The following is a 204786-nucleotide window of genomic DNA, read 5'->3' on the forward strand; positions in this document are numbered from 1 at the left end:
AGGGGGCTTCTGATGGAGGCACCCCCACAGCCTGAGACCCAAGTCCCTTGATTTCAGGGCTTCCACCATGCAAAGTCAATCCTTCCACCAGCCTGAAAATTGAGGCTGGGCAGGAAACAACCCTTAAGTCCAATAACAGCCCTTAAGTCCAACAGCCCAATAATTGGCCACTTAAGGCCCTCAATTGGGCCAAGGGCAGGCTTCCCATCCTAGGTCTTGCCCGTCCCCCTCATAAAATCGTTGCGTGGTTGGGGCAGGTGGGAACCCGGGAGTTGGGGGGGGTGGAGAATCCCAGTTCTTTTATTTCACACTCCACCCCCAACTAAAAACCTGCCAGTGGGGGAGCATGAAATTCAGACCTATGTGATTTGACATCAGGTCCCCTTGTACCATAGGCATAAGCAGAGAGAAGAAACTCTAGGCTGGATCCGCAGATATTTATACATTAGCAAAACTAGATTTACTGAAAGCAGTTATGGACCAGGTTCCTGGTCTTCCTTTTCTAACCATGTCTCTCTTTCTCTCTAGCGTTCTCTCTTTTTTGTCCCCCTCTCATTTCTCACATGGCAGCCATTTTGATGGAACAAGTTCATTGTTCTTCTTGGCAGTGAATACTGGTAAGGGGGATGGGGTACGTGGTGTAATGATTTATCGAAAGAGGGCTTCAATTCGAGGGACCTTCAGGAATTTTGAGGAATATCAGTTTGATGTGTGATTTTTATGGCTTTATTTCCTCATTAAATAAAAGTTTATATATTTAAAACAATCAGTTAGATTTTTGTGATGTATTTTTTTTTCTTTTCCATTGTTAAATATTCATTTGTGTGTTATTATTAATGAACAAGAAATGTGCCCACAATGAATTTCCGGATGGACAATAAAAAATTTGAATTGAATTGAATTATGAGGTCACTTGTCAGCCAAGGTGGAACAGTAAATAAAGAGAGAAGCCTTCATTCAGAAAGCAATGTGTAGCTTAAAGGTCCGGCACAAATAGGGGTTTAATGTGGGACTGAGTACAGTACTGCCACACAGTGATGTAAGAAGGCACATGGCCCAGAGCTAGGGTCAGTGTGGTATTATCCAGAGACATGTTAAGACCTAGAGATGGAGATAGCTGCATGCCTGTGCCCTTTACTCTACATATGTATATCGTTAGTAGTGGTTAATGATGACTTGTTTTTAACATACAGAAGATTACAAAGACAATTCCTTAACAGACATGTTCTGTGACCAACACCATGTGCCAGCCATCTGTGCACATCAGCGTCAGCTGCAGTGTCAACTCTTGAGCACAAAATTCAAAGCTGGCACTCCCACAGCAGTACTGAGCAAGTGCTACACTGTTGGCGATGTGAGTTTTGGATGAGAGGTTAAACGAGGCCCCATCTGCCTCTCAGGTGGAGGTAAAAGATTCCATGGCACCATTTTGAAGAAAATCAGGGGAGGCTGTCCCAGTGCTCTGCCAATATTTATCCCTCAATCAACATTAAAAAAAATCATCACTTTATTTATTCATGGGATGGGGGTGTCACTGGCTGGGCCAGCATTTATTGGCCATCCCTTGAGAAATGAATGGCTTGCCATTTCAGCAGGCAATTAAGAGTGGGCCTGGAGTCACATGTAGGCCAGACCAGGTAAGGATGGTAGATTTCCTTCTCTAAAGAGCCTTAGTGAACCAATGGGTTTTCACAACAAACAACAATGATTTCATTAGACATTTAATTCCAGATTTTTTTTTATTGAGTTCAAATTTCACCACCTGCTATGGTGGGATTTGAACCCAGGTCCCCAGAGCATTAACCTGGGCATCTGGAATACCAGTCCTGTGACAATACCACTATGCCATTGCCTCCTAAACTAGGCTACTGTTTTCCCTATTTTTTTTTTAATTCACTTACGGGATGTGGGCTTCACTGGCTGGGCCAGGATTTATTGCCCATCCCTAGTTGCCCTTGAGAAGGTGGTGGTGAGCCGCCTTCTTGAGCCGCTGCAGTCCCATGTGGTGTAGGTACACCCACAGTGCTGTTAGGGAGGGAGTGCCAGGATTTTGACCCAGCGACAACGGTGACTACACTTCAGAAGTATTTAATTGGCTTTGGGATGCCCTGAGGTGGTGAAAGGTTCTATATAAATGTACGATAAATACTTTGTTTTCTACCAGTACAGCCGTGCTATTGCCTCTGTTACATTGCAGCAGTGGTACGTTAGGTGGCAAGCCTCATCTCCGAGTCCTTTGGTACTAACCGTCTGACAAGGGGAAAAATCCATTGGTCGGGAAGTTGTTGTCACACTGTCCACAGCTATCAGAAGGAGAAGGAAATGTTCCATAGTTGCTGCAAGGAATACCAGGTGGAAGAAAAAAAAGCATTTACTGGCAGGAATTCAACGATATGGTTATAACAAAATCAGATCCAACTATAAAATAAACTCAACCATAATAATTTAAATAGCACTCTAATATAAAGAGAAAGCTGGAATGTTCACAATGCTATAATGTAAATACCGAACAATCCCGAGATGCAGAAATAGATACAATGTATAATTAAAAGCACCATGTCATTAACTATCACTAAAAGTAGATTACATTAAATTATAACCAGCAGGAACACTAACTCGGCTGGGGCTTTTTTCTCAAGAAAAAGGAAGGCTGAGGGGTGACCTGATAGAGGTTCTTTAAGACTATCGGCTGGATTTTAGGCTTGGTTTGAGGGTGGGAGGGCATCCAGGGGGTGGTGTTGTCACTGCCTACCCACCTGCTCCTGACCAGGGAAGGGGTTGGGGGGAGCGTTGGATGGTCTGCCTCCTTTGGGCCTAATGAGGCCCCTTAAGTGACCAATTGAAGGTCTCATTCTGCACCTACTTGTATTTTCCCCACAGCTGGGGTGGTGGGGTGGGGGGGGAAGAGGGGACTGGTTGTCCACACCAATCCCAGCAGCCTTAGCTGTACGTGCTGGTATCAGCAAATCGGAGAGGGTGAGGGTTGGTGTGAAAGATGACTCCTTTGGTGTTCCCTGGGTCCCTCTAACCCTCCTTTAACCTTCCCTTTGGCCTCTTGAACCCAGTCCCTCAGCACCCCCCCTCTTAATGTGACAGCATCACCACACCACACCCCCAACCCCAGACTGACCTGCGTTCCTCGCCGTGATGGGACTGCTTGTAGTCCCAGCAGTGGCCACTGATCCACGTCTGCGACCAGTTCGAACTGGCCTCGGGAGCCAAGGTAAATCGTGGGAAGAGCGAGGCCATGTTCTTTGGGAACTGGGCTGACCGATCCTTTGTCCCCTTCACTGTCAGGGCTGACGGCCTGAAGGTGCTGGGGATATGGTTCGGAGGGACCGGGGCATGCGTTAGAAACTGGAAGGAGCGAGTGGCTATGGTGAAAAGGAAACTGGGCATGTGGGAGCGACGCTCCCTCTCCATTGCGGGTAAGAACCTGGTCATCAGGTGTGAGGTACTCTCGCTGTTGCTGTACGTGGCGCAGGTCTGGCCCATTCCACACTCCTGCGCGATGGCGATCACTCGAGCCATCTTCCGCTTTATCTGGAGGTCGAAAATGGATCGTGTCTGCAGGGACGCGATGTACAAGCCTCTAGATAAAGGGGGAAAAAACGTGCCCAACATCGCCCTCATACTGATGGCCACCTTTGTGTGTGGCTGCATCAAGCGGTGCGTAGACCCTCAGTACGCAAACACCAAGTGTCACTACGTGCTGAGGTTCTACCTGTCCCCGGTGTTGCGAAGGATGGGTCTGGCCACGCTGCCGCGGAACGCTCCAAGTAGTTGGACCGTGCCGTACCACCTGTCCCTGGTGGAAAAATTTATGCAGAAAAACACCTTTGACCACAAGTCCATCAGGCAGTGGTCAGCACGTAACGTCCTAGAGGCCCTGAGGGAAAAGGAGAGGGTGGACCCTGTGGGATGGTTCCCCGAGCAGACTGTCAAAGTCATTTGGCAGAATGCCTCATCGCCAGAACTTTCCAACAAGCACCAAGACGTAGCTTGGCTGGTGGTGAGAAAGGCCCTCCCCGTCAGATCCTTCCTACACGCCAGGAGTCTCACCCCCTCTGCACGTTGCCCTCGAGGTGGCTGTGGTGGGGAAGAGACCGTTGTTCACCTCCTTGTGGATTGTGCCTTTGCAAAGAAAGTCTGGAGAGAGATGCAGTGGTTGCTGTCGAGGTTCATCCCGAGCAGTTCTGTGACACAGGACTCTGTGCTCTACGGGCTGTTCCCAGGGACACACACCGAGACAAACATCGACTGCAGCTGGAGGATCATCAACTCGGTGAAAGACGCGCTTTGGTCTGCCCGAAACTTGTTGGTCTTCCAGCACAAAGAGTTGTCCCCGACCGATTGTTGCGGACTGGCACAATCCAAAGTCCAGGACTACGTGCTGAGGGACGCACTAAAGCTTGGGGCAGCTGCCGCAAAGGCGCAATGGGGAAGGGTCGCTGTCTAAGACCTCTCTACCACAGCGCACCGAGAGACTGGGAACTGTTTAGAGCCCCTCGGGCTGTACAGATCAAAATGAAAGGCTGTAAATGATTGTAATATTGTTTGTACTGATGCACCTGGTGATACATTTTGTAAAAGTTTAACCTGGATTGTACCCTTGTAATGTTGTTTTTGAAATGGTTTTGAATGTGATTGAAGATTTTTTATGAATAAAGTATATTTTTACAAAAAAAAAAAAAGTGGCCACTGATCCTGGTTGGCGCTGCTGAGACTACAAAGCTGCCAGCCATAAGATTGGCCGCAGCTCCCTCAGGCAAGACTTCCTCCCGGGATAGGGGTAGAGGTCTCACCTTAAAGCAATTAATGCTGCTCTCAGCCATCAGGATCGTGGGTGGGCATCCCAACTACCGAGGCGCCCCCTCCTGCCACCCAACGTTTTAGCTGTGGGGGGGGGTGGTGGCAGGACCACAGTGCCATAAAACCCAGCCCTATGAATGGGTTTGAACAGAAAGAGAAATTGTTTCCACTTATGGCATGGGTGGGGGGGAGGGACGGAGAAACCCAAAACTACAGGCCACCAATAGAAGATAGTCACTAATAAATCCAATAGGGAATGTTGGAAAATCTTATTTACCCACAGAGTGCTGAGAATACTACCACAGGGAATAGTGGAGGTGACTAGTATAGATTAATTCAAGGGAAGCTAGATAACTGCATGTGGGAGAAAGGAATAGAAGATTAAATTGATAGGGTGAGATGAAGTAGAACAGGAGCAGCTTGTGTGGACCATAAACACCATCATGGACCAGTTGGACTGAATGGTCTTTTTCTATGCTGTAAATATTATGTGTAGCAAACAAAACTCAAACAGCACTATAATATATAAGCAATGCTCCATTGTATATACAGCTATAGCATAATCAGCACTGCAATATTAACAAAACTATAATGCATAATGAATCTCACACTATAAACAACAATCTGTCTTATGTATAAAAACACAACTTTTCAAACACCACTAACTAGTGCTTTAACATGAACAATTGACACGATGGTGTAAACATCAATATAGTAACAGCTATAACATAGGGTTTTCATTTAATTCATTCATGTAACGTGGGCGTCACTGGCTAGGCCAGCATTTATTACCCAATTGCCCTTGAGAAGGAGGTGGTGAGCCGCAGCCTTGAACCGCTGCAGACCATGTGGTGTAGGTACACCCACAGTGATGTTGGGAAGGGAGTTCCAGGATTTTGACCCAGCGACAGTGATACAGTTCCAAGTCAGGATGTTGTGAAGCTTGGAGAGGAACTTGCAGGTGGTGATGTTCCCATCCGTCTGCTGCCCCTGTCTCTTCTAGGTGGTAGAGGTTGGGGGTGGTTTTATATAACAATGTTATAATAGAAATATTATATATTCATTCTCAGCATATTGCTATAGTGCTGCAATAGAGATATGATGTAATGTAAACAGACTATAACAGGAGGCAGCACCTATATCCACATAAAAAATTGTAACATAGTGCTTACGTCACTGGATAGGTATTCCAGAGACCTGGACTCATGACCCAGAGACAAAAATTCAAATCCCACCATGGAATAAAAAGCTACCATCAGTGTGGTGAGTATAAACTACCGGATTGCTGTAAAAACCCATCTGGTTCACTAATGTCCTTTAGGGAAGGAAATCTGCCATCCTTACCCGGTCTGGCCTACATGTGACTCCAGACCCACAGCAATGTGGTTGACCCTTAACTGCCCTCTGAAATGGCCGAGCAAGACACTCAGTTATCAAGAAGGTGACTCAAAATCGATTTCAAGGGTAATTAGGAATGAACAATCAGAAATGCCCACATCACATGAATGAATAAAAAAAAATTGCAAGTAATAATAGAGCAGGAAAAGTGATAAAATTACCACACTATAATTTAAACTGAAGTTTGAAACAGTGATACTTTAGAAATAGCTTTTTAAAAATCTTATATTGTGATATAAATAGTGACATAATGTAACCATTCACTATATTAGAAACAGCCACGATATGAAAATATACAATATTGATAGTGTTACAATACAAAATGGGGTTGCAGAATAAAATGAGTTTAAGCTATACTATTAACCTTCTGTAATATAAATCATCCCTATACTGTAAATATATGTGCAGTGTAATAATGTAAATAGTATTTTGTTATATCTAACATCATATAAATAACACAAAAATGGTGCAATAAATCAAACTATGCATTATATTGCAGTACTTAATATTCAAACCTATAAGTGTGTTATAAACTGCACAATAAAAAGTGCATAAAATGTGCAATTAATATTAATAGCATTATAAAGAGTTCTGTAATTTAAACAGCACAACAATTTAAACCTTTTACAATATGACAGTATAAACAGCAATTATAAAGTTGCTATAACATAAACAACGCTATACTATCATTGCACAGGAGTAGCAAAGTAACAGAATCTAATCAGCATGTACTCTGACAATATCCAACCCTACCTCACCATAACCTCCCTCGACCTCTCCATAGTTGCTAAGTTACCAGACTGTTTGCCTGACATCCAGTACTGGATGAGCAGAAATTTCTTCCAATTAATTATTGAAAACAGAGGCCACCGTCTTGCATGTCCACTACAAACTCTGTTTCTTAACCGCCTTCCCTGGCCACTGTGAGGCTGAACCAGACTGTTTGCAACTTTGGCATCAGATTTGACCCCTAGAGGAGCTCCCACTCACGCACCAGCACTAAGGCTGCCTATACTTTCACCTCTAACATTTCCTTACTCTGCCCTGCCTCAGCTGACCTGGTGCCAGAAGCCTTATCCATGCCTTTCTTGGATCAACTACTCCAATGCACTCATGTCTGGCCTCCGACACTCGACCCTGTGAACTCGAGGTCATCCAAAGCTCTGTCACCCGTGTCTAACTCTCACCAAGTCCCCTTCACCCATTACCCCTGTGATTGCTCATCCAGGAAGCAATGCTTCAATTTTAAAAATCACATCCTCCTTTTCAAATCCCGACACCCCCCTCCCACCCCGCTATGTGCAATCTGCTTCAACCCCACAACCCTCAGGGATCTGCTCTCCTAATTCTGGCCTCTTGAGAGTCCCTGACTTTCATTCCTCACCTATTGGTGGTCATTGCCTTCACTGGGTCAAAATCCTGGAACCCTCTCCCTAACAGCACTGTGGGTGTACCTACACCACATGGACTGCAGCGGCTCAAGAAGGGGGTTCACAAGCATCTGCTCAAGGGTAATTAGGGATGGGCAACAAATGCTGCCCTAGCCAGAGATGCCCACATCCCATGAACATATAAATTTAAAAGTGGTGCCAGGGTCCTAAGCTCTGGAATTCCCTCCCTAAACTTCTTTGCCTCTCTACCTCTCTCTTCTCCTTTAAGACCTCTCTCTCTGGCCAAGCTGTTGGCCAACTGCCCCCTAATATCTCTTCATGTGGCTTGGTGTCAAATTTTGGTTTATAATCCTCCTGTGAAAAGCTTTAGGGCATTTAATTATATTAAAATGCACTATATAAATAAGTGTTGTTGTTGTAAAATGTAAACAGTGCTGTGATACAAATAGCATCACAAGATAAAATAAATAAAGAATGCGTTGGCATAAGTAGCACTTGAGCATACACAGCACAATCTGGACAGTCTATAATATAAACAGCTCTTTCTTATGAACAGTGCCGTAATCTAAACAGTGAGTAATATAAATAATTCTTGAAACAGAGTTATAATATAAGCACTGCAGCTTTTTAAGTGGAGGACGAATGCTGTACCCTGAGGGTGGATTGTTCCCTATAGTGGTCAGACTACACGTCCATAATCTTCTCTGATATAGCCAACTGCTGCCCCACAAAAAAAATGGGATGAATTAGGAATGTGAGGGATAAAATAGGTTAGATCACTTGCACATGACCTGGGAGTGCTTGAATTTCATGTTAATGCGGATGTGAAGGTTAAAAGGCAATACTTTTGAAAAGGGTTGTTCTCCGTAAAACAGAGACGGTTAAGGGGAGATTTAACAAGCATTCAAATTTTTAAGTGGTTTTGACAGAGCAAATAAGGAGGAAACAGTTAGACAAGCGGGAGGGTCAGTAATCAGAGAACACAGATTTAAGGTAATCGGCTAAAGCAGCCAGAGGGGGGGATGAAAAGCATTTTTTTTTTTTATACACAGCGAGTTGGTGTGACCTGGAAAACACTTCCTGAAAGGTTGGTGGAGCAGGGACAACGAATTGGATATATACATGATGGTGTTATGGTATTGCTGCTGGACTAGTAATCCAGAGACCCAGGGTGATCCTCTAGGGACCCTAGTTCAAATCCTGCCAATGCAGATGGTGGAATTTGAATTCAATAAAAATCTGAAACTAAAAGTCTAATGAAGGCCATAAAACCATTGTTGTAAAAAAAAACCCATCTGGTTCACTAATGCCCTGTAGGGAAGGAAAACTGATGTCCTTACCAGGTCACTGCAGAATTGTGATTGACTCTTAAATGCCCTCTGAACAAGGGTAGTTAGGGATAGGGCAATAAATGCTGGCCTAGCCAGTGATGCCCGCATTTTATTCGTGAATGAATAAAAAAAATGAAGGGGGGTGGGAAAGATTTGCAGGGGAATGGGGAAAGAGCAGACTAATTGGATAGACATCGCCTCCTGCTGTTTGATATGATTTTATGGTTCTCGGATACATTCCTCACCTTGAGAAACACATAGAAGCAAAGCAACAGGTCAAAGAAGCAAACCCCTTACCTCCAGCAGATTTGAGTTAGATGTTTCAGAAGAGTGCGATTAACATTCGCCAGAGATGTTTTAAAAAAGACAACAGCCAGAAGGGAGTAAACAGCGGCTTTATGGAGTTACCCCCTACTCTCTCTCAAATCATTTAATGCCTTGTGGCTGACTGGGTTTCTGGTTGTTACTCTATCTACAGTCAACAGAGAAGTCAAAGCACTTCAGATTTGAGACAGACGACTCTGACTTCACCACTCCAAACATCAAAGACAGATAAAGAAGCATTGCATCTTATCATTCAACAACAAGAGAGATCCAGTAATCTTTCTACCTGACTGGAGTTAATGGTTCAAGTGTTAACAAACTGCTGGTAACAGAAGACAATGACAAAAATCGAAGAACAGAATAAGTCCCTCAAATCATCACCACCCCCAACCCCCTCAATCACCCAACTGCCCGGTGTAGAATCCATTTTATAATTCCATCACAGCTTTAGCAGCATTTATTTTGAAAACCTACTTGGGAGTGTCCCAAGGTCCCATGACAGGCGCTATATAAATGCAAGCCTTATCCAGGATTTCCGCTGAGATTCTGGTGGTTGATCAGGGGAATTAAAAAAGGAAAAACATTTCTTTCCACCCCACCCACCAAAAATCAGTGACTCATAATGGGTTTCATGAGTGCCTCACCCAACCAGCGTGTTTCAGTAACTATGAATTGAGCTTCTTGAAGAATAATGAAAGCTTAAGAGGCTCAAATCAACTTATTCCTGTTCTGATGGGTTACATCAATGGCCCCCAAACTTCTTCCTGGCCACAGACGTCGTGTAACCTCAGAGCGAAAATCTGTGGGGCTCCAAAAATTGTTGAGTAGGGTGTGGGGTGTGTGGGAGTGAGGTTGAGCATGGTGGGAAGTGCTTCAAATGCAGGTTCTTTTTAAAAACACCTACTTTTTCACAGGCCTTTTTTTTTTTTGCAGCAGCAACCAGGTCTCAAAAGTCTGTGCGTTAGGCCGCACTCACCATTAGAATAAAAACTGATTTAAAAAAGGGGCCTCGCAGTTGTCGGAAATCAGTCCGAACTCCACGGCAGCCATTGCTGCCTTGGAGCTGGTGACCCCAAAATCTTGTCTCGTGATGTCACTGGGGGTCGCAACCCATAGTTCTGGTAGCCCCCAGTTAGGGGCTATTACCGGCATCTTATTCGGTGGGGTCTCCCAGTTAACCAGCCCAACCTCGGAAGATTGTCAGAAACCCTGGTTAAAAGAAAGAAGTTGCATTTGCTGCCTTCCGAAATACCTGGGTGCCCCGAGGTAACGCAACAGCCAATTTACACACAGCAAGCTCCCACAGACAGCAATGCGATAATGAGCAGGTAATCTGTTTTCGTGATGATGATTGAGGGGTAAATATTGGCCAGGACACTGGGGAGAACTCCATGGCTCCCTTCAAATATTGGCTCCGTGTTCTTTTACATCCACCTGAGGGGGCAGATGGGGCTTTGGTTTGAAGTCTTATTCCAAAGACAACCTCCAACAGTGCAGCATTCCCTCAGTACTGCATTCCCAAAAAGGTAAAATCTACCCCAGCTGTTTAAGTGGATTAGCATCTCCCCTTTTGTTACACCAAGGTTCCATCCACTAAATCTTCTCCTGATGATTTCTAGACTCCAAATTCCAAACCACCTCTTGCCAGCGCTAAATCAGTTGGGTTGGGCAGCACATTCTATAATACGACTAGAGAGGCAATGGTTTGGTATCATTGGGCAGCTTCAATTCTCAGACACTCACCACCCACTGATGTCTTGCCACCCCCCCCTTCAGCCACAGTGAACACACACTACCCCTTACACCCGCCTCGTCAACCATGCCCCCCACCCCCCCACACTTTTTAAAAATATTATCTTGAGAAGCGAATTTATAACCATTGGAGGCACCATCACTGCACTGACCCCCAAACACGAAACTCACCAAACATCCAGGCAAAACATTTCACTGCGCCAGCATCCAGCACAATTGGCATCCAAAAGCACAGAAGTGATGAGGAGAATATTACCAGGGTGGTGGAGGGCAAGCTGGGGGTCAACAGCACCCAGTGCCAATGGGGGGCACATGGCAGGAAGGATAAACTCATTGAGTTTCCAATATCACCAAGCTCTCCTCATCCTGAAGTCAGACTGAGGGAGCCAGCCTTTGTTTTGCTCTAGGCAGCAGAATATGGAAAGTACAGAGCGGGGAAAATCCAACTCTCCAGTTTATGCACCATCTACAGATCTAAGGGAGCTCTTCAGACTTCTTTGACGGGCAACAAAAGAAAAGAGAAAACAAAATCCTGCGAGATGGGGACTGCTTGAGGAACGCTCATCTTAGCTAATCCTGGAATTTCCATATGCTGCAAAGCTAAGTGGAGTTATTTTTTAAGACTTGCAACAGGAGGAGCAAGTTGCATCTTGGAGTCAAGTGTAGGTGATTCACAGGAGTTCAAATCAGACCGATAGTTGACACCAAGTCAAAGGAGGAGACATCAGGACAGCAGGAAAGACTTGCATTTATCTAACACTTAACCTCAGGAAGTCCCAAAGTACTTCATAGTATTTCTGAAGTGTCGGAACTGTTGCAATGTAGAAGCCACAGCACTTGATTTGCATACAGCAAGCTCCCACAAAGTGCAATGCGATGATTGCCACATACTCCGTTTTATTTATGTGGGTTGTGAGGTAAATATTGGCCAGAGGCACCAAGGGGGACACCCCTACTCTTCTTTGATCAGGGCTTTGGGGTCTTTTGCATCCACCCAAGAACGAAGACCTCAGATTAATGTCTCATCCAAAGGATGGCACCTCCAACAATGCACCGAAAGATGGAACGATCACACAGCCACAATTCCATGTCCTCATTCCCCATTTAATTTCCTGGCACCTAACACTTAGTGTCAGGTAACAAAATCACAGCCTATCCTTTCCAAAACGACTCCACCTTGCTACCTCTCTCTCTCTGGCAGCTGTCCTAATGTCTTACATGGCGTCGTGTCAAATTTTGTTTAGCAACACTCCTGTAAATCACCAAAGGACAGTTTTACTATCTTAGAAAGGTGCTGTTATTGTTGGAGGGAAGTTCCATGTGAATACTCACCCGACACATAAAACTAATTGAAGGAAGTGTTTCGATCCAACTTTTGATAGTTAGCTCATTCCTTTTATATCATTTTATTCATGTCCTTAGGTCATTTTAAAGTGCTTCAGAGGCAATGAAAAACTATCAAGATATTGTAATGAGGGAAACGCCACAGGCAATTTGCAAGCACCAGATTACTTGTGAGTTTCAGTCTGGATAATAGGAGAGGCCTTGTCTCTTCTATAAATTGGATCTTCATGGTCACATAATCCTGCGACTAAAGTTTAAGGACTCTTGCAGAAAAACAGCACCTCTGAAAAACAGCATTTACCGAGTATTAGCCTAGATTATGTGCTTACATCTTGAACCAGGCTTACATCCACAACCCTGAGCACTACCAAGGGAGCCAAGGTCAGCAAAAAAAATTGTTCAGGACGGCAGCATCACTTTATGACTGACTTTCTCCCATAAGCAGAGTTTGTACAGACAGCTGAATGCCCCTGCACTTAAAAATCTTTGCCAACAAAGAACAGTGGGGAGACGGTGCTGTAGTGGTAATATCACTAGACCTAGTGATTCAGAGGCCCTGGTTAATGTTCTGGGGGCGCAGGTTCAAATCTCACCATGGAAAGCTGGTGGAATTCTTTTTTCAATATTCAATTAATTATTTTGGAATGTAAAGCCAGTCTCAGTAATGGTGACCATAAAACTTTCATTGATTGTCGTAAAAAAAAACACCATCTGGTTCACTAATGTCCTTCAGGGAAGGAAATGGGCCATCATTACCTACATCTGGCCTACACGTGACTCCAGGCCCACAGCAATGTGGTTGACTCTTAACTGCCCCTCTGAAATAGCTTAGCAAGCCACTCAGTTCAATGGCAGTTAGGGATGGGCAACAAATGCCAGCCTTGCCAGCGATGCCCACATCCCATGAAAGAATAAAGAAAATAAAAACAGGAGGTGGCCATTCAGCCCTTGAGTCTGTCCTGCCATGCAATTAGAAAATGGTCAGATCTGCATTTTAATTCCATTTACTCGCTTTGACCCATTGGCCCTTAAATACACTCATTTAAAAAAATTTATTATTCTCAGTTTTGTCATTTTCAGTTGACACTCCCACCCCCTTGACAGCTTTTTGGGGAAGAGTGTTCCAGATTTGCATGACGTTGTGCAAAGACGTGCATCCTGACATCACCCCTGAACTGCCTAACTCTAACTTTAAGGACCTGCCCGCTAGTTCTGGACTCCCAACCAAAACTCCCATAACTTCTCTCCATCTACCCTATTCCTAATTCCTTTAATCATCTTAAATGCTTCAGTTGGATCACCCCCCCATCCATACGCTTTGTGTAAACTAGTGTCCCGCCAAAGGAAATTAACCCTTTACGTTGGGAGCCAAGCACAAAAGATGCAGCAAGAATGGTTCGTGTACAGGATCCGAAATGTTGCTCAGACTGAGGGTGGAACTCCTGCAGTCATGTTGGAAGCTGCATTAGGTGACTGAATCTGCTCTTGGCTGGAAATCAGACTACTGGCATTGAACTTTGGGAGTGAAAAGCGGGAAAGTCCCCTTTTATAAATAAAGTCATGTTACAAGAATAAGTTGCATTTCGGCTAACACCCTTCAAATGCAGGTCGATGTCTTAAAATGTCTTCACATTAAGCAGCACACTGCTAATTACTCTCATGCAGCCTTAACCCTTTGTTAACTGCACTATTTACCAAATGCAGCGCAATCATTTTTACACCGTGTTTCACTTCTATTGCTCTTAAAGGGCTATTCTTTTCTGGTGAATAAGAATACTTAAGAATATGCCTGCAAGCCCATGTCTGCTCCTACATCTTATGGTCTTACGGTTCCAACAGATCCAAACCTTTATCATACACCAACCCTACCTACTTGATTCTCACTAGTTACACTATATCACAGAGGTCTTGTGGTGCAGTGGGTAGTGTCCCTACCTCTAAGCCAGAAGTTCTGGGTTCAAGTCCCACTCCAGGACTTGAGGCTATTGAAAAGTTCATCCATAACATGGCCAAACAGGTTGAGGATCAACCTGCAAATTGTTCCAACACATGCTGATAGCAGGCAATAAGAGTGAAAGCGATTCCTGGTCAGCCAGCCATATGATGGAAAGAAAGTTGGAGTCATCACTATCCAGAGCTCCAGACTACAACATGCATATAAAGTATGTGTTACCACAGCAGCTTGGATTCTTGAATGAGCTGTGAAACACCACCACATAGAATGGCCTGTTTCTGTGCTGCACGTTCAGCCCAAGTTTATACTCCACGTCCACCTTGTCAACACTATTCAGGATCTTAGGTACTTCAGTGGGAATGAGGGGGAAAAGCTCTCCAATGATTGGACTCATACCTAGCACAAAGGAAGATGGTTGTGGTTGTTGGAGGTCAGTCATCTCAGCTGCAGGAGTCCCTCAGGGTAGTGTCCTTGGCCCAAACATCTTCTGCTGCCTCATCAATTACCTTCCTTCCATCATAAGGTCAGAAATGGGGATGTTCGCTGCTGATTGCACAATGTTCAGCACCATTCACGACTCCACAGATACTGAAGCTGTCCATGTCCAAATGCAGCAAGACCTGGACAATATCCAGGCTTGGGCTGACAAGTGGCAAGTAACATTCGTGCCAGGCAATGACCATCTCCAACAAGAGACAATCTAACCATCACCCCTTGATGTTCAATGGCATTACCATCACTGAATCCCCCACCATCAGCATCCCAGGGTTACCATTGATCAAAACTAGCCATATAAATACTGTGGATACAAGAGCAGGTCAGAGGCTAGGAATCCTGTGGCAAGTAACTCACCTCCTGACTCCCCAAAGCCTGTCCGCCATCTACAAGGCACAAGTCAGGAGTGTGATGGAACACTCTCCACTTCCCTGGATGAGTGCAGCTCCCACAACACTCAAGAAACTTGACATCATCCAGGACAAAGCAGCCAGCTAGATTGGCACCACATCCACTACCCTAAACATTCACTCACTCCACCACCAATGCACAGTAGCAGCAGTGTGTACCAGCTACAAGATGCACTGCAGCAACTCACTAAGGCTCCTTTGACAACATCTTCCAAACCTGCAACCTCTCCCATCTAGATGGACAAGGATAGCAGATGCATGGGAACACCACCACCTGCAAGTTCCCCTCCAAATCACTCACCATCCTGATTTGGAAATATATTGCCACTCCTTCACTGTCACTGGGTCAAAACTCTGGAACTCCCTCCCTAACAGCACTGTGGGTGTACCTACACCACATGGACTGCAGCAGTTCAAGAAGGCAGCTCACCACCACCTTCTCAAGGGCAATTAGGGATGGGTAATGAATGCTGGCCCAGCCACCGAAGGCCACATCCCATGAAACAATAAAAAAAACTTTTTTTTAAAATGAGTTTGATTGACACAACCTCCCATGAGAACTCATTCTACATGTCCAGTGGTCCCAATAATGGAAGAATGTAAAATTCCTTTAATTTCACAGCTCAAATCTCAAATCTCATCCATTCTCTGAGCCCACGACCCCAGTTGACATTTTCTCACATCAGCCCAAAACTCCTCTCCCATTATTTTTTTCTTTTTAAAAAGCGACAGTTTCTACATCTGAAATAAAAACAGAAAAAAAGTCTTGGGAAATACTCAGGAGGTCTGGCAGCATCTGTGGGGAGAGAGAGAGAGAAAGAGAGAGTTAACATTTCGGGTCGTGTTGTAAAGAGAAGTCACGTTCGACCCCTGTTTTCTGTTTTTATTTCAGATTTCCAGCATCTGCAGCATTTTGCTTTTTGTTTCTAGAGCAGGCTCGATACAGAACTCTTCAAAAAATAAAGTTCCACGCAAACGACCCAGCCCCTTTAAATGTCTATTTTTTTAAAAAAAAACAGGCAATAAAAGTTGCAGCTAATCATTTCATTGCTTCTTTGGCAAACACCTCCCTCATTGGAATGCAAGGTGTCCGGGAGAAACGCTTTAAGGTAGACACTTCCTCGGTTGAGTGATGATTTCGCCCCCCACCCCCGAGTGCTTTCCTCTCAGTATTCACTCTGTACCTTGAGATAATCTCCTCCGTTAGGTTACACGCTCTTCTGAACCGAGTTATGTCAAAACATATTTGTTAAACAGTTTGGTGTCCAGACAAGCATATATATATTTAAAAAAAACTACCTGCCAAGGTAAAATAAAAAGTTGCACTAAATAAAGTAACTGGGTATTCGCTGAGGAACGCAACCAGGGTTACAGTCCATGAATAAAAACAAAAAGCTAAAAGTCCATGAAGCCAAGTACAAGAGGCATCTGCCCTGCTGTCTCATTCATCAAGAAGAAATTTACACATTTGTCAATTGCACCAGAATTTGCTGATGGAAAAGCCCCCGGAGCCAGCAGCAATGACACAAGGGAAGTCGATAAACAGACCGGGATACTTTCAAGTCATATTGTTTTGTTCCAAAATAATTGCAACATTCAGTGATAACCGGATATAAACAGGAGGAGAAGCGACATCATGAAACAGCAGAGCCCCAGAAATACAACAAACATTAAAAAAACACACACACACACACAAGTATTGTTTTGGTTGTTAAATGTTCAGCTGTTACCTGACTGGAAGTAGAGCCGACAAAGAGAGAAAAATAGTTAAACCTCCCCGCCACTTGGTCTCACATTTCTGAAACCTCGCTCCCTGAATTCACTCGCTGTTGGACCCATTTAACGCGAGGGAGGTCGTTTCCCTGCTCCTGGTGCAGTTTGCACATCCCATTCCATTGACCGAACAGGAGAGGAGAGCAGTGGAAGTGGGGAACATATTTCTTCTGGTCGCTGCGGAATCTCAACCATATTAGGAGGATGGTTTTTTTTTAAAAAAAAAAATATTTTCAAGTTACGGTGGAATATCTAGGAAGTTCAGTCATGATTAGTCATTGGCTAGGCGCTGGGTCCTGCTGCTGGCTTTTCTTGTGGGTATAGTTTGTACAACACAGACAGATCTCTATTGGTGTTTGTGCTTCACACGAGGCTCCGCCCACATCCCTCTTCCCTCACCATATCCTTCTATTCCTTTCTCCCTGGTGTTTATCCAGCTTCCCCTTAAACACACATCTTCACCTCAACCACTCCTTGTGGTAAGGAATTCGACATTCTCATCACACTGCGGGCAAGGAGGTTTCTCCTGAATTCCCTACAGTGTATATTAGTGACTGTCTCATATTGATGTCCCCTCATCTTAGTTCATCCTCTAAAGGGGAAACATTTTTTCTGAAGAAGAGTCGAGACGCTAACTCTGTCTCTCTCTCTCTCCACAGACGCTGTCAGACCTGCCGAGTTTTTCCAGCATTTTCTGTTCTTGTTTCAGATTTCCAGCATCTGCAGTATTTTGCTTTTATCTTTTCTACACCTACCCCTATCAAACACTTTCAGAGTTTTAAAGACCTCAATTAGGTCACCCCCACCCCCCCTCAATCTTCTCTTTCCAGAGAAATGAGCTCCAGTCTGTTCAATCTTTCCTGTTAGATGGAGCCCCTCAGTTTGATACACTACGCTGGCATTGAGGTTAGGGCACCTTCAGAACCTGCTGGTTATGTCAGTGAACCAGGGCTTAACTCTTTGGTATGATAGTCCAGGGGATGTCTTTTTTTAACGCAAGGGCTCTTCCCCATTTTATTTCAGTGGGTTAGTGCCTCTGCTAAAATGGCAGCAGATTCTCCAGTCAGGAATAGGGTTCCAATAATAATTTTTTAAAAAACACAGGAAATACATTTAAAGTTAGGTTAGAACCATTTTGCTGACTGAGAGGCGATTTGCCACATTAGGGAACAAGCAGAAATCTAAAATACCATAAAAAGAAACAAAACCAACATCTAAACAGGAGTGTTGACTGATCAGTGTTCACTCACTAACATTGGCTGTGGTGTGCAGTAAGGATTCCTCAGCTCTTCAGCAACTCTGTCCATACCTTCCCTCCATCATAAGGTCGGGATTGGGTTGATCCCACACAGCTGAGTTCCATTCTTTTGCTCCCCTGTTAAAAAGCAGTCCATTACCACCAGGAGCTGGATAATGTACAGACTTGGGCTGACAAAGGATGGGTAACATTACAGCACAGGAATACCAGATAACAACTGAGAAAAACTAGAGAGAGCCCACCCAATCCCAGCCCCTTGACCTTCAACAGCATTTTTAAAATGTATTAATTCACAGGATGTGGGCGTCGCTGGCTAGTCCAGTATTTATTGCCCATCCCTATTATGGCCCATTGCCTTTGCCGACACCCTAAACATCAACTCTTGGGTAGGGAGGTTCACCATTAACCAAAAGGTGAATGGGGCCAGGATTATCAATTCCATGGTTATGAGAGAAGCTCCTTCGACAGCACCTTCCAAACCCGCAACCTCTCCCACCTAGACAAGGGAGCAGATAGATGGGAACACCAACACCTGGAAGTTCCCCTCCAAGCCACTCACCATCCTGACTTGGAAATATATCGCCGTTCCTTCACTATCGCTGGGTCAAAATCCTGGAACTCCTTCCCTAACAGCACTGTGGGTGTACCTACAGGACTTGGACTGCAGCGGTCCATGAAGGCAGCTCAGTTCCACTTTCTCAAGGGTAATTAGGGATGGGCAATAAATGTTGGTCTAGCCAGCGACACCCACATCCATGAACAAACAAAAAAAATACCTCTCCATCCACCTACAAGGCTCAAGTTAAGAGAGTGATGGAACACTCACCACACGCCTGGATGTGTACAGCAGCAACAGCAGACTAGAAGCTCGACACCACCCTGGACAGAACCTACTTTCAGTTTCTTCTTTTGTATGGTGGTAGCAAAGAGCAAAATCAAATATCGATACCCAAGTCAGAGATCCAGGCCAAATCTTCTGGTATAACACTGCAGATATCTTGTAGGCTGCTTCTGAATTTTCTTTGAGGTCAATGTTTGATGATATGCTTCAGGAACTGATCAGGAGCTTTGCAGTTGTATGATGGAGAGGCTTTAATCTTCCATCTATTTACCAGCATTTACCCTATCTGGATCTGAGGTGGTTGTTGATTGCCACTGTTTCCGAGGAAGATTTGACTCTCCAGGTTCTATTGGTTGGTTGTCTATAAGGAATCCCTATCGCATCGCAGGTCCTTCAACCTTTTCACCATCAGTCATCAAGGCTGAAAGATTTTAGATTTGATCAATTTTCTTGATGGATGCCCCTGCCACTAGACTCAGTATCCAGCCCCTCCATCAATATGCTGCATTCGGAGCTGTTTTCAACCCCTTTCTCTCTTGCAACCTCTAGCACTGACAACGACAAAGGCAGAGATCTTGTGGGAGCCCCATCACTCGCCCTTCGAATCACACACAGCATCCTGACTTGCAACAAATATATTGCCATTCCTTCATTGTCACTGGGTCAATTTCCCGGAATTCCCCTCCTAACACCATTATGGGACCCTGTGGACTGCAGTGAGTTCAAGGAGGAAGTCCAAGAACCAACTTCTCAAGGAAACTAGGAATGGGGAATAAACACTCACCCACAGCACTCTGAGACACGTTTCGAAAAGAAGAGTTAGTGGCGATCTCAATATCCCACACGAAACTTGCAAACACTCCGGAAAATAAAAGTTGAACAGGAGAAATCGTCCCAAACTCTTTTACAATGCTGCAAGACGTATTTGTACCCTTCCCCATCTTGTTAAATATCAACAAAAAGAACAAACACTTCACTTTAACCAGATCTCATTGATTCCATACAGGGAGATATGTCAGTCGAGACTGAATTCCTACAATCCCAGCAGTGACTACACTTCAAAAAATTACTTCATTGGCAGTAAGACACTTTGGGACATCCTGAGGTCATGAAAGGCGCTATATAAAGACAAGTTCCTCTTTTCTATTTACCTAGTGACACAATTGGCTACTTTACTCAATGTAAGCATGTCATGATAGCAGGGAGAGAATTTGATAATATACCTTGTGACATAATGGGAGAGATTCATCACTTGCCAGCGGCGGCTGTGGCGCATTCTATTCTATTTCCCTCCTTCTTGAGGTATTGGCTGTCACTGCACTAAACTTCCAGTCTGACTGGCCTAAAGTAGGACTCTTTGACAAGGGGAAGGTGACATCGTAGTTGAGTCCGACCCTGTCTTGTGCTCTTGCAGGGAATTAAGGGATGTGGGGAGTGGACGGGAAAATGGAGTTAAAGTCCAAGATCGGCCATGATCTTATTGAATGACGGAGCAGGGCCAATGGGCCACATGGTCCACCCCTGCTCCTATTTTTTGTGTTGTGTCCTCCTAACAGGCAGATACTTTCTCAGCATTGGGCCACTAGATGGCACTCTGGAGCTGGGAGCATGATTGAATTTCTTATTATCTCCCAGGTGATGAGGAGAATTCTCTTATTTCCTCTTTCTTTCACTCCATCCTCTCTCTTTCTCTGGCTCCTTTTTCTTTCAGCTCTGCCACCTTCAACCCTTCATCCTACCTTCCCCATTCTCTCCCAGTTCTGACCAGCAAACTCAGAATGCATCTTTTTGAATATTTAACGTAATATTATGGTATTGCTTCAAATGGAAGTGCTGTACTTCATGTATCTTACATGTACTTAAATATTATTTTCATATTCACCAAAATAAAATAAGTCTTATCACGCTAATTGTAGATCTTCTTAATCTGCATGGATAATAAGAAATCATTCCATAACAAAGCATTGATTTAAGAGCAAGACAGGGTTTAAAGTTTTTCTCTATTCCTGTCCATCTATTTTGTCCATTCTCTTTTTCCCTTCCTGTATCTAATTTTCTCTTCCATTGCCTCTTTCTCCCTTTCCATTCTCTTCTCCTTTTCCTCCCCCTCTCTTTGCTTTATTTTCCTCTTTCTTTCACTCCATCCCCTCTCTTTCGTTCTCTGGCTCCTTTTTCTTTCAGCTCTGCCACCTTCAACCCTTCATCCTGCCTTCCCTTTCACTGTTCATCCCAACCTCTACTTAGCCACTGCTGCATTTAATTTGTCCATGCATTGATATAGTATCACAGGAGGAGGCCATTTGGCCCATTGTGTCTGTGCTGGCTCTCTGAAAGAGCTGGTCAATTCACCCTGTTACCCCTGCTCATCCCCAATTGCCCTGGATATTTTTCCTTTTCAAGTGGATATCCAATTTCCTTTTGAAAGTTATTATTCAATCTCCTTCAACTGTCCTTTCAGGCAGCATATTCCAGATCATAACAACGCATATGTATAGAGAATTCTCCTCACCTCCTGTCTGCTTCTTTTACCAATTAACGTGAACCTGGGTCTTCTTGTTACTGACCTTCCTGCCAATGGAAACAGTTTCTCTTTATTCACTCCATCAAACCCCCTCATAAAATCGAAACCTCTATTTTATCTCCCATTAACCTGTTTTCCATTGGCCAATAATACAACTCTCCAAGTGGCTAAGGTTAAACCACAGCAAAACAATTGATTTGAAGTAATCTGGATATCATTAACTAGGAAAATTCTTTCATCTTGAGAAGCTTAACCCCTCAGCCCTAATGAAAATTTGTCTTATCAGAGCCTTGGACACAACAATGAAATTACATTCGTCTCCGGACACCAGAACCTTATTAACTGTATGTATCTTCATGTCAGTTGAAATGTGTATCTGAATAGACCAGCTAGGAAAAACAGGGGGAAAAAGCTACTGAGATTGAAGAGAGTAAGCAAGAAAGAGTTGTGTTCATATAGTATCTTTCATGATCTTAGGACACTCCAGTGCGCTTTACAGTCAGTAAACCATTTTAGAAGTGCAGTCACTGTTATAATGTAGGGAAAGCGGCAGTCAATTTGTGCACAGCAAGCTCCCACAAACAGCAAAGTGACAAGATAATCTGTTTTAGTGTTGCTGATTTTGGGGTAAACATTGACCAGGGCAACTGGTCTTCTTTGAATAGTGCCAGGGGACCTTTCATGTCCATCTGATCTTGCATGAGTGTCTCATTCAAATGACTGCACCTCCGCCACTGCCGGACTCTCCCAGTACTACACTGGGAGCATCAGCTTAGCATTTCGCGATTAATTTTCCAGAATAGAGTTTGTACCCATGAGCTTCTGACTCAGAGGATTAAGTGCTACCAACTGAGCCAAGGTTGATGCTATAGGAAACACTAGTCATAGATCAGTGGTTAGTTAACGCCCAAGGCTGGCTTTTAAAAGACTGCAGGATGTCGGGGGGGGGAACGGCTGGTGGAGATGTATGAGGGCCTGGGAAAGGGTGAGTTTGAGTGGGAGATGATGCGAGGAGTGTTGATTGCAACACAGTGAGGATGCAGAGGAGAACGGTGTATTAAACAGCAATTTTTTTATTCTTTCATAGGATGTGAGCATCGATGGCTAGGCCAGCATTTATTGCCCATCCCTAATTGCCTTTGAGAAGGTGGTGGTGAGCTGCCTTCTTGAACCGCTGTGGTGTAGGTGCACATGCAGTGCTGTTAGGGAGGAAGTTCCAGGATTTTGACCCAGTGACAGTGAAGGAACGGCTGATATATTTCCAAGTCAGGATGATGTGTGGCTTGGAGGGGAACTTGCAGGTGGTGGTGTTCCCATCTATCTGCTGCCCTTGTCCTTCCAGATAGTAGTGGTTGTGGGTTTAGAAGGTGCTGCCTAGGAAGCTTTGGCGAGTTCCTGCAGTGCATCTTGTAGATGGTGCACACTGCTGCTCCTGTGCGTCGGTGGTGGAGAGAGTGAATGTCTAAGGTGGTGAATAGGGTGCCGATCAAGCTGGCTGCTTTGTCCTGGATGGTATCGAGCTTCTTGAGTGTTGTGGGAGCTACACTCATCCAGGCAAGTGGATCTTATTCCATCACACCCCTGACTTGTGCCTTGTAAATGGTGGACGGGCTTTGGGGAGTCAGGAGGTGAGTTACTCACTGCAGAATCCCCGGCCTCTGACCTATTCTTGTAGCCATAGTATTTATATGGCTAGCCCAGTTCAGTTTTTGGTCAATGGTAACCCCCAGGATGTTGATAGTGGGAGATTCAGCGATGGTAATGCCATTGAATGTCAAGGGGAGATGGTTGGGTTCTCTCTTATTGGAAATGGTCATTGCCTGGCACTTGTGTGGCATGACTGTAACTTGCCACTTATCAGCCCAAGTCTGAATGTTGTCCAAGTTTTGTTGCATTTGGACATGGACTGCTTCAGTATCTGAGGAGTTGCGAATAGTGTTGAACATTGTGCAATCATCAACGAACATACCCACTTCTGGCCTTATGTTGGAAGGAAGGTCATTGATGAAAGTTGAAGATGGTTGGGCTGAGGACACTACCCTGAGGAACTCCTGCTGTGATGTCCTGGAGCTGAAATGACTGACCTCCAGCAACCACATCCATCTTCCTTTGAGCCAGGTATGAATCCAACCAGCGGAGAATTTTTCACCTGATTCGTATTGACTTTAACTTTGCCAGGACCCCTTGATGCCACACTCAGTTCAAATACCTTGATGTCAAGGGCAGCCACTCTCACCTCACCTCTGGAGTTCAGCTCATTTGTCCATGTTTAGACCAAGCCTGTAATGAGGTCAGGAGCTGAGTGGCCCTGACAGAACCCAAACTGAACATATACTGGATTTTCGGAGAAATAGAACAGGTGAGTTCAGAGGGCCAAAGACTATTTCTATAGAAAGACAAATTGTGAGACCTCCAGCAAGAGAGGCCACCTTAGCAGGAGGAGGCTAGGAAGATCAACACAGCACTACAGGAAGGATTAGCTGGCCTTGACTGGGGTGTGGTGCAGATTCACCAATATGATAGCAGGGCTTAGAGGGTTAAAACATGCATAAATGAGGCTTGTATTCCCTTGAGTTTCAAATATTGAGGGTTGGAGGTCAATTGAAAATTTCAAAACTGAGATTGATAGATTTTTGTTAGGTAAGGGTGTTGAAGGGATATGGGGTTAATGGGGTTAAGACACATCAGCCATGGTAAAAGTGAATGTTGGAACAGACTCAAGGGGCTGAATGGCCTCTTTATGCTCCATGCTCTTAAAAACGAAACAAAACTGAGGTATGGAGCTTCAACTACCAAAGAATCAGATAAGGCTGATTTCCTGTACCAGCAATGGAATTCTAAATTTCCTCTTGTTTATCTTCCTAATAGACGCAAAGGGCAGAGAGCTCCTGATTGGAATTGTACTGGCTTATACAGCTTCATTGGTTTTCTGACGCCTCATAACCAGATTCGCTCCTGTGCCGAGCGATGTTTGATGAAGGTCAAAGCCGCAATATTTGCTTTTAATTGTCCAAGGCCTCGTTCAATAGATCCCTCTTGGCTGCCCGAGCATGAATCAAAGTCTGCAACAAGTAAGGTCACTCTCTGAACAGGAAGAGAGTGTTCCACGGGTACATGATAAATCAGAAACTGCAAAGGTCACCGAAGGGCCTCCTCCTGTGTTGGCTGGTAAGGCAGTTTTGTCTGCACATTACAGGAAGCTAAAGAAACATGGCTCAGTCAATGAACTGCAGATAAGCCACCTCACAACCAAGTAAAAAGGAACGTTTTGATAGTTTAATTGAACCCAGACTTTTCTTTCTTCTTGTAAAAGAAAAAAGAAACACACTTTTACAATCTTCACTTGCTAGTACAGAACTTGAGTGTTGCTGAAAAGAGAGATATGCTGTCGAGGCTTTTCATCTTGCACTCATCAGGACAAATGCAAGAATGCCAAATTTCAAAAGATCACAACAATTTAAACTGCAGGAGAAAAGGGGGCTGATTGTCAGCTCTGATTGGCCAAAATGTTCCCAGGGAGAAAGCAACAGGGAACCATAGGCGCCTCAAGCTCCCGCATAATTCAAAAAAAAGCACAAGGCTTGAACATGTTCCTTTTGTTTGCAGAGAACAGGTCCCTGTGTATGTCACTTTGAGCAAGCATAAATGAGCCAAGTTACGAGCTCGACTGGTTATCTTAAACTGATTGTTAATGTAGCTATTCGCATACTCAGGAGCTTGGGGAGCCGAAAGTTCCCCGTTGATTTCTGCACGGCCAATGCCTTGGCCAATCAGAGTTGACTTACCAACCAATCAGCATCCTTTCCTCCTGTAGCATAAATTATTGTGATCATTTGAAATTTGGTATCCTCACATTTGTCCTGATGAGTGTAAGATGAACATCTTTAGCAACATGTCTCTCTTTTCAGCAATATTCAAGTTACACAGTTTTCCCTCCTCCCTCTCCACGCTATTCTCATTTCCTCATCCTTATGTTTTTATAGGACCTTAACTGGTAACTCATCAGTTTTGCACTGGCATCTCTGGATCCCTTCACTGCCACCCATTCCTCACCCATCCTCCCCTCCTACTATCTCGATGTAAAATGTCACCCTTTTTCATTTTGGTTTAAATGTGAGTTTTGTGGTGTTAGATGTGTCGGTTCTGACGTTGGAATTTGATCCCTCCGGAGGGTTGTGGGGGCGAAAGAGGAGCTAAACTTTACCAATCTCAGTGCTTGACGGGATGTAGAATCCGCTCTGCCATTCAATTAGACCATGGCTGCATCAGCACCTCAACTCCAGTTAACCACCTTTGTCCTGTATCCCTCGACACTCTAAAACTCTAACAAACTGAGCCTTGAAAACTCCAATTGTCCCCCCAGCTTCCACAGCCTCTCGGAGATGGAGAGAACTCTGATAACCCTGGAGAAAGTTCTTTGTGGCAGCAAATGGAGGAGGAGGTGGAAGACCTGAGTGAATTCACTGAGTAAATGCAGTCATAACACGCTGACCAGTGTTGTTATCGATTATGTTGTGTTATTGTTAAGAACCCGGAGAGACAATATAAATTAGCAGGTACAATTCTAAAGGGGGTGCAGGAGCAGAGATACCCTGGGATATCTATCCACAAAGCATTCAAGATTACAGGGCAGGTTGAGAGCACAGTTAATAAATCGTATGGGAGCCTAGGCTATATAAACAGGGGCCATAGAGTACAAAAGCAAGGAAGTCATGTCAAACCTGTATAAAACACTGGTTTGACCCCAACTGAAGTATTGCATCAAGCTCTGGGCACTGCAATGTAAGAAAGGTGTGAAGGTGTTAGACAGGGATCAGAAAAGATTCACGAGAATGGTTCCAGGGATGAGGATGGAGAAGTAGGGACTGTTCTCCTTGGAGAAGAGGAGTTTGAGAGGAGATTTGATAGAGGTGTTCAAAATCATGAGGGGTCTGTACAGAGTAGATAGGGAGAAACTGTTCCCACAGGTTAAAGGATCAAGAAATGGCAGACAGTGATTTAAGGAGATTGACAAAAGAAGCAATGGAGACATGAGGAAAATACATGTTACACAGCGAGTGGTTAGGATCGGGAAAGCGCTGCCTGAGAGTGTGTTGGAGGCAGATTCAATCGTGGCTTTCGAAAGGGAATTGGATCAGTATCTGAAGAAGAATGATGTGCAGGGCTATGGGGAAAAGGCAGGGGAGTGGGACTAGGCAAAGAGCTTGTGCAGGGAGCCAGTACAAACATGACGGGCTGAATGGCTTCTTGCTGTGCTGTAACCATTCGATGATTCTGTGGATATAGCCTTCACCATCGGTTTGGATGATAAGGTAATGCAGGGCATAGTGAGGGGGAATAATGCCCTAGCAAAGGGTATACATCAGCAAATCAGGACTGCAGTGTTGTCCACAGCTTTTTGATGGTGTTTGAAGGAAGACTGTTGGTCAGGATTCTTAGAAAGATGCCCGACTTTTGTCCATTTAATGTCTTTAATGCCTGGGTTCAATGGTAGCACTCTTGCCTCAGAGTGAGAGTGTGGGGTTAAGCCCCACTCCAGAGGCCTGTGTGTGTAATCTAAGATGACACTTTTACCATCTTTTGGATGAGACACAGAACCAATGGCCCTTTCTTCCCTCCCAAGTTACCTTCAAAGAAGAGGTATTTCGGTATTTTGGGTACAGTCGAGGTATATTCCCTCAAAGGGAAAGGTAGGGTAAACAAATCCAGAGCTCCCTGGGTGACAAAATAGATAGAAATTCAGATAAAGAAGAAAAAGTGTGCTTATGACAGATGTCAGGTAGAAAATGCAATTGAGAACCAGGCTGAATATAGAAGTTTCACAGGGGAGGTGAAAAAGCAAATAAGAGAAGCAAAAAGGGAGTATGAAAAGAGACTGGCAGCCAACATAAAAGGGAATCCCAAAGTCTTCTATAGGCATATAGATAGTAAAAGGGTAGTAAAAGGAGGAGAAGGGCCAATTAGGGACTAAAAAGTTGATTTAATTTTGGAGGCAGAGGTATTAAAGCTGAGGCATTAAATGAATACTTTGCATCTGCCTTTACCAAGGAAGAAGATGTTACCCAGGCCATGGTGACAGAGGAGGTAATTTAGACACTAGAAGGGTTTAAAATTGAAAATGATGAGGTATTGGAGAGGCTGCCTAAACTTAAAGTTGATAAGGCACTGGGACCGGATGAGATGTATCCAAGGATAATGCGGGAATTGAGAGTGGAAATTGTGGAAGACCTAACTATAATTTTTCAGTCTCCCTTCGACTCAAGGCTGGTGCCCTGGGAGAACTGGAGAATTGCAAATATTACACTCTTGTTCAAAAAAACCATGTAAAGATAAGCCCAGCAACTGCAGGCCTGTCATTTTAACTTCGGTGGTGGGGAAACTTCTAGAAACAATTATTCAGAACAAAATTAATAATCACATGGCCAAATGCAGGTTAATTAAGGAAAGCCAGCATGGATTTCTTAAGAGAAGATTGTGTTTAACCAACTTGCTGGATTTTTTTGAAGAGGTAATAGAAAGGGTTGATGAGGGCAATGCGGTAGATGTGGTATACATAGACTCCCAAAAGGCATTCCCAACAGTGCCACACAACAGACTTGTGAGCAAAGTTAGAACTCATGGAAAAAAATGGAAAGTAGCAACAAAGGGTGCGGAATTGGCTGAGTGACAGGAAACAGCGAGTAGTGGTTAATGGATGCTTTTTGGACAGGAAGGTATGTAGTGGAGTTCCCCAGGAGTCAGTGTTGGGACCCTTGCTTTTCCTGATTTATATTAATGATCTAAATCTTGGTGTGCAGGGCACAATTTCAAAATTTGTGGATGATACAAAACTTGAAAGCATTGTGAACCGTGAGGAGCTTAGTGTAGAACTTCAAAAGGACATAGACAAGTTGGGGAGTGGGCAGACAGGTGGCAGATGAAGTTCAATGCAGAGAAATGTGAAGTGGTTAATTTTGATAGGAAGAACATAGAGAGACACTATAAATAAGCGGTATAACTCTAAAGGGGGTGCAGGAGCAGAGGGACGCCAGGATATATATGCATAAGTCATTGAATGTGGCAGGGCAGGTTGATAGAGTAATTAATAAAGCATACAGTATGCTGGGCTTTATTAATAGGGGCATAGAGTACAAGAGCAGGGAGGTTATGCTGAATTTGTAGTTCAGCCTCAGCTGGAGTATTGCATCCAGTTCTGGGCGCCAGATTTAGGGGAGGATGTGAAGGCATTGGAGAAAGTGCAGAAAAGGTTCACAAGAATGATTCCTGGGATGAGAAACTCCAGTCATGATGATAGATTGGAGAAGTAAGGATTGTTTTCTTCGAGAAAAGTAGGCTGAGAGGAGAAATAAAAACAGAAAGTGCTGGAAAAGCTCAGAACATCGGACTCTTCTCAAGAAGAGTGATATTGGACTTGGAACATTAACTATGGGTGTAATCGTCCGGTCCCATTGGCGGTGGGCATCATGGCGAGCAGGGGGACAATATGGCAAGAAGGCCAAAAATCGGTTTCATGCCATCCTGAAACCAGTTTGCAATCGTCCACTCCACCCATCAATCGTGGGTTGCGTTTCCCACCACCGCACATCAGGAACCTAATTTCAATACTTCAGCATCTCATTATAAGCCCTGGCTCCCGGAATCATCCCCCCCCACTTCAAATTTCCCGCCTACCTCAGCTTGATTTCAGAGCAGCCTGCTTCACGACTGCCTTTAAAAAACATGCACCTGGTGACCTGAACTTCGAGGGGAACTCGGAGGTGAGCGCACACACAACCTTGCGCCGCGCTCATGAGCATCACCCGTAGGACATCAAGGAAGAGGCACTACGCATTCGCTGGGGGCACAGGCAAGTTGCTTTTCCCGGTCGGTTTTCAGTGCAGTGCCAGGGCAAAGGCTCCAGTGTGGGACAGGCCGGAAAGTGGTGGTAGGGGCAAGGCAGCACAGACTGAAGGAAGTACACAAGGACATGCCGGGGGGTGGGGGGGTGAGGGAACCGGCCATTCACTTGAATAAGTTTGTCAAAAGTGACCATTCTTCCCCAGCTGAGACCGTTCAGCTGCAGCTCCATTGACAGGCTCGGGGTCGGAGACTCTGAGGTTTTTCTGCCCAGTCAAGCAATGCAAGAGCTTGAAAGTGGCACCAAATGCTCCAGAGCTTTTCAGCCCTCGGGCACAGGCTGTAAATTAATGTGCGCTTTAGGGGGCAGCAGAACAATTGACCAACTGGGTAAGTTGTACAATCCCCTTGTGAAAGGCGGACATGGCGCAATCACTGGTGGAGAGGCTCACAGCCCCTGCGATGCCTTTATTCAGGTTTGGACCAGTCTCCCCCATGGTTCAAGCTAACAGGGCAGCCTTGCAGTGCGGGTTATGAGAATGTCTGTGCCTGAGCTGAGGGCACAGCCTGCAGTCCAGTGGGCAAAGCTGCTGCCAATCGGTCAGATGGAGTGGGGTGGAGGTGGGTGGGGTTTCAGACAGCCAATGAGCGCACTACACACTGGCCAGACAAATAGTGCCCAGCACCCTTCTGCATGTGTGAAGGGGCCTTCAGGCTTAACCAAGAGAGGTTCTTAGGACACCTAAGCTAATCCACACGTCTCTCTCTTTGATCCTGCTGGAGGAGAACATTAGGATCATGGAGTCTGGTGATTTATGATCTGCCTCATGGCTGACAGGGAGCAGAGAAGAAGAAGAAGAGAGCGGCTGAGTCGTCTGGCTTGGCAAAGGGAGGAGAATCTCCCTCAAGATGAAGGGGCAGCAGGATCTGCTGTGCATGCAGCTGAAGATCCACAGAGAGCCGTCACCCATAGGTGCCTCACTAGACCCAGAGTCTATAGACGGAGCCCATCATTCCTGCAGATGACTGAGAACCAGTGTCACCGAAGACTGCGCATGTCAAGGGAACTGGTCAGTCACATCTGCCACCTGCTGCAGGATTTGGCACCACAGGGACATGGAGGGCATCCACTGCCCGCGGCTGTGAAAGTGACCGCGGTGCTCAATTTTTATGCTAGTAGCTCCTTCCAGGGCTCCACAGGTGCCCTGTGTGGGTTCTCACAAACCTCCACACACAAGTGTATCCAGGAGGTCACAGACACCATCTTCGTGAAGACACAGAATTTTGTGCATTTCACCTGGGATCAGGAAAACCAGGAAGCAAGAGCTCTGGGATTTGCTCAGATCTCAGGGTTTCCACAGTTTGCAGGGTGCCATTGACTGCACACACATGGAGCTCAGATCTCCATGGCCACCAGCAGTCAACTACGTCAACTGCAAGGGCTTCCGCTTGCCGAATGTTCAGCTGGGTTTTGGCGTTGGCGCTGATCACCACTGCCACCGCCTCCCATGCTGGACTGGTGACCTTGCTCGCTGGTCTCCGCCCAGAGCGGGCATAGAGGACTTCATGACGGGCCTCCACTGCGTCCAGTAGGTGCCTGAGGGAGGCGTCGCTAAATTTGGGGGGGGGCAGCACGTTTCCTCCCTTTGGCAGCCATGACTTTCCCGCAACTTCCGATCCCTTAGAGAGAGCCGGCTCTGTGCAGGGTCACCCTTTAAATATGGCGCCCAGGTTACTGAAGGCCTGAGGTGATGGTGGGGGCAGGCGAATCACAGGCCACCCCACCTCTGATTTCCAGTGCATGTATTATTAATGAGGCGGGAGGCGGTGTTGGGAATGGGGTGAACAGTGGGAAGATCAGCCATTGTGGCCAGTTTTTCATGTCCGCGACCGCACCTGGTGCAAATCTGGGATGATTCCACCTGATGTTTCTCTCTCCACAGATGCTGCCGGAGCTGCTGAGCTTTTCCGGCACTTTCTGTTTTTATTTCAAAGCTCCAGCACCCGCAGTATTTTGCTTTCAACACAGGCCAAGAGGAGATTTGGTAGAGGTATTCAAAATCAGGAGAGTTCTGCCCAGAGTGGACAGGGAGAAACTGTTCCCGCCCGTGGAAGGATCGAGAACGAGAGGGCGCCAATTTAAAGTGATCGGTAAAAGAAGCAAGAGTGATGTGAGGAAAAACCTTTCTCACGTAGCGAGTGGTTGGGGTCTGAAATGTACTGCCTGACAGTGTGCTGGAGGCAGGTTCAATCGAGGCATTTAACGGAGAATTAGACTGTTATCTGAAAAGGAAGAACGTGCATGGTTACAGGGAGAAGACGGGGGAATGGAACTAGGTAAGTTGCTCATTCGGAGATGGGCCGAAGGGCCTCCTCCTGTGCTGTAGACGTCTATGCGCTGGAGCAGGCACGATGGGCTGAATGGCCTCCTACTGTACAGTAACAATTCTGTGATTCTGTGATGTGGATGCAAAAGATCCCATAGCCATAATTTTGAAGAAAAGCAGGTGGGTTCTCCCTGGTGTTCTGGTCGATGGTCATCCCTCAGCAAGTGTCAATAAAGCAGGTTTTCAGTATATTCGCACATTGCTGTTTGTGGGAGCTTGCTGTGCAGAGATTGGCTACCACGTTTCTTGCATCACAACAGTGATAACACTTCAAAAAAAATTACTTCATTAGCTGTGAGTTGCTTTGAGATACCACGAGATTGTGTTAAGTACATTTGGGTTCTTCCTTCCTTCCATCAACTCCAACAGACAGCAGGTGCCTCATTTTATTGTGCATCCAAAAAACAGCATTTCTGACAAGGTGGCACACCCTCAGTACACGCTTAAGCATCAGCCTTGACTATGTGTTTCTGTTTGCAACTGAGCTTGAAATTTCATAGAATCGGAGAATCGTCGGATGTTTACAGCACAGAAGGAGGCCATTCAGCCCATTGTGCCTGGGTTGTATCTCTTCAAGGGCAACTCATCCAGTCCTACCTTTTCTCCGTAACCCTGCATATTTTTTTCTCTTCAGATAATTATCCAGTTCCCTTTTGAAAGCTATGATTGAGCCTGCCTCCACCACACTCTCAGGCAATGCATTCCAGGCCCTTACCACTCGCTGCTTGAAAAGGTTTTTACCAATCAATGTATAAAGGTGAGAATGCTGCCAAGACACCATAATCAGACTAGACAATGTCTTTATCTGATATATTCTTTGTCTCTATTGCTTTGGTGAACCACACAAAAGCATCCTTTCCAAAAGGAGTGTTTGATGTGGTTCTCTATGACTCGAAAATCTGTATTAAAATGAGTTTTGCGGCTAAGTTAGACATTTTATTACAGAGGGAGTGTTGGGTGCGATTTAGGCACAGATGACCTCATTGGGATTTCCAGCCCAGGAGAAGTTCTCTGTCTAAAGGAGATAAATTATCACCACCAGACACAGCTATTAGTCCAGGTGCATTAGAAACCGTGTCACTTGCGTTCTGCTCATCCTGACCCTCACACTGTCTGACTGTGATTACCTCACAATCGCCTTGAGAAAGAAACATACAAAACGGATCATGGAAAAATACCTGAAATGTCAAAGGACTTTTCAGAGAATCACAATACAGGAAGTAGGAGTCCCTCTTGAAATGATGCTGTGATGGACATTCTCCATTTAAATTATACTCCCTCTTTAAAAGGCACTGAACATGATATTTCCTCTTTAATTTACACTCACTAAAATTTATTTTTAAAAGGAGCTGGGAGTGATATTCCCCTTTAAGGGGAGCTGAAGGTTGCATTCCTCTTTAAGGGGAGCGGACAGTGAGATTCCTCTTTAAGGGGAGCTGTGGGTGCAATTCTTTTTAAGGGGAGCGGACAGTGAGATTCCTCTTTAAGGGGAGCTGTGGGTGCAATTCTCTTTAAGGGGAGCGGACAGTGAGATTCCTCTTTAAGGGGAGCTGTGGGTGCAATTCTCTTTAAGGGGAGCGGACAGTGAGATTCCTCTTTAAGGGGAGCTGTGGGTGCAATTCTCTTTAAGGGGAGTGGACAGTGAGATTCCTCTTTAAGGGGAGCTGTCGGTGCAGTTCTCTTTAAGGGGAGCGGACAGTGAGATTCCTCTTTAAGGGGAGCTGAGGGTGCGATTCCCCTTTAAGGGCAGCCCAATTTCTCCTCCTCTCCTGGTGCTGATGCACTGGGGTGTCGTTCCACAGCTACCAGGCCGCAACCTTGCACCTCACAAGATAAATCCTCCCGTACAAGCCTAGGCAGGGATTATTGCTGGACTATTCGACTGTGGTGTGCCCTGCAGCCTGACCCACACGTTCTAGCAGGAGTCACTGTTTCAGCAGTCCATGGGGTGTGTGGGTGGGGGGGTGGATGGTAGCTGATTTTGTTGTACTCCTCTCCTTCGCTGGGGGCTCTGGGGCCAGGTTAAGTCCCCATAATTCGACACGAACAGGGTTTGGTTCATTTCCTTAGCCCTCCCCAGTGTAAGTGGGAGCAGAATCCCATCTGTCGGTTTACACAGATGTTTTTAGATGCCCCAGGGGCGAGATTTGAAACGGAAACAGCAACACAGTCAACATTCCTCCCCGAGCGAACTGCAAATTATTGGGGTGGGGGGGGGGAAAAAATCTAATCTGGACCCTTGGTGGGATCTTGCTGTGCACAACACGATTGCCGCCGTCGGGTGCATAACAATGTTTGCAAAGTGCCCACAGGCTGTCGAAGACACTTACAGATGTGCAGTCAAAGGTGACGCCTCTGGAAGTTCAATAGTAAGGGGCAAGCGGACGTTGGGAATATAATTGCAAAGGGGAAAAAAAGTTTCCAGCACTCTTGGGTAAGGGAGGGTGGAAGTGCGCCGCTCTCTCAAAAGGGTCCAGCACAGGCACCGAGGGGCCGAACGGCCGTTTTGTGTGTGTGTGCGCGGTGGCTTCGCAGAGATGCTGGGGAGCTTGATTGGGGTGGGTCTGGATTGCCAGACACTCACTCTCGCACACAGCTCCCTGAGTAACCTTTTCTCCAGTGCATTGTTTATAGATCAGTTTCTATATAAAATTCTGGAGGGATTAAAAGACCATACCACTCCGAGTCAGAATGGAATGAGATGTTTAAAGGTTGGGGTTGAATGTTGGGTTTATACAGCTGGGGTGGAGTGGGGAGGAGAGGAGGGGGGTAAACGATGGCAATCCCCAGGATGGATAGGGACCGCCATCTAGTGGAGCATCAATGCCTTCAGGGGGAAAACAATAACTGCTGTAACCCTTTGTATTTTTAAGATATATATATATAATATATAAAAACTTGCATTTATATAGCGCCGGTGATCAAGTACTTTTGAAGTGTAGTCATTCTTGTTGGAAACAACGGCAGCCAGTTTGCGCACAGCAAGATCCCACAAGCAGCCATGAGTTGATGAGCAGGTAATCCGATTTTTTTTTTCTCTCTGATGCTGTTCAAGGATAATTATGAACCCCTTTTCTCTTTTCCTTTTCGATTAGGAGAGTGGGATCCTTTGCGCCTGAAAGACAGCACCTCAGACAATGCAGCGCTCCCTCAGTACTGCACTGGCAGTATCAGCCTGAATTAGAACATAAGAACTAGGAGCAGGAGTAGGCAACTCGAGCCCCTCGAGCCTGCCCCGCCATTCAATATGATCATGGCTGTTCTCATTTTGGCCTCAACTCCAATTTCCTGCCCTCTCCCCATAACCTTTCAAACTGTTACTAATTAAAAATCTGTCTATCTCCTCCTTACATTTATTCAGCGTCCTGGCATCCACTGCGCTCTGAGGTAGTGAATTCCACAGATTCACGACCCTTTGAGAAAAGTAATTCCTCCTCATCTCTGATTTAAATCTACCACCCCTTAGCCTAAAACTATGGCCTCTCGTTCTAGAATGCCCCACAAGGGGAAACATCCGTTCCACGTCTACTTTGTCTATCCCCTTTAGCATCTTATATGCCTCAATTCGATCTCCTCTCATCCTTCTAAACTCTAGCGAGTATAGGCCTAAACTGCTCAATCTCTCCTCATAAGACAAGCCCCGCATCTCTGGAACTAATCTAGTGAACCTCCTCTGAACCACTTCCAATGCAACGACATCCTTCCTCGAATGGTTACAGCACAGAAGGAGGCCATTTGTCCCATTGTATCCATTCTGGCCCTCTGCAAGAGCACCTCAGCTAGTCCCATTCCCTGCCTTTTCCCTGTAGCCCTGCAACTTTATTCCCTTCAGATAATGAACCAATTCTCTTTTGAAAGTCATGATTGACCCTGCCTCCACCACACTTCCAGGCAGTGCATTCCAGATCCTAACCACTCGCTGCGTGAAAAAGATTTGCCTCTTGTTGTGGTTGGCTCTTTCGTCAATCATCTTAAATTGGTGATTTCTGGTTTTCAACTCTTCCTAACAATGGGAATAGTTTCTTCCTATCACATGAGATCACAGGTACAGGATTTGAACCCATGACCTTTTGACTGGCAGACTGAACTGTTACTGATAAGCCAAGACGGGCAGTACCAAGATCCCCTTAAAGAAGCTTGACCGATCAAAAGAAAAGGCACGTTGTTAAAAAAAAATGGGATTTGTCCCAAAAACATTCCCAAGGTTCTCAAGATTACGATATGAAGAATGGTGGACAAGGCAAATGGCTTCTGTTTCTAATGTAAAACCTCAATGTCCTACTACTGTCATCAAAAAATGCCACTCCAAAAAGGACATTACTCAGATAGGCTAATGAAATATGCCACACCTTTTTTTAAATTCATTTGCGGGATGTGGGCGTCGCTTACTAGGCCAGTATTTATTGCCCTTGAGAAGGTGGTGGTGAGCTGCCTTCTTGAACCGCTGCAGAATTTTGATCCAGTGACAGTGAAGGAACGGCGATATATTTCCAAGTCAGGATGGTGAGTGACTTGGAGGTGAAATTCCAGGTGGTGGTGTTCCCATCTATCTGCTGCCCTTGTCCTTCTAGATGGTGGTGGTCGTGGGTTTGGAAGGTGCTGCCTAAGGACCTTGGTGAATTCCTGCAGTGTATCTTGAAGATGGTACTCACTGCTGCCACTGTGCATTGGTGGTGGAGGGAGTGAATGTTTGTAGAACGAGTGCCAATCAAGCGGGCTGCTTTGTCCTGGACTGTGTCAAGCTTCTTGAGTGTTGTGGGAGCTGCACTCATCCAGGCAAGTGGAGAGTATTCCATCACACCCCTGACTTGTGTCTTGTAGATGGTGGACAGGTTTTGGGGAGTCAGGAGGTGAGTTACTCACTGCAGGATTCCTAGCCTCTGACCTGCTCTTGTAGCCACAGTATTTATATGGCTAGTCCGGTTTGGCTTCTGGTCAACAGTAAGCTGTGAGTTTGGTGATAACATGCACTCCAGCCATCTGCATTTACTGTGAACATTAGCATTTCAGCCCAGAGCGGGCACTTTGCCAAAGTACTGTTCCCAGGCCGTTATCTACCGCCACTCCTCCTCTGATTGACCACATTCTAATGCTCGGAGCTTGGAAGCAGTGTTTGCATCTCTCTTGTTCTGCCACCAGGTGTCGCTGCCACTGAGCTAGTGCCTGCCCCATTTTGGCTCCATATTACACCAATATTCGCTCCTTTTCATTGGCAAAGCTCACAATCAGAGATGATTGCAATGAAATGTTCACTGCCTTCTCCAAAAAGCCAGTCTCCTAAACTCAAGGGAGTCCAACCCAGGTTTATGCAGCCTGTTCTCATCAGTTAACTTCTTTTAGTCCCTGGTATCATTCTGGTGAATCTGTAGTGCATTCCCTGCCCCCCACCACACCCCCAACCCCACCTCAAAGGCCATTATGTCCTCCCTGTGATGTGATGCCCAGAATTAGGTGCACCACCTTCTCAAGGGCAATTAGGGATGGGCAATTAATGCTGGCCTAGTCAGCGATGCCCACATCCCGTGAAAGTATAAAACAAAACCCTATTTGGGGTTAACCTGCATTTATACAGCACTTTCCCCATCCTCAGGATATCCAATGCACCTTTTTTTATTCATTCATTCACGGGATGTGGGCTTCACTGGCTGGGCCAGCATTTATTGCCCATCCCTAGTTGCCCTCGAGAAAGTGGTGGTAAGCTGTCTTCTTGAACTGCTGCAGTCCATGTGGTGTAGGTACATCCACAGTGCTGTTAGGGAGGGAGTTCCAGGATTTTGACCTAGCGACAGTGAAGGATTGGCAACATATTTCTAAGTCAGGATGGTGAGTAGCGTGGAGGGGAACTTCTAGGTGGTGGTGCTCCCATCTATCTGCTGCCTTTGTCCTTCTAGATGGTAGTGTTTGCGAGTTTGGAAGGTGCTGTCTAAGCAGCCTTGGTGAATTCCTGCAGTGCGTCTTGTAGATGGTACACACTGCTGCTACTGTGCGTCGGTGGTGGGGGGAGTGAATGTTTGTGGATGTGGTGCCAATTAAGTGGGCTGCTCTGTCCTGGATGATGTCGAGCTTCTTTAGTGTTGTGGGAGCTGTGCTCATCCAGGCAAGTGGGGAGTAATCCATCACACTCCTGACTTGTGCCTTGTAGATGGCAGACAGGCTTTGGGGAGTGAGGAGGTGAGTTACTCATCACACTATTCTTTGCCTCTAACCTGCTCTTGTAGCCACAGTATTTATATGGCTAGTCCAGTTCAGTTTCTGGTCAATAGTAATCTCCAGGATAACAACCAGAAGATGACGTTTGAAATGTAGCTACTGTTTCAGCGTCGACAAATGCAACAGGCATATAGTGCATAGTGAGGTCCCACAAATGATCAGATAAACTATTTTTGATGATGGTGGTTGAGAGATAAGTGTTGTAACTTACCGCAGAACAATAATACATAGAAGGAGCCATTCAGACACAGAAGGCAAAGTTTCAAAAGGAATTGGATATCTGAGGAATATAGGACTTAGGAGCAGGAGTAGGCCATTCAGCCCTTCGAACCTGCTATGCTGATCTGGTTGTGTCTCAGCTCCACTTTGCCATCTGCCCCCATACCCCCTGACTCTCTTGTCTGAAGAAATTTGCTGAGCAATGGGAAAGGAGCAGGGCGAGTGGGATTATCGGACAGCTCTTTCAAAGAGTTAGTATAGGCATGATGAGCCAAATGGCCTTCTACTGTTCTGGAAGGTTCTATGATTCCATCCTCTCGAAGTAAAATTTAGAAAAATATATGTGTAGGTCCAACAAGCCCATCTCTTATTTTCCACCTTCTCATGATATCAAAGGTCCTGCTCTCCTCAAAAACACACGTCATTGCTCCTTGAACCCTATCCCTTTAATGATCTTCTCTTTTAACTCTGGTCCGTTCTTCCTCGCAACTTTTTAACTTGTGTTTTCCTGCTCGTTCAATCGCTCGGCTGATGTGAACAATATAATTTATTTTTTATTTATTATTTTCACAGAATGTGGGTGTCCCGGGCAAAGCCAGCATTTGTTTCCCATTCCTAATTGCCCTTGAATTGAGTGGTTTGCTAGGCCATTTCAGGGGGGCAGTTAAGAGTCAACCACATTGCTGTGGGTCTGGAGTCACATGTAGGCCAGACCGGGTAAGGACGGCAGATTTCCTCCCCTAAAGGACATTAGTGAACCAGATGGGTTTTTACAACAACCAATTATAGTTTTATGGTCACTATTACTGAGACAAGCTTTCAATTCCAGATTTATTAATTAATTGAATTTATATTCCACCAGTTGCCATGGTGGGATTTAAACTAGTGTCCCCAGAATATCAGCCTGGGCCTCTGGTTATGCTAATTGAGTGACATTACCATGACATCACCATCTCCCACTAAATTATTGGACCTTGATTAACGGGATAAAAATCATATCAGTGACAAATATGTGTGCTGATCTCAGCGCTCAAATTCCCAATATGTATTCGCGTATGAGGGTCCTTGAGAGGAGATTTACCAGAATGGTTCCAGGGATGAGGGATTTTAGGAACCAAGTTAGAGAAGCTGGGGTTGTTCTCCTCAAAGCAAAGTAGCAGCTGTTCCCCTTAGTTGAAGGGTCAGTCATGAGGGGACATAAGTTCAGGGTGAGCGGCAGGAGGTTTAGGGGGGATATGAGGAAAAACCTTTTTACCCAGAGGGTGGTGACGGTCTGGAATGCACTGCCTGGAAGGGTGGTGGAGGCGGGTTGCCTCACATCCTTTAAAAAGTACCTGGATGAGCACTTGGCACGTCATAACATTCAAGGCTATGGGCCAAGTGCTGGTAAATGGGATTAGGTAGGTAGGTCAGGTGTTTCTCACATGTCGGTGCAGACTCAATGGGCCGAAGGGCCTCTTCTGCTCTGTGTGATTCTGTGAGGTTGAGGGGAGATCCGATAGAGGTGTACTAGATGATGACAACTTAGAAAAGGTAGATAAAGAAAAGATGTGCCGATTAGCTGATGTTGCAAGGACTAGGGAACACAGATTTAAGGTATTGGGCAAGAGATACAGAGGGGATGCGAGGAAGAACCTTTTTACGCAGCGAGTGGTGATGACCTGGAACTCGTTGCCCTCCAGGGTGCTGGAAGGAGAGAGGATGAGTGATTTCGAGAAGGAAATTGGGTGGGCACTTGAGGGAAATAAAGCTGCAGGGATAGAGTGGAGAATGGGACTGACTGGATTGCTCCACAGGGAGCCGTAATGGGCTGAATGGCCTCCTTCTGTGCTGTAATGACTCTATGACATCAGACAGGAACTGCATGTTGGAGCAATGAACTATAACATTTACCCCATAAAATGTTCGGGGAGGGAAAAAAAAATAATTTGCATTTATTGAGCACATTTTATAACCTCAAGGCGCTCCAAAGCACTTTCTTATTTTGAATTGTGGTCACGGCTGCATTGCAGGAAATACAATAGCCACTTGTACACAGCAAGCTGCCGTAAACAGCAATGTCATTAATGACCAGATAATGTGGGTGCTTTTAAGTGATGTTGGTGGAGGGGTAAATGTTGGCCAGGACACCAGAGAGAACTGTCCCATCTCTCCTTTGACATTTACAGCAGTAAAACTGGGATTTTGGGGTCCCTGGGAGTCTGTTGAGACTTTCCAGGGGGTGGTCCGTTACAATATGTGGAAGTGTTCAGTGATCTGGGATGGCCTTACGGGTGTCTGGCTGGAGGTCCATAATGTGAACGGAGAGTTAGGAGCTCTTGGCCACATCTACGGTGCAGAATGGGTTGCCTAGGAGGGGAGCATACATGGAGGAGTGCTGAGGACAGCAGGACGATGGCTAGGTAGACTCACAGTTACCAGGACTGGTGGTGGGCACCAGGTCAATTCAGGCTTGTTCAAGACAGGGGGATGCTTTTATAAATTAAATTCAAAGAAAGGATGCAGAAGTCAAAGTCACCAAGTATAACTGTAAAAACTATTTTGAACCACTGCAGTCCATGTGGTGTAGGTATATCTACAGTGCTGTTAGGGAGGGAGTTGCAAGATTTTGCCTCAGTGACAGCAAAGGAACGGTGATACATTTCCAAGTCAGGATGGTGTGTGGCTTGGAGGGGAACTTCCAGGTGGTCGTGTTCCCATGCATCTGCTGCCCTTGCCCTTCTAGATGGTAGAGTTCATGGGTTGGCAGTGCATTTTGTAGATGGTACACACTGCTGCCACTGTTCATCACTGGGGGAGGGATTGAATGTTTAAGGTGATGGAGGGGGTGAATGTTTATGGAAGCGGTGCCAATCAAGCAGGCTGCTTTGTCCTGAGTGATGTCAAGGTTCTTGAGTGTTGTTGGAGCTGCACTCATCCAGGCAAGTGGAGCATATTCCATCACACTCCTGGCTTGTGCCTTGGAGATGGTGGACTGGCTTTGGGGAGTCAGGAGGTGAGTTACTTTCTGCAGAATTCCCAGCCCCTGACCTCTCCTTGTAGCCACAGTATTTATATGGCTAGTCCAGTCCAGTTTCTGGTCAATGATAAACCCAGTATACTGATAGAGGGGGATTCAGCGATGGTAATGCCATTGAATGTCAAGGGGCGATGGTTAGATTCTCTCTAGTAGGAGATGGTCATTGCCTGGCACTTTTGTGGCACAAATGTTACTTGCCACTTGTCAGACCAAGCCTTGATATTGTCCAGGTCTTGCTGCATTTGGACTTGGACTGCTTCAGTATCTGACGAGTCGTGAATGGTGCTGAACATTGTGCAATCATCAGCCAACATTCTCACTTCTGACCTTATGATGGAAGGAAGATCATTGGTGAATCAGCTGAATATGGTTGGACCTTGGACACTACCCCGAAGAACTCGTGCAGTGATGTCCTGGAGCTGAAATGACTGACTTCCAACAACCACAACCAGTGGAGTGTTTTCCTCCTGATTTGCATGCTTTCAGTTTTGCTTGAGCTTCTTGATGCCACACTTAGTCAGGTGCTGCCTTGATGTTAAGGACAGTCATTCTCACCTCATCTCTTGAGTTCAGCTCTTTTGTCCATGATTGGACCAAGGCTGTAATAAGGTCAAGAGCTGAGTGGCCCTGGCAGAACCCAAACTGAGTATTAGTGGTTTTCCATCCACGGTCGTTGACAGGGCCCTCAACCGTGTCCGGCCCATATCCCGCGCATCCTCCCTCACGCCTTCTCCTCCTTCCCAGAAACATGATAGGGTCCCCCTTGTCCTCACTTATCACCCCACCAGCCTCCGCATTCAAAGGATCATCCTCCGCCATTTCCGCCAACTCCAGCATGATGCCACCACCAAACACATCTTCCCTTCACCCCCACTGACGGCATTCCGTAGGGATCGTTCCCTCCGGGACACCCTGGTCCACTCCTCCATCACCCCCTACTCCTCAACCCCCCATGGCACCTCCCCATGCCCACGCAGAAGATGCAACACCTGCCCCTTCACTTCCTCTCTCCTCACCGTCCAAGGGCCCAAACACTCCTTTCAAGTGAAGCAGCATTTCACTTGCATTTCCCCTAACTTAGTCTACTGCATTCGTTGCTCCCAATGCGGTCTCCTCTACATTGGAGAGACCAAACGCAAACTGGGCGACCGTTTTGCGGAACACCTGCGGTCTGTCCGCAAGAAAGACCCAAACCTCCCTGTCGCTTGCCATTTTAACACTCCACCCTGTTCTCTTGCCCACATGTCTGTCCTTGGCTCGCTGCATTGTTCCAGTGAAGCCCAACGCAAACTGGAGGAACAGCACCTCATCTTCCGACTAGGCACTTTACAGCCTTCCGGGCTGAATATTGAATTCAACAACTTTAGATCTTAAACTCCCCCTCCCCCCATCCCCAGCCCGTTTCTCCTCCACCACCACCCCCCTCCCCCCGCTTTTTTTTCAATAATTTATATAGATTCTTCTTTCCCCACCTATTTCCATTATTTTTAAATCTAAACTAAAACCTTGTTAGTCTTTCCACCCCACCCCCACTAGAGCTGTACTTTGAATATCCTGTCTTCCATTCTTAATTAGCACTTTTCTCAGACAAATATCACCACCTTCAACACCTCTTTGACCCTTTTGTCTGTGACATCTTTTGATTATCTGCTCATCTCCACAATCACCACACCCTCAATGTCTCTCTCTCCCCCCACCCCCCCCACCCACCTTAAACCAATTTATATTTCTCCCTTCTTCTAACTATGCTTCAGTTCTGCCGAAGGGCCATGAAGGCTCGAAACGTTAATTGATTTCTTCTCCGCCGATGCTGCCAGACCTGCTGAGTTTTTCCAGGTAATTCTGTTTTTGTTTTGGATTTCCAGCATCCGCAGTAGCTTTTAGCTTTTTGTTTTTATATTAGTGGGCAGTTCATTACTGAGTAAATTCTGCTTGATGGCATTGTTGATGACAACATTGCTAATGATTGAGATTAGACTGATAGGGTGGTAATTGGCCGAGTTGGATTGTCCTCCTTTTGTGGACAGTTTCTCACATAGCCGGGTCAATGCCACTGTTGTAGCTGCACTGGTACAGCTTGGCTACGGCCACGGCTAGTTCTGGAGCACAGATCTTCAGTACTATTGATGGAGTCTTGTCAGGGTCCATAGCCTTTGCAGTATCCAGTGCCTTCAGTCATTTCTTGATATCACATGGAGTGAACCAAATTGGCTGAAGACTGGTATCTGTGCTGCTTGGGACCTCTGGAGGAGGCCAAGATGGATCATCCACTCGACACTTCTGGCTGAAGATTGTTGTGACTGCTTCAGCCTTATCTTTTGCACTGATGTATTGCACTCCCCCATCACTGAGAGTGGGGATATTTATGGAGCTTCTTCCTCCAGTGAGCTGTTTAATTGTTCGCCACCATTCACGACTGGATGTGGCAAGACTGCAGAGCTTAGATCTGATTCTTTGGTTGTGGAATTGCTTAGCTCTGTCTATCGCTTGCTGCTCATGCTGTTTGGCATGCAAGTAGTCCTGTGTTGTAGCTTCAGCAGGTTGACACCTCATTTTTAGGTGTGCCTGGTGCTGCTCCTGGCATGCCCTTCTGCACTCTTCATTGAACCAGAGTTGTTGATCCCTGGTTAGATGGTAATGGTAGAGTGGGGGGTATTTTGGTTTATGAGGTTACAGATTGTGGTTGAATACAATTCTGCTGCTGATGATGGCCCACATCACCTCATGGACGCCCAGTTTTGATTTGCTAGATCTGTTCGAAATCTATCCCATTTGGCATGGTTATAGTGCCAGACAATACGATGGAGGGTATCTCCAATGTGGAGACAGGACCTCGTATCCACAAAGACTGTGCAGTGGTCACTCCTACCAATACTGCCATGGGCAGATGCATCTGAGGCAGGTATATTGGTGAGGATGAGGTCAAGTTGGTTTTTCTCTCCTCATTGTTCCCTCACCACCTGCCACGCACCCATTCTAGCAGCTTTGTCCTTTAGCACTCAGCCAGTTCAGCCAGTAGTGGTGCTACTAAGCCACTGTTGGTGATGCACATTGAAGTCCTCGACTGAAGGTACATTCTGTGCTCTTGCCATCCTCAGTGCTTCTTCAAACTGGTGTTCAACAAGGAGGGGTACAGAGGTGGGGAAGTTGTTGGGGGTGGGTGGATGTGCGCAGGGAATGGGGTGGTAGGCGCTAAGAGGATTCCCAGAGCAACTCCCTCTTGAATAATAGCTGTGGGTGGGACAGGACATACCCAGGGATGGTGATGGTGGAGTCTGGGACATTATCTGTAAGTTATGATTCCATGAGGATGACTCTGTCAGGCTGTTGCTTGACTAGTCTGTGAGACAGCTCTCCCAATTTTGGGCACTAGCCCCCAGATGTTAGTGAGGAGGAATTTGTCAGGGTTGACAGGGCTGGTTTCACTGTTGTAGTTTCAGGGTGGAAGGTACGGTTTTGTTCCATTTAGACTTTGTTGTAGCAGTTTGATTCAACTGAGTGGCTTGCTCGGCCATTTCAGAGGGCTGTTAGGAGTCAACCACATTGCTGTGGGTCTGGAGTCACATGTAGGCCAGAAGATTTCATTTCCCGAAGGGATATTAGTGAACCAGATGGGTTTTTAATAATTGATGACAACTTCACGGTCACCATTCCTGAGGCTTTTTATTAACTGAATTTAAATTCTACCAGCTGCCGTGGTGGGATTTGAACATGTGACCCCAGATCATTCACCTGGGCCTCTGGATTACTAGTCCAGTGACATTACCCTGCCCCACCATCTCTCCTTACTTTTGCATCAATGATGTTGCATATGAAGAAATGGGATGGATGAGTTTTATTATTTGTTTCTTGAAGGACAAGTGTTGGCCAGGACATGGCAGGATGACAGTCTGCTCTTTACAGTTAACCTGAACAGGCAGAGATTTAATCTCTTATGACACCTATAGTGACATGGCAGAAATGACCATCTGCAAGAACCAGTTACCAATTAGGATTTCAGGAGAAACATAGAAACTAGGAGCAGGAGTAGGCCATTCGGCCCTTCAAGCCTTCTCCGCCATTCAATATGATCATGATTGATCCTCTATCTCAACGCCATATTCCCACTTTCTCTCCATACCCCTTGATGCCCCTAATGTCCAAATATTTATCAATTTCTTTCTTGAATATACTCAGTGACCTGACCTCCACAGCCTTTTGTGGTAGAGAATTCAACAGGTTGACCACCCTCTGAGTGAAAAAATTTATCATCTCAGTCCTAAATGGCCTGCCCTGTATCCTGAGACTGTGGCCCCTGGTTCTAGACTCCCAACCAGGGGAAACATCCTCCCTGCATCCAGTCTGTCTAGCCCTGTGAGAATTTTATACTTTTCAATCAGATCCCCTCTCATTCTTCCAAACTCTAGTGAACACAGGCCCAGTCGAACCAATCTCTCCTCATACGACAGTCCTGCCATCCCCGGTTTCAGCCCAGTGAACCTTCGCTGCACTCCCTCTATGGCAAGTATATCCTTTCTTAGGTAGGGAGACCAAAACTGCACGCAATACTCCAGGTGTGGTCTCACCAAGGCCCTGTATAACTGCAGTAAGACATCCCTACTTCTGAACTCAAATCCCTTTGCAATGAAGGTCAACATACCATTTGCCTTCCTAATTGCTTGCTGCACCTGCCTGTTTACTTTCATTGACTGGTGTAGAAGGACACCCAGGTCCCTTTGTACATCCACATTTCCCAATATATCACCATTTAAATAATATTCTGCCTTTCTGTTTTTCATAACGAAGCATATAACTTCACATTTATCCACGTTATACTGCATCTGCCATGTGTTTGCCCACACACACAACTTGTCTAAATTGCCCTGAAGCCTCCTTGCATCCTCCTCACAGCTCAGAACCCCGCCCAGCTTTGTGTCATCTGGTAAACATTGCATTTGGTTCTCTCATCCAAGTCATTTATATATATCATGAATAGCTGGGGCCCAAGCTCTGATCACTGAGGTACACCACGAATCACCGCCTGCCATCCGGAAAAAAACCCATTTATTCCCACTCTCTGTTTCTGGTCTGTCAAACCTGTTTACCCAGAGCGTGGTTAGAATGTGAAACCTGATACCACATGACCTCTTCTCTAGGTAGCATCCTTGACAATTGGGCAGGGTGAGGAGACAGGACCCAAGACTACCTCAGCCAGAATGGGGGCATTGAGCCCCACACTGCTGACATTATCCTGAACCAGACACTAGCCATCTAGCCGATTGAACTAACCGGCCTCTCAGCACAAGGAGCAGTTGTGGCAAATAGCACAGATGCATTTAAGTGGAAGCTAGATAAACACATGAAGGAGAAAGGAATAGAACAAAACATTGATAGGGTGAGATGGAAAGAGAATATGTTCAAACCTTGTGCCTTTTGTGAATTGTTCCGGAGCTTGGGAAGCCTGTAGTTTTCCATTGCTTTCTCCATGGCAATGCCTCGGCCAATCAGAGCTGACTTGCCTCCTAATCAGCAGCTTTTCTTCTTATAGCATAAATTGTTGTGATTGTTTGAAATTTGGCATTCTTGCATTTGTCCTGATGAGATCATCAACAATGCTATCAAGCAGATTTACTCAGTAATGACCTGCCTACTAATGCTCAGTTTGGGTTTCACCAGGGCCACTCAGCTCTTGACCTTATTACAGCCTTGGCCCAATCATGGACAGGATAGTTTCTAGGTACTATTTTCTTCAAATTTAAATGTATAATAGCACTGTTTTCCAATGGGAAAAGTACTCTAATGCATCTCAACACTTACCTAATTCTGGTCAATGTAATGGTCAACTTACCTTTTAAGGACAGAGTACTATGATCAATCACTGCATTAAAACACATCTACCTTATAGGACAGCATCTCATAAGACATTTGACGTTGTCAAAACATTTACCTGTCAGAATATTTCCAACTCCCCAAAGTTCCTGAAATCTTTTATCTGACGAGTTTTCCAGAAGCTTCCAAAACCTGCGCAGCCCGACGCAAATAATGCGGGGCATGAAATACAAATTTTCCCTAGACCTGTCAATGACAATCCTGACAACACAGGTCGTGTGTGTGAGCAGGCTCACAACCCAAACATCTTCCCAGCTGTGGGAAGTTTGCATGAGGCTCTTTCTGAGGAGGAAATTCAAGTTTCCACTCCAGCGCCTTCAATTTTACCCCACAACCATTGCTGACTTCTTTTTGGGAGACGAAAATCTGGCCTTGTGTTTAGGTCTCTGGGTCGGAACTTGAACCCACAACCTTCTGACTCAGAATCGAGAAGCTCCACAAACCAAGTCACAGCTGAGTCCTAATCATTGAGTGTTTCGTGTGTGGCTAAGTAGTCTAAGTTATACAAAAAAATAGTGCCAACTAGTCTATTACTACTAGATTTTGGTTCCAGGTTCAATAACCCGTTACTTTCAGAAGGAGGCTGGAATTTTCCAGGCCCTTCATGCCGGAAGGATCTTCCGGTCCCGCCAATGGGAATGGAGATTTCAGCGGCTCACCAGCTCCACCGTGGGGGAACCCGCCGCAGTCGGTGGGGTGGTGGAAAATTCCAGCCATAGAGTGAGGTTGGCCTCCAAATGTGCACATGCTTCTTGAAGAAATAATATAATCTCATAGATGGTATACTAAACTCCCCCATCATGGGTAGTACTTTATTGACTAAAAATATATACATATATTTTTCTTTTTAACCTCTCTTCCCCACTTTCCCTCCTTCCTTTAGCAGGTCATCCCATGCTAAACATCATTCCTGAATTGGGAAGGAGTCTACACAATAGCACCCCCCTTCCTCCCACCTCCCCCCCCCACCTTCCCCCTCACTGGCACCCCAAGCCTGCTTTGCCAATGCCAATCTGAAAGCACCAACAGGACTGGTCTAAAGTTAGCCACTCTTCCAATTCACCCTCCCCCAATTGGGGAAGAAACCCCCCCCACTTGCCCATGGCGCCTTGCCATCTCCCTCCTCCAGCAACCCCCCCCCTCCCTACCCCCGCCCCATCCCGCCTGGTTGAGTAAATCACTAAACGTGGAGGGAGCGGGGCACGTGGGGGAGTCGTGGACTTGGATGTGCCTATAGTCCACCCCTTCCTGGCACAGCAGGGAAGTGTACCTCACCTTGCCGCGCCAAACGGCGAACCAGCCTTGCTGGTATGTTTGGACAGGGTTGCCATGACAGAACCCTCGGTGCTGCGATGCGACTGTCTAGTTGTTCATTTCCAGCTCAGACAGTTGAAAAGGAGCTTGCATGAATGCTGCTGAGGGTCATTCTTTAGGACAGTAATGGGTGGGTGAGGTGTTGAGCTGGGTGGGGAGGGGTGGTGGAAGGGGAGGGGGGTGGACAGAGGGAAAGTTTCCCCATTGTTCGGGCCACATTCTACAAGCTGGTTTCACTGTAGGCTCAGCTTAATGTTTCTCTGTGCCATTATGTCCATACAATGCTGAAAGAATACACAGCCGAACCTTTGACAGATTTGGACGGTGGGTCATTTTTTATGCTCTTCTCCTCTTCAAAGTATCAAAGCAAGAGTCACCATCCGCAGACCTATAGCAATTAGAAAGTCTCCCAGAATAAGTAACTTAAAGCTCGGCAAGCACAAAGTTTGGGAACAGAGAGATCCATACAGAACTAGAATGGTATATATTCGCTAACCAGCTTAGCAGCTCAGGCCACTTCAAACCTGCCTTCATCCTGTGACATGGAGCAATATTAAAGGACATGTGACCCTCCCCTTTAAATAGAAGGCTTTCTTTCTGCTGTGCTGGGTAGAACAGAATTAAAGAGATCTGCTTTAATCTCATTAAAGCAATGAGCTTCCAAGAGATTCATCTTAGCTTCTTCAAAAAGCCCTTGGCTTTGACAGTGAAGGTGATTCCACTGGGTCTTGCTCTCGCTTTAACACCTTGCTCTCCTCCCTCATGCCCTGTGTTTGTGAGCCTTGCTGTTTGCATTCTTGAACATCGTCTTAATTTCATCTGTCGTCGTCTTCTGCCAGTCTTCCCTGTGGAAAGGATCAAGAGAAGAAAATTAAATCAGGAAAAGCACCTACTATATTCAGGAGTGCTGGAAATCTGAAATGAAAACAGAAAATGCTGGAAAAGCTCAGCAGGTCAGACAGTGTCCGTGGGGTGAGAAATACAGTTGGCATTCTGGATAAGAAATAGCTACCGCCTCTGTGCTGACTAAACTACCTTCCACACGAGGTGCTTTCGATATGTCTTGCTCTTTTCCTCAATTGAAGACTCCCATCTGCAGTGGTTGATGGGGTCCCCACTGTGTCCATCCCATCTCCTGCACCTCTCACTCCACCCCTTCTCCACCCTCTCAGAGTGGACTCCCCGTGTTCACACCTTTTCCGTGGTCAATGGATCATCTTCCGCCATTTCCTCCAACCCCCATTGTGATGCCACCATGAAGCACCCTTCCTTCCCCTTTCAGCACTCTGAAATGACGACACCCTGGCTCACTCTGTAATCACCCCCCCTCCTTCCCCCAGCACCTCCCCGTGCAAGCGGAAAAGATACAATACCTGCCCTTTCACCTCCTCCCTTGCTACCAGTCAGGACCCTAAACAGTCCTTCCAGGTGAAACAGTGATTTACTTGTATTGCTTCCAATTTAATATACTGCATTAGCTTCACCCGAGGTGACCTCCTCTACACTGCGGAGACCAAGCGCAGATTGGGTGATCACTCTATGGAGTATGTCTGTCAATCCACCAGACTGAGATTCTCATTATCCCAATAGCACACTGACCTCTCTGATGAGCTAAGCATTGATAAGGAAGAGGGGTTAGAAAGGCAGGCTGAACTTTTTTCTTATTCATTAATGGGATGTGGGCATCATTGGCTAGGCCAGCATTTATTGTCCATCCCTAATTGCCCTTGTTCAGAGGGGCAGTTAAGAGCCAACCACATTGCAGTGGGTCTGGAGTCACATGGAGGCCAGACCAGACAAGGACGGCAGATTTCCTTCCCTAAAGCGCATTAGTGAAGCAGATGGGTTTTTATGACAATCAGCAATGGTTTCGTGGTCATCGTTAGACTTTTAATTCTAGCTTTTTATTGAATTCAAGTTTCACCATCTGGCATGGTGGGACTCAAACCCTGGTCCCCAGAGTATTACCCTGGGTCTCTGGAATACTAGTCCAGTGACAATACCACTGTGCCAGTGCCTCCCTCGCTGGGAGGCCTGCCCATCCTTGAGCCTAATGAGGCAGTTAAATAGCCAATTAATGGCCATTTAAGGGCCTTATCCATGGCGCTATCGGTATTTGACCTGCAATGAGGGGAGACCCATGACCCCATGCAGGGAGCCCAGCAGCTTTAGCTGGGCTGATTTTGGGCATGTTCGGGGGGGCAACCTCCTTCACGGGCCCTCTGGGCCCTTCAGAGGCAACACCCCCAAGGTTAGCTTCCCCTTTAACCTTCCCTCTGGTCTCTTGCACCCGGCCCCAACCCTCCTCCCCACTCACCCCCCTCACTGAGTTCCCCTCTGTACTTTACCTGGGCTCCTCAGTATTGGGGACTGCTTGCAGTCCCAGCAGTGGCCACTGCACCCAGCTGGCGCTGCTGGGATTACAGATCTTCCAGCCAATGCTATTGGCCAACAGCATTGCAAGGCAGGACTTCCCCATCAGAAAGAGGGTGAAGCCTCACCTTAAAGCAATTAACACTCCTCCCAGCGTTATATTGGTGCAGGGCAGGCGTTCTTCCTGTGGGCGAGCTTCCCCCAATTTCCCTGTTCCTTCCCTGTCACTGGGTCAAAATCCTGGAACTCCCTTCCTAACAGCACTGCAGCAGTTTAAGAAGGCAGCTCACCACCACCTTCTCAAGGGGCAATTAGGGATGGGCAATAGCCAGCGATGCCCACGCCCCATGAAAGAATTTTTAAAAACTTTTTAGCCGGGGAGGTGGCGATCACGGTGCCCTATAAAACCCAGCCCCACGAACTAAAAGGATCAGTAGGAGCCTGGATATGAAATTGACTGAGTGACAAGAAACAGCGAGTCGTGATGAATACTGAGAAACATCAGATCAAAGGAGCGTATACAGTGGAGTTCTCCAGGGGTCAGTGTTAGGACCACTGCTTATCGAGATCTGTATCAATCATCGAGACTTGGGTATGCTAGGCACAATTTCAAAATTTGAAGATAACACAAATCTTAGATGTATTATGAACTGTGAGGAGGATAGTGATAGATTTCATGATGACATAGGCAGGCTGGTGGAATGGGCAGACACACGGCAGGTGAAAAAGTGTGAAGTGATTTATTTTGGTAAGAAGAACAGAGAGAGGCAGTAGAAGCTAAAGGGTAAAATTTTAAAGGGGTGCAGGAACAGGGAGACCTGGGTGTACATGTGCACAATTTTTTAAAATATATTGTTCATTCATGGGATGTCTGGCTAGGCCAACATTTATTGCCCATCTCTAATTGCCCTTGAGAAGGTATTAATGACTCGCCTTCTTGAACTGCTGCAGTCCCTGTGGTGTAGGTGCACCCACAATGCTGTTAGGGAGGGAATTCGAGTATTTTGACCCAGCAACAGTGAAGGAATGATGATATATTTCCAAGTTAGGATGGTGGGTGGCTTGGAGGGGAACTTGCATGTACTGGTGTTCCCATGTGTCTGCTGCCCTTGTGCTTCTACGTGGTAGAGTTTGTGGGTTTGGAAGGTGCTATTGAAGGAGCCTTAGTGAGTTGCTGCAAGTGCATTTTGTAGATGGTATACACTGCTGCCACAGTGTGTTGGTGGTGGTGGGAATGAATGTTTAAGGTGGTGGATGGGGTGCCAGGTTGTTGAAGGTGGCAGTACAGATTAAGAAAGCAATTAAAAAGACATGCAGGATCCTGGGCTTTATAAATGAAGGCTTTGAGTACAAAAGCAAGGTAGCTATCAACCCTCTTGAAACACTGATTCGACCTCAACCGGCGTATTCTGCCGATTTCTGGGCATCACACTTTCGGAAGAGTGTGAAGGCTTTAGAAAGGGTGCAGCAAAGATTCATGAGACTGCTTCCAGGGATGAAGGACTTCAGTTACCTGGATAGATTGGAGATGCTGGGATTGTCCTCCTTCGAGGATAGATAGTTGAGAGGAGATGGGTGTTCAAAATCATGAAGGGTCTAGACAGAGTCGATAGTGAGAAACTATTCCCCTTGATGGAAGCATCGAGAACCAGAGGGCACAGTGATTGGAAAAAGAACCAAAGGCAACATAAGGACAAACTTTTTAGGAGTAAGTGGTAAGGATCTGGACTGAGAGTGTGATGGAGGCAGATTCAATGTAGTCTTTCAAAGGGAATTAAAATAGCTGAAGTTAAAAAAAAACTTACAGGGCTAGGGGGAAAAGGTGGGGTAATGGGACTAGCTAAACTGCTCTTGCAGAGATCCAGCACCGGCTCAATGGATCGAATGGCCTTCTTCTGTGCTATAACCACCCTATTATTCTAGGAAATTTCTGCTCGTTTATTACTGGTCACTGGTCGTCGGACAAGCAACATAAGAAATAACAGACAGTGAAGGGAGGTAGAGCCCTGGGGCATTTTACAATGTTAAAGGCACTATATAAATGTAAATTGTTGTTGTTATGATCCCCTGGCTATAACTGGATTGATAGAAATGGAACCAGGAGAGAGCAGTGCCACTTAGCTGGACAATGAGGGAGAAATAGTGGAGGGTGTTGTGGTCAACGGTGTCCAGGCCGCAGACAGGTTAAGAGGAATGAGAAGATAAAGCATAAAAAATGCAAGTTCTTTCTTTACCTACTTCCACTGCTTAGTTGCGTTCAATAAAGGTGAAACACAAATGTTTGTTTCATCCCAGTTGATGCTTTTGGAAGCATTGTGCAAGATTCAATTATTGGTAACGGGAAAAGACCAGTATGAAAGTGATCAATAACTGGCTTTCATTTCCATTGGATAACCCCAATATTCATGCATTCAAGAGTCTTTTTTATTTATTCTTTCATGGGATGTGGGCATCATTGGCTAGGCCAGCATTTATTGCCCATTGCTAATTGCTCTTGAGAAGATGGTGGTGAGCTGCATTCTTAAACGTCCACAGCCCATGTGGTGTAGGTACACCCACAGTGCTGTTAGGAAGGGAGTTCCAGGATTTTGACATAGTGACAGTGAAAGAATGGTGATATGGTTCCAAGTCAGGTTGATGAGTGGCTTGGAGGGGAACTTGCAGGTGGTGGTATGCCCATGTGTCTGCTTCCCTTGTCCTTCTAGGTGGTAGAGGTTGCATGTTTGGAAGGTGCTATTGAAGGAACCTTGGTGAGTTCCTGCAGAGCATCTTGCAGATGGTACACACTGCTACTACTGTGCATCAGTGGTGTAGGGAGTGAATGTTTAATGTGATGGATGGGATGTCAATCAAGATGGCTGCATTGTCCTGGATGGTGTCAAACTTCCTGAGTGTTATTGGAGCTGCACTCATCCAGGCAAGTGGAGAGTATTCTATCACACTCCTGACTTGTGCCTTGTAGATTATTAACAGGCTTTGGAGTCAGGAGGTGAGTTACTCACTGCTGAATTCCCAGCCTCTGACCTGCTCTTGTGGCCACAGTATTTATATGACTGGTCCAGTTCAGTTTCTGGTCAATGATAAATCCCAGGATGTTGATTGTGGGAGATTCAGTGATGGTAATGCCATTGAACATCAAGGGCATGGTTAGATTCTCTCTTGTTAGAGACGTTCATTGCCTGGCACTTGTGAGGCATGAATGTAACTTGCCACCTAACAGCCCAAGCCTGGATACTGTCGAGGTCATGTTGCATTTGGACAGGGACTGCTTCAGTATCTGAGGCATCGCGAATGGTGCTGAACATTGTGCAATCATCAGCGAACATCCCCACTTCTGACCTTATGATGGAAGGAAGGTCATTGATGAAGCAGCTGAAGATGGTTAGGCCGAGGACACTACCTGAGGAACTCCTGCAGTGATGTCCTGGAACTGAGGTGATTGACCTCCAGTAACCACAACCATCTTCTTTTGTGGTAGGTATGACTCCAACCAGCGGAGAGTTTACCCCTGATTCCCATTGACTCCAGTTTTGCTAGGGCTCCTTGAAGCCACACTCGGTCAAATGCGGTCTTAATGTCAAGGACAGTCACTCTCACCTCACCTCGGGAGCTCAGCTCTTTTGTCCATGTTTGTACCAAGACTGTAATGAGGTCAGTCGCTGAGTGGCCCTGGCAGAGCCCAAACTGAGTGTCAGTGAGCAGGTTATTGCTGAGCAAGTGCCGCTTGACAGCACTGTCGACGACACTTTCCATCACTTTACTGATGATCGAGAGTAAACTGATGCGGCAGTAATTGGCCAGGTTGGATTTGTCCTGCATTATGTGGCCAGGACCTACCTGAGCAATTTTCCACATTGCCGGGTAGATGCCAGTGTTGCGGCCGTACTGGAACAGCTTGGCTATGGGCCAGGCACAAGTCTTCAGTACTATTGCTGGAATGTTGTCAAGGCCCACAGCCTTTCCAGGTTCCATTGCCTTGAGTCGTTTCACAATGATGTGGAGTGATCGAATTGGTTGAAGACTGCCAGGTGTCATGCTGGGGACCCCTGGAGGGGGCCGAGCTGGATCACCCACCCAGCATTTCTGACTGAAAATTGCTGCAAACGCTTCAGCCTTGTCTTTTGCACTGATATGCCAAGCTCCCCCATCTTCGAGGATGGGGATCTTTATGGAGCCTCCTCCTCCAGTGAGTTGTTTAATTGTCCACCACCATTCACGACTGGATGTGGCAGAACTGCAGAGCTTAGATCTGATCTGTTATTTGTGGGATCGCTTAGCCCTGTCTATCACTTGCTGCTCATGCTGTTTGGCATGCAAGTAGTCCTGTGTTGTAGCTTCAGCAGGTTGACACCTCATTTTTAGGTATGCCTGGTGCTGCTCCTGGCTTCCCTCCTGCACCCTTCATCGAAACAAGGTTCATCCCCAGGCTTGATGGTAATGGTAGAGTGCGGGAATATTCTAGTTTGAGGTTACAGATTGTGGTTGAATACAATTCTGCTGCTGCTGATGACCCACAGCGTCTCATGGATGCCCAATTTTGAGTTGCTAGATCTGTTTGAAATCTATCCCATCTAACATGATGGTAGTGCCACACAACACGATGGAGGGTATCCTCAATGTGAAGGTGGGACTTTGTCTCCACAAAGACTGTGCAGTGGTCACTCCTACCGACACTGTCATGGACAGATGCATCCGCAACACATGGGTGGGTGAGGACGAGGTCAGGTAGGTTTTTTTCTCCTGTTGGTTCCCTCACTACCTGCCGCAGACCCAGTCTAGCAGCTATAGCCAGCTCCGTCTGTAGTGGTGCTACCGAGCCTCTCTTCGTGATGAACATTGAAGTCTCCCCCCCACCCCCCAGAGTACATTCTGTGCCCTTGCCACCCTCAGTGCTCCCTCCAAATGGTTTTCAACATGGAGGAGCACTCATTCATCTTGAGCACTGATTCATCGGCTGAGAGATGGCCGAAGATGATAACTGGCAAGAGGTTTTCTTTCTCATGTTTGACCTGATGCCATGAGACTCCATGGGGTCCAGAGTCAATGTTGAGGACTCCCAGGGAAACTCCCTCCCGACTGTATACCTCTGTGCCACCACCTCTGGTGGGTCTGTCCTGCCGGTGGGACAGGACATAGCCAGGGATGGTGATGGTGATTTCAGGGAATGTAGAAAAAACATTATCTAGGGTTCCTGATGACTGTTCAAAGATCCTTGTTGGAAAGGGCTCATCTTCAGATTGGACTTTTCTAATTTCAGTGAACACCATGTTGTTTCATGGGATGTGGACATCACTGGCCAGGCCAGCATTTGTTCCCCATCCCAAATTGCCATTGAACTGAGTGCCTTACTAAACCACACAGGACAGTTATGAGTCAATCACATTGCTCAGGTACTGGAATCACATGTAAGAATAGCAGATTTCCTCCCCTAAAGGACCATTAGTGAACCAGGAGGCTTTTCTTTTAATGGTAGTTTCATGGTCACCATTACTGAGAGGCAATATTTTAATTTCAGAATTATTAATTGAATTGAGATTCCACCAGTTGCTATGGTGGGATTTGAACCCAGTTCCCCAGAGCATTAGCCAGGGTTATTAGGCCAGTGACATTACCATTATGCCACCATTTAACCAAATTAATCCAACTTAACATTCTAGACTGAAAATGTCACTTCAGAAAAGTGTGAGAGAAGCAGCTGGTATCTCAGGCCTTGTACCTTAATACCTTTAGAACGAACATTAGGAAAAAATGAAAGATATTTTCTTTAAGTAAGGCAGAAACATTCGCTCTCTCTGAAGTGTTAGTTCCTGATGAGTGGATCAGAGCTGGCATGGTTTTATCCTTTGGGTACCAACCTTCCCACTTCTGGTGAGCAACATGCAACATGCACAGGCCCAATGGGCCAAATGGCCTCTAGCCCTGCTGTATCATTCAATTACTCTATGATAGCATCATAAATCACTACACTACTAACAGATAATAAGGATAAGTGTACATACCTGCACAACAGCTATTATTAGGATTTCAGGAGCAGAGGACAGTGCCTCTGAATCATGGCCCAAATAATTTACCATCCATTAATTTCAATGAATACCATATTGTTTGTGTTGTGTATTGGGCACACTATCATCTGCACCTGAATTCCTGATACACATTCCTTTAGATAAAGCTCAGTAGCAGAGTGAGTACGTCAGAGGACTTGCAATCCAGATACATGAGTTCACATCACAGCAAAATTAATTAATAATTCTGGAATGAAACAAAGCTAGTACTGATAATGGTGACCATGAAAATATCAGAAAAAGACATCTGATTCATTAATGTCCTTAGTGAAGGAAATCTGCCATCATTACCTGGTCTGGCCTGGTCTATATATATGATACCTGACCCACAAGGCCCCCTGAAATGGCCTAACAGGCCACTTAGTTGCTGACAGCAATAAATGCTGTCATTGCCAGCGCCACCCACTTCTCATGAATGAATTAAAAAGGGAGTACAGAAGGTGATTGTGTGGAATTTCCAAGTACAGCTCAATATCTTACTGTAGCAGCACTCCATGGTAACATGCTGCCCCATGAAGTGATGGAACACAGGCCTTCATCTCCAATTCCCCACAAAGTCAACATCTGAGTTCAATCTTGCCAACTTCTCAGTTACAAAGGCAATGCAGCACCTTTCACCACTTGGGGCTGTCCTGGAGCATTTTAGAGGCAACTTGGGACCTAATAAAATCATTATTCATATGGCTGAGATGATCTGCCTGCAGACGCTTTTTATGACGTCATCCCATGATTGTGGGATGTCCCCCGAACATGGACCAACACTCCTCCAAGCACCTTTCAGCACATACCACTAGGCAAAGGACAATACACAATAATTACCTCTTTAGTTTGGAGGTTCCTCACAGGCAAGTCATAGAGTGACAAATGCATTGCAAGAAGGAATTTCAGCATTGATCTATACTGAATGAGGCAATTCTGAGCTTGAAATGGTCACTGTTCACAGAGGCACCAACAGGGAGGAGTCAGTGACCTTACTGCTATGACTGAACCACTATTATATACAATTTGTATGACTGCCCTGATTATTGCAATATCCTGAAGATTGCAAGCAATGTATGTCAGACCTCTCATAATCTGAAGTGATACAGATATGGAGCCCTATTCATTGACAATTTCCTTGATGTATTTTATTATACCGTGAGCCAAACCTTTTCAGCTCATCGCTGCGAGAACTCATTTATAAGCAGAATAAAAGTCCTGCATGGGTGAGCTCTTCCTTCCTTTGGACACTTGCTTGGATGAGTCCAGCTCCAACAACACTGAAGAAGCTTGACACCATCCAGGGCAAAGCAGCCCCACTTGATTGGCACCCCATCCACAAACATTCAATCCCTCCACCACCGACGCACAGTAGCAGCAGTGTGTACCATCTACAAAATGCACTGCAGCAACTCACCAAGCCCCCTTAGACAGCACCTTCCAAACCCACAACCACTGCCATCTAGAAGGACAAAGGCAGCAGATAGATGGGAACACCACCACCTGGAAGTTCCCCTCCAAGTCACTCACTATCCTGACTTGGAAATATATCGGCGTTCCTTCACTGTCACTGGGTCAAAATCCTGGAACTCACATCCTAACAGCACTGTGGGTGTACCTATAACACATGGACTGCAGCGGTTCAAGAAGGCGGCTCACCACCACCTTCTCAAGGACAATTAGGGATGCGAAATAAATGGTGGCTTAGCCAGCAATGCCCACATGCCATGAGTGAATTGAACAAAAGAGTAGACACCTGAGAGAGTTTGTTAGTATTATAACTCAAAAGTACTATTCCCTTTCATGCTCAGGGCATGCCATCAGGGCTGTATCATCCCATGAAGTCTTGTAAGTTAAAAACTCAACAGGATTTGGGGAGGTGGATCTCAGCATGACTGCAGAGGTGGAATCTGCTGTAAGCTTCAGAATGTTTGAGGTGCCACACAGAAATTTCGTGATCAATCTGGGTGCCTGATCTCGGGGTCACTGTGGAATTTTCATGGAGATAATTGTTTTTACAAGACAATACAGTCCTTTTGGCAGAAGGCCCACTCTTGCATGTTACACGTTAATACAAAGCACCCATTTCACATGAAGCAAAGAGAAATGATACTGAAGTAACTGAGGAAGCCACCAACACCATCACAGCTTAAAATATCACAACCCAGAGGGAAAGAAAAAAAAAAATGACACAAACCAACCAAACAATCCTATATACACGTTGCACATTTTCACATGTACCAGCTACCTTAGTTACTACTTCACTGCAAGGAGTTGCTCTGCTTTTAACCTTCTGTCCTCTCCAATTTCATCCAGTTGCAAACCGTGCCCATTAATTCTGTGGAAGATATTTAGACAGCTGCATGACTCTTGTACAGTTGGTTCCACTCATGGGAATCCCATTGGATGTGTGAGTTTAGCAGAGCAGTGAATGCGGCTGTCATAATAATCTTTGTGGCCAAACCTCCTTTCCCTGCTTTGCCAACGTCTCAACTTTGCCGAGCCCTCTCAACTTCTGAAGCTGAGAGTTATCGGTTTTAAACCCCAACGCAGGGTTTGAGCATGTAATCAAGGTTGGCACTCCAGTGCCGTGCTGAGAGAGTGCGGCACTGTCCGAGGCACTGTCAATGGGAATGGAATTTTAAAGGCATCCATCTTTGAAAATCCATCTTTTGGATGAGATATTGACACTATTTGGAAGAACAGTTCTCCCGGTGTCCTGAACAATATTTGTCCCACATCTAACATCACCAAAAAAGAAAAGAAAACCTGGTCCTGGTCACATTGCTGTTTGTGGGAGCTTCCTGTGCACATATTGGCTGCTGTGTTTCCTACATTACCACAGTGACTTCATTGACTGGAAAGCATTTTGGGATGTTCTGTGGTCATAAAAGGTGTTATAGAAAATAAAGTATTTTTTAAAAATTAAGCTGGTGTCTGCTTGTGTTGATGGGTGTGAAAAGAGACACAAAATCATACAAGTGCCCAGGTTCATTTTTTAATCTCTGCGGAGCTAACTTGTCATATCTATGGCAAGAGGTGGGTTGTTATAACTGGATTTCCTGGCCATGATCAAGGTCATCCAGATCATTGGGATGTGCATGTGCACAGCATAGCTGCAAAATATATGCGTGGATGTGAGGTGAGGACAGGATCGGGTTTGGCTATAACACCCTTCCTGGCCAAAGTACCAGTAACGTGGAACCACTAAGCTACAAAACTGTCAATAATCTAGATCTATAAAGCTAGAGAACAGCAACACACAATGTCAACTTTGAACGAAAGGATGAAGAAAGTACTTGTGTTTGTATAGTGCCTCAAGATATCCTAAAGAACTTTACCGCCAATAAATATTTTAAAATGTAATCACTGTTGTAATGTAGAGGATGTAACATTCAATTTGCAGGCAGCAAGCTCCCACAAACAGCAATGAGATAAAAGACCAGATAATCTTTTTTTTTAATTGATCTTGGTTGAGAGATAAATATTGGCCAGTGCACCTCTGAGGGTGACGCCTCTGTTCTTCTTCAGAATAGTGTCGTGGATCTTTTACGCCCAGCTGAAAGGACAAACAGTGCCTTGGGTTATCGTCCCATCCAAAAGCTAACACCTTCAGCAGTGCAGCACTCCCTCAGTAATGCACTGGGAGTGTCAGCCTGGGTTATGTGCTCAATACTTTGGAATGAGACTTGAACCCGCAAGACTTTGAGGTAAGCGTGCTACCGCCGAGCAGCTGAGAGTGGCTGGTCAGTTGCCCATCGCGCACACTGTCCAGTTTACCTTCCCACAAGGTGGACACACTCCCTCCCACTGGGTTTGAAACTCAAAGCCCCTACAGCATGGGGTGCGAAACACATTAGTTTATTCTGTGATCCCACACTTCCAGCAGCTAACTACACCTCCAGGACCTCAGGCCAGAGAATCAGGGCCGCATTGTTGAAGCCTTAACTTCAGCATGAACAGTGCACAAGTGTGGCCTCCCTGCTAGAAGTGTGGGATCACAAGGTCACCCCATTAGTCCGGTGTATGTTATATATTGTAAAGTTAAAGGTTGAATCTGTCATACATGGAGTTATTTTTTGCATTGTGATTAAGTGTCTTTGATTTGTGCTGTAGATTTGACCACCTATCTGCTACTTTGCATTTCCTCCTTTATAGGGCATAGTGCCATCATTAACTTGGCATCGGAAATATCAATGGCCGTAACTCTAAGGGACACTACACCGCCTACAACATCAAGGTGTTAAGTACTCTCAATGAAAGCAGCTCTTCCTTCAGTGTCTTCTTTAAGCGGTATCCACAATGACCGAAGGCACCCCTGCCGCACCCCACCCCCCAACCCCAACCACCCAGCGCCCCCCAAAAATAAAAGATTTCTAACTTCTGTCTGAATTGTTCTTTAGGGCTTTTCATCTCCCCCAATGGTCTTGCTTTGATTTATTAGTCCTCTGTTTGACCTGCATTAACACTCCAAACCCACCTATCCCTTCCAAACCCACCACCAGCCAACCTGATGCACGCAGCCTGCCATTTCACTCAACGAATGGAATTCGAGACCTGCCAGTTTTATGACAGGATGGGAGATTTTGTGGTGCAATGGATAGCGTCCCTGCCTCTGAGCCAGAAGCTCTGGGTTTGAGTCCCACTTTGAGAAGATAGGCCAGCTTACAACCACAGAAGATGTGCTGGTAATGTGGCCTATGGTAGGTGGTAAGAGCGGGAGAGTCTCTTGGTCAGCCAGAACCGTGTGATAGCTGCAGGTCCAACAGCATCCCCATGTTAAACGACTCCATGTGCAAGATCTTGTCACAGGCTGTACTCTGTGGCAAGCAGCCTCCTTGCCCCAAGGGGCTGCTGCTGATAATGACAGGATGGTGACATTACAATCGCTCCATTATGCTCCCTTGCTTGCTCAGTCACTGCCTGTTCATTCATGACACGTAAGACTGTTTTGAGGTACAGACCCCTTTTCAGAGATTAACCACCTCACATGTCTTCACCCATAACCTTTCAGAAATGTATCTAACTGTTTCTCAGATTCTTTTTACCTGTCGACAGTAGCCCAAACAAACCAGCAGTCAACACGACAGAATTTCTTTTCCAGCTCATTAACTATTATGTCCCTCACATTCTAACAGGATGAAAGATTCTCTCTCCTCCTTCACCCTCCAAAGGCTCAGGAGGGGAGTGATGCACACATTCGCAATCAATGCACACATTCGCAATCGATGCACACATTCGCAATCGTTGTTCCCTTTGTTTTCAACAGGAGGGCATAAGGTATGGATGCAAGCTGTCTCCAATGAATTCCGGGGCATCTGGCTTTAACAAAAATCAACAAAATCAAAAACCATAGACTGCCATTGAGATAGGCAACTGGATTCAGAGCCTTTGTATGGGTGAGAGAAGGACTTAAGTTTGAAAGATGTCTTGGACCCTTAGTCAAAAACACTCTGGTAACCAACAATCAGCCAGGTTCATTCTGGAACTATATGCCATTCCACTTTTCACATTGGCCTTCCTCACTGATAGTTATCTCTAAACCCATTGATGAGATGTCCTTACCCTGGTTTGATTGCCGGAGGTTCAGGTAAAGGTGCAGCAAAGTTATCTTTTCCTACAAGCCAATAGGTTTCTTCTATGCCTTTACCCTGAAATATGAAGAACAAGGGTCCATATTTTCCTCTGGCTCTTAATCAGCACAAGAATAGATGTACAAAAATCGGCATGAATAAACAGATGAACAAGTATCAGTAATGGGCATTTCATATAATAGCACTGCTACAACAAGACTTGCATTTAAATAATACCTTTAACATAGAAAAACACGCTAAGGTGCTTCACAGGAATGTAGCCAGCCAGAAATTGGCACTGAGCCAAAGAATGAGACACCGGGAGAGGTGATTAAATGCTTGGTCAAAGAGGTAAGTTTTAAGAAGCCTTGTAAAGGAGGAGAGAGAGAGAGAATCGGGGCGAGAGAATTCCAGAGCTAAGGGACAAGGTGGTCGCAGGCTCAACCACCAATGGTGGGACAAAGGGAGTGGGAAATTACAGAAGAGGCCGGAGTTGGAGGGACATAGAGATCTGGGAGGACAGAGATGCTGGAGGAGTTTGCAGAGCTGCTCAGAGTAGAGATCACAGTAGGCCATTGCTTCAAGTTTTCATCAGCGATGAAAAAACTATAGTCGAGATTTGAGACACTGGGATTATTTTCACGGGAGCAATGAAGGCTAAGAGAAGATTGAATAGAGCTGTTTTTAAATTATAAATGGTGGCGTGAACAGGGAAGGACTGTTTCCTCTGGTCAATGAGAACAAGGATAGAGTTTAGGTCATTGACCCAAAACATGAACTCCGCTTCTCTTTCCCTCCACAGCATTTTCTGTTTTCCCTTCAGATTTCCAATCTCCACAGTATTTGGCCTTTGTTACAGAGTTTAGGAAGATTGTTGAAATGTGAAATGCATCGTAGTAGTTCAGATGGAGAGCATTGCACCGTTTAGGAGAAAATGGGTAAATGTTTGAATCAGACGTAGATACAGGGAGAGGGTTGGTTTCAGGATGTTCCAGCAAGGAGCTGGTATAGATATAATGGGCTGCAAACACATATCATTCTGAAATATTAAAACAGAAAATGCTGGAAATACTCAGCCGGTCAGGCAGCATCTGTGGAGAGAGGAACAGAGTTAACGTTTCAGGTGGCTGACTTTTCATCATTCTGTGGTTCTTGTTCTCATCCCATATAGGTTCAAGCACTGGGACAATCTGTGAACGTGTTTTGCTAACTCAGTTTAACGTGTTGTGCTAACTAAGTGTGACCTCTGAATGTGTTTTGCTAACAATCTGTAATTTATTCTCAGAACACAAAAAACTCACAATAGAGAAAAAAATACTGCAGTTAGTGAGCTAGCATCTGCACAGATGTGACGGGCCAAATAGCCTCCTCTTGTGCTGTGACTTCAATGGTTAAAGAACTGTTTGACAATTGTGCTAGTTAAGTGAAAACTTATATGTTTGAAAGTTTATTAGGAGTTTTATACCCTTGTTTCTCTGCAATTGCCACTTGTGAATTTGTGGTTGAAAGAAAAATCAGACAGTCACTAAAAGAAGCAAATATTAGGAAATCAAACATACAACAATGAGAAGCTGCCTGCTGCCCTCCGATGATGCTAGCCCATTTTACATCATGCCTGTCATGTTGCTTGACCCAAATAGGTTAATTCTACCCAATTTGATGCTGATTACCTTCAATTTAAAATTTTTTTTATTATATATTGCCAAAAGGAGACATTTTGTCAAAGCCTTTCATCTTGCACTCATCACGACAATCAGGCAAAGCAACAACTTTATACTGTATGGGGTGGGGGGTTGCAATTGGCCAGGTGGCTGGTGTGCATCAGATTGGTGCCAGCAGCAGCATGGGGTTAGATTTCCCTGTTCTGGCTGGGGGAGGATTCGGGAGCTGCCTCGTTGCCCTGTCTGTGGCGGAGGCATGGCACTGTGGGTCGGACCTGCCTTTAGGCAGAGAACTCAAGGAGAACATGGCCATGACGCACTATTGTAGCCCAGTTTCTGTTTTAGGCTTGGGCTTGGGTTTAAATCCATTCCAGGCTGACGTTTGCGATGATCCAGAACGGTTTGCTAGGTGCAGGCTCTGCTGGAAAGGTCCTGCGCCCCTACAACCTCAGACACTGAGGATTCAAGGAATGAATTGTAGGAGGAATGGAAATGTCATATTGGTGTAGTGGGGTCGTAATCTGAGATTAAGGTTTACCAGTGGAGCAAAAGAGGGGGCTCTTTATTTTGTGTAGCATGGGCTATACCTGGTGTCATAGTACTTCAGACTGACGGTGGGTGTAGGTAGCGGAAAATGACCCAATCGTCAACATGGACATCCCCACCTTGAAGAGTGTGGTATTTTGCATGCAACATATTTCTCAAATAGCAAATGAAGAGGGCCACTAGTGCACAAAGTTTGCAACTTGTTGAGAAATGATCTTCCTCACCTTCAGCTCGGTTTTCCCTCTGACCTGTATTCGATAGCCATCATTCAAACTGCGGAGGATTTTTACTGTGCTCTGATTGACATGAATTCGATAAGCTGGAATCCAGAAACAGAAAATTAAATAGAGAACAAGAAATACTCCCCTTGCTTTGTCAGGCTGCTTGGAAAGAAAGAAAGAATTTTCATTTATATAGCGCCTTTCATGAACTCAGGACCTCCCAAAGCACTTCCCAGACACGAAGTGCTGTTTGTAGTGTAGCCCCTGTTGCAATGTAGCAAAATGTGGCTGGCAATTTGTACAGAGCAAGATCCCACAAAGAGAAATTAGATAAATGACCTGATACTCTGTTTTAGTGATGTTGGTTGAGGGATAAATGCTGACCAGAAGGCCAGGAGAACTCCCTGACTCTTCACTGAGATAGTGCCATGGGATCTTTTCCATGCACTTGAGGGGGCAGACAGGGCCTCAGTTTAACATCTCCCCTGAAAAATAGTACCTCTGACAGTGCAGTAGCACTCCCTCATAATCCATCCTTATAATGGTATTTCTAAATGTCTAGTGACTTATGGTAGGCTCACTTTCAACCTTTCTGATTGGGTGGTTATTCCTTCACCACCTCCCACCCTCCCCATCCAATATGAAGCAATGGTCTCCACTCACTCCCAATGGTCTCCACTCACTCCCAATGGTCTCCACTCACTCCCAATGGTCGCCAAGCACTATTAGTAGCAGCTGAGGGAATGATGTAGTTTTACAAAAAGAGGCCGCAGGTGCTCACCTCTCTCTAAGAGCTGAATTCTCACTGAGTTGGGAAGACTGTGCAGACCATTAAAAAGGCAGGTGGAACCTGGATGTACCCACTTGCAACAGATCCAAACTTTGCTGGCAGGGGAAGGGGCTGGGGTGTAAATCGCACAAGAGAGAAACCTGAACTCAGCAGGACTAGTTGAACTTAGTGCTGAGTTCAAACAGGCCCCATTTTGGTTGCTCCTTAACCTGCAGTTTGGGAGTCACAAATTGATGGAGTAGATGTAAACGCTCTTGAAGGGTGGATAAGGTCTGCTTAAGTGTCATGATTTGGAGTTTTTTAAGTGCCCCGTTCTTTACACATGAAAAATGGATGAAGCTGTCAGAGTAAAAAAAATCTGCTGTATTGCTTTGATTGATAGACCACCTGGTACCGGTTAGAAAAAAGCATTATCAACTATTTGTGCAATTTCAATAGAGTTATTTATTGAAATTTCCCAAGGGGTGTTGTTATGTCATTATGAACATTTGGCTGAATTTCAAAAGCTACAATTATCCCGGCAGGAGGCTCTGACACCATAGTTTTATTGACAGTTTAAAGGGACAATTAATGAATTAGCTGCCTTTGATGTGAGGTCTGAATAGAAGTTTGTTTGTTTTTATAATAGATTAACCACTTGATATTTAAAAGCTCTGAATGGGTTTCGTGATTTTTTTTTACTATTAGGTGTGTATGAGTGAGAGCCTTACTAGATTGTGAGCGGCTTAATTTTTTTTTCATCTCCACATGGCTCCTGAGGTCTGTCTATGGTGGATAGTGGGTGAGTGGCTGTGGAGGGCGCATGGGGCTATGAGGAGCCATGGGGGTATGAGGGGACATGGAGGATGGGTGGGGGGCATGGGTTGGTATGGAGAAGCCATAAAGGACATAACAGAGTATGCGGGATGGGTGGGGACATGAATTGCCATGGAGAGGCCATGGGTGAAAGGTGGTGGAGTGAGGAAGTGTGAGGGGTGAGGACTTGAGGACCTACCAGCTTCTAAAACAACTGGGACAAAGCCCTAGAGAACTGAGGCGGGGTTTCTAACCAGCCCTCTTTGGCACTTGTCCACCCACCCCACATCCCCCTGCCCTGCCCCATGGCCGCCTATGATGTGCTTCTTGGGTCAGCAGGCCTGACTCCATCCAGCCCACTCCTCCCTGGAGAGAAATTTGTGTCTTAACGGGGTCCTTTAAACTGATGCGAGTCTGCTGAGTTGGGAATACTTAGGGTCAGGTTTTCACTACCAAGGTCGGTAGTGAAATTTTCCAACTCAAGCTACCCGCCACAATAGCGCAAATCCGGCTGTGAGTATTGGATAATTGATGAAAGAGCCAGTGGAGATAAAGACTTTTTTTTAACACAAGAAGTTATGAACTGGAATGCGCTGCCTGAAAGGGCAGAGGGAGCAGATTCAATAGTGATTTTCAAGAAGAACTTAGGTAAGTACTTGAAAATTTGAGCTGTGGGGGAAGAGGGGAGGAGTGGAATAAATTCCATAGCGCTTTCAAAACGCCAGCACAGGTATAAGGGGCTGAATGGCCTCCTCTGTATGAATCATTGTATAATGCTCAGGGTACAAATGACAAAGCACGACCGCGTCTGTTGGAATGGGTGGAGACACGTTTAACATCAATCTCAATAAGATCCTCCGCTTTCTTTCTCTTGGTGCCCCAGTTAATATCGGACACCACGAACGTTAACCCGACTCAGTAATACTCACGCAGGGCTGTAGATTCCATGCGTGAAGCTGTGTTAATTGTATCTCCAAAGAGGCAGTATCTGGGCATGGTGAGTCCCACAACTCCAGCCACACATGGCCCTGCGAGGGAGGGGAGAAGAGAGGGGGTGAAAGGAGAATTCTGAATGAGCTGAGAGGTGCACACAATGACAAGATTTGATGGCCTTGCAAAACAAACGCGTTTCTTGGCCCATGAATTCATTAAAAGAACTGATCGAGGAATTTTGTACAAGGACCATCACTGAATCCCCCACTATCCACATCCTGGGGGTTATCAGCTTTGTGTGAAGTAAAAGGCAGAACTTGCAATTTGAAAATTGTTGAATAGAGAGACATGTTGTCGAAGCTTTTCAGCTTGCACCCATCAGGACAAAATTGCAAGAATGCCAAATTTCAAATGATCACAACAATTTATACTAAAGGAGAAAAGGGTGCTGATTGGTTAGCAAGTCGACTCTGATTGGCCAAGGCATTGCCCTGGAGAAAGGAACAGGGAACCAAAGGTTCCCCAAGCTCCTGGGTAATTCCAAAAAGGTGCAAGGCTTGATAATGTTCTTTCTGTTTGCAGAGAATTTGCCCCTGCATATGAATGTATCTTACTTCTAGCAAGCGTAAATGTGCCAGGTTACGAGCTCAACTGATTATCTTAAAACGATTACTAGTGTAGCTATTGGCGCACTCAGGGATGTTCAGCCAATGCTGTCCAATCACTGAATCATACCCAATCATAGGCTTTTTTTAACGATTTTATATAATAAAATGTTATATAATAAAACTTACAATTTCATATAATGCCTTTCACAACCTCACGACATTGCAAAGAACTTTAGAGCCAATGAAATACTTTTGAAGTGTAGTTACTGTTGTAATGTAGCAGACAGAGCAGCCAATTTGCATACAGCAAGCTCCCACAAACAGCATGAGATAAAAATTTCCAGAAAATCCTTTTTCTGTGATTGTTTTTACATTCATTCATAGGATGTGGGCATCACTGGCTAGGCCAGCATTTATTGCCCATCCCTAATTGCATTTAAAAGTCAACCACATTGTCGTAAAAATGTTCACAAATGCACCTTTGGGAAGGAAACCTGCCACCCTTACCTGGTCTGGAGTCACATGTAGGCCAGACCAGGTAAGGGTGGCAGATTTTCTTCCCTAAAGACATTCATGAACAATCTTACAACAATCAGCAATGGTTTTATCATTGTCATCATCAGGCTTAATTCCAAATTTTTAATTAATTAAAATTTCACCATCAACTGTGGTGGGATTTGAACCCAGGTCCCCAAGAGCATTACCCTGGGTCTCTGGAATACTAGCCCAGTAACAATGCCATTATGCTGCCACCACCCCTGGGATAAACATTACTTTACATCTCACCCACACAATACATGAACTGTGAGTTATTGGCCTCCATTATAACTTGGGATGGGATTGTTCTGCGTGTGAGGTAAGGTCAGGCTATAGACTCCCTTGCTGAGGCCAGGAGAGGTTTTTAACTCCAAGCCCTCATTTCCATCTCCAGTCCTAGACGCCCACCTGAAGTCAGCAGGAATTTGCGCCTGGCAGGTGAGCAGGAGTTAGAATTCATTGGTACCCATGAGACATAAGTACATATAAGTGGTGAGAGGCATAAAGAGGGCTGGCTGGCCCAGAGGTGGTTGGAGTTGGGGGAGGGGGTGCAGGCAAGGGAGGCCCAAGGTTTCTGTATAGAGGTCAGAGGAGAAATTCTGCCCCCTCCTGGATCACAAAGAAATTACCTCGATATGCTGTCTCTGGCTCTCAATCCAACTCCAAGAAGGAAAGCTGCTATTGCTGCCCATTGCCCCAGAGGGTTAGTCATTGAGGATTGAGCATATTCCACAGAGAGCAATAGATTTTTGGGGTCAAAGGGAATTAAGAGATAAGGGGATGGTGCAGGAATGTGGAGTTGACATAGAAGATCAGTCTGGTCTTGTTGAATGGCAGACCAGGCACGGAGAGCTGAATGGTCTATTCCTGCAGCTATGTTTTCTGTTCCTGCGCTGGGTTAAGATAGAAGATAGGAACTCGATTAAATAATTAAGTATTTGAAAGGGACCCCACTGGCTAAGGGGTGCATGTCCTTATTGTCTGCAGCCAATCGGAACAGGGTGGAAAAGGAGTGGGTAAGACCCCTGCTCTATTTTAACTGGCCCCGCTCTGGTGGAAATTTTGGCAGATGTCGATGTGGGGAGAGGGAGCTAAAGTCAACATTGATGTCAAATTCCCCTTTGCTGGGATTCCTAACTCCAATAGTGTCAAAATCTCTCCCAGGAGGCTCTTTCATTTTAAGGAGAGATCACAGGCGTCACATGTGTTAACATTTCTGTTCCGAGGCCCTTACCTGAATGCATCCCTATTCTTATCTTGATGGAGACATCAGGCATGTGTCTCATTTTGAAGGTACCCACTGAGCTGAGGATATCCAGAGACATGTTGGCTATCTCAGCAGCGTGCTTATTGCCATTTCTCTTCGGGAGCCCTGATGCCACCATGTAGGCATCGCCAATGGTTTCGACCTGAAGCAATTAAAGGAAATGCTAGCATTTATACAACAACCTCTCAGACCACAAATGACTCAAAGGGTTTTTAATGCAGTGAATTACTATTTAATGCAATCCATCCAATTATTACTGTATGATCATTGGCAGCTGTGCCTTTAACTGCTCAGGCCCTAAGCTAGGGTTGTCAACTGTGATTAAATGTTTTCCTTCGGTTTCATCACATGACCGTCCCCCACACTCCAGCCATTCGTCAGCCAGCTCATCCATCCTCATGACTTACTGCCTTCCTAAGCCAATTGGAAAGCAAAAAGACTCATTACCCAATTGGATGATGCTTGACTGTTAGCCAAACAACCCTTTCTTGCCCAAATTCAATATTTTTATGACCAGTAAAGAGAAATGGTCAAATAAAATACAAAAAAACAACAATCTTTTTTCATGTCCCAATAATTTTTCTCCAGGGTTGCACACAGCAGTGTCCTGGAAATTGATCTTCAATTCCTGGGGACTCCAGGCCAATACTGGAGGATTGGCAACCCTACCCTAAGCTCTGGAATTCCCTCCCTACTCTCCTCTGCCTTTCTCTCCTCTTTTAAGCTGTTGTTATAGACTCAATAATAACTTGCATTTATGTATCACCATATAGTAAAAAAAACCCCAAGGCATCTCGCAGCTGTGTAATCAACAAAGAATTGACACCGAGCCAAAGGAGATATTCGGACAGGTGACTAAACGCCTGGTCAAAGAGGTAAATTTTAAGGAATGTCTTAAAGGAGGACAGAGAGTCGAAAAGGCTGGAGGAAGAAATCCTAGAGTTTAGGCCCTATATGGCTGAAGGCACGGCCATCAATGGTAAGAGATGGAAAGTGGAGGATAGCGTTGGAGGAACGCAGAGGTGCGTAGGGCTGGAAGTGATTACAGAGATAAATCAAGGCCATGAGGGGATCTGAAAAAAAAGTGTTAGGCATTCAGGGATCAGGAGTCAATGTAGGCCAGTGAGCACAGGGGTGATGGATGAGTGGGATTTGATGCACGTTAGGATTCAGGCAGCAGAGCTTTGGATGAGCTCACTTTTAAGGAGGGTGCAAGGTGGGAGGTGAGGAATGGAATAGTCAAGTCCGGAGAAAACTCATGTTATGTAGACAACCATGTCAGCTACATCCCACAAACAACAACGAGATGAATGAACATTTTTTCATTTGTCGAGGGAGGATTTTTAGACAAGATAACAGACCTCTCCGATTATCAAATAGTGTCCTGGGGTCTTTAACACCCCACTGAAGTGGCGGACAAGGAAACAAGGACCTCAGTTTAATAGTTCATTCCAGAAAGATTTACCTCCAATAGTGCAGCAATCTCCAGTATGGAGAGGGCAGCACATTTCAAAACCTGGCTAGAGGCTCAACCCCATAATCTTTTGGAGCTAGTAACTAATTGAGCGATTGAAAATTATGAGAGGCCTAGACAGGCTCGATAGGAAGGACCTACTTCCCTTTGCAGAGAGGTCAATAACCAAGGGGCATAGGTTTACTGTAATTGGAAGAAGGTTTAGAAAGGATTTCAAGAGTACATTTTTCACCCAGAGGATGGCGGGGGGTCTGGAACTTACTGTCTGAAAGGCTGGTAGATGTAGAAACCCTAATCACATTTCAAAAAAAAAAATTGGACATGTAAATGCTAATTGTGGCACTATAATCCAGGAGTTCTTAAAAGTGTGGTCCACAAGGATCCTCCGGGTGGTCCGGGGGCTGCTCCAACATGCAAGTCACCAATATGCAACATCATACCCCAGGCCATATGAGGGAACGGAGCAGAGCCCTTAGCCCACCACTCGCTTGACATCACTCGATAAAACTGGCTCCTGCGCGAATGGCGTGAGTTGTCATAAACGTGAACAACAACAAAGTAGTTTTATAAGCAAGATTCATGTTTGGTTAATATCGATGTAAGATAAGTATTAGTTTCTCAGAAGAAGATTATGATGATCTTATAAAACATTAGAAAGCTTCAAATAAACATGTTCTCTTGTAACTTTACTGTTTGGCATACAAAATTTTCTATATCCTTGTTTCCGGCATGAATTAATAAATTACTTATGATATTTAATTTTAAAAATGCACATAAATTTATTACATTTCCATTCATTCTGATGAGTTTTTCCTCATGGTGGCAAGCGAAAGCGGGTGGGGTAGCACCATTGCAGGGTCCTTTTCTGGGATATGCTCTTGAAGTGCTGTAACCTATAGGGCTTCAGATCAAGAGTTGGACGGTGGGATTGGGCTGAATAACTCTTGTTTGGCCAGCACGGACTTGTTGGGACAAAGCAATTTGTCCTGGTACATGAATCACGAAAAGTTAGTGTGCAGGTACAGAAAACAATTAGGAAGGCAAATGGAATGTTGGCGTTTATTGCAAGGGGAATGGAATATAAAAATAGGGATGTTTTACTGCAGCTGTACAGGGCCTTGGTGAGACCACAGCTGAGGTACTGTGTTCAGTTTTGGTTTCCTTATTTGGAAAAGGAGACAATTGCGTTAGAAGCAGTTCAGAGAAGATTCACACGACTCATTCCTGGGGTGAAGGGCTTATTTTATGAAGAAAGATTGAACAGGTTGGACCTATACCCATTGAGTTTAGAGATGATCTTATTGGAACGTATAAGATCCTGAGGAGACTGGATGGAATGAAAACTGGGAGGATGTTTCCTCTTGTGGGGGAGACTAGAACCAAGGGGCACAGTTTAAAAATAAGAGTCCCCCTTTTAAGATGGAAATGAGGAGAAGTTTTTTTCTCTCAAAGGGTTATTAGTATGTGGAATTCTCTTCCCCAGAGAGCAGTGAAGACTGGATCATTGACTTTATTCAAGGCTGAGTTAGATATATTTTTGATAGACAAGGGGGTCAAGGCTTATGTGGAGACAGACAGAGAAAGTGGAGTTTTTTTTATTCTTTGATAGGATTTGGGCATTGGGGCAAGCCAGCTTTTGTTGCCCATCCCTAATTGCCCTTGAACTGAATGGCTTACTGGGCCATTTCAGAGGGTTGTTAAGTCAACCACGTTAACACTGACACCCGTCAGCAAGAATCAGACGTGAAAAATGAGCGAAGGGGTCGAGATGTCCCTGAAACAATATCCTAGGGAGGAGGCAACACCTTCAGGAAGGATAGGAAAGCATTGGAAAAGGTGCAATTACAGGTTTGCTAGGGGATTAATGGGTTGGAATTATAAACAGGGACTTATGCAGTTAGGGGGTTCACTTTCTTCACTGGAGGTGAGAAAGTTCAAGGGGTGACCTTCAAGCTGATTGGTAAATTGTTCCCATTGGTTTGTGAAACGTTCATGTGAGGACAGAATTTAAGATAATCATTATAAAGAATTACAGGAAGAAAATCGTTAAAGAGTGATTAAAAACTATACATTTTGAAAGGGGATTTGAGTGTGGCTGGTAAACATGAAGATTTAAGAGAATGGGGAGGCAGTGAGGTTAGAGCAGCAGGGATCGTAAATAGAAAGAAATACCAAAACAGGCTTGAGGCGTTGAGCAGCCTATTTGAGCAAAAGAATGTTCTATGGAGACAAATTTCTCTCGAAAAAGTGCAGAACCTCTCGCTTGTCGAGCTGGCAGTAAATTCCACTTTTCCAGAGCTCCCAGAGCTCTTTTGGCAAAAGTACAACAGATGAGGGTGAGAGAATCACCACAGAATCGCCACATTCACTTTAAATGTGGTGCCAAAAATTTGTGGGTAGAAGGAGGCGCTGGGTGTTGGAGGTGAGAAAATGGACCAATCTCATCAAAAGCTTAAAGAAAGAAAAAGGCTTATATTCTTATAGCAATCTTGCACAATCTCAGAATGTCACAAAGCACTTTACAGCCAATGAAGTGCTTTGGAAGTGTGGCCAATGATGTACTGTATGAAATGCAGCAGCTATTCTGTGCACAGCAAAGAGCCAAGAAATAATTGACCAGATCATTTGATTTTAGTGGTGTTGATTGAGGAATAAATATTGGCCAGAATACTGGAGAGAACACCCCTGCTCTTCCAAAATAGCAGCTGGAGATCTTTCATTTCCACCTGAGAGGGTGGATGGGCCTTGGCTTAATGTCCCATCCAGAAGATGGCACCTCTGACAGTGCTACACTTCCTCAGTACTGCACTGGGAGTATCAGAATAGAACTCATGGTCTTGAAGTGGATCTTGAACTCCAGGAACCTTCCTACTCAGAAGTGAGGGTGCTAGCAGTGGTTATCAGAGCTGCAGGTTAGACAGTGCAGGAGAAAGGACTGACATAACTACTCTATTCTTTGATCCGTTACCACATTGACATTCACATCTAGGCTGCAGACAAATGAATCCTTACCTTGTAAACATCATGATTGCCTAAAACAGCATCAAACAAAGTGTAGAGGTCATTCAAGAGGTCAATGACCTCTATAGGCTCACTCATTGCTGATATGGTTGTGAAGCCAACAATGTCACTAAAGTAGATCGTCACCTGGTCAAAATATTCAGGTTCTACGTTCCCGCCCATTTTCAAGACTTCAGCAACAGACCTAGAAGAGAAAGCAAGTGGGGGAAATGGAAGCAAGATGGTGATAGACAATTTTTACCCTTAGATGTTGCAACAGGTTCCTAGACAAACCCATTGCTAGCTTTGCGGTGTTCTCACGCTCAGATGCTGAAACCAATATTATCATCAGAGTCATAAACTCATGCATGTGTCAGAGCTACCTTCTTACTCTAAACTGAACCTTGTGAACCCAACTGTAGACGTATTTAAGAGGAAGCTCGATTAAAAAAAGACATGAGAGAGAAAAGAACAGCAGATATGCAGATAGGGTGGATGAAGTAGAGTGAGAGAGGGCTCATGGGGAGCATAAACACCAGCATGGAGCCAGATGGCCTGTTTCTGTGCCATAGGTTCTATGGAGCTTCCCTGGGGATATGTGCTGGCAGGCTGAAGACAATCCTTGCCGTGGGGGTGAGCTGCCTGCGGAGCTGGTGAAAGGCGCAGGAAGCTCGTTCTGAAGGCATAGCTGATGCCCGAAGACCAGTTTCAGGACAACCTCTGTGTTCGGGCGCACACTGCTCAGAAATAGGCGCGGGTTGATTTTTACCCCGTGGTTTTGGTTGAAATCATTTCACTGAGACAACAGTTCAGGTTCAGCCATCCACACATTTTGACACATTAAACCAGTAAGAGGTTTCCTGAACGAGGACCCATGTTGACAGTTCCTGGAACCCAAAAACGAGCAGATAAAACTGCAGAGATTAGCCTGTGATTAATCTAGAACTTTTGAGCTGGTACATGGAGCTGTCCAGTGACATTCTGGTCATACAGGTAAAGTAACATAGTGGGTACATTATGAGTTTAGTAATCCAGAGGCCTGGATTAATGATCCAGAGTCACAAATTCGAATCCCACCATTGTAGCTGAGGAATTTAAATTCAATTAATTAAATCTGGAATAAAACGCTTGTATCTATAATGGTGACCATGCGACTGCCTGATTGTCATAAAAACCTTTGGTTCACTGAGGTGGTAATGACCAGGAACTGTAACCAGTCCATCAATAAGAATTTGAAAGAAGCCAACATTTAAAAGTCCAAAAAAAGGTACTTCAAAAAGGCTGTTTGCAATTAAATATCTTCAGAAATTAGACAAGTTTTGCCTTCCAACATTCTATGGAATCCTGAAGCTGGACCTAAAAAATAGCCCTTGAAAACCATAGACACAAAGAGTGACTTCTTCAATATGCTAGTCAAGAAATGACAGAGATAATTAAGCCAAACAATGAAATGCATCCATCCAAGATTTACAGGTTTTGTCTCAGATTGCTGTGAACTGCAACATAAACTTACAGGCTAATGAGCTATGAAACCATTGTGTCTGGGTGTGTCCCGAGATTCACTTTTTTTATTCGTTCATGGGATGTGGGCATTGTTGGCTAAGCCAGCATTTATTGCCCATCCTCGTTGAGAGGGCATTTAAGAGTCAACCACATGCTGTGGGTCTGGAGTCACATGTAGGCCAGAGCAGGTAAGGACAGCAGATTTCCTTCCCGAAAGGGCATTAGTGAACCAGATGGATTTTTATGATAATCCGCAATAGTTTTGTGGCCAACATCATCAGACCTTTAATTCCATATTTTTATTGAATATTCAAACCCTGGTCCGCAGAGCATTGCCCCAGGTCTCTGGAATACTAGTCCAATGACAATACCATTATGCTGCCACCACCTCCCCCTGTGCTAATGCTAATCCCAAAGAGCTGTTTCATTACAGCAAGGCCTGATAATGTGATAAACCAGAAAACTCCCCATTAAAACTTCTTCATATGCTGGAAAAACTCAGCAGGTCTGACAGCATCAGTGGAGAGGAACACAGTTAACGTTTCGAGTCCATATGACTCTTCAACAAAACTAAGGAAAAATAGAAATGAGGTGAAATATAAGCTGGTTGTGGGGGAGGGGGGGTTGGGACAGGTGGAGCTGGATAGGGGGCCAGTGATAGGTGGAGGCAAAGAAGAGATTGCCAAAGATGTCAAAGGTGTTAAAGATGGCAATCTCTTCTTTGCCTCCACTTATCACTGGCCCTCTATCCAGCTCTACCTGTCCCACCCCCACCCCCCACCCCACAATGTGCTCTCATGATTATTTGCATGTGACGATCACATGATTTTAGCTAGTAAGACAAAGATATGCTTAATCCAGGTTCCTGCTCTGGTCTAATTTTACACAGTCTCATTTCCCTGATTTCCTCCCAAATTAATCCCATTTTAGGCTGAAAATGGACAAGAGGAATGTCACCCAGTTTAGACCAATTATCTTGCTCCCTTAGCTCTGGCCCAGCTCCCATTAGCTAACTCAGTGCAGCAAGCAGTAGGGGGAGTGGAAGAAGAATTGGCAAAAGAAATGGCTTCAAATATCTACCTGCACAAGGTTATAATTTCCCAAACCTTTGTAGAAGAATTGGCAACTAGCAGTGTACATGATGAACCCACCCCACCCCCTGCTCCCACTTGGAAGGTCAATTAGCTTCAGGCCAATGTATTTACTCACGGAGGCAACATCTGTGATAGAAGTTTCTCGGTTTTCTGTTTCTCTACTTCTAGTTCTTCAGTACGCTCATGGATTAAATCCTCGAGATTGCTGGAGTACTGTTCAAGCATGCGGAGCATTGAGTCAATGATGTTTGTCTTCTTCCCCTTGTTTATGGTTTTGAACTGCAAAGACACAGCAATGAATCCATCAGATAACCCCACCCAGTACAAGCATTAGAAAGAAAGGACGTGCATTTATATAGTGCCTTTCGCTGCCTCAGGGCCTCCAGAAGCACTTTACACCCAATGGAACACCTTTTTGAGGTGTAGCCACTGTTGTAATGAAGGAAATGCAATGCTCATTTGCGCACAGCAAGCTCCCACAAACAGCATTGAGATAATGACCAGATCGTCTGCCAACAGGAACAGAAAATAATTTAACGGCCAGCCAGCGTGAAGCGCATGCTGTAAAGCTCAGCGCTGCCGGGGTGGGGGCGGAAGGAGGGCGGGCGATGACATTGACGCGGGCGCAGACGAGCGCTGACAGAAAGCTCCTTGAAGGCAGAGAGCTGCCTCAGGGAGCTGAAGACCCGAAACCCAGGAAATAAAGTTTTTAAACTCAGGACAGAGATGTCCAAGCATCACAAACAGGCACCCGAACATATACGGTGCAATTGTCTGTCATTTTTACACAGCCCTTCCAACCTTACAGTTGGCGGACGGTTCAATCGGCCAGGCGGCCTTTACATTTTCCAGCAAACCTCATCCAAGGGCGGGGTGAGGTTTCCGTTGTTAAATAAAATAAAAATAGAAATATGTGGACACTATTTTTATAATCTATATGTGCAGGTGCCTGATTGTGATGTTTGGACATTTCTTTCCCGATTCTCTAAAAGGGTTGAATTATGAGGATAGGTTGCATAGACTAAGCTTGTATCCCCTAACTCGAGCTGTTAAGATGACTTAAGAATTTTATAGAGGGAGAAACGATTTCCTCTGATGGGGAAGTTCAGAACAAGGTGGGGGGGGCATAACCTGCAAATCGAGCTAGGCTGTTGATGTCAGGAAGCATTTCTTCACACAAAAGACAATGGAAGTCTGGAACTCTCTCCTCCAAAAACCTGTTGAGGCTGGGGGGGCCAATTGAAAATGCCAAAACTGAGAATGGTAGAACTTTGTTAGGCAAGGTGATTAAGGGCTGTGAAACCAAGGAGTTAAAGTACAGATCAACCACCATCTAATTGAATGGCAGAACAGGATCGAGGGGCTGATGGCCTATTTCTAACCTTGTGTAATAGCACCAAATTCAAGTTTGATCAGTATTCCACAGTCAGACAGGGTGTGAGTGGAGAGTCAGAGGGCGCATGGCCTGCTGAAAGACAAAGGTAATGGAGGGGTAGATGTAAATGGTTCCTCAGTAATGTTAAGAGAACCACTGACACATTAGTTCCAAATAAGAACCAATTTTTCTGTTTAGAACCAATGATCAATAACACAGGGCAGTGGTCAATAACATAGGGCAGTGATCAATAACATAGGGCAGTGATCAATAACATAGGGCAGTGATCAATAACATAGGGCAGTGATCAATAACATAGGGCAGTGGGCACATTTCCCAAGGGGATCAACTTAAGTCATGAAAAATTTTAAATTAAGATCATTGTTTCTCTCCTCTGGTGTCCTATGGAATGTCATTCATCCATTGGACCTACTTGAATACTGGCGGGCAGAGCATTTTATATGGTTTTCGATATGCATTAAGATGGTTTAATCAATTCCTTTATCCGTTGAGCCAAAGAATATAAGAGCATAAGAAAAAGGAGCAGGAGTAGGCCTTACGCCTGCTCTGCCATTCAGTACGATCCTGGCAGATCTTTGACGTCAAATTCACTTGATTCCTTGATTCCAGTAGCATCCAAAAATCTATTGATCTCAGTCTTGAATATAGTTAACAACAGGGCATCCACGTTTTGGGTAGAGAATTTTAGAGGTTCACAAACCTCTGAATGAAGAAGTTTCTTCTCACCTCAGTGCTAAATGGCCTTTTCCTGTGACTCTGACCCTTAACGCTAGACTCTCCAGCCAGGGGAAACAGCCTCAAAGCATCTACCCTGTCAAACTTCCTCAGAATCTTATATGTTTCTGTGGGATCACCTCTTTTAAACTCCAGAGGCTCCACTTTACTCGGCATCTCATCATAGGACATCAATCACATCCTATGTCTCAACAATCTTGAAGTGCTTTAAGGGGCATGAAGACACCTCACACTCAGCACTTCTTAATCCTTGGGAGCCCTGCGCAATCTACTCACTTGGTCAAAGATCTCATTAAAGGTAGGTCTCCTCTCAGGTTGTTCACTCCAGCACTGTTTCATCAATTGAATACATTCCAGTGGGGCTTGGTCTGGAGAGACCGTGGGTCGGCACATAGGGGGTGGCTTCTTCACCTTCCTAATAATCTCTACAAGTAAACAAACAGTTAAACATTATTGTGTGGAAAGGATCAAGTGACTCAACTTATTTTCGCTGCAAAAAAGCCAACTGAGGAGACACTTAGAATTGTACAACATAGAAGAGCTATGGGGAGGGAGGGGAGGGCAAGAGAAATCAGGGGGTGGAAGCAATGGGGGGGGACGCAAATATATCTTAGGGTCTGAGAGAGGGAAGAAGGATGGAGGGAGATCAGAGGCATTCAGGGCGGGAGGCAGTTTCATTCTTCCAAAGGGTGAGGCAAGGCCAGTATTTGTTGCCCATTCCTAATTTGCACTTGAAATGAGTGACTTGCTCGGCCATTTCAGAGGGGCAGTTAAGAATCAACCACATTGCTGTGGGTCTGGAGTGATATATAGGCTAGACAAGGTAAGGATGGCAGCTTTCCTCCCCTAAAGGACATTAGAGAACCAGGTGGGTTTTTATGACAATTGATGATAGTTTCATGGTCACCATTACTGAGACTAGCTTTTAATTTCAGATTTTATTAGCTGAATTTAAATTCCACCAACTGCTGTGGTGGGATTTGAACCCATGTGGCCAATGCATTAGTCAGGGCCTCTGGGTTACTAGTCCAGTGACATCACCGCCATATCACCATCTCCTCCGCTGTCTCTGTTGGGGAGAAAGAGGTCAGAGGTGTTGGGGGATTGTCAGTCCGAAGGACTAGAGGAAGTATTGAAGGAGTCATTGGGGAGTGGGAGGAAGAGGTCACTAGCATTGGTTCATTAGGCTGAGGGGGATGTTCGATTGTTGATGGGGGAAGCGGATAAGCTGAATCCTGCATGTAAACAACAAATTGCATTTATATAGTGCCTTTAACATAGTAAAAATGTCCCAAGGTATTTCACAGGAGTGTTATCGAACAGCATTTGGCATACTCGCTAGATCCAGCAAACCTTGCCTCCCTTTAACTGATGGGTTTCCCAGAACCCAGGAAACCTGACTGGCTGGAGTGAAATTTAAAACAGGGATTAAGTTTGAGACATGCAACCTCTTAAGTGAATGACCCAACTCCTGGCATTAAAATTCCCTAGAAATTTGTATCTAACATGCACCTCTCAAATTTCTAAGCATCAAAGGTATGAAAGAAAGAAAAAGAAACAGTCACTTTTTGCTGGCTTTTTCTGACCTCCAGCAGGGAATTTATAAGCATTTACCAATCTACAAGGTTTCCTCATTTGCGGCAATTAAGCTCTAAATGACCTTCCAAATAAAATGTTCTTTAGGTCAGCGGTATGCAGTCATAAAGCTATTAAGATGTTTGAAAAAAACCTTTAATGCTATAATATTAGTGTTTATTTCAGTACCATGGCCTGGAAAGAAGCAGCCAATCCAGGGAGATAGGTACGACCCGTCAACGTTTAGACAGATTAACTATCACTGCGAAGGAATGCTAGAGTACAGCACAGAACTCACCTTTAGGGCTGAGGCCTAACATGCAGTAAGGAGACCCTCGAACCACCACTTCCTGCAAAATGATGGCAAAACTATAACTGTCTCCTTTCATAGATGCCTTCTTGGCCAACTCGGGATTTCTCAGGAACTCAGGAGCTGTCCAAAATAACTCTGAATAAAAAAAAGGACAGATTTATATATGTGTACATATATATATATATATATAACATATAGATATATATATATTTCAATAGATCTACCAAACTGCGGCAGACCTTCAGTCTCTCGGAAACAGTATAACAACAAATTGCATTTATATAGCACCTTTGACATCGTAAAAAAATGCCCCAAGGTATTTCACATGAGTGTTAGCGAACAGCATTTGAAACTGAGTCACACATGGAGAGATAGCGACAGACGACAATCTGGGGACATGGGTTCCAATCCCACCACAACAGCTAGTAGAATTTGAATTCAGTTAATAAAATGTGGAATTGAAAGCTTAGTCTCAGTAACAGCTTTTATCAATTGTTGTAAAAACTCATCTGGTTCACGAATGCCCTTTAGGGAAGGAAATCTTCTGTCCTTACCTGGTCTGGTCTACATGTGACTCCAGACCCACAGTAATGCAGTTGACTCTTAACTGCCCTCTGAAATGACCTAGCAAGTCACTCAGTTCAAGTGTAATTAGAGTTGGGCAACAAATGCTGGCCTTGCCAGTGATGTCCACATCCCATGAAAGAATAAAGGAAAGCAAAGATAATGTTTAAGGCGTGTCTTAAAGGAGGAGAGAGAGAGAGGTAGAGAATTGTAGAGGTTTAGGATGTGGAATCCCAAAGCTTAGGACCCTGATGACATGGCTGCCAACAGTGGGGTGATGGAAATCAAGGATGCTCAAAAGGCAAGAATTAGAGGAGTGCAGAGATCCAGGAGGGTTCTAGCACTGGAGGAGGTTACAGAGATAGGGAGGGGTGAGGCCATGGAGGGATTTGAAAACAAGGATCAGAATTTTAAAGTTGTGATGTTGCCAGACTTGGAGCCAATGTAGGTCAGCAAACACAGGGATGATGGATGAATGGGACTTGGGGCGAGTTAAGATGCATAAGAACATTAAAAATAGGAGCAGGAGTAGGCATTCAGCCCTTTGAGCCCGCTCTGCCATTCAATGAGATCATGGCTGATCTATTCAACACCATTTTCCTGCACTATCCCCGTATCCTTTGATATTTTTAATATGTTTTTAATAAATATATCAATCTCAGTCTTGAACATACTCATCAACTGAGCCTTCATAGCCCTCTGGGGCAGAGAATTCCAAATATTCGCCACCTTCTGAGTGAAGGAATTCCTCCTCATCTCATCCTAAATGACCTGCCCCTTATTCTGATACAGACAGCAGACTTTAATGAGTAACTGAAGCTCCTCAATGTTCTGTATTGAAATTTGCCATCAGGATAGAGAGAACATTATTGTTTATTCCTAACTGTTTTTACAACAAAGTGACTTGCAAGGCCGCCTCAAAGTGTATTAGGAGCAAACCATGTGGCAAGGAACACGTGCCATGTGTAAATCAGACCAGACAGAGGTATCCGATCAGCATCAGTAGATCGGCATCAGTAGACCAGTTAGATTGTTGGAGTGGGGCTTGAACCCACAACCTCTTGATTCAGAAGCAAAAGTGTGACCTACTGATGCATGGTTGACATTCTTATAGTTACATCAAGGCTGCCAAAGGTAGGATGGCCAATTAGAAGAGCGGGTGGAAACACTTCCTCACCCGATCTATCTGACCCCTACAACAGCCTCTAGCCTTTTCTATGAGCAATCAATGTTAAAAGATCCTTGCTAGTGCCCTTGCTTACCTTCTGATGGTGGCACCTTCCATGGAACTTTTTGCGTCTCCAATAAATCTAGGTACCCATAGTCAGCAATCTTCAGCACAAATCGCCCATCCACCAAGCAGTTTCGCGATTTCAGGCGCCCATGGGCAAAGTCTCGGTGGTGAAGATACTTCATTCCCTGTCAGTTAAAAGCACAGAGATTGAGAAATCAGACAGTCAAACAACAATTTGCCTTATGCATTTCCCCATTTTCATTACCCTACCATAGGCGGCCAAGCCCTCAGTTGCCCAGGCCATCACCTCTGGAATTTCATCCCTAAAACTCTCCACCTCCTCCTCCTCCTCCTTTAAGACATTCCTTAAAACCTACCACTTTGACCAAGGTTTTGATCACCTATACTAAAATTTTGGAGGTCTTGTGGTGCAGTGGGGAGCATCTCTACCTCTGAGTCAGGAGCTCCAGGTTTGAGTCCCACCCCAGGACTTGATGGCCAAGGTGTGTTCATAACTTGACCAAACAGGTTGACAATCAACCTACAAATCTTTCCAACACATGTCAATGGCTGGGAATAAGAATGGGAGAGATTCCTGGTCAGCCATGTGATAGAAAGAAAGTCATAGCCTCTACCATCACTATTCATAGCTCCAGGCTACAAGATGCTTTAAAAGTACATGTTGCCACAGCAACTCGGACTTCCTGAATGAACTGTGACAAGCCACCACCACTATTTCATCCAGTAACACTGCTGTGACGTGCCTTGGGATGTTTTGCTATGTTAAAGGTGCCAACATAGCTGTTGTTATTATATCACCTTTAATGTGCTAAAATATCCCAATACGTCTTAAATAATAGATCACAACCTGTCTCCTCATCATCTTTCCCAATTCACCCACTCTCTACATGAACATCTACACGAATCCATCTATACTGCTTTCTTCAATGGCTTTCTGTGGGCAATTTCTATAACACGAAAGATTTCTCCCTGAGTGATTTAATTTTTTCACTGTTAAAAAATTACTAAAGGAAAGAACAAGCAGGGCTGTTTCCGATGGTTATGTTACTGGGCTAGTAACCTAAAGGCAGCCTACTGATAATCCAGAATAACGCGAGTTCAAATCCCACCATGGCTGTTTGAGAAATGGAATTCAGTTTTTTTTATAAATACACGGAAACATAAAGCTGAGATCAGTAACCAGGACCATGAAGCTGTTTAACCCACTTTAGGAACGGGCATCTGCCATCCTTATCGAGTCTGCGCCCACACTGAACTTTGCCCTATTTGCAGCTCACACATGGCATTGGATTGCTGGGTAGCCGACTAGGACATCAATGTCATGGATCACAATTAAGGGCTGTTTATTGGGTTGATGAGCTTTTTGGAGACCTGCTGTGTCAGCTGTTGCTTACAGGGTACCATTCTTGCCTTTATGTCAGAAGGTCATGGGTTCAAGTCCCACTCGAGAGACTTGAGCACCAAAGTCTGGGCTGACACTCCTGGTGCAGTACTGAGGCAGCAGGCGCAATAGGCTTCATCAATGGCCTTTCCTTCATCATATGGTCAGAAGTGGTGCTGTTTGCTGATGATTGCACAATATTCAGGATCATTCAGGATTCCTTCGATAGTTAAGCAGTCAGTGTCCATGTGCAGCAAGACCTGGACAACATTCAAGCTTGGGCTGATAAATGGAAAGTAAATTCACCCCACACAAATGACAGGCAATGACCATTTCCAACAAAAGAGAACCTAACTCTCTCCCCTTGACATTCAATGGCATTACCAGCTCTGAATCCCCCACTATCAACATCCTGGGGGTTACCAATGACCAAAAACCGAACTGGACCAGCCATATAAATACTGTGGCTACAAGAGCAGTTCAGATGCTGGGAATTCTCTAGTGAGTAACTCACTTCCTAACTCCCCAAAGCCTGCCCACCATCTACAAGGCACAAGTCAGGAGCAATGGAGCACTCTCCACTTACCTGGGTGAGTGCAACTCCAACAACACTCAAGAAACACAATGCAATCCAGAACAAAGCAACCTGCTTGACTGGCACCACACCCACCACTTTAAATATTCATTTCCTCCATCACTGACACACATTAACAGCAGTGTGTACCATCTATAAAATGCACTACAGCAACTCACCAAGGCTCCTTAGAGAGCACCTTCCAAACTTGGGATGTATGCCACCTAGAAGGACAAAAGCAGCAGACCCATGGGAACATCACCAACTGCAAGTTTCCCTCCAAGCCACACACCATCCTGACTTGGAACTATATCGCCATTCCTTCACTGTCGCTGGATCAAGATCCTGGAACTCCCTTCCTAACAGCACTATGAATGCACCTATACCACATGGACTGCAACAATCCAAGAGACTGGCTCACCACCACCTTCTCAAGGAAAATTGGGAATGGGGAACAGATGTTGGCCTTGCCAGTGATGCTCACATCCATGCCAGCTCTCTGTAGAATAATCTAATCAGTCTCATTCCCCTGCTCTATCCCCGTAGTCATGCCAGTAACTGCCCTCAAGTGCCCATCTTCTGAGATCATCGATTGTCTCTGCTTCCACCACCCTTGTAGGCAGTCGTTCCAGGTCATTACCCCTCGCTACATAAAAAAGTTCTTACTCATACCCCACCTCGTGCATCTCTTGCCCAAAACCTTAAACCTATGCTCCCTAGCCTTTGCACCATCAGCTAATGGGAAGAGCTGTTTGTCCACCTTATTTAAATCTGTCATAATCTTTCTCACCTCTATCAAACCTCCCCTCAATCTCCTTTGCTCCGAGGAGAACAGCCTCAGCTTCTCCAACCTAACCCTGTAGCTAAACCACACCCCCCCCCCCCACCCTATCCTTGGAGCCATTCTGGTAAATCCCCCCTGCACCCTCTCAAATGCCACCTTTTGCATGAGGCATTAAATTGAGACCATGTCTGCTCTCTCTTAGGATGCGAAAAATCCTTTGGCCCACTTGGAAAGAAGAGCAGGGGAGTTATCCCCAATCACCTTGCCAATATTTATACTTCAATCAACATCACGAAAACACATTATCACATTACTGTTCTTGGATGTTTGCAAATTGGCTGCCATGTTTCCTACAATATAACAGTGACTCCATTTCAAAATTACTTCCTTGGCTGTGAAACACTTTGAAACATCATGAAAGGTGCTGATCTTTCTTTTCTTTTCTGTTGTCTGTTATGTTTCCCCATCTTATTTTCTCTTTTCCATTCTAGTTCCAGTACAAAAGGTCAAGCTAGAAATTTCCCAAGAATGTTACATTAAAAAAAAAACTCTTAAGCAAGACCAGGCCAAACCACCCACCAGGGCTGCTCCATTGCCACTTCATGTGTGATAATTCCCTGATGGATTCTCCTACCATCGCCCCTCAGTGTTGGCCCTGAGGCATACCTTGATTAAATCCATTAGGAGGGAGGATTTGAACATCCAGTCGAGCTTCAGATCATCGTTCCTGAGGAGATCATGAAGACTTCCTCGGGAGCAGTGCTCGGTCGCAATGGCTAACGCTCTGTTGTCACAGAGGAAACCCAGGAACGGGTTCACGTTCTCATTGCGCAAGTCTCTCATCTTCAAAAGCAAGAAAAAACATGAATTAGAATTAAGTACAAGTGACCTGGAAACTTGCAACAAATTACGGCTTCAAAAAACTTGAAGCTTATCGTACATCTGTGGGCAGGTGTCGGTAGCAAACGCTCATGAGTGTGCATAGAGTTGCATGTATCTGCATAGTAGATCTGTGAGTATATGAAATGTTGCATGTATCTGTATCATTCATCTCTGAGTACACGCAAGAGTACACGTACCTGCATGATATACCTATGTATGTATGCAGGGTTGTTTGTGCCTATTATATCTCCGTGAGTCTACAGAGGGTTACACATATCTTTATTGTGTGTCTATGAGTATATGCAGGGTTGCACTTATCTGTATCGTATGTCTGTGAGTGTATGAATTGTTGCACATAGCTGTATTGTATGTCTGTAAGTTGATACAGGGTTACATATACCTGCACCATATGTCTGTGAGCGTATATAGTGCCGCATGTATCTGTACTGTATGTGTGAGTGTACGCAAGGAGTTCATGGCCTATAAATTCATACTAAAGCACCCACGCACTGGTCTACTAATCCCTGGAAGTGATCTACCACCCATATTGGGAAGGAAATGTACCCTCTGATCTCTAATACCCTGCCCCTGACTTCCAACCTCTCACCTCCCACTAACTTACCTGAGGGCTGCTCCAACACTGTGCAGCTCTGAGGGATACGTATGTCAGAGATGTAAAACTAGCTGCAAGACTTTGTGGGCCTATGCCTGTGTGTGTTGTTCCACATTTTGTTAGACCTGTAAGGTGTTTCCATTTTTCTCGCATTTCCAACGACAGCATTTTCTTGCTCCATGAATATATGAACATATGAATTAGGAGCAGGAGCAGGAGTAGGCCATTCGGCCATTAGACCACAAGACGTAGGAGCAGAAGTAGGCCATTCAGCCCATCGAGTCTGCTCCGCCATTCAATGAGATCATGGCTGATCTTATAATCCTTAACTCCACTTTCCTGCCTTTTCCCCATAAACCTTGATTCCCTTAGTGATTAAAAACCTGTCTATCTCCACCTTGAATATACTTAACAACCCAGCCTCTACAGCCCTCTGCGGTAAAGAATTCCACAGATTCGCCATCCTCTGAGATAAGAAATTCCTCCTCATCTCTGTTTTAAATGTGTGCCCCCTTACTCTCAAATTATGCCCTCTGACCCTAGGCTCTCCCACAAGGGAAAACAACCTCTCAGCATCTACCGTGTCAAGCCCCCTAAGAATCTAATGGGCAGGATTCTCCCCCCGTCGGGGGTGAAGTTGAAGTGCGGGCGCGCCTCCGATCAGCGCCCCCGATTGAGGGCGTGCCACCATTTTACGTGGGCAGGCCAATTAAGGCCCGCCCATCGTGATGTCCGCACGGAAGCGCTATACGCTCCTTGTGCAGGCGGGGGGGATACCCCTAAACCCGAGAGTGCACTCTTTCGCACATGCACATGAAAGAGTGCACTCATCTCCCTGAGGCTAAGTGCTGCCTCAGAGAGATCGCCTCTACTGTCAAAAACATTAAAAATAGAAAAAAAAAATTTCTTTGACATGTCCCCTCATGTGACACTGTCACATGAGTATGGACACATCCATAACTTTTAAAAAAACTTTAACTAAATTTTTAAAAACCTACATGAAGCCTCAACCCGTGGATGAGGTTTCATGCTTTTTCTGAAGCCCGCCAGGGCTCCTGGCCTGCCCGCCAACCCTAAGGTTGGACAGGCAGGTCCTTTAATTGCTTCAGTGACTCTGTCAATGGCCTCAATTGGCCATTGACAGGTCGACAGGCGCACAGCTGATTTTTGCTGAACCCCGCCTACCTGAAAATCTAAATGGGGCGCGATGACGTCGGGAGTCCCGCCTGATGTCACCGTGCGTCTATTTATGCGTTGGCAAGCTCCCCGCTCGCCTACAGGAAAATCCTGCCCTATATGTTTCAATAAGGTCACCTCTTATGCTTCTAAACTCCAATGAGTACAGGCCCAACCTACTCAGCCTCCCCTCATTAGAAAATCCCTCCACACCCGGGATCAACCTAGTGAACCTTCTCTGGGCTGCCTCCAATGCCAGTATATCTTTCCTTAGATAAGGGGACCAAAACTGTTCACAGTATTCCAGGTGTGGTCTAACTAGTGCCTTGTATAGTTTTAGCAAGACTTCCCTATTTTTATACTCCATTCCCTTTGAAATAAAGGCCAACAGGCCCCTCGAGCCTGCTCTGCCACTTAATAAGGTCATAGCTGATCTGATTATATCTACCCCCAATGACCTTTGACTCCCTTGTTAGACAAGAATCTTTCTACCTCTGCCTTAAAAGTTTTCATTGACCCTGCCTCCACTGCTCTCCAGGGAAGAGTTCAAAAGACTCACGACCCTCTGACAGAAAAAAATTCTTCCCATTTCCATCTTAAATGGGAGGATCCTTATTTTTTAAACCGTGTCCCCTAGATCTAGTCACTCCCAGACAGAGAAACATCCTCTCAGCATCCACCCTGTCAAGTCCCCTTAGGATCTTATATGTTTCAATAAGATCACCGCTCAATCTTCTAATCTCCAATGGATACAGGTCCAGCCTGTCCAACCTTTCCTCATAAGATAACACCCCCATCCTAGGTATCAGTCAAGTGTACCTTCGCTGAACTTCTTCTAATGCATTTATACCCTTTCTTAAATAAGAAGACCAAAATTGTACACAGTATTCTAGATGTGGTCTCACCAACGCCCTGTACAATTGTAGCAAAACATCCCTACTTTTACATTCCATTCCCCTTGCAAAAAACGACAACATCCCATTTGCTTTCCTAATCACTTGCTATACCTGCACACTAACTTACCCTGATTCATGTACCAGGACACCCAGATCCCTCTGTATCTCAGGGTTCTGCAATCTTCTCCATTTAAATAATATGCTGCCTTTCTATTCTTCCTGCCAAAGTGGACAAGTTCACATTTTCCCACATTATACTACATCTGCCAAATTTGTGCCCACTCACTTAACCTACCTTTGACCCTTTGCAGACTCCTTATGTCTTCTTCACAACTTACTTTCCTACCTATCTTTATGGCATCATCAATTTTATCAGCCATACATTCAGTCCCTTCATCCAAGTCATTGATATAAATTGTAAATAGTTGAAGTTCCAGCACTGATCCCTGTGGCACTCCACTCGTCACATCCTGCCAACCTGAAAAAGACCCATTTATTCCTACTCTTTGCTTCCTGTTAACTAGCCAATTCTCTATCCATGCTAACACATTACCCCCTATACTGTGAGCTCTTATTTTACGTAACAATTTTTGATATGGCACCTTGTCAAATGCCTTCTGGAAACCTAAGTACCACAGGTAATGTAAGGTGATCTATCCACAGGTTCCCCTTTATCAACGTTGATTGTTACTTCCTCAAAGAACTCCAATAAATTAGTCAAACATGATTTCCCTTTCGCAAAACCAGGTTGACTCTGCCTGATTGCATTGTAATTTTCTAAGTGCCATGCTGTAACCCCCTTAATAATAGATTCCAGCAATTTCCCTATGACAGATGTTAAGCTAACTGGCCTGTAGTTTCCTGCTTTCTGGAATAGAGGAGTCATATTTGCTATTTTCCAATCTGATGGGGCCTTTCCAGGATCTAGGGAATTTTGGAAAGTTAAAACCAATGCATCTATTACCTCAGCAGCCACTTCTTTTAAGAATCTAGGATGAAGTCTATCAGGACCTGGGGACTTGTCAGCTTTGAGTTCTAATAATTTTCTCAGTACCCTTTCCCTAGTGATTGTAATTTTTTTGAGTTCCGCTCTCCCTTTCACCTCCTGATTCACAATTATTTCTGGGATGTTATTTTGTGTGCCCTAGTGAAGACAGATGCAAAATGTCTGTTCAATTCATCCACCATTTCCTTATTTTCCATTATTAATTCCCCATTCTCACTCTCGAGGGGACCAACGTTCACCTTACTTATACCTATCCTTTTAAAATATCTATAGAAACTCTTACTGTCTGTTTTTATATTTCTGGCTAGCCTTCTCCCATACAATAATTTCCCCCTCCTTATAATATATTTAGTCATTCGTTGTTGTTTTCTATATTCTGTCCAATCTTCTGATCTGCCATTCATCTTTGCAAAATTACACACTTTTTCTTTCAATTTGGTACTATCTTTAACTTCCTCAGTTGGCCACAAATGGTGCTTTGAAGGTGGCCCATTGCTCAGCCACCAACTTTTCTGCCAACATTTGATTCCAACTTACTTGACTCAGATACCTTCTCATCCCATCGAAGTTGGCTTTCCCCCAATTAATTATCCCTGCTCTGGATTGTTCCCTGTCCTTTTCCATGACCAACCTAAACCTTATGTTACAATGGTCACTGTCCCCTAGAGTCTCTCCCACTGATATTTGATCCACTTGGGCCAACTCATTCCCTAGAACCAGGTCCGAAAGCGCATGCCCTCTCATTGGACTGGAAACATTCTGCTGCAGAAAATGATCTTGAACACATTCCAGGAACTCTAGCCCCTCTTGCCCCTTTGCACTATTCCTATCCTGTTCTATATTTGGACAATTGAAATCTCCCATTATGATTACTTGATTATTCTTGCACCTATCTGTAATTTCTTTGCAAATTTGTTTCTCCACATCCCTTCCACCAGTTGGTGGTCTACATACTACTCCGATAAATGTTATTGCACCTTTTTCATTCCTTAACTCTAGCCAGAGAGATTCTATCCTTGACCCCGCTGGAACATTCTCTCTCTCTAACACTGTAATGCCATCTTTAATCAATACTGCCACTAACCCACCCCTGCCCCTTTTCTTCCTTTCCTGTCTCTCCTAAACACCTCGTACGAAGGAATATTTAACGCCCAGTCCTGCCCTTCTTTGAGCCTGGTCTCTGTAATAGCAATAATATCATAATTCCATTTGTCAACCTGTGCCTTCTGTCACCAATCTTTTTAATCACACTCCGTGCATTCACATACATGCACATTAGCCTTGATTTAGGCTTTTTTAACTTTCCCCCTCGTTCTGACCCCATCGAATGACTTACTATTGCCTAATCTAATTCTATCAAACTCTCCAAGTATTCTACCTACCTTGATACCACTCTCTGATATATCCTCGTTATCAGTTAATACTTCTCTACTTCCCACTGCCAGTTCTTTTCCTCTCCACTGTGAATTTCCCCTCAGGTTCCCATCCCCCTGCCAACCTAGTTTAACCCCACCCCACCAGCACTAATAAAACACCCCATGAGGACATTAGTCCCAGTCCTGTTAAGGTGTAAAGTGTCCTTCTTGTACAGATCCCACCTGCCCCAGACCCGGTCCCAATGCCTCAGAAATCTAAAGCCCTCCCTCCTACTCCATGCCTCCAGCCATATGTTGAACTGTTCAATCTTCCTATTCTTATGCTCACTAGCACGTGACACTGGGAGTAATTCTGAGGTTACTGCTCTTGAAGTCCTACTTTTTAACTCTAACTCCCTAAAATCTGCTTTCACCACCTCATCCTTTTTCCTACCTATGTCATTGGTCCCAATGTGGACCATGACCTCGGTATGTTCAGCTTCCCCCAAAAGAATGTCCTGCAGCCGCTCTGTGACATCCTTGACCCTGGCACCAGGAAAGCAACATCCTGGAGTCATGTCTACAGCCACAGAAATGCCTGTCTGCTCTCCTAACTGTGGAATCCCCTACTACTATAGCACGTCCACTCTCCCTCTTCCCCTCCTGTACAATTGAGCCAGCTGTGGTGCCATGAATTTGGCTGTGCCTACAATCCTCTGGGGAACCATCTCGCTTACCAGTATCCAAAATGGGAAAGCAGTTAGAGAGTGAAATAGCCTCGGGGGATTTCTGCACTACCTGCCTGTTTCTCTTAGATACTTTGGTGGTCACCCATTCCCTCTCTGCCTGTGCACTTCTTAGCTGCAGTGTGACCACCTCTCAAAATGGGCTATCCACATAATCCCCAGCCTTGCGGATGCGCCACAGTGACTCCAGCCACCGCTCGAGCTCTGCAACTCGGAGCTCAAGTTTCTGCAGCTGGTGACACTTGCTGCAGGTGTAGTCATTGAGGGCACTTTGTGCATGCACGACTTCCCACATTCCGCAGGATGCGCAATACGCATGGCCGAGCAGCACTGACATACCTTTAACTTTATGTAAAGTGTCTACTGCAGTATTTGTTGACTAATTTATTTTAAATATTTTCTTAATTAATTTAAAATAATTCCTATGTATACTACAATTTACTGTGCTTATTAAATGCTAGCAGCACCCACAAATACAACTAAAAGTTATCCATTTCTTAATTACACAGTTATGTATTTTAGGACTTGCGCTGTTTTCAATCTTCTGACTGCCTCTCCTCTCGCATTGTTTTCAATCTCAATTAAGACCCACCCAGCGTGAAATGCATGTGGCAGCATTTGTCACATTTGCAGGGACATGTCAGAAATTAGGATGAAATTTTTAAAAGTCTTTTTAATGATGGGTCGAAACCTCATCCCGCCTGTGGATGAGGTCTCGCAAAAAACCGTAAGGTAGGGCAGGCAGTGAAAAATGTAATTCAAGTACATTGTTAATAGCCTTAATGGGCCTTTTAATTGTTGGCGGGTGCACTGTCAATTCCTGCGCACGTCTGCCAACCGAAATATCGTGCGAGTGCGCAATGACGTCGCGACGCAGTCTCGACATCATCGCGCGTCATTTTATGCTTGAGCGGGTTAGGGTTAGGGTTAAGGTCAGGATTAGGGTTAGGCACGTGCCCACCCACTCAGCAAAAAATCCTGTCTATGATTTCTTTGGGTAAAATGAGATAAATGTTGATACCATGTCAAAGCAGGAGATATGCACGGCGACTGGGTCAAAATCCTGGAACTCCCTCCCTAACAGCACTGTGGGTGTACCTACACCACATGGACTGTAGCGGTTCAACTGCAGCTCACCACCACCTTCTCAAGGGGCAATTAGTGATGGGTAACAAATGCTGGCCTAACCCACAATACCCACGTCCCATAAAAGAATCATTTTTTTTTAAATCCAGGAAAAGTGATCAAAGACCTGGCCAAAGAGGTAGATTTTTGGAGCATCTTGAAGGAGGAAGGAGAAGTAGAGAGGTTTAGGGAGGGAATTCCAGAGCTTAGGGCCCAGGCAGCCGAAAGCTTGGCTGTGCAGGGAAAGGAAGTGATAGATGGCCCAGAGAATTGGAGAAATGCCGAATGTTGTAGGGCTGGAGGAAGTCACAGAGGTAAGGAGTGACAATGCCAAGGAGATGTTGGAGTCTAAGAATGAGAATTTTTAAATATCTGTGTAGGCCTGGATACATGGATTTGTCTCTGTGTCCATGGATTTACCTTTCTGAGTACTTTGGTTGTAGTTTTCTGTACATCATTGAGACTTCCAGTGTTAAATTTCTTTAGCCAGACCCAATCTCCCTGTTAAGGCAAGAAATATACATTTTACATGGCGCAAAACATTTTTGAGTACAATCAAAATGGGAATAATTTCCATTGCATCTGAGAAGTGAAATCAAATCCACTCAGATGAAGCTGAAAAAGAACTAGCAATTATAGATTCAATGCTAAATACATCCAACCAATGAGCAGCAATCGCATATATGCAATGCTAGACCCGCTCAAGAAGGCAGCTCACTACCACCTTCTCAAGGGCAATAAGGGAAGGGCAATAAATGCTGTGACACCGGCGTCCCATAAAATGAATTTAGAAACATCTAACGAGCAGTAATTTCATAGACCCATTGTTAAATCAATTATAGAGCAGCCATTCAACAAAGGCATTGGACATTGAACTGTATAGTGTACAGGGTAGAACAAACACTGGAGGAGATAATGTGTTAAGCTTTATGGTGCTTTAGCCAGGATACACCTTGAATACTACATCTAAATTCTAGTCCCCAAGGAGCAAGAGAGACATTTAAGCATTGGAGGCAATGCAGAGAAGAGTCAAGAGATTGACCCTCAATGTTATGAGGATGACTGACTTGCTCTCATCCATTTCACACTATGGAGCAAAGTCAAAATCTGCCTAGAGGTGCCTGAGAGGTGATCTTAAACAGGTATGCTTGATCAGTACTTCTCAAACTTTTTTGGTTGAAGGATCACTTTTCAAATGGATTAGTAGTCACTGTCCCCTGCCAACCCTATCTAAAATATGATACTATATAATACTCATAATATGAAAGCGCTGCATGGAAAGAGTGTTTTCATAATGCCTTTAAGAAAACAAGCATATCAGTGAGATGGGTGTGCCTGCTTGTCTAGGCAGGGTCTGTCTATGCAGTTAGCCCACTCCACACTACACATGTAGTGGCCACACTCTGCTCCTGCCTCCTGGCTTGTACCAAGCCTGTTTGTCTGCCGTTTATTCGTTACTCATGACCCACGACTCTCTGGGCAGTCACTCATCTGCAAGGTCAGCCCTGCTCAGTGAGCACTTTCACATGGGCCAGAATTTTACATGCCACGGGCGGGTGCCTCCTGGCCTGAGCTGACGTGAAATAGCGCATGATGACTTCGGGCGAGTGCCCCGACGTCATCGCGCATTCGCGTGATATTTCGCTTGGTGGGCACACGCGGCAGTCAGAAGCGCGCCACCGACAATTAAATGGGCAATTAAGCCCATTAGCGATGCAATCAGCAGTGATTTCACTTGGGCCCGTCCACATTTATGATTGGAGGATGGACCATTTTCCCAATCGGCATTCACATTTATGTTCAAACCTCAACCCAGGGCGGGATAGAATCCATGTGGGGAAATAGAGTAAAGAGATATCTGGGCACTCGTGAGGTATGCTTTCAGGCGCTTGATTGTGCTGCATGGACTTATTTTGCATCATTTTTGTCGTGCCTGTGGAGGTCTGCAGCTCCCTGGGGCAGTTATCTGCCTTCAGGGGGGTCTCTCAAAACGCTAACCCACACCCTCGGTTACATTGGCGCCCAACCTCTTCCCTTCCCAGCAGGGCTGAGTATTTCAGTGCGCATTTTACGCTAGCAGGCCATTAATTGGCCAGCCAGCGTGAAATCGCAGTTGGGGGCCGATCGTTGTCGGTGGCCCATTTCCAGTCAAGAAAAGCCTCAAAGGACCTCCCCACGGGTCCGCAGATCAAAGTTTTAGAAACATTATGCTAGATTGCTAAGGGTACAGAAAAATGTGTTGCAAAATATCACTTGAACTTAAAGTGAGGATGAGTGACCATTCATTACATCTACAGTTTCCCAACCTGTGGACTTTATCACAAGAAGTTGGGGTCATTAGAGAGCCATTTTGGCACAGCACACTCACTAGAGAATCTGAAGTCTATGTAAAGGAATGAGACTCCACACTTGTAAAAGTTTTTTTTTTGCGCCAGAAAAGTTATTTGGCAGTTATTAAGACTATCATGCAATTAAAAATTTACATACACTTGAATGGGCAAGTCCTTACTTTTTCTGGGATCTTTAATGAGTATGCATCATGTAAGTATCACGGTTAAATGCCCTTCCATATACTTGAATGCTGGGTTTCTCAGTGCGATGCTGTAATAGTGAAGCTTGTGGAGGAGCAGGGGAACTTGAATGGAAAATTCCTTATTTCTACATTTTAACTATACATATGTGGATGACAGAAGTTGCTGTCCAATCTACTCCTTGGTAATGGTGAGCACTGATAGCTTTATCTCTATTCTTATGACAAAATTCAGCCTAATATCAATAAACATGTTACCACGAATGACTTGTTTTACAGTGAAATAAATGCCCCTAAACAGCACTGTAAACTTTATTTAACCAACTCCTTGAGAGAAAAAGGACTTTACCTCATATAGCGCTACGTTTGAGTTCTCGTAGGTTACTGCAGCGAAACTTTTGCCAGACAGCGAATGCGCCCCGGATTTAAGACTTTTCCGCTCGGAAAAGCTTCTTCCATCACTCAAATCATCCAGATTTATTTTCTAGGTTGAGAAGGAAAAAGAAACATAATTTTTGAAAAACTAATCCTTAGGATATGGGTGTAGCTGGCAAGGTTATCCTTTATTGTCTATTCCTAATTTCCCCTCAAAAATGCAATGGTGATCTGCTTCCTTGAACACTGCAGTCCATGTAGAGAAGGTGCTCTGAGGGCATTAATTGGGATTTCACTTGAGCACATATAAAGAAACACCACTGAAACTGTGGTGTGGTTGAGTTAGGAGGCGTATGCTTTTAATGTTTCACTCTGTAAATAAATGTTAGACTGAGTTAAGATTGGTTCCAGCACTATCCTTAACCAACTGGCTTTCTATGTGCCTCCAGACCCACAGCAATGTGGTTGACTCTTAACTTCCCTCTGAGATGCTTTAGCAATTCGCTCAGTTGTACTCATGAAGGCAGCTTATCACCACCTTCTCAAGGGCAACGAGGGATGGACAATAAATGCCGACCTTGCCAGTGTCACCCACATCACATGAATTAAAAGAAAACTGGTTTCCCCTAATGTGACCGTGTCACAGGCTTGTGCTACACAGTTAACTAACAGGGACTGACTTCTGTTTGGCCTACGAGAGAGTCTGTCTGAAGTTTATTAGCTTTTCCTAACTGCAAGGTCATCCCCAGCGGTAGATTTTAGTCTGAGCCCTAGCTTCCAGTCCCAAGCTCCGCCAAGTGCATGCCTAAACTGAGTGGAAGGCTGCCAACTCTGGTTGGACGTATCCCTGATGGATTCATGACATGACTTCTCATCTCACCTGGTCAAATAGCCTGCTTTTCCCCTTTCTGATATTTATATAATTAATGAACAAGTGTTCAAGGAAAATGTTCAAAAAAATAGAATTTTATTTAATGGCCCCATGATTTTTATCCCAGGCTTTCTGTCAGTCATTTTCAGGCAATTAATCTTTAATATCCCAGAGATTTTCAGGATTATTCAGGAAAGGTGGAATGGGATTAGACCATTCAGTCCATTCAGCCAGCTCCTTCCAGACCAAATAGGATTAATCTTCCTTTTTCTGGATTCCCTCACGTCCATTTCATCTTTTGAGGAAAATCTTGGCATAAATACCCCCAGACCCCTGAAGGCAATGGAGCAAACTTCACAAGTTGGTTGTGGGTAAGGAAGATCATTCAATCCATTTTAGGTGATCAGAAGGATCACACATATCTTGATCCCATCACACAGAGTCCAAGGTTTCCAAAACGATTCCAAACTTATTGTCGCGATGATATCCTAATTCAAGAACTTCCAATATTATTTTTAACCGTATATTCATCCAATTCGGATGAAGGAAAATAAATTCTAATTGGCAGATAATCTAGCCCCAAAACCACCATTCCTCTCCAGACCTTGCTGGACCTGCAATATATTCTCAGCGCTTTCTATTTTCATTTCAGACATTCGGTAAACGTGTTTTCCCTCATTTATACATCAAGTCTGCAACGCAGAAAATGGCCATTCGGCTCCACTGGTCTTTGTTGGCATTTATGATCCTCCTACCCATTTTCCACTCACTCTATCAGCACATTCTCCAACATGTCCTTATCCAGTTTCTTCTTAAATGCATTAATGCTATTTGACTCAAACCACTCCTTGTGGTTGTGCGTTCCACATTCTCAACATTGTCTGGGTAAATATGTTTTTACCTCCAATAGTTACCCAAGCCATTTCATAAGGAGCTTCCCTGCTGTATGTAGGAGGGTGAGATTCCATGTGTAGGATAACAATAATATTTTGCTATTTGTTATCAAATGCTTGTTCTTTTTGAAATGCAGATTTTGTGGTAACTTAATTCCTGTTTGCAAGGTGTTAATGGTATGTTAATGATATTGTTAAGATACACAGGTGAAAGGCATTATTTAATTAAGCACTTATTAGAGCACTTATAAAGAGAGACTGCTGGGGCACTGGGTTAGTAAGTAGAAGGCAGATATATTTTTTTCCTTACCCTTTCATTGGAGTACAGAGGAGATTTACAAGAATGTTGCCAGGGCTTGAAAATTGCAGCTATGAGGAAAGATTGGATAGGCTAGGGTTGTTTTCCTTGGAACTGAGGGGTAACCTAATTGAAGTGTACAAGATTATGAGGGACCTATATAGAGTAGACAGGGATGTCTTGTTTCTTCTAGCAGAAAGGTCAATTACCAGGGGGCACAGATTTAAGGTGATTAGAAGGATTAGAGGGAACATGAGGAAAAATGTCTTCACCCACAGGGTGGTGGGTGTTTGGAGTTCACTGCCTGGTTTGATGGGGGAGGAAGAAACCCTCAACTCATTTAAGAGGCACCTGGATCTGCACCTAAAGTGCTGTAACCTGCAAGGCTACAGACCAAGTGCTGGAAGGTGGGATTAGAATGGACAACTAGTTTATTTTTTAACTAGCACAGACAAGATGGGCTGAATGGCCCCTTTCTGTGCTGTAACTTTTCTCTGGTTCTATGGGATGTGGGCTCATCCCTAACTGAGTGGCTTACTAGGCCCTTTCAGAGGGTAGTTAAGAGCCACACTGGATAAGATTTCCTTCCCTCAAGGACATTGGTGACCAAACCAATGATAGTTTCATGATCACTATTACTGAGTTTAGTTTTATATTCCAGATTTATTAATTTAATTCAAATTCCACCAGTTGTTGTGGTGGGATTTGAACCCACATCCCCAGAGCATTAGCCTGGGCCTCTGGATTACTGGTCCGGTGCCATTGTCACTATGCCACCACCTCCCACATGTAATGTCTCTCCTATGTAATGCTGAGTTCCTTAAGTAAATGAGCTTTCAAGAAAAGGATTTGCATCTAGTTTCATATTTCACCAACTGGCTTAAGATCCAATTATCACAAGGTTATGTTGGGAATGGACAAGATTAGTGGCAAAGAGTCCATATCCCAGGGCTTTGGGCAGTGAGGAGTAAGAAGGGAGCCGGACAGAAGTCTTTCACTCTAACAGTGACAGGGTTACAGAATAACCTACCAGGAAAGGACACTGAATCAAACAAAGCAGTCTATTCCTTCTGCCTTCATTCTCACTATATACACTGAAGACCTATGTCACTGGCTCCTACTCCAACTCATTCTTTCTCAGGACCCCAAAGCTGTAGAACTCCCAAACCTCGCTTAGCCTTCACTTCCTCTTTCAATCCAAGTACTTTGAACCCGTACAGAGTGATTAGAGGGCTGAATTTTCCTGACTTAGATTTTAAAAGGGGAGGCAACTTAATTTCCGGATCCATAACCATGAGACGCATCAATCTTCCAATCGGCCGATGAAGAACCTGCCATCAGGATCACCGTCCAATTAGGGACGACAGGTGGTTTGAGGCGGCGGGAGGGTGAATCAGCAGGTGCGATTTTAAGGGCAGTTGACCGCCTCCACTGTGACTGCAGTGAGCCTGTTGCTGACTAGACTGGCAAGCAAGAGGACAGAGCAAACAGAAGGCGAGGTGAGGCTGAAGAAGGTGGCGGGCATTGCTTCACCCCAAGTACCAACAATGACAGCAGTCTCAATGAGACACAACAGCAATGGCCAGCCTCTGCCTGCAGATGAGCTCAGACTTGCCCTTTTCCCGACTTAATTTTCGGTTTGCATATGACTTTCATGTTGCTCTGACCTCCAGCTGTGATCTCACCTCCTCTGTGTTGGTGAGGTGTAGACACTGCGTGGTAACACTCCATTGTTCTGGGGAAATGGCTGTAGACGCGGGGAGATGGTGGTATCATTACAATACTAGTACAGAGCTAATGCATGGGTTCAATTAATAAATCTGGAATATGAAGCTAGACTCAGTAATGGTGACCATGAAACTATCATCGATTGTCATAAAAATCCATCTGGTTTACAAATGCCCTTTGGGGAAGGAAATTCTGCTATCCTTACCTGGCCTGGCCTGGCCTACACGTAACTCCAGACAGAGGGATATTGGCCCTTTACACCAATATGAAACTAAAAAAATAGCTTCAGGAGGCATTTTTAAAGAGAGGAGAGATTGAGGGATATTGCAAGAAGACAGATCGCTGGGCTGGGTTGATCTATGTATGGGCATCCCATCCATCACCTTAAAAATTAACTCCCTCCACAGTGGCATCTGTGTGTACCATCTACAAGATGTACTGCAGCAACTCACTAAGCCTGCTCCAATAATACCTTCCAAACCTGTGACCTCCACCATCTAGAGGGACAAGGGCAGCAGACACATGGGAACACCACTACCTGCAAGTTCCCCTCCAAGTCACACACCATCCTGACTTGGAAATATATCACCGTTCCTTCACTGAAATTGGGTCAAAACCCTGGAACTACGCCCCTAGCAGCACTGTGGGTGTACCTACAGCACATGGACTACAGCAGTTCAAGAAGGTGACTCACCATCACCCTTACAAGACAATTAAGGGTGGGCAAAATATGCTGCTCTTGCCAGTGACACTCATATCCCAAGAACGAGTGAAGAAAAATAAAAGATAGACTTGCTAATCCAAATGGCTTTTTCCTGCTGTTACTAAGCTTGGTAGAGTGGGATGAATTAGGGTGGGAGCTAACACTGGCATGTGTGGACAGGGGGAGGCACTGGCACAGGTACAGGGGGAGGTGGTGGTGCAGTGGTGTTGTCACTAGACTGGTAATGTAGAAACCCAGGGGTAATATTCTGGGGACCTGGGTTTGAATCCCCGCATGGCAGATGGTGGAATTAAAAGTCTAATGATGAACGTGAAACCATTGCTGATTGTCATAAAAACCCATCTGGTTTATTAATGTCCTTTGGGGAAGGAAACCTGCCGTCCTTACCTGGTCTGGCCTACATGTGACTCCAGACCCACAGCAATGTGGTTGACTCTTAAATGTCCTCTGGGCAAGGGAAATAAATGCTGGTTGAGCCAGTGATGCCCAATTCCCATGGACCAATAAAAAAAATGGACCAGTTGGACCAACTGGTTTGTTTCCATTCAATGTATAAAAACGTTCACATTCTTTCCTACATAATGTTGCAACGCAATGTGAGTGACCGAAGCCAGAGGAAAAATACCAACCTTTTTGCTGAGCTGTGGGTTGAAGAAGGTGAGTTCGTCGAGGGTCATTATGATCTTATTTGTCCCTTTCATCATCTGTATCTGCTGAACTCGATGCCTGAAACAAGAACAATTTCATTCTGTGTTGCTGGAATACAAGCCTAGGTTACGTGCTGTCACCTCTGCAGCAGGGGAAGCAATCGAACCCACTGCCTCTGGACTCAATAGCCAATGGACTAGCTACTGAACCAAGCTAACGTTTGCTACAAATAAAATGTTGAATGTATCATACCTGATGATGTAATTGAGACCTAGTCCACCCAGTACAAGAGCAATGATGAACCCAAAAGCCAATATGACCACTGTTAACTCAATACCTGGAGAGAGAAGAGAGACAGATCGCAATGATAATTAATGCACAGGAAACTGTTGATTCAGGAGAGGGCCACTTAGTGCACCAAATAGCCTCAGTCAGGGTGTGACCTGTAGCCCCCCATTTGGGTCAATGATTCCGTATGAGAGCCTCAGGTCCATGTGTCAACAAAATGGGCTCTTCAATTTCCTTTAGGGGCTAATCAAGGTGAAGGGTCAAACCCATTAGGCAGGGCACCATAAAAAATGAAAAGAGATGAGGTAAATCAGGAGGTTAAAAATTAAGAACTGGCACTTCTTCAGCACCTTTCACCACCTCAGGACACCTCAACGTGCTTCAATGTCAATGATGTGCTTTTTGAAGTGTAGCAACTATCACAATGTAGGAAAATGTGGAACACAGCAAGCTCCCACAAACAAAAATGTGATAAATGTCCAAATAATCTGTCCTAGCGATATTGGTTGATAGGGAAATATTGTCCAGGAGAATGGATAGAATTCCCCTGCTCTTCTTCCAGCTACTGCCATGGGATCTTTTACGCACACCTGAAAGGGCAGTCAGGGCCTCAGTTTAATCCCTGGTCCGAAAGATGGCACCTCTGACAGTGTGGCACTCCCTCAGTATCCCACCGGGAGTATCAGCCTAGATTTCTGTGCTCAGGTCTCTGGAGTGGGACTTGAATCCACAACCTTCCGACTCAGAGTCAATAATCAGGTTGCATCAAGTTGAAATACTGAGAGAGGTTAGGACGTCCATAACTTTAAAGTTCTGGGAGAGTTTGATCCAGCACAATGAAGACTGAGGACATAGGAAGGCAAGAAGTGTGTCCCATTGTATATCTGGAGGCTTAGAAGGAATGAGTGTCTTCCTGACTCCAGGACCTATTGGACTTTGATGCCCAGTGAATGATGCACCAGTGTCATGAACAGGAGTCTGCTTTCTGCCACTGTCTGCTACAACACAAGTCCAGGACACCTCTATCATATTTATTCTCAGTTTACTGTTTTAATCCAAGAAGTCTCAATAATATATCTAATTAAAGGATTTTGAGTTTCTGTCTGACTGCTCCGGTTGTAGGTTCTCAGAGGTCCCAGTCCCTCTGGTAGAGGTCCAGCCAACACATCATAGAATCATGCAGCACAGGAGGCCATTTGGCCCATCATGTCTGTGCCGGCTCTCTGAAAACCCCATCTATTAATCCCACTCCTCCTATTCTTTCTCCATAGCCCTGCAAATTATTCCTATTCAAGTATATATCCAATTTCCTTTTGAAGTGTGCAGGACTTGGATATTGTTAACTGAATACGAGATGATCCCTTGTTAGGACGAAGTATATTGTAGCCATTACGCTTCTCATGAAATTTTTTCTTTGTTCTTTGACAGGAATGCTCTACAGGGTTTGGAAAAAAAAAAGTAGTTATTACCACATTGATCATGAGTGTTTATTTGGGCTTAACGCCATCCACTACTTCATATAAAAGTAACTGTTCTAACAGTGGCGTTAAAACATTGAACAAATGAAGTTAAGCCTCTCGATGTGGTAGTTTCTCCTTCCCCACTGCAGTTGGGCAGTCTTTTCACCCATCTCGATCTGGAGCCACAATCGTCCACATCAGTTCTTTGGGGAGGAGGCTACTTTCAGCTCCTACCCAATCCTCCTTCCTCTCCGCTACTGCACTTTCTTTTGCATTGTATAAGCAACAGGACCTTCAGCCCAATTAATCCATGCTTGGTAAAAGCAAAATACTGCGGATGCTGGAACTCTGAAATAAAAACAGAAAGTGCTGGAAAAGCTCAGCAGGCCTGACAGCATCTGTGGAGAGAGAAACAGAGTTAATGTTTCGAGTGCATATGTTTCTTCTTCAGAGAAGAGGTCCGAAGAACTCTGCAGAAGAGTCACATAGGACTCGAAACGTCAACTCTGTTTCTCTCTCCACAGATTCTGCCAGACCTGCTGAGTTTTTCCAGCATTTTCTGTTTTTATTTTGGTCCATGCTTGGGTTGGTTTATTCTCTACATGAGCCTTTTCCTACTGTACTTCATCTAACCCTAGCAGCATAGCCTTCTATTCCTTCCCCCATCAGCTGTTTATCTCACTTCCCCTTAATATGTGTCTGCACTATTCTCTTCGACAGCTCCATTTTTTTCTGCTCTTTCACAGAGTGTGGGCATCACTGGCTAGGCCAGCATTTATTAGCCATCCCTAATTGCCCTTGAGAAGTTGGTGATAAGCCGCCTTCTTGAACTGCTGCAGTCCCTGTGGTGTAGGAACATCCACAGCGCTGTTAGGGAGGAAGTTCCAGGATTTTGACCCAGTGACAGTGAAGAAACAGTGATATGTTTCCAAGGCAGGATGATGAATGACTCGGAGGGGAACTTGCAGGTGGTGGTGTTCCCATGTGTCTGCTGCCCTTGTTCTTTCAGGTGGTAGAGGTCATGGGTTTGGAAGGTGCTGTCGAAGGAGCCTTGCTGCAGTACATCTTGTAGCTAGGTCATACTGCTACCACTGTGGCCACCACGCTCCCAGCTGGCACTGCTGAGACCACAGAGCTGCCAGCCATCTGACTGGCTGGCAGCTCTCTAAGGCAGGACCTCCTCCTGAGAAAGGAGGGGAGCCTCACCTTAAAGCAATTAACACTGCTCCCTGATTTAAATTGTTCCAGGCAGCCGTGGGGGGATCATGAGTGGGCTCTCCCCCAACTTTTTAGCAGGGGGTGTGGGGGCAGGGACCATGGTGCCCTGTAAAATCCAACCCTATGATGACCTTATCAAAGTCCTTTCATTGATCTTTAGGTCAATCTCCAATGATAGGTATAACCTTCCAGTTATGTTGGAATAAATCCCTGGCCTTGGAGGAAATCCAGAAGCCTCACTGGTTACGTTCACCTACTATAGTGTCTCCTATAGCCTTGGAATCTACCATCAACAGCAACTTCCCGGAAAAAATCAGAGAGAATTTCTTTCTGAAAGCACAGAAGTTTTGGAAAGCTTACCTCCTGTGCAAATAGTATCTGGATCAAACCAACAGCTGGAGTCAGCACCTGGAGGTGATCCCCCAGGGAAGTGAATGCTGATGCCCCTGTCCTCCACCATTCCAGTTGCCATATTGATAGTGTAGGTGGGTGATAGGTGGTGACTTCTCCCATCGGTGTCCAAGATGATGTAGTTCGCTATCCCTTCACCTCGGCTGTTGGTCCCGATCTTTTGATTAAAACCAGCGAATGTCAAGTTCTTGGTGTAGTTGGCAAGAGTCGTCCCTGATATGTGGAGCCCATCTCTCTGAACGTTCTCCATGGCCTTGGCAATGAAGTAAATACCATTGTAAATCGTTCCAAAGAGAGGTGAAACCTGTGGAATGAGGTTAATTAAATTTCAGCACAAAGATTAGCCTGCAACTTGGCTTCTGCGCTACTGACCAGAACTAGAGTCCAATTCTCCGCTTCAACCTTATTTGACAGTAGCTCAGATTGAGTTTGGCATCCTAGTGGATATGGTATTGGGACTAACAGACAGAGAAAGAGACTTCCAACTGCACCGTGGAAAGTTTGCAAGATTGATACTGGGGCTAAAAGGGTTAAATTATGTGGCCAGGTTGCATAGATTAGGCTGCTATCCCACTAAGTATAGAAGATTAAGGGGTGATCTAGTTAAGATGTTTAAGATGATTAAAAGTGCCAATAAGGTAGAGAGAGAAACTATTTCTTCTGATGGAGGGAATCCTGGACAATGAGTCATGACCTTAAAATTAGAGCTAGTTTGTTCAGGGATGATGTCACGAAGCACTTCTTCACACTAAGTAAAGTGAAAACCTGGAACTCTCTCTCTCTAAAAGGGACTGAAACCCTGGCTCACTTGAAAATGTCAACACTGAGATCAATAGATTTTGTCAGGTTAACATATTATGGACAAGGAAGCAAAACAGGCAAAATAGCATTGAGCTACAATCTGACATGATCTAATTGAATGGCAGAACAGGCTCAAAAGGCCGAATGGCCTCCTCTTCTATTCCTACAGGTTGTAAAATTGAATTTAGTCAATCTAGGGATTGGTGCCAAAAATGACAATGAGAGTTGCTGAATTGTAAACACCTAACTAGATCACTAGTGTCCTTCAGGGAAGAGAACTCCCAGCTGTATCTGCTCTGGTTAACTTTTAATGCTCTCTGAAGTGGACTGTCAAGATGGCAATCCCTCAGCATCTTCTCAGGGCAACCAGGGTTGGGTAATATCTATGGCTTTGTCAGTTCTAGCTGCAAGAATCAATACAATAAGCTGAAACATTGTTCGCAGGTCATTCAGCTGTGGAGTGTTACACAGCTGAGTTAGATCCTGCCTGATCTGTATACACACGTCAACTTTCCACCAGTATGTCAGTCCGAAATCTGGCTATTTCGCTTCCCGCAGGTACCCAAGAGCATTCTAAAGAATTGGCCACCACCTCAACTGATTGGCCATCCATTCCAAATCATTGAATCATAGAATCAGAATATGGGGAAAGTAAAAAGGTCTAATCAGGGTTAAAGCACATGTATGTGAATCCACAGAGTGGGGCTAATAAGATTGGCAACCTACATAAACAGGTTGACAGATGGAATTATGATATTATTGCTATAACAGAAACCTGGCTCAAAGAAGGGAAGGACTGGGCATTAAATATTCCAGGGTACAAGGTGTTTAGGATAGACAGGAAAGGAAGAAAAGGTGGGGGTGTGGGTAGTGGCAGCATTAGTTAAAGATGGCATTACAGTACCGGAGAGAGAGAATGTTCCAGAAGGGTCAAGGCTAGAGATAAGGAATGAAAAAGGTGCAATAACATTGAAAGGTGTAGTATATAGACCACCAACTAGTGGAAGGGGTGTAGGGAAACAAATTTGCAAAGAAATTACAGGGAGGTGCAAGAGTTATAGAGTAATTATATAGGGGGACCTCAATTATCCAAATATAGACTGGGATAGGAATAGTGCAAAGGGACAAGGGCTAGAGTTCCTGGAATGTGTTCAAGATCATTTTCTGTAGCAGCAGAACATTTCCGGTCCAATGAGAGGTCAGGCACTGTTGGACCTGGTCCTGGGGAATGAGTTGGCCCAAGTGGATCAAATATCAGTGGGAGAGCCTCGAGGGGACAGTGACCATTGCATCATAAGCTTTAGGTTGGTCATGGAAAAGGACAGGGCACAATCCACAGCAGGGTTAACTAACCGGCAGAAAGCCAACTTTGATGGGATGAGAATGCATCTGAGTCATGTGAATTGGGATCAAATGTTGGCAGAAAAAACGGTAGCTGAACAATGGGCCACCTTCAAAGAAAAAGCATAGCGGGCAATGTCAAGGTATATTCCCTTGAAGAGGAAAGATAGGACAAATAAATCCAGAGTGCCCTGGATGATGAGAGAGATAAAGGTGAAGATGAAAAGGAAGAAGTGAGTGTATGACAGATGCCAGGTAGAAAATACAATTGAGAATCAGGCTGAATATAGAAGGGCCAGAGGGGAAGTGAAAAGACTAATAAGATAAGCAAGGAGAGAGCATGAAAAGAGACTGGCAGCGAACATAAAAGGGAATCCCAAGGTCTTCTATAAGCACATTGTCATGGAGTTGATCTTCAGACAAACTTTTCTTAGTGGAAACATGTGACTTTATTAACAAGACAGCAGTAGCAACTACACATGTGCATCAAACTCCATAACTAAAGAAGCGCTCCCCCTGTAGATATTACCCGCGCTCTTAACACAATGGTTTACACAGATCATGTGATCTTACAGCACAGGATTATTCTTAAAGATACAGTCCAACATTTACCAAAACTGTAATTACTATATCCCTCCCCCTTTAACTCATCTGTACATTTTGTATTTACAAGGATATTTATCTCATGACATTATAATATTTACACAGGTCATGAAATTACAAGTCCAGTCCTTTAGGTGGTTTCCTGATCCGTGTGGAATGTCGCAGATCCACGACTTCAGATTCTTTTGTAGGAGACACATTCTCTGAAACCGCATTAACATCAGGTACCTCATTAGGCACTTGCAGTTCAGTGTCTTCCACTCCGACAGAGGCATCAGGCACGTCTGTCCTTGGTTGAGCACCTTCAACAGGAGCCACTGATTCAGTAATGGTTACAGGTGGGGCAATATCTTGTTGTGGTGTCTCTCTTTTTCTTAAATGATCCACATGCTTATGGGTGATCCGGCTCTCCACTTCCACGTGGTATGACAACGGTCCGGTCACTGAACCTGCTTTACCAGGTAACCACTTCAGTCCTCCACCAAAACTCTTTACATATACTGCTTCTCCAACAGTAAATTTACACTCACAATTATGCAAATCACGGGTCGCTTTTTGGGTCCCTTGACTTTTCTCCACCTTCCCCTCCAAACCGGGAAGTATTAGGCTCAGTGATAAGGCACCGAAGACAGTGCCTTATCAGTAATTCTACAGGTGTTGCTCTTGTAGTGGTGTGGAGGGTTGTTCTGTAGTGAAATAGAAAATGAGCAAGTCTGGCCTCCAGGGAGTCACCTGCTAAATTTTTTATTCCCGCCTTAAAGGTTTGTACTGCCCTTTCCGCCAGTCCCTTTGATGACAGATGGTACGGTGCAGTCTTCACATGGTTGATACTGTTGATGCTGATAAATCGTTGGAATTCAGCACACGTGAATGCAGTGCCATTATCCGAGACCACTACCTCCGGCAATCCATGGATGGCGAAGCTCTGGCGTAGTTTTTCTATGGTAGCGCCCGACGTTGGTGACTTTGCCACATAAACGTCTAACCACTTGGAATGAGCATCTAAAATCAGTAGAAACATGGACAGAATTTAGCCCTTGTCGGACGGGCTTGGCAGGGGGCGGACAGAGGTGGTCGGGAAGCCAATTAAGGCCCCGCCCAGCGTGAAATGCGAGCGGCAGCGCTCAGCACTGCCTGTGTGGGCGGGAGGAGGATGGCGAGTGGGACAAACGGAAACTTCACGCAGGCGTGCAAGTGTGTGCTCGAAAGTCTCCCTGAGGCACAGAGCTGCCCATGGTTCCAAGGAAAGGACCGACATAGTCAGTGTGCAATCGCACTCAGGGTCTACCAGGTCACTCCCATGGGTGCAACGGATTTGCCACCGTCAACCTTTGTAGCTGCTGACATTGCACACGGTGCTTTACCACATTCTCAATACCGCCATCCATCCCTGGCCACCATAGATAATGGCGCGCTATGGTCTTCATTCAGGAGATCCCTGGATGGGCACTGTGTAGCTCAACTAAAAGTGGTTCCCTGCCCTGTGGGGGAACTACTACCTGTGCACCCCATAATAGAATGCCATCTTGACTGCTCATCTCATGTCTTCATTGAAGAACGGATTCAATTCATCGGAGACTGGCTCCTGGGAGACCGAGCATCCAACACTTGGTCTCTCACTCAAAGACAGGAGTGGATCAAGATTCATCCAGTTTCTTATCTGTCTGTCTGGCACTGACGGTCGAGGTATCAAGAAAATTCATCACTAATATGAGTTCTTGTGGCACTGGGGCATGTTCGTCATTCTCTTGCAAGGGCAGGCGACTCAGGGCATTAGCATTTGCTATATGAATCCCTAGCTTAAGTACAAAGTGTATTCATATGCTGCCAACATTAGGGCCCATCTTTGTATTCATGCAGAAGCTATGGGAGGTATAGCCTTTTCTTCGCTAAACAGATCCAAAAGTGGTTTGTGGTCTGAGACTATCATGAATTGTCACCCATGCACGTATTGGTGGAATTCTTTTGCACCAGAAATAATTGACAGAGTTTCCTTTTCGATCTGAGAATATCCTTTTTCAGTTGTGGCAAGCATCCTGGATACATAGCTTATTGGTCTCTCCGTGCCGTCATCCATTTTATGAGATAGTACTGCTCCCACTCCATGAGGCGGGGCTGGGGCGGGTGGGGGTGGGGGGTGGGGGGGCGGGGGTGCATTGCAGGTTACCACTAATTCCTTCGTCTGGTCATAATCCCTAACAAATTGGAAGAGCTGTTTTACTTTCATGAAGGCTTCTTTTTGGACTGCCTTCCAAAACCAACGTTGGTTTTTCTTTATCAGTGAACGGAGAGGGGCCAGAACTGTTGATAAATTTGGTAAAAATCGCCCATAATAATTTAACATCCCTAAAAATGATTTAAGTTCAGAGGCGTTCTTGGGCGCAGGTGCCTCTCTTATTGCTTTAACCTTCTCTTCATCTGGGTATAACCCTTTGGCACCTACCTGGAGGCCCAAATAGTTGCCTTAATTTACTTGAAAAGTGCATTTTTCCTTCTTCAGGCACATTCCTGCTTGTAAAAATCATTTCAGGACTTGCTCAAGGTTAGCCAAGTGTTCCTTTTCTGTAAATCCAGTTATCAGTACATCGTCCAGGTAGACCACAGCCTGAGGTAGTCCCTGCAGTATGCCCTCCATTGTCCTCTGAAAAATGGCACAGGCTGAGGCAAGACCATAGGGCAGGCATGTATATTGCTATAACCCCTTGTGGGTATTTATGGTGACGAGTTTCCGGGAGGTGCCAACCAGCTCCAATTGCTGATGTGCGTGACTCATGTCAAGCTTTGTATACTTTGTCCCTCCTGCTAGTTTGGCATATGGGTCTTCAATTTTAGGAATAGGTTACCTGTCTAGTTTGGTTGCTCCGTTGACCGTTAGTTTATAGTCCCCACAGATCCAGACGGTCTGGTTTAAGGACAGGCACTGTGGGGGCTGCCCACTCTGAGAACTGAACCACTTTTATGACACCCAGCCTCTCTAGCCGGTTCTGCTCAGAGTCAACCTTCTCTCTCAGGGCGTGTGGCACTGGTCTTGCTTTCAAGAAGCGAGGGGTTGTGTCTGGATCCACGAAAATCTTGGCCTGTAGGCCTTGGATTTTTCCCAGTTCATCCTTGAAGATGATGTCATTTTTTTTAGCAGCTCTGGTAGTCCACCTGCTCTCAACTGGAAGATTTCGGACTAGTTTAACTTAACCTCCTTTAACCAATCTTGCCCTAGAAGGCTTGGCCCTTCACCTTCTGCCAACATCACTGGTAGCTGTGCCGATTGGTCTCTATAATGAACAGTTGCTCTGATGATACCTTTTACTTGGATTTCTTCGCCTGTGTACATTTTCAACTTGGCAGATGTTTGTTCCAAATGTAATTGTTTATTTAGATATCTGAAAGTGTGCCCTCCTATTACAGTGGTAGAAGCCCCTGTGACTACTTCCATTTTTAATGGTTCACTTGCACTGTAACAATAATTGGCTCTGTCTTCCCAACTTTCATGTTGAATAATGAATAAATGTCAGAACTGGTTGTTTCGGGCTCTTCTACACTATAAACTTCATTGGGCTTTGTTTGTTGTTTGGAAGCCTGTTTAAATCTCACTTTGCAATGTTTCAACGTGTGTCCACTTCTGTGGCAAAAATAACACTCTACCTTTTTTATATTGCCAATCGCTAGAAGAACGATTGTTTCCACGTTGCTGAAAGTTATTTTATCGATTTAATTGCTAAGCTGTTTCCTCTCATTTTTCGGTTAGCGGGAGCTGTTTCCCACTTCGCGGCAGAGTCCCGGCTTTTCGCGCCACTTTCGGCTGCCTGTTCCCAGCCGATTTGGAACACGGCGCCACTTTGCACCCGTTGAATTGCTTGTGAATCCCTTGCAGCGCTTTCCATCGCCAGCGCTATTTCTAACGTTTTCTTAAAATCAAGGTTCACTTCAGCCAGCAATCTTCGCTGAATAGTGCCCTCCTGCACGCCACATACTAAACAATCTCTGAGCATGTCATTCAGGGTTTCACTGAAATCACCGAAATATTCCATTAGTTGCTTTAATTTCACCAGGTAGATAGCAATTGTCTCACCCGGGGCTCTATTTCGTGAATTGAACCTGAACCTCTGCAATGTGACCAAGGGCTTGGGTTGAAAATGTCCCTTAACGAAGTCTACTAATTCAATGAAACTCTTTGAATCTGGGGCACTGGGGGCCATCAAGCTTTGAATCAAACTGTAGGTTTTGGTCCCACAAATAATCAGGAGGATTGCCCTCCTCTTATCCTCCCCGTGATTTTGTTTGCTTGAAAGAAGAATGCAAGATGTTCTATATACTGAGGCCAATCATCTGTGGCTGGCTCAAAGGAATTGATTCCGCCAAACTGTGGCATTTTAGATGAGTATATCTTCTGTCATTTTTAACAAACTTAGATACTCACAATTGCTGGGTGAGGTACAGCATCGATTCTGATTTATCCTCGTCGCCAGTTTGTTATAGAGTTGATCTTCAGTCAACTTTTCTTAGTGGAAACATTTGACTTTATTTACAAGACTGCAGTAGCAACTACACATGTGCATCAAACTCCCTAACTAAAGGCACAAAAACAAATAATGCTGGAAAAGCTCAGCAGGTCTGACAGCATCTGTGGAGAGAAAGACAGAGTTAACGTTTTGAGTCCATATGACTCCTCAGAGTTCTGAAGAGTCATACAGACTCAAAACATTAACTCTGACTCTTTTTCCACAGATGCTGTCAGACCTGCTGAGTTTTTCCAGCATTTTTTGTTTTTGTTTCAGATTTCCATTATCCGCTATATTTTGCCTTTATCCATAACTAAAGAAGTGCTCTCCCTGTAGAGGCTCCCCGTGCTGCTAACACATTGGTTTACACAGATCACATGATCTTACAGCACAGGGTTATACTTAAAGCTACAGTCCAACAATTGAAGGAGGTGCAAGTGAAGCACTGCTTCACCTGAAAGGAGTATTTGGGGCCTTGGGCATTGTGGAAGGAGGAGGTAAAGGGGCAGGTGATGCACCTTCTGCAATTCCATGGTAAGGTGCCGCAGAAAGGGATGAGGAGTTGGGGTTGATGGAGGAATGGACCAGGGTGTCACGGAGGGAATAGTCCCTACAGAATGCCAACAGGGGCGGGGTGGGGGGGTTGCGAAGGGAAGATGTGTTTGGTGGTGGCACCATGCTGGAGTTGGCAGAAATGCCAGAGGGTGATCCTTTGAATGCAGAGGCTGGTGGGATGAAAAGTGAGGACAAGGGGGACCCTATCATGGTTCTGGGAGGGAGTGGAAGGGGGGAGGGAGTGGAAGGGGTGAGGGCAGAGGTGCGGGAGATGCGGTTGAGGGCCCTGCCAACCACAGTAGAGAGAAACCCTTGGCTAAGGACATGTCAGAAGCACCAAGAGGAGACTTGATAGAGGTATTCAAGATCCTGAGGGGTATGGACAGGGTAAATAGTGAGAAACTGTTCCCACTCAAGAGAACCTCAAGAACTAGAGGGCACAGATTCAAAATAATTGGCAAAAGGAGTAAAAGTGATATGAGGAAAGTTTTTTCACCTAGAGGGTGGTTGGAGTCTGGAATGAACTTCCTGAGAGGGTGATGGAGGCAGGTTCCATTGAGGTTTCAAAAGGGAATTGAATTGCTACCTGAAAAGAGAGAATGTGCAAGGTTACGGGGATAAGGCAGGGGAGTGGGACAAGATGGAATGCTCTTTCAGAAAGCCAGTGCAGACCCGATGGGATGAATGGCCTCCTTTCACACTGTAAAGTTTCTGTGATTCTGTGAACCTTACAGCACAGACAGAGGCCATTCAGCCCATCATGGTTTAGGCAGTTCTTTGGAAGAGCTATTCAATTGTTCCCACCCCCACCCCTGCTCCTTTTCATAGCCCTGCAATTTTTTCATTTCAATTATTCATCCATTTCCTTTTTGAAAGTTACTATTGAATCTCTTTCCACCACCCTTTCAGGCAGCGCATTCCAGTTCCGAACAGCTTTCTACGTACAAAGATTTCTACTTATCTCCTCACTGATTCTTTTGATAATTATCTTAAATATGTGTCCTTCCTGCCAATCTCCCTATCCTTAGTCTAACAAAACCCTTCAGGATTTTGAACACCTCTATTAAATTTCCCCTTGGCTCTCTCTACACTTTGGAGGGCAATCCCAGTTTCTCCAGTCCCTCCTGGCCTGTGAGAATATAACAATCTGTTAGTTATACTTTTTCAAAAAAAATAATGAAAATAGAAATTACTGGATATACAGATTGGTTTAGTCTTGATCCATAGGGTGAAATGGAGGGTAAACTGGTCAGTGAATTATGCGCTACAACTAAGGTGGAGAAGCCGGGCGGAAGGGATGGACTTTCAGTTGGAGATGAGTGGGGGAGAAGCATTATGCAGGTAGTTGTAGAGTCAGTGGGATTATTATAAATGTAGATACAGGGTAGGTATAGAACGAGAAATGTTCAGGATGGTAATAGATAGATCAACTCAATAGATAGGTTGGCTTGAAATTCAGATTTTATGGAAGAGGGAGAATGGAAAGCAAAGAAAGGACAATTTTAAAGCAGCAAGTTGTTGTGACCTGGAACATCCCACCTTAAAGGGCAGATTCAACAGTAACTTTCAAAAGGGAATTGGATATATAAACTCGTAAAGGAAAGAATTGCAGGTCCATGGGGAAATTGGGACTAATTGGATAGCTCTTCCAAAGAGCTGGCACAGACAAGAGGGGCCAAGTGGCCTTCTTCTGTGCTGTATGATTCTATGATCCGTTTGCACTGTGCTCTCCTTTCTGTAGTATCATAGTGTGGGATTAGTGACTCGAACACCCATTACCATGCTACGTTGTGACACCCACTAATCAAGGGATTTCCCTGAAATCAACTGAAATATTTCTTGATAAGCATCAGCAAGGAGGTAGAACAATGATCTATACTCACAGGAAGGTGTAACCAGGTCTGCTTTAGGAATATCCCCTTCGCTGTTGCCTTCCCTCCCTATCCTCTCCACTCCTACAGTCTTCTCCCTCATCTCTCACTATCTCTTCCCTCGCCTTCCCCCCATTCTCCACCTCTGCCCTTGGTTTCTCTCTCTGGCTCCTTGCCTTTCCTGCCTGCCATCCTTTACACTTACTTACCCCCGATATTAGTTTCCCACCTTTTAACCCTGCTTTAGTTGAAAAATTCAGATCGATCTTGACTAACTGTGGAGATACCATGGAAGATGGACTAGCCTATATAAAATATAGCAGTATTACCCAATCCATTGACTTCAATGGGTAACACTATTAAAGTAATGGCAATGACTGTTACTCTTACTTTCCCCACTACATTCTGAGGAAGCCTGTCAGTCCTGCCTGCTCCAAAGGTGGCAGCATAACCCCCTTCCAATGATCACAGCCAGCAGACAGATTGTGCCCTCCCACTAACCATGAGCAACACCGTTGGACATTGACTAATTTTCTTAGAAACAATTGATCGGTGGTTTAGCCTGTGTACCTGGTCCGGCTGCTGGGATGTCGCTATTTCCCCATTTTCTTGTGCCTTTCTGAATGCCTCGTAGAAGTTAATCTCTTCTGACGCTATTGTTATTGTCAGAACAGCGTCGTACGCCGCTCGTAGCTTGCTGTTGTTCCTCAGCACAGAGTAAGACGCATTCTTGTGAGGAAGACTGTAGAGTAAGGTGTCGTACGGTACAAAAACAAACCTCCCATCTGTCAACCCCATCTCATGGGCTTTCTGCAGGAAGACTGCCTGCTCCTCACCTCCAATGAGAACCGAGTGCATGCACATGATTATAACTGGAATACAAAATAACCGCGTTAGCAGTAATGATCAGGGCCAAAAGTACTGAACAAACATCAATAGAAATACATCCACTTTTATCAGTCGCCCATACACCATCGTAGATATTCACTCCCTCCGCCGCCAGTGCACTGCATTTACAAGGCGCACTGCAGTAATTGGCCAAGGCTTCTCCATTAGCACTTTGAAAACCCACAACCTCCACCACCTAGAAGAATAAAGGCAGTGGTTTCTTGGGAACACCAGCATCTTCCAAAATTGTCCACCGAGTCACTCACCGTCCCAATTTGAACAGATATTGGCTGCTCCTTCATTGGCACTGTGCCAAAACCCTGGAACTCCCTTCACCACATGGACTTCAAGAAGTCAGCTCAAAACCACCTTCTCAAGGGCGCTTAAGGATGGGCTACCCTTGCCAGCAACGTCCATATCCCAGGAATCAATGAAAGACACAAATGTCTATTCGGCCATTCAAAGGGGCAACAGTCCCCAGTGCCTCAATGGATAAAGTGGTAATGAACATTGCAAAGCAAGACGGTCATTAGCTTCATTTCCTGGTCTGTGCTGACTATTCTAATCTTAACCACAGTAGCAGTAAACATTGGCCTCGATATTCCAAGGCAAGGGAAGTGGGAAAATCCAGCCAGTGTCCCAGCTTGACTCCCCTCCAATAACCCTTGTTGGATGAGCTTCTGTGGGCCCAGATGAGGCCAGGATGAATTGCAATTAACTCATCTCCCTCCCTCGCCTCAGTTGAGCAGCTTCATTGCCTAGGCTCACACAGAACCACTTAGATGAGGTACTGGAGTGCAGTGGACATTCATTAAATTAAATTCAGCATGAGTCAGATCCTTCAGAAGAAGAAGGAAAATTGTTGGGAGGCAGGGTGAAAATATATAAAATTTTAATAATCAGCATTCTTAAAGAGACTATAACATCCAAGACAATCAGACAAAACAATATGGCTTCATGGAAATGGTGCATGTGGCAAATGCATCATGGTCATTCAAGAATTATTTCTTGATGCTGTATTGCCCCACTATGAATAAAGTGATCAGTGTAACAAAAAACTTATGGAAAAACCATGTTGAAGGATATAAAACTTGAAAATTATTGAAGAAGCATTATTTTATGCATGAAATAATTGGTTATTCTGTCCCTGTTAAAAGCTGTAAACCTGCTGTGTCGCAGCATGAACAACTCTGCTTCACACTTTTGTCCTTCATGTAGTCTAGGTACTCAAAGAATACTCACCCCTTTACAGGAAATATGTGAACAGATTAGAGCGGAGATTCATGTTTTATTCATTCAAGGGATGTGGGCTTTGCTGGCTGGGCCAGCTTTTATTGTCCATCCCTAATTGTCCTTGAGAAGGTGGTGGTGAGCTGCCTTCTTGAACCGCTGCAGTCCATGTGGTGTAGGTACACCCACAGTGTTGTTAGGAAGGGAGTTTCAGGATTTTGACACAGTGACAGTGAAGGAATGGTGATATATTTCTAAGTGAGGATGGTGAGTGACTTGGAAGGGAGATTCCAGGTGATGGTGTTCTCATGTGTCTGCTGCCCTTGTCCTTCTCAATGGTAGTGGTCGTGGGTTTGGAAGGTGCTGTCAAAGGAGCCTTGGTGAATTCCTGCAGTGCATCTTGTAGATGGTACACACTGCTGCTACTGTGCGTTGGTGGTGGAGGGAGTGAATGTTTGTGGCTGTGGTGCCAGTCAAGCGGGCTGCATTATTCTGGACGGTGTCCAGCTTCTTCAGTGTTGTGGGAGCTGCACTTATTCAGGAAAGTGGGGAGTACTCTATCACACTCCTGACTTGTGCCTTGTAGATGGTGGACAGGCTTCGAGGATTCAGGAGGTGAGTTACTTGCTGCAGGATTCCTAGCCTCTGACCTACTCTTGTAGCCAGAGTACTTATATGGCTGGTCCAGTTCAGTTTCTGGGCATGTATGAGCATATTGCCAGTAATAAAAAATTTTAGCTTTGAGAAAAGATTGGATAGGCTGAGGTTGTATTCCATGGGATAGAAGAGGCTGAGAGGAGATTTAATTGAGGTGTGTAATATTATGAGGGGTTGAGAGGCCATTCATTGGAAGGACCTATTTCCTTTATTGACAGCGATCAGAGGATATAGGTTCAAAGTAATTGACAGATGAGGTGATTGATGAGTAACTCTTTCATCCTCTTTCAGAGGCTGATGGGGTTCTGTAACTCACTGCCTGGAAGGGTGGCAGAAGCAGAACCCCTTATAACATTTTTAAAATGCCTGGCTATGCACTTGAAGTGCCATAACCTACTGGGCTACCAACCAAGAGCTGGAAAGTGGGATTAGGCTTGATAGTTCTATCTTGGCCAGCACCGACAAACTGGGCTGAATGGCTTCCTTTTGTGCAGAAAATTTTCTATGTTTCTATATTTGTGAGAATGTGAAGCTATGGCAATAAAAGACCACATAGTCAATCAACTCTGCTCCTTCAGAGGGCACTGATAATCCTCTAGAGCAGCTGTCATATTCTACATGAGCATCACTAATTCTCATGACTTCAGGGTGCAAACCCTGGTCTTGCCCGAATTATCCAGATAAGAAATAGGAGCAAGAGTAGGTCAGACGGCCCCTCGAGCCTGTTCCACCTTTCAATTGAATCTTCACTAATCTACTACGTCAGCTCCACTTTGCCACCCCATCCCCAAATCCCTTGATATCCGTAGTATCCAAAAATCTATCTATCTCAGTTTTGAATATACTCACGGTTTGAGCATCCAGACCCCTCTGGAGTAAAGAATTCCAAAGATTCAAATTTCTCCTTATCTCTGCCCTAAATGGCTGGCCCCTTATCCTGAAACTATGAGACTTACCTCTAAGCTTTCTGGCTAGTAAAATCAATCTCTCAGTGTCTACTCAGTCAAAACCCCTTCTGATTTCTTATATGTTTCAATGAGATCTCTTCTCATTCTTCTAAACTCCAGAGAATGTAGGCTCACCCTACAAAATTTGCAGGTGTGGTCTCAGCAAAACCCGATATAATATCAACAAGACTTCCATACTTCTGTACTCCAACTTCATTGCAATAAAGGCTAACATACCATTTGCCTTCCTAATAGCTCGCTGCACCTACATGCTGATTTTCTGTACAGATCATGTACAGGAGCCCCAAATCCCTAAAGGTTTACCAGCACTTCATCTTTTAAAAAACATTCTGTTTTTCTATTTTTCCTGCAAAATTGAATAATTTCCCATTTCCCAAAAATTATACTCTATTTGCCAGCTTCTGCCCACTCACCTAACCTGCCTATATCCCTTTCCAGGCTCTTTGCATCTTCCTCACAGTTCACTTTCCCACCTAGCTTTGTGTCATCAGCAAATCGGGATAAATTACACTTGGCCCTCTCATCAATGTCAGATATAGACTGTAACCCAAGCGCTGATCCTTGCGGCATCCGCTCTTTGCAACCTGCCAACCTGAAAATGACCTTCCTTCTTTCTGCTCTCTTGTTTTCCGTCCATCATCTAATCCTTAATCCAAGCTAATATATTACCCACAAGCTCCACAAATCCTCATCTTGAGTAACCTGTTACGTGCAGCCTTATCAAATGGCTTTTGAAAATAGGGTTGCCAAACCTCCAGGATAGCCCTGGAGTCACCAGGAACTGAAGATCCATCTCCAGGATGCTGCTAGGAGAAAAGTCATTGGGACATTAAAAAAGGTAGTTCTTTTTTATTTTCTTTGAAAATTTCTCTTTACCAGATATAAAAGTATTGAAAATGGGGGATAAAAAGGGCTGTTTGGCTGACAGTCAAACATCATCCAATTGGGTAATGAGTCTTATTATGTTCCAGTTGGCGTAGGAAGGAGTACATCACAAGGATGGATGTGTTGGCCGACTAATGGCTAGAGCGTGGGGGCAAGTCATGCGGTGAAATCTCCAGGGAGACATTTAATCACAGTTGGCAACCCTATTTGAAAGAACAATTATACCACATCCACTTGTTCCCCCTTATCTACGCTGCCAGTTACACACTTTAAAAAATGTAATAGATTTGGCAAACATTATTTCCCTTTTATAAAACCAGGTTGACTTTGTGGAATCATCTTACCATTTTCCAAGCGCCCAAAATCAACAATAAAATTTGCGTCATGGACCCCCAGGAATTGGGTAACTGAGATACAAGGAGAGGCTCAGGAAACTGGGAAATGTTCAAACTTGAGAAAAGAATGTTCAAAGTTTATCGTGTTGTAAGGGCTATGGATAAATTCATTGGCCGGAATTTTCCAGCTCCGCTGGCGTCAGGCGTCATGGTGGGCGGGCAGGGGGAGGTGAGGAACAATATGGCGAGAAGGCTAAAACTCGGTTTTGCGCCGTTGTGAAACCTGTTTGCGATTGTCCGCTCCACTCGCCAATGGCAGGCCGCGTTTCCTGCCGCCGGGCATCAGGGGCATTATTTTAATACATTAGCATCTCACTATACGCCCTGCTCGTTGGTATCATTCCCCCACGTCAAATTTACCGCACACGTCTACTTGATTTCAGAGCAGCCTGCTTCACGACTGCATTTAAAAGACATGTACCTGGCGACCTGAACTTTGAGGGGAGCTCAGAGGTGAGTGCACACAACCTCGCGAGCATCGCCCGTAGGACATCAAGGAAGAGGCGCTGTGCATTTGCTGGGGGCACAGGCAAGTTGCTTTTTCACGGCTGGGTGTGAGGCTGATGGCAGCGCACATACCCTCAGTGCTCAGACTCATGTCATGGAGATGCAGTGGAGACCCTAATAGTCGCTAGATTCCAGGAGGATGGTGACAACATGCAGTGAGGACACTCCATAGATCATCACATTGCCTCTGTGAATGTCTGACTCCTGTCTGTCTGAGCCTGAGCACTGAGGGTATGTGCACTGACATCAGCCATACAGGAGTCAAACGTTCACAGATGCAAGGTGAGGATATCAGGACTGTCCTCACTGCATCTCGTCATCATCCTCCACGAATCTTGTGGCTATGATGGCCTCCCGAGTGCTCCTGCCTGGTCTGGCCTGTGCGATGGTTCATCGCCGACATCCTTGTGTGATCAGGGTCATATCATGGAGATGCAGCCGTGATACTTAAAATGCACCTGAGCCCTTCAGGAGCACAGTGTAACTGGTCACAGATGCTGAAGAGATGGGGGCCAGCTCCACCTTAAAGGTGTTGAGAGCACACAGAGAGAATGACAGAACTCTGTGACACCTGCCCACGACATTCTGGCAGCAATGACAAGCACCATCGAGCTGCAGGCATCAGTAATGTGTCCAGCGTGTGTGAAGCTGGACCACCACTTAACTCTGAAGGATACACACTGAACAGGGAAGAGGCCCTGGACTGAGACACCTGCCGTCAAGGCCTTTCACGGGGGTTGGGGTGCTTTATCGACCCTCTTAATCACATTTTGATTTGATGTTTGTAAGTTTCCTTTAAACTTTGTCTTTGGTTTTGCAGTGACCTTAACTTAGGGGCTGCGTTTTATTTTATCCCTCATTTTGTTAATTTGGTTTATTTGGTTGGCTTTTAAAAGAGCTACATCTTCTGAACCTCCCTAATACTGCCGCTATGTCTTGGTGCCCCCGCCCTGTCCACAGCGGAGGTGGAGGCAGCCTGTTGACTGCTATGCCTTGTCTGTGATGACCTTGATGGGCGTCCTCTGGAGGGCCGAGACCTGGAGGGTCCCGGCCTGCTTTCGGGTTCCTGTTGTGTGGCAGTGGCATCCTCCCTGGCATGTGGAGCTAGAGCTGCTGGGGTCACAGGAAGAGAGGATTCAGATCAGCTGGGCACTCCCGGAGTCACCGGGGTGATGAGCTGCTGGTCCCTCCTCCCTATGGGTGCCCAAGGGCCCCTGGCTGATTTATTGAGGGGCAGGGGAAGCTGGAGTGAGATCGAGCTGCCCCACACCCTTCTCATGGTGACACTGTTGGAGGCCAACTATGGCATCAGTGATGGAGTTCAGCCCGTGCAGCAGTGCAAGACTGGATCAAGGTGTCCATGGCGGCCACCATCCAACCAGTGTTGACCTTGGTACATTGGCGTGCCAGCGCTATCACCTCAGAGTGAAGGCAGACGGACTCCTCCATCTTGCCTTGCAATCTGAGAAGTGCAGCAGACATCCCTTCCTGATGTTCCCGAGCTTGCCTTTGCAGCTCCAGCCACTGAGGAATGACCGTGTCCACAGGCTTGTCATCTGACTCAGGCTCAGCAGATTTCTGGCCTCCAGCAGTCCTCCGAGTGCCAGACACCGGGGAAGTCCCTGTTGCCGCCTGCTGTGGATCAGACAGTGCGATGTGCTCACCAGATTGTGAACCCTAGGCTACTGTAAAGCTTTGTCCCACCGAGGTGTGTGTCTCTGTGCTGGTGGAGGGTGTGGGTGAGCGCTGTGACTGGTCTTCAATTAGAGCGTCATCAAATTCTTCTTCCAAGGTGTCTTCGGGGGTTGAGGCAAGGACCTGGCTCATGGACCCCCTCAGCTGCTTCCCAGATGTGCCTGCAAAAGGAAGGAGAGATAATTAGTGCCTGGCAGGGGACTGAGGAACAGGGAAACTCACTCACAACATGGTTGTCTGATGGGTGTTGCACTGCTGGATTCTCGCTTGGTTGAGCAGCGCCGACCTCACAGTCAGCACAGGAACGGTCCAGATCATCGCCGGCCAGCTGGATGACTCTATTTTCAAAGTCTATGAGGATCTTGATTTCGGGCATTCCTCCACCAGTCTGCGACCTCTCCCTTTTGTTGGGTGCCAGCTTGTCCTGCATGGATACAGGTGGAGAGAGCGTAAGCAGGACGCCTGCTAGGCCAGATGAGAAGGGTGCCTGGCATGTGTGGGTGGTGAGTGGTGCCATGGACGGGATGAGGACACAATCCATAGGGCAGGTGCAGGTGTTTGTGAGAGAGTGAATGGTGACATCCTTTGAACTGGCAGTGAATGAGATCCTTGTGCATGTGTGATGGGTTTGTGAGTGTGTGAGTTGAGAGTGATGAGAAGACTGACTTACCCTGGCAGAACGGAGAGATCATTCATCCTCTTTTCACACTGAGTGGCTGTCCTCTTTTGCAGGCCATTGGCGTTGACCACCGCTGCCACCACCTCCCATGCTAGTTTGGTGACCTTGCTTGCTGTCTTCACCCCAGAGAGAGGGGAGAGGACTTCATGATGGGGCCTCCACAGTGTCCAGCAGGCACCCGAGGGAGGCGTCACTAAATCTGGGGGGCAACATGTTTCCTCCCTTTGATAGCCATGACTTTCCAGCAGCTTTCAATCCCTTAGAGAGAGCCAGCTCTGTGCAGGGTCACCCTTTAAATATGGCGCCCGGATTACTAAAGGCCTGAGATGATGGCAGGGCGGGCGAATCAGAGGCTGCCCCACCAGTGATCTGGCATGTTGCCCGGAAATGTATTAGTAATGAGGCGGGACGGCCCGGAATGGGACAACAAGGTGCGAAAAGCCATCATTGCAGCCAGCGGGTAAAACATCCTTTTTCCTGCCCGTTAACTGCACTTTGTGAAATTCTGGGCTGATTCCATCCATTATTTGACCTAACTTTGTGCTGTAACCAGAGGTGACCACAAAGCTAAAGCTCAGATAGGGGTAGATGACCCGACAAGTTTAAGGTTAACTACTTTAACCAGAGGTGACTGTAAAGCCAAATTTCAGAAAAATGAACAGACAAGTTTAAGGTTAATCTCTTTCACCAAGCAGGATGGGGCAACAGACTGAGCATAGAGGCATTAGAATTGGAGAGGTTCATTGAATGTACTCAGCAGCTGATAGAAATGAATAAGGAGTACGAGGGTTAAAGGGGCAAATGTTATTCTGCAACCCCATTACTGGTCAATTTTGACTCCATGCACATATGTGAAACCTGTTGTACATCACTACCAATTCTCATTTCTATTGAATTCAATGTATAACGGGTGATAGTGCTGTTACAAACTATCACCCAAAGTCAGAATTATCCCATTTGTGTGGGAGAGGGGAGACTGATCTCACAACTTGCCTATATTCCCAATATTGATGCAACCACAGGCTGGCATCAACATCTCACACTTTATTACACAGAAACCTTTGAAACAAAAACAAATATTTTTGCTTCATATTTCTCTGGAGTTGATTGTTTTAAGGTTGTTCTACATCCCAGTCTATTCCCCAGAATGGGCAATACTGGCGTTTGAAATTAGGCTACCTCAAGAATAGTCTACCCACACAAGGCCCTACAGCAATGGCATCACCCCTCTCATGTACAATAGTCTATTCATGAAACACAAAATATACCAAAATATAAGTGCATAGAGCATAAAAGCAAGGATGTTATGATGAACCTGCATAAAATACTAGATCAGAGTCAACCCGGTATTGTGTCCAGTTCTGGTCACCACACTTTAGGAAGAATTGGGAAGGCATTAGAGACAGTGCAGAAAAACTTCATGAGAATGATTCCAGGGTTGAGGAACTTCAGTTACATCTATAGATTGGAGAAGCTGGGACTGTTCTCCTTGGGAATGCGAAGATTAAGGGGAGATTTGATAAAGGTGTTCAAAATCATGAGTCTGTACGGAGTACATAGGGAGAGACTGTTCCCATTGGCAGAAGGATCAAGAACCAGAGGACACTGATTTAAGGTGATTCATAGCATCATAGAAAGTTTATGGCACAGAAAGGGGCCACTTGGTCCATCGTGTCTACCAAAAAACGAGCCACCCAGCCTAATCCCATTTCCCACATTTGGTCCGAAGTCCTGCAGGTTACGGCACTTGAGGTGCATGTCCAGACACCTTTTAAATGAGTTGAGAGTTTTTGCCTCCACTGCCCTTTCAGACAGTGGGCTGAATCTTCTGGCTGGCGAGCAGGAGGCAGAGCCCGCAGGTCAGCGCTTAAAATGTCGCGTGCTGACATCGCGCAAGCGTCCCAACGTCAGCGCGCGGCATCGCGATGTTTCGGTCGGCGGGCGCGCTATGCAGCGCAACGCGCACCCGCCATTAATTAAAGGCCTTGTTAAGGCCATTAAGTGACCAATCGACCAGGATTTTGAGGGGCCCATGCAAACTTTGGGTCGGAGCACTGGCCCAATGGGCAGGCGGGTAAGTAATTTTTTCACAAACCTCAGCCAGTGGCGGGATGAGGTTTGATTTCAGTTTTTAAAAAGTTTACTAAAGTGTTTGTGCACTGCATTAACATGTCCCATCTCGTATGACATTTTCACATGAGGGGGACATGTTAATGATTTTTTTATTTTTCTATTTTTAATGTCTCACAGACTTTCAGCGATCTCCCTGAGGCAGCACTTAGCCCCAGGGAGATATACGCTCTTGGGCACGCATGCACGAAAGAGCGCACTCTCGCAGTTGGGGAAACCAATATAGCGCTTCCCGTCGGGTGGCCTGCTGGGTGGGCCTTAATTGGCCCGCCCATGTAAAATGGCGGTGGGGCCCGTTTCAGCGACGGCGATCAGCTGCCCGCCCGCCATCGAGTCGGTCGGGCCCGCCCGCTCATCAAGGGAAAAATTCTGCCCAGTGAGTTCCAGACCCCCACAACCCTCTGGGTGAAAAGGTTTTTTACCTCATCTCCCCTCTAATTCCTCTATCCATCTCTTTAAATCTATGCCCCCTAGTCATTGACCACTCGGCTAAAGTAAATAGGCCCTTCCCATCCGCTTCATCCAGGCCCCTCACAATTTTGAATAGTGCATAAGATTGGCATAAAAAGCAATGGCAACATGAGGAAAAGCTTTCATATGCAGTGAGTGGTTTGAATCTGAAATGCAATGCATGAGAGTGCGGTGGAGGCTGGCTCATAGGCCCCTTAGAGAGTGAGGCTGGGGAAATAATAATGGTGAACTAGGAAATTGCAGAGGAGTTGAATAAATACTTTGCTTCAGTCTTCACGGTAGAAGACACTAATAGCATTCCAAAAATATTAAATAATCAAGGGGCAAAAGAGGGGGAGGGAATAAGTACAATAACTATCATTAGAGAAAAAGTACTAGGGAAACAAATGGGGATAAAGGCCGATAAGTCCCCTGGACCTGATGGGTTGCATCCTAGGATATTCAAGGAAGTAGCTGCAGAGATAGCAGATGCACTGGTAGCAATCTTCTGAGAACCCTTACATTCTGGAAAAGTCTCAGAGGATTGGAAAACTGCCAATGTAACACCCTTATTCAAAAAGGGAGGGAGACAAAAAACAGGTAACTATAGGCCAGTCATCTGTCATTGGGAAAATGTTAGAGTCTATTATAAAGGATGTAATAGCAGAGTATTTAGAATTACATAATCTAATCAAGCAGAGTCGGCATGGCTTCATGAAGGGGAAATCATGCCTGACAAATTTATTAGAATTCTTTGAGGAGGTAACAAGCAGGATAGATAAAGGGGAATCATTGGATGTAGTATATTTGGATTTCCAAAAGCCGTTCAATGAGGTATCGCATGTAAGGCTACTTAATAAGATGAGAGCCCATGGTATTGGGGGTAATATATTAGCATGGGTAGAGGATTGGCTAACTAATAGAAGGCAGAGAGCTGGGATATGTGGAGCATTTTCAGGATGGCAACCTGCAACTAATGGAGTGCCACAGGGATTATTGCTGGGGCCACAATCACTTACAATATATATTAATGACTTAGATGAGGGAAATGAATGTACTATCACCAAGTTTGCGGATGACACAAAAATAGGTGGGAAGGCAAGTGGTGAGGATGACACAAAGAGTCTACAGAGGGATATAGACAGTTTAAGTGAGTGGACAAAAACTTGGCAGATGGAATATAATGTGGGAAAATGTGAGGTTATGCACATTGGCAGGAAGAATAGAGGAGCTGAATATTATTTAAATGGAAAATGACTGAAGAAAGCTGCAGCACAGAGGGATTTGGAGGTCCTCATGCATGAATCACATGAAGCTAGCATACTGGTTCAACAAGTAATAGGAAAGGCAAATGGAATGTTGGCCTTTATTTCAAAGGGAATGGAGTATAAAAATAGGGAAGTCTTGCTGAAACTAGACAAGGCACTAGTTAGACCACGCCTAGAATACCATGAACAGTTTTGGTCCCCTTATCTAAGGAAAGATATACTGGCATTGGAGGCAGTCCAGAGAAGGTTCACTAGGTTGATCCTAGTATGGAGGGATTTTCTTATGAGGAGAGGTTGAATAGGTTGGGCCTGTACTCATTGGAGTTTAGAAGAACGAGAGGCGACCTTTTTGAAACATATTCAATTCTTAGGGGGCTTGACAGGGTAGATGCTGAGAGGTTGTTTCCCCTTGTGGGAGAGTCTAGGACCAGGGGACATAATCTCAGAGTAAGGAGCCGGCCATTTAAGACAGAGATGAGGAGGAATTTCTTCTCTCAGAGGATTGCTAATCTGTGGAATTCTTTACCGCAGAGGGCTGTAGAGGCTGGGTTGTTAAGTATATTCATGGATGAGATAGACAGATTTTTAATCAATAAGGGAATCAAGGGTTATGGGGAAAAGGCAGGAAAGTGGAGTTGAGGATTATCAGATCAGCCATGAGCTCATTGAATAGCGGAGCAGACTCGATGGGCCGAATGGCCTACTTCTACAGGTGTACCAACGGACACCATCCATCCAGGTGAATCCGGGAGTGTCCGGCCCATCTGAATCCCCTCTTCCTGTGACCTCAGCAGCTCCAGCTCTACAGTCCGAGCAGGGTGCCACTGGCACACAGCTTGAGTGGGCAGATAGGCTGGAGGCCCAACCCCACACATGTTAATGTGGCTGCATCTGAACTGTCTCAGCTGCAGAGGAATGGTCATTTTATTCAAGATTTCCCAAATGCATAGCCGCTTCCCTCCTTCCCAAACCCCTGCACGTGCTTGCGCACTACCTTCAACCGCAGGGCGGGCCTTATGTCCAGCTGCGGGGTGGGGGAGGGGTGGGGGAGCAGGGGAATCATTCCGGCGGGCTGGCCTTATAGTGATGTGCAGATGTATTACAATGAGGTTCCTAACATCCGATGGCGGGAAACGCAGCTCGCCATCGACGGGCTGAGCGGATGATTGCAAATTGGTTTCCCGACATCGTAAAACCAAATTTTGGCCTTCTCGCCATATTGCCCCCTCACACCGCTGAGCATGCCTGACGCCAGCAAGCACAGAAAATTCCACCCAGGGAATAATGTTGCTAAGTTTGCTGATGATTCCAAGCTAGGTGGAAAGATAAGATACAAAGAGGACACAGAGAGGCTGATAAAGAGATATAGACAGGCTAAGTGAGTGAGCAACATGATGGCACATGGAGTATAATACAAGGAAGTGTGAAGTTATTCACTTTGGATATAAGAATAAAAAGCAGAATATTTTTTAAGAGGCAAGAAACTTGTGATCGTTGATGTTCAAAGAGACTTGGGTGTGCTTGTACAAGGAACACAGAAAGTTAGCCTGCAGGTGCAGCAAGCAATTGGGAAGGCAAATGGCACATTGGCCATTATTACAAGGGGGTTGGAGTATAAGAATAAAGAAGTCTTGCTACAATTGTACAGGGTTTTGGTGAGAGGGCATCTGGAGTACTGGGTGCAGCTTTGGTCTCCACATTTAAGAAAGGATGTACTTGTATTGGAGGCAGTACAGCGAAGGTTCACTAAGTTGGCACCTGGGATGAGGGGCTTGTCTTATGATGAGAGGCTGAGCAAATTGGGCTTGTATTCTCTGCAGTTTAGAAGAATAAGAGGCGATCTTACTGAAACCTATAAAATTCTGAGAGGGCTTGATAGGGTGGACGCTGAGAGATTGTTTCCATCGGTCGGCAAATCCAAAACACAGAGGGGCACAGCCTCAGGATGAGGGCCGGATCATTTAGGACAGAGATGAGGAGAAATTAAAAACAAAAACCTACTGCAGATGCTGGAAATCCAAAACAAAAACAGAATTACCTGGAAAAACTCAGCAGGTCTGGCAGCATCGGCGGAGAAGAAAAGAGTTGACGTTTCGAGTCCTCATGACCCTTCAACAGAACACTGGGTCATGAGGACTCGAAACGTCAACTCTTTTCTTCTCTGCCGATGCTGCCAGACCTGCTGAGTTTTTCCAGGTAATTCTGTTTTTGTTTTGATGAGGAGAAATTACTTCACTCAAAGGCTAGTGGGTCTTTGGCATTCTCTATCCCAGAGGGTTGTGGATGGTCCATCATTAAATACATTTAAGGCTGGAATCTATGATTTAGGAAGACTTAACAATGCACTTAGAAAAGCATAATATGATTAGAACTAATTAACATGGTTTTACTGAAGGGAAATTGTCTTTGACAACTTTATTAGAGTTTTTTTGAGACGTAACTAGTAGGGTAGATAGAGGACAGCTAGTCGATATACATATATATCAGATTTTTGGCCTCTCAGGGAATTAAGGGATATAGGGAGTGGGCAGGAAAATGGAGTTGAAGCCCAAGATCAGCCATGATCCTTTTGAATGGTGGAGCAGGTGCGATGGGCCTTGTAGTCTCTGCTTACTCCAGTTTTTGTGTTCTTAAGCTTAAACAATCTCATCTGATGAATTGAGAATGAGGACTAAAGCCAAAACCTATTTAATAAAAGGGCTGCATTAATATATTTGATGTTTAGACAGATATCCTTTGTGACTACTTAGAAGTCTACTTTCAGATCTACATGAGGATTGTTATAGAATCATAGAGGTCTACAGCACGGAAAAAGGTCCTTCGGCCCATTGAGTCTGTGCTGGTCAAGCAAGTACCGAACTATTCTAATCCCATTTTCCAGCACTAGGCCCATAGCCTTGTATTCCATGGCATCGCAAGTGCACATCCAAATACTTCTTAAATGTTATGAGGGTTTCTGCCTCTACCACCCTTTCAGGCAGTGAGTTCCAGATTCCCACCACCGTCTTGGTGAAAAAATTCTTCCTCACATCCGCTCTAAACCTTCTGCCCCTTACCTTAAATCTATGCCCCCTGGTTATTGATCCCTCCACCAAAGGGAAAAGGTCCTTCCTGTCTACCCCCCCATAATTTTACACACCTCACTCATGTCCCCCCCTCAATCTCCTCTGCTCCAGGGAAAATAACCCCAGTCTACCCAATCTATCCTCATAACTAAAACTCTCCAGCCCAGGCAACATCCTGGTAAATCTCCTCTGCACTCTCTCTAGTGCAATCACATCTTTCCTATAATGCGGATTCCAGAACTGCATGCAATACTGTGGACTAACCAACATTTTATACAGTTCCAGCATAACCTCCCTGCTCTTATATTCTATGTCTCGGCTAATAAAGGCAAGTATCCCATATGCCTTCTTAACCACCTTATCTACCTGTTCCGCTACCTTAAGGGACCAGTGGACATGCACACCAAGGTCCCTCTGATCCTTGGTACTTCCCAGGGTCCTACATTCATCATGTATTCCCGTGCCTTGTTTGTCCTGCCCAAGTTCATCACCTCACACTTATCCAGATTAAATTCCACTTGCCACTGATCAGCCCATCTGACCAGGCTGTCTATATCCTCCTGTAATCTAAGGCGATCCTCCTCACTACTTACCACCCCACCAATTTTTGTGTCATCCGCAAACTTACTGATCAACCCTCCTACATTCAAGTCTAAATCATTTATATATGCCATAAACATCAAGGAAGCCAACACCGATTCCTGTGGAACCCCACTGGACACAGGCATCCAGTCACAAAAACACCCTTCAACCATCACCTTCTACTTCCTGATTGCTGCAAGTTTATTTCTGTCTGTATGCCGGAGTCTATACGTGTGTGGATGCACAGGTGGGAAAGTATGTATGTGCATCCCTTTGAGCAATAGAAACCATTAACCATGCTTTTAAAAAATTAATTCACGATATGTGAGCTTCACTGGCTGGGCCAGCATTTATTGCCCATCCCTAGTTGCCCTCGAGAAGGTGGTGGTGAGCTGCCTTCTTGAACCGCTGTAGTCCATGAGGTGTAGGTACACCCACAGTGCTGTTAAGAAGGGAATTCCAGCATTTTGACCTAGCGACAGTGAAGGAACGGCAATATATTTCCAGGTCAGGATGGTGAGTGACTTGGAGGGGAAATTCCAGGTGGTGGTGTTCCCATGCACCTGCTGCCCTTGTTCTTCTAGATGATAGCGATTGTGGGTTTGGAAGGTGCTGTCTAAGGAGCCTTGGTGAATTCTTGCAGTGTGTCTTGTAGATGGTACACACTGCTGCTACTGTGCATCAGTGGTGGAGGGAGTGAGTATTTGTGGATGTGGTGCCAGTTAAGCAGGCTGCCCAATCCTGGATGGTGTAAAACTTCTTATGATAATCAATTATCAATTATGAATAGGCATTTGGTCATAGAGAATTTGAGTATTGCTGAAAAAAGAGATATGTCTAAGCTTTTCATCTTGCACTCATCAGGACACTTTGCAAGAATACCAATATAAGGGGAAAACAACAATTTATGCTGTATATATACACATGTATGTATTTATACTGTATGTATACGATATAACTTGACTTTTTCCCCTTATAATGGTATTCTTGTGGTGTCCTGATGAGTGCAAAATGAAAAGCTTCAACATGTCTTTTTGCAGCAATTTCATTATACATAAGTATATGTTTTACACCCATTAATTTGAACTGATGAGCTGTCTATTATTAGCTGGGACTTGAGCTAATTGAAGAAGCATAGTTTGTACTCTGTCATGGATTACCTTGATTTAACAATGTCTAGATACATACACACAGTAACATACAATGAGAGCATTTTATGTTCTAAGCAAACTTACTTCGAAGGTCAGGAACATTTCTAATCTTCGTTAAGGTTTTCACAATATCTTCATCAGTGAATCCCATCGAGGTGACAATGCCAATTGGAAGTCCATTGTATCTGAGAGCATTGGCTACTTTGTTGGCAGTGTCCACCCAGACATTTTCATTCGAAGATATTATACCAATATGAGCCCAGAGAAAATGTTTCATCACACAATGCAAAACTTTGACAGGTGGTAGCAAGGTCCTCACAAATGTAGGGTGGCTGTTGGCATTATCAAGCTGAAAGTTAACACAAGCCCATGAAAATATTCCCTTATTCCAGTTCTTGCCCATCAGTGAAGCTGCCTCACAATAGCCTGGGTTCACTGGACCCAAAAATACAGATGCACGTTTCTCAAACTCCACAAAATCACTGAGTGCCTTTGAAGTCTGACAATCATCTTGAAGCACTACATATTCAAGCTTGTGTCTGTTGTATAAGGAACCACCTTTGTTGATTCTATCAACTGCCAACTTGGCAGCCATACTGGGAAGAGCCTTGGAAAAATTGGGGTCACAGTTCCATGGTCCAACGACTCCGACCTTGAAAGCTAAAGTGTGTGCATGATTTGGAAAGATTAATGTCCCCAGAAGCAGCCACCATAATGATGGGAAAAATTTTAACTTCATAAAAAACCTTTGCTTTGGTGGGTGAAAACATCGAGGGTGATTAGTGAACTCCAACAGATAGCCTCTTAATGTCCAACAGATGCTCAGCATTTTCCTGAGAGCATTTAGAGCCAGGTCCTGAACAGGTAGGATTCATTCACGAATAATAGTGACCTCTGTCCCTGAAGAAATGAGTAACATATTTGAATCATAAAAGATGTACTCAATATCATTATACCTGATATTACCATATTGTTCAATGGTTACATAGGAACAGCAGTAGGCCATTTAGCTTCTCAAGCCTGTTCCACCATTCAACTAGATCATAGCTGATCTGAGCTTAAATCCACTTTTCTGCCTTGCTCCATATCTCTTAATACACATACCTAACAATAATCTACCAATATCAGTTTTGAAATTTTTAATTGTTCCCCCCTCCACCCCCCCCCACCCCAGCCTCAACTGATTTTTATGGTAAGAAATCTCTCGTTTTACAGTACGAAAGACTGATTCATTTTGAAACTCAACATTATCTTTCCAAATTAAACTATATGTGGATGTGAACTATCAGGGTTTTTTTTTGTATAATCAAATGATTCCTTTTCAAACATCATCTGACATGATGCTTGATAATGATACACCACACTGCTTGATTAATAATGGGCAAATGGAAAAGGGTGCTCAATTTTCCAAATTCTGGTCCACAACTGCCATGATTTCTGGAGGACTTTCGCAAAGCTTATAAATTTCAAGGCATGAAACTGATGTTAAGGAATCCAAATTATGTTTAATCCCTCTAAATTTTGACTTTTAGCCAAATAGTCAATTCAGAAGAATGAATGAATGGAGGGGAAAATACAGTACAACTGAAAGAGAAGGACAGACAAAATTAATTAAAAATAACTTTGGCTGATGTGAATCAGTCCAGCGCAATAGAAGCAGAAATAAGACACATTGATCTGGATAAAGTTGGATTTTAAATGTATATATAATATATGCACATACATTTATGCACAGATGTTAAATGACCTTGAAGACATTAGAATCAGCAGGTATATGTGTGTGTGTGTATATATATATATATATATGTATGTATTCTCCCAAAAAGTGATTTTATGCTTTTAGTAAAAGGAATACATATCACAAAATCCAAGTGAGCATAGAGATTTTGCAATTACACTGTTGACCAAAAATGTGAAGGGGAAGTTGTATACTGGGACAGGGGCCAGGGGCATCCTTAATTCCAATACAGATTACCTAGGTCAAATCTATTAGCTCAGCTCATCCTAAACCTGCCAACAAGACACTAATATCTTAGCTCATGTAATCAGAATCTATTAAGTATGGACATTTCGATCTGTAAAATATTTGAAAGCTTTCATTTAAACGTTGCACAGGAACACTGTGCCTCTGACACAAATATTCCAGTTTTTGTGATGAAACTGTTGGGTCATATTTAGACGTTTTTAATAAAGTCATACTTTTTGCTCCACTCTAGGCTGTAGCTATTTGTCCAGGCATTTGAATGCAGTATTAGTCGATGGGAAAACACAGCAAATGCAATAAAATTCATAAATTTAGGCAAATACAATTATTGGTGAAATATAGTTATTAGTGAAGATCTGTCAGCTCAGTTGATTGGAGCATTCGGCATATTCTTACTAACTAACTATAAACATGACTAGGACACATTGACTAGATCTTTGCTTGAATAATCCAATTTACATTGTGTTACAAAGACTATGAAGGGTTCTTCCAGTTCCACTTACCAAGGTAACATAAATGATGGATTGGCGCGCAGTTTCTAGTTTGTTGGCCTCGCACTTTTCTTGGTGCTGGCTAGGGCTTGCACTTTCCCCGGGTTTTAACCGTGGTTACAAAAAAAACACCATTAAAGAAACGATAGAATTAGAATCCTCTCAACCTCTTTAATGATTCCCTAGCGACTATTAACTCAACTAACATCATCTTAATGGTCAAAATGTACTTTTTGCTTCTAATTTTGAAACCGGTAGCTCTTTATCCGATTAAGTTCCACCACTGAAACGAAAGAAAGGAAAATCTATGTTGTCTCCAAGGTTAATCCATCATCTTCCACGCTTTACTTATTAGGGGAGAGTATTCCTCATGAGCTGTCGAGGTAAAACGTGCATTCCCAACGGCAGTGTTGATCGGTGTTTCTGCTTTCAGCACCGCGAACAGCGGCATCCAAATTTCAGCACCATGGATAGCACCTACCATGGCCGTTCTGGTCAATATTAGCGCCTTTTAACTCCAACGTGTGGCCAAGATTTAGGAGTCGCTGCTCGGGCCGTCACTTGTTTAAAGTTCTAGAAAGCACCCCATCCCTCTCTCTATCTCTCTCTCTCTCTCTCTGGCATTTGTATGCTCTTCCAACAATTGCCTGCAAAAATGACCTCCAATTCACGCTGCGAGTCCTGAGACGGATCTAATCTCCATCCCTGGACAGATACTTGATTTTTTTTTTAAATTACTATTAATCCGATTGCGGTGTCGATTTGGAGAGAAAGGGGCGGGGCTGGTTAGGAAACGGAGACGTTGCCAGATAGTGAGGTGAGGGTGGGGAATTTGTACTACACTTTGTATTGTGGAATCGGAAAGCAACTGTTGCCGTTTTCTTTGCAGTAAAATATTTGTTTCTAAACCTGTCCCTTAAACAATAGTCCTTCGGTTCGCTTTCCACGCAGGATTCAGATCGTAACAGCCAAAGTTCTGTACTGAAGGAAGTTTCTAATTGTAATTGTAGTTTTTAAATATTAATGTTAATTCTGCCTACGGTAGACTCAACGTACCGAAAAACTATCTTTCAAAAGTGCGACAACTGCTATATTTATAGGTCGAGAGATGTGGAACAACATTACAGTTTAGACATTGACAACCAAATGGCTGAAGCGATTCTTACACGACCCTTACTGCCTAGGGTCGGGCTGTAACTCTGGATGGAATGAAGACTGAGCAATTTCTCATGCCTCATTCCTTCCTGAACGTTGATAGTTCTTCCATCAGAACCCGGCCACTTCAAATGCCCACGTACACCGGCGATATAGCGACGCTCATTGCCCATGTGCATTACAGTAATGTCAATCTCAAAGTTGCCGTTCACAGCGTTAAAGGCAAAAACGTTTGTGCTTACTCACTAGTCGGTAACTGGAGGTAAGGGAAAGGAGAGAAAGGGAAAAGAAAGGGAATACGAAGAGATGGAGAGATACTCGCTAGAAAATGTAGTTTATTTTTGCCTGGGGGCTATAGAGATCATAGCCTGGTGTTACCGCTAATTTGCTAATACTTATCCCTTAATCAATACTACAAAACCGGATTATTTGCTATTTGTGGGAGCTTGCTATGAAAAACTTGGTTGCAATGTTTCCTACATTGGAACAGTGACTACACTTCAAAAGTACTATAAAGCGCTTTGGGACTTCCCAAGGTCATGATAGACTCCATATAAGTGAAAGTTTTTCTCTCTTTTCTATCTAAACAGGACTTAGAGTTTGCCAACAGGTGGATGCAATAGACGGAGAGGATAAGGAGATTATGATGGGGGTCGAAGGCTTCAGTCTTCCCAATGTTTACCGGGAAGAAGTTGCAAATTATCCAAGACTGGATGTCAAACAAGAAGTTTGGCAACACAGAAGCAATGGAGGACTGAAAAACCAATAGTGTGAAGTAGAATTGAGTGTCAATAGTGTATATGTGAAACCCAACCCCGTGTCTTTGGGTGATGACTCTGGGTATGGACAATATTTGGAAAAGGAAGAAATGGGGCTAATTTATACGAGAACCATGGGTCTCGTTCTTCTTGATGGTTCTGTTGTATGCTTTGAACAAAAACAATGTATGAAATCACGGGACATTGAAAAGCACTGTAGAGCCAACTAATTACTTTTAAATGCAGTCATTGTTGCTTTTCAGGCAATTGTAACATCCAATTTACATACAACAATCTCCCACAAGCATTAAGGAGATAAATGAGAAGTTGATGAGTCAACAGTATATAGCACTGACTATCAGTATATAGCAATGAATCAGAAGGTTGTGTGCTCAGGTTCCATCCCACAGGTATAAGCAAATAACCTGAACTTACACTCCATTGCTTCATTGTTCGAGGTGTGTCTTTCACATGAGATGTTAAACTGAGGCCCTTTCTGTTGGGGGTAAAAGATCCCATTATACTATTTTGAAGAGCAGAATAATTCTCCCCAGTGTCCTACCAACATTCATCCCTCAATCAACATCATTAAAACAGCTTATCTGGTAATTATCTCATTGGTGTTTGTGTGTTCTTGCTGCCTGAAACTTGCTATTGCTTTCCCACAATACAACACTTCAAAATGTACTTCAGTGGTGGGCAAGATTCTAGAAACAATTATTCAGGATAGAATTAGTAGTCACATGGAAAAATATGGGTTGATAAGGAAGAGCCAGCATGGATTTCTAAAGGGGAAATTATGTTTAACTAACTTGCTGGAGTTTTTTTGAAGAGGCAACAGAAAAGGTCAGTGAGTGTAATGCTGTTGATGTGGTGTACATGGGCTTTCAAAAGGCATTTGATACAGTGCCACATAACAGACTTGTGAGAAAAGTTATTGCTCATGGAATAAAAGGGGCAGTAGCAACATGGATACAAAATTGGCTGAAAAATAGAAAGCAGACAGTAATGGTCAATGGATATTTTTTTGGCTGGAGGGAGGTTTGTAATCAAATTCCCCAGCATATTGGAACCCTTGCTTTTCCTGATATATATTAATGATATAGATCTTAGTGTGCAGGGGACAATTTCAAAGTGGATGATACAAGTGGAGTGTTAGAAACTGTGAGGGGGGCAGTTTACAACTTCAAAAGGACATGGACAAGTTGGAGGAGTGGGCAGATAGGTGGCAGATGAAGTTCAATGCGGAGAAGTGTGAGGTGATGCATTTTGGTAGGAAGAACATGGACAGACAATATAAAATAAGAGGTGAAGTTTTGAAAGGAGCGCAAGAGCAGAAAGACTTGGGTGTATATGTGCATAGACCATTGAAGGTGACAGGGCAGGTGGAGGGAGCAGTTAATAAAGCTTATAGTGCCCTGGGCTTTATTAATAGTAGCATAGAGTACAAGAGCAAGGAGGTTATGCTGAATTTATATAAGACACTCGCTAGACCTCAGCTGGAATATTGTGTACAATTCTGAGGCGCCACATTATAGAAAGGATGTGAACACATTGGAGAGAGTGCAGAAGAGGTTTACAAGAATGGTTCCAGGGATGAGAAACTTCAGTTACAAAGATAGATTGAAGATGTTGGGACTGCTCTCCTTGGAGAACTGAAGGCTAAGAGAAGATCTGATTGAGATGTCCAAAATCATGAGGGAGCTGGACAGAGTAGGTAGGGAGAATAAATGCAAAATACTGCAGATGCTGAAAATCCGAAACAAAAACAGAAAATGCTGGAAAAGCTCAGCAGTTCTAGCAGCATCTGTGGAGAGAGAAACAGGGTTAACGTTTCTAGTCCGTATGACCCTTCTTCAGAGCTCTGAAGAAGGGTCATATGAACTCGAAATGTTAACTCTGTTTCTCTCTCCACAGATGCTACTAGGCCTTGATAGGGAGAAGCTGTTCCCACTCGTAAAAGGATCAAGAATGAGAGCGCACAGATTTAAAGTGATTTGCAAAAGAAGCAAATGTGACGTGAGAACAAACTTTTTCACACGGTTTTCATGCGGTTCGAGCCTGGAATGCACTGCCTGGAAGTGTGGTGGTTCAACTGAGGCATTCAAGGGGACATTAGATGATTATTTGAATAGAAACAATGTGCAGGGGTGCGGGAAAAAGGCAGAGTAATGGCACTAGGTCAGAATGCTCATTTGGAGATCCGATGCAGACACGATGGGCCGAATGGCCATTCTGTGCCATTAACATTCTGTGATTCTGTGATTAGCTGTAAAACAGTTTAGCACTTGCCAAGATCATGAAAGGTTCTATATAAATGCAACCTCTTTCTTTTCATCTACAAACTTCTACCTTCCTGCTCAATGGGCGGTATGATCTACTCCTCCTTCTATTCCCTATGTTCTTATGCAAGTCTCCACTGTGCCCTCTCCAAAGAGCTTGGGGAGTGAGAGAGAAGGAAATTTTAAAACGCAACCATTATGACAAGAATTTAATGAATTCAACCTTATCGCAAACACCTCAGGTTCCTGACTGCCTTGTCAATCTACTCACACACCATAAACAGACCAAGGTGTGTGCCTGATACACATCAGTTAATGAACTGTACACCAACAGCAGCAGTCACACTATGACACTGGTTCTCGGAGAGCATTAATTATGTGTAAAAGTGGCAGCAGGGGATATAATGCATGCGACACTAACTTGCTCAATCTCACCAGGTGCAGCATCCTCTCCTGCCGATTGCCCAGTGGGTCCTCATTGCAATTCCAGCAGCACAATACTGGAGAAAGATATCTGGGCCCTCTCTAACTGAGACGGTTAATAATTTATGTTGGTTTCCAAGATACAAACATTAACTCACAAAGAGAACCAAAGGGTTTTTCATTTATACCCATGTGCATTTAATATGGATGACTTCAGCTCTAAGTTTTTGTTAATTAAGTCCCACTTCCCCACACCATCTCCACTTAGTCAGTCTCATTTCGTCCTAATGCCCCCGTTATACACTCTCAAATACTAATGTTGTTCTTCCCTGTCCTCTACCATCCCCCCAGTGCCCATCATACCCATTCAGACACAGACAGCTACAAATGTTGGATGCAAGCTAGGTAATAGCTGGTACACCCCTCTCCACCACCACATGCAAAGAAAAAAGTGTTGGCATTTATAAATCACCGTTCACAAATTCAAGACAACACAAAGAACTTTACGGCCAGTTAAATACTTTTGAAATGTGGTCACTATTGCACTGTCAGAAACATGGCAGCCGGTCTATGCACAGAAAGCTCCCACAAACAGCAAAATGATAATAACCAGATGTTCTCTTTTACTGATATTAAAGAATAATCTTGTTTTATTTATTCATAGGATGTGGGTGTTGCTGACAAGGCTGCATTTATTGCCTAACCCTAGTTGCCTTTGGGAAGGTAATGGGGAGCTGCCTTCTTAAAATGTTGCATTCTGTGTGGTGAAGATACAATCGCAGTGCTGTGAAGGAGGGACTCTCGGGATTTAACCCAGTGGCAGTGAATGAACACCAATATGGTTCCAAGTCAGGATGGCGTGTGACTTTGAGGGGAACTCGCAGGCAGTGGCGTTCTTGACTTGGTAGAGGTCATGTGTTTGGAAGATGCTGTCAAAGGAGCCTTGGTGAGTTGCTGTAGTGGACCTTGTAGACGGTACACACGGCAGCCATAGTGGAGGGAACACGTGTTTACTGTGGGGGTTGAACTGCCAATCAAGCAGGCTGCTTTGTCCTGAATATGGTACTTGTTAAGTGTTATTGAAGCTGTACCCATGCAGGATGCTGAGAGACAACACTTTGAGGTATGCTGCCCTAGGCCTACTGCCTAGAACATGGCACAGTTGGTTGTTACCTCATTAGGTTCAACAACAACAACTTGCATTTATAAAGTACCATTAATGTAGGCAAACCGCCCAAAGTATTTCAATAGTTCATTGTCAAACAAAATCTGATAGCAAGCCACATAGGGTGGCAGAGAGGTGGAGAGGTTTAGGGAGGTAATTCTAGAGCTTAAGTCCTAGACTAGAACTTGCCAAACTATCTTCCAAAACGACCCATTTTAACACTTAAAAATTAACATGACCCTAGACACCAACAAAACAAGACAGCAATAAAGCAGCATATTAACAGTCAGTATATATTTATTAAAGTTTGCATCTTATAGATCAACATATGATACATCATATAAATATGAAGGAATGATAATGATAATCCTGGCCCACAGTGACTGGGCTTCCATCGGTGTTAAATCCACATCTGCCCCCTTTGCCACCATTCCATGAAGATACTCTGGGAAACCTCTGGCTTTTTCACCTAGATGCGTAGTTATGTCGCAGCACATTTGATCAGAGCTGCGGCAGCCAATCAGTATCCAAGGCCAGGAGTTCATCTTGTGATTAGTTACTTCCCACTGCCAGGACAATAACGAGATTAACGTGATTTCATTTCTCATGACCCCATTCGCCAACTTGGACAGCTGAAGGCAGGACCGCCAATGGTGGAGGGGTGAAAATGGATTTCTTAAATCTATGTCACTTTCTCTTGCCTTCGTTCCTATGTTATGTAGATACAGTACACAACATTGAACATGGTTGCCACTATCTGTAGACAGGGTGTGAAGCCAGGCAAATACTGTTCACCAGCCCTCAAATCACTCACAGCCCAGCTCTCATTGGTGCTTCTACATGTGGCCAAGAATTTTTCCATCTTTAAATTTTACCAGAATACCTTGCACTTTGTCCTGTACTACGTCCACATGACCACACATAATCAGCAACATAGTCAGGGCCTCCATTGGAAATGTAGGAGGCTTCCACCATGGCAATGAATTCTGGGATACTTCTTCATTCATTGTACAATTGACCAAAGATTCAGAATAGGCTCCAGGGGCTGAATGTACTACTCCAGTTTCTGTGTGCAAATGAAACATCAATTGCATTGAACACTTCAGATAGAAGAGAAAAACCTTTAACTTTTAATTCCGATCTTTATCATGTAGGCAGTTTAACGTTTTAATTGACGGATGGGGAAGTAGCTGATATGGCACATGGAAGATTGGCGTCTCCAGACAGCTGGTCTTCTGGGACTACTTTTCTCACCAAGGTAAATTACCAAGACAATGTGCACACTGGGCATCTTCTAATTGTTAATTATTATTTTGCAGTGCAGACATTAACTTGCCCTTGAAGGTTGAGGCAGCTGAATGCCAACATGCCTCAAGAGGTTAAAAGATGGGAGCATGAACATTTTAAAACAATTCTGGAAATGAATAGATCCAGTGAATTTATTTAACGAGCAGCTGAGTTATACAGACCAGAGAAGGTCCAGATATGATCTGTGCTGATTTAGCTGTTCACAGTCTGGGCCATTGGTATGGAGGCTGCAAATATTTTTTTTTTATTCATTCATGGGACGTGGGCATCACTGGCTAGGCATTTATTGCCCATTCCTAATTGCCCTTGAGGAGGTGGTGGCTTGAATCGCTGCAGTCCATACGGTGTAGGTACACCCAGTTTGGTACAACAGAGTGGCTTGCTAGGCCATTTCAGAGGGCATTTAAGAGTCAACCACTTTGCTGTGGGTCTGGGGTAACATCTAGGCCAGACCAGGCAAGGATGGCAGATTTCCTTCCCTAAAGGACATTAGTGAACCAGAAGGGTTTTACGACAATCGATTCCAGATTTTTATTGAATTCAAATTCCACCATCTGCCATGGAAGGTGGTCCCCAGGACATTACCCTGGATCTCTGGATCACTAGTCCAGTGATAATACCACTACACCACTGCACTCCCCTGAATTATAAGGGGGATACAATCAGAACCTCTGTGTTCCTTTGGTTAGAGAAGGGAAAATGTTTTTTTTAATTTGTTCTTGGGATGTGAGCGACACTGGCAAGGCCAGCATTTATTACCCATCCCTAATTGTGAGGAGGTGGTGGTGAGCCGCATTCTTGAACCACTGCAGTCAACATGGCATTTGTACATCCACAGTGCTGTTTGGAAAGGGGTTTCAGGATTTTGATCCAGTGATAGTAAAGGAACAGCGATATAGTTCCAGGTCAGGATGTTGTGTGGCTTGAAGGGAATGATGGTGTTCCAATGCGTCTGTTTCCCTTGTCCTCCTAGGTGCTAGAGGTCATTGGTTTGGAAGGTGCTGAGTTGCAACAATGCACCATGTAGATGTACACTAAGATGGTACATTGTAGATGGAGGGAATGAATTTTGAAGGTGGTGGATGGGGTGCTGATCAAGCGGGCTGCTTTGTCTTGGATGGTGTCAAGCTTCTTGAGTGTTGTTGAAGCTGCTCTCATACGGGCAAGTGGAGAGTATTCCATCACACTCTGACTTGTGTCTTGGAGATGGTGGACAGACTTTGGGGAGTCAGGAAGTGAGTTAGTTACTCACCGCAGAATTCCCAGCCTCTCACCCACTCTTGTGGCCACAGTATTTATATTAAAAAAAAGAAAGACTTACATATAAATAGCACTTACACAACCACTGAACATCTCAAAGCACTTTACAGTCAATGAAGCACTTTTTGATGTGCAGTCACTGTTGCAATGTAAGTATAGCAGCAGCTAATTTGTGTACAACAAACTCCAACAAAGGACAGTGACCAGATAATCTTTTATGATATTGATTGAGGAGTAAAAATTGGCCAGGACACCAGGAATAACTCTGCTGCTACTCTTCATAATAGTGGCATGGGATCTTTTACATCCAACCAAGCAGACAAATGGGGTTTCAGTTCAACGTGTCATCCGAAATACAGTAACTCAAGCAGTACAGCACTTGCTAAGTGATGCAATGGAGTGTCAGCTTTGTTTTTGCGCTCAAGCCCTGGGGGGACTCAAATCTTGTGACAGAGGCAAGAGTGCTCTCAGCTGAGCCACAGATACAGTTGCTCCTGCTCAGTTTTAGGTCTGTGGCAACTCCCAAGATTTTGATGGCAAGGGGTTGAGTGATGGTAATGCCATTGAATGCCAAGGAGAGGCGGCGAGATTCTCACTTACTAGAGATGGCCATTGTCTGGCGTGAATGTTACTTGACACTTGACAGCCAAGCCTGGAAATTGTCCAGGCCTTGCTGCATTTGGACATGGATGGCTTCAGTATCTGAGGAGCCGTAAATGGTGCTGAATATTGTGGAATCATCAGCGAACATCCCCACTTCTTACCTTTTGATGGAAGGAAGGTCATTGATGAAGCAGCTAAAGATGGTTGGGCCGAGGACACTACCCTGAGGAACTCCTGCAGTGATGTCCTGGAACTGAGATGACTGACCTCCAACAATCACAACCATCTTCCTTTGTGCTAGGTATGACTCCAACCAGCGGAGAGTTTCCCCCCTGATTCCCATTGACTCCAGTTTTGCTAGGGCTCCTTGATGCCACACTCAGTTAAATGCTGCCTTGATGTCAAGGGCAGTCACTCTCACCTCACCTCAGGAGTTCAGCTCTTTTATCCAGGTTTGAACCAAGGCTGTAATGAGATCAGGAGCTGAGTGACCTTGGCGGAACCAAAACTGAGCATCAGTGAGCAGGTTATTGCTAAGCAAATGCCACTTCACAGCACTGTTGAAGACCCCTTCCATCACTTTACTGATGATCGAGTGTAAACTGATGAGACGGTTGGATTTGTCATGCTTTTTGTATATAGGACATATCTGGATAATATTCCACATTGCTGGAATGGTGCCAGTGTTGTAGTTGTACTGGAACAACTTGGCTAGGGGCACGGCAATTTCTGGAGCACAAGTCTTCAGTGCTATTGCCAGAATATTGTCAGGGCCCATAGCCTTTGCAATATCCAATGCCTTTAGCGGTTTCTTGATGTCACGTGGAGTGAATCCAATTGACTGAAGACTGGCACCTATGATGCTGGGGACCACCGGAGGAAGCCAAGGTGGATCATCCACTCGGCACTTCTGGCTGAAGATTGTTGCAACTGCTAAAGCCTTATCTTTTGCACTGATCTACTGGGCTCCCCCATCATTGAGGATGGGGATATGTGTGGAGCCTCCTCCTCCAGTGAGTTGCTTAATTGTCCACTAGCATTCATGACTTGATGTGGCAGGACTGCAGAGCTTAGATCTGATCCATTGGTTGTGGAATCGCTTAGCTCTGCCTATTGCTTGCTGGTTATGCTGTTGGTACGCAAGTAGTCCTGTGTTGTAGCTTCACCAGGTTGACATCTCATTTTTAGGTATGCCTGGTGCTGCTCCTGACATGCCCTCCTGCACTCTTCATTGAACCAGGGTTGATCCGCTGGCTTGGTGGCAATGGTAGAATGGGGATATGCCGTGACATGAGGTTACAGACTGTGGTTGAGTACAATTCTGCTGCTGCTGATGGCTCACAGTGCCTCATGATTGCTCAGTCTTGAGTTGCTAGATCTGTTCTATATCTATCTCATTTAGCACGGTGGTAGTGCCACACAACATGATGGAGGGTATCCTCAATGTGAAGGTGGGGCTTCGTCTCCACAAGGACTATGCGGTGGTCGCTCCTACCAAAACTGTCTTGGGCAGGTGCATCTGCGGCAGGCAGGTTGGTGAGGATGAGGTCAAGTGTGTTTTTCTCTCTTGTTTGTTCCCTCACCACCTGCCACAGACCCAACCGAGCAGCTATGTCCTTTAGGACTCGGCCAGCTCAGTCAGTAATGGTGCTACCGAGCCACTTTTGGTGATGGATATTGAAGTCCCCCATCTGGAGTACATTCTGTGCCCTTGCCACCCTCAGTGCTTCCTCCAAGTGATGTTCAATATGGAGGAGCACTGATTCATCAGCTAGGGGTTGGGGACGTGGCGGTATGTGGTAATCAGCAGGAGGCTTCCTTGCCCATGTTTTACCTGATGCCATGAGGTCATTTACCTGATGTTATGGGGTCCAGAATCAATGTTGAGGACTCCCAGGGCAATTCCCTCCTGACTCTCCCACTGTGTTGCCACCTCTGTCAGTGGGACAGGACATACCCAGGGATGGTGATGGTGATGTCTCGGGCTTTATCTGTCAGGTTTGATTCTGTGACTATGACTGTTAGTCTGCAGCTTCCTTGTCTGTGGGACAGCTCTCTCAGTTTTGGCACAAGTCCCAGGTGTCAATAAGGAGGACTTTGCCACTGTCATTTCTGTTGCTTAGGTCGATACCCGGTGGTGAGTTCAGTTTCATTCCTTTTAGGAGTTCGATAGAACTGAGTGGCTTGCTATGCCATTTCAGAGTCAACCACATCCAGATGTCAGATTTCCTAAATCTTCCCTAAAGGAGCATTATTGGACTTTGATTTCCAGGTTTTTATTGGATTAAAACTCCACCATCTGCTGTGGTGGGATTTGAACCCCCCGGATCTTACCGGGAGTTGGATTTCTAGTCCAGTGACAATACCACTACGCCACCGCCTCCCCAGCACTGTACTGAGTGTTAAAGGCAAAATATTGCGGGTGCTGGAAATCTGAAATAAAAACAGAAAATACTGGTAAAACTCAGCAGGTCTAGCAGCATCTGTGGAGAGAGAAACAGAGTTAACGTTTCTGACTCTTCTTCAGAGTTAAAGAGTAGAAATGTGATGGGTTTTATACTGTTTAAGAGGGGGTGGAGCAGGTGGAGCAAGATAGGAGGTCAGGGATAGGTGACAGCTAAGGAGAGATTGGCAAAGATGTCATGGACACAAGACAAAGAGAGTGTGAATGGTAGTGATAAAGAGTAAAGAAGGTGCTGATAGTAGTATAAAGGTAAGAAAGCAGAAGGTGTTAATAACAAGGGTCAACGCTCTGTGAAAGCACAATATAGAAACAAGTGACAGGTGGCCCTGTGGGGGGAGGGGGGTTTGGGGAAAAGGTTTTAAAAAATGAACAAATAAATAAAAGCATAAAATAAAATTAAAAAAAATAAAATAAAAATTGGATTTAAAAAAGCGTCAAGCTAGAGGAGAGAGTTCATGGTCTGAAGTTGTTGAACTCAATGTTAAGTCCGGAAGGCTGTAAAGCGCCTAATCGGAAGATGAGGTGCTGTTCCTCCAGTTTGCGTTGAGCTTCACTGGAACATTGCAGCAGGCCAAGGACGGACATGTGGGCATGAGAGCAGGGTGGTGTTGAAATGGCAAGCGACAGGGAGGTCTGGGTCATGCTTGTGGACAGACCGAAGGTGTTCCACAAAGCGGTCACCCAATCAGCGTTTAGTCTCCCCAATTTAGAGGAGACCACATTGGGAGCAGCGAATGCAGTAGACTAAATTGAAGGAGGTGCAAGTGAAGTTCTGCTTCACCTGAAAGGAGTGTCTGGGGCCTTGGACGGTGAGGGGGGCAGAGGTAAAGGGGCAAATGTTCCACCTTCTGCGATTGCATGGGGAGGTGCTGTGGGAAGGGGATGTGGAGTTGGGGGTGATGAAGGAGTTGACCAGGGTGCCACAGAGGGAATGGTCCCTACAGAATGCTAACAGGCGGGATGAGGGGAAGATGTGTTTGGTGGTGGCATCATGCTGGAGTTAGCGGAAATAGCGGAGGATGATCCTTTGAATGCGAAGGCTGGTGGAGTGAAAAGTGAAGACAAGGGGGACCCTATCATGGTTCTGGGAGGGAGGGAAATGGGTGAGGGCAGAAGTGTGGGAGATGGGTCGAACACGGTTGAGGGCCCTGTCAACCACAGTGGGGAGAATCCGTTGGTTAAGGAAAAAGGAAGACATGTCAGAAGTGCTGCTTTGGAAGGTAGCATCATTAGAATAGAAGCAACGGAGGGAGAGGAACTGAGAGAATGGAATGGAGTCCTTACAGGAGACAGCTGTAGTCAAGGTAGCTGTGGGAGTCGGAGGGCTTGTAATAATTGAATATTGGTGAACACTCTATCACCAGAAATGGAGATAGAGAGGTCAAGGAAGGGAAGGGAAGTGTTGGGGAAGGACCATGTGAAGGTGAGAGAGGGGTTCTGAATGCTGTTTTAACAAGTTCATGAGATGAATATGTATCTCCTCACAGAACAGAAAACCAATGTCTTTACCTTAATTCTTGGAATGTGGGCATCGCTGGCAAGGCTGCCATTTATCAACCATCTCAAGTTACCCTGAGAATGAACCCTTCTTGAACCCTTACAGATGGCAGTTTGAAATAACCAAGTTGCTCGCAAGGCTGCTGAGGGCTGTTAAGAGGCTATGTTGGTTGTAGGACTGGAGTTAGATAAAAACCTAGACTGGGTCAGGATGGGAGGTTTCCTTCCTTCAAGGGACATTCGTGAACCAGGTTGGCTTTTTTACGACAATGTGACACCTGCATGGTCACTAAAACTGATACTGGATCTTTATTTCTAGATCCTATATGAATTGAATCCAATTCACATGGTGAGATTTGGACTCCTTTTTAGATTATTCATCCAGCCCCCTAGATTATTGGTCTACACTTCTGTGCTATTTCCACATTACAGCATCTAGATGTTTCTTCAATGAGTCAGATGAGGGCCCAATGTCAATTATTGATCAAATCTTATTCTTTTCCACCATTGATCATTTGTGGACATCTTCAACTCTGGATATTTTCATCAGTTACAGACGCAGGGCAGATATTCCCAAACTTGGCTTACTCCATGGGAACCTGGCAATTTAACATGGACATTAAACAGTCACTTACACAGGTACAGCTGTTAGCACTAGGGGGTTAGTAAACATTTACCTGGCTCCACGCCATTACTGACGAATTACTGTAAACTAGGCTGTTCTCCTATTCCCTGAGCTCATTTAGTAAGAACTGCAATGGCACTAAAACTCAGAAGGGAGAAAATAATAGTTTTATTTTTAAAAAGAGTCACATCAGCAAATAAGAAGCAGAACATTTGGGGAATAAAGCTCTGAATAATTTCAAAATATAAAGGCTGCCTCAACCCTCAGGGTTTAATTAGACATATGTCTCAGAGAGCATAAAAAACAGGAAAGAAAACCAAGGGAAATATAGAATAAACTTCCTCTTTGGCTCCTCAGGTCATCAAAACACAAACTGAGGGTAATAGGAACATCGGAACATAGGTACTGGAGTAGGCCATTCAGCCCATCGAACCTGCTCCACCATTCAATACGATCATGGTTGATCATCCACTTCAATGGCTTTTTCCCCACATTATCCCCACATCCCTTTATGTCATTGGTGTTTAGAAATCTGTCAGTCTCTGCTTTAAACATACTCAATGACTGAGCTTCCACTGGGGTAGAGAATTCCAAAGATTCACAACCCTCTGAGTAAAAAAATTCTCTTCATCTTAGTCCTAAATGGCTTCCCCCTTATTTTGAAATTGTGTCCCCTGGTTCTAGACCCCTCAACCAGGAGAAACATCTTACCTGCAACTACCCAGCCTATCTCTTTAAATATTTTGTAGGTTTCAATGAGATCACCTCTTATTCTTCAAAACTCTAGAGAATGCAGGCCCACTTTCCCCACTCTCTCTTCATAGGACAGGCCCGCCATCCCGGGAACAAGACTGATGAACATTGCCTCTATGGCAATAATATCCTTCTTAAGGTAAGGGGACCAAAACTGCACACAGTGCTCCAGGTGTGGTCTAACCAAACTTCTGTACAATTGAAGCAAGACTTCTCCTGTACTCAAATCCTAATCTCTGTATGAGTCTCTGTTGGATCCCAAGTGTTTCCTTGCTATAGTGAAAGATTCCTGAAATCCTGAGCTGCTGATAATAGACACCAACATATTTCTTACTGGAGATGTTACATAAGAATTACAAAAAGAAAAAAGATCCAGGTCCATCAAGCTCAGCATCCTGGTAATCAATAATACATCAATAAGGGAGTTGTTAGCTAATCATAGCGATCAATCTCTATGAATTAGTCTACAACAGACCCAGACATATGGGGAGGAAACCACCTAGCGGTGGAGAGCTTTGAGAACGATAGGTCCAAAGTCACCTCTTCCTCCCAAGCAATGCTCACTTAACACATGTCGTGTCTTAAATTACTCAAGTACTGCACCCAAAAATCTGATTCCCTGAAAGCAATCGATCTCATCCATGGTTCATTGGGTAACATTCTTGTCTCTGAGTCAGAAGGTTGCGTGTTCAAGTTCCAGCTCAGAGGCTTGAGAACAAAATCCTGGCTGAAACTCTCAGTGCAGTACCAAGGGAGTGCTGCAAAGTTAGAAGTGCTGTCTTTCAGATGAGAGGTTAAATCAAAGCCCTTCCTGGCCTCTCAGGTGGACCTAAAAGATCCCATGACACTATTTTGAAGAAGAGGAGGTGAGCTGCCTCTTGCGTCCTTGCCAATATACTCAACAACAATCACTAAAAAATATCAGTTAAAAAGCAGATTAACCAGTCATTTATTAAAAAAATAATTATTTCATGGGATGTGGGCATCACTTGTAAGGTCAGCATTTGTTACACAACCCTAATTGCCTTGCTAGGCTATTTCAGAGGATGTTTATGAGCCAACCACATTGCTGTGGGTCTGGGGTCACATGTCGGCCAGACCAGGTAAGGACAGCAGATTTCCTTCCCTAAAGGACATTAGTGAACCAGATGGGTTTTTACAACAATCAATGGTAGTTTCATGGTCACCATTACCGAGGCTAGTTTTCAATTCCAGATTTATAAATGAAATTCAAATAGCTGCCATGGTGGGATTTGAACCAGTGTCTCCAGACCATAAGTCTGGGCCCCTGGATTACTAAACCAGTGACATCATTACTACACCACCATCTTCCCTCATTTTTGCTTATGGGATCTTGCTGAGTGCAAATTGGCTGCCACGTTTCCTACATTACAACAGTGGCTACATTTCAAAAAGTGTTTCATTGTCTGAGGTCATGGAACGCAATATATAACTGTGAACCTTCCTTCTTATCTAATAGCATTTGATGAATCAACACTTCCTCTAGTTCGTCAGGGTATTGTGAAATTTAACTTTTTATACCTTGTGTGGGGTTTAAATCCCCTCCTTAGCTCCTCCCCCCACTCCAGGTGGCTCAATGGGTCATTTCCTCCTTGATGTGGTACACAGCCATTGGAACTAGGCAGAAAACAGGCGGGAATGGAATGGCCGCCTGGTTTACACTCCAGCTGAAGTTTGTTTCCAAGACAATGGGCTGCCAGTCTGCTGGTGCCTGGTGAAGATGAGAATTCACCCCATCCAGACCAGGATGATGTGGGGTTCCATCCCCAGTCTGTAGTGAACCCATTGCCTTCACATCAACTCTGAAGGGCCTTCTGCAATCAGTCTCAGCATTCCTGATTCGAGGAGCGCTTATAACCAAAAACAGCCAGAAATTTCACACTCAACTGTGGCCCAGGTACCTCCTGGAGTGAGGGCACATTCAATGGGATGTGATCAAACAACCTACCAACACTGGCTCGTAGGAACCAAGGGCCTTCATTTTTACAGCGCCTTTCACAACCTCAGGATATCCCAAAGCTCTTTACAGCCAACAAAGTACTTTTGAAGTGTTGTTACTGTCATTGTGTAGGGAGCGTGGAAGCCAATTTGTGCACAGCATGCTCCCACAAACAGCAATGTGATATGACCAGGGACTACTTCACATCCGTCTTCACCCAAGAGAATGAGGATGAAGGTATCAAACTCAGGGAGAGAGACTGCGAGGTTCTTCAGCAAATTGATATAGGGAGTGCCAAGGTATTGGAGGTGTTGGCAAGCTTAAAAGTGGACAGATCTCCAGGTCTGGGTGATTTGTGTCCCAGACTGCTGAGGGAGGCAAGGGAGGAGATCGCAGGGGCTCTGACCTGAATTTTTAATTCCTCTCTGGCCATGGGGGAGGTGCCAGAGGACTGGAGAACAGCTAATATGGTTCCGCTATTTAAGAAGGGTTGTAGAGATAAGCCAGGGAACTACAGGCCAGTGAGTCTCACGTCAGTGGTAGGGAAACTATTGGAGAAAATTCTGAAGGAGAGAATCTATCCCCACTTGGAGAGGCAAGGTTTTATCAGGGATAGTCAGCATGGCTTTGTCGGAGGGAGGTCATGCCTAACAAATTTGATTGAATTTTTTGAGGAGGTGACCAGCTGTGTAGATGAGGGTAGTGCAGTTGATGTAGTTTATATGGATTTCAGCAAAGCCTTTGACAAGGTCCCACATTGGAGACTTATAAAGAAGGCAAATGCACATGGGATACAGGGTAATTTGATAAGGTGGATTCAAAATTGGCTTAGCTGTAGGAGGCAGAGGGTGATGACAGAAGCATGCATTAGTGACTGGAAGCCAGTGTCCAGTGGTGCACCACAGGGATCTATGCTGGGTCCCCTATTATTCGTCATTTATATAAACGACATTGATGACTATGTGGGGGGGGAGGATTAGTAAGTTTGCGGATGATACAAAGATTGGCTGGGTGGCTAACAGTGAGATTGAGTGTCTTGGGCTACAGGAAGATATAGACGGGATGGTCAAATGGGCAGATAAGTGGCAGATGGAATTTAACCCTGAAAAGTGTGAGGTGATACACTTTGGAAGAAGTAATTTGACAAGAAAGTATTCAATGAACAGCATGACACTTGGAAGTTCTGAGGAACAAAGGGCCCCTGGCATGTGTCCATGGATCTCTGAAGGCAGAAGGGCATGTTAGTGGGGTGGTGAAAAAGGCATATGGGACACTTGCCTTTATCAATCAAGGCATAGATTACAAAAGTAGGGAGGTCATGTTGGAGTTGTATAGAACCTTGATGAGGCCACAGCTGGAGTACTGTGTGCAGTTCTGGTTGCCACATTATAGGAAGGATGTGATTGCACTGGAGGGGGCGCAGAGGAGATTCACCAGGATGTTGCCTGGGATGAAACATTTAAGTTATGAAGAGAGGTTGGATAGACTTGGGTTGTTTTCGTTGGAGCAGAGAAGACTGAGGGGCGACCTGATCGAGGTGTACAAGATTATGAGGGGCATGGACAGGGTGGATAGGGAGCAGCTGTTCTCCTTAGTTGAAAGGTCAGTCACGAGGGGGCATAAGTTCAAGGTGAGGGACAGGAGGTTTAGGGGGGTTGTGAGGAAAAACCTTTTTACCCAGAGGGTGGTGACGGTCTGGAATGCACTGCCTAGGAGGGTGGTGGAGGCAGGTTGCCTCACATCCTTTAAAAAGTACCAGGATGAGCACTTGGCACATCATAACATTCAAGGCTATGGGCCAAGTGCTGGTAAATGGGATTAGGTAGGTAGGTCAGGTCCTTCCTCACGTGTCTGTGCAGACTCGATGGGCCGAAGGGGCTCTTCTGCACTGTGATTCTGTGATTCTGTAATCAGTTTTAGTGATGTTGGTTAAGGGATAAATATTGGCCAGGACAACTGGGGGAATTCCCCTGCTCTTCTTCAAAATAGTGACCTGGGTTCTTTTATATTCACCCATAGGTTCAAACAGGACATCGGTCTAACGTTTCATCCGAAAGACCCCAGAGAAACAGGCCAGCACTCTTACAGTATTACACTGCAGTGTCAGCCTAGTTTTTTGTAGGACTGAACCTACAAACTTTGACTCAGATGGGAGAGTACTCCCAACTTCTCCACAGCATCAAGCAGCACACAGGCTCAAACAAAAACAGAAAATGCTGGAAAAACTCAGCAGAGCTCTGAAGAAGAGTGATATGGACTCGAAACGTTGTTAACTCTGTTTTTCTCTCCACAGATGCTGCCAGGCCTGCTGAGTTTTTCCAGCCTTTTCTGCTTTTGTTTCAGATTACCAGCATCCGCAGTATTTTGCTTTTAGCGCACAAACTCAGTTCAGTTGCTTGGGTGAGATATCAGAGGGGATTTATGGGAGCAGCCTCCAGTGGCCTAATAGCCACCAGGCAACTGACTGTACAAGCTCTTGCACAGCCACGGGACAATAGGTGCCGGCAGGCTGCCTGAGGCCGATCCGAGGACGCAGTTGAAGAGATCGTAATTCGCCGACGTTGATGATAATTTCTTTGAGAATTGTTAAAGGCGTTGCCCTCTCCCTAGGAAGGTGTTGCTGTCTCCTTCGCAAAGCAATGACATGGCACTGAATCTTACGCCTCGCGGGTGAGTGCATGCCTGACCCGATCGGGTGTAAAATAGCGCAAGACGACGTTGGGATGCGTCAACCCGCGCTCGCGCAATATTTCGAATTTTGCGACAATTGAGAGGACAATTAAGCCTATTAACGGCACAACTGACCCTGATGTGTCGTTGCCCGTCCAACCACACGGTTGGCGGGTGGGCGAGTCGGCCAGGCGGCCTTTGCATTTTTCATCAAACCTCATCCACGGGCTGGATGAGATTTCCGAGATGAAATAAAATATGAATCAGTTTCTGGGGGCAGCATTTTCGGGAGCTAAATTATCAGGTGACTGATTATGATGCGTGGACACTTTCTTCCAGCTTTTGAAAGCTTTGTTTTTGCTTTTTCAGGTCTTCAGCTCCCCGAGGCAGCTCTCTGGGGGAGCTTTCTGTCTGCGCCCCCATTGATGTCATCACCTGCCCTCTTCCTGACCCCCCATCCCGGCAGCCCTGAGATTTTCAGCGCGCATTTCACGCTCGCTTGGCCGTAACATTGCGGTCGGGGGCTGATCGCGGTCGGCGATCCCATTCTCGGCTGATCCCGGGCCCACCAATCCCGCCCACCCCCAAGCTGAAAATTCAGGCCATGGTGAAGATTCACCACTGACCTACATAATCCTAATCTGATTTGAAGCTCAATGCAATGACAACTGATTCTCTTGTGTCCTTAAATATGTATATTAAGTCTCCACACGTCATCAGCAAATAATAGCACCACTTTGCTATTGCGGTGTCACGCAACAGTAGATCGATCTAATCTCCCCACTGTACAATGTCAGCTCCACACGAAAGGGCATTCCCAAATCTACATCGACATTATTGACAAAATAAAATCACATCATTCCTGACTGGGCACCTCGAATAATCCCCTTCCCAAAACATTACTCATGCCTTGTAACGAAGGAACTTTACTCTTTATTTATTGTGTGGTGGTGGATTTATCTTTGTCAAGGCGAAGGATGTCAATGCGATGAATGGGCAACCTTCCACTTTCTGAAAGAAGTTGTCTTGCATTTTCACAGGACTTTACATAAACTCAGTACATCTCAAAGACCTTTACAGCTGATGAGTACATCTGAAGTGTAATCACTGTTGTAAAATGGGAAACACAGCTGCCAAATTGCTGACAGCAAATTCCCTCAAACAGCATTGTAATCTGCTATTCACAGCATTGCTTGAGGGATAAATATTTCAGCCTCATCGCTATCCCATCCCAGCCCCGTTCCCATCATCATTCCCATAGGATTGCTAATAGTAGCATCTTTGGCAACCTCCCGTCTCATGAGATGAGAGTTTGTGCCTTGGGGCGTCGACTCTATGTTAAGCATCACTCGGTGCGACTCCAGAGCCCCACTCTGGCAATGCAGCCTCTGCCACATTTGCTGCAGAGGGAGACAGTGGGCTGAGAAGGTGCAGGATTTGCCAGCCTCTGTTTCTCTCTGGGCCCCTCCTCTCGGCCCGCAGAGCTTTGTGTTTTCTATTTGTTTCCTCCGCTGTCTCAGGCTTATCCGCGGCAGCTCTAAGCAGGACAAGGTCACCAACTCAGAGGTCCTGCAGCAGGGTACTTCCATCCACGTGCACTCGTTGCTAACCCAGCAGTGTCTGCACTGGCTTGGCCACATTTCATCAGACGGATGATGGCCGTATACCCAAAGATCTTATATACGGTGAGCTAGCTAAAGGGTCACAACATCCTGGGAGTCCACTCCTCCACTACAAGGACACCTGCAAGAGAGATATGAAGATGGGGGACATTGACACTGACAACTGGGAGACAGCCACTGGCAGCCGTGACCTCCGGAGGCAGACTTTTGGCGGGGCATTGGCAGGGGCGAGCAGAAATGGTCCCGTCATGTTTATATCACTGGGCTTAAAATCCCAAGGGCTTGTCTAACAACTTTGGTGACGCAAGTTCAAATCTCAGCCGGGGAATTTAAATTCTCCGTTAATTAAGTAAGCCTGGAATAACATGGCCAATGTCAGTGATGATGACCACGGATTGTCATTCGCTCATGTCCTTTAGGAAAGGAAATCTGCTGCCCTTACCTGAGCTGGCCTCTATGTGACGCTGGACCCATGCAACGTGGTTGACTCTTAACTGCCCTCTGAAATAGCCCAGCAAGCCACTCGGTTTGCTCACCACCACGCTCTCAAAGCCAGTTAGGGATAGGCAAAAAATACTGGCCTTGCCAGTAATACTGACATCCCATGAATAAATTTCTTTTTTTTAATTCCCCATCTCCAACCTCTGTTTTCCCTGCCGATGTCCTGGATTTAAACAACTTTCTTCCATCAGCCAACTTTAACTGACAGAAGCTGATCAGCGCTGATCCTGTTTTGTACACTAAGCCCTGCAGCGAATCTGTACGAAGGAAAGGGAGCTCTGTCACGCTGAAGCTCAGAGACAGCATGAAACCCCATTGGAGCTGAGCAGCAGGGGTAGGCTCTGAATGAATACAAATAGCAACAGTCTGGCCGAGGGGTCCTGTATCGGGTCACATCCCTTTATTTCTCCGTCAGTTTATTCCTCTCTCCCGAAGGCCGTAATTCTGCGCTGGGACACAGTTCCATGGACACTGACAATCGCCTCACTCACCAAACAGTTTTCACCCGTGGGTTTTAGAAGGCACCTGATCTGGTTAACACATTCCTCTGTCCAATATTTAAATTCAGTCACGAACTCATTTCAGATGAATTGAAGTTAAGTTCATGCTGTGAGGAAATTAACCATCCTGACAAGCCATTTGACTGTGGGGAAAGACCACACACACCAACAAAGCCACACGTATAAACACACACACATAGGCAGGCACACACACACACCAACAAACATAGATGCACACACACACACACACACCGACATACATAGACGCACTCACACACACACACAAACACAGACACACATAGTTACACACACAGACACACAGAGACATACACACAGACAGAGATACATAGACACATGTAAACACACACATAAACAAACACACAAACACAGACACAGATAACACAGACAGATAAAATGCACAAACATAAACACACACATACACACAGTCATACATAGACACAAGTTAACACACATATAAACACACACACACACATAAAGATACACATAAACACAGATAAATACACACAAAAAACATACTTAAACACACATGCAGACAAACACATATGTACACTGTAACAAACACGTACAGATAGACACACGCAGACATGGGCACACATGTACAGGCACAAACACAGAGACAGATACACACAACACACACACACAACACACACACACAACACACACACACACACACACACACACACAGGTACAAAATAATCTGTAAAGTTGAAGCAGGAGTTGTGAAATGGCTGAAGATGATATTAACCTTGGAGCCCCGACAAGTGACATCAAAATAAATTGAAACATAGAATGTGTAAATAGCTGAAGGAGGCAGGGGCCAGAAGTAGAAAGAAGGCATGAAGTGCTGGCAAAGTGGATCAGGGTCAAACAGCTGCGGAGCCTGGCAAAAGAAGGAAGGGTGGAGATGGCCAATCAAGGTGCTCTGACCAAGGGTTGCAAGCCACCCCCTCACCTCCGAAACACAGGTACACTCACCCCATTTCACCAGAGTTTCCTGGCAGTAAGAAAATGTAGGTGGAGTTGTCATTAATATGTGATAGTCAATGTTAAGATCAGAGCACCCAGTCAGAGCGCCCAGGAGAAAGACAGGACGCTGTTTTTTGTGCTTGTGCCAAGCTTCACAGGGGGTAAGAGGTGAGTGTGATGTTGTGGTAATGTCACTAGACTAGTAATCCCCAGGCCCCTCAGGAGTAGAGGTTCAAATCCCAGCACAGCAGCTAGTGCACTTAAGTTCAATATATTGATTAAGTTTGCTTAATTAATAAATCTGGAATTGAAAGCTGGTAATGTGGGTGACTCTTAACTGATCTAGTAAACCATTCAGTTTAAGGGCAGCTAGGGCTAGGTAACAAACGCTGGCCTTGCCAGTGATGCCCACATCCCATGAAAGAATAAAGGATAGGGAGAGGTTGGATTGGGTGCGGGATGGGGAATTGAACCAGTAAGAAACACAAAGGCCGGGGTTTTCTGGCCCCGTTGTGAAAGGGCCGGCCACAGGTGACTCGGTAGCCCAGCCAAATGTCCATTGGCTTTTGACGGGGCCGGATGATCCTGGCAGTAGATGGGGCTGGAAAGTCCCACCCATAGACTAAAATCCTGCACTTGTTTAGTTACCAAACTCCACAAGATCCCTGGGGATTCAGCGAACAGACGAGCAACTGCTTCCATGTCCAGAGAGAGGGCCAGAGACAACAACAACTTACATTTACAAAGCACCTTTAATGTGATTAAATGTCCCAAAGCGCTCATAGGAGTATTGTCAACAACATTTGACATCAATCAATATGAGGAGATATTAGGGCAGATTACCAAAAGTTTGATCAAAGAGATAGATTTTAAGGAGTATCTTAAAGGAGAAAGGAGAGGTTTAGGAAAGAATTCCAGAACTTAGGGCCCAGGCAAAAACTGAACTGAATCAGCCATGTAAACGCTATGGCTACAAGAGCAGGTCAGAGGCTAGGAATCCTGTGGCAAGTAACTCACCTTCTGACTCCCCAAAGTCTGTCCACCATCTACAAGGCACAAGTCAGGAGTGTGATGGAATACTCTCCACTTGCCTGGATGAGTGCAGTTCCCACAACACTCAGAAAGCTCAACACCATCCAGGACAAAGCAGCCGGCTTGATTGGCACCACATCCACAAACATTCACTCCCTCCACCACCGACGCACAGTAGCAGCAGTGTGTACCATGTACAAGATGCACTGCAGGAATTCACCAAGGCTCCTTAGACAGCATCTTCCAAACCCACGACCACTACCATCTAGAAGGACAAGGGCAGTAGACACATGGGAACACCACCACCTGCAAGTTCCCCTCCAAGCCACTCACCAGCCTGACTTGGAAATATATCGCCTTTCCTTCACTGTCGCTGGGTCAAAATCCTGGAACTCCCTCCCTAACAGCACTGTGGGTGTACCTACACCACATGGACTGCAGCAGTTCAAGAAGGCAGCTCACCACCACCTTCCCAAGGGAAATTAGGGATGGGCAATGAACGCTGGCCCAGCCAGTGAAGCCCACATCCCATGAATGAATGAAAAAAAGGCAGCTGAAGGCATGGCCGCCAACATTGGGGTGATTTAAACAGAGAAAAAGCAAGAGCCAGGATTGGAGGAACAAGGAGATTTTGTAGGGTTCTGGGATTGAAGAAGGTGACAGAGATAGGGAGGGATGAGACCATGGAAGGATTTGAAAAAAAGGATGATAATTCTAAAATTGAAGCATTGCCAGACTAGGAACCAATGTAGGTAGTGAACACTGGGGTGATGGGTGAACGGGACTTGGAGCGAGTTAGGACATGGGTGGAGTTTTGGATGAGCTCACATTACTAAGGGTGGGAGATAGGAGTTTGACAGTAAGATTAAATGGTGGTATTGAGGTGGGGGATCAGGATGGGCATGTGTTTCTTCTGAAGGGTTGTGGTTATGCATGTGATTGCCATTATTGAAAATAAAGACTTCTCCATTAAAACCTCAAAAGGAAAATTTATTTCTCTCTCTCTCTCGCTTCTCTCTTTAGACATCAGGAGCATCAGTAAAAAAATTATTTGGTATTCACATGGTGTCTCTCATACCGGAGGACATCCCGAAATATTTCACAGCCAGTTAGGTTCATTTGAATAAAAACAAAAAACTACTGCGGATGCTGGAAATCCAAAACAAAAACAGAATTACCTGGAAAAACTCAGCAGGTCTGGCAGCATCGGTGGAGAAGAAAAGAGTTGACGTTTTGAGTCCTCATTTTGAGGACTCGTTTTGAGGACTCGAAACGCCAACTCTTTTCTTCTCCACCGATGCTGCCAGACCTGCTGAGTTTTTCCAGGTAATTCTGTTTTTGTTTAGGTTCATTTGAAATGTGGTCACTATTGTGACATGGGGAAAGTTAATAACCATTTAATGCACAGCAAGATCCCACATAAGCTAAATGATCCGTTAATCTGTATTTTGGTGCTGTTGGTTGGGGAATAATTATTGGCCAGGATGCCAGGAATATTCCATGTCACTTCTTTGCAGTAGTGCCATCTGACTTTTTAATGTCCACCTGAGAGGGCAGACAGGGTTTAACATCACATCTGAAAGATAGCACCTCTGACAATGCAGCACTCCTTCGCTGCTGCACTGAAATGTCAGGATGAATTACACACTCAAATCCTGGAGCAAGATTTGAACCTCCAACTTTCAGACATAGAAGGAAGAGGGAACTGAATCAGGGATGGCAGGTAAAATGCTATCAATCGTTTCCTGCCCGTCAGCAGTATGTAAAAGGATTGTTCCAGTTAAACATCTCCTCGTTTACCCAGCTAATAGGCAAGAGATGAGTAAACCAGATCTGACTCGAGAAAAATAGTCAGCGTTCATTATCAACCACGTTCACTCCTTATCCCTCGCTACCAAACCTAACAAAAATCTATTGATCTCAACGCTGAAAGCTCCAACTTACCTCTGAGCCTTTTCATAGAATCCTAGCATAGTGGAATGATTACAGCACAGAAGAAGGCCATTCAGCCTGTTGTGTCCATGTTGGCTCTCTGCAAGAGCAGCTCAGCCAGTCCCACTCCCCTGGCTTTTCCCTGTAGCCCTGCATGAATCCTAGATTTCTAACACCCTTTGTGTGAAGAAGTGCTTCCTGATTTCACTCCTGAACAGCCCATAGCGCTAATTCTAAGATTAATTCATCCATTGGAGAAAATGGTTTCTCTGTTTCTACTCTATGGAACCCCTTTAAGATTTTACTCAATCAGATGAACCCTTGATTTTCAGAACGTCATGTGGCACCGAGGGTCACTGGTAGAAAATCTTCACTACCCCTAATGTATTCGGCAAGATCTCATCTTTCTTTGTGGCAATAACTCAGACAGGTGCACGTTGCTGTAACACTGCTGCCCTCTAAAGGTCTGAATATACCTGTGCATGTTCATTTAAATTAGAGGGGAATGATCCAATAGTGAGTGAGACCTCTTATCTGCCTTCAATGCAGAGCAGGTTTACAGAGCATCCCCTCGGTTCAGAAAAGAGATATTCAGTTTTACATTCTTACTCAGCAATAGCCCACTCACTCAGGTCTGCCAGGACCAGTCAGCTCCAGAGCTCATGACAGCCTTTGTCCAAACATGGACAAAAGAGCAGAAGTCCGGAGCTGAGGTGAGAGTGACTGCCCTTGACATCAAGTCAACATCTGACTGAATGTGGCATCAAGGAGCCCTAGCAAAACTGGACTCAATGGGAATCAGGGGGGAAACTCTCTGCTGGTTGGAGTCATACCTAGCACAAAGGAAGGTGGTTGTGATTACATACGGACATACGGACATACGAATTAGGAGCAGGAGTAGGCCACTCAGCCCCTCAAGCCTGCTCCGTCATTCAATAAGGTCATGGCTGATCTGAATGTAACCTCAACCCCACATTCCTGCCTAACCCCCAATAACCTTTCACCCACCTTGTTAATCAAGAATCTATCTAGCTCTGCCTTAAAAATATTCAAAGACTCTGCTTCCACCAGCTTTTGAGGAAGAGAGTTCCAAAGACTCACAACCTTCTGAGAGAAAAGATTTCTCCTCATCTCTGTCTTAAATGGGTGATCCCCTTATTTTTAAAGAGTGACCCCCTAGTTCTAGATTCTACCACAAGAGGAAACATCCTCTCCACATCCACCCTGACAAGACCTCTCAGGATCTTAGCGGTTTCAATTAAGTTGCCTCTTACTCTTCTAAACTCCAGTGGATACAATCCTAACCTGTCCAGCCTTTCCTCATAAGGCAACCGGCCCATTCCTGGTGTTAGTCTAGTAAACCTTCTCTGAACTGCTTCTAATGCATTTACATCTTTCTTTAAATAAAGAGACCAAAAACTGTACACAGTGCTCCAGATGTGGTCTCACCAGTGCTTTACAACTGAAGCTTAACCTCCCTACTTTTGTAATCAATTCCCCTCACAATAAGTGATAATATTCTATTAGCTTTCCAAATTACTTGCTGTATCTGCATACTAACCTTTTATGATTCATGCAATAGGACACCCAGATCCCTCTGAACCTCCGGGCTCTGCAATATCTTATCATTGAGATAATAATCTTCTATCTTTGTGTCATCAGCAACCATTCCTTCGGTCCCTTAATCCAAGTCGTTTATATAAATTGTAAAAAGTTGAGGCCCCAGCACTGATCCCTGTGGCACACAATTCATCACATCCTGCCAACCAGAAAAGGACCCAATTATGCCAACCCTCTGCTTCCTGTTAACTAGCCAATCTTCTATCCATGCCAATATGTTACCCCCTACACCATAAGTTTTTATTTTCTGCAATAACCTTTAATGTGGCACTTCATCAAATGACTTCTGGAAATCTAAGTACAGTACATCCATCCCTTTATCCACATCACACGTGACTCCTTCAAAGAGCTCCAAAAATTGGTTAAACATGATTTCCCTTTTACAAAACCACATTGACTCTGCCTGATTGCCTTGAATTTTTCTAAATGCCCTGCTATAACATCTTTAATAATAGCTTCTGACATTTTCCCTATGACAGATGTTAAGCTAACTGGCCTATAGTTTCTTGCTTTCTGTCTCCCTCCCTTTTTGAATAAAAGAGTGACATTCGCTATTTTCCAATCTAATGGAACCTTCCCTGAATCTAGGGAATTTTGGAAAATTAAAACCAACACATCGGCTATCTCACTAGCCACTTCTTCCAAGGCCTTAGGGTGAAGTCCATCCGGACCCAGGGATTTGTCAGCCCGCAGCCCCAACAATTCACTCAATACCACTTCCCTGGTGATTGTAATTTTCCTGAGCTCCTCCCTGCCTTCCATTTCCTGATTTACAGCTATTTCCGGGATGTTACTTGTGTCCTCTATAGTGAAGACAGTCGCAAAATATCTGTTCAATTCATCCACCATCTCCCTACTTTCTATTATCAATTCCCCAGAGGCACTTTCTGCAGAACCAATTTTCACTTTTCTAACTCTTTTCTTTTTTAAATAACTATAGAAACTCTTACTAACCGTCTTTAGCGTATGAGAGAAAGCGAGCTAATAATATAACTTTTCCCTCCTTATTAGTCTTTTTGTCACTCTTTGCTGTTTTTTATATTCTTTCCAATCTTCTGACCTGCTACCTGTCTTTGCATAATTACATGTTTTTTCTTTAAGTTTGATACTGTCTTTAATTTTTTTAGTTAACCACAGATGGTGGGCCCTCCCCTTGGAATCACCTCAGTCTCAGGACATGACTGCAGGAGTTCCACAGGGCAGTATCCCTAGGCCCAACTATCTTCAGCCACTTCATCAATGACCATGCCTCCATCATACATACAAACATACAAATTAAGAGTAGGAGTAGGCCATTCGGCCTTTCAAGCCTGCTCCACCATTTGGTAAGATCATGGCTGATCTGATTGTGGCCTCAACGCCACTTTCCTGTCTAGCCCCCTTTGACTCCATTGTCAATCAAGAATCTATCTAACTCAGCCTTGAATATAATCAATGACACAGCCTCCACTGGTTCCTGAGGAGGAGAATCCAACAGACCAACAATCCTCTTTGAGAAAAGATTTCTCCTCATCTCCATTTAAATGGGAGACCCCTTATTTTTAAACTATGTTCTAGTCTCCCCCACAAGGGGAAACAACCTCTCAGCATCCACCCAGTCATAGGGTTGGAACTGGGGATGTTTGCTGATGATTGCACAGTCTTCAGCTCTGATACTATGATTACAAGAGCAGGTCAAATGCTGGGAATTCTATGGCAAGTAACTCACTTCCTGACTCCCCAAAGCCAGTCCACCATCTACAATGTACAAGTCAGGACGGTGATGGAATATTTTCCATTTGCCTGAATGTGCCACACAACAGACTTGTGAGCGAAGTTAGAGCTCATGGAATAAAAGTGACAGTGGCCACATGGGCTGAGACTTTACGGCCCCACCACAGCGTGTCTCCCCCACCGCCCCATGGATGCGGTGAGCCATTTAAATCTCCACTCAGTTCGGTGGGACAAAATCTTGGCCATGGATACGTAATTGGCTGTGTCACAGGAACCAGAGAGCAATGGTTAGTGGATGTTTTTCAGGCTGGAGGAAGGTTTATAGTGGAGTTCCTGACAGGCAAGTGTTGGGATCCCTGCTCTTCCTGATATATATAATAATGACTTAGACCTTGGTGTACAGGGCACAATTTCCAAATTTTCAGACTTGGAAGTATTGTGAACTGTGAGGAGGATAGTGTAGAAATTCGAAAGGGCATAGACAGGTTGATAGCATGGGCAGACAAGTGGCAGATGAAGTTCAATGCAGAGAAGTAATGCATTTTGGTAGGAGGAACGCAGACAGACAATATACAATAAAAGGTACAATTCTAAAGGGGGTGCAGGAGCAGAGGGAGCTGGGTATATATCTGCATAAATCATTGAAGATGGCAGGACAGGGTGAGAGCACAGCCAATAAAGCAGACAGTAGCCTGCATTTTATCAATAGAGGCATAGAGTACAAAAGCAAGGAAGGTACGTTCAACTTGTATAAAACAGTGTTTTGTGCTCAGCTGGAGAATTGCATCCAGTTCTGATCACCACACTTTTGGAAGGCTGTGAAGACGTTAGAGAGAGTTCAGAAAGAATTCACGAGAATAGTTCCAGGGATGAAGAACTTCAGTTACGTAGGTAGATTGGAGAAGTTGGGACTGTTCTCCTTGGAGAAGAGAAGGCTGAGAGGAGATTTGACAGAGGTGTTCAAAATCATGAGGGGTCTGGACAGAGTACACAGGGAGAAACTTTTCACACAGGTGGAAGGATTGAGAACCAGAGGGCACAGATTTAAGGCAATTGGTGAAAGAAGCAATGGTGACATGAGGAAAACATATGAAAATAAGAAATAGGGTCAGAAGTAGGCCATTCTAGCCCCTCTAGCCTGCTCCGCCATTCAATGAGATCATGTTTGATCTGTTTGTTTCGAATTCCACATTCCCCTCTACACCCGATAACCTTTGATTCCCTTGCCTAACAAGAATCTATCTACCTCTGCCTTAAAAATATTCAGTGACCCCACCTCCACCGGATTATGAGGCAGAGTTCCAAAGTCGCACATCCCTCAGTGAAAATATTTCTCCTCATCTCTGTCCTAAAAGGGGGAACCCTAATTTTAAAACAGTTTTTTAAAAAATTAATTCATGGGATGTGGATGTTGCTGGCTAGGTCAGCATTTATTGCCCATCCCTAATTGCCCTTGAGAAGGTGGTGGTGAGCTGCCTCCTTGAACCACTGCAGTCCATGTGGTGTAGGTACACCCACAGTGCTGTTAGGGAGGGAGTTCCAGGATTTTGACCCAGCGACAGTGAAGGAATGGCGAGATATTTCCAAGTCAGGATGGTGAGTGGCTTGGAAGGGAACTTCCAGGTGGTGGTGTTCCCATGTGTCTGCTGCCCTTGTCCTTCTAGATGGTAATGGTTGCGGGTTTGGAAAGCGCTGTCTAAGGAGCCTTGGTGAGTTCCTGCAGTGCATCTTGTAGATGGTACTCACTGCTTCTACTGTTCATTGGTGATGGAGGGAGTGAATGTTTGTGGATGTGGTGCCAATCAAGCGGGCTGCTTTGTCCTGGATGGTGTCAAGCTTCTTGAGTGTTGTGGAAGTTGCACTCATCCCGGCAAGTGGAGAGTATTCCATCACACTCCTGACCTGTGCCTAGTAGATGGTGGACAGGCTTTGGGGAGTCAGGAGGTGAGTTACTTGCTGCAGGATTCCTAGCCTCTGACCTGCTCTTGTAGCCACAATATTTATATGGCTAGTTCAGTTCAGCTCCTGGTCAATGGTAACCCACAGGATGTTGATAGTGGGGGATTCAGCGATGGTAAGGCCACTGAATGTTAAGGGGCGATGGTTAGATTCTCTCTTGTTGAAGATGGTCATTGCCTGACACTTGTGTGGCATGAATGTTACTTGTCACTTGTAAGCCCAAGTCTGGATATTGTCCAGGTCTTGCTGCTTTGGATATGAACTGCTTCAGTGTCTGAGGAGTTGCGAATGGTGCTGAAGATTGTGTAATCATCAGCGAACATGCCCCCTTCTTTCCTTATGATGGAGGGAGGTCATTGGTGAAGCAGCTGAAGATGGTTGAGCCTAGGACACTAGCCTGAGGAACTCCTGCAGTGATGTCCTGGAGCGGAGATGACTGACCTCCAACAACCACAACCATCTTCCTTTGTGCTAAGCATGACTCCAACCAGCGGAGAGTTTTCCCCCTGATTCCCATTGACTTCAGTTTTGCTCTGGCTTCCTAATGCCACACTAAGTCAAAAGCTACCTTGATGTCAAGGTCAGTCACTCTTACCTCTTTTCTCGAGTTCAGCTCTTTCGTCCATGTTTGAACCAAGGCTGTGATGAAGTCAAGGAGCTGAGTGACCCTGCCGGAACCCAAACTGAGAGTCCGTGAGCAGGTTATTGCTAAGCAAGTGCCGTTTGACAGCACTTTTTATGATCCCTTCCATCACTTTAGTGATTAGGCTGATGGGGCAGTAATTGGCTGGGATGGATTTGTCCTGCTTTTTGCGTACAGGACATACCTGGGCAATTTTCCACACTGTCGGGTAGATGCCAATGTTGTAGCTGTACTGGAACAGCTTGGCTAGGGGCGCGGCAAGTTCTGGAGCACAAGTCTTCGGTTATATTGCTGGAATATTGTCAGGTCCCACAGTCTTTGCAGTACACAGTATTCTTGTGAATCTGTCCTGATGAGTTCAAGAATTAAAGCTGCGACAGTATGCCTCTTTTTTCAGCCATACTCAAGTTCTATTCTACCAAGCAACTATAACTGCAAACCCTTCTTACTTGTTGAGACAAAGAATGATCAACACCTGGTATGGGTTCCAAAGCAGAGCAATGGAGGCAAAAAACCCTGAGCTCAGTTAAGAAAACTTAAGCAGAGCAATGAGTGAGTGGGCTGAAAGGCCATTCTCATTTATCATTATCTTGTGACCGCAGAAAACACATAATTGCCACATGCTTTGCTAATCTGTGCCCAGATTGTGTGGGTAAATGAACACTTTCAGGCATCTAATCTAACTCTTTGCCTTCATTTGTAAAGTTGACTGAAGAGGCTGCTCTCTGCAATGTTAGAGAAGAGCATGCTTGGGGGTGATTTGATCATGGTGTAGATGATGAAGGGAATAGATTACTATCATATATAGAGTGTGTCTATGATCATGTGTGTTTCTAATAAATAGGTTAGGGCAAACCAAGGGTGACCATCTCAAGTTGCAGAACGTTCAATGTCAGGAGTTGATTCATTCCCTGGGGAACAGTGAATGTCTGGAACATGCAGTGGACACCAATTCACTGAATTTCTTCAAGCCAGAACCGAACCTGTTTGTGTTTGGGGGAAAAATCATGGGCTGGAATTTTTTTTTAAGTTAAGCAACTTCAACAGCACCTTCCAAACCTGTGACCTCTCCCACCTAGAAGGACAAGGGCAGCAGTCACATGGGAACACAGCCACCTGCAAATTCCCCTCCAAGCCACTCGCCATCCTGACTTGGAAATATATCGCCGTTCCTTCACTGTCGCTGGGTCAAAATCCTGGAACTCCCTCCCTAACAGCACTGTGGGTGTACCTACAACATATGAGCTACAGCGGTTCAAGAAGCTCACCACCACCTTCTCAAGGGGCAATTTGGGATGGGCAACAAATGCTGTCCTAGCCAGCAACACCCACATCCCATGAATTCATTTTTAAAAACTGTTTTAAACTTAGGGTTTCCCCTTTTGGACAGAGAAGAGACCATAAGACATAGGAGCAGAAATTAGGCCATTCAGCCCATCGAGTCTGCTCCGCCATTCAATCATGGCTGATAAGTTTCTCAACCCCATTCTCCCGCCTTCTCCCCGTAACCTTTGATCCCCTTACCAATCAAGAACCTATCTATCTCAGTCTTAAATACACTCAATGACCTGGCCTCCACAGCTTTCTGTGGCAATGAATTCCATAGATTCACCACTCTCTGGCTAAAGAAGTTTCTCCTAATCTCTGTTCTAAAAGGTCTTCCCTTTACTCTGAGGCTGTGCCCCCAGGTCCTAGTCTCTCCTACTAATGGAAACATCTTCCCCACGTCCACTCTATCCAGGCCTTTCAGTATTCTGTAGGTTTCAGTCAGATCCCCCCTCATCCTTCTAAACTCCATCGAGTATAGACTCAGAGTCCTCAAACGTTCCTCATATGTTAAGCCTTTCATTCCTGGGGTCGTTCTCGTGAACCTCCTCTGGACCCTCTCCAGGGCCAGAACATCCTTCCTGAGATACGGGGCCCAAAATTGCTCACAATATTCTAAATGTGGTCTGACCAGAGCCTTATAAAGCCTCAGCAGCACATCCCTGCCTTTATATTCTAGTCCTCTCGAAATAAATGCCAACATTGCATTTGCCTTCCTAACTACCGACTCAACCTGCAAGTTAACCTTAAGAGAATCCTGGACTAGGACTCCCAAGTCCCTTTGCACTCCAGATTTCTGAACAAGAGGAGAATTTTTTTCTCTCAGAGGGTTGTGCGATTGGGGAACTCTCTGCCTCAGAATGCAGTGGAGGCGGGGTCACTGAATATTTTTAAGGCAGAGGTAGATAGATTCTTGTTAGGCAAGGGAATCAAAGGTTATCAGGTGTAGATAGGAATGTGGAATTCGAAACACAACAGTTCAGACATGACCTCATTGAATGGCGGAGCAGGCTGGAGGGGCTGAATGACCTACTTCTGACCCTATTTCTTATTTTCATATGTTTTCCTCAGGTCACCATTGCTTCTTTCACCAATTGTCTTAAATCTGTGCCCTCTGGTTCTCAATTCTTTCACCTGAGCTAGAAAGTGTCTGTACTGTGACACACAGATATCGCAGCTTTGTGTGGGAGATATTTTTTATTCATTTATGGGGTGTAGCATTGCTGGCTAGGCCAGCTAGGCCTTGAGAAGGTGGTGGTGAGCTGCCTTCTTGAACCGTTGTGGTCCATGTGGTGTAGGTACACCCACAGTGCTGTTAGGGAGGGAGTTCCAGGATTTTGACCCAGCGACAGTGAAGGAACAGCGATATATTTCCAAGTCAGGATGGTGAAAGTCTTGGAGGGGAAGTTCCAATTGGTGGTGTTCCCATGTGTCTGCTGCCCTTGTCCTTTTAGATGGTAATGGTTGTGGGTTTGGAAGATGCTGTCTAAGGAGCCTTGGTGAACTCCTGCAGTGCATCTTATAGACAGTACACACTGCTGCTACTGTGTGTTGGTGGTGGAGGGAGTGAGTATTTGTGGATGAGGTGCCAATCAAGCGGGCTGCTTTGTCCTGGATGGTGTCAAGCTTCTTGAGAGTTGTTGGAGCTGCACTCATCCAGGCAAGTGGGGAGTATTCCATCACACTCCTGACTTGTGCCTTGTGGATGGTGGACAGGTTTTGGGGGCTCAGGAGGTGAGTCACTCACCACAGGATTCCTAGCCTCTGACCTGCTCTTGTAGCCACAGTATTTATATGGCTCGTCCAGTTCAGTTTCTGGTCAATGGTGACCCCCAGGATGTTGATAGGGGGAGATTCAGTGATGGTAATGGCATTGAATGTATATCAAGGAGGGATGGTTAGATTCTCTCTTGTTGGAGGTGATCATTGTCTGGCATATGTGTAGCACGAATGTTACTTGCCACTTGTCAGCCCAAACCTGGATATTGTCCAGGTCTTGCTGCATTTGGATATGGACTGTTTCTGTATGTCAGGAAGATACAATAATTCTCATAATATCATTGGAATTTATTGTAAAATAGAGAAATAGTGGGATGCGTCTATGTGTCTATGTTTATGTGTGTGTGACTTAATTGAGCTAGCCTGGGTGCTTTGATGTAAAAAGAGAAGTTAGGTTTGAAATTTTAACTAGGTAAACATGAGGAATTTTAGAAACAGGTGTCAAGGGAACATTTGCATTTTTAAATAAACCAGACTAGATTGTTTTCAAAGGAGGGGTGAAATGTGTCACCTAGCCAGGTGAGGTTTAGAAACAGTGTGTTTATTTTTCCCAAAGATTGCTGGTAAAACTTAATGCTATGAGAGGGTTTTATTATCAGGAAGATGAAGTCCAAAGACATTGAATCAATGGGTGTTTGCATTCAAAGGGGAAAATATGTATAAAGTAGTGAAGGCTGTGTGTAAGGGTAGACATTTTTAAGATCTTACAAGTGTGAAAAAGCCTTCAGCATCTATGCCTCAAGCTGGTATCTTCAAAGTGCTGAAGTTAAGAAAACTCACTTTGAATTCGACTTGTTCAGGGTATCATGTTTCTTTGCCTGGGTCTTTTAAAGCCTGTGTGTCTTACTGTTGCCTTAATGAAAGTGTAACTGGAAGTTAGATTGATTATGGGATTTAGAAGTTATCATAGCAGTAATTTGTAGATCTATGTATGTATTTCAAAATAATTTCTCTTATTAATAAATGTTTAATTTAGATTTATAAAAACCTATAAGACTTGGTGGTCTTATTACTACTGAATTCAAGGCACGCATCTTGAAATTTGTACAAACTGCAAAACAAGTTGTGGCAGTTGTTTCAAATTTCCCTTTGGGATCTGGACAACTCAGCATTTACCATCGGCTGTGCCATAACACATTATCTGAGGAGTTGCGAATGGTGCTGAACATTGTGCAATCATCAGTGAACATCCCCACTTCTGGCCTTATGACGGAAGGAAGGTCATTGGTGAAGGAGCTGAAGATGGCTGGGCCTAGGACACTACCCTGAGGAACTCCTGCAGTGATGATCGGCCTCCAACAACCACAACCACCTTCCTTTGTGCTAGGTATGACTCCAACCAGCAGAGAGCTTTCCCCATAATTCCCATTGACTCCAGTTTTGCCAGGGCTCCTTGATGCCACACTCGGTCAAATTCTGCCTTGATGTCAAGGACAGTCACTCTCGCCTCACCTGTGGACAATCCATAGATTCCTTATCTCTTCATCATTGTTCATATGTACTTTGTATTCTTGCACCTTTTTATAAACCTAATCTGACCTACTGAAGTTGTTTTTAAGTGGCATGTGCTGTAAAACATCGGGAAAGAGTCAGAGAGAAGCAAAATAGAAGCATATATATGTACAGCTTAAATGGGCGACAGTATGAGCTATAGTTTCATAAACTAGGCTTGTATCCCATGGAGTATAGAACACTTAGGGGTGATCTAATTGAGGTGTTTAAGATGATTAAAAATAGTTTAAAGGGTAGGTAGGGAGAAACTACCAACTGGAATTCTCTACTAGCTGAAATTTATGATGTTCCTATAGAACAAATCACTACTTTACCAACTGGAAGCAATTGTGAAGTTATCTGGAACTATACCTGTATCCTATATTATTTTCTACTTTAATACATGCTGTTATGTACAGCTGAAGACTTAGAAGCAAAAAAAATACTGTTCTTTACTTCCTGAGTACTTTGGTATTAGTTCATGCCACAAATATTGCACTGTATTCCATTGGTAAATGGAACTCTGTTAATCGGCACCTTTGATTAACTAGCAGCACCACTCCTCGAGCATACTGGATAATAAATATTTCACTGTATTTCCTCCGGTGGGAGGAGTCCAGAACAAGAGCCATATCTTAAAATTAGAGCTAATAAAGTGTTTGAGAGAAAATAAGGGTGATAAAAACAGATAACATGTTAATGCCCCTATGATTTTTCTCACAAGATGCTCGCAGCAGGGTCCTGGAGATTAATCTTTAATTCCTGGAAACTCCAGGATAATCCTGGAGAGTCGGCAACCCCACACTGGAGATTGGCTAACTCAGCACATTGATCGACCTGCCGGTCCTGTCCTGATTCCGCTCGTTTTGCTTCCACTATCCTCTCCTACACCACAAGAATTCTGGTCACCAGGGTGCGATTGCATTCCCAAAATTAATGCCCTTAACAGCCATAACAGGATAAACCACTGATCCCAGGGACTGTGTTGGGAACTCTGAAGGGGAACGAATCTGCACTGCCAATGTCAACCAATAGATGGCGATGTTGCCTGAATGTTCTGCCGAAGGGTCATGAAGACTCGAAACGTTAACTGATTTCTTCTCCACCGATGCTGCCAGACCTGCTGAGTTTTTCCAGGTAATTCTGTTTTTGTTTTGCCTGAATACATGTTGTTCAATAAGTCAAAAGCAAAAAAACTGCGGATGCTGGAAATCCAAAACAAAAATAAAAATACCTGGGGGTGAATACACAGCCGGGACTGGGATTGGAAGACGGGATGGGGACAGAAGGACAGGCAGGGGTGGAGGGTCCTGGATGGGTGTTGGTGTCGATGAGTTGTTGGAGCTTGCGTTCCTTTGCGCCTGAACGAAAGTGACAAAGTTTCTTGTTGAGGCGTCGGATGAGACGAAGAATAAAATGAAACTGGGGGCATGCGCAGTTTAGAAATAGGGTGCGGCGGTGCTGCCGGAGGGAGAGGTCGAGTGTGTTCATATGGCAGCGCATGGCACTGAGTGTGGATCTCAGGATGCGACGGGAACAGCAGTCCGAGGAGTGTTGTATGTCCCGGAGATACCTGTAATCCTGAGTGGGTTCGAAACATGAGGGATGGAACTTCAGTTGAAATTCACATGGGGTAAGTCAGAGATGGAGACAGTCACTGAGGAAGGAAAGCGGGTTTTAGTAAACACCTTGTCAAACACCAGGAGAGAAATGGAAAGCAATGAAGGTGAACAAGGCAAAAGAGAGATACGGAAATCCTGCCGGAGAGAAGAGTAATACTTCTTCAAGGTAGGCATTCCTTGAAGAGAAGTGGCAGTCGATTAAACACAAAGATAAAAGCAAAAAACTGCAGATGCTGGGAATCCAAATCAAAAATAAAAATACCTGGAAAAACTCAGCAGGTCTGACAGCATCTGTGGAGAGGAACACAGTTAACATTTCGAGTCCGTATGACTCTTCAACAGAACTAAGTAAAAATAGAAAAGAGGTGAAATATAAGCTGGTTTAAGGGGGGGTGGGACAGGTAGAGCTGGATAGAGGGCCAGTGATAGGTGGAGATAGCCAAAAGTTGTCATCGACAAAAGGACAAAGAGGTGTTGAAGGTGGTGATATTATCTAAGGAATGTGCTAATTAAGGGTAGAAAGTAGGACGAGCAAGGTACAGATAGCCCTAGTGGGGGTGGGGTGGGGTGAAGTAATCGAAATAGGCTAAAAGGTAGAGATAAAACAATGGATGGAAATATATTTAAAAATAATGGAAATAGGTGGGAAAAGAAAAATCTATATAAATTATTGGGAAAAAAAAGGGGGGGATCGGAAAGGGGGTGGGATTGGAGGAGAGAGTTCATGATCTAAAATTGTTGAACTCAATACTCAGTCCAGAAGGCTGTAAAGTGCCTAGTTGGAAGATGAGGTGCTGTTATTCCAGTTTGCGTTGAGCTTCACTGGAACATTGCAGCAGGCCAAGGACGGACATGTGGGCATGAGAGCAGGGTGGAGTGTTGAAATGGCAAGCGACAGGGAGGTCTGGGTCATGCTTGCAGACAGACCGAAGGTGTTCTGCAAAGCGGTCACCCAGTCTGCGTTTGGTCTCTCCAATGTAGAGGAGACCGCATTGGGAGCAACGAATGCAGTAGACTAAATTGAGGGAAGTGCACGTGAAATGATGCTTCATTTGAAAGGAGTGTTTGGGCTCTTGGACGGTGAGGAGAGAGGAAGTGAAGGGGCAGGTGTTGCACCTTCTGCAGTTACATGGGCAGGTGCCGTGGGAGGGGGTTGAGGTGTAGGGGGTGATGGAGGAGTGGACCAGGGTGTCCCGGAGGGAACGATCCCTGCGGATTGCCACCAGGAGGGGTGAAGGGAAGATGTGTTTGGTGGTGGCATCATGCTGGAGTTGGTGGAAATGGCAGAGGATGATCCTTTGAATGCGGAGGCTGGTGGGGTGATAAGTGAGGACAAGGGGGACCCAATCATGGTTCTGGGAGGGAGAGGAAGGTGTGAGGGCGGATGCGCAGGAGATGGGCCAGACACGGTTGAGGGCCCTGTCAACCATCGTGGATGGAAAACCTCGGTTAAGGAAGAAGGAGGACATGTCAGAGGAACTGTTTTTGAAAGTGGCATCATCAGAACAGATGCGACGGAGGCGAAGGAACTGAGAGAATGGGGTGGAGTCCTTACAGGAAGCAGGGTGTGAGGAGCTGAAGTCAAGGTAGCTGTGGGAGTATGTATGTGTGTATGCAAATTGCTGCTTTTCCTACATTAGAGTGTCACTGGGTCAAAATCCTGGAACTCCCTCCCTAACAGCACTGTGGGTGTACTACAGTGTTTCAAGAAGGCAACTCACCACCACCTTCTCAAGGGCAATTAGGGATGGGCAAAAGTGACAACCCACATCTCATGGAAGAATTAAAAAAACATCGAACACATTTCAAGTACACTTTATTGGCTGATAAGCATTTGGAATGCCTTGAGGAGCCATCGAAGATTAAGTTCTGTGTTTCTATCCCTTCCACAGATGCTGCAGTTTCTCTTTGAGTTACTTTCTCAACATAAAACTTCGCCTGACGCTATTTCTGACAAGAGCCCTCAAGCTATTTAGTTTGAACAGGGGAGGTGGGCCAGAGCTGGAAGCGTCTCTTGTGGGTGGTAAATCTTTTTAATATATATATATATATATATATTCATTCAGGGGATGTGGGCATCACTGGCTGGGCCAGGATTTATTGCCCATCCCTAATTGCCCTTGTTCAGAGGGCATTTAAGAGTCAACCACATTGCTGTGGGTCTGGAGTCACATGTAGGCCAGACCAGGCAAGGACGGCGGATTTCCTTCCCTAAAGGACATTAGTGAACCGGGTGTGTTTTTATGACAATCAACAATGGTTTCGTGGTCCTCATTAGACTTTTAATTCCAGATTTTTCCAAATTTCGCCATCCACTGTGGTGGGGTTTGAACCCCGAGCTTTACCCTGGGTCTCTGGAATACTAGTCCAGTGACAATACCACTATGCATGGGTTTGTACTGATAGTGGAGTTTCTTTCACACATTCATGATGGGTTATCAGTTAACCAACATCACTGACAGAGAAACATTGAACCTCCCTGTTATGATGTGGCAGATGATGTGTGTCAGGTGGACCAAATCCACAAGGGAAACTTGGACAGACTATTGCAAAGGTTTATTAACCATTTATTAACAAAAGAAAAGAATTCAAACACAGACATAAGATTACAGTTTCTTGACATTTTAACAAATCTCGAAATTCCTTATTAAGCTGACTCCCAACTATACAACCCCTTTAAGGCAACAGTTCAAAATAGATATTAAATTTAAATAAGCAGTCCTGCACCATGCACCCGCTCAACAGTGGAATTCTAAAGGCTTTTAACACAACTTTAGTTACTGGACATGGCAGACTTCTGCAAAAGTGGCTAGAAGCTTTTCCCTCAAGGCCGCTTTACACGGTGTAACTTTCATGATATTTCATGGCTACACACACATAGCCTTCCTCTTTATATGTTTTCTCTATTGAATGTGTAAAATCCCATTGTTCTACACGTCTTTGGAAATTTACTTTTCCCGTATTATAAAAATTGTTCATGTTACCAATATGGTCAATTTTGGGAAAAATAAACACACTGCTTGGCCTTGCCTATCTTGTTAGTTGTAAACATCATACCATCAGTTTGAAAATCACTTATCTAAAAATTCAAATTTCATTCACACCTTTTCTGTGGAACCCTCATCCTTGCTTACCCATCTCTATTTCAAAAGTCTGCTTTACACCTAACTCTTTTGATAATTTCAACCATGCAGTCTACCTGACTCTAATTCAATTAAATCAGTCACACAGACAGAACCATCCACACTCACACTAGCCTACAATAATATCATGAAAAATGTTATAGTTTTTGTGACACTCTCACCATGGCAGCAAATGCACCAGGCCTCCTGCAACAGTATTTTCCAAACCTGCGACCTCTACCACTTAGAAGGTCAGGGGCAGCAGCCACACGCCACCTCTGCCTAAAAGGTCACTTCAAGTCATTCACCATCCTGACTTGGAACTATATCGCCATTTCTTCACTGTCACTGGGTCAAAATCCTCGAACCCCCAACACCCCTAGCCCCCCCCACCCACCCACCCTCCCAGCAGCACTAGGGGTGCCAACTCTCCAGGATTGGCCTGGAGTCTCCAGGAATTGAGAATCAATCTCCAGGACACAGCTGTGTGCAACCCTGGGGGAAAAAAAAATCATAGGGACATTGAAACAGATTGTGTTTTTTTTTTGCCATTTTCTTTGAACATTTCTTTTTTACCAGATATAAAATGGGAAAGAAAAGGCTGTTTGGTTGACAGTCAACCATTGTCCAATTGGATAATGAGTCATTTTGTTTTCCGGTTGGCATAGGAAGGAAGTACATCACAAGGATGGATGTGTTGGCTGACGGACGGCTGGAGCATGGGGGCACGTCATGTGATGAAACTCCAGGAATACATTTAATCACAGTTGGCAACCCTAGGCAGCTCTGTGGGTGCACATACACCACGTAGACTGCAGTGGTTCAAGAAGACGGCTCACTGCCACCTTCTCACGAGTGATCAGGGATGAGTAATAAATGCAGGCCTAGCCAGCGACACCCACATGCTGTGAACGGATATATAAGAAATGATCCCTTCTGGTTTCCTTTTGCAGTTCATATTACCTTTAGGGCTATAGGGCTAGTTGTTCTGTATAAACTTGTTGAGGGATGGCATTGTCTTTGTGTTGCAGTGCTAGAGCTGGAAGAACTCCAAGTACCTAAAAACCAACCCCTCCTTCTGTGCTGGGTGAACAAAGCCACCTTTCAGTGCCAACTGCACTGAGAGTTAACTACACGCTAATTATGAAGGTGTTTCTACAAGGCTTTAATTGGTGTGTGCAACTAACAATTCCAGTGGAAGTACCCCTGACTTAAATCACCTTCCTTCTGACAAGCTGTCTGCGTTGTCTGTCACCATTACTTCTATTTACAAACATCACTCACGGGGTGGGAGAGATTGTCAGGAAGTCTGATGTTCTCACCTCTCTTTTATCTTACCCCAGCTGTCCACAGCCAGATGTTAATGACTTTGTTCAGAGTACTGCTTTGTTTGGGGGGGGCGTGGTGCGAGTCTGTTGTTGTGTCTGGTCATTTGATGGGTTAATTTCCACTTTTATTTACTAGAATTTAACTGAAAAGTAGAAATGTCAGCGTCAAATGTCAAAAATTAGATCTGTATATTTTGTATGTATGTATGTCTAAACTTCTGTGTCTCTGTGTTTGTGGGTTCTGTGTGTGCATGTCAGTGTCTCTGTGTTTGTGGGTTCTGTGTGTGCATGTCTGTGTCTCTGTGTTTGTGGGCTCTGTGTGTGCATGTCTGTGTCTCTGTGTTTGTGGGTTCTGTGTGTGCATGTCAGTGTCTCTGTGTTTGTGGGTTCTGTGTATGCATGTCTGTGGCTCTGTGTTTGTGGGCTCTGTGTGTGCATGTCTGTGTCTCTGTGTTTGTGGGTTCTGTGTGTGCATGTCTGTGTCTCTGTGTTTGTGGGCTCTGTGTGTGCATGTCTGTGTCTCTATGTTTGTGGGTTCTGTGTGTGCATGTCTGTGTCTCTGTGTTTGTGGGTTTTGTGTGTGCATGTCTGTGTCTTTGTATGCCTGTGTTAGTTTATGATCCCATCGCTTTAGGGATATCTCCAAAGCATCCCTAGAGAGATCAAACATCTCCATCGACTCATAGGAATCCCCTGGCTTGTGACCAACCAAAAATGGAGAAGGTTTATTCGGGAAGGCACCGAGCACATCCAGAGATAATGATACTTTGGCCCTGCGAGATGGAGAAATAACAGGGAGCTTACAGATAGCTGGCAATAGGATTACAAATATCTTTGAAGCATCCTTCTCTGCGAGCTGGATTATGTGTGGTGGGCACATCCAGTCCTGTCCCTCTCCCTTGCATTTTGGGGTCTCAAAGGATGAATAAGCAGGCCTCTGAGTGAGCGAAAGTCAGATTGGAAATGCTGCATTCAGTGAGGGACCATGAGACACATGAAGCATATTACACTGGTTAAATCAGCAAATATAGCCACTTCTGATCTGATTTCATCAATGACTCAACCATGGGAAGGCTGTGTATGATGACTTTTTTTAAGATTGTGACTTTACCATTACTGAATCATATCCCTTTTGTCCCTCTTGACTTTCACGCACATGGCACGTGTCACAGGACATCCATGAGAACAATTCCTAGGAGAATTCTTTCTCTGGGTGCAGCATCACAGAAATTACAGCCATGCACCCTGAGTTCTCTGCCAAGCATTTCTTAGACAGCAGTGGTAATATGTAAGATTTTATTCAGATGGGACAGTGACATGTTTAAAAATCCATATGAAGTGCTGTTCAAAGTTGTCTCTGGTTCTCTAGGGAATTCTACCTTTACAGCTAGGCCCCAAAGTTCCAACCTACAGTCCAAGCAGTTAAAACAGACAGAAAGCCTGATCTAGGCTTTGGGCGTTTCCTGGATTATAATTGTACAAAGATGATGTTATATTAGTATCCTGGGGTGAGCAGCAGACATGGATGAGACACACCTCTACAACATAGTACTTAGTGCTGATAGTTTTATTTTTGTCCTCACCATTGGTCTTACTTCATTTCCCTTGCAAAATAAAAACTCACTTTGGATTTAGTTAATTCGTTTTATGTCTGTAACACAAAGGAACTGTTATCGTAATGTTCATGCAATTATCTCCACCTTAGCTTTTGAAACAATGGGACTATTTATGACTCCAGGATCAACTCAGAGAACAAGACAACCATTGACTTATTTCCTTCACTACCAATTATCTCCTTAAACCCATCTCCCCTGCCCTCTCTCTGCGAACCTTCATCAAGTATGATGTGCTTTTGGACTTCTTTGTCACTAAGATTGAAACCATCTGTTTCCATGCATTGCTTCCTCCCTGCCTACAACACCAAACCTTGCCCAAGTTTCCTCCTCTGCTCCATACCTGACCCTACACCCTCTCGATTTTCTCTCCTGTCTCTTCTCATGTAATTCCCAATCGATGAGCCCTACGTTTTCCTCTATTGACCCCATTCCCAACCAACTTCCCATAATAGCCATATGCCATATGCCCCCCATATTCTCATATTGTAAACAGTTCCCCTCTCCTCAAATACCTGTCCCATCACCACTCCTCAATAAAAAACCTTTGGCACCTCTGTCCCGCAAGCTACCATCCCATCTCCAATCTCCCCATTCTTTCCTTCAATGTTTTGGTACTTCCAAATCTGTGCCCATCTTTCCTGCAATTACATGTTTTAATCTCTTCAATCAAGTTTCCACCCTTAAGGGATCTTATCAAAGTCACAAATTATATCATATATAACTATGTTCATGGTGAGCTATACTACCTTGTCTTCCTTGACCTCTCTTCAGCTTTTAACAAGGTTAGTCACATCATCTTCCTCCTACACCTTTCCTCTGATATCCAGACCACCATGCCAATTTTGTCCACATCCTGAGTGCAAATTCTTAAAAGGAGATGATTGAGAAGAGTGCTTGTGGATATATACGATGACATGCTCGTTTCCTACATTGCACCAAGTCCTGTTCACATTTTGTACTCGTTTGAGCCTGATGCAGCAGGCAGAACAGTACTGAAGGAGAACTTCACTGTCAGAGTGAATGAGATGTTATAACTGAAACCCAACAACCCTGGGAAATCACTCTGCTCATCCAGTTCTGGCCTCATGTGCACCCCTGACTCCCTTCACCCCTCTGGCAGCCATAGCTTCCATTGGCTACATGCTAAACTTTGGAATTCCCTCCCCAAACTTTTCCTCCTCGCTACATCTCTCTCCTCCTTTAAGACACTGGGTCTTTGACAAAGCTTTCCGTCACCCATACTAATTTTTTGGCTCTGTAACAGTTTTTGGCTGATTGCCCTCCTTGGGGCATTTTACTACTTTAAAGACACCAAAAAAATGCAAGGTGTAGTTGGCATACGGAATAGAATAGAATAGAATACAAATCAGGTCCTATTGTGTCCTGGGCACTATTTCAACTTAAAAGAAAATTGAAGGACATGGGACTTAAATACAAACCTGGTAAACATCAAGGAATCAGAGAATGTTTTAATTGATTGATTTTTAGAATGAAGCACTGGAAGCAGTGAGATATTGTGATGGGGGTGGGGGGGGGGGGTGAAATTTAAAGCTTTTATGGAAGGATGTACTAGCAACTCAAGACTGAGCAACCATGAGGCGCTGTGGGCCATCAGCAGCGGCAGAATTGTACTCAGCCACAATCTGTAACCTCATGGCCTGGTATATCCCCCACTCTACCATTAGCACCAAGCCAGGGGATCAACCCTGGTTCAATGAAGAGCGCAGGAGGGCATGCCAGGAGCAGCTCCAGACATGCCTAAAAATGAGGTGTCAAACTGGTGAAACTACAACACAGGGCTACTTGCGTGCCAAACAGCATAAGCAGCAAGTGATAGACAGAGCTAAGCGATCCCACAACCAATGATCAGATCTAAGCTCTGCAGTCCTGCCACATCAAGTCGTGAATGGTGGTGAACAATTAAACAAATCACTGGAGGAGGAGGTTCCACAAATATCCCCATCCTCAATGATGGGGGAGCCCAGGGCATCAGTGCAAAAGATAAGGCTGAAGCATTTGCTACAACCTTCAGCGAGAAGTGCCAAGTGGATGATCCATCTTGGCCTCCTCCAGAGGCCCCCAGCATCACAGATGCCAGTCTTCAGCCAATTCAATTCACTCACATGATATCAAGAAATGGCTGAAGGCACTAGATACTGAAAAGGCTATGGGCCCTTACAATATTCTGACAATAGTACTGAAGACTTGTGCTCCAGAATTTGCCATGCCCCTGGCCAAGCTGTTCCAGTAAAGCTGCAACATTGGCATCTACCCGGCAATGTGGAAAATTGCCCAGGTATATCCTGTACACAACAAGCAAGACAAATCCAACCCAGCCAATTACCACCCCATCAGTCTACTCTCGATCATCAGTAGAGTAATGGAAGGGGTCATCAACAGTGCTATCAAGCGGCACTTGCTTAGCAATAACCTACACACTGACGTTCAGTTTGGGTTCCGCCAGGGCCACTGAGCTCCTGACCTCATTACAGCCTTGGTTCAAACATGGACAAAAGAGCTAAACTCCAGAGGTGAGGTGAGAGTGACTGCCCTTGACATCAAGGCAGCATTTGACCGAGTGTGGCATCAAGGAGCCCTAGCAAAACTGGAGTCAATGGGAATCAGGGGGAAAACGTTCCATTTCCTTTAAGGTAAAAGCAAAGTACTGCAGATACTGGAACTCTAGGACAAAAACAAAAATACCTGGAAAAACTCAGCAGGTCTGACAGCATCTGCGGAGAGGGATACAGTTGACATTTCGAGTCCGTATGACTCTTCATCAGAACCATACGGACTCAAAACATCAACTGTATCCCTCTCCGCAGATGCTGTCAGACCTGCTGAGTTTTTCCAGGTATTTTTGTTTTTGTTCCATTTCCTCTTGTGGATGAGTCCAGAACTAGGGGGCACTGTTTTAAAATTAGCAGTTGCCCTTGTAGGACAGAGATGGGGAGAAATTTTTTCTCTCAGAGGGTTGTGCGGCTTTAGAGTTCACTGCCTCAAAAGGTGGTGGAGGCGGGGTCATTGAATATTTTTAAGGCAGAGGTAGATAGATTTTTGTTAGGCAAGGGAATCAAAGGTTATCAGGCTTAGATGGGAATGTGGAAATTAAAACACAAGATCAGCCATGATCTTATTGAATGGCAGAGCAGGCTCAAGGGGCCAAATGGTTTATTCCTGTTCCTATTTCTTATGTATGTTCTTATGTATACTTGGAGTCATACCTAGCACAAAGTAAGATGGTTGTGGTTTTTGGAGGTCAATTATCTCAGCTCCAAGACATCACATCAGGAGTTCCTCAGGGAAGTGTCCTAGGTCCAACCATCTTCAGCTGCTTCATCAATGACCTTCCTTTCACCATAAGGTCAGAAGTAGGGATGTTTGCTGATGATTGCACAATGTTCAGCACCATTCACAACTCTTCAGATACTGAAGCAGTCCATGTTCAAATGCAGCAAGACCTGGACAATATCCAGGCTTGGCCTGACAAGTGGCAAGTAACATTTGCGCCACACAAGTGCCAGGCAATGACCATTTTCAACAAGAGAGAATCTAACCATGCCCTTGATGTTCACTGGCATTACCATCACTGAATCTCCCAACTATCAACATCCTGGGGGTCACCCTTGACCAGAAACTGAACTGAACTAGCCATATAAATACTGTGGCTATAAAAGCAGGTCAGAGGCTAGGAATCCGGTAGTGAGTAACTCACCTCCTGACTCCCCAAAACTTGTCCAACATCTACAAAGCACAAGTCAGGAGTGTGATGGAATACTGTCCAATTGCCTGGAAGAGTGCAGCTCCAACAACACTCAAGAAGCTTGACACCATCCAGGACAAAGCAGCCCGCTTGATCGATGCCCATCCACAAACATTCACTCCCTCCACCACCAGTGGCATCTGTATGTACTATCTACAAGATGCACTGCAGGAACTCACCGAGGTTCCTTTGACAACACCTTCCAACCCCACGACCACTACCATCTGAAAGGACAAAGGCAGCAGACACACGGGAACACCACAATCCGGAAGTTCCCCTCCAAGCCACTCACCATCCTGACTTCGAAATATATCGCATTCCTTTACTTCACTGTGTCAAGGTCATGGAACTCCCTCCCTAACAGCACTATGGGTGTACCTACACCACAAGGACTGCAGCGATTCAAAAGGCAGCCCACCACCACTTTCTGAAGAGCAATTAGGGATGGGCAATAAATGCTGGCCCAGCTAGTCATGTCCACATCCCATGCGTCAATAAAAAAACTAGATGGTAAAAATGGCTGCCTGATCCACTGATCTCTTACATGTATTAATATCAACAAGAACATTATTAAAACATCTCACAGCATTTCCCAGGAAAGACAAGACACTGAGCCACACTAGAAGTTATCAGGTCAGATGACCAAAAGTTTGGTCAAAGAGATCATTTTTAAGGAGTGCCTTAAAGGAGGAAAGTGAGGAAGAGAGGTGGAGGGGTCTAGGAAGGAATTTCAGAGCTTAGGGCCCAAGCAGTTGAGGCATGGCCACCAGTGGTGGAACAATTAAAATTGGGAATTTGCAAGAGGGCAGAATTGGAGAAGTTCCACCGTTTCAGGAAATGAGAGGAAGAAAATTAAAAGAAAACCAAAGAAGGAAATAAGTTGAGAATGCAGAGCACGTCCATATCTTCACGACATTTGACTTCCTACTTCTTATCTACGTGCTGCCCCTTAGCCAGTTTCCAAATGTATGCTAAAACACCCAGCTCTAATTACCATCACCTCTCTCGACTCATCCACTGTTGTTAAACTATCAGACTGCTTATCTGACATCTCGTACTGGATGAGCAGAAATGTCCCCAAATTAAACATTAGGAAGACAGAACACCTCCCTCAGCCCATCTATTGCTGAAACCCGTATTCATGCCTTTGTTACCTCTAGATTTGACTATTCAAATGCACTTCTGGGTGGTCTCCGACATTCTACCTTCCTTAAGCTTGAGGTCCTCCAAAACTTTGCTGCCTGCATCCTACCTTGCATCAAATCCCCTGTGCTCCCTGACTTACATTTTTTATCCTTTCATGGGATGTGGGTGTTGCTGGCTAGGCGAGAATTTATTGCCCATCTCTAATTGCCCTTGAGAAGGTGATGGTGAGCCGTTTAAGCAATGGCTCAATTTTAAAATTCTCATCCTTGTTTTTAAATCCCTTCATGGTTTCGCCCCTCCCAATCTCTGTCATCTCTTCCAGCCCCACAATAACTGCTCTGCTCTAATCCTGGCCTGTTCCTGATTTTAATCAGTCCACCATAAGTGGAGAAACTCTGAAATTGTCACCCTAAACCTCTCCGCCTCTGTACCTATCTCTCCTGCTTTAAGATGCTTCTGAAAGGTATCTCTGTGACCAAGCTTTTGGTCATTTGCCCTAATATCACCTTATGTGGCTTGCTGTCAAATTTTACTTTACAATGCTGCTGTGAAGCACACAGGGAGCATTTTAAAACAATGGAGGCACTAAATAAACAAAAACAAAAATACCTGGAAAAACTCAGCAGGTCTGACAGCATCTGCGGAGAGGAACACAGTTGACGCTTCGAGTCCGTATGACTCTTCAACAGAACTAAGGAAATAGAGAGATGAGGTGAAATATAAGCTGGTAGATGGGGGTGGGACAGGTAGAGCTGGATGGGGGGCCAGTGATAGGTAGAGGCAAAGAAGAGATTGCCAAAAATGTCATAGAGAAAGGGACAAAGGACTATTGACGGTGGTGATATTATCTAAGGAATGTGCTAATGGGGACATTAAAGGTAGCAAGCAGGACAAGCTAGTGGCAGATGGCCCTAGTGGGGGTGGGTTGGGGGGAAGGGATCGGAATGGGCTAAAAGGTGGAGATAAAACAATAGATCGAAATAAATTTTAAAATAGGCGGGAAAAGAAAAATATATATTTTTTAAAATGATAAATTATTGGAAAAGGGGGGATGGGAAAGGGGGTGGGGATGGAGAAGAGAGTTCATGATCTGAAATTGTTGAACTCAATATTAAGTCCGGAAGGCTGTAAAGTGCCTAGTCGGAAGATGAGGTGCTGTTCCTCCAGTTTGCGCTGAGCTTCACTGGAACATTGCAGCAGGCCAAGGATGGACATGTGGGCATGAGAACAGTGTGGTGTGTTGAAATGGCAAGCGATAGGGAGGTCTGGGTCATGCTTGCGGACAGAAATATTTGTTGTCACTACAGATATTCAGACTACAAAGGAACCTTCGTTGTTTATAACTCAGTTTTTTTGTCAGGGCAGCTGTACAATGACCATTCAGAAGGGAGGATTTTGTTTGTATAGTGAGGCAAGCATGAAAGAAAAACCAAAAGTCTAGAACAACCGTCCTCTTCTTATGCATGGGTATGAACACTGCAAATTCCTAGTTTTAAAGATGTTATCACAAAGGTTTAACACTGCAAAGTAAATAACAATTTCAATGTGATTATGTCAACCAAATCACTTTTATCCCGACAAGACGGCGGCATGTCTGTCAGCATTAATTCTATTTACACCCATGACTCAGGGTCAGAGACAGGCTGGGCAGAGAAAGCCTGGTGTTCTCTCCTTTTTTTATATATATCTTTCCCTGGGTGTCCTCAGCCAGGTTTTAACAACATTGTTCAGGGAATTTCAGCAGTCAGCACAGCTGGCTTTGTTTGTGGAGGGTGGGGAGGGATGGGAGCATAGGCTGATTATTCCCCTGGTTTTCTGATGCAAAGAGTTGATTGACCAAGTGTTGTAGACTGGCACATTCCAAGGTCCAGGACTAAGTGTTGAGGGGACACAGTAAAGCTTGGGGCAGCCGCTGCGCGAGGCGCAATGGGGAAAGGCCAATGTCTAAGGCCTTTCAGCCATAGTGCACTGAAGGGCTGGAAACTGTGCAAAACCCCTTAGGCTGTATGCCTGATAAGGAGTGTATATTGTGAATATCAAGAATATTGAAATTGGATTGAGGTACCTCAGAGTGGCACATGCTGTGTGGGCAAAAGTTGAATTCTACTGCACATTTTTTAATTTTCAATTTGAAATGTTTTGGAATGTACTGTCACAAACTTTATGAATAAAGTATATTTTCAGAAAAAAGGTGCTCCTGGTCTTTGATCAGCTATAGTTCTAATGTCTGCATGAAACATTGATGCTTTGTGTGTGTTTAATTGTCAGGGTGTGCACGAATGTATATATGTAAATATCAAAAACAAAAACAGAATTACCTGGAAAAACTCAGCAGGTCTGGCAGCATCGGTGCAGAAGAAATCAGTTGACGTTTCGAGTCCTCACGACCCTTCGGCAGAACTGAGTATAGTTAGGAGAAAGGTGAAATATAAGCTGGTCTAAGGTGGGGGGGCGGGGGGAGAGAGAAGTTGAGGGTGGGGTGGTTGTGGGGATAAGCAAGCAGTGATAGGAGCAGATAATCAAAAGATGTCACAGACAAAAGGATCAAAGAGGTGTTGAAGGTGGTGATATTATCTAAGAAAAGTGCTAATTAAGAATAGAAGGCAGGACACTCAAGGTACAGCTCTAGTGGGGGTGGGGTGGAAAGACTAACAAAGTTTTAGTTTTAGATTTAAAAATAATGGAAATAGGTGGGAAAAGAAGAATCTATATAAATTATTGAAAAAAAAAGGGGGAGGGGGGAGGGGGGAGAAATGGGGTGGGGATGGGGGGAGGGGGAGTTTAAGATCTAAAGTTGTTGAATTCAATATTCAGCCCGGAAGGCTGTAAAGTGCCTAGTCGGAAGATGAGGTGCTGTTCCTCCAGTTTGCGTTGGGCTTCACTGGAACAATGCAGCAAGCCAAGGACAGACATGTAGGCAAGAGAACAGGGTGGAGTGTTAAAATGGCAAGCGACAGGGAGGTCTGGGTCATTCTTGCGGACAGACTAAAGGTGTTCTGCAAAGCGGTCGCCCAGTCTGCGTTTGGTCTCTCCAATGTAGAGGAGACCGCATTGGGAGCAACGAATGCAGTAGACTAAGTTAGGGGAAATGCAAGTGAAATGCTGCTTCACTTGAAAGGAGTGTTTGGGCCCTTGGACGGTGAGGAGAGAGGAAGTGAAGGGGCAGGTGTTGCATCTTCTGCGTGGGCATGGGGAGGTGCCATAGGTGGGGGTTGAGGAGTAGGGGGTGATGGAGGAGTGGACCAGGGTGTCCCGGAGGGAACGATCCCTACGGAATGCCGCCAGGGGGGGTGAAGGGAAGATGTGTTTGGTGGTGGCATCGTGCTGGAGTTGGCGGAAATGTCATTTGTATGCCTGACACCAGACTCCCGAATTAACTGTTCTACTCGGATGAAAGCAAAATACTGCGTATGCTGGCAATCTGAAACAAAAACAGAAAATGTTGGAAAAACTCAGCAGGCCTGACAGCACTTGTGGAGAGAAAACAGAGTTAACATTTCGAGTCCGTATGACTCTTCTTCAGAGCTCTGAAGAAGAGTCATACGGACTCAAAATGTTAACTCTGTTTTGCTGTTCTACTTGGACCTTGGTTGTGGCAGGAGACTCCCAGGAGGACAGCAGAAGCACTTTAAGGATGTCCTCAAAGTATCCCTCAGGAGGTCAAACATCCCAGCTGATTCATGGGGGTCCCTGGCTTGTGACTAACCAAAATGGAGAAGGTTCACTGGCAAAGACACCAAATACATTAAGAGACTTCTACAGGAACATGCAGAGGTGAAGTCAAGGTGTTGGAGAGATTGCACAAACCTCCAAACAACTCACCTCCCCCACCCTTCAAGCACCCCCTGCCCCACATGTGTGCAGATCTTGCACTGGACTTAACAGCAAACTGAGAAACCAAAAAACCAGAGTGAAAGCAAGTCATCTTCAATCCTGAGGGACTGCCGCAAAAGAATTGTGTGTCGAGCAGTGGTAATGTCAATTAGAGTTTATAAGTGCTTATCTGTGCTGCAGTGTCAGAGATGACATCTTACATATGAGACATCTGCCCCCTCAGATGGGCACAGAGATCCCACAGTACCATTAAAAGATCAGGGGAACTCTTCTGGCATTCAGCCAATATTTACTTCACACCTAACACCTAAAATAATGATCTGATCATTCATTAAATTGTTTCTTATGGGAACTTGCTGTGCACAAATTGGCTGCCATTTTTCCCTATGTTACAACAGTGACTACCCTACATAAAGTACTTCATTGAATATCCTGGGGTTTCCTTCTATTTGTTCATAGGATGTGAGCATTACTGCCAAAGCCAGCATTTATTGCCCATCCCTAATTGCCCTTAAGAAGGTGGTGGTGAGCTGCCTTCTTGAACAGCTGAAGTCCATGTGCTGTAGATACACCCTCAGGACTGGTAGGGAAGGAGTTCCAGGATTTTGACCCAGAGACATTGAAGGAGCGGCGATATAGTTCCAAGTCAGGATGATGTGTGACTTGATGGAGAACTCACAGGCCCTGGAGTTCCTATGGCCAGAATTTTCCGTCCCCGTTGGCATCGGGTGTCATTGCGGGCATGAGCAGGCAATATGGCGAAAAGGCCAAAAATCGGTTTTACACCATTGTGAAACTAATTTGCGATCGTCCGCTCCACCTATCAGTGGCAGGCTGCCTTTCCCACCGTCCAACTTTGGGAACATCATTTTAATACATTTGCATCTAATTATAAGCCCTGCTCGTCAGAATCATCCCCCCACACTGGATCACCCGAGCACCGCGCCAACATGTTTCACAACTGTACATCAGCAACATGCACCTGGCGAGTTGCACTTTGCTCGGGGCTTCAAGGTTTGTTTGCCTACCTTGTTTCGGGCAGCACTCGTGGTCATCAGTGCCAGGTTTCGCGGACAGCACCACATCACTTTTATGGGGGCTCATGGGCTCTACCTACCAGACCAGCTTTTCAACGGCTGCAGGGTTAGGACTTGCTTGGGAAAGGGGGAGAAGTGGCCTCAGGCAAGGGAAGAGGCTGCAGAGCAGGGTCTGTACTGGGGAAGGGTGGGTATCCCAGGATGTGTGTGGGGGTAAAAGTTGCTCTGTGTAAATGGCCTCAAGATGGTGAGGGCTGAGGAGGCAGTCTCCAGAGGAGAGGAGGCCAAATGGGGATGTGAGTGTTTGTGCGAGAGAGTGAGTGGCGATGTCCCTCGAGCTGACAGTGAGTGAGATGCCAGCGAATGTGAGGTGCCTTGTGAGTGTGTGAACTTAGAGTGATGAGACGGTTGCCTTACCCTGGCAGCATGGATGAGATCATTCATCCATTTTCTGCACTGGATGGTCAACTTCTTGTGAGTGGCATTGGCACTGACCACCCCCGCCCAAGCCAGAGTAATGAGGCTGATGGGCCTCCTGCAGCCAGAGTGGTGGTAGAGGACATTGCGGTGAACTCCACAGTATCCAGAAGGCATCCCAGGGATGCATCACTGAATCAGGGGGCTGAACTCTTCTTGGCTTTTGTGGCCATGTCTTCACCGGTGCCCTCCTGGGCTGCAAGCATTGAGAAGTGTGTGCGCAGCTGCAGTTTAAACACGGCGCCCTGCGTGAGGAAGCAGCGAGGTCATGGCGAGGTGGGCAAGACGGCATGTTTCCTGTGGCTGCATAACTAATGAGGTGGGAATGAGGCAATAGGGTGTGAATAGCGCCATTGGGGCCGGCGGGTAAAACGTCATTTTTCCTGCCCACTACGCCATTTAGTACAAATCTGGGATGATTCTGCCCTATGCTTCTGCTGCCCTTGTTCTTCTAGGTGGTAGAGGTCGCAGTTTAGAAGATGCTGTCGAAGGAGCAGCAGTGCATCTTGTAGATGGTACACGCTGCTGCTAGTGTGTGCCAGTGGTGGCCAGAGTGAATGTTGAACGTAGTAGACAAGGTGCCAATCGAGTGGGCTGCTTTGTCCTGTATGGTGTTGAGCTTCTTGAGCTTCACTCATCTAGACAAGTGGAGAGTATTCCATCACCACCGCCTCCTAAAGGGCAATTAGGGATGGACAATAAATGCTGGCCTAGCCAACGATGCCCATATCCCAAGAAGAATCAAAAAAAAACATTTCTGACTTGTGGCTTGTAGATGCTGGGCAGGCTTTGGGGAGTCAGAAGGTGAGTTACTCTTCACAGAATTCCCAGCCCCTGATGTTGTAGCCACAGTATTTATATGACTGGTCCCGTTCAGTTTCTGGTCAATTGTAACCTCCAGGAGTATTCAGCGATGTTAATCCTATGGAATGTTAAGGGGGAGACAGTTAGCTTTTCTCTTCTTGGAGATGGTCATTGCCTGGTCCTTGTGTGAAACGAATATTATTTGCCTAGAAAAGCACTACAATGGAGGCAAGGTCCACAATCTCCAACAGAAGCAGAGACCATACCCCAGCCTCACTCCTTCTCCTTTGCCTGCTCCTCCTCCATATTCACTGCCTTCCCGTCTCTTGTTTGACACATGGGAGGGCAAAACACAAACAGAACATTAAGAAGGTTGCCTTTGCTTGTACTGAGATGCCTTGTGGGATGTGTAGAGGAGAGCTGGGCTCCTCTCCTGGAGCAGTGACAGATGGCTAGTAGTCAGGGTACCCACCTCCCCCTCCAGCTCTGGACTTTTCTTTCACCTCCACCACAGACTGCACTATGGCCGCAGCGATCCCTGACTCCAGCAGCACCACCACCTGGGGGTTAGTGGGTAGAGATTTTGGAGCCCCACCCCGCTATCGCGCTTTGTCCTCTCCCTGATGTGCCATTTACACTGCAAAGTGGAGGCAAGACAATCTTCCCAATGAAAGGAACAATCAACAGAATCAACAGGGGAGGGTGCAGAGGCTCCAGTGCAATCACATCCTTCCTATAGTGTGGCGACCAGAACTGCACACAGTACTCCAGCTATACCCTAACCAGCGTTTTATACAGCTCCAACATAACCTCCCTGCTCTTATATTCTATGCCTCGGCTAATAAAGGCAAGAGTCATACGGACTCGAAACGTTAACTGTGCTCCTCTCTGCTGATTCTGCCAGACCTGCTGAGTTTTTCCAGGCATTTTTATTTTTGTTGTGCCTTCTTAACCACCTCTGCTACCTCTTAATGGCTTTTTCCTTGATTTCCATCGCTCCACCATAATGGCCGAGTCCACAGCTGCCTGGGCCTTAAGCTTTGGAACTCCCTTCCTAAATGTCACCACCCCTCTCTACTTTTTTTTAAGACACTCCTTAAAAATCTACCTCTTTTACTGCGTATGCTGGAAATCCAAAACAAAAACAGAAACACCTGAGAAAACTCAGCAGGTCTGGCAGCATCGGCTGGGAAGAACAAAGTTGACATTTCGAGTCCTCATGACCCTTCAACAGAACTAAGTAAAAATAGGAGAGGGGTGAAATATAAGCTGGTTTAAGGTGGGGGGTGGGGGTGGTTGTAGGGACAAGAAAACCCACCTACATCCGTGATTCCTCTGACACCATACGTTACATCAACAATTTCCAGTTCCCTGGCCCCAACCGCTTCCTCTTCACCATGGACGTCCAATCCCTCTACACCTCCATCCCCCACCAGGATGGTCTGAGGGTTCTCAGCTTTTTCCTCGAACAGAGGCCCAAAAATCCCCATCCACCACTACTCTCCTCCGTCTGGCTGAACTTGTTCTCACACTGAACAATTTCTCCTTTAACTCCTCTCACTTCCTCCAAATAAAAGGTGTGGCTATGGGTACCCGCATGGGCCCCAGCTATGCCTGTCTCTTTATGGTGTAAGTGGAACATTCCTTGTTCCAGTCCTACTCCGGCCCCCTCCCACAACTCTCTCTCCGGTACATCGATGCTAACTTCGGTGCTGCTTCATGCTCTCGTCGGGACCTGGAAAAATTTATTAATTTTGCTTCCAGTCTCCACCCCTCCATCATTTTCACATGGTCCATCTCTGACATTTCCCTTCCCTTCCTTGACCTCTCTGTCTCAATTTCTGGTGATAGACTGTCCACCAATATCCATTACAAGCCTACCGACTCCCACAGCTACCTCGACTACAGCTCCTCACACCCCGCTTCCTGTAAGGACTCCATCCCATTCTCTCAGTTCCTTCGCCTCTGTCGCATCTGTTCTGATGATGCTATCTTCAAAAACAGTTCCTCTGACATGTCCTCCTTCATCCTTAACTGAGATTTTCCACCCACGGTAGTTGACAGGGCCCTCAACTGTGTCTGGCCCATCTCCCGCGCATCCGCCCTCACGCCTTCTCCTCCCTCCCAGAAACATGATAGGTCCTCACCTTGTCCTCACTTATCACCCCACCAGCCTCTGCATTCAAAGGATCATCCTCCGCCATTTCCGCCAACTCCAGCATGATGCCACCACCAAACACATCTTCCCTTCACCCCCCCCAGCGGCATTCCATAGGGATCATTCCCTCCGGGACACCCTGGTCCACTCCTCCATCACCCCCTACACCTCAACCCCCTCCCATGGCACCTTCCCACGCATACGCAAAATATGCAACACCTGCCCCTTCACTTCCTCTCTCCTCACCGTCCAAGGGGTCAAACACTCCTTTCAAGTGAAGCAGCATTTCACTTGCATTTCCCCCAACTTAGTCTACTGCATTCGTTGTTCCCAATGCGGTCTCCTCTACATTGGAGAGACCAAACGCAGACTGGGCGACCGCTTTGCAGAACACCTTCAGTCTGTCCGCAAGAATGACCCAGACCTCCCTGTTGCTTGCCATTTTAACACTCCACCCTGCTCTCTTGCCTACATGTCTTTCCTTGGCTTGCTGCATTGTTCCAGTGAAGCTCAACGCAAACTGGAGGAACAGCACATCTTCCGACTAGGCACTTTACAGCCTTCCAGACTGAATATTGAGTTCAAAAACTTTAGATCTTGAACTCCCTCCTCCATCCCCACCCCCTTTCCATTTCTTCCCCCTCCCTTTTGTTATTTCCAATAATTTATATAGATTTTTCTTTTCCCACCTATTTCCATTATTTTTAAATCTATACCTTTTATGTCCTTTTAGTCTTATTTCACCCCACCCCCACTAGAACTATCTGTACCTCGCGTGTCCTGCTACCCATTCTTAATTAGCACATTCTTTTAGATAATATCACCACCTTCAACACCTCTTTGTTCTTTTGTCTGTGACATCTTTTGGTTATCTCCACCTATCACTGCTTGCTTATCCCTACAACCCCCCCCCAACCCCCACTTCACCCCCCCCACCACCCCACCTTAAACCAGCTTATAGTTCACCCCTCTCCTATTTTTACTTAGTTCTGTTGAAGGGTCATGAGGACTCGAAATGTCAACTTTGTTCTTCTCCGCCGATGCTGCCAGACCTGCTGAGTTTTTCCAGGAATTTCTGTTTTTCTTTTGACCAGGTGTTATTCACCTAATATTTCCCTATCTGGGCCATGTTTTGTTTGACGATCACACCTGTGAAGCACTTTACGATGTTAATTCCTACATTAAAGGCACTATGTAAACACAAGTTATTATTGATTAACTACTTCTGCCTCAGAGATTTGAGTGTGCTGTCCACAGTCAGTGAGGATAAAAGGGAGAGCATGACAAGTGTCTCAATGTCCCTGCATCTTTCCAGGTTATTGAATTGTTTACGGCACAGCATTGTTGTACTGGCTGCTAGGGCCTGGACAGTCAGTGCCTTTACCCCCTCTCCCCATATCGTCTTCTCCTGCGAGTTGGTTTTCTGCGAGGTTTGAAAGGTGTGACACCTTTCACGATCCCATGGCATCCCAAAGCGCTTTACAGTCAGTGAAGTGCTTTTTGAAGTACAATCACTGCTGTAATGTAGGAAACACAGCATCTAATTTACACACAGCAAGCTTCCGTAAACAGCAATGCGACAATGGCTACATAATCTGTTTTTAGTGATGTTGATTGGGAGATAAATATTGGCCAGGATAACGGGGAGGCTCCCCTCGTCTTCTTCAAATAATGCCGTCTGAGGGCCTCAGTTTAACATCTAATCCAAAATTTGACACCGCCGATACTGTAGCACTCCCTCGGTACCTAGCTTTTCAAACAAAGATAAAAGCAAAATACTGCAAATGCTGGAAATCTGGAACAAAAACAGGAAATATTGGAGAGTTCTTCAGCTGAAGAAGAGTCATACGGACTCGAAACGTTAACTCTGTCTTTCTCTCCACTTCTCCTGTTAGACCTGCTGAGTTCTTCCAGCATTGTCTGTTTCTGTTTTGTTCAGGGCCAGCGGACGTGCCAAAGTGCTTTACAGTCAACGAAGTACTTTCGGAAGTGTAGGCTGTGTGGTGGGTGCAGGAAACTTTAAGTCTCTGGAGATTAGGACTCGCACTTTTTAGAACTTTTGACTCAGAGGGGAGGGTGTTATCCACTGAGCCACTGTTTATATTTGTCATATACATCCATCCCCATGAGTGTCAGTCGTGAATTTGATAGTACTGTGTTTCCATTCACAAGCTGGGCGTTCCATTTGAGGACGTCATCTGGACGCGGCGCCACTGCTGATTGGTCAGTCTGCCCGCGCGCGCTCTCCCCTGTATCTGTCTCCCTCCTGTTGCAAGCGGAGGAATTACAGCTCATTGTGCCTCTCCTGTTCGCTCATCCGCGTGTGATGGCTCGGTGCAAAGGTGCGCTCCTCTGTTGCTAACAATTCCTCTTCCCCCCCCTTTTGGACCTGGAAAGTAAAGGGGAGGAGGGTGCTTGCCGAGATCGCCACTGACATTCCCCCCCCCACCCCGCACCACAAGCGGGTTGAGATAATGCCAGCGTTGCATTAGAACTGGGGAGCCGAGCTGAGCCGATAACTGCGGGCTTGGATTGCGCTGCCTTTCTTGGAACAGCCCAGTAGTGTTGGCTTGGACACGTTGCAGCGGTAAGTTTGTTCATTGAGAAGGTTAGCCGAGCCTGCGTTACCTCGGCAGACTCCAGGAGCTCTGATCGGGAGAGAAAACAAAAGGTCATTCTTTTATGTAGAATTATTCCACATCTAAATCTGAACATAGTATTTTTTAAAAAATTTTAAAATAGAATTTTTACGAAAACAAATAATTTCACTATTGCGCCGGCCGACAGAAGTTTTAGTTTACGCGGTCGTTTAAGTTCTAATTGACTTTAAAACATCTTCAGTATACTTTTCTCCCCCCCTCCCGAATAGTGTCTCAATCTCAGCACCAGGGCACGTAGAACGATTCTGTACAGTGACATGAAAAAAAAACTTCTAGGAAATGCAGAAAATCAACTTTTTTAAAGGTTTTTTTTTCCAAAAGTAGGTTTTTTTGTAGCAGATCGGCATTTGCAAGTCTTAAGGATTGTATTGGGGGGAAAAAAAAACACACCGAAGCGAATTTCTAAACTAGAGTTTGAGGTACAGTGGTTAAAAAGCAACACGGGTCAAATTTCAAGCCTTCAACTCTTCTATTCCCCCCCACCCCTTCCCTCCCCCATGCGCTTTTTTTTAAAAAAAACTACTGTTGCTTTATTTCATCATCCTTGATTTGCAGAAGTAATTCTGCACATTGTAGTTACGAAATCTTAATTCATTGTTAAAAAGAATAACCCACTGGTGAGAAATTGGGCGCAACCTCAAAGTATTTATTCTGGCTGCGGTGCAAAACTCGCCCGTCTGGTGCGAGAACACTATTTTAAAAAAAGTTGACGTCCCCCATCTCCTTGTGTGTCGTTTAGGATCTCTGCGATTAAAGAACTGGAATAAGGAGCCTTTTTTAGGTGAGTTTGACTGAAACTGTTTATTGTTGGGAAGGGAGCTGCAGCTTTTTTTTTTAAGTGGTTCTCATTTGCACGTTAGCAGAGGCGAACTAGCGCTTGTCCGTTCGCTGCTTTTGAGCGCAGATTCCGACGGGATCACCGCGGTTTACACCCCCCCCCCCCCCCACCCGCGGGTTCTGTCACCGGGATTTAACGAATTCAGTTTCTCTCTGTTTACAATCTGTGATCAAACGATTCGGGAGGTTGGGAAGGGAGAGAGAGAGAAAGGGGGGGGAACAAAATTGCTGTTGTTTTGCCTTTGTCCACTTGAGAACATTGTGTGTTAGATTGCTCTGTTTTTATTTAAAAAAAAGACAAATCTCAAATCTCTTGAATGCATTTGATGATTTACCACAGATGGGGTATCGGGGTTCAAAACAAGGGATAATGCATCGTCTGGAGGCTCGGTTAACTTTGTAAAAAAAATGCCCTGTGAAAAGTTAGTCCAAAAGGCTCGCATTTCTCTCCAGAAGAGATACCGTGTGGCATTCTGCTACCGCACAATGACCTGATGGTCCATGGTCAGTTTGGGAGTGAATGAGAAATGGGATAAGAGGTCGTTGGTAGGGGCGAGAAACTTTTAACGAAAATAAACTTAACGGTTGTGATTTGTACTTGGTTGTTTGAACAAATGTGGCAGTGTTTGAATTGGAACCGAGTGGAATTGCAGACAGACTGCCCAATGTGGTGGGCCTCCCGGTGTGGAATAGGTCGTAAAAAAGTCATCGCTTTTCTGCTCGGTGCGGGGTGGATCCGATGGAAGTTTTTTTTTGCAGATGTCAGCCAGCAGCGGAGCGGCAGGTAAAAGCGTCTTTCTCAATCCCCGCTGTTAAGTGGAACTGAGAGCTATTGCCGCCCATAGGGCGCTGAATAACCCCTCTCTCTGTATCGCTGGGGCCAGTTTTGACTGCAGCGACTGGAATGGAAATCTGGTGCCGGTGTAACAACTCCGCCTTCTGGGGCAAGGGGCTCTGCTGCTGTTCAGTAAGTGATGAATTTCACGTAGCCGAGCACAGGATTGACTTAAGTGTTTTAAAAAGTTCAGATTCAATAGCGAACAGTGGGCGGAGGGTGCCAGTGGGAGTCCGACCCCCACCCCGTGAGTAACCTGATTTTAAAATCACTGTTTAAAGTTAAACTGTTCGGGACCATTTAATTCTATTGGGGTGTAGATTAGTCAGCTTCTGAGTAAACTACTTCTTGCTATGAAAAAGTGCCCGAGACTTGCGATGAAAAAGTGCCTGAGAATATGAACGCGACGTCAAAGATCTTTCCCCCAGACCAGCGGGAACTTGACCTGGAGACTGCCCATTTTGTGGGTGGAGCCTGATTCTGGCGAGTTAAGCCCTAAAAGTCGCTGGAAGTACATGGATTTGGGCGTAAATCACGTTCTCAACCTCGTGCATTGGTTCGGCCGATTCCGCTCCGACTATATGATGAGAGAAAACTCGACCTCAAAAAGTTTGGTCAAACCACAAAACAATTGCTATTCAATAATCAGGACTTTGCACTTCTGATTTAAGCAAGACCTGACATTGCTGGCATTGTTTAAGGGAATGGCTCATTCAGTAACGAAATTGTTGATATTAGTTGGCAATGGTGACTTGGAGAAAGTTAATTCCTAGAAGTGAAATCAGATAGCTTTCATTTTAATTTATGACATTACTCCTAATGGTGGGGAGGTCCCTGCCTCTGATCCAGATGCTCCAGGTTTGGGTCCCACCTCAGGACCTGAAGGTCGAGGAAGGTGCATTCACAATGTGGCCAAACAGATGAGTATCAACCCACAAAACACATGCTAATGACAGGTGGTAAGAGCGGGAGAGGTTCCTGGTCAGCCATGTGTTGGAAAGAAAATTGGAGCCTTTACCATCACTATCCACAGCTCCAGATTACAACATGCTGTAAAAGTGCATGTTGCCACAGCAACTCGGACTCCCTAAGTGATCTGCAACACACTACCAATCTAATCATACTTAGCAGTCTGGTCAAGTGTCGCTCATGCATTCCCAATTTTCTCCCTTCCCTTGCTGTAGCTGGTGACCCACGGTGGGATCAGGAACGTGTTCAGCCCATCATGGCTGTGACAGCTCTTTGGAGAGAGCTATCTATTTAGTAGCACTGCTCACCCTTTTCCCCCATAGTCCTGCAAATGTTTCCTTTTCAAATATTATCTAATTCCATTTGAAAACTTAATTTTGAATCTGCTTTCACTGCCCTTTCAGGCGGCACATCCCATATAAGAATTCGCTGTTTTTTTAATTCGAGTCTTCCCTCTGGTGAGTTGAATCTTGAACCAGCCCTAAAAAAAATCACAGGAAGTACATAAATTTGGGCGTAAATCACGTTCTCAACCTTCTGCATTGGTTTGGCCGATTCCGCTCCGACTATATGATGAAAGAAAATTCAATCTCAAAGTTTGGTTAAACCACAAAACAATCACTATTCAATAATCAGGACTTTGTACTTCTGATTTAAGCAAGACCTGACATTGCTGGCATTGTTTAAGAAAGTGGCTCATTCAGTAACTAAACTGTTGAGCAACTGCATATTAGTTGGCAATGGTGACTTGGAGAAAGTTAATTGCTAAACGTGAAATCAGATGGCTTTCATTTTAAGTTATGACTTGTTACTATAATTTCCTATTCTAACAATTAAATTGGTGCCCTCTGGTTACTGTTCTGCCAGTGGAAACAGTTTTTCATTAGTTGCTGTTAGCAAAACCCCTCATAATTTTGAACACCATCTTTGGCTTTGCATTGGTGCCAATGATGCACATCCAATTGTGAGTCTTCAAGCAGGTGTACAGTCCTATTTGAGCAAGGCATTGTCGGTTGCAATGGGGGCATTGTAGGTTGTCATTCACTGATGCAGGTGCGAGTGCCCCATGATCTTGCGATGGCGCTTTTCTGTGACAATCTGAGGATGCAGTTCCTCAAGTTTCCATGCTGCAGCATGGTGACTTTGGCGTCAAGTGCTTCAGTAATGCGCAGGCTGTCCCAGTTATTGAAGTCAATCTTATATGAAATGAAAGAAAAACAAAAACTCTGAGGAAGAGTCATACGGACTCGAAATGTAAACTCTTGTCTTTCTCTCCACAGATGCTGTCAAACCTGCTGAGTTTTTCCAGCATTTTTTGTTCTTGTTTCAGATTTCCAGCATCTGCAGCATTTTGCCTTTATCTTACATGAAATGAGTCTCACTTGCATTAATCTGTGTAACCTAGAACCCCCACCACCATCCCCAACAGATCTTCTGGCACTATCAAGCCCACCATATGCTGGATCTTTTGGTAGGTGACCAATTTTCTATTACCCTTCCCCAAAACTGTCTCTGCTATTAAGGAGAACATTCCAGTTTCTCTAGTTTCAGTCTGATAGATCTGGATTCATTGAAGATGGGCCTCCAATATCTGACCCAAGTAACAGTCCTGAATCTGAGCATGAATGGTGAGCACCAATGAATTGTTTAAACTTCAGACCATTAGAGTGCAGCTCATACCTGTCCTTGTCCAGTTACCCTGTGAGTGCTTCCTGAGTATTGATCAGTGTCCATGTGTCTACTCCTTCCCTGAAGCCAAATGCTAAATATAATTATTGTGCTAACTTAGCTGCCCTAACTGAGATGGGCAAAGGTCTGAATGGTTCAGAATATCGTTTGAGAGAGTGCAACTTCAATTTATCAGAATGAAATCTGAACTGCAAGAGTTAAATCACGAGGGGAGATTATACGAACTATCATTGCATTCCCTGGCATTTAGAAGGTTAAGGGTTGACATGGAATAAAGGACCTGAATGGGGTAGATTTTGACTGCAATAGTGAAATGGGGGCAATAGCAATTTGGCAACGTGGTGGTTGACTGGACCTCCTCATTTCTTCCATTTCCCTCCTCACCTCATTTTGCAACCGCCCAGTTGCTAAAGGTTTTAGCAGGAATTGAAAAATCTAAACCTCAAAATTTAATATCTCATCCATTCTGCCAACCTTTTTGCGGAAGAAATTATGAAAATTATGATTTCTGAAAGAAACTAGATGAACAATTGAGGGAAATAAACTCGCAGGGCTGTGGAGTTAGAGTGGACGAATGGCACTGACTGGATTGCTCGACGGCAAAAAGGCATGGATTCGATGGGCCGAATATCATCCTTCTGTGCCGTAATGATACTTTCTCAAAGCTGTTCATTGAGGCTTGGAATAATTATTGGACATTCTTCTGCCATATAAATTGGTGAACAGTTACCAATCCCATATGACTGCCATCTTTATATACATTTTCATATCTTCTCCAAGCACATGTAGAACCCTTAAATTGGTATCAGAGTAACAGGGTATGCATTATATATGTGGTGTGTATTGTATATGACTGTGTATATATATTTAGAAAGAGGGGGCCAAATTGCCTACTTCTGCTCCTATTTTCGTATGTTTGTAAGTACACATACACGCACCTCCTTAGGCTTATTTATATTAAATCCTTCCCTGATTGTCAAAATAACATCTTACTGTGTGATCAGTAGGTTTTGGTTTGGCTGCTTGGTTAAGGTTTGCAGTATCGCCTCACTGGAAAGAAAGAGTCTTTGTATGTTCCACTTAAGGAAGACTTGTATGCTCAATGTCTTGCAGTTTCACTAGCTTCGTGTGATGCTTATTACCTTCGTCCCATAATAGTTTATTTAATGTTGATTTGAGATGTTCTATCCAATCTCGTGGTAAAACTTGGCTGAACTGAAAAAGATGGCTTGCAGGAAATCTTGTTTTCTTGAATGCCTCTGTTCAATTCGGTAAGCTTTTTTGTGTCATTCTGAAAAGTTTATAGCCAGCCTTTAGTAACCTCTTTTCTCCTCTTACAATGTAGGTGAACAATGGCTTGCTCTGCCTGGTTGGTTCTGGTCGTGTTTCTCATCTCCTGTGACGGTGGCCTGATGACCTGCTTCCAAGGCTGTCACTGTGAAGTGGAAAGTTTTGGAATGTTTAGTAGTTTCAGTCTGACCAAAGTTGACTGTAGTGGTGTTGGACCTCACCTCACTGTCGTCCCCATACCATTGGATACCTCTTATTTGGACTTATCTTCTAACCATTTGAAGGCCATCTCCCCCTTGATGTTTACAGGGCCTGGCTACACAACGTTGGTGAGTCTCGATCTTAGCTACAATGAGATTACTGGCATGTCTTCCAGCACCTTCTCTAAACTAAGATACCTCGAGGCACTAAACCTGAGTCATAATTCCCTGGAAGTGCTTGAAGAGGGAATCTTTTCAAACCTGCCTCTTGGAGAAATTGACCTTAGCGCTAACAAACTGCGTGAAATTAATCTGGATGCTTTCACACCCAAGGGACATAGGAAGCCCCTAAGTGTGGACCTTTCGGACAATCTGATAACCTCTGTTGTCCGAAGTCTCAATAAAGGTGTACCCAATATTTATAGCCTGGATTTGTCAGGAAATAGATTGCTGTCTGTGCCAACACGTTACCTTTCCAATGTTCCATTACGCTATCTCAATTTGGGTCGTAACATTATCTCCAGCATTCCTGAGAATGCTTTCACAGGATTGCAGGAACTGACCTGCTTATTGCTACGGAATCTTCCAGAACTAACAGAGCTATGTCCCGACGCCTTTAAAGGGCTGCAGAATCTGCAGATCTTAGATTTGTCGCACTGTACGAACTTGAAATCTTTAAATGTGGCTGTGTTCGATGGCTTGAGCTCCCTGCAGGAGCTCTACCTGGAAAAGTCTGGAGTTGCAGCACTATCAAGTGTCATTCTAAACTACCTGCCCTCCATTAAAAAAATCTCCATTGGGACCAGCTTGCTGAGATGTGGGAAGACAGCAAAAAAAGGTTCATTCCACCGGCAGTTTGGCTTTGTTCAGAAGGAACAGACACTGCATTGCTTAGATATCAATGGATCCTCAGATACTGAGTACATCTTGAGGTTGAAATGAGCCAAATCTGAACAGCAGTGAAGAATGGGCCTTTTTTTTTTGATAACTGTGCCCGTCTCTTTGAACAAAACAATAAGTGCCTTCATTAATTAAACTTGCTGTATTTCCAAAAAATTTAATTCTTTTCAGAGCCCCTGTCTCTTCAAAGGTTTCTCTTTCTCATAAAAGCCTGTACGTGTGGAATTTTCTTCCCACAGGATGCAAGTTGACAGCTCTGTGCCTTTTTTAAGTTTGGATAACTGTCGGTATTCGGAGAAAAGAAAAGCCTCAATCTCCGACAAACACAAGGCTTTTAAGGATGTGCCTAGCCTAACCTGACCTGGCTTTCTAAGCAAACATCAGTCCAAACATCAAGTGATGCTATAGGTGGATACCTAGCAATTTGCATGATATGTTAACTCTGTGGGCAAGACTTAATAATTCCAGGTTCTGATGGTGAAATGACGATCTCTCCCTTCATTTCTCATATCTACCATGTTTTCATCTATTTGCGGAACTGTAGTCACGTCTGGTATAGATTTTGTTTTAAATTGGTTTAATTTTTCAGCCCGCCGATTGTGAATTAAATGGATGAATTGTGCTATCTTCACACAACCTGTTCAGGAAGGGCTGCTGATTCCACATACTGAGTTCTTTCACTCCTCCACTTTTGTTTGAAATAATAAATTCAGAATTTACATGAGTAACTACCTACCTCCACTTGGGGTGCAATTAGTTTCAATATTTGGTTCAGTAATAAAACTGGAGCATCGGATCACTTTATATTATACGACATAATCTTGCTGTTGTTCCAATGTCTTCCACTTTGGTATTGTCAATTCTGATTATTGGTGTTTTTGGTTTTTCTCACCATCTCTATTCTGAGAGTGCCACTGTTCAAGGTCCCCCTCTGGTACCTCACCCCAAGTAGTCATACGTCATGAAGTGAGCATGGATTGTGAGCATTGACGGGCTATTTGGCTGCAAGTGGGCATCACGGTTGAACTCGATCGCATTCTCAACTAACTTACGAATGTGCACTTTCCAGCCTGAAGCGTGACAGATCATTTGACTGTAGTAGGCATCATAGCGGAGCTTGGTCCTGTCCTCAATCAGCATTCTGGTGGCCAGTGACAAGGAGCAGGAATCGTGGCTGCTTTCTTCTCCAGTTGACATAGATTCAAATGTAGCATCCTAACACAGCACAGGTTGGGGTGCTTGATCTTAGTTCCTAGCTGATGTGGCTGATCTACTTTATGCTTTAACCAGCTGAGCCAATAGAGGAAATATAGAAGCTTTTCTTTTTCTTCACCCCACTCCCCCATCCCCACCTGCTGATAACAGACCTCCCAGAATGTATCATCTGTTCTGCACACTCATTCCATTAGTGAAGCACAGCTGTAGCTCTTGGCTCTGGTACAGGGTTACTCTGTTGGAAATGGTGATGCTGAGCTGGGTCATTTTGATTCTCTAGAGCCAAGCTGCAAGGGCCTTGCCTCAAAATGAAAAGACTAGCGGTGATGAGTTAGTGAAAGCAGAAATGTCTCATTGTACCATCCCAGCTGGGAGGTGTCTGACTCCAACATTATCCCATGAGGTGTGAAATCAGTTTTTTTAAAAAGTGACCTTGTGACTTTGGAATTTTGGCATTTAAAAGATAAATTTTATTGGTGTTGCCCTCTTGAACTGTTCACACCCAGCCACCCAATTAAGGTTTAATTCTTCTAATTGGGGTTTGTTTCTGTAGCGAGTATGTTGGATGGTGTAACTAGGTTGAGCCACTACCTGTTGTTTGAGGTGGTGAATTAATATCACCTACAAAGCATAAAGATGGTCCATTATTTTCCCCTCCCCCTCCCCCTCCCCCATAATCTGTGTTCTGGTAGCAATATTCACTAAATAAGTCCTATTCACAGTTCTGGGGAGGGTGGACAAAATTTGTATCTTCTTCCCCTACTCAAAGAAAAACAGGCGGGTAGTCAAATTAGGAAGTACTTTGTAATAATGAGATCTGAACATATTTTGTAATCTGTCTCAGTGATGCAACATTAACGGTTAAATATACAAACCTGACTACAATTCCTTTCTCTCTCTCTGCCTCAGCAACAACTTACAGCACCTTTTAATGTAATAAAATGTCCTAAGGCCCAGTTGGATAGCACTCCCATCGCTGAGTCAGAAGGTTGTGGGTTCAATCCCCACTCCGGAGACTTCAGCACTAGATCTCAGCTGACACTTCAGCGCTGCACTCTTTCAGATGAGACCTTAACCCAAGGCCCCAACTCCTCTTTCAGATAAGAAATGTAAAAGATCCCATAGTACTCTTTGGAAGAGCAGGGGAGTTCTCCAGGAGGGTGTACTCGCTGTCATTCACATTTCACTTAAATGCACTGGGCTAAGGGTGGGATTTTCCTGCCTCACTGAAAATCAATGGACTTGTGGCTGGGCCGTTGAATCTCCCATGGTGGGTCCTGCCACAATGGGGCCAGAGAATCTCCCCATTTTATTTTTAAAATAGGCTTTTGGTGGTGTTAATCCAGTGGGTTAGCACTAGGCGGTCCTCCTCCATGACCTAGATCCATATCCAGGCCAGACTTGAGAAGTTGTTTTCACTGACAGTTCTGCAACAGATTTGCCCCTTAAGGCCACGGGAGCTTGGTGTTCTTAGCTTGGGAATGAGGTATACACAGCCAAGAGCAGAAGCAACTACAATCAGTGTCTAGCTGTTGTATCTGACACTGTATTGAGCTTACAATGAGTGCCTGAAATGATGAGGAAAATAGAACCTCATAACATAACAACTCTTTCTTTCCCCCCACATCTAGTGTATTGGTTCCAAAGTGCTTTATTAACCCATTGAGAACACAATTTAAGAATTTCATAAGGCAGGCTCTTGTGCCCCAATTGAACAATTGGATATAGGGATGCTGATTACACCCCGTACACTTAACAAGGAGAAAGTTCAGTCTTGTTAGTTAAATTATGGGAGCCGCCTGTCTGCTAAAAACAATGTGTCTCTGCCTTACTTTTTGCTGACCTAGGAAGTTTAAAAGATCGCATTTCACTTGAAATGAGCCTTAAAGAAGAGAATGCTTTTCTCCCATGAAGACGCACTGTCAAGGATGGCAGGTGAATAGTAGCTACTTGGCTGCCTGCCAGACAAGGCCTGAGCACAAGGAATCCATGCTTTTAGGAGTAGAATTAAAATGAAAGGAGAGAGAAGAGGGAAATGACTGCTGCCTTTGAGAGTGCTGGCAGAACTACATAACTTTAAAAAAAGAGCCAGGATTTTTTTCGTAATTGTGACTACAATTGATTTCATGGATATATGCAATGATGTATGAATACTAATGCTGCCTTTGCACTCCTGTGGTATCTAGGTGGACAATGTGACAATCAAACCAATGCTGGGACTGCAATAATGGCTTCATGCACTTGCAAACTGCCACATGACACTGGACTGTCTTGAGAGTCACGGGGAGCTGTGTTTCTCATCACTAATTTCATCATATTGTCTCGTGGCCACTTCACGGTTTGTTTTTGGTTGTAATTTGAATTCTGCCATTAAATATTGAAAAAATAAACAAATTGCAAAGCTGTCAAAAACTTGTTCTCAATATCTTGTGCCCTACTTGACCTTGGATGGGGAAAAGAACATAAGAAATAGGAACAGGAGTGGGCCATTCAGCCCTTCAGGCCCACTCCTCCATTCAATGAGATCAAGGCTGATCTTCTACGTAAGCACCATTTTCCTGCACTATCCCTATATCCCTTGATGTTTTTAATATATAGAGACCTATCAATCTTGAACTTAATGAATGAGTCTCCACAGCCTTCTGAGGCAGAGAATTCCAAAGATTCGCCACCCTCTTGAGTGAAGAAATTCCTTCTCCTCTCAGCCCTAAATGGCCTACCCCTTATTCTGAGACTGTGTCCCCTCGTTCTGGACTCCTCAGCCAGAGGAAGCATCCTTCCTGCATCTACCCTGTCAAGCCCTGTAAGAATTTTGTATGAATGAGATCACCTCTCCAGTAAACTGCAGAGAACAAAGGCCCCGTGTATTTAATCTTTCATTTGAATTACGAGCCTACCCTGCCATTCAATAAGATCGTGGTTGATCTGATTGTAACCTCAACTTCACACACCTACCTACCCCTAATATCCTTTCAACCCCCCCTTGCTTATCAAGAATATATCTAGTTCTACCTTTAAAATAATAAAATACTCTGCTTCCACTGCCTTTTGAGAAAGAGTTCCAAAGACCCATGACCCTCTTGAGAGAAAAAAAATCTCATCTCTGTGACCCCTTATTTTTAAACAGTGACCCCTAGTTCTAAATTCTCCCACAAATGGAAACATCCTTTCCACATCCATCCTGTCAAGACCCCTCAGGATCTTACATGTTTCAATCAAGTCACTGCTTACTCTTCTAAACTCCAGTGGATGCAAGCCTAGCCTGTCCAACATTTTCCCATAAGATAACCCGCCCATTCCAGGTATTAGTTTGGTGAAACTTCGTTGCACTCCCTCTATGGCAAGTATATCCTTCCTTAGGTAGGGAGATCATAACTGCAGATAAGACTCCTTATAGATGCAGTAAGATATCTTAACTCCAATATTCAAATCCTCTTGTAATAAATGCCAACATACCTTAAATGCCTTCTTACTTGCTGTACCTGCATGTTAGCTTTCAGTGATTCATGAACAAGGACACCCGAATCCCTTTGAAGTTCAACATTTTCCAGGCTCTCACCACTTAAGGAATACTCTGTATTTCTGTTTTTCCTATCAAAGTGGATAACCACATTTCTCCACATTGTGTTCCATCTGCCAAATTTTTGACCACTCACTTAGCCTCTCCAAGTCTCCTTGATGTGTCTTTGCATCCTCCTCACAACTCACACCTAATTTTGTGACATCTGCAAACTTGGAAATATTGCATTTAATTCCCAAATCCAAATCATTGATATAGGTTGTGAATAGTTGGGGCCCAAGCACTAATCCTTGCGGTACCCCACTAGTCACAGCCCGTCAACATGAAAATGATCATTTAACCAGTTCTCAG

General features: G+C 44.9%; 2 protein-coding genes and 1 long non-coding RNA gene across 4 annotated transcripts; 2 read left to right on the top strand and 1 right to left on the bottom strand.

Annotated features, from left to right (window-relative positions):
* Positions 1 to 34174: 34174 nt before the first annotated feature.
* On the top strand, positions 34175 to 135907 carry LOC144682579 (uncharacterized). Its single transcript, XR_013577079.1, has 4 exons — positions 34175 to 34196; positions 34740 to 34844; positions 62718 to 62795; positions 135131 to 135907. It is a non-coding gene; the product is annotated as an uncharacterized LOC144682579 (long non-coding RNA).
* On the bottom strand, positions 48665 to 133478 carry LOC144682578 (retinal guanylyl cyclase 2-like). Its single transcript, XM_078545037.1, has 19 exons — positions 133398 to 133478; positions 130995 to 131810; positions 114931 to 115232; positions 104643 to 104997; positions 101569 to 101653; positions 101298 to 101394; positions 96129 to 96263; positions 93670 to 93750; positions 86117 to 86293; positions 82719 to 82875; positions 80878 to 81027; positions 79281 to 79429; positions 76989 to 77152; positions 74289 to 74481; positions 69770 to 69944; positions 67387 to 67485; positions 64876 to 64970; positions 62437 to 62522; positions 48665 to 49302 (listed from the first exon to the last, which is right to left on the bottom strand). Exons 2-19 carry the CDS (start codon positions 131737 to 131739, stop codon positions 49218 to 49220), a joined length of 3330 nt encoding a protein of 1109 aa, XP_078401163.1. The 5' UTR covers positions 131740 to 131810; positions 133398 to 133478; the 3' UTR covers positions 48665 to 49217.
* A 56817-nt stretch (positions 135908 to 192724) lies between the features above and the next one.
* On the top strand, positions 192725 to 203327 carry tsku (tsukushi small leucine rich proteoglycan homolog (Xenopus laevis)). 2 transcript variants are annotated; one of them, XM_078545039.1, is made up of 2 exons: positions 192725 to 192911; positions 198656 to 203327. In XM_078545039.1, the coding sequence occupies exon 2, from the start codon at positions 198663 to 198665 to the stop codon at positions 199740 to 199742; it is 1080 nt and encodes a 359-aa protein (XP_078401165.1). In that variant the 5' UTR covers positions 192725 to 192911; positions 198656 to 198662; the 3' UTR covers positions 199743 to 203327. The 2 variants fall into 2 exon arrangements, with proteins under 2 accessions (XP_078401165.1, XP_078401166.1); XM_078545040.1 differs by lacking the exon at positions 192725 to 192911 and adding an exon at positions 196870 to 197092.
* The last annotated feature ends 1459 nt before the right edge of the window (positions 203328 to 204786 follow it).

This window comes from Cetorhinus maximus, chromosome 7 (assembly GCF_964194155.1).
Source record: "Cetorhinus maximus chromosome 7, sCetMax3.hap1.1, whole genome shotgun sequence".
Classification (NCBI taxonomy): domain Eukaryota; kingdom Metazoa; phylum Chordata; class Chondrichthyes; order Lamniformes; family Cetorhinidae; genus Cetorhinus; species Cetorhinus maximus.

Excerpts from the sequence above, each read along its gene's own strand:
- LOC144682578 (XM_078545037.1), bottom strand. The coding sequence starts at position 131,739 with ATGCTGAGCATCTGTTGGACATTAAGAGGCTATCTGTTGGAGTTCACT. Across the intron at positions 115,233-130,994 it reads AAATGTTCCTGACCTTCGAA|TTATAATCATGTGCATGCAC; the intron begins GTAAGTTTGCTT and ends TTTGTATTCCAG. Across the intron at positions 49,303-62,436 it reads CCTCCGGCAATCAAACCAGG|GGAAGACTGGCAGAAGACGA; the intron begins GTAAGGACATCT and ends TCCTTTCCACAG.
- tsku (XM_078545039.1), top strand. The coding sequence starts at position 198,663 with ATGGCTTGCTCTGCCTGGTTGGTTCTGGTCGTGTTTCTCATCTCCTGT.